The sequence below is a fragment of the Lynx rufus genome, unplaced genomic scaffold (genome assembly GCF_022079265.1).
Source record: "Lynx rufus isolate CCGP_SWC_20201006 ecotype Redwood Valley unplaced genomic scaffold, mLynRuf1.p SCAF_8, whole genome shotgun sequence".
In the NCBI taxonomy this organism is placed as follows: domain Eukaryota; kingdom Metazoa; phylum Chordata; class Mammalia; order Carnivora; family Felidae; genus Lynx; species Lynx rufus.
This window is the reverse complement of record NW_025814896.1, coordinates 30,129,599-30,400,640: the sequence shown is the minus strand read 5'-3', so window position 1 is coordinate 30,400,640 and position 271,042 is coordinate 30,129,599. Positions and strand designations below refer to the sequence as shown.

At 44.6% G+C, this 271,042-nt stretch overlaps 5 protein-coding genes, 1 long non-coding RNA gene, 1 other non-coding gene and 1 pseudogene across 11 annotated transcripts; 6 read left to right on the top strand and 2 right to left on the bottom strand.

The window, feature by feature from the left end:
* Nucleotides 1-19,707: 19,707 nt before the first annotated feature.
* Nucleotides 19,708-43,431, top strand: SIGLEC1 (sialic acid binding Ig like lectin 1). Of its 2 annotated transcripts, none has more exons than XM_047069258.1 (22): nt 19,708-19,835; nt 24,571-24,645; nt 24,945-25,304; nt 25,582-25,878; nt 27,089-27,355; nt 27,685-27,939; nt 30,307-30,606; nt 31,297-31,554; nt 32,304-32,627; nt 32,888-33,142; nt 33,362-33,664; nt 34,997-35,257; nt 35,367-35,678; nt 36,597-36,848; nt 37,141-37,410; nt 37,498-37,749; nt 38,071-38,373; nt 39,035-39,295; nt 40,130-40,432; nt 40,705-40,807; nt 41,184-41,253; nt 41,950-43,431. In XM_047069258.1, exons 2-22 carry the CDS (start codon nt 24,597-24,599, stop codon nt 42,055-42,057), a joined length of 5,163 nt encoding a protein of 1,720 aa, XP_046925214.1. In that variant the 5' UTR covers nt 19,708-19,835; nt 24,571-24,596; the 3' UTR covers nt 42,058-43,431. The 2 variants fall into 2 exon arrangements, with proteins under 2 accessions (XP_046925214.1, XP_046925215.1); XM_047069259.1 differs by having other exon boundaries at nt 24,548-24,645.
* On the bottom strand, nt 28,489-28,679 carry LOC124504499 (U2 spliceosomal RNA). Its single transcript, XR_006960471.1, has one exon. It is a non-coding gene; the product is annotated as a U2 spliceosomal RNA (small nuclear RNA).
* Nucleotides 43,432-47,777: 4,346 nt separating the features above from the next.
* On the top strand, nt 47,778-61,545 carry ADAM33 (ADAM metallopeptidase domain 33). The gene is made up of 22 exons (XM_047068983.1): nt 47,778-48,024; nt 50,221-50,300; nt 52,576-52,652; nt 54,580-54,658; nt 54,858-54,934; nt 55,020-55,209; nt 55,430-55,495; nt 55,577-55,648; nt 55,836-56,002; nt 56,089-56,173; nt 56,272-56,414; nt 56,955-57,132; nt 57,248-57,337; nt 57,580-57,775; nt 57,891-57,999; nt 58,094-58,292; nt 58,396-58,473; nt 58,556-58,664; nt 58,748-58,895; nt 60,202-60,293; nt 60,425-60,547; nt 60,800-61,545. The coding sequence occupies exons 1-21, from the start codon at nt 47,778-47,780 to the stop codon at nt 60,508-60,510; spliced, it is 2,568 nt and encodes an 855-aa protein (XP_046924939.1). The 3' UTR covers nt 60,511-60,547; nt 60,800-61,545.
* A 4,231-nt stretch (nt 61,546-65,776) lies between these two features.
* Nucleotides 65,777-69,545, top strand: GFRA4 (GDNF family receptor alpha 4). The gene is made up of 6 exons (XM_047067997.1): nt 65,777-65,819; nt 67,699-68,044; nt 68,227-68,336; nt 68,430-68,564; nt 69,241-69,332; nt 69,465-69,545. Exons 1-6 carry the CDS (start codon nt 65,777-65,779, stop codon nt 69,543-69,545), a joined length of 807 nt encoding a protein of 268 aa, XP_046923953.1.
* Nucleotides 69,546-77,230: 7,685 nt separating this feature from the next.
* On the bottom strand, nt 77,231-238,668 carry ATRN (attractin). 4 transcript variants are annotated; one of them, XM_047067624.1, is made up of 30 exons: nt 238,236-238,668; nt 203,165-203,248; nt 199,305-199,418; nt 192,204-192,332; nt 187,007-187,212; nt 185,747-185,915; nt 175,187-175,277; nt 174,028-174,271; nt 173,101-173,284; nt 171,909-172,063; nt 169,003-169,087; nt 159,381-159,601; nt 157,070-157,191; nt 156,130-156,268; nt 154,048-154,238; nt 151,390-151,609; nt 149,959-150,144; nt 149,224-149,457; nt 142,652-142,789; nt 139,817-139,910; nt 137,620-137,672; nt 134,667-134,761; nt 132,027-132,105; nt 129,500-129,657; nt 108,207-108,268; nt 91,344-91,422; nt 89,009-89,116; nt 84,076-84,190; nt 81,622-81,783; nt 77,231-80,511 (listed from the first exon to the last, which is right to left on the bottom strand). In XM_047067624.1, the coding sequence occupies exons 1-29, from the start codon at nt 238,607-238,609 to the stop codon at nt 81,659-81,661; spliced, it is 4,254 nt and encodes a 1,417-aa protein (XP_046923580.1). In that variant the 5' UTR covers nt 238,610-238,668; the 3' UTR covers nt 77,231-80,511; nt 81,622-81,658. The 4 variants fall into 4 exon arrangements, with proteins under 4 accessions (XP_046923580.1, XP_046923581.1, XP_046923583.1 ...); XM_047067625.1 differs by having other exon boundaries at nt 81,639-81,783; XM_047067627.1 differs by lacking the exon at nt 77,231-80,511 and having other exon boundaries at nt 80,883-81,783; nt 84,072-84,190.
* LOC124503184 (COMM domain-containing protein 8-like) lies at nt 116,572-117,337 on the top strand (annotated as a pseudogene).
* On the top strand, nt 160,384-160,885 carry LOC124502955 (FUN14 domain-containing protein 2). Its single transcript, XM_047067628.1, has one exon. The coding sequence runs from the start codon at nt 160,405-160,407 to the stop codon at nt 160,858-160,860; it is 456 nt and encodes a 151-aa protein (XP_046923584.1). The 5' UTR covers nt 160,384-160,404; the 3' UTR covers nt 160,861-160,885.
* A 174-nt stretch (nt 238,669-238,842) lies between the features above and the next one.
* Nucleotides 238,843-240,646, top strand: LOC124504281 (uncharacterized). Its single transcript, XR_006960365.1, has 3 exons — nt 238,843-238,932; nt 239,643-239,836; nt 240,438-240,646. It is a non-coding gene; the product is annotated as an uncharacterized LOC124504281 (long non-coding RNA).
* Nucleotides 240,647-271,042: the final 30,396 nt, after the last annotated feature.

Sequence of the window (271,042 nt, the reverse complement as noted above, 5' to 3'; positions counted from 1 at the left end):
ACGCATGCACACATATGCACAGCACGCACCCTTGCTCACACACAGTTTACACAGCCCAGCCCCATTGTGGACGGACACTCAGACATGTCCAGGATACTCCTGCATGGCCAGCACCATAGACATTTCCAGATACATGCAATCCTGCTGTCAGCAGAGGCGCACAGTTGGATGCCCAGGAGTGAGCATCACGGGAAAGACAGGGGCGGCTTTGGGGCACTCAGAACAGCAGAGTGATGCTAAGAAACAGGAAGGCAAATAGTGCGCATGGGTGTGGGCCTTGAGAGCCAGGACAGGGGCTGAGTGCAGGGAGAGGGAGTGGTGTGCTGGAGGTGAGCCTCCCCAGCCATGAGAGCTGATTCTGCATCTCTCTCCAACTCTGAATTCACGGACATCACATGGGTTAACTTGAAATTAGCCATGGTACAAGTATTTACACCAAGGAAATTGGCAAACACCATAGATTGGGTTTTTCTCCCTCTGAGAGAGTTGACGGTATTGACCACAGCACACCCTGTGGATTGAGGCCACAAGGGGGAAGCTGACAGCCCTGTCTGTGCATTGTTTCGATTCTTGAGCAAAAAAAACTTACTGAGCATTTGTTTGCATCAGGCTCTGCGCTAAGTGGTTGAATGAATGAATGGATTTTCTGGATGAAGGCTCTATTGTATTTAGAGGAGACTCAACCTAGAGCTACCAGGAAAAGAAGACTCAGGAGTCATCCCTCTAAGCTGGATTCCATGTCCAAATTGTGTGCCTACAGTCCTCCCACCTATCTGAAGCTGGTCCAGTTATCTCCTGTCTCTGAGCATGTGGACACGGATCGGGCCTACACTGGGGTCTCAGGGATGGCAAGGGTTTACGATTGCACCTGGCCAGAGTGCATCATGTCACCTCTCTGTGCTTCAGTGTCTTTCCTGTAAAATGGGGTATGCAGGGGGCTTGTTAAGACCTACAAGTCCAGATAAGGAAGGTGGTTGATAAGGGCAGGAACTTGGACAGATGTGAGCAGTTCTTCTTCTTTTTTTAATGTTTATTTATTTTTGAGAGAGAGAGCGGGGGATGGGCAGAGAGAGAGGGAGACACAGAATCTGAAGCAGGCTCCAGACTCTGAGCTGTCAGCACAGATTCTGATGTGGGGCTTGAACTCACAAACAGTGAGATCATGACCTGAGCCAAAGTCGGATGCTCAACAGACAGCCACCCAGGAGCCCCATATGTGAGCAGTTATTCTTATCCTTCATGATGTGGATTCTGAATTTTCTCTTGTTAGAAGTTTTTGGTCTTATTGAGACTTTTATTCTAATCATTCTGAGTTCTTTGGTGGGGGGGAGGACCTGAATCAATCTGTGTTAAAGAAGAGGGATCCTGCCAATTCCTTGAGAGTTGGAGGTAGAAGGGGCTGGTGGCCCCATATGTCTTTGGGACATCCCCCATCATGCATATGCACCCAGAAACACTTAAGGACAGTATTGGTTTCTCAAACCTACGACTGGGACAGAATCCACAGCTGGAAAGGGGGCAAAGTAGATCCTCACCGCAGGGGCTGACTAATTTCAGACTGGGGATGCTTATGGGTTTGAACATAACCGGGTGGGGCAGTTTGATTTACACAGAAAGTAATGTCATTTCCTGGCTACAAGCACAGGCTAAACTCTGGCCCCAGCTTGACCCCCACCCTACCCACAGACAGACGCTTAACCTTACCATGGAGTGACCCCTAGCCCTTGGATTCATATTGATCTCTAATCTTCAGCTTCACACTGACCCCTGGCCCTGACTTCTACCCAATAGGTATGACCTATCAGTCACTGGGGACCATGACAGGGTGTGGCTGAGTAGAGACTCGAAACGGGAGACTCCCATTCCAGAGTGCTTCCTGGACTCACAAAAGCCTAGAACTGGCCTGATGGAGAGAATTTTCCAGAGATCTCTTCCTGGGGAGGGGACATTAAGGCTGGGTACTTATGCCCCCAAAGTGCACTCAGGGTGTGTGGTGTTGCTGAATTTCAAGGCTCCACACATACCTGTCCTCTGCCTATGAGGACAAAGAGCCCACCCAGATCTTTACAGTTCCCCTCCATCCCCTGCAGGCAGGGACTGCCTCTCCCATCCACTGTTTTCTGCTCAACATCCTGCCAGCCCTTTAATGGGATGGGATTCTGTCAGCAGGCAGAGAGGCCAGGCATTTCTCCCAAGCCACAGGTTGGGCCAACCAGGGCCAAGGGACAGATCAGAAATGGCACCCAAAGAGCTGCTCCAGTCTGTCTCTAGAGAGAAGCCCTCTGGGAGAGGGACCAGTAGGAGGCTGTGGGGTAGGGAGGTTGCCTCCTCCAGTGCTGAGGCAGGGGGTACCATAAATGGTCTCCCATGGCCCCTCCCTGTCCTCAACTTTTCTTTCCATACATCCTGCCCCACCCCCTTTGGGTCCTCACCATGGGGGCTTCCAGTTACAAACAACCTCTGTTCCACAGAGCCCAAGGCTTAAAGCCCCTCCCATCCTCTGCCCACCAGGCCCCCATCACCTCCCTTACCTTCTGGGGCTCTAAAGCTGCGCTTGGTCTCACATCGAGGCCATATTTTAGAGCTCCCTCCCTCCCAGTCTCTCTCCCCACAACACAAGCCTGCTTTACAGACTGGCTCCATTGCCCCTACAGGGAGCCCAGACCCCACCCCACCTGCTCCCGCCCCTCCCCCCCTGGCCCCCCCACCCCCACCCCCCACCTGGCCTGTGGAGAGAATCCAGAGGTCCCTGGTCAGGAGGCCATCCCAGTCTGGAACTGTGGCATCCTGGTCACTGCGACTCTCGAGCTTCCCAGACCATAGGCCCTAAGACCCTCCTCTCCCACCAGGTGACCTCCCTCCCCCAAACACACACACACACACACACACACTCAACCCCCAGGTCTCCACGTCTGACCTAGGCATTGTGTTCTCCACAAACTGGCTTACCGGAGCAGACCCCAGCCCCACTCCAGTCCCCCAGTCCCACCCCCACCGCGGCACAGGGGTCTCCCCAGCCCCCCACACTCCGCAGTGCGTGTGTGGGGTCCCGGAGCCTGGATGTGAATACAAGGTCGCCGCTCCAACTGCTTTTCTGAACCCGCAGCCCCAATGGAGAGAACGCCTTGCAGGATCTGTCCCCAGCCCGCCCCCCCCCACCCAGGGTTAGGAAGTTTTTTTTTGGGGGGGGGGTCGGTTCTCAGCCTACAGCCCGGGACAGACAGGACCGCACAGCTTGCCGCCTTTCTCCTCTCTGGGAGACCCCCGCCCAGAACTCACCTCCACCCTCCAGACAGCTCGACCTGGGTTCGGCCGCCTCGATCCTGGGTCCGCAGCCCCTGGTCGTACCCGCCGCGGCAGCCACAGCCCTCGACGTGCGCCCAGCCCGCGCCTCAGGCTCGCCCCGCGCCGCCCACCCCGCCCGCGGCCCCCTCCCCCAGGCCGGATGGTCGCGCGCTCCCGGCCCAGATGTGCGAGGCCGGGGCGGGGCCTGGCTGCGCGGGCCTCTCGGAGGGGCCCAGTCCGGCCCCGCGTCCCAGCCCCTCCTAGCGCCCCTCCTGCGCCCCGTCGCTGCGCCTCCCCCCTCCGCCCCGCCGGCAGCCTGGGGGGTGGGAGGGGGCGAAGTGTGAGAAGGGGAGGTGGAGGGAGGGAAGAGGAATTCCAGACGCCTCGTTGTCCTCCTGCGGCCGAGGGGCTCCCCCTCCTCGCCCCTACAGGCCCACCTCAGGGGCTCAGTTTAGGCCAGCCCAACTCCAGAGCCTCGCTGCTGGTGAGGGAGGGCCCTGGCCCAGACTCCTTACAGTCCCCAGTCCATCCCGCTTTCTACCCCCCTCCCATCCCTAGCCAGGTCTCCAAGGGTCAGAGAGAAAAGGCTGAATCGAAGGTGAGGTCAGCCCCTCGGGCCCCAGCCTGGGGCCCAGCTCTGTCCTTGAGGCCTGGGGTGTTGAGGAAGGGTTCTCATTGCTGGCAAAGGGATTACTGGGAACTCACCCTGTCTCTGCGAAGAGCACCCAGCCCCTTTCCTGTGAGGGCTCACAGCCTTCTTCCTATCCAAATCAGGCCCTCTGGTGGGGTGCTGGGACATGGCTCCAAACAGGGGTTTGGAGACCCCTTTCTGCTAGGCCCTTCCAAAGCAGCCCTCTTACCTTGCCCATCACCACCTCCTGGTACTGGCAGGGCCTGGGCTGGGCCCCTTTCCTTCTACCCAGTGTGCCCCCACAAGGACTCAGGCTGGGGCACAGGTGGCAAGGGGGCCAAGGTCTGCTTCTCAGCCAAGTGTCTCTGCACCAGGAGGGCTGGCTTCCTGTCTGGTCTCCAACCCCGTCCCCAAACAAGGGCCGCACAGCTTTTTGGGCATCATAGCTGCCTCACCACCCCAAACCTTTGCAGAGGCCATTTTTCCCTCCCTAGAATACTGTCCCTCCTCCTCACTGCCCATCTAAAAGTTCCCCAGCTGAGTATCACCTCTCCTAGGCTTGTGGCCCTTATTATCAGGGCCACTGCCCTAGACTGCCCTGCGACAAGGTGGGAATAGGGGATGAGCTGCACCAGACAGCTTTTGGGTATCAGTACGTAGGCAGTAAGCCAGCAAGGTATCCAATCAGCAGCCTCCGCTGACTGTTCCCACGAGTGTGTGCATCCGTTTGTGTGTGTGTGTGTGTGTGTGTGTGTGCCAATGACTGTGTATGTGTATGTCTATGTTCATGTGTTAGGGTGGTTTTAGGGATAGTTTTTTAGGTAGTTTTTAGTTTAGATAGTTTTTATTTAAAAAAAATTTTTTTTTAATGTTTTATTTATTTTTGAGACAGAGAGAGACAGAGCATGAACAGGGGAGGGTCAGAGAGAGAGGGAGACACAGAATCTGAAGCAGGCTCCAGGGTCTGAGCTGTCAGCACAGAGCCCGACGCGGGGCTCGAACCCACGGACCATGAGATCATGACCTGAGCTGAAGTCGGGCGCTTAACCGACTGAGCCACCCAGGCGCCCCAGTTTAGATAGTTTTTAAGTAGTTTTGTGTGTGACTGTGTCTTTGTCTCTGTGACTCTTATATACATGTGTCACTGGGTCTTGTGCCTTCGTGTGTGTGTGCGTGTGTATTTGTGTGTGTGACATGTGTGTGATGGGGGCTGTCAGGCCTTCATATCATGCCAGAGGCCGAGCAAAGCCTGGGGTGGGGTGGGGGGGGGTTGAAGGGGCTGCAGGTGAGTGTATGAAGGCAAAGGGTCTGGTTCCTCAGGCACAACCTGTCTCTTGTTTTTCTTTTTCTTTTCCGCTGCAGTTTTCTTCCATCCCCCACCCCCAGCTCTACATGTTGGCTCATCTCTGAGGGCCACAGCAGCAGGCTCTGAGCAGGAGTGAAGACTCATGGTAGGGGGTCCTCAGCCCTGCATCCTCGTACTTGGCCTCCTCCTTCTGTCCCCCCCCCCCCATTTCAGGCCCCCTCAGTCTGACTTGGGAGTTACAGGCCCCACCCTTGGGCAGCTTCCAGTCTGACAGAAGAGAAGGACAGCAAGGAAGCCTAGTGAATCCTCAAATTCGAAAATATTGGATTCAGCTGCCAGCAGCTTTGGGCCCAGGAGGGCATGCACAAGGATCCTGCAGGGCCCTTGCATTTAGTATCTTTTCTGTGCCCTTGCAACACCCTCCTCTCCCTCCCAGTGCCATCATGGGCCCGCCCACTGACCTCACCGGCTTTCTGCTTCTCTGGGGAGGGGGGACAGCTGGAGGAAGGATCAGCCTCTGAGAGTATCCTCCCAGGAGCAGCTTCTCTCCACACCAGGCCTTCCCCCTCTGGCCTTGGCTCATCCATTCTCCAGAGGATGCCACCACTTCCAGCCCCCTCCCTCCAACACATCTCTATTGTGCAACTGGAGGTGACTTTCCAAAGTGCAAGTCTGGCCCCATCGCTTCACCAGTTTATATTCTCTGTGGCTCCCCATCACCAAGTGATCCAAGGTGTGGACTGCCCTTGGTTGACCTATCAAGCTCCCCTTCCCAGACCTAACTTCCAACCTCTTCTCCTGCCCCTCGAACACAAGCTCCAGACCTTTGGTCCACCTGGGCCAGGCCCCACCCCTGACCTGCTCAACAACATTCTTCTTTCCCTTGAGCCCTCGGGGAGAACCTGGCCCCTTGAACCCTGTTGTGGGTCCTGTGTCAGTTTGGGGAGCCCCCAGCCCTGGTCATCACTAGGCGGGGCTCTCAGGAAAACTGTGGGTTGAGAAGGCAGAAGCAGGGCTCTCCTTTTCCAGTGCCCAGCACCCGACCTGTCATGGCAGACCAGCAGGCACTTTTAGGGCTGGGGGGGTCTCAGTCTCCCCTCCCTCCTGCCCAGGCCCAGCTGCTTGCTGTGCCCCAGCTTGGGGCACACACATGCACACCACACCAGCGGGAGGGCAGGTGCCTTGGGAAGGGTGGGCAGAGGCTTTTATTCATTCACCAGTAGACCCTGGTGACTGAACCTCATGGTTTGCTGGTGCCTGGCTGGTACCTTACCCTGTCACCAAACCCTTTCATGGAAGGGTCCTTCATCCTTATTCTACAGAAGAGAAAGCTGAGGTGTAGGGAGAACAGGGTACTGCTCCATTCAGACCCAGTGGTGGATTCAGGGCCCGTGCCCTTGCCTGTGCAAGGAGGCTGGCAAAGGAATATGGTACCTAGACAGCCAGAGAGGCTCCCCAATGGTTTTCCAGCCCTGCCTGCCCCTTCCCAGGGACAGGAGGTGGATGACTCTTGGGACAGAAGCCTCTAGAGTGTTCCTCTACCAGATTCCTGAGGTGAGAGCTTCCTTCCAGGAATTACTCCGCCTGACCCCACCCAGCTGGACTTCCTCTCTGTGACCCACAGCCATATCATTTTCCTCATTGGAGATGGGAGTGTGGGAGGCCCAGGCCATGGCCAGCTTTGGAAGTGCCCTGCCTCCCCTGTTGTAGGGGCAGCTGGTGCCTCTTTTTCCATAAAAAGCAAGCCCTGGGGTCCTACCTTCCTGCTGAGCTTCTCCAGCACCCTGCCCCAGATGACACCCAAAGGACCAGAATCGGCCCCATTCCTGGAACTCTGCAGCAACACTGTCCCACTCGCCGCCCCATGTGCAGTGTGATGTTATTAGGGTCCTCAGTGAGTACATCGGGAAGACTTCTTGGAGGAGGTGACCCCTGACCTGAGCCCTGAAGGACGACTGAGAGAGTTATCCATGTGAAGAAGTGGGAAGGACGTTCCAGGAGGAGGAAATAGTGCAGATAAAAGCAAGGGGGGCGGGGGGCAGGGGGGCGTGCAGAGAGAGCAGGAGGCAGGATGGAATTGACAAACTCAGCTTGTTTCACTTGGGCATCTTGTTTGGGATCTTTGGTTTCTACCAGACCACTGAGAACTAAGCTTCATTGTACATTCTCTCTGCTCACCCCTTTCCTTAGCTTGAGTGCTTCCTCCTCTTGCCAGCTTCTATCCCACAGAATTGCCCCTTTGCTAGTGTTCTGTGAGCGTACAGAAAAGGGCTGAGAGTCTAAGGGAACAGGAAATGTTGGGGAAAGATAACACTTCCATTTCAGTCATGTTAAGTGGGAGGAGACTGTGCAGTTGTCCCTTCCTCCCATATCTATTCTTTTGTTCTTAACAATAGAATCTTCTGGGCGCCTGGGTGACTCAGTCGGTTGAGCATTTACTCGTGGTTTCTGCTCAGGTCATGATCTCCCAGTTCATGGGTTCAAGCCCCGTGTCGGCCCCTGCACTGCTGGTGCAGAGCCTGCTTTGGATTCTCTCTCTCTCTCTCTCTCTGCCCCACCCTTCCCTCTCTCTCTTTCTCTCTCTCTCTGTCTGCCCCTCCCCTGCTCGTTCTCTCTCTCTCAAAAATAAATAAACTTAAAAAAACCCAAACAACAGAATCTTCTCTTTTTAGCCATGCACATGGCCACCCAGCGTAAAGAGATTTCCCAGCCTTCCTTCCTGCTAGGCGTGGCCATGTGATTAAGTTCTGGCTAATAAGACATAAGCAGAAGTGATATGCTGTGTCTTCCAGCCCTTAAACACTGGTGGGTGCCTGTTGTTCTTTGTTCCTCATTCTGCCTTTCTCTCCTGGAGCACTGAAGGGATAACTGGAACTCTCACCACCATTTTTGGGACATAAAGTTGAGAAACACACCCCAGTGGTAGCAGAAAAGGGACCTGCAGAGAGACTGGCACGTGAGCAGTATGCCCATGCCAGCCCAAGGCTGTGGACGTCTGGACTTTTAATGCAAAAGAAAGAAACTCTTGCTTAGGATGCTGTGTTTTCAGGCTCTGTTGCTCATAGCAGAATGTAATCCTATCTGATTTGCCCCCAAAGAGAAATGTTGACTAGGCAGTTGGTATATAGATCTGGAGCTCAGAGCACAGTGTGGGGTTGCGGGTAGAAATTTGGCAGTCATCCTCATGGACGTGGTAATGGAAGCCACGAGAGTGGATGAGATCACCCAGGCAGAGTGCGCAGTGTGAAAGAGAAAGGAAAGGGCTTCCTAGGAGGCAGCCCACCCCACCCTTTTGCCCACAAAAGACGATTCTGGCTTTGCCACTCAGTTTCAACATCGTATAAGGAGGGTTCTGCCTCCCCAGAACACTTTTTGGGTTTTATGATGCAGAATCAGGATGGAGGGAGGCTAGGGGAAAGGTAAGAGGTGTATGGACAGGGCTTGGGGAAATTGTTTTGAGATTTTCGAGAGAGAATTGTAGGAGCAGCTATGGTGTGTGGCAAAGTGGGTGGAAGAAGAAAGGAAAGGGGTTTCATAATGTGTTGCGATAACCTAAGTATCCCTTTCACGATATTCAAGAAAACACGCAGAACTTGAAGTTTGTTGAAATTACTTTTTGGTTGCTAGACTGGATCTCTTCTGTCATAACATCACCCAGAGACTGGTCCATTCGGATAATGGGTTTAGAAGGATTACACAAGTATCATTAGGGGCTCCTGGGTGGCTCACTCAGTTGAGCGTCCAACTCTTGATTTTGACTCATTTTCCCACAACCATGGGATCATGACCTGAGTAGGGCTCCATGCTGAGCAAAGAGCCTGTTTCAGATTCTCTCTCCCTCTACCCCTCTGCCCTGCTTGCGCTCTCTGTCTGTGAAAAACAAAAAACAAAAACCCACCAATTACAGCAGTGTAGGTAAAGAAGAAGCTTATGCCAAGGACACAGGGTTAGTATGTTGTAGAATCCAGGGGCAGAAAAGGGTGTGTCTGGGCCTCACAAGAGTCTGGAACAGGAGCTGGAAATATGCCGTCACCTGGCCACTTTCCTCTCCCTGTGGCTACAAGGACTCTCCTCTCTGTTGCTCTCTGCATATCTGCTGGATTCTTCTCTTGTTGTAGATTGCCTTTTTAAAAATAATTAATAGGGGCGCCTGGGTGGCTCAGTCGGTTAAGCGTCCGACTTGAGCTCAGGTCATGATCTCATGGGTCTTGGGTTTGAGCCCTGCATTGAGGTCTGTGCTGACAGCTCAGAGCCTGGAGCCTGTCTCCCTCCCTCTCTCTCCCCCTCCCCCACTTGTGCTCTGTCTCTCTTTCTCTCAAAAATAAACATTAAAAAAATTTTTTTTAAATAAATAATAATTAGTAGATTTGGGCTACATTTTAATTGAAGTACGGTTGACACCCAATGTTACATGAGTTTCAGGTGTACAACACGGTGATTTGGCAAGTCTAGAGCTATGCTGTGCTCACCGCAAGCGTAGCTGCTGTGGGTCACCCTACAACGCTGTTACCCTACCACTGACTGTATTCCCTATGCTGTACCTTTCGTCCCCGTGACTCACTCATTCCGTAACTGGAAGCCTGCACCTCCCACTCCCCTTTACTCCTTCTTGCCCATCCCCCACCCGATAGATTTTATTTTTAAAACCAGTTTTAAGTTTACAAAAATATTGAGCAGATAGTACCGAGTCCCCATATAGCCTTTCCTGGCACAGTCTCCCCTACGTTAACCTCTTAGATTAGTTGTAGTTAATTCATTACAATTCATGAACCGACATTGATACATTATTAACTAAAGGCCATAGGTCACATTAAGGTTCCCCCTTTGTGTTTTACACGTATAGGTTTTGAAGAACACATAATATCATGTATTCGTCATTACAGTATCATGCAGAGTAGTTTCCGTGCTGTAAAAATCCCCTGTGTTGGGGCGCCTGGGTGGCGCAGTCGGTTAAGCGTCCGACTTCAGCCAGGTCACGATCTCGCTTTCCGTGAGTTCGAGCCCCGCGTCGGGCTCTGGGCTGATGGCTCAGAGCCTGGAGCCTGTTTCCGATTCTGTGTCTCCCTCTCTCTCTGCCCCTCCCCCGTTCATGCTCTGTCTCTCTCTGTCCCAAAAATAAATAAACGTTGAAAAAAAAAATTTTTTTTTAAAATCCCCTGTGTTCCACTTATGTATCTGTGGAGAACTTGGCAACCACAGGCAAAAACATTTTTGCCTTTTCTTGAATGTCAAATAGTTGGAATCATACAGAATATAGTCTTTTCAGACTGGCTTCTTTCACTTGGTAAGAAGCATTTAAGTTTCCTCCATGGCTTTTCATGGCTTGGTAGCTCATTTCTCTTTGTCACTAAATAATATTCCATTGTATGCACATAACACAGTTTATTTACCCATTTGCTCATTGAAGGACATCTTGGTTGCTTCCCGTTTTTGGCGATTATAAGTAAAGCTGCTAGAAACATTTGCATACCGAGTCTTGTGTAGACATGTTTTCAAGTCAATTGAGTAAAATATCTAGGAGTGTGACCGCTGGGTCATATGGTAAGACTGTGTTTAGCTTTGTAAGAAACCGCCGAACTGTCTTCCAAAGTAGCTGTGCCATTTTGCATTCCCACCAGAAAGAATGGAAGTTCTTGTTGCTCTCCACCCTTGTCAGCATTTGGCTGTTGTTGGTGTTCTGGATTTTGGCCATTCTGACAGGTATGCGGTGGTATCTCCTTGTCATTTTAGTTTGCAATTTCCCAATGATGTATGATGTTGAGCATCTTTTCACATGGTCACTTGCCATTTGTGTATCTTTGGTGAGATATCTGTTCAGATCCTTTGTGCATTTTTTAAAGATTTTTTAAAATTATTTTAAGTAATCTCTACACCCAACGTAGGGCTTGGACTCATGACCCCGAGATCAAGAGTTGCAAGTTTCACCCACTGAGACAGCCAGGCGCCCCTTGTTGTGCACTTTTTAATGTTTGACTTCTTATTGTTGAGGTGTAAGAGTTCTTTGTATATTTTGGATACACGTCCCTTATCAGATCTATGTTTTGCAAATATTTTCTCCCAGTCTGTGGCTTGTCTTTTCATTCCCTTAACAGATTGCCTTTTATTTATTTTTTCTTCTCCATGCATGTGAGCATTCCTGAATTTATCTGCCCTCCATTTCAGCTACAAGCAGAAGCCAAATGGTGTCGCTTAGTCCCGGTTCCAGATTTTTGAGAGACACTATTATTTGACCAGTCTGGTGACGTGAGAAATTAATTACGGCTGGATGGTGGCGTGGTGGCATTAAGGTAGCTGGAAAGGAGTCTGGGAAATGCAAATGTAGTTATTCAGCCTCTGTAGTAAGGTAGACAAACCAGAGGGAGGTAGGAGTGGTACTGAGTGCCGACTCTTCATAGGAACATAGGACATAGAGCAAGGTGGGTGGGAGGGGGTCTGATATGGTGTAGTATATGGAAGTAAAGAAATTCAACTGGTAAAGGATGGGACAAAATGGAAACAAAATTTCCTACACCAATTCCACTCCTCAGAACTTTTCTTATTTTTAGATACTCCAGAGTTTTAACATTATAGTACTAAATTTAGTAACTCAAGAATATCTAATGATACCTCATCACCAAAGCAAGAATTTAAGAGGCTCAGTTGGTTAAGCATCCAACTCTTGGTTTCAGCTCATGTCACGATCTCATGGTTTGTGAGTTCGAGCCCCGCATCAGGCTCTGCATTGATGGTGCGGAGCCTGCTTGGGATTTTCTGTCTCCTTCTCTCTCTGCCCCTCCTCTGCTCATTCTCTATCTCTCTCTCTCAAAAATAAATAAATAAATAAATAAACTTTTTTTAAAAAGCAAGAATTTAAACCTCACTATCTCCCATCTCCACCCTTGCCCACTTTCTCGGTTCTGGTTCCGTTGGCTACACTATTATCACAGTCTCAGGTTGCTGTTATTTATAGTTCTGAACAATTTATACTCAAAACTTAGTTCCTCTTTACTCAACTTCAGACAACTTCTTGAGCCCCATCACTATGTAAGGCTAACTAGCCTTCCTTCCCCACCTCCTAATTTCTGTTGGTTTTATCTTCACATTTCCATGGTCAAAGTTTATAACACTTACATTCTGGCTTGTAATTATAGTTAAATCTCCCATTCTTTATCTTCAGGGTGATTCTGAAAACTGAAAATCAGCCAATTTTGTGATTGTATAAACATTATTTACTACAGAACCAAATAATGAGATAGCTCCATTGAGAAGGAAATGTAATGCCATTCCTTCCACCCTATGCTGCTTGAAGACTTGCTGTCTCCAACATCAAGGTCAAGCGGGTTCTCTTTTCTTACACTCCACTGATTGCTCAAAATCATGCCTCACATGTGTTTGCTTCATATTCAGTCCCTGGAATAGATTTTGTTGTTTCTGGTTTTCTAATTGCTTTTCTTTTTACTTCCAGAGAGAAGAAACAGATGTCCTTACCATTATGTTACCACAGAGTCTATTTGTCATACACACTTTCCCATGCCTGGGCCCTTTGTCTGTGTAGTCAGATGTCGTGGCTGTTGGTGTGTTTATCCAGCACTCCTTTCCCCTCCCCTTTCGTTTGGTGAACTCCTGCTTCTCCAGTCCAGTGTGTGATCCCCCCCGCCCCAGTTTCTGTGCCTTAGGGGTGGGCTTGTACACCATCACAAGATGGTGACTCTTCTGAGGGCTGGAAACATATCTGAGACAAATGTGATTGGAGTCTTTCTATAGGATTTGACAAGTGGATATTGGGAAAGGGAAGCACTCACTCCTTTAGCTTCAGGTAAGGTTTGATCCAGAGACTGCGATGATGTCATCAAGGATGGAGGGTCACTGTGTATCTTTCCTCTACCCTCAGTGTTGTCCTCATCCCCTGGCTCCTCAGAGTGGACTGTCATCAGCAACATGTTCCTCTTGTGTATAAAATGGGGAGGGGGTGGACAATTCCACCTAATCCACAGGCTTAAGAATATAAGAGGAAAATGAAAGGTTTTTGTTTGTTTGTTTTTAACCAAAGGTAGGGTGAATTCGTTTTGGACACCCAAACCACAGATGTTCACACTCCTTTCTATTGAATTTGTTTTTATTTCAATGATTCTATTTTAAATTTCCAAGAATTATTTCATGCTTTTTTTGTTTCATAGCTGCCTCTTTTTGTCTTAAGAATAAAATGGAATTATGGGGCTCCTGGGTGGCTCAGTTGGTTAAGCATCTGACTTCAGCTCAGGTCATGATCTGGCTGTCCATGGGTTCAAGCCCTGCGTCAGGCTCTGTGCTGACAGCTTGGAGCCTGGAGCCTGCTTCGGATTCTGTGTCTCCCCCTCTCTCTGCCCCTCCCCCACTCACACTCTGTCTCTCAAAAATGAATAAGCATTTTAAAAATTTTTTAAAGGAATATAATGGAATTGGAGTCTTTTTATAAGTTCTCTTTTGTTCTTTTTTTAAATGTTTATTTATTTATTTATTTTTGAGAAAGAGAGAGAGAGAGAACACAAGCAGGGGTGGAGCAGAGAGAGAAAGGGGGAGACACAGAATCCAAAGCAGGCTCCAGGCTCCAAGCTGTCAGCACTTAACTGAGCGAGCCACCCAGGCTCTCCCCTCTTCTGTTTTTTTCAATTATGTATCCTCTGGGATCAGTTTGTTCACCTTTTGTTTAGTTTATTAAAGAGGCAGCATAGGAAGCAGCCCAAGTGTCCATTGTAGACAGATTGATAAAGATGTGGTGCATAGGTACAATGGAATGTTATTCAGCCATAAAAAAAGAATGAAATCTTGTCATTTGCAGCAACATGAATGCAACTCGAGAGTATAAGGCTGAGATGAGTCAGTCAGAGAAAGACGGATAAATACCATATGACTTCCCTCAGATGTGGAATTGAAGAAACAAAACAAACAAGCAAAGAAAAAAAGAGACAAACCAAGAATCGGACTCTTAACCATAGAGAACAAACCGGTGGTCACCAGAGGAGAGGTGGGTGGGGGATGCGGGAAATGGGTGAAGGGGATGTCGAGCACACTTATCTTGAGCACTGAGTAATGTATAGAATTGTTGGAATACTGTATTGTACACGTGAAACTAATGTAACGCTGTGTGTGAACGATACTGGAATTAAAATAAAAAAGGGGCGCCTGGGTGTCTCAGTTGGTTGGGCGTCCGACTTCAGCTCAGGTAGCGATCTCGCGGTCTGGTCCATGAGTTCGAGCCCCACGTCGGGCTCTGGGCTGACGGCTCAGAGCCTGGAGCCTGTTTCCGATTCTGTGTCTCCCTCTCTCTCTCTGCCCCTCCCCTGTTCATGCTCTGTCTCTCTCTGTCTCAAAAATAAATAAACGTTAAAAAAAATAAAATTAAATTAAAAAAGGCAGGATACTCTCAGCTGAGTAGTTCGGGGTGCAATACAGGAAACAGGCTACCTGGGTTCAGAGTCCACTTCTCTGCCCCTTACTAGCTGTGTAAACTTCAGCCAAGTTAATTTACCGGTCTGTGACTCAGTTTCCTTAAAGTGGAGGTGACAACAGCACGTGGCTCAGAGGGTCCTTACAGGTGTAAGCTGCTTCGATGCTGCCAGATCAGCACTCGATAGCGACTTGCTTTTCTCATTCCTCCTTTGGTTGGTTTTCCCAATTGGCTGCTAATGTCTGGTGGTCAGTTCAACGTTATGAGGGAAGGGCAGGGCTGACTGGTATTGGCATGGATGGAAAGGATTTTCTCTGCCCTGAAGTGTTAGCAGTTGGGGGTGGAGAAGCACATATGCCTTCAAACTCTCAGGGAGCAGAAATGGGTGCATGAGCAGGACAGGAGAACCAGAGGGACGGACCACAGGCTCTGGGGCAACAGAATGAATGACAATTCAGAGTGTAGCTATGGAAGGTCACCTTGGGTGGGGAAGGGGGAGCACAGCCTTCAGCCACTGTCACTGCACTCAGAACTGTTCTGACATTCCAGGCTTGGTGGTAGGCTCTTCACACAGGGTGTCCCAAGGGCCTCAGGTTCAGAGTGGTTGAGCAACTTCCCCCTGATCACACAGCTGGTGAACGATATGTCTGGATTTGAGCTCAGCTCTATGTAAGGCCCAGCCTCTGAACCACTGAGCTACATGACTCCCACCGGTCCCCTGAAGATCTTTGGGCCGGTGGGGATTGAGCTGGCCGTACCTCAGACGTTGCAGTGGGATCTGAAAGGACAAGGGCAAGGAAAGAGAGGGCTCTGGCGCCCTCTAGGGGAGATAGGGGGCTCTACGGAGATGGCTGTCAAGGAGGTGGGCAGTTGGCCTGCAGCTGTTATCCCACCAGTTCCAAGGAATGAGTGATTTTAAAAAAAATGTTTATTTATTTATTTTGAGAGAGAGAGAGAGAGAGATCAGGGGAGAGGCAGAGAGAGAGGGAGAAAGAGAATCCCAAGAAGGCCCCACACTACTAGCGGGGAGCCCAACGCAGGGCTTAAACACATGAACCATGAGATGGTGACCTGAGCTCAACCCAAGAGTCAGGTGCTTAACTGACTGAGCCACCCAGGTGCCCTAAGGGATGAGTGATTCAATTAGGATCCTGGTTGTTCCAAGAAAAGTCAGGGCTTCATCTCCCACCCCCACTCCTACCCCCCAACTCCTTAGTAATGAACCTCTAGTATTTACCTGGGCACATCATCTATTGGAATAAAGACATAAGGTCATGTGACTAACTTCTGGCTCACGTGATAGGAGCAGAAATGAAGGGTGCAATTTAAAGAATTGTCCTTAAAAGATGGGGGCATGACCTGCTTTGTTCGTTCCTCTATCTTGCTTTCTGGAATGCAGATATAACGGCTGGTGTCCCAGCAACCATTTTAGACCATAAGTGGAAGCAGCCCATTGAAGACGGCAAAGCAAAAAACTTAAAAGTGTTCTAGTTTCATGATTGTGCAGCTACCACATCAGCCTTGGACACCAACACTTACCTGAGGGAGAGGGACATACACTTCTATTTAAAGCCCTATTAACTCTAATTTTCTACATTTTAGCCAAACTTTGTGTTCATTAAAAAAACCATGCTTGCGTATTCCAGAGCAAAAGTAAAACACATTATCCAGATTTTACAAAGAGTAACACCATTAAGCCATGAAATAAATTCATTTATTAGCCAGATTTAATTTCACATTCAAAATTTCCCACTTCAAGCATTGCCACTAAAAGCATACCGTGTGGCATCTCTTCTCAGGCTCTTTCCCAGTCCTGAAAGGTTCTATTACCTTCGGATCTGCTATTCTCAGGACAGATTTTGATCTGATGTTTTCAATTGCAAAGAGATGGAACTTCAGGATACAAAAGCCTGAGAATTGTTAAAAGAGCTCCCCGCCCCTGATCTTTATTCCTTCTACTTTACAACCTCCAAACAATAAGGGTATGAAAGTAGTTATACACACTACCTTCAGCCACCTGCCTCAAGGTTGAAACCTCGGTTGTCAAGAGTCAAGGGCCTGAGCTGCATTAGTTTCAAGCGATGGAAACTGCATGCCAAAGTTGCGTGACTACCATTTATGGCGCAAATTCTCGCTAGAACTTCGGGGCATTCTCTCACTGCAGCAGCTGGAATGAAAGGAAGGAGCCTTGTCCTTTCTATTCTACTCTTTTCTTTTTCTTTCTCTCTTTTTTTAAGAGCAATTTTAGGTTTGCATCAAAATGAGAGGAAGATACACTGATTTCCCATATGACCCATAACCCCAACATGCATGGCCTCACCCCGTTATCAACATCCCCACCAATTTGTTGTAATTGATAAGCCTACATTGACACAGGAAAATCATCCAAATCCATAGTTTACATTAGAGTTCACTCAATTTTTAAAAATATTTAAATCCAAGTTAGTTAACATATAGTATAATAATGATTTCAGGAATAGAATTTAGTGATTCATCACTTACATATAACGCCCAGTGCTCATCCCAACAAATGCCCTCCTTAATGCCCATCGCCCATTTAGCCCAACCCCGCACCCACAACCCCTCCCGCAACTTTCTTCTGTGCATTTAAGAGTCTTATGGTTTGCCTCCCTCTCTGTTTTTATATTATTTTTTCTTCCCTTCCCCTATGTTCATGTTTTGTTTCTTAAATTCCACATATAAGTGAAATCATATATTTGTCTTTCTCTGACTTATTTTGCTTATCATAATACACTCTAGTTTCATCTGCATTGTAGCAAATGGCAGGATTTCATTCTTTTTGATTGCTGAGTAATATTCACACACACACACACACACACAAACACACACCCCACATCTTCTTCATCCATTCATCAGTCAGTGGACATTTGGGCTCTTTCCATAATGTGGCTATTATTGATAGTGCTGTTGTAAACATTGGGATGAATGTGCCCCTTTGAATCAACATTTAAAAAAAATTTTTTAATGTTTATTTTTGAGACAGAGAGAGACAGAGCATGAACAGGGGAGGGGCAGAGAGAGAGGGAGACACAGAATCTGAAACAGGCTCCAGGCTCTGAGCTGTCAGCACAGAGCCTGACGCGGGGCTCGAACTCATGGACCGTGAGATCATGACCTGAGCCGAAGTCGGACGCTTAACCGACCGAGCCACCCAGGCGCCCCAGAATCAACATTTTTATATCCTTTGGGTACATACCTAGTAGTGCAATTTCTGGGTCATAGGGTAGCTCTAGCTTTAATTTTTTGAGGAAACTCCACATTGTTTTCCAGAGTGGCTGCACCCACGCGAAAGGATTCTCCTTTCTCTGTATCCTCGGCAACATCTGTTGTTGCTGAGTTGTTAATGCTAGCCATTGTGACCGGTGTGAAGTGGTATCTCGTTGTAGTTTTGATTTGTATTTCCCTAATGATCAGTGATGGTAGGCATCTTTTCATGTGTCTGTTGTCATCTGGATGTCTTCTTTGGAAAAGTGTCTATTCGTGTCTTTTGCTCATTTCTTCACTGGATTATTTGTTTTTTGGGCGTTCGGTGTGATAAGTTCTTTATAGATTTTGGATACAAATCCTTTATCTGATATGCCATTTGCAAATATCTTCTCCCATTTCATTGGTTGCCTTTTAGTTTTGCTGATTGTTTCCTTCGCTGTACAGGTTCATTCTTCTGCATGTCGCTGTCCAGTTTCCCCCACACCATTTGTTAAAGACACTTTTTTTCCGTTGGATATTCCTTCCTGCTTTGTCAAAGGGTTCACTCAGTTTTGAACATTCTATGGATTTGGGCAGGTGTATAATGACATGCATCCATCATCGTATCACACAAAACAGTTTCACTGCCCTAAAAAATCGTCTGTGCTCCACCTACTCATCCTTTCCTCCCCACTAACCTCTGGTAACATCAACCTTTTTACTGTCTTCCTAGTTTTGCCTCGTCCACGATGTCGTACAGTTGGAATCAGCTGCACAGGCCTAGAGCTGAACCAACAAGTTTTATGTTGGGGTTGGAGGAGGAAGCAATGGATGAACCCATTGAGTTTTGGTCAAAAAAGGAAATGACCCAAGGTTAGGAAAGATACAGGACAGTGAGGTCAGAGTGAGTGACAGAGCCCTAATGTTCTGGGGCTTGAGGACTTTAGGGTAAGATGTCAGGAGACATCTGCTTTGTGGTTTTGGATTCTGGGTTCAGAGTTTCATGTCCTTTTTGATCTGTACATGTGGGTTTGCCCACAGGGTCCAGGGGTCCTGATTTGCCATGGTTGGGCTCTCCACCACTACAGGTAGGTAGGGGCTGAGTTGAATTCAGTTTGAGTTGTGAAATGAGAAATGTGTTGTCACTCAACACCTGCTCCATATGTCGAATGTCTGGCACATAGTAGGCCATCAATAAACCTACATTAAAATAAAATAAACCTAGAATAAAAAACAGTAACCAGTCATGGTGGGGACTTTTTTTTTTTTCTGCCTAAGTGGGAAGATGCTGAAATCACATGAAGGGGTGGTGGGGGCGTAGGACAGACAGTGAGGAAGAGAAGGTGAATCAGAGACACTTCTATGGTCTGAGGAGTATCCTGGAGGTTGGAGCCCCTGTGTCCCCCACAAGTAGGGCCTACTTGGAGGTTCTATCCCACTGGTAGCAGTGGGGCACTGAGAGGCTCCCAGGGCTTGGAGAATCAATACTTGTGTCTGGGTATCCTGTAATGCTCCTTCACCCCAGGCCGGGCTTGCCTTCCTCCTGGTTGTCAGGAGGGATGTGTAATGAAAGTTATCTTCCTCTTCTCTCGGATTCCCCGAAAAGGCCAAGTGGCCACCAAGAAGAGGAGAATGGACACGGCTGGTAAGCAGGACCTCCCAATTTCCCGCTTTGCCTTAGAGGAGACACCAGCGTGGCCCCCGATCCCACTTCTGCTTGCTCACTACCCCAAGGGCCTTGCCAGGGTCCTTCCCCTGCCTAGGAGGTCTTTCCTGTCTTGATATTACGCAAGGCCTGCAGCTGCCTCCCTGACAAGCCTCCAGGCTGGGCAGTAGAGCTGAGGCTTTGGGAAAAGAGGAAGCAAACTCTGAGGCTGGATCTCCTCTCTTGGGGTGGCAGAGCCCTGGGAAGCCACCAGCACCACGAGCACCTGGCCTTCCTTCCTGTTCTCCTGTCCTGCCGTTCACCAGCCTTGCAGCCACTTCCCTCAGTGGAACAGGTATTCCCATCATTGGAATGCGGGAGGAGGTCTGGGAGAGGGGCGGGGCTGAGATTTGCTTGGGAGTCTTGGGGGTGGGTGCTGGACCGGAACCAACCGAAGCCCTAGATGCTAATCAAAGCTGCACTCATTACCCAAACCATTCCATGCCCCCAAATCTTCCCCAACCCCCATCCCAATCCCCATCCCAACCAACTTCCAGTCCTACCTCACCCCCAGTTCCACCCCAAACATTTCCTATGCATCCTCCATCCAGGCTCAATCCTGACCTTCATCCTCCCCCAACCCATCACTCTCCTCCCCATGTCCACCCAATTCCATCCCACATGGCAGCCAAACTTCTCCTTCACCCTGGCCCAGCTGCCGCCCAACCCTCATCTTGCCCTCATGGGAGCCCAGGCCCACTCGCCTCCTTCATCACCACTTCTTCATCCAAGCAGGACTCCCAGCACTGTCTAGCACAGTTTTGGGAATGGGTGCTTGGGCTCTGAGCATTTATAGCCAGATTGGCGAACGAGATGTGGGATTTCTACTGCCCATTTCAACCCAGTAGACCTCGTTTATGGATTATATGGCTTTCCAAGTGAAACCTTTGGCTTATATTTGGGGCTTTCCACTATTACGAAGATAACATACTCTGGAATTGCCCGTCTGTACCCTGATTTCCTATCTGGGGGGCAGAACACTCCAGATGGCCGTGTCATCTCACTTCTCTCGTTCTCCAGCCTGATAGGGAAGTTAGGGAGGGGAGAGCCCTGGTGCTAGGAAACAGAAACTGAATCCTGCATAGCTGTCTGCAGTGAAATTACTTCTGCCCTTCTTTCTGGTGTCTGGGATCGGAGGTCAGGGACTCAGGGCCCCAGCCAGCCCTCCCCAGTTGTCCTAGGACACCGGGTCTCACATAGGCTTTGCTCTCACTCCTAGGACACTTGCTCTCACACAGGCAGCAAACATGGGCACCCACCATGTGCCAGGCCACCTCAGCCCAACCATGATGCAACATATACCAATTTGGGGGGTGGGGATTTAAACCCTGTCTTCAGAGTACCCAAGACTTGGAGATACAAAGTGAACCTCAGGAACTTTCTGAGGTCTGGGGAACAATCCTCTCCCACGTGGCCACTGCTTAAATAAGGGGTTGTTTCAAGGCTGAGGGGCTCTGGTCCCCCAATACAGGACTCCCTTCCCCAGGACTGGCAACCACCCCCTTACCACCAGGGGGCGCAGGGTGCACACCAGGTGCCCAGCTCAATTCAAGCCCTAGGAGCACCCAACCTTCAGCAAGAGGTTTTCAAATAGAGACAAAGGTCTTCCTTTCTGGGGTCTGTCTTGCCCCTTCTTTTTCCAGGAAAGCTCTCTGGGATGAGGCTGGTCTTTGGGGTGGAAGAGGTTGAGCCAACGAGTTGCACTCTGATGGGTCTGATCTCTTGGGTATTGTAGCTGGGCCAAGTGCAGGTGACATCTCCATGCTGTGACTTGAGGTGGTTCTAGAAAGGGTCTTCTCACATGCTTCAAAAAGTCTCTTTTCCATTTAGGGGTCAGTAGGTCTAAAATCCCACCATTCCTCCTGTTGGTTCGGCATTGTCCTTTCCATGACCCAACACCAAATGGGAACAGCAGGGGCACTGGAGCCAACACGCCACTATCTTACTGATCGATGTCTCTGCTATAGTGGAGCTCACCCTCTTACCCAGTGTGGCTCTGGGCCCCAGACCCACACCTCCTCGCCACATGCCCAGTTCTGCCTTTCAGCCCAGCATCCAGGCCACAGCCACTGCCTGGGCCAGCATGAGCCTCTCCTGTGGCTAAGGACCAGGTATAGAGGGTGTGGGCACATCCTCCTGGGACAGGAGTAGGCTCAGGGCCACACAAAGAAAGAGGAGGAGACAGCCTCAGCAAATGATCAGACTTCTCTGCTGGAGCAGCCCAGCCAGGGGGCTGGGTCCCCTGAGAAACAATGCTCTTCCTGGCCTTCACATCTTTGCCTTTGCCACGCTCCCTGCCAGGATGTCCCTTGTCCCTTGACACTTGGCTAAGCACTGTCATTCTGACAGGCAATCCAGACCCCATCTAGGCCCTGGGTGTCTGCTCAGCGCCTCCCCAGGTGTGCCCCCTGGTAGCCCCCAAAATCAGTTGGGCCCCACCCTGCGGCTGATGGGCTGGGGGCTGGGAGATGTCATGAGTTTCCTGTCCCCAGTCCCAGCCTCCCCCCCTCCCCCTGCCAAGTCAGCATTTAGGACCAGGGAGGATTGCAAAGTTTGCAACATGGGTTTTTGTGTGCATGTTGTAAAATGTACTTAATATAAAACTTAACTGTCTTAACCACTTTTAAGTGTACAAATCAGTGGCATTAGGTACATTCACAATATTGTGTAACCATCACCACTTTCCATTTCCAGAAATGTTTCATCATCCAAAAAAGAGACTCTGTGTTCATTAAACACTAACTCCCCACTCTCTCCTCCCCAGCCCCCTCCTTGCTCCTTGTAACCTGTATTCTACTTTCTATCTCTTTGACTCTTCATACTCCAGGGACCTCATATAGGTAGAATCGCATAATATTTGTCCTTTGGTATCTGGCTGGTTTCACTTAGGATAATTTTTTGAGGTTCGCCCATGTTGTGACCTATGTCAGACTTTCGTTCCTTTTTATGGTTGGATAATATTCTATCGTATGGATATACCACATCTCTTTTATCCATTCATCTGTTGATGGACACTTGGATTGTTTCTACCTTTTGGCTATTGTGAATAATGTGGCTATGAACATGAGTGTACAAGTATCTGTTTGAGTCCTTGTTTTCAATTTTTTTGGGTAGATGCCTGGAAGTGGAATTGCTGGGCTTTTTGAGGAACCGCCAAACGATTTTCCACAGGGGCTACGCCATTTTATATTCCCACCAGCAGTGCACAGGGCTTCCAATTTCCCCACAACTTCATCTCCAGCAGCATTTATTATTTTCTGGTTGTGTTTGCCTGTTAGTAGCCATTCTAACGGGTGTGAAGTGTAGCTGATTGTGGTTTTAATTTGCATTTTCCTATTGTCTAATGATGTTGAGCATCAGGCTTCTTGGCCACTTGTGTATCATCTTTGGAGAAGTGTGTATTCAAGTCCTCAGCCCAGTTTCTGAATTGGGATCGTTTGGAGGTTTTGTTGTTGCTATTTTGGTTGAGTTGTCAGAGTTCTTTATATATTCTAGATATCAATCCCCTATCAGATATATGATTTGCAAATATTTTCTCCCATCCAATGGCTGTCTTTTCACTCTCTTCATAGCGTCCTTTGATGTGCACACAAGTTTTCAAATTTGACCAAGTCCAATTTTTCTATTTTTTTCCTTCTGTTGCTTGTGTTTTGGTGTCATGCTTGAGAAATCCTCGCCTGATCCTAGGTCATGGTGTTTTTCACCCATGTTTTCTTTTATCGTTTTACGGTTTTATAGTTTTGGTTATGAGTGTTTCTGGCCTTTCTCCCCACTCAGATTCATATCTTTGGCACTCTGTTTTTTAAATTTTTTTAATGCTTGTTCACTTTTTGAGAAAGAGAGAGACAGAGTGCGAGGAGGGGAGGGGCAGAGAGAGAGACACACGCAGAATCCGAAGCAGGCTCCAGGCCCTGAGCTGTCAGCACACAGCGCAACACCAGGCTTGAACCCATGGACCATGAGATCATGAGCTGAGCTGAAGTCAGACACTTAACCAACCGAGTTACCCAGGCGCCCCTTCGTTGGTACTCTTTAGAGCCTCATTTCTAGCAGGGACTCTCGGTGGCAGAGAGCCCACCATCTTGTGCATGGTATACAGTAGACATTTAACTCATGTTTGCGGGATATGTGTTGTGCAGGGCTCTTGTGTCCTGTGCCCAGACTTGCCCAGCCGCCAACTCTAGGCCCCCAAGGACCACACCTCTCTCTTGCTTACCACTGCAAGGCCTAGGGGGCTCTGCACTGCTTCAGGGCACATGTCCTCAGCCCCAGCTCCTGAGAAGCAGGTGGTCACCAGCTTCCAAGGACAAGGCAAGCACAGAGGTAGCTGTGGGGCGGCCACAGGGACCCCGAAGGGCAAGTTTCAGCTAGAATCCACCTTCAAGCTGCACCCTGAACACCGAATAAGGTTTCAACAGGCAAAGATCATTTGTGGTGGGGGCAGAGCTGGTCAGCTGGAGAGCCCGTGGGTAGATGGCAGGGTGCGTGTGTGGGGACCCGGGAATGGGAGCAGAACGGGGAGCAGGATGAGGACCTTTCGGGGATGTAAGTAAATCTTAAAGGCAGCACTTTGGAAAGTGTTCAGTCAAGCCCCACTACGCCCTACGGTTGGTAAGGCTGGTGGTAAGAAGACAAGCTTCAAACCATCAATCTCACTGGGTTCCATCCTCTCTGGGCTCCAGTTCCTGTTGGGTTGGGTGGGGAAATGGGGGGGGGGGAAGGGAGAAACAGCTGTTCATCTGCTCTGGAGGAGTGTCCTTGAGGGGCTGGGAAAGCAGAACTTGGGGTGGGGCTGAGAGATGCACAGAGGGCTTTGTGGGGCATGTCACCAAGTGAAGGCATTCCCTGGGGCAGTCTGAGTCAGGAACGTGGGCTCCTGGCTCCCTGCCCTGCCCTCTCACTGGGTTGGCCAGCATAGCGTGTGGGGGGCACAAGACTGGACTCTCAGCAGGCTCTGAGGCTGAGGTGCCCCGAGTTTCCTTAGAAGGCCCCCGTATGCCCCACCAGCACAGTGTGCATCACCCTCTTAGGCACCAGAACTAGTGTCACACCTGCCATGGACTACCTGATCCAGCTTCTCCAGTTGACCTCATCTATCTCAGCAGGTAAACTTTGCTGGCCTTCCCCATCTCACAGGGCCTGGCCTTGGTGAGTCGAGCCCTCCGTCGCCCGAGCAGACTGGACTGTGCCTGGTCACCGGTTTGTCTGCTGAGATTGAAGGAAGGCCCAGGGAGGCAGTGGCTGGCGGCGGGGGGCGGGGGGGGGGTGGCATCCAGAGGGGTTGCTCCAAGGGTGCTTTGCTGGGGGCAGGGCAGGTTATGGGGACTCGTCTGGGGCAGATCTGAGGGCCCTGTGGTGGTCCCCGGCCTTCATCACTCTCCTCTCTGTCCCACCTCACCCTCAGGCCTGGCCTCGTGGGATGTCTCCAGTCCCCAGGATGTGAAGGGCGTGAAGGGGTCCTGCCTCGTCATCCCCTGTGTCTTCAGCTTCCCAGCTGATGTGGAAGTGCCCCATGGCATCACAGCCATCTGGTACTACGACTACTCGGGCAAGAGGCAGGTGGTGAGCCACTCGGAGAACCCCAAGCTGGTGGAGGCACACTTTCGTGGCCGCGCCCAGCTCTTGGGGCGCACTGAGCACAGGATATGCAGCCTGATGCTGAAGGACCTGCAGCCTGAGGATTCGGGCTCCTACAACTTCCGTTTTGAGATCAGTGATGGCAACCGCTGGTCAGATGTCAAAGGCACTGTGGTCACCGTGACAGGTGAGGGGCAGGGTGGCCTAGCTACTGCCCGGAAGCGTCTCCCAAGCTGCTCCTGGCCCCATTGGCTCACAGCCCCAATCCTGAGCCCACCAGCCCTGGCCTAAACCCAGCCCCACCTCTCCCTTGCATTCACCCTCAGTGGGGCTGGGGATAGAAAGCAGCCTCTCCTTCCTCTTGAAGGACACTGCTCAGGTCTTGCCCCTCAGCTGGACTTTCTAGGGTGTTCGGCCTCATGTGTGGTGAAGAGGAGTCCTCAGCCTCTGGTCTTTGTCCTCAGAGAAGCCCGAGGAGCCCACGATCGCTTGGCCAGCGGAGCTTCGTGAAGGCATGGAGGCCAACTTCAACTGCTCCACTCCCTACGCGTGCCCGGAGGAGCAGATCAGCCTGCAGTGGCTAGGCCAGGACCCCGCGCGCTCCATCACTTCCAACCACCAGAAGCTCGAGCCCACGGGCATCAGCCACTTGGGGACCCTCCATATGCCCCTGTCCTGGCAGGACCATGGCCGGACCCTGCAATGCCAACTCTCGGTAGCCAAGCACAAGATTCAGGGCAAGATTCACCTCCAAGTGCAGTGTGAGTGTGCTGGGCGCCACTCCCTTGGTACTGAGGGCACATCTGTGGCTTCCCCAGCGGAAACCGTTCCCTCCTCCAGCCTGGGGAAACAGAGCCCTCACCCCCGAGGCAAAGCCAGACACACTTGGACCTCCAGGGTCAGGCAGGGCGAGAGACACCGCTAAGCCCTTCTGAGACACATTTAATGACTTCCTTGTACCTTTTGTCCCTGAGGCCAGGTTGGGCAGAGAAGGGGAGACACAAAGAGCCAGAGAAGTGGGGGTCAGGCAGCAAGGCCCCTGGGATTTATCCCAGCTCTGGAGGATGCGCTGTGTGTGTGTGTGTGTGTGTGTGTGTGTAGGAGGGTTCACCCCTCTCCTGCCTAAGACTATTCAGACTCACAGTGATCAGGGTATTGCCCAGACACCACAAAGAGGCGGTGGATGAAAGCCTGAGTTTCTACCTGATTCTGCATCTTCCTGTCACGGTAAAACATGGCAGAGCCTGTTCTAGAACAACTGCTGTTCACAGGCACCAGGCTGCCTGGATCCATGAGGCGCAGGAGCAAACGGGGCAAACTGGTCAAGTGACTTGCCCTGCGGAGCCTCCGTGTCCTCTGTTCAGGAGACTCACAGATCTCAAGGAACTGGTGTGGAAATTGCAGGAGTGCTTGGCACATACTGAGCACTCTAAAAAATTAGCTGCTGTTATTTGCCTATTTACCTAGATTAAGCACTTGAACATATTAGCTTCTATTAGCATATTTACATAGTGAGAGGCTTTGGAACAAGATTTATAGAAACACAATTGTTTTGTGTGGTTGGCACCTTCCTCACACATGGGCTAACCGTTCTCAGAGCTCGTTTGACTCTGCCTTTGGACCCCTCCATTTGGTGTCTGGTCCTGTGCAGGCCACCTAAGCAGGCGGTATGGTGCTCACGGTCCCCAAACAGAACAGAAGGCAATGGACGCTGTCACGAGGCAGAAAGCCGTGGAAGGCAGCGTAGGCTGGACGCTAGGCCAAGCGCTGAATTATCAAGCCCTCAGTGCAAAAGGAAGGAGTCAGGACCTCCTTGCGAGTTGGGGGGCAGAGCCGGCCCTGACAGGGGAAGGGATGGGCCTGACCATTATACGGATGGGGTTCCTTAGGGCGGAGGGTTGAGAGAGGAGAGAAGGGCTGCCATTGCCCTCCATGGGTTCCTCGCCTGATGCCCCCCATCATGACTTGCAGATGCCCCCAAGGGTGTGGAGATCCTTCTTAGCCCCTCAGGGCGGAACATCCTTCCAGGTGATCTGGTCATACTCACCTGCAAGGTGAACAGCAGCTACCCCGAGGTCAGTTCCACGCAGTGGGCCAAGGATGGGACGCAGCTCAAAGTCCAGGGTCCTGTGCTGCAGTTGCCCCAGGTGGCCTGGGGTGATGCCGGTGTCTACACCTGCCAAGCTGGGAATGAAGTGGGCTCCACGGTGTCGCCCCCCGTCAGCCTCCACGTCTTTAGTGAGTACTGGGTGAGCCTGGGTCTTGACCAGAGGGTGGGGGTGGGGATCCAGGCTACTGTTGCTGAAGGGAGCCAGGCCAAGGTGCCTCCTGGAACGCAGGCATGGAGTCCTAGCCCTGTCTCAGATAGGTGACAAGCCTTCCTGGCAGGGTGGGATGTCACGAGAACCCTTGTAAACAGGACAAAGAGATGCAGTGCCCATCCAGAAGGCTCTGCTGCAGAAGGGGCGTGATGCAGAACATGCAGGGGTTTAGGCTGACTGGCTACAACCCCGGTGCCCTGGAAGTCAGCTGGGTATCCCCCCGCGTGCCCCATGCTGCCCCCACAGCGGCTGAGGTCCAGGTGAGCCCAGCAGGCCCCGTCCTAGAGAACCAGACGGTGACACTGACCTGCAACACGCCCAAAGAAGCACCCAGCAAGCTGCGCTACAGCTGGTACAGGAACCACGTCTTGCTGGAGGACGCCCACAGCCACACCCTGCAGCTGCACTCGACCACCAGGGCCGATACCGGCTTCTACTTCTGCGAGGTGCACAATTCCTACGGCAGCCAGCGCTCTGGCCCCGTCAGCGTGGTGGTCAACCGTAAGTGGCGGTACAGGGGGACACCGGACGCTGCCAGAGCCCGGTCAAAGGGCGGTCAAAGGGCGAGGGCCCCCACAGGAGGGTTAGGGTCCTGGGCCTGGTTGGCCTTGAGCTCGTGTCCCAGCTCCGCATAACCGGGCACGCTTTGACCTCTCTGGGCCTCAATTTCCTCCTTTTTTAGAATGCTTTCATTTTGAAACAAGTTAAGCTTGTGAAAAGTTGCAAGGAGAACACAAGGAATGACCACCTGCCTTTACCTTAGTGTCCCCATTTGTTAACAGTTTGGTACGTTCGCTCTCTCTCTTTAAATATATATGTGTATGTATATATATGTGCATATGCACAAGTATGCATATACGTGTGTATTACACACGTGCATATATACATATGTGTGCAAAAGTGTACATGCATTTTCTATGTAAACATATATATGGGCATCCCATATGTATATATGCTGTATGTATAGACATCCACCAGTTGGCTGTATCTGTTAGCCACGTGCTTACATTCTTCTTTTCAATTTATTTTTAACTGTTATTTATTTATTTTTGTGTGTGCACCATTCCTGGAAGTGCTGCAATACCAGGTCGATGCGTGGAGTGGACGGAGCAAGCTCCTATTCCATCTCCCTGCTCCAAAAATCCAAGTAATATATTGTCCTCAGATAGAGGACGTATCAGATATTAAACTGACAAGAACAGAGACGACACCTGATCATAGCCAAAAGGCCGAGAATCGATATTTTAAAAATTTTTTAAAATTTACATCTAGGGGCTCCTGGGTGGCTCAGTCGGTTAAGCGTCCGACTTCGGCTCAGGTCATGATCTCGTGGTTTGTGAGTTCGAGCCCCGCGTCGGGCTCTGTGCTGACAGCTCAGAGCCTGGAGCCTGCTTCAAATTCTGTGTCTCCTCCTCTTTCTGCCCCTCCCCTGCTCATGCTTTGTCTCTCTCTGTCTCTCAATAATGTATAAATGTTAAAAAGATGTTTTTTTTTAAATTTACATCCAAGTTAGTTAACATAGAGTGTAATAACAACATATAGTGTAATAATGATTTTAGTGATTCATCACTCATCCAAACAAGCGTCCTCCTTAATGCCCCTTGCCCATTTAACCCATCCTCCCACCCAAAACCCTGCCAGCAACCCTCATTTTGTTCTCTGTACTTCAGGTTTGTCTCTTATGGTTTGTCTCCCTCCCTGTTTTTTTATGTTATTTTTGCTTCCCCTCCTTTACGTTCATCTGTTTTGTATCTTAAATTCCACATATGAGTGAAAGCGTGATATTTGTCTGTCTCTGACTGACCTATTTCATTTAGCACAATACACTCTAATTCCATCCACGTTATTGTAAATGGCAAGATTTCATTCTTTTTATTGCTGTATTTATTTATTGTGTATACATATACTACATCTTTATCCATTCGTCAGTTGATGGACATTGGGCTCTTTCCATCTGTTGGCTATTGTTGATAGTGCTGCTCTAAACATTGGGGTTCATGTCCCCCTTCAAGAGAGCACCCCTGTATCCTTTGGATAAATACCTAGTAGTGCAATTGCTGGGTCGTAGGGTAGTTCTGTTTTTAATTTTTTGAGGAACCTCCATACCGTTTTCCAGAGTGGCTGCACCAGTTCGCATATCTACATGTTTACATTCTCAAAATTGTAGATGATGTCCCTCTAGCCCTTAACTCCTCAGCGTGTATATCCAAAGGTCATTCTCATACATAACCACAGTACACTGATCACAGCCAAGCCATTTAATATTGATACAATTGATAATATTGATAGAGCAATATTTTTTAATCTACAGCCTGTATTTGACCCCATCATGTCCTTTATGGCAATTTTTTTTTTCTGGTCCAAGATCTAAGCCAGGATCCTGAATTTCATCCAGTTGTGAAGTCTCTTTATTCTCCCCTTTTAAAAAAATCTTTATTTATTTTTGAGAGAGAGAGAGAGAGAGGCAGAGTGTGAGTGGGGGAGGATCACAGAGAGAGGGAGACACAGAATCCAAAGCAAGCTCCAGGCTCTGAGCTGTCAGCACAGAGCCCGACGCGGGGCTCGAACTCACAAACCGAGAGATCATGACCTGAGCCGTAGTTGGTTGCTTAACAAACCGAGCCACCCAGGCACCCCCAGTCTTCCCATCTTTAAAGTGGGGCCCCTGATCCACATTCACAGGGTTGCCACACTTATCGGCCAAGAAGACAAAGTGATTTGCTCAGCCCAGGGACAAAAGTGTTCAACAGGCACTCAAGAGCTCGGGGGTTGCCCCTTCACAGGGCATTGTGGGACAAAGGAGGTGCAGGGTCAGTCCAGGGATTGTCCCTGTCTGAGGATGACCATCACCCATCTGTCTCCACACAGACCCGCCCCTTGTGCCGGACCTAACTGCCTTCTTGGAGACGCAGGAGGGGCTGGTGGGCCTCTTCCACTGCTCGGTGGTCAGCGAGCCCGTGGCCACCCTGGTGCTGTCACACAATGGCCTCATCCTGGCCTCCACCCCAGGGGAGGGGGACCACAGCTCGCGCTTCAGTGTCTTCTCCAACCCCAACTCCCTGAACCTGGAGATCCGAGACTTGCAGCCAGGCGACAGTGGGAAATACACGTGCTCAGCCACCAACTCCCTTGGGAATTCATCCTCCACCCTGGACTTCCAGGCCAAAGGTAAGACAGGCACAGGGAGGCTGGTGGAGGGAGCCTGAGGAGGAGGGCTGCTCTGATCTCTTCCTCCCAGGAGCCCAGAGCGCTCAGCTGAGGGGCTGACCAAGCTGTTTGGTAAAAAAATAATAATAATAATTTAAAAAAATCACATCAAAGATCTGGACTATACCGTCACCCCAACCTGGGAGGTTCCTGAGGCCAAGGCAAAAGGGAAACATGGCAGGTGGCATTATTCCTTATGTACACATTTTGTCTCTGAACTTGAAGGGTCCTTCATATCCATCTGTTTTTTATGTATCAAATGTTTGGGGCAGGCTCTGTTAAGAGTCAGATGCAGGAGGGAAAATGGAAAAACAGGGGCTTCCACATCTTGAAGGATGTACTGCCATTCCCTCCTGCTGGGGCCATGACAGACCGAGCTAATCAATCAAGCCAGGTTCTTGATGTAAGTCCGGGCTCTGGCTCCCAATCCTTCTCAACCATGCTGCAGCCAGCTACTACCCATAGATCAGAATCGGCATTCAAGGACAAACCCCCCTGATACCAAGAGGTTCACAGAGCTGATGCCGTGAAGCCCAGACCTGCCTGTAGTCATGTGGGGAGAGGTGAACCCTGGAGGCCTTCCTGCAGCAGGTGGCACGGAGCTGCCGGTGTGCGGGGGACCTGATCCTCCCTTACTCCTTCTTTTGCCAGTGGCCCACCTCCTCATCAGCCCCACAGCAGAAGTGGTAGAAGGGCAAGGAGTGACACTGAGCTGCAGGAGTGGTCTGAGCCCGACGCCTGACATCCGCTTCTCCTGGTACCGGAATGGAGCCCTGCTTTTCGAGGGGCCCAGCAGCAGCTTTCATCTCCCTGCGGCCTCCAGCACCGACACCGGCTCTTACTACTGTCAGGCCAAGGATGGCCACACTGCCAGCGGCCCCTCTTCCTCCGCCATCCTCACTGTGCTCTGTGAGCGGTCTTCCCACCAGCCCCTGCCTGCCGTGGGGAGGGTCAGCCCGCCAGCCACCCCCGCCTCCCTCAGGCCCTCCTGCTGCTGCCTTGCTCCGGGGTCTAGATCAGGGAGGCAGCCGCAGGTCTGCGAACCATAGAGCTCTCCACCCAGGCCTGAAATGTGGGGAACAAAGCTGGGGCTTTCTCTACCTCCCTACGTCCCACCCCCCCAGCCCCAGCCCCTCTAGGGCCCCCTGCCTCTAGCCTCAAGTGCATCGTTGGGCAGCATGTCCGGGCTTTGTCCTCCTGGGCTGGGACCTTGGACACCATGCTTCCATATATGTGTACACGCTCATAGGCTGTGCCCTCACAAACTCCCACAGCCACGAAGGCAGAACTTCTCAGCATAGGGACTGTGTCCTGTTAAGAGTGGGTGCCCCATGTTAGCCTGAGGGGCCAACCTTCAGTGTGTCAGAAGCACATGACGTTATGCTAGCCCATATGACAGCCTTGTCCAAGCTAGAAAAATGGCAATCCTTCCTCTGGGAAGACTCAGTATAGCACTATGGCACAGCTTAGCATGAGGGGCATGGGCTGCATTCCTCCTACCCCGGTTTGGTTGTCCTTGTGCAGTGCACAACCTACACAGCTGTTTATGACAACTTTAAGCACATGCCTTTGTTTAGTGTGGCTAGCCAGCTTTGAGTGGGCCTGTACGACCCTGGTGGAGGCCATGGGATGAATGGCTATGCTCTTCCTCCCTATAGATGCCCCACGCCAGCCCACACTCACTGCCCAGCTGGACCCTGACGCCGCAGGGGTTGGGGCTAGACGTCAAGGACTCTTCTTGTGCCGTGTGGACAGCAACCCCCCCGCCCAGCTGCGACTGCTCCACGGGGACCATGTTGTGGCCTCTTCTTCCCTGCCATTGGGCTGTGGGGGTTGTTCTCAGCACCTAAAGGTCACCAGAGCCCCCAACCTGCTGCGTGTGGAGATTCGTGACCCAGTGTTGGAGGATGAGGGTGTGTACCTGTGTGAGGCCAGCAATGCACTGGGCAACACCTCTGCCTCTGCAACCTTTGATGCCCAAGGTGAGTCATGGCAGGGAATGGGTGGCTCAGGGTCAGGGGCTGGTACTCGGCACCCTGCCACCCCTGGCTCCCCAAAGAGGGTCTGTTAGCTGAAACCACCTCCATTCAGCAGCGGGAGCTCGCTTTGCTCCCCTGCCCCATGGGAAGCCCAGGGGGTCTCATTCCTGCCTTCTCCAGGCTGGGAGGCTGGACTCTGACCCCACGGGGGAAGTGGTCAGGGTAAAGCCTGTCTCAGCTGGCCCGTGCTGCCTGCTCTCCAGCCACTATTCTGGTCATCACACCATCGCGCACGCTGCGAGAAGGTACCGCGGCCAACCTGACCTGCAGTGTGAACCGGGAGGCCAGCGGCCCTGCCAACTTCTCCTGGTTCCGGAATGGGGCGTTGTGGGCCCAGGGCCCCCTGGAGACCGTGACGCTGCTGCCTGTGGCCAGAACAGATGCTGCCCTCTATGCCTGCCGCATTCTTACCGAGGCTGGGGCCCAGCTCTCCACGCCGGTGGTCCTGAGTGTGCTCTGTGGGTGACGGGCAAGGGCAGAGTTGGGTACTCAGGGGGTGAGGGAGTGGTCAGTGGGAGGGAACAGGGTAGGGTTGGGTTTGGGGGGGGGTCAGAGCGTGGCTGGGGCGTGGTCAAGGGCAGGTCTGACCTGTGTGTGTGGAGGGGGAGGGGCACACAGGGGCAGCTGGACTGTGGTGAGTTGTACTGGGGGTGGCCTGACCTCCTTCCTGTCTGCAGATCCCCCAGAACCTCCAAAGCTGTCAGCCCTCCTGGATGTGGGCGAGGGCCATGTAGCTGTGTTCATTTGCACTGTGGACAGTCGCCCTGTGTCCCAGCTGGCCCTGTTCCATGGGGAGCGCCTCCTGGCCACCAGCCTGGGGCTCCTGCTCCCACACCATGGGCGCCTCCAGGTCAAAGCCACAGCCAACTCCCTGAAGCTAGAGGTCCGAGACTTGAATTTGGAGGACTCCGGAAGCTACCGATGTGAGGCCACAAATGCCCTTGGATCCACCAATAGCTCCCTCTTCTTTCAGGTCCAAGGTGAATGTCAGTTCTCTAAAGACGTGGTAGACCCCCTGGGGGCTGTTCTAGCCAGACTTTGGGCTGGGTCATGTGGATTTTGTGCAGAGATGTGAGTCTTTTCCAGGTTAAGGGAGTTTTTAGCTACCCAGCAGGCCTCCCTTTGTCTCCAGCCAGATATTTTCACCTGTAATAACTGTGCTAACCACTAGGGGGCAGTGGCAATTGCATAAGGTGGCTTGCTTGGTTGGAGCGCTTCTGTCAGAAACTTCTTTTATAATAACATAATTTTGTTACGTAAGAATTTTCATAAAAAACCGAAGACACCTATACTATGCATACATGTGCGTAATGTATGTGTGTGAATATGAATATGCACATACATGTATACGTAGAAATATACACACATATACATTGATATACATGTATTCTTCTGTAAAAATCCTCCCTAAGTGAATAAGCCAAGAAAGAGGAAAGTTAATACCCATAAGGCTGCAAAGGCCAAGGAAAAAAACACCCTTTTTTTTCTCCCACGATGACAAACATCAATTTTTGAGCACTGTCCTTGGGCTTTGGTTCTATATGTCTTTTCTTATTTATCATACCCATTTCACTGGAAGAGACACTGAGGGTCAGAGTTTCAGGAGCTTGCTCATGGTCACATGACTAGCTAGCTCTGGATTGATTTGGTTCTGATTCCAGGCACAGCCTGTGCTCCCACCACTCCAGCTACCCCACCTCCTTGCTCCCCACCCCAGCCTCGTCCTGCCTGGGACCCAGGGGGCACCCGGACAGCCCTTTGCTTGGTCCTCCCAGTTCGTGGGCTCTCATGACTTGGAGCCTGGGTGCAGAGCAAGCCTGGAGAGGACTCAAGACCACATAGTGGCTAACTTTCCCTCCAAGTCCTCGGCCACCCATGCTGGGTCCAGATCAGTATCAGGACCAGGCCCTCGGCGCAGCCTGAACCCCTCCCATTTCAGTGCTTCAGGGGGTCAAACCAGCATTTGCCAAGAGCTGACATGTGCAGGTGCTGTGCCTGGCACTGGGTTACAGGTCATATAGGCTGGGCCTGCACTAGGCTCACCTTCTGGTAGGTGAGATATGACTGACAGAACAAAACTGTGGCTCAAGGTGGTAGGTGGTAAAGGCCGGGATAGACCCAGTGCAAGCGAGTTGGCAACAGGACAGGAGGAGGCATGGAGCTGAACTGGGGCCCTTGGTGGTGGTGTGGTAGGTAAGCTATGGCTCCTGGACATAGGATTGAGGTCATGCAGTCCTGGTGTGCACATACATCCCTAGACTGTGGGAGGGTATGGTGGAGAGCCCTCACCCGCTCTTGGTTTCTCCCCACAGGAGCCTGGGTCCAGGTGTCACCATCGCCCGAGCTCCGGGAGGGCCAGGCTGTGGTCTTGAGATGCCAGGTGCCCACAGGGGTCCTGGAGGGGACCTCATACCTCTGGTATCGGGATGGCCAGCCCCTCCCGGAGTCGAACTCGGCCACGCTCCACTTTGCAACCATTACTGTGAGTCAAGCTGGGGCGTACCATTGCCAAGCCCAGTCTCCAGGCTCAGCCACCACGAGCCAGGCCGCCCCTGTCATCCTCCACGTGTCCTGTAAGCTTTCATCCTGTCCATGTTTCTTTGGGGGTGAAGGAAACAAGGGCACAGCTGGGGGAGGGGTTGGGGGAGCCCAGGCGCCCTGACCACTCCCCACCTCCTGTAGATGCCCCTCGCCAGGCCACGCTCACCACCCTGATGGACACAGGCCCTGGGCGACTGGGCCTCCTCCTGTGCCGTGTGAACAGTGACCCTCCAGCCCAGCTGCGACTGCTCCACGGGGACCACCTCGTGGCCTCTACCCTACAAGGTGTGGGGGAACTTGCAAGCAGCTCTCCGCGGCTGCAGGTGGCTGTGGCCCCCAACACCCTACGCCTGGAGATCCACAATGCGGCGCTGGAGGATGAGGGCATCTACACCTGCCAGGCCACCAACACCTTGGGCCAGACCTCAGCCTCTGCCAACTTCGATGCCCAGGGTCAGTGTGGGGATGTGAGTGTGTGCACGGATGGCTCCTTTAAGAGAGGAGAGGAGGCTGGAGAGGGTTCTGGAAGCCTGAGGCACAGCAGGTGGGCTGAACATAAGGACTGTCTCCATTCCCACCCCCCTTTAAGGGCAGCAATTTCCAGACTTGGGTTTCATGGAAGAACCTGTTTTATTTTTTCATTTTTTAAACATTTTAAATTTATTTTGAGAGAGAGAGAGAGAGAGAGAGAGAGAATCACAAGCAGGCTCCACGCTATCAGTGCAGAGCCCGACATGGGACTCAATCTCACAAACCGTGAGATCGTGACCTGAGCTGAAATCAAGAGTCAGACACTTAACCGACTGAGCTACCCAGGCACCTGGAAGAGTCTTTTTTAAAAACAGAAGTTTGCAGGGGTGCCTGGGTGGCTCAGTCAAGTGTTCGACTTCGGCTCGTGTTCTCACAGTTCGTGGGTTCAAGCCCCGCGTGGGGCTCTGTACTGACAACTCAGAGCCTGGAGCCTGCTTCGGATTCTGTGTCTCCCTCTCTCTCTGCCCCTCCCCCACTCGTGCTATGTGTGTGTCTCTCTCTCAAAGATAAATAAAACATTAAAAAAACAAACAGACAGAAGGTTGCCTGATGCCCAGAGGATAAAGCTAATCAAGAGAAAGGAGGAAACACCACGGGACAGGGGAGGCTTGTGTTCTCCCATGTGCCCCCCACCAGGATCAGGGAGGGCTCAGGGCACTCCAGGGCTCTACAGAACTCTGCCTGGGACCACGAGAGAGGGCAAGCTGTTTCCCAAGCTCGACCTTGAGCCACGTTTACAGGCGGGCCACCTGTGCCTCTCAGAGGCTGACATGGAGACAGGTGGCTGGCTTACCTAGCTTCACAACTCTCCAGCATCCCCCTGCCCTTCTCTCTCCCCAGCTGTGAGTGTGCAGGTGTGGCCCAAGGCCATCGTGCAGGAAGGGCAGCTGGTGAACCTGACCTGTCTTGTGTGGACCACCAACCAGACCCAGCTCACCTACATATGGTACCAGGACGGGCAGCAGCGCCCAGGGGCCTACTCCATCCTTCTGCCCAATGTCACAGTCATGGATGCTGCCTCCTACCGCTGTGGTGTGCTGACGCCTGGCCGGGCACCCCGCCTCTCCAGACCTGTCATTCTGGATGTCCTCTGTGAGTCTAGTTGGATGCAGGGTGGGGCAACAAGGGATCAGGGCATGGCCAGAGTCCCACAGATGTTCAACCCAGAAACAGTCCCCATCTGTCCGATGAAGCTCAGAACAAGGAACATTGAGATGAGGGTGAGAGGAGATAGGTTCTCTCTCGGCAGTGGAGCAGGGGCCATAGATTGGGTAATCGGGGGCCCTTGGGGTAGGGAGCCAGGGGCCTCCTGGTTTTGAATGCCACCCGCCAACTAGCCTCCCAGCTGCAATCCTCTGAACTGTTTCCTTTGGTGTCCCTGTAGACGCACCCCGCAGCCTGCGCCTGACCTACCTCCTCGAGAGCCGTGGTGGACGGCTGGCCCTGGTACTGTGCACTGTGGACAGCCACCCAGCCGCCCAGCTGGCCCTCAGGCACGCTGGCCGCCTCCTGGCCTCCTCGACCACAGCCTCTGTCCCCAACACCCTGCGTCTGGAGCTGTGGGAGCCCCGGCCCAGCGATGAGGGTCTCTACAGTTGCTCTGCCCACAGTCCTCTGGGCCAGGCCAATGCATCCCTGGAACTGCGGCTAGAAGGTGAGGCAGGGCATGCCAAGCCCACCAGGGGAGGGACCAGCTGTGGGATCCGGCTGGGCCTAGCTAACCCTGCTCTCCTCGGTACAGGTGTGCGGGTGACCCTGTCTCCATCAGCTGCTGTGCCCGAGGGGGCCCCCGTCACGGTGACCTGTAAAGACCCTGCTGCCCACCCACCCACTCTCTATGCCTGGTATCACAACAGCCGTTGGCTGCAGGAGGGCCCAGCTGCCTCTCTCTCGATCCCAGCAGCTACACGGGCTCATGCGGGTGCCTACACCTGCCAGGTCCGGGATGCCCAGGGCACACGCAGCTCCCGGCCCACAGCGCTGCAAGTCCACTGTGAGCAGGGGTCCTTGGCTGGGGGTGCCGAGGATGAGGGCGGGTGGAGGACACTTCTGGGCCTTCGTAGGGGTGGACACAGGACTGCAGTGGACCTTGGAATGGGCACTTGGGAAAAGAAGGACATAGGTGGTGAGAAAAGAGACCCTAGGGTCCTGTGAACCCTGCCTGGAGGAGTCTGTCCACAAGACTCCTGAGAACTTGTCACTTCTAGGAAGTGACCATTTGTCCAGAGGCTTCAGCCTCACCAGTGCCAGGCAGGTAGGCCATGGTTCAGGGTTTCTTAACAAGGCCTCCAACTATGTCTTATCCTGCCACCAGATGTCCCTCGGGATGTTGTCCTGTCGTCGTTTCGGGACTCGAGGGCGAGCCCCATGACCGTGGTACAGTGCACCGTGGACAGCGAGCCACCTGCTGAGCTGGCCCTGTCCCGCGATGGCAAAGTTCTGGCCACCAGCCATGGGGTTGACGGCTTGGCATCGGGGACAGGCCATATCCAGGTGGCCCGCAATGCCCTGCGGCTGCAGGTGCAAGAGGTACCCTCAGGTGACAAGGACACCTATGTGTGCACAGCCCACAACTTCCTGGGTTCAGCCAACACCACAGGGCAGCTGCAGGCAGAAGGTGAGTGGGAGAAGGGGGAGGGGAAGGGGCGCAGGCGCAGCGGGGCTATGTGTCTGTGAGGGCTGGAGCTCCTGCAAGAGGGGGCAGGCTGACCAGAATGGGTGGATCTAGCCGTGCCCCATCTGATGGAAGAGAAACAGCTCTCCTGGAGGCAGGTGCCAGTCTGAAGGGGAGAGACAGCCTTGCCCTTGGAGAGCCCCCTACGAGGGTGGAGCTGTAGCTGTGCCAAGGGGACCTTGGATGCGGGCAAGGCATAACCCCACCGTCACAGAACCCAACTTGGGGTGGGGGCACAGGCCTGCCCTGGGGAAGCTGGGGTGGGAAGAGAGACACAAGCTCTACCTTCAGGGATGAGGTGGAGCCCTACCTTTGGGGAGTCCAACCTGAGAGCAGAACACAACCTCATCCATCGGAAAGTCTGGTTTGTTAAGAGAGACACGCAGCCCTGTCCTGGAGGTCCCCAGTGCGAGGATAAGAGACAGCCTTGTTCTCAGAGATCTCAGTCTTATGGGAGCGACACGGTCTCACCTTTGAGAGCCCCAAATCAGAACGGACCTTCCCATAATGCACAGAAGGCTCTCAGATGCCCAGATTCTACCCAGAGGCTCCAGCTCCCACAGGCCTGCTGATCCCTGACGACCTCCTGGTCCTTGGCCCGCAGGTGCACGTGTGGTGGCCGAGCCAGGGCTGGATGTGCCTGAGGGTGCACCGCTGAACCTGAGCTGTCGCCTCCCTGGTGGTCCTGGGCCCATAGGCAACTCCACCTTCGCTTGGTTCTGGAATGGCCAGCGACTGCACGTGGAGCCTGGACCCACCCTTGCCTTCACCCACGTGGCCCGTGCCCAAGCTGGGGTGTACCACTGCCGGGCCCAACACCCCAGTGGGACCACAACCTCTGCTCCAGTCATGCTCCGGGTGCTATGTGAGTATGACCCCCTCCCCCCCCCCCACCACCTCAGTCTGTCCACACCTCACATGCCCACCTCAGGTCTTCCTTCTCTTCTGTCTGCAAAGAGCAAAGACCTTGCAGGTATGGAGTCCCGGGTGGGAGGACTCCCGCTCACTGATTGTGTGATCTTGGGTGCCCATGCCTTGGTTTCCTCATGCATGACGTATCAGTCCCCTCACCCCGCGAGGAGCATAGGAGATACAGCACACAGAGTGCCCGGCATACAATAGGCCCTCATCAGCCTTGGTCCCTTACTCCATTCCTCAGGAAGGCGCCATGCTGTCAGTCCGATATGGCTGTACTAACAAGCCACTCCAAAACATAGAGCGTAAAATGACAGCCATTTTATTTGCTCACAGTTCCGTGGGTCAGAAATGGGGGCCGGGCTGAGCTGGGCAGGTCTCCCGCTGGCCTCACCTCATGTGGCTGCAGTTGTCCAGTGGCTGAGCCGAAGCTAGACAGCCTAGGATGGCTTCATCCTCATGGCCGGCAGGGGCTTCATCCAGGGGCTGGTTGCTGGCCGGGCCGCCACACGTTGTCCAGCATGCTGTCTCGGGCTTCCCACGTGACTGTGTTCGCAGGAGGGCAGAAGCTGCGAGGCCCCTTGAGGTCTAGCCCTGAAGTCACATAAATCCCCTTCTGCTTTCTAGTGGTCAAAGCAAGTCATAGATCAAGGAGTGGTGGTGGGCGGCGGGGGGGGGGGGGGGGCGGCTCTACCTCTTAATGGGAAGAGCAGCAAAGTCATCTTGCCTGGGTACAGGGAGGGGAGGATTTGCGGCCATCATCACACTCCCTGTATTCCCATAGACCCTCCCACGATGCCCACCATGACGGTCTTTGTGGAGCCGGAGGGGGGCATCCAGGGCATCTTGGACTGCCGAGTGGACAGCGAGCCCCTAGCCAGCCTGAGCCTCCACCTTGGCAGTAGGCTGGTGGCCTCCAGCCAGGCCTGGGGTGCTCCTGCAGAGCCACACATCCGTGTCACGGCCACTGCCAATGTCTTGAGGGTGGACATGGAGGAGCTGAGGCCCAGCGACCAGGGGGAATACGTGTGCTCTGCCTCCAATGCCCTGGGCTCTGCGTCCGCCTCCACCTACTTTGGAACCAGAGGTAGGTGGGGCGTCCGTCTCCCAGGCCCCTCTGCACAGAGGCCCAGCTCTCGGGTCCAAAGGCTTCCTTCTGAGGTCTTCCCTGAATCCCTTCTGCTGTAATCAGTTTGTCTGACTAGTCGAGACTGGTTGCCTGAAGCGCCTTTGCATGGAGGGGGCTTCTGAGATAAAGTGAAAGCTAGAATAGTTTTCATCTTTGGGGAGTCACCTTGGGAGGGAGGATTGGAGGCCTGGAGTCATAGGTGCCACCTCAGCCTCACCCTTGTGTTCCAGCTCTGCACCGCCTGAGTCTGTTCCAGAAGCTACTCTGGGTCCTGGGGCTGCTGGTGGGCCTCCTCTTCCTGTTGTTGGGCCTGGGGGCCTTCTATGCCTGGAGGTGGGTTCAGAGCTGGGGGTGGATGGGGTCACCTCGTCCTCCCCCTTGCCCCTCAACATTCCCTCGTGTCATTCCTACCAAATTCACAGGCTCCATACTCTCTAGCCTGTCTCTCTTTCTCCCACTGCTCCAAATTTGGGAATCGCTTCTAGAATCCTCTTTATATCCATCTTGCTATGGTTTTCTTCTTTCTTTATCTGGACCCTGTCTGTGTAAAGAAAGTGCTGGGAAGGAAGAAAGATAAGGCACCCCCCTTCCCCACAATGCTCCCACTGCTCTGTGCAGTGAGCAGTCTGGGGCTAAGCACTGGGGGTCGGGAGAGGGAGGGGAGGCAGGGGGAGGGGAGAGACCCTCTGAGTCCACTCTTGTGTTGCAGGAGGCATTTTCGTAAGGCGAGCGTGGGTGAGAATTTGGTTGAGATGGATTCTCAGAAGGAGACAGCACAGGTATCCACTCACCATGTGGGCACAAGCAGACACAATGCCTAACTAACCCACAGCGCAAGGTTGGCACCTAGAGACCGCAGTCATATACAGGATGGCCCCTGGGGCTAGGGAGAGAATATGGAGAACCCAGGGACCCCTGAGAAGATAGGGGAGCCACATTCTGACTGGGGCCCACAGCAGTCGCGGGTTTGCTCACTGGGCACTTCTTTGGGCATACCGTAGGCCAGCGTGACTGGTTCTCTATGGGACCTGCTGGCTGGGTGACTGGGGCAGACCTTCTGAACTTAGCAGCATCACCTCCACATCCAAGACACCTCTTGGAACACAGAACCCCACCTGTGTTTTGGGGTCTTTCTTTCCCACTCCTGAGTCTGCTGATCACCTGGGCAGGGGTGAAAGTCTGTTTTCCCTTCCCTGTGATGTATCCCCTCTGTAGATAATCCATTTGGTGGGCCAGGGCTCGTAGCCTCATGGCCAGCCAGGCACATGCTCACCAGTCCCCTTGGGATCCCTACACATGGCTTGAGGTCTGGGGGACCGCCCACCAGAGTTAGAGGTCAGGTGATGACCGCTCCCAGAGTCCTCATGTGACCAGGGTTTTCTCTGAGGGAAGCTCAGTGGTCCTGATGCAGCCACATGTGGGACCTTGTCCTGTGCTCCACCCCTGAGCTGACCTGTAGCATTACCTACCCTCAGGAGGAGGAGGTCACCAGAATCTGCAATGACGCAGGCTTCGTGAACAAGGTAGCACTGAGTCCTGCCTACCTCTGTGAAAACAATTCTGCAACATCTGACTTTCTGTGACCTGGCTCCAAACCTCTTGCCAAGAAAAATGGGCAATGATAGGTGAAGGGGCACCCTAATCTACCCAAGAGGTGCTGACCCCCGAGGACTCTGAGGAGAAACGGACTGGTCATGTTGTCAACTTCTCTGTTCCTTTTCCCTGGATCTCATCTTTCCTTTTCTCTTCCAATGGACTGCCCCTCACATATTTTCCCCCAAGCCCACTGTGGACTTTTTGGATGGATTAGAAAAGAAATGAATCTTTCTACATCCTCACAGACTGGCCTAGGCACTCTGTATTGGCTAGAATAGAAGTTAGGCTGCTGTAATAAGAGACCAAATACAGTAACTTCAACATGAGGGAACTTTCTTTTTCTTTCCCATACGAGTCTGGGTATGCTATGGTAGTTTAAGGTGTTGGAACTCTGGATCCGTCTATCTTATTTTTCTCCATCCCTAAAATGTTACCTTTGGTTGTGAGGTTCACGGTGGCCCCACTCTGTTCACACACAAGAAGGAGAAAAAGTGGGACATTGCAGGCACATACTTTCCCATTGTGGACACAGCCCAGAAGTTGCTTGTCACTTCCACTCACTTCCCATCAGCTAGAGTTTAGTCACATGGCTGCCCCAAGCTGCAAAGGATTCTGGGAAATACCGTTTTTATTCTATTTCCAAAGGACTCCCAACCATGGACTCATCCCTGAGACTTCTAACATTGGTGACAATGCCTCCAGCAGGCCTCGTTTTTAGTGTCCTTCTGCCCAAGGCCAGGATGTGTCCCTGGTCATTCTGTCCATGGGCTTCCCAGAGGAGTTAGTCCCTCTCACGTATCAAAACTGAGGAAATCAAGAGGGTTTGGTGATCCCTAGGGAGAGGGCATGCAGGCAATTCAGTTGCCTGAGCAGGCATTTCATCAGGCCCCTGGAAGAGATGCCCCCATTCGTACCTCCAGGGAGAGTGGAGAGCACTCTCGATTCTACTCTAGGTGCATTCCTCTCCATGATCACGAGCTCACTCGCTCTTCTTGGAGGCTTGTGTGCCCAGGGCTTTCAGGTTGAATGAGGGTCACAAAGAAGGTATAAGTTGCTCCATGAAGTCAGTGCATGAGAGGAGCCAGTTCTTGGGTGGGCTATTGACTCCCCTCATAGCCTGGTGGCAGACGGTAAGAGGAGCAAAGACCTCCCCTGGAATTTGAGCTGAGAAACATGGAGAGTAGTGGGGAGTTGTCATCGGGCGCTAACAGGTTGGGGAAGAAACTGGAGGCCAGGTAAGCTCCATGTAGCCACAGCTGGAAGCTTCCTGGTCCCAGGTTCTAGTCCTTGTAATGCATGATTGCCAGACTCTTCCTGGGGGCCTGTCTGGCATGTCCTCCCAATAAACATCCATCCTGTGACATAACTGGAGTGAGTCTCTTTCTTGCAACCCAAACTGCTGCACTGGAACACAAGATCCAAATGTGAATCTCTTTCTGGGAGACTGTCTGACGAGGGGGCCGGCAAGTGCAAATTACATGACATTTACCACAGGCTACCTTACGCTCAAGCGCTTTGCACCCTCTCCTGCTCCTTGAGGCTCTGGGCGCTGCTCACGCGTCCACGTGCGTCCAGATGCCCAGCACCTCACTTGGCATGCAGTAGGTGAACACTTAGTAAGCACTGGTTTTTCTACACTGTTGTCAAGTGAGAGGGTTGAAAATGTGCACTAAATCCAGAGGTGGGACAGAGGGAGAGCAAGCCAAATGCAGCCGGATGTTTTTGGGCTGTCTGGGGAAGAGAGTGTAAGGGGAGGACTGCTTCTGTGCATCTCCAAGGGGATAGGTCCATCTGGGATTGGGAGGTCCTCAGAGGGGTTAGTTGTCCACCCCCAGAGGTCTGAGGCACCTCAAGACTTTAAAAATAAACTTCTAATTCAAGTGTGACCCACATACAGAAAACTGTAAACTTATCTATGATAGCTAAAATACTCTTCCCTATGATCCTGAAATTCCATCCCTGGGCATTTATGCAAAAGGACTAAGGGTTTACATCCACTGTGAGACTTGTACGAGAATGTTTATGGTCACCCTGTTCTGGGTCACTCTTCAGAATGAGTCTTGTTTACAGACGGTGTGTGTCACCCATTACGTGAGCACCCACAAAGATTTAACTCTTACTGGTTCGCCTCCTTCCCAGGATACTCCCCAATGGCCCTGTGGAGAGTGACTCTGGCAAGTCCCTTGGGAAATCATCTTTCCCACAGTCGCACTTCTAGGATCCCTCTTCCTCCACTTTGGTTCAATGGTCCCACCCCCTCCTCTGCGACCTCAAATATAAATAGTGCTCTGAGATTTCAACAGAAAATTCCTCGGATATACTTGGACATAGCTCATCTGGGTTTGGGAGGCATCCACTTTGCAAGGATGACTCCAATCCCCACATGGCTCTTAGGCTACATGCCCACCTTGTTTTATTAGCACTGACTGTGTGCCTTGGCCTGTGCCAAGCACTAAATAAAGACATAGTCCCAGACCCCATGGAGCTCAGGGTCTGGGGGAGACAGACAAGGAAATGGACAACCACACTGCTGTGTGATATATGATGCAGGGAGAAGTATATGCAGGGGACAGCAACCCAGGCTTTGGGTCAGGAAGAATCCCTTGACAAGGAGGCACCAAAGCCTAGGTCTGTAGTGGGAATAGAAGCTCACCAGTTCACTGGTTTCTTGCCAGAGAGGAGAGGATCTTGCCTTCTCTCCCTGATGTCCACATTGAAGTCTCCCCTCCGTGTTCAGAGTGTGGCTACTCTGGGAGTCTGCTCTGCAATCCTGGCCCCCAGCTCATTTAGGGCTCAAGCCGCCTCTAAGCCCTGCCAGGCCCTGCCAGGCTGCACACTTGGCGTTGTCCTGTCTCTGTGATCTCTGGGGCTTTCTTAGTTGCCTCTTTCTTCTTCCTCCTCAGGACCCCTTTACCAAGGTTAGGACTGTATCTCCACAATTTCCCCTTTCTCAGGATCTACATTTGTTTTGGAATCTCTAGGTGTGCTCCTGGTTCGAGATGGAAGCCTAGGTCCCTCTGTCCACCCCGATTCTTCCCCAAATCCTCCCTAAGGGAAGCGATAGCAAAAACGGACCCAGGGTATGACAGGATGCCTTGCTTTCTGCCCCCCTGGCTCATCTAACAGGAGGATCAGGGAGTTCTGTGCTACAAGGGGGGGGGTGGTCTCTGTCGCTGTCAGCACCTGTGGTGACCCTATTTCATCACCCACAGAGGGAGGGCTTGATGCCTCTCCAGCCTGTCCACACTAGAGCTTCCAGTGTGACCAAAGCCATCTAAGTCTATATTAGGTCTGGTTCCCCAAAATGAGGTTTCAGAGGCAAGCGAAGTAAGGCTGTGCTCCGAGGGGAAACTAGTAAAGGGATGAAAGCAGGAAGCTAAAGATACATGCACATAAATGTCCACAGCAGCATTTTTGGTAACATCTCAAAACTAGGAACCACCCTAACTAATGTCCAGCAACAGTAGAATCAATGGGGAAAACAGATGTTACATTCACACAATTGGATGCTATTTATCAATGAAAATAGCTGAACTAAAGCCACACACGACAGGCTGAGTACATTTCACAAACTGAAAAATATTTGCGACTCATATTCCAGACAAAAGATTAATACCTCTTATATATAAAGAGTTCCTTCAAGTTGTTAAGAGAAAGACCAACAGCTCAATACAAACATGAGCCAAGGATGTGAACAGGCAATTCAGGGTATAGAACTACAAATGACTCTTAAATGTTTGAACAATTATTTGAGGTCACTGCTAAGAGAAATGCAAATTAAGACTGCACTTTCGAGGCACCTGGGTGTCTCAGTTGGTTAGGCATCTGACTCTTGATTTCAGCTCAGGTCATGATCTCACAGTTCGTGAGTTCGAGCCCTGCATCAGCTCTGCACTGACAGTGTGGAGCCTGCTTGGGATTCTCCCTCTCTCCCTCTGCCACTCCCCTGCTTGTGCTCTCTCTCTCTCTCTCAAAAATAAACAAACAAATAAATAAATAAATAAATAAATCATAAAAAAGATTCTCTCTTTCTAAAAAAAAATAAGAGAGAGAGAGAGAGAGAGACAGACAGACACTGCACTTTCACCTTCAGACAGGCAAATCACAGTCTGAGAACTGTGTTGGTAAGGCTGTGGGCAAAGGAACACTCTAGATATTGCTGGTGCAACCATAAAGTGGCCCAAGGAATCCCACTTGTAGGAAATCATCTCACAAATTAGTGTGTGTATAAAATTATCCATCACAGCATGGTTCATAACAGCAGAAGGGCTGGAAACCCCTCAAGAGGGGACTATACAAGTAAGTGGTAACGTTCAACTACAAAATGAGGACTCCGCACACCCACTGGAATAGCTAAAATTCAAAAGATTGACAACACTAAATGCTGGTGTGGCTGTAGGGGCACTGAAACTCTCATACACTGCTGGTGGGGATGCAAAACGGTACAGTCACTCTCGGAAATCGTTTTTTGTTGTTGTTTTTTTTTTAACTTAAATATGCCCTTGCCATATGACCCTGCATTTCTACTTCTGGGTCATCACAGATGAGAAATGAGAAATGAAAACATATGTCCACACAAAGACTTCACAGCGATTTTGTAGCGGCTGTGTTTAGAAGAGTCTCGCACTGGAGCAGGAGAACCCACATGCCTAACTGGAGAACACGGAGCCACCGCGCTCCCCTCGACTGTGGAACACACTTGGCACCTACCAAAGAACAAATTACTGATCACGAAGCAATGTAAACGAATCTCAGAAACATAGAGGGAAGGAAGCCAGACACAGAAGAGCACATGCGTTAGGATAACATTTATATGACGTTCTGGAAGACGCGAAACTAATCTGTAGGCTCAAAGCCTATCCCTGGCTGCCTGGGGCTGGGAGAAGGAGAGAGTGACTGGGGAGAGGCACGGGGGAACTCTTGGGGGGGGAAGGGGGGAGATGGAAACTGAAGCTGGAACTCTTCCTAACCGAACCGCTGCATTTACTACTCCGAATTTACTACTCAGCACGCAAATCTTCAAAAGAAGAAACGGATGTTACCAAAGCCGAAAGGAACCCCCCACGTCTGGACCTCCGTGGCTTTGTGCAACTGTTCCCTCCGGCCACCACCAGGGACAAGGGCTGCCCCGGCCCTCAGCCGCGAGCCTGTCGGCCGCCTCGCCTTTGCGGGGGCATCAAGTCCCCGGGACTGCGGCTGGACCACCATCGCGCGCCGCGGGGACAGGGGCTGGCGGCCACCGCGATGCAGAGGCAGGCGAGCTCCGAGCCGGTCCAGCCGAGCTCCACACCTGCCAGTCGCGGTCGCCCGGCCTCCCTTCTCCTAGGGGCACTTCCGCGGGGTTCTGGCCAGGGCGCGTCTGGGCAGGACTGGTGGCCAGGCGGGGACAGAGAGGTCCGCCCCAGGAGACCCCAGAGGGGGGCGCTCCCTGCGCAGACCCGAGGGGCAACAGGTGGCCCCCAGCCCTGGTCTCTCTCCCCCCAGCCCCAAAGGTCCTCAAAGGCCCTTCCGAGGGGCCCCGCCCCATCCCCACTCCACCCCGCTCCGCCCCCGCGAGGAGAGGGCGCAGAGACCTACCCCCGCTGGTTGGCGCGGGCAGGTCCCCCGTGGGGCCGCACGGATTCCGCCGGCCCTGCTCCCGCCCTTAGACGGCGGCTCCGGCTCCCCGAGGGCGCACGAGGTCCGGCCCGCTGCCAGGGTGCGGCGGATGGGCTTCGGGGCTCCGTGCGGGGTGGCGCGGGAGGGTCGGGAGGCGGCGGGCCGGCTGCTCTGGCCGTGGGTCGGCCTGGATCCAACCGGGGCGGAGCCGGGAGCCGGGAGCCGCAGCGTGGACACCGAGGCACTCACAGCTATGGGCCGGGGGTCTCTGAGAGCCCGAGGGTCGCAGGCGTCGCTGCTGCTGCTGCTGCTACTGTGGCTACCTTTGCAGGTGTCGGGGACCGAGGCGTTTCAAGGTGAGTGGGATGTGCCCCGGGGGGCAGGCCAGGTCACTGTCAGGGGATGGAGGGCCTGAACTGCCCTCCCCCCACCCACGGTGGCCAGGAGAACAGGGCTCGCCCAGGCTTTGGCAGGGTCTCCGTAGGACCAGCCCAGGGACTGTCCGCTGTACTTGGGCTGGCTTGGAGTCCAGACTGACACAGTGCCAATGGCAAAGCAGTGGTGGTGGTGGTTGGAGGGGGTGGGGGGCGTCTCCTCTAAGCAGCTGCCCAAGTCCCCAGACCCCTCTTCTAGGATTCTCTGCTCTGACCACCCCCAGACCCCACCCACCAGTGTGGACTTTTTCCTGCACCTCCATCCCTTAAGGGCCAGCCCACTGTTCCCCAGAGTCCCTGCTGTGCCCTCGGACTAGGGGGCCAGCTGTGGCCTCCACACTCAGGCTGGCCCCCATGATCACCCCACACCCCAGGGCCTTGGGGCAGTGTGTGTGTGTCGCCTTGTTTGTATGATATTGTCATATTGTGTGACATATCATAGTGTGATATTGTCGCCTTGTTTGGTGAGATAACGAAGGGTGCTCCGGACAGGCTGGACCCTGGGAAGTAACCTCAGCAACCCCGGTGGGTAGGAGAATTGGCGGGGTCCTGGATGTGAAGTGCCCCGCCACCTGCCTGGGAGGACATCAGGGGGGAGGCAGGAAGGGCTGGGCTGGGCTGGGCTGGGTGGCCTGGGAGTGCTGGGTTCCAGAGCACTGTGGGGAGTACCTGTAGGGATGGGGTCCTCTTCTGTTCTGGGGCCAGGAGGGGGTGGGATGATAGCCCTTATGCCTTTGAGGATGGCTGCTCCCTCCTCCTCAGCATGGGGTCAGGAGAGGGTGATAGGACCCCTGGGAGGAGTGGAGAGGGGCTTCGTGCTCCCCGACACCACACTGGCTCCCCCGTTCAGCTCCCGCCCTAATCCTCCTCACCACAGCTCTGTCTGCGCCTCCCTCTCCCTCCTCACAGAGGCACACCCTCCCCTCTCTACTGAGGAGGCTTAGGGCCAGCAAGAAGTACTTTTCCACACCCAGTTAAGTCCTCTCTGGGCTGGGAGACACCCCTTCCCCACCCTGCTTACCCCTCCTCCCAGAAGCACTCAGATCCCTCCCCACCCCCCTCCCCGCCGCCCCGCCCTGCCCAACCGTGGCAGCTCACTCATCCAATCAGGGAGGGCTTCCTGGGGGAAGGGGATTCCTAGAACTGCTGCTATTCCAGGTCTTTGATGCTGGGGTCTGGGGGAGAAGATGGAGGAGGAGAAAGGACTTGGAGTGGCCTGGCATGAGCTGAGCCACTTCCACAGTCTGCCATCTCAGCGTGAGGTTGGGGCAGGCTGGGTGCTGGGGAACCGTCAGTCCTGGGAGCTGGGCTTGCCTCCCCAGGGATTGTGTCAGAGGGCAGGGAGGGCTGCCTACAGGCTCTGGGCTGCCTGGGGCCTCGCTCTGCCGGGCAGCTGGGCGGGGGTAGTGAGGGTTGCTGGAACCCACTGTGGGGTGGGGGGCTGGGAGCATTCCAGGGGAGCATTCCAGAGCCTTCTGAGTAATGCTTGGCTCTGGTATTCCTCCAGGGCCCCCTTAAAGCGCACCCGGCCTGGGAGCACTCAGGCTCTCTCCCCCCGGGGCCTCCCCACCTCCAAGATCCAAGAAAGGGGCTTCCAAGCTAGGGTCCCTGGAAGTCCTGCTTCCAGCATGAAGCCCCCAAGGGAGCTGTCTGGGCAAGGTGGGACGCCCAAGACATCTGGCTGTTGTTTTTCTCAGATGGTGGAGGAGACACAGGCACCCTCTCTTCACAGATCTCTCACTCCAAAGGCATCTGCTGCCCAGGCTAAAAATACCCGAGGCTGCCTCCCTCTTCCTTCTCCTCTGCACGGGGGGCTTGGTCTCTTCCTTGTGATCTCTGACTCCCAAGCCTCCCCCAGGTCAGTGGGGCCTCTGGCTTCCCCAGCTGAGCTATCCTTCCCAGGCTCCTCTGTCTCTGTTCTGCCACCTCCCTGGTGACTCCTCAGTTCCAAGGATGCCCGAGGAGCGGCCACCCTCCTCCAGGCTACACCTCTGAATAATGAAGGTGGAGTCTCCTGTTCCTCTTTGCTGATGTCCTATCACCTCATCCCTCTGTCGTCCTCTACTCCTCTATGTTCCTCAGACTTCCCCCTCAGCTTTTACTCTGTCTTCACCCCAGGAGACAACCCTGGAGAGCCAGTCACCCTGCATTGGGTCCTGGATGGACGACCCCAGCGCACGGTCACCCTGGAGGAGCCGGTCAGTGCCAGGTCGTCCTTCCCTTTGCGGGGGGCCCGGGGTCTCCCAGCCCCTTTCCCCGTCTTCAAAGTTTAGCGTGGCAGTTTGGCTGGGGTCTTTTAGGCCCCTTTCCGGAGGTTTGGCAGGTGGGGGTGGGGAGACACATGAGATCACAAGAGCCTGCACGCATGGAAGTCATTTTCAGGCTTCCTGCCCCACCGTCCGCTTCTCCCTTCCTCCCAGAATTATCCAGGGGAATTATCCTCCCCACCAGGCAGAGATAGGGCCAGAATTTGTGAGCACTGAAACTTTTCAGGGACCTCTTTATGCAAACACCAAAATATCTTCCTTTTGCAAAGTTTACCAGAACGTGTTACCCTGTGGACACATTGCTGTCTCCTCCAGTAACACTTCAGCCTCCCTGGCTCGTGCAGAATCCACTTCTGACTAGGGGGCACTGGTCACCCTCCTAGGGCAGGCCCGCCTGATTTTGCTTCTCCAGGATGCTCTGCCCCACTTGCTGCCAACACCCACCCATCACACACTTCCAGAATAACCGTGCTCCCGTCTGTATGTGCCACACAGCTTTGCTACAAATCAGGAGGCCAGTGCCCTTAGTATCCCCATATCACAGAGGGGCAAACTGAAGCCCAGAGAGGTTGGAGAAAGTACCCAAGGTCACACAGCTCTTTAGCCCAGAAGCCTGAGATCCACTAAGGTCTGAAAGGCTTCTAACCATTGGCCAATGTCCCCCAATTTTAGAGAGCCCTCTTCATCCCGAATTTTCAGGTAAAAGGCGACAAACCACTGTCCAAGCCAGCAAGGAAGGCAGTAGAGCACTGTCATGAAGGCTGGAAGGCCCCCATAGGCCCAGGAGCTTTTAACCTAGGGCCTTACTGGGTCCCCCAGACCCTCAGGGGCCCCCATTCAAGCATGGTGCTGACCCGGGCTTTGAGCCGGGGCATCACTGGCAGAGGGCAAGGCTGGGCACATGCTGGGCACCTCCCTCCCAGTCCAGCCTAGGCTGTGACAAGGAAGGGCATCTCAGAGGGCCTTGATTTCCCCCGCCTCCCCCCCTCCCCCCCCCCCCCCCCCCCCACCGCCGGGAAGCCTGCCAAGCTGAGGCCAGCAGACAGAGATGAGGCAGGGAATCCTGTCCAAGAGGCAGGAAATACCCACATTTCAGGTTAGGGATGGGGTGTGTAGTGAGGAGCAGGGTCACCAGGAGGGCAAGAAGCAAGGAAAAACAGCAGAAGGACAGAGAGAAGGGAGCCCAGGGTGGGGGTGAGGTAGGAGGAGGCTTTCCATCTGGGGCTGCTGCCTGCGCTGGGTACAAACCTTTCTCCAATAAAGTAAGTGACATTCCAGCCATGTGAGCTCATGCTTGGGGCCTTGGGGTGGGGGGCTCTTGGCTGGGATTGCGGGGTTGTCTGCCTCCCACCTGCAGAGAAAGGGCCCCCACAAGAATCTGAGCCCCTTGGCCCGGGGCCCAGCCCAGTGCATGGTGCAGGGAAGGGTGAGGGCCAGCATTCCAAAGACACAGCAGCTCTCCAGGATGCTCCTGGGCTGGTTCCAACTCTGGGCCCCCAGCCAGGCAGAGTGGACAAGGTAGGGGGGCCGGCAGATGGGGTATTTCCACAGGGTGGGAGAGGCAAACAGCCTAGCGAGAAGGAGAGGCTGCGGGCTGGCCCAGGCCAGCCCCCGTGACATCTAGCTGAGATGTTTTTTCTCTTGGCCTGAGGTAGGGGGTCAGGGTTTACTTTATGGTCTCAGCAAAGCAGGTGTGGGGCAGGCCTTCGGAAGGCTAGGGGAATTTTCAGTTTGTCAGAATTGAAGGAGGAGGGAGTAAAGTCTGAATTCTACAGGGAGTGGGGAGCAGCAAGAAACGAGGCTGTAAGGAGGCCTGAGCCTGGCTACCTAATGCTCCCCCAGCCAATGTCTTCAGGACCCCATTGTCCTCCCCACTTCGAGGAAGCCTTCCGGCTGTGACAAAGGAGGGAGGGCCAGAGGAAGGGTCCAGTAACCTTGGGAAAGTCAGGGTACCTTCCTGGGACCCCTCGTTTCATCCCTCTGGAGGATGAGGTGTGCCCCTAGCAGGCTATGTCCAATGGCTGTTGTCAGAACCAAAACCGTCCCGAGTTTGGGAACATATTTGCCTGCATGTTCTCACCCCCACATCCATCCACACCTACCATGACCAGTGGGGAGCCTGCTGCCCCCTGCCCCCTGTGCTCTCCTTCGCCAGCCAGCTCCACATCCCACCTGCTCCCTCAGCCCTACTCTCCTTCTTGACCAGGTCTCGAAGCTAGACATGGGGCTGGTGGCCTTGAAGGCTGAAGGGCAGCAGCTCCTGCTCGAGCTGGAGAAGAACCAGTGAGTACCAGGCAGGGGAGGGGGCCGGGAGCCGAGAGCAGCTCCCGCTCTCTGGAGGGGATAAGTGCTGGGGGCAGGGATGGAGGGGAACCCCTGAGGCAGGCTGGATGGGGCGAGGGCTCCAGAGGAAGAGGTACAGGAATTGTCCTGCCAGCCCATGACTGGCTCCCTCAAGGCTGAAGTAGACTGCTAAGCCTGGGTCAGCTCTGCTGTGGGGCACATCCTTCATTCCAGCCCCAGGATTATCTCGGTAGCTTCCTGCCAGAAATGAATGAGCATCACCTAGTGGGTGCTCACAGGGTGTGCTGAGTCCAAAGAGAATCCAAAATGGATTCCAAAGATGGTCAGGTGCTCGGGGCTGAGGTGAGGTGTGGCCTTTGTAGGTCAAGACTCCTTCAGGAGGCAGGGATTTGTCCGGCCTGCCTGGAGGGTCTCCATCTACAGGGAAGGGAGCAGTGGGAAATGAATTTGGGGAGTCCCAGTAAAGCCAGATCACAGAGGCCTTTTTTTTTTTTAATTAGAGTGAGAGTGAGAGCGAGAGCACGCACGCGAGAGGGAGAGAGAGGGAGAGAGAGAGAGGGAGAGAGAGAGAGAGGGAGAGAGAGAGAGAGAGAGAAAGCAGGGAAGAGGGGCAGAGGGAGCGGGAGGGAGAGAATCTCAAGCAAGCTCCATGCTCAGTATGGAGCCCATTGTGGGGCTGGATCCCACGACCCTGGGATCACAACCTGAGCTGAAATCAAGACTCAGAAGCTCAACCAACTGAGCCCTGCAGGCGGCCCCACAGAGGCCATTGTAAGGCTGAGTGTCTTTGCAAAGCCAAAGATTCTGAGCTGGTGAATGAGTAGGCAGTGTGGGGCTTGGGTGGGGTGGGTGTCCATGTTGGAGTGTGGGGTCTGGAAACCATCCAGATGGAATTATCAACAGCCATCATTTGTCGAGGGCTCGCTCCATTGAAAACACTGTTTCAAGCACTCTACACATGTTGGCTTCTCCCCCATGGAGCCAGATGGACCAGGAACAGTATCTAGTTCCACCACACAGAACCATAGTTCCTCTGAGGTTCAACGTCCCCACACATGAGAGGGGGTGACCACAGCACCTACTCTTTGGGTTGAGTCTGTGCATGGAGTCAGGGAAGGCAAAGCTGGAGAAGGTGGAGGAAAGACTAGGAGGTGGAGAAGCAGGCACCACAGGTCTTTGGAGTGGTCTGGCAGTAAAGAGGTCAAGGCGAGGTGGGGATGGAGAATTTTCTTTACAGAAGAGACATTAGCTCACAATTGATCCACCTTGGTGGGAAGGACCCCAGAAAGATGGAGAAGGAAGGTGAGATCGTTAATGGAGTGGGGTCTGAAGAAGATGGGGATGGGGCTCCCTGCTCAGGTGGGCAGGCAGGAGCAGCTGTGGACAGGTGGGGATTCTCTTTTCTCTGGAAGCATGGGGTGAGCATCACTGAAGGACAGCTGGGGAGAAACGTGGGGTCTGGGGGCCAGAGAACAGAGGCCTGACAAGGCTGGGCCACCCAGGGAGTTTACTGCCCTTCCTTGGCTCCAGGCCCCACCTCCTCATCAATGTCTCCTGAATCCTCCCTCCCCAAACCTGTGGAAGGAGCTGCCCACCATAGACTCCACAGGGACCACAAACTGTTTCTCCATTCCTGCTCCTCCCTGCTGCTTCCCACACACCCACTTCCCACACCTCAGCCCTCACCAAGGCTCCTTCCTGCCCCCCCACCTTTCTCCCTCCAGCCCAAGGTTTTTCTGAGCTGAGCAGCACACAGTTGCTCCTGTCCCTTCCCTAAGATACATTTGGGTGCTTCTCCAGTCCTAGCCCTATGCCTCACTCATGGAGCTGCTCAGGGAGGAAGGCTGGAGGGCATCCTGGAGGAGGCCTGGCTGAATTAGGTGACCCTTATAACACCCCCTCCCAGTAGGCTGCTGGCCCCGGGATACACAGAAACCCACTATACCCCAGATGGGCAGCCAGTGGTGCTGGTCCCCGACCACACGGTGAGATACTTCCATGGGCTCTGAGGACAGGGTAAGGGATGCTGGGAGGGGGGGGGGTGCACTCCCTGAGGACCTCTCCACCGTTCCTTTCCCATTCGCCTCCTCTTTTTAAAGAGAGGCTGGAGCCAGCCCCCGCTCCCACCAGCCCCTCCCAGTTCAGCACTGGCTGAGATTTGGGGCTGGGTCCCTTGCTCTCCAGGACCACTGCCATTACCATGGACGTGTGAGGGGCTTCCCTGACTCCTGGGTAGTCTTCAGCACCTGCTCTGGGATGAGGTGAGGAGTTCTGGGGGAGGGGGCTGGGCCTGGGACTGGAGAAAGAGTCCCCTCACACCCTCCTCTGCACTCTTCCGAACTCTAGGGGCCTGATCACACTGGGCAGCAATGCCAGTTATTATGTGCATCCATGGTCAGCTGGAGACTCCGAGGACTTCATCACTCACAAGATGTTCCCAACCAGGCAGCTGCTCAGCTGGAAAGAGGCTTGCGGCCACAGGGATGCCAGGAGCAAAGGGGACATGGCCAGCCTTTCTCGTGCCACTCAGATCAAGGTCAGGGGCACAGATAGGGGTGGGAGTGGAAATGGAGTATCCATAGCCCTGAAAATCGGAAAAGACAGGAATACACAGCCCCAGTTCAGGGCCTCCTGTCCTGATATTTTTATTTGGAGGCTGAAGAAACAAGTTCCAGCAATTTTTAAAGTTAACTTTGTGCTTCCTGGGAATTGGGGTTGGCAGCCTGCCACTCAGGGTCACCATTGCCTCATCCCAGGAGAGGAGGGAGGTCCGCAGGAGCCCGAGGTTCTTGGAGCTGTACATAGTGGCTGACCACACACTGGTGAGCAGAGGCCCCAGGGGGGTGGTGGGGTGGGATGGGGCCAGCTCAGCCTGCCAGGAACTCTTCTGTATGTCTTTCCAGTTCTTGACCCAGCACAGGAACTTGAACCACACCAAACAGCGACTCCTGGAGGTGGCCAACTACGTAGACCAGGTTGGGGTTGGCGGGAAGAGAGTCCTAATGGGGGTGACTGCGACATGGGCTGGCAAGTCCTGGCAGGAGGTGGCAGGGTTGGAGATGAGCACAGACTATGGAGCAGAGAGGAGAGGGCACCCCCCGGGGAAGAGCACAGGCACTGTGGCACATCTTGTCCCCCAGCTCAGCCTGGTCCCGTCCACAGATTCTCAGGACTCTGGATATTCAGGTGGCACTGACTGGCCTGGAAGTGTGGACAGAGCAAGACCGGAGCCGTATCACGTCAGACGCGAATGCCACACTCTGGGCCTTCCTGCAGTGGCGCCGAGGGCTGTGGGCACGGTGGCCACACGACTCCACGCAGCTGCTCACGTGGGTCCCTCCTACGCCCACGTGGGTCCCCTTCTGGGCAGCCCAGAATCCTGGCCCCACCGGGTCACGCTGCGTTCTGCCTTCAGGGGCCGCGCCTTCCAGGGCGCCACTGTGGGCCTGGCGCCCATCGAGGGCATGTGTCGCGCTGAGAGTTCGGGAGGCGTGAGCACGGTGAGCTCCACCCGGGACAGAAGGGGGCGGAGAGGGACAGGGTAGGAGGCATCCCCGCAGCCCCCAGTGACGCAGTGACCGTCCCTACGCCCTCCCAGGATCACTCAGAGCTTCCCATTGGCGCAGCAGCCACCATGGCCCACGAGATAGGTCACAGCCTTGGCCTCAGCCACGACCCTGACGGCTGCTGCGTGGAGGCGGCGGCTGAGCAAGGCGGCTGCGTCATGGCCGCGGCCACCGGGTACAGAAGCCGAGGTCGGGGGCGGGGGGGGGCGGCAGGAGTTCCGGGGGAGGCTCCGCTAGACCAGGGGACCTTCCTCAGCTGCCTTTCTTTGGGAGAAATGGTTATCCCTCGATTTCCTCTTCCGTAAAATAGAGATAGTGGCCATAGCACCCACCCCGAGACTTCTTTTTGAGGCTTAAAGGGAGGAAACGCAGAAGTGGATTCTCAAAAGTATGGAGCTTTTCAGAACATCCTAGCAAGGATTCTCCAACCCCGGGAGTAACGGCGCTAGGTCGCGATTTGACCTTGAGTGCCGGGCTGCCTGGTCCTGGCGTGACACCCTCCCGTCTCGGGCTCGCCGTGTGACTATGTACAGTTTACTTGCCCTCTTTGGCCTCCGCGTGTGGAGGATCCCGGCTGCCTGCTGCTTAGGCGGTTTCTGCGCATCCAGGGGCTGTGTGGCCAAGCACAGGGAGTAGTGGCGGGAGGGGGTCGCAGACGAGCAGGGGATTGAGGGGGGGCGGTCCCCGCACGCCCGACGTCCTTTCCCTCCTGTAGGCACCCGTTCCCACGCGTATTCAGCCCCTGCAGCCGGCGCCAGCTGCGCGCCTTCTTCCGCAAGGGGGGCGGTGCGTGTCTTTCCAACGCGCCGGACTCCAGGGTCCTCGTGCCTCGGGCGCGCTGCGGGAACGGCCTCGTGGAGAACGGCGAGGAGTGTGACTGCGGCCCCAGCCAGGTCAGGTCCGCGCTCCCGGTCCCCGGGGGCCGAGGCTGGCGCCCCGCTCGCCCCCTCCCCCGGGGTCTGGGTCGCTGCGCCCTCATCTGGTCCTACACCCTCTCTCCGGCTCCAGGAGTGCCCGGACGCCTGCTGCCTCGCCCACAACTGCTCGCTGCGTGCGGGAGCCCAGTGCACACGCGGGGACTGCTGCGCGCGCTGCCTGGTGAGGGCGTGGGGGGGGGGGGGCTCGGGGTGAGGGTTAGGGGGCGCTCGGGAGCCGGCTGTTGGTCTTGGCTGATTGGCGCCCTCTGGTGCCCCTGCTGGTGCTCGCTCTGCTCTGCGCGCGGGCCCGCCTGGCCTCACCTGGCCCTCCAGCCTCTGAGCCGCTGTATCGGCGTGGATCTCTCAATGTCCATTGTCTCGCTGTCCCTCGGCCGCCCTCCCTCCACCCGGTCCCCCGCGTAGCTGAAGCCGGCTGGCGTGCTGTGCCGCCGAGCTGCTGGCGACTGTGACCTCCCAGAGTTCTGCACGGGCACCTCCCCCTACTGCCCCCCGGACACTTTCCTACTAGACGGCTCTTCCTGCGCCAGCGGCCGGGGCTACTGCCGGGATGGCGCGTGTCCTACACTGGAGCAGCAGTGCCAGCAGCTCTGGGGGCCTGGTGAGACTACCCGAGTACCGCTGGCCCCATCCTCGGGAATGCACCGTTTTCTACGCAGGGGAAGATGGGGGGGGGTGGGGACTGAAGCCAGTGCGGTCCGCCCATGCTTCCTCAGGCTCCAGCCCAGCCCCGGAGGCCTGTTTCCAGACTGTGAACTCAGCAGGAGACGCCCATGGAAACTGTGGCCAGGACCGCAAGGGTGGCTTCGTGCCTTGTGCGCAGAGGTGGGGAGCGGGGCGGAGTTAGGGGAGGCGGGGTGGTGCACTGGGGCAAGAGGGACGCTCTGGACATGCGGTCACCCTACACTTTCGTCCCCAGGGATGCACAGTGTGGGAAGCTGCAGTGCCTGGGTGGGGAGCAGCGCCCACTGGCACCACACACGGTACCGGTGGACTCCACGGTTGGACTAGGCAGCAGCGAGGTGACCTGCAGGGGAGTCTTCCTGCTGCCTGGTGTCCAGCTAGACCTGCATGACGTGGGCCTGGTAGAGCCAGGCACCCAGTGTGGCCCTAGAATGGTGAGTCCTGTGAGCCCTGCACACCAAACCCTTCCCTAATGCTTGAGTCCTGTAGGCCAAAACGTCACTCCCCCTCACTGCCTGGTGCACACACCACCCATAGGTGTGCCAGGACGGGAGCTGCCAAAACACTACCTTCTGGGAGCTGGAGCGATGCCTGACAGCCTGCCATGGCCATGGAGTGAGTGGCCGGAAAGGTGATGAGGGGGTGGCCTTGGACTTCCTGATCTCACGGGGCCCTCCTTCTCTCTTCCCCTCTGTAGGTTTGCAACAGTAACCATAACTGCCACTGTGCTCCGGGCTGGGCTCCGCCGTCCTGCAACAAGCCAGGGTTTGGTGGCAGTGTGGACAGCGGTCCTATACAGCCCGAAAGTGTGTCCAAGGAGGGAGGGGGTGTGGGGAGGGGCTGAGGCGGGGCACGTGCTGAGGACGCAGCCTTACCCTGTTGTCCGCAGACCACAAGGCCTTCCTGCTGGTGGTGATCCTTAGCTTTCTGCTGCCTCTGCTCCCCGGGGCCAGTCTGGCCTGGTGCTGCTACCGACAGCCGGGATCCCGTCTCCAGCAATGCCTCTGCGGCTCAAGGAGGGGTCCTGCATGCACTGGGTAGGCTCTGAGCCCACTCCTGTGGTTGCTGCTCTGCAGAACTCTGCTGGACCTGGGGGAGCTGGGGTGGGGTCCTTAGACCTTCCCCCCAGGAGCAGAGAGATGGGCAGAAGCAAGTGGGAAGAAGCCCTGAGCAGGAGGCCACAATGGCCTCCTGTTGGAGCCGATGATGTGGACCCCTGTGAGGCCCTCTTCCCCTCCCTGTTAATGTGGTTCAGCCGCCCCCACCACCTGTTGTGTTTCTCCCAACAGGGGGCTGCCTCATCCTAGATTGCCATTGTTCTGCCAGCTAAGAATGCAGTTCTTGCTCCACTGTGCCCTTCCAGACTTTCCTAGCCTCTCATGAGTTGTCAGCCCCCTTTCCCACTTCCTCTGCCTAAATCTTTTCTGTACACCTTTAAAGTGCCCAGATGCTGGACCCAGCACACCCTTTTTACTCCTTACCGCTGGTTAGTTATGGCACTGGCTGCCCTTGTGCCAAGGGCCTGTCCCTAACCCAGTTCTCCATGACCTGGGAGGAGAATCACATAATACCTAAGCATGGTTGACCTAGGGCTGGCCCCTTCAGTGGGGTGCTGGGCAAGGGAGGCACCCCATGGCACATCTGACACTCCCTGGACTTGGGAGTGCTCTGGGCAAGCTGCCAGAAGGGGCAGGGTTTGGGCTAGAGATTGGGGCAGAGGGCATCCCAGACAGGGGCAGGGCACCAGCCAGGTCCCAGGTTCCGAGACGGGCTTTGACACAATGAGCAGTGATTGCAGGTCAATGGGGGAGGAGCAAGGTGGTCAGAGTTTGGTGTGTCAGCATAAGGGGGTCTAGAGACGGGGCAGGGTGGGGGACAACTGCATATCAGCACTAAAGCAGAATCTTGTGGACGACGGAGACTGTTTCAGAGAGATAGCAAAGGAAGTGGCAAGGCGCTGGGCAATGGGGCATGAGCAGCCAAGCATGGCTTGGAGCCATTGAGGGCAGCAGGGCTACCCAGTGACAAGGGGCGCAGGCATGGCTGCTCCTGGGGGAGGAAGTCCACCCCGCTTTGGAACCTGAGTGATGCCAATATCTGGGTGGTGCCGGGGTGCTGGGGTGATGGCAGAGCTTGGGAGAAATGTCGGCTAGAGAGAAGTGCCGGTGGTTCTGGGAAGGCAGGAGCCTGGGCCCAGGGGCCTCTCTCAGGAGGGAGCAGGAAGGGACCCGGAGGGAGTGACATGGAGCAGAAGGGTAGAGACTCATTCAAGCAGAACTCAGGCTGTGCGCACCTGCTCAGGACCACTGTTCTGACCTCTGGCCCTCTTATCCCGCTGCTTAGGCCCAAAGATGGCCCACACCGGGACCCTCCCCCTAGGAGCGTTCACAGCATGGAGTCAGGCCCAGCAGCCACTGAAGAGCCCGGACTCTGGGGTGAGTGAAGCACGGTAGGAGATGGGGAGGGAGGTGAGGGTGGGCTCTTGCCTTCTGCCTCCTTCTAGGCGCCCCCCCCCCTTCATTTATCTCCCAGTTACCTTGAGGCCCCTGTCCCCACCCTGCTCCAGAGACTTCTGCCTGTGGTCACAACATTTGTCCTCCACCCATTGCTCCAGACCTTAAGAACTCTGCCAGAGCCCAAGAGCCACCTTGAGAAGCCTCTGTCCTGTTGCCTTGCCTGCAACCCCAAGGTAGGTAGACCCTCCCCACCTCACCCACCCATCTCTGTTGTCCCTCATCTGCCCTCCCCTACTGAGGTTTTTGAGTGTTATTATGCAAAGGAGATGTGACCTTGTGGAAAAGCTACTGTCATGGAGACCAGAAGCTGGCAGTCCCTAGGGTGGGAGAGAGAGAAGTTGTATCTCTTTCTGGGTCATCGGTCCTCACTGAGGGAGCAAAAGGGATCCTAGCCCTCAGGGGTGACCTCTCCTCTTCATTTGCAGCAGGTCAAGTCTAGAAGCCAAGATCCTGTCTCTGGTGAGAGAGGGGCTCCTGAGATGAGGATACTTACAGACAGGCGACTGCTGACAGCCACCACAAGAACTTGGTCTCCCAGGGGCAGAGCCAGTGAATCACACTTCCTGCACTTTTGCAGCCTGCAAGTTTCTTCCCTGAGTCGAGCTCTGCCCCACCCACTTCAGGACCCCGGAGCCTTATCAGAAGATGCCCAATGCTGCCCCATTCCCTATGGCTGGGGGGATTCTGGTAGGGTATATATTCCAGCCCAAGAATCTATCAGTCCAAGGAGCAAAGGTCGTGTAGTCACCGACGTCCTGTCACCAGGGGAGGCTGGGTCATTCTGGGCATTGGGAGAGGTCTCTATCCAGGGAACTTGGGTGTCTCTGCATATGTATTTTACCTAGACCCAGCTCTGCAGAATCCAGTGACTGCTGGGCCAGAAGCCTGGGCTCCAGGGGCCCTACATTTCAGATTGAGTCTACTTCCCTGGAGCCTGGCCCTTGCAAAAACAAAACAAAACAAAACAAAACAATCCACAAAATCCTTGGGATCCTCCTCCCTCCCTTTTCCTGCCATGTCCTCCAGATGCTTCCTCAGCCTCACCTCTGTTATTGGTCCTCCACCTGAGGTTTTGGAGGAGTGTGGTTCTGCTGTAGCCCTCTCACTTTGGACATTACTCAGCCTTCCCTCCATTCCACGGGAGGGGACAGTGGGAGCTGTTTTAAAAAGGATACCAAAGTAGAAGTCAGAAGAAAGATATGCTGACCTCAAGCTTCTGTGAGTCTTTTCTGTATGTAAATTCATCCCCACTGGGGCTCCCTGAGGGTCCCAAGGGGTGGTGGCTGGTGGGTGGAGCCTCAGATGGCAGCTGTGGCCCCAGATGTACCTGGGCATAGGACAGTGTTGCCTAGCTTGAATGATCCCCTTGCCCTGTCTATTCTGCCTCCCTTGGAAGTTCTCAGAAGTCACTTATTCTGTCCCCATTCTTCATGAAAGAATTGCTGAGTGATCTTCTGTATCAGCCAGCTGTTGCTGCATAACAAAACCACCCCCAAACACAGTAGCTTAAAATAACCAATTCTGTGAATTGGTAAATTAGGTTAAACTCAGCTGGTAGTTCATTTGGGCTCATATGTTTGCAGTCAACTTCCGGCCAGTTGGGCAATTCTGCCTCTGGGTTTGGCTACCTATTGCATAGACTGATGAGGACGAATAGACTATGTACCCATAGCTTGTTCACATGACAGCTAAGGAGGGTTCTAAAGAGCAGGACCAGGATTAGGGTAAGGCAAGTGACGTACTTACCTTGAGCACACACACAAAAGGCAATCAAGATAAATAAGATCTTAATGCAATTTTTTAAAGGATCAAAATTAAAACCAAAAAATCAATGATGAACAAAATTTTAACCGAACATCAGATCACTAACAGTGTCATGCCAAGTCATGTTGGAACCTGAGGCAGAAGGAAAAATTCATAGTAGTGATCCTGTCTCATCCTAGCCCCAGCCCTGTCAGAAAGTAAGTGGAAGCTTGTGAGGCCTCTGGAAGATTCTATGACTGGCACATTTTACTTCCATAACATCCTATTGGCCCAAGCAAGTCACAGGGCCGGCCCAGGTTCCAGGGGTGGGGAGAGTAACTCTTCCTCTTGCTGGCAGAGCAGCAGGATCCTGCTTCAGAGGGCATGAAGACTTGGGGAGTTTTTGCAACCAACCAGTCCTTGCATTGGCAGCAGAGAAGAGGCAGCCCCAGAGGTTGAATGAGATGGTTTTCTAAAGCTGCCGTCTGTCTTAATTGTACCCACGGGATTCTGATTTCTAAAGATGGCCTGAGTAATGACATGGAGAGGTTAATGCCACTGAAAGAAGTTTTTATTACACACAATTCCCAAGAGAAGGGATCATGCTATGCCATGCAGGATCACATGGGGAAGCAGGAGGTTTGGCCAGGAGGCCGAAGCAGGAGTGAGGGGAGAGCCTAGGAAGGGCAAAGCGCGGCTCAGGATTGGCCAGGCATGGGGTACAGGGATGGTCTTTAATTGTCAGGTACCTGGCCCTGTGGTGATTTAGGGCAGGGCAAATACTGGCTTGGTAAGAGCTAGAAAAAAGGCGGCGCTTGTGGGTATAGACTCAGAATTGGTTGGTCTGCACATGAAAGACATATTCATAGGCAAATTTTCATTAACTCTAGGAATTAGCCAGCCCAGGAAGGGGCAGTCTCTCCCCCAGACACCAAGCTCCACCCCCCCAACCAAGATGTCAAACCATCATAAAATGCAAAAAAATAAAGAACATCATTAATACATCTCTCCACACTCTCATCCATCAGGGAGGTGTCTGGACCCCATGGGACTCCCACTCATATTTCATGTCTTAAAATGCCTAAAACTGCATGATACGGAGAAAAACCTGCATGATAAAAATTGAATGATCAAAAGCTGGATTTACCATGAAAGTGGTACTTTGAGGGAAATTTATAGCCACAGTATCTTTTATACAAAGAGAGCTAAAAGTCAGTGGGATAAAGGTCCAAGAAGTTGGCTCAGGACTAGATGATTTCACTGATGAGTTCTACCAAACATTTAAAGGAGAATTAATGCCAATCACTTTCAAACTCTCCCAAAAGAATTCAAAGAGAAGGAAACACTCCCAAATTCATTTTAGGAAACCAGCATTGTCCTGATAACAAAGCCAGATAAGGACCATACAAGAAAACTACAAAGCAATATTCCTGATGAATACAGATGCAGAAATTCTCAACAAAATATTTAAAAAGTGAATTCAACAGCACATTAAAAGGATCATATACCATGGTCACGTGGGTTTTATCTCACGTGAGATGCAAGGATGGTTTAACATATGCAAATCAATAAGTATGATATACCACATTAATAGAAAGATTAAAAAACATATCATCTCAATAGATGCAGAATAAGCATTTGACAAAGTATGGCATCCTTTGGGGCGCCTGGGTGGCTCAGTCGGTTGAGCGTCCAACTTCGGCTCAGGTCATGATCTCGCGTGTGTGAGTTCGAGCCCCGCGTCGGGCTCTGTGCTGACAGCTCAGAGCCTGGAACCTGCTTCAGATTCTGTGTCTCCCTCTCTCTCTGCCCCTCCCCTGTTCATGCTCTGTCTCTCTCTGTCTCAAAAATAAATAGAAACATTAAAAAAATTTTTTTTAAATAAAAAGAAAAGTTTGGCATCCTTTCATTAAAACCCTCAGAAAATTGGGTATAGAAGGAGTAAACCTCAACATAACAAAGGCCAGATATAACAAACCCTAACATGACATCATATTCAATGGTGATTGGTTGAAATCTTTCCCTCTAAGATCAGGAACAAAATAAGGATACTTAACACCAACCACTCTCATTAAGCATAGTGCTGGAAATGCTAGTCGGAGCACTTAGAAAAAAAGGAATAAAAGGCCTCCAAATCAGACCGGGAGAAAATTATCCTTGTTTGCAGATAACATTTTATTTTATTTATTTTTAAAAGTTTATTTATTTTGAGAGCAGGAGAGGGGCGGAGAGAGAGAGAGAGAGAGAGAGAGAGAGAGAGAGAGAATCCCAAGCCAACTCCATGCTGTCGGCACAGAGCCTAACTCAGGGCTCCATCCCACCACTGTGAGATCATGACCTGAGCCGAAATCACGAGTCAGAGGCTTCATCAACTGAGCCATTCAGGCTCCCCAACATAATTTTATACATAGAAAATCCTAAAGATTCCACCCCAAAACTGTTAGGACTAATGAATGAATTCAGTATTACCACATTCAAAATCAACATACAAGGATCAGGTGTGTTTCTATTCACTGACAAATTATCCTTAAGAGAAATAAAACAGTCCCATTTTCAATTGCACCAAAAAAAAAAAAAAACCCAAAAAACAAAAAACAAAAAACAAAACCAACACTACGGAATATATTTAACCAAAGAGGTAAGAGGACTGCACAATGAAAACGACAAGACTTTCATGATGGAAGTTGAAGAAGACACAAATAAATGAAAAGATACTCTGTGTTCATCAATCAGAGAAATTATTAAAGTGTCCACCCAAAGCCATTTATAGATTAGTGCAATCCCTATCAAAATTCCAATGGTATTTCTCACAGAAATAGAAAAGATGATCTGAAAATTTGTACAGAACCACAAAAGACCCCAAATAGCCAAAGCAATCCTGATAAGGGTATAGATAAGGGAACACTAACATTTTTGTTAGCAACTTTTCTTCAAGTCTAAAGTGAGTTAGGGGAGCCTGGGTGGCTCAGTAGTTAAGCATGGGATTTAGGCTCAGGTCCTGATCTCACAGTCCGGTTTGTGAGTTCAAGCCCCTGCTATCAGAGGAGAGCCTGCTTCGGTTCCTCTGTCCCCTCTCTCCCTGCCCCTCCCTCACTTGGGCGCGTGTCCGTGCTCTCTCCTTCTCTCAAAAATAAATAAACTTAAAAAAAATTAAAACTACAGGCTCCTGGGTGGCTCAGTTGGTCAGGCATCCGACTGGTTCAGGTCACAATCTTGCAGTTCCTGAGTTTGAGCCCCACACTGGGCTCTCTGCTGTCAGTGCAGAGCCTGCTTTGGATCCTCTGTCCCATCCCCCCCCCCAACCCCCCACCCCACCCCCGTAGCTCTGTCTCTCAGAAATAAATAAACATTAAAAACAATAGTTTGGCATGAGAGAGACCAGGTCCCCTTAGCGTGTTGTGTGGGTGTTGCTGGGAGGTGGGGGGAGGGTCCACTTAGGCGCACATCCCAGGTGATCTATTCATTGGCTCCCGGACCTACGCGAAGGCACAGCCTGGGGCGGGGAGTCATTCCCATCACAAAGGCTCCTCCCCACAGCAGTATTCCCACCGGCACAGACACTTGGGTTCCCACCAAGCTGGGCTCAGGCAGGGCTGGGAAGGGGGCACCTGTTCCACCGGGACTCTGCTTCCAGCCGTCCTCTCTGTTCGCTCCCCGCCATGGTCCTCTGGCTGGCACCCGCGATGCTGCTGCTGCTTCTGGGTAAGTGGCTACCTCCTCCCGCAGACCCCTGAACTCCTGGCCTCTCTGACCGATCTTCAGGGACAGAGTGAGGGGGCAAGACGGCGATTCTGGAAAAAGAACCGCAGGAAGGGGCACCAACAAGAGACCTGTGCAAGGGGTGTGCATGCGGACACCTGGTGGCCGCAGTGCAACACTTGCCTTTGGGCTCTGCGGAGCACAACCCGCCCCCAAGTCCCGTCTTTGTACTCCTGCCCCAGACACTTGCTTTTTCCTATTGGGTCCCCTCTCCCACCTCTCTTTCCTTTCCCCAACCCCTCCCTTCCATCTGCAGTCTTGGAGCTTCACACTCGTTCCTTGCCCTGCATCTTCAGGGTCTCTGTGCCACGCATCTGCTGTTCCACCTGCTTGGCTTCCCTTCCCCAGCTGGGGTATTGTGGAGGGAGGGGTCACTTTACCAGGTGGAGGGAGGTGGGGAGAATGGAATCTGGCAAAGGTTTAAGGCAGATGAGATATTGGGGCTGAGATGTGCTTTTTGAGGGTAACGATGAGGCAAGGGTACTACTTACTGGCAGAGGGAGACCAAGACCTTAGGTGACACTAAGTGCTGTTGTGTGTGGCTGAGGCCTGGGGATGTGAGGGGTCTTGGCTGGGAGAGGAGGGCAAAGTTTGCCTGCTGCTCCTGGCATCCTGGAGATGAGGGAAGGGGAGGGAAGGAAACAGGAAGGAAGGGCTCCCCCCCCTCATGTCTACCCTCTCCACTTACTAATTCTAAGCCCTCGGGATCTGTTCTTTCTACCTGTGGAGCAGACGTGCTGAAATCACAGCAAGAATCACCATGGCTCCCACCATCCAATCCACGGATCCTGAAAGAGGAGGCCAGTGCCAGATAGGGGCCCAGCTCCCAGACCTGAGACCGGGGCCACCTCCCTCCCTCCACAAACCCAGCAAGATGGATGTGGGGCCAGGCTGGAAAATTTTTACCTAGACTGAAGTGGCTCCCAGGGGCTGAGAGCCCCGTGGGGCATGGGTAGCCTGTTCTTTTGGTGACCTGGGTCCTGGGAAAGGGCTGCCAAGTCCCGACTTCCAAGACCCTGGCTTGGTGGCCAGCGGAGTGCCACTTGTCATGGCCTTGAGACTCAGGACAGCTCTGTGGTCTGACAAGAGGGACTTCTCTGGAATCCACACTCTGCCAGCCAGGCCTAAGTGGGCCTTCCAGGGATCAGAGCCCTTTCAGGGAATCCCTCTTTTGCCTGGCTGGTGGGGAGTGGAGGGACTGGGAGAAGCCAGAGCCCTCATGGGCCAGCAGGGGTTAGTTAGATGGGCGAGAAGGGAGCATCAGAAGGGAATTGAGGCGGGGAGACACCCGCGGTAAGGCACAGAAGGAGGCGCATGAGAAGGTCTGGAAGCAGGGAGCATCAGACACCTATAGACTCACTCGAAGGCTCTCCGTGGGGAAGGGAGGAGTAGAGAAAAGGGAGAAAGCTCAGGTGTCCCAGAGTGTCAGAGGAGCAGCCACTGCCTTCAACGCCATTTCTGATAAATGTCCTTTAGCCAAGTGTCCAGAAGTCTTGCTCTGTTTCCAGTGTCAGGTGGACACCCCTTTGAACGGGTGTGGCCATTCTGGGGAAGGAGTGGTACCTGGGCCTCAGCGCCTGGGGGAAGCCAGGCCTTGGTGCGTCCCATCCATCCCTGACGTGTTGCAGGACTCCCCAGAGCCCACCGCCGCCCATCCCCGCGGCAGAAGGCCAGTCAGTGCCAGGCGGTCACGCCACCGAACCACACTCTGCCCCTTTGGGCTCCTAGCGCCCTGCATCTTCAGAAGGCGTGGCCAGAGGGCGGAGGTGAAATGTACTGATAAGGGCTCAGCGAGAACAGCAGCTGCCCGCTCCTCTACTAGGGTCGCCGAGTTCGGCCGGACGGAACCGATGCTTGGATGCGGCCGAGGCGTGCACGGCTGACGCGCGGTGCCAGCGGCTGCGCACCGAGTACGTGGCGCAGTGCCTGGGTCGGGCCGCGGTTGGGGGCTGCCCCCAGGCCCGCTGCCGCCGCGCCCTGCGCCGCTTCTTCGCCCGCGGGCCACCAGCTCTCACCCACGCGCTGCTCTTCTGCTCGTGCGTCAACGCCGCGTGCGCCGAGCGCAGGCGCCAGACCTTCGTGCCCGCCTGCGCCTTCTCGGGGCCCGGCCCGGCGCCGCCCTCCTGCCTCGCACCCTTAGACGCCTGCGAGCACAGCCGGGTCTGCAGGTGCGGGCACTAGGTGGAATAAGACGGCGGCCGGGCGGGTCTGGTTCCCGGGGTGCCGGCAGGCTGTGGGAGGGAGCGGGGCAGGCCTGCAGGTGTGAGAGGGGTGTGGGGAGCAGCCGGGCGGAGACTGGGCGGGGCAGGGCGGGGCCTCCCGCTCACGGCCCTCCCGCCGCGCCGCGCAGGCCCCGCCTCCTGGCCTTCCAGGCCTCCTGTGCTCCCGCCCCCAGCGCCCCCGACGGCTGCCTGCAGGACCAAGCCCCCCGCTGCCTGCGCGCCTTCGCGGGCCTCGTAGGTACGCACTGCGGGGACCCGGGCGCGGGCGGGGCTCTCCCGGGGATGCCTGCGCCTGAGTGGGCCGATTACCCCGTCTTCGGGGTCCCCGCAGGCACCGCCATCACCCCCAACTACGTGGACAACGCGAGTGCGCGCGTGGCGCCCTGGTGCGACTGCGGAGCCAGCGGAAACCGGCGTGAGGAGTGCGAAGCCTTCCGGGGGCTCTTCACCAGGAACCGCTGCTTGGGTGAGGGGCCCTGGGCGGGGCGGCGCAGACTTGCCCCTTCCCAAGTTTAGAGGTGAGGAAACGAAGGCCGTTTGCAGCAGCCACGCAGCTGCACACCCCTATGCTGCTGACTCGCCCCTGAAGAAACCCTTACCCAGTTGTCTCGAAGACAGGGTCACAGACGAAGGTAGAATTTTAGTGATGACTAGGCTGGTGACCCTTCAGGCCGGAGGGAGGAGGCAGTCAAAACAAGTTTCAGAGCTCCTGTAATGGAACGAAGAGAAATTCCTGCTTCTGCCACTTCTGAGGTGGTTCCCCCCTACTCCGGGAATGCCAACGCCTCCACTGATGATCTTGCCTTTTGGGTCTGAATAACTGGGTGGCCTGTGTGAAGTCCGATTCTGCCACTTACCAGCCTAGAGTTAGTTAGTTATCTCCCCTGTCCTCTTGTGCCCATCTATAATATGGGGCTGATAATTGTCACCCTTGTGAGGACGACAGTTTGCAAGGCACTATTAGCACAGGTGTCTCTATTTTGTTATTCCTTGTCATGCACCTTCCATTCCAGAAGCCAGTCCCTGCAGACGTCCTATCCACCCATCCCACTGCAGGATGCCAGAGGTCTCTGTCCCAGAGGAACTGAGCCTTGTGCTAGGGTTTCCCAGCCAAGCCCACCTTGGGTCCCTTCCTTCCATAGATGGTGCCATACAGGCCTTTGATGGTGGGTGGCCAGTAATCCTGCAGGACCAGCTAGATGTCCACCAGGACCCCGAGAATAGCCTCCTGCAAGTAGGTGTAAGGGAGGGGATGGTGAGCTGGTGGGCCTAAATGGAGGCATGAATGGCCTGGGATGGGGGTGGTGGAGGCAGAGAGCAGAACCCAGCTTCTGCCTCTAGTCCACATTGTCCTTGCACCCCAAAGGTGTCCTCCACAGATGGGCTCCTGGTTGGGAGCTCCCTGCTCCCCATGCTCCCTGTCCTGGCTCTCCAGCCCCTGCTCTGACTAGGACAGCAGACCTTGGACAACATCACTGTCCCGTCCTGCCTGGGGTACAGGGCCACATCTGCGCCCTACTGCCCCACTGAAGTTGGACTGGTGTGCCTCCCAAGCTAGCCCCAGTGCTCTCAGCCCACTGCCCTTTTTAGGTCTGCACACCCTGTGTGCCTGTCCCCTAGAGTGAGGGATGTGGGTTGAGGGTCTGATGCAAAGCCCCTGGTTTCCCTTTTTGTGGGTTTCTTGGTTATAGGTCCCTTTCTCCACTGACCTTGGAACAGTTGGGTTCTCCCACAAGATAGGGATGGGGGGGGGTCACCTGTGTTGCTGAGGCCTCACTGGGACTCCAGATCACCTAGAGGTCAGAAACCATCCAGATTCCCAGAATTCTAAGAGATTTCATTAGCTTCTTCAAACATAACGTGCCCTAAGGAGTACATCTGAACAGACGTTTAGGCAAAACTTTTAACACTGCAGCCTTTCATGGCACTGTCCTAGTGAGGCACCCCTCCCATCATGATAGCCACCTATGCCCCATGACTTATGTTGACAAAGTTCTTCCCATCCATGATATGCTGCTTGGTGGGCACCACCTGGAGTGAGAGTCCAGTCCCCTGCATTGCACTGGTTGTATAGCCATCTTCCCCATGGCTTAACCTAGCACTATGAATGACATCCAAAGCTCAATAAACCACATGCACTGAGACTGGCCTTACTTTCATGTGATCTGTCTTGGGAGCCTGGAGACCAAGGTCAGCCACAGGGTATGCCTCTGCTGGTCTGTGACTTCAGATGTCCTCAGAAACAATCTGGACTACATTTGCTCACCTATGGATGCCAAACTGAATCAACTATTAGATCCTAGTGGCAGAAATTTCTGTTGACTTGTCTTCTCTGCTCATACTCAGATACTGAAAACTACATTTCCCAGCTAGGAGGTGGTCACGTGGCACAGTCCTGGCCATAAGTGGAGCCACAGGTGAGGAGGCTTCCAGGGGAGCTCTTGAAACGGAACTGATTTGTTGACTGGTCCCTTCAGCCTTTAGCATCCTCCCCCTTTTTCTTCCCCAGAACTTGATGACAGTGCCTGGGGACATTGGTGCCATTTTGAAAATGAAGCCACATGACATTGTGGAGTCACTGTACCAGCCCCCATCTGCCTCCCTCTAGACTTCACTGTATGAGAAAAATACCTTTAGTTTGTTTAAGCCAATTTCTCCACAGACATCTGTTATTTGCAGCCAAACGTAGTGTCTGATTGTTACTACCATCTCTGGGGTGCCATGGAGTCCCAGGATCACTTAGGGGACCCCCTCCTCAGCGTGCACAGAGCCCAGACCTGACAGACAACTTCAGAGTGGTGCTAATTGCTTTTTTGTTTCCACATATTCTGCCTGCTTCTGTCCACATGAAGAGTCGAATTCTTTGCTGGAGCCTAGGGAAATTTATCATAGAAGTTTTCACAAGTACCCACGTGTGGACCCAGCATATGTCAAGCGATTGTGTTGATTTGCAGTTCTGCAAAGATGTTTGGGGAGGAGAAGGCAGAACAATGGGGGACAAATACTAAACCTTCTGCCCACTTCCTTCTTCCTCAAGAGCTTGGAGTCTCCTGATGAGTTAAGGGTTACAGAGTCTCTGGCCTGCTCCTTCTCAAACCCTGAGTCTTGTCAGGGGCCGTGAAACAGATTGAAGTGCGTGTTGTTGGTGCCTTGCTCAGAGCCCTCTCTGGCCAAGCTGCTGGGGAATGTTGGATGTTAACACAGCTCACAGTTGTTCCCTTCTCTAGAAGAAATGCCTGTAGGGTTATATTCTGTTCTGTAAGGTGGACGGCAGCCTTGGGGTGGGGGGACAATTCTGTGCAACATTCATGCCCCAGAACTCCCTGTGGGGGATCAGGCTGAAGCTAGATCCTAGCTGAGACCAGATCCTAACTTAGTGCTTTCCCCTGCCTGCTCCTGCCTCCCTTAGAGGTTCCCCTGAAGGTACTCACTCTGATAAATCATGGCCTGAGAATTCCCATCTTAGGCTGAACTTCTGGAGAACATCACCTAAGACACAAGGGTTAAGCACAGATCACAGCAAAGCCCAGGCTTTGGGCTGTCCTGACCAGAAAAAGAGCCACTGGTTCTGAGACCGTATGTTTAGCAATCCCAACAAACCCACAGACACCACACGTGGCAGCTATCAACCAGCCTTCCAGCTTCAGCCAGTAATCTTATTGGAACCAAACACAAATCAAACCTGCTTGGGTATATACCTGAGCAATCTGGGCATCAGGCACACCTGTCTCCAGGGTTTCAAGTGATGGTGCACTTGTTGGTCTGTGCATAGCTTCCCTTTGTAGTCAGGCAGGCTCTCACTGCAGAGTGGGTAAGAATGCCATCAGCAGCTGCAGATCTAGTCTCTCCTTTTAGGAATCTCAGCAGAGAAAGGTACCTCTTTTACCCATCATTCATGGACTGAGCCAGGCAGGACCTTGGTGGGCCCAGTGTCGGTTATAAGCCCCTTCCAGTGGCTGGGGAGTGACATCAGCCCACAAAGATGACATGAAATGGGAAGCACAGTTCTCTAAGGGGGGGGGGGTGGGGAAGGAGGAGTGTTGGGCAGAGTGAAGCTCAGAGTCCACCCTGTTTATGAAGAAGGAATGTTCTCGACCATCTTCACCTGCATGGGAACGCGCACCTGTATGCGGGCTGGGGAGAGACGGGGTGTTTGTGTGTGCTCGGAGCTGAGGCAGAGCAGTCTATTCACCAAGACTGCATATGGTGATCCAAATGGAGGATTAAATATCTGCTAAATGACTGGCTGTGAGTGTGTGTTAAACTGTGTCACTTCATTTTTGTTAAGTTTTTAAAAATGTAAGTAATCTTGGGGCGCCTGGGTGGCTCAGTTGGTAAGCGTCCGACTTCGACTCCGGTCATGAACTCCTGGTTCATGAGTTCGAGCCCCACGCCGGGCTCTGTGCTGACAGTGCAGAGCCTGGAGCCTGCTTCGGATTCTGTGTGTCTCTCTCTCTGCCCCTCCCCTGCTCATACTCCGTCTCTCTCTCTCTCAAAAATAAACAAAACGTTAAAAAAAATCCTTTAAAGATAAAAGTAATCTCTACACTGCATATGGGGCTCGAACTCACAACCCCAAGATTGAGAGTCACATGCTCGCCTGACTAGGCCAGCCAGGTGCCCCTATCACTTCATTTTTTTTCACTCAGACAGAGTAAAATACAGGCACACACACCTTTTGGAAGACTGGGAAGATAAAAAAGAGCGGAACCTCGTTGCAAACAGTGGCACTGTTCCACGGAAGCTGGCGGTCTTCCTTCGGTACTTCTCCCCAACTCAGGCACAGCCTTTAAGCAAATGGAGCCGCTTTAACATCAGACAATGTGCTTTCGAAAAGAGGCTTCCTAACTGGGTGCAGTGGGAAAATGGAAGGTCACAGGGTTCCTGCTGCCTGGCTGGCTGTTCTTCCTCAGAGTGAAGATTCCCTTGTGGGAGGCTTGAGGCCATTTGGCGCATGGACCCAGGCAGCTCTGAAGAGAGAAGCCAAGAGGAGGGGACCAGGTGCTGTGGCTTACAAAGGTCACCATCTTGCCACCTCTGGGCCAGTAGACTTTCCAAGGGTTTTGTTGCTGTAAGGGGCTGAATGGTGGCTCCAAAGATATGTCTGCATCCTAAGCCCTGGAACCTGTGAACGTTACCTTAGATGCAGGCTAAAGAGTGAAAGTTACCTAATATAGCAAAAGATGTGATTAAGAATCTGGACAGAAGGTGCTTATCTGGGATTATCAGAGTGGGTCGTAAATGCATCCTTACAAGAGAGGCGGGGGAGACTGGATACACATGGAAGAGAGGACAATGTAAAGACAGATATGGGAGTGATGTGGCCACGAGCCAAGGAGTGTTGGTGTCCACCAGAATGGGTTCTCCCATGGAACTTCTGGAAGGAGCAGAGCCCCACCAACTCTGTGATTTCAGACTTTTGGCCTACAGAATTGAGAATAAATTTCCATTTGAAGCCACCCAAGTTGGGGAATTTGTTACAGTGGTCCCAGGAAACCAAGAGTCGTCTGAGTTCAGTTTGTCACTTCTACCTGAAAAAGTCTGGCCAAATGCCTCAAGGCTGAGTCCAGCTGTGCCCCCCCCCCATGACCAGGAACAGGTCCTGCCTTGTTGGTCCATATCTGAGTGTTGGCCTCCGTGTCCTTCCAGGTAGCCTGCTTGCTGTCACTCTTTCATGTGCACTTGGGGACACTACGGTCCTGGCCCTGGCCTTATCCCTGTGACTGGGCCTCTGCTAGCCGTTGTCAACGCTGAGCTTCTAGCTGACAGGTGGCTGGGGGTGCGGGGTGGGGTCAGGCAGAAAGGCAGGTGCTAGGAGCATCCGTGGATTTATTGGTGGAAACTTCACGGCTCATGAATGCGCAGTCTGGCTTGGAGCCTGTTGTCTAGGTGCAGGGTTGATGTGGAAACCACATGCTGCTCACCTCCACCCTCCCCGCGCATCCCCCACTCCAGCTGAGTCAGGCAGGGCCAAACTCACAGCAGCTGCTCGTTTTTACAGGCAGTGGGGACACAGGTGAGATTTCAAGAGAAGCAGGACAGGGGCCACGTGAGGCTCCAGGAGACATCCCCCCAACTGGACAGCAACTTGCCAGGGAGCCTGGCATGCCCGTGAAAGGAGACAGAGCACTACGCTCCACACAACCAACAGGTCACCTGGTCTGGTCCTTTTCCCGTGTTGGCGACACAGGATGGGAGGGGATTCTTGTCAGGCGTCACACACCTAGTAACAGAGGGCTGCAGGGTGTGTCTGTTCACATGCAGCCTACACATGTGTAGGTGGGGCTGGGGACTCAGATACCAAGAGTGATGCTGCCACTGCTGACAGAACTTTCCAGAATGATGGCCAGTTCTGGGTAAAGTTTTGAAGAAAACAAGGTTTGGTCTTCCCTTGATTTTACCCAATAGTTTGGTTTCCGGAAAACGAGACTGTATCAAACCAGCTCTCGAATCCTTGTGGTTGCAACAGGGTTGACGTCTACACTAAAATAATTAGGAACAGATTTCCTCATCTCCACAAATATCGAGCAAGACATTTAAACACCGAGTGGGAGGTGGGTCAGTTCTTGGCCCGGGTGGGGCCATCCCACGTGTCACAGGATGACCACCTTCAGGCTCGCCCACGAAATCACAGCAGCGCCTCCCCCTGCAATGCAGTAGCCAGAATCACCCCCACCTGTTTCCCAAATGTCTCGTGCCAGTTGAGAACCGTGCCCCACAGGCCCCGGCCAGGCCCAGCTCCTGCCACGGCTAGGGTAGCCCACTTTAACTGCTCTGGCAGCCTCAGAACAGCACAGACCCAGCAGGCCTGCTCTCCCTCTAGGCCTCTGCACCCACTGCCCCCCTCTCTTTCTGAATGCTCTTGTCCCAAACATCCAGGTGCCAGCTCCCTCCTTCATTCAGCTCTCTGCTCAGCTGTTAACCTGTCAGAATGACCTTCCCTCGCCTCTTTTATGTAAAGGAGCACCTGGCCCCCTGTACTTTCTGCCCCCTACCCCATCTGTACTTTCACAGAACTCACCGTCTGACATTGTATTCATTATCTGTCTCCCCAGCTGCACGGTAAACTCAAGGACAGGGATTTTGGTCTGTTTTGTTCACTGGAACCCCTGGTCCCGACACAATGTCTGGCGAGCAGACACTGGCAGGACAGGGAAAGACACCCTCACGCAGGAAGGAGGATGGCAGACATGCAGTGATTCTGAAATCCTCTGGGGGCCCTGCCTTGTGGTAGAAGTTCCTGACAAGAGCTCCTATCTGTTCCTGGGGCCACATTCGGGTGGCACTGGGTGTGTGCCCTCAGACACAGCTTCTACAATGATCTGCCTGCAGGCAGTTCTGATCGAAGGCTTCCGCAACAGTCACAGTGCTGGTTGGTTGTTTTCATTTGTAAGGGTCAGGCTAACGGTTTCTTAGGCAACATAATTATCCCTCAAAAACCTATATTTTTATTTCCCAGGCAGGTCCAGGGTCAGTGATGACATTTCCAGGTTCTTTCCTGGATGTAGTTTTCAAGTTGGCTTTATATCTTTGCTTCCTTATCCACATGCCTCGCCCTCAAAATGTTGCCCTTGAGGTTCTGAGGGTCAAGCGGGAAGACCACAGCCTCCACCTGATTCCCACCCTTGGAGGCCAAGGTTTACTGGGTCTCTTGATCATGAGCACCTCTTACTGTTTGGAGACCAGAAGCAAGATGAGTTGGCTTTTCTAACACTGCAAGACCCTGGATTTCAGGATTCTCCACCCTTTTCCCTTCGGCCTATAAACTGGCTAATTCTAGAAGTCAACACTTTCTTGTGATGCCTTCCCAGAAGCAGCCAATATTAATCAACACATACCATATTCTGGTTTTCTTGACCTTCTTCCCTCTGAGCTAAAAACTCAGTAGCCACGCAGACTGCTTTCCAAGCTGTCGAACTTAACAGCCTTACCAGATGTTTTCTCACTACCTGCCAGGGATCCCGGCTGTTCTGCTGCTGCCATCTGTTCTCTCCTTGCCTGCCACCTGGCCACTACGCAAGCCAAAGCTATGCATTTTAAAGTGGCTTGCCTCTATTTGGTGACTCAGGGACCCACGTGCCTTCCAACATCTTTAGCACCTGACCTCTAGGGAGTCTGACGTGGGAACACTGAATGGACCAAGTTTAGAACTGGTGTCCATCACTTACTCCAACATTTCTCTGGCCACAGCTCAGTGTATGGTCCCCCACCTAACCTGTGGGTCCAATAGCTGTGTGGTGAACACACAGCATGGCCTCTGCCATAACACCACACGCTCACAGGATTCCATCCTGTCTTAAGCAGCTGGTGGCACCCACAGCCCTCCCCCTAGAATAGTTTCAAGGTCTTCTCCAACCTGGCATTGGCCACAAGCCCAACCATTTACCTCCCCAGCCCAGACCCAAGTTCTGGTGGGCTGGCCGGGCCTGGTGCCTCACCCACCCTCTCCTATGTGAACCATGTTGAACCACGTTCTGATGTTCTCAACTCCCCTTATGCTGACCTCATCCTTCTAGGGCTCCTGCACTCCACACCAGGGTGCCGAAGTGCACTGTTCTGACCCTGCCCCAAGCACAGGAGGCGCACTCACAGACAACGCTTTGTGGATGGAAAGAACATCAAAAATTCAAACCGAGGACAACAATGTGGCTATGGAGTCCTCAACCTGTCGGCATACCTGAGATTTAGCAGTTTGGAAAACCTAAACATTCAGGAACCCGCGAGAGAATGAGAAGGTGAGAGACCAAGGACAGCTGGGTGGTTCTGGCCTCCGCGTGGGCTGTGCCCAACCCAAGACCCGCCCCGTGCCAGGGCAGAGCTGCTCCCCACACCATTCTCCCTCCCCAGCACTGCTGTTTCAAGGGCAACACAGGCTACAGTGGGGATGTTGGGAGTCTGCTCACAAGCTGTGTGGGGCTCTCTGTACCTCCTTCACCCCAACAGGTGTCTGAGGTGCCCACCCTGCTGACTTTACACCTTTACCTTCACTGAATGCCAAGTGCTGCCTCTGAGACAGTCTGAACACTGGTAACCATCTTAAACATTGTTTCCCTTTTCTTAATGTTCTAATGACCAAACTGTAAAAATAAATGAAATAAAACAAACTCAAAATTAAACACTCAGAGCAAAAACCACATTTTTACCAGATCTACTTTTATTTCAGAAGGAAGTTTGTATTATAGTATTTACTTCTGTTTATATACAAGTTCTTCACATTTGTGTTTAAAATGCACAGACCTCCCTTAATTCTCTTGTTCCTGCTTAAATTAGCTGTTATTTTACAATACAAAAAATACCAAAAAATTGCAGTCCTAAATGTATGTATAACACCCACAGTCCCCAGCAATGAAATAGTTTACAATACTTACTCCATATTTACATGAGTGCAATAGATGCTAAATTATACATATTAACAAACTAAGCTTGAATCCAAACCCAAACAAACAAACAAACAAAAAAAAAAAAAAACAAAAACAAAAAAACCCCCCAAAACAATAACCGTAAATACCTATAAAACAAAAACATTTCCAGAGCCAGAATTAGTTCAACAAAACAGGCTTCACTAGTGTTTAGAATGTTTTGTGCACAAATTTCAGTTACTGAAAGTCGATTCCATTATTGCCTTTGAAAGCGAAGGCGCCAGTTTTCCTCTCCACTTCAAACCATCTCCCTGCAGGTGAGGGTGCTTAGGAGTTTGAACGATTCCGGGGAAATGTCTCTTGGCGGGCCTGCCATCATGGTGATTTTCGTGGTTTGGTAAATTGGGCAAACATTTCAGACTGAGAGCTGGTGCACGGCCTGAGGACAGACCCCTGCCTTCCTGGGTTTGTCCTCAGGGTGGCCAATTCTCACAGGAACTGCCACGAGGAGAGGTCTCTTGGGATGAGGGGCTTGAGCTGGGTTTTGCTGTTAATTCCACAAAGCTTCTTTTCCATCTTGGTCACTGCCCTAGTGTTAGCTTAGGTTGTTAGTTAGTGCTTAGTGAATATTCATTGAATGGGTGGATGGATGTTAGAAACTAAAGGATCAAAGGTGTTCTCAAAAATGACACCAGCACCCAAGGAAGTGAGTCTCCACCCTCTCCCCAGATACACTCCGTTGAGTTGACAGAGATGCACTGAAAAGGTAACATGTCTTTTTCCTACCGATAGTGCTCTGGTCTTCTCATCCGTCCGCCCCAGACTTCCTGGTGTGTCCGCAATATTGCACTTTGGGCCTCACCCACACAAGTTCTGGTATTTTCCTGTTGCTGACAGTCTTTCTGTCCAGGGCTGCTTTTCTTCCAGGTTAGCTCACAACTCCTCCCACCTTTTAGAGGTGATCTCACAGGAAGTGCAGACTTCTCCCCAAACTGTGTGTGTGCAGGAGTAGGGGGCAGACAGGAGGCCAGGGGGTGTGCAATTCTCCAGGAGGGAACAGGAACTATTTATCAATGAACTAGCCACCCTACTCCCACCCCCAGTTTTCAGTATAGGAAACCATGGTTCTGGGAAGTGGTCATTAAAATTTTAGACCAAACAGATACATCCTGGAAAACCCCTTTTTGGAAAATCTGATATAGTCTTTGAACTTAGAGACCAAGAGAAACAGTCCTCAGGACAAGATGGGTCATTGCTGGCCAAGCACAGCACCAAGAGGCTAACAGAAAGATTCATGATGCACTTGCAGAGCCAACAACAGTGACAGCGACCTTCCTGCTGCCTTTGCGTCTCCTCACACAATGCTGTTTAAATGGGCTCAATGCCCGATTTCTCCTCTGTGTACTGACAATTTCTGTTTTAGAGTCGTCCAATTAGTACCAGATGCGTTTGGACACACTGGCATGATGGGGGTGCCTTTTTGGCTTTGTTATCAATGTATCAGGGCCCAACGAGAGGACTTCTTCAAACTTGGATATTCAGTATGTGGCACAAAAATATACTAGGTAAAACTCAGACACCGTTACATTTAATAAAAATACATTAACATAGTTTTTTGTTTTATGTACACTCTGAATGAACATTCTGGACACTACTGTATAATTATGTACAAGTGCAACATCGATGTTTTCATGACAATTTTAACTTATATACAGGCTCTCTTGTGACACGCAGGCATTTCTCTGAAGTTCCAGATGATTCCCTCCTGGTAACTGGCTCCTAAGCTGACTGCCTCTTTCTCCTGCCACTCCCTTCCTCTGGCCTGAGTCTGGAGGAAGTTCTTTGCTCTTGACTGCAAAGGAGAAGCAGGTGGATTCAGCTGTTTCTCCACTGTTGGAGCAAAATTAAACATCACTTGCTCCTTTTAAAAAATAAACTATCTTCTAGAAAAAAATAAAATATCCAGGTGGCTAAGGGACACAGTACATGTTATTTCAAGGCCTGGAAACCCATGGGGAAGAGACTTCTTTGGCCAAAGAAACACTGGTCCTTCGAACAAACAAGGATTTTCCTTATGGGAGGTCCCTCTCCAGGGGCTTCCCTCTCTCTGGCCAAGAGGCCTCATGGCAATTATAGGGGTAAAGCGCCACTCTGTGGCAGGCTCTGTGGGTGCTGTGGCGTGGAGCAGGGATGTGGGAAGCCTGGAAGAGAAGGGGTCTTTTCTAGAATTGTCTGCTCTTTACCAATGATGTGAAGAAGCAGCTTTTTGAGAGACAAGTCTCAAAGTAGAGGTGTTTTGTGCATCAGACAGTGTTTTATGGTTCAACTTCCTTGAAAACATCTTTCCAGGCAGCTCTTCGTGGGTGAGGGGTTGGTGCTGGGGAAGACACAGCACTCCTGCTCTAGGCACTGCATTTAAAGGTGAGATGCTGCAGTCTTTGCCCTTTTGAGTATTAATTTCTCCAAATTCACAAACTTGAGCATTTTGTCGTCTAAAGGTCCATCCCTATGGGGTAATGTCAGAGAACTCCGAAGTTTTGAAGCAGAATACAGACCTGGGGAGGCTGCTGCATAATGCCAGAATACAGAGCACCATACAGAGGGACAACACAACACCCAGGCAGTGGCCTGGGGAGAAGCGCAGGACTGTCCTACCCCACTTAAATTTGGTCACTTTCCACTTGGCATAGTTATTCCTCCTCATCCATTTCCTCCATGTGCTTTTCATCATCCACAGTGGTCACTGCCCCACCCATAGCCACCACCCAGGTCTGGGAAGGAGGATGGGAGAGCTGGGCTGAGCCTCTCCCGGAGAAGAACGGGCAAACAATCCCAGGTCCTTCTCCAGGCTTTGGGCGTGCGATTCCACCAGCAGCCTGAGGATGACCCACCATCTTTGCGCAGGCTACAGGAACACACTGTTGCTTTTAGGTGCAGGGGTCCCAAGTGTTGTCATGCTCTTTTCTGTTCAAGGGAGACGTGTAACATGAACGAGTCCCTTCCTCTGTGGTGTCCTGGCAGGAGTGGCCAGAAGGGCTGGAGCAAACATCAGGCCTAGAGTTGGGGAGAGGGGCAGGGGGCACACGAGAACCACACCTTATTTAGGGCCCCTTTTGATGACAACACAAACAGGAGCTTTCACAGTTTGGTCACTTCCGCTTTCCTCTCAGTCCCTGCTGCTAGGTTAAACGTTCCCTGGGGTGAGAAAATTCTTTCCCTGGCTGCAAATCAGATTTTAGAAAAACAGCAGATTGCCAATGGTAGCTATTTAAATTTTGTAAGAATGTAGGAATGCAATTATGTAAAAACACAGGCTTACTAACTTTCCAATTGCTAGATCTATTTAAAGTCTAGGCACTTAGTGTGTGTGTGTGTGTGTGTGTGTGTGTGTGTGTGTGTGAGAGAGAGAGAGAGAGAGAGAGAGAGAGAGAGAGAGAGAAAGAGAGAGAGAGAGAGGAAGAGAGAGAGAGAGAGATGAAGAGAAAGAGACAGAGGGAGAAAATTTCAAATGGATTAAGACTAAATTAATCAAGTTGCTATAGAAAACTACCTACTACATCAGTTTACATTCTAAGTAACACTGCTGACCTTGACATTTAAAATAGCTCCCTTCTACCTTAGTTTGATATGATTCAAAAGAGCCAGACCATTGTTAATTCTCAACTAGAAAAAAGCTACTCCCTGGAAGAGAGAGATTTGCCTACATCGTGCAAGAATAAGTAGCACATCTTTTAAAAAAGATAGCAGGCTTCAGATGAGGACAAATTCATTCATCTGACTAATTTTTAAAAGACCACGTTCAAGAACGATGGATGGTGAATGTCTACTTGTAAACACTACATCTTTTGTTTTTTGCAAGTTGAGACGGCCCCAAGAGCAGTTTTCCACAAGTGAACCTGAGTGTCATTCCCAGCTCCCTCACTGGCTCTATACCCCAGCCTCCTCCAGCAACAACTGGATCACCCCTGGACCTGCAATTAAATCAGTGATGTCCTATGCAAAAGTAAAAGGTTAGATGCTGGAGCACAGATGGGAGAAACCGGCAAAGAAAGCTTGTGAACATGCAGAGGAGTCAGATGTTTCGAGGGTTTCCAGTCTTCGGCCCGCTTCGCACAGCATCTCCCCGCCTGCCCCCTCCCTGCAGACGGCGCTGGCACGCCACACCTGGCTCGCTCACTCACGGAGAGTCCCTGGCCCAGCCTCAAATGCAGGTCCCAGGTTGCGCAGGGGGCTGCTGCTTCCGGTTTCTCACGGCTCCTGACTTCTCTTTGTACACTATTGGCATCTGCTGAGAAATGTCCACCAGGGCGCTGGCCACTGCAAGACCTGGGGAGAGCCCACCGTGAACACGTGTTAAGGAGCAGCTTGCTTTGTTTTTGAAAATAATTAAAAAAAAATTTTTTTTTTTACATTCTTGCAGTGCAATAAACAAATAAGTAAAGCATATAGGGAAGTCTTCCTTCCGCTTTGTGCCTCCCACCTCCCTCCATCCGAGCTCTGCTTTCACTGGTTTGTATATATTCTTTCAGGATTTACTGATGCAAATACAAATACATATTGTTCTCCCCTCCCTACTTTTTACACAAAAGATGTAGCATGCTGTTCAGTAGATCAATGAAGCAAAGAACTCTGCTTGGCAGTTGGAGCATTTAAATAAGATTGCAGCCGTGCTTTAAGTGGTAAATTTTTCCTGCTGGCCTCCAAAAAGGGTGCCAAGAAAAAGCAGCACTCTTTTTGAGTAAATTCAGATTCATTCCACATAACTCAGGCAACACTGGTTATTTTTGTATCTATCCTATGACACAGGTTAGGACACATTCTGGGGCCAGGCTTTGGAATAAGCAAGGTTCTTTAACTGCCCATGCCTCAGTTTCCTCATTTGCAAAATGGGGACAATAGCAGTACAGGGCCTGTGTGAGGAGTCACTGAGTGAATCCACGTAAAAATCTTAGAACAGTACCTGGCTCATCACCCCATCACCTCTACCACCTGTGCTTTAGGGACTAGTTCCATTCTCCTTTTTGTACTGGAAGCTGGGTTCCCCGTGCATGTGAACAAGCCAGTGCAGGCTCAGTGCTCCGCTGAGGTTCTCAGGAGCCATGGGAATGCCACTTGTCACTCCACTTCATTGAGCCTATAAAATGGAGGCATGTGCCTGGCACGCTTGGGGAATCCACAGCAGTGACATTGTTCTAGCAAAGGCAGAGCTGGGCACTCTCAGAGTCCTGAGGAAGAGCCATCTAAAATTGGGAGTACAGAAGAGGTTGCAGGGATGGGCTCACTTGGGGTGGGTCTCAGGTGGTGTGCAGGCTTTTATCAGGACTTGAACAGGATGGGGTCTATCAGGCAAAGGGCAGGGCAGAAAAGGCCACAGTACCACAAGCCTGTCACTTCCCTACTGCAGTCAGGGCCTTGCTCTTAGGGAGCACAGGCCAAGTCTGCTGAGCTGGGACGCAGCAGGAGACCACGCTCCAGAGTTCAGGTTAATGGGTCATTCTACCCTCAATACAGGTAAAGCCGAGTTAGGAGCTGAACTCACATCCCTAGGTGAGGGCAAATCAAGCTGTTACCCTATGAAGATGACATATCCTGGCCTGATCATGCCTAAAGGCCTTCCTCATGAAGATCCAGAAACCATTTTGAAAGCTTGGCTGGCGGCGCCTCTGAATTTGAGGGCTATAGTTGGGGGCTGTGGAGCTCAGGGGCTGGGCAAGGATTCTGGGACACACTTTATCACAGACATAAGGCTTTCTTTGGCTAAGGCAACCCTGACCCCCATCATTTCAATTAAAAGCTGTGTGAAACATATTGTGCATATTGTCTGAGGCATCCCTCCAAAGTACTCCACGATTTTTCCAAAACTGTATTCCATATCTCAGTGTTTGATAAGAGGATATTTATCAAAATTATGATTTATACTTGATAGAACTGCATAGAAGACACTGGTAAAATGTTATGTAGTAATCTGTAAAAATGTTTATGAGTTGTATGAAAAAAGAAGAAGAAAAAATTAGATCTATACAATCATTTCAACAAAGTTGCTGGTCAGGGCTGGAAAGGAAAGAGGACAATGAACATAGTTGGGTGTTGGATGGTACAATTGAGTACATTTCTAAAAACTTCCTTTAAGTTGTTATAATTGCTATTTCTGCCTTATATTTGAAACAGAGTGAAAAAGCAAAAGAAATGCAGTCATGCTAGAAATACCAATCTGAGAGTGTCCAGCTTGGAGGAGAGCCATGAGAGTAGGTAAGATGACTGAAGAAGAACGCATGGACAGAGGGGGGACGTCCTGCATTCAAGGCAGAGTAAGGGAAAAAGAGACAAGAGAGGAGTGGCAGAGACAGAGCTGAGCAAAACACTGAAGCAAGGGAAGGTGTGGCCGGAAGCATCAACACCACAGAGAGGCTGAAGGAGCTGGTGCAGGGAGGGAACTCTGGGATCGTCCCTGGGAAAGAACCGTGACCTCAGGAAAGACAGTTTAGGGAACACCAGGCACAATGGGATCATCTTGCAGAATCCTTACAATGACATGAGGTAGGCATGAGCCTACTGTTCACTGTCGCCTCTACACCCAAGTTCACACTTCTTGGGTTTGTCACTGGCCTTCATACGCACCTGACTGCCCGGGAGGAGGGATTCCACCGAGCCCTCGAGGCAGCCTCACAAACACAGAGAGGACAGCAGCTTTGTTGCCAAAACAGGGTTCCAGAGCAATGGGTTTGGGAACAGTCTGGTGGAAGAAAACAAAGAATTAACTAAAACGGTGTTTCTCATGTGTTAATACTGCAGCCTTCACATGTGATTTTTATCTATTTTTTAAGTTTATTTGAGAGAGACAGAGAGGGTGTAGAGAGAGGATCTCAAGCAGACTCTGCATTGACAGCCAAGAGCCTGATGCGGGGCTTGAACTCACGAAACTGTGAGATCATGACCTGAGCCTAAATTAAGAGCTGGATGCTCAGCTGACTGAGCCATCCAGGTGCCCCACAGGTGATTTTTAAATATGCCCTCTGTATTAGTTTCTACTGCTGTGTAACAAATTACTAACTTAGTTGCTTACAACAGCACCTATTTATATTCTCTCAGTTTTGTAGGTCAGAAGTTTGGGCGAGCTCTGTTAGAGTTCCCTCCTTAGAGATACAAGTATATTCATCTCTTCCATCAGTTCTGGAAAATTCTCAGCTCTTATCTCACAAAGTTCTCAAGGATCTCAGCTCTTATCTTCACAAGGTGGAAGCCCAGTTACCATCTGCACTGGCTCTTATTTGGAGGCTCTAGGGAAGAATCTGTTCAAAAAACATTCAGGTGGTTGGCAGACTCTAGTTCCTTGCAGCTGTAGGTCTGAAGTCACCATTTCCTTGCTGGTGATCTGGAGGGGATCACTCTTCCAGAGGTCTCCTCACATGGCCCCTCCAGCTTCAGATCACTGGTGGCATGCCAAGTCCTTTTCATGTTTCCTCTCCTGCCACCAGCCAGAAAAAACTCCCTCAGTATCTTATGGTCTCAGCTACCTTGGGATTTGTATTACTCCTACATATGCCATTCATTTCTTCAATTTGGTTGAAGAAAATAACTTCCAGAACTATGGTGGCTGCAGCACAGGGAAGGATGGGGTGGGTGAAAGGGCAGTGACAACAGTGGAGGTGTGCTCAGTAGTTGACGACAGAGCCAAAGACATGTGCTGATGGACTGGTTGTCCAATGAGAATGAGAGGAAGCATGGCCCAAGTACAACTCCAGGATTTTGGTCTGAGCAGCTAGGATGATGGAGGTGATATGTACTGAGTTGGGGGCAACATGCAAGAGAAGAGGTGTGGGGAGTAACATCCAGAGCTCAGCTCTGGACATGTTAACTCGGAGATGGCTGCTAAGATATCCAAGTGGGAACTCTGAGTAAGCAATGGGATATAGGAGTCAGAGGCTCACAGAAGAGGTCTAAGCAGAGATCATGGTATTAAATATAAACCCACGATGGAAAAGATCACTGCTGTGGTCTGAATGTTTGTCTCCTTCCAAAATTCGTATGTTAAATCTTAATGCCCAATACAATGATATTTGGAGGTGGGGACTTTCAGAGGTGATTGATTACTGCCCTTATAAAAGGGACCTTAGAGAGTTCCCTAGCCCCTTCCACCATGTAAGAACAGAGTGAGAAGGCACCATCTATGAACTAGGAAGGGGGCTCTCACCAGACACTGAATCTGCCAGCACCGTGATCCTGGACTTCCTAGCCTTGAGAATTGAGAAATTTCTCTTGTTTCTACAACACCCAGTCTCTGGTGTTTTGTTATAGCAGCTCGAATAGGGCTACAACAGTCACCAAAGGAGTTGGTGTAAAAGAAGTGAGAGGAGGCCCAAAGACTGAGCTGGATGTGCACCACTGTTAAAGAGGTGGGGAGTTGGAGAGGGTTGAACAAAGAACACTGAGAAAGAGCAGCTAGAAGGTGAGAGTGTGCTGTCCTGGAAGGAGAGTCAAGAAAGTGTTTTAAGAAGCAACCAACTGGGTCATATGCTGTTGATATATGACATATGGTGCTGCTTAGTACTTAAGATTTGTCTATTTTTTTTACATCCCACAAATTGTTATTTTATCATGTTTGCTTAGATTCATGTATATGTTTACCATTTCACTTATTCACAATTCCTTCTTATACCTCAGTTTCCCTCTGGGGTAAATTTTCCTTTTTTCTAGCGCATCCTTTAGACATTTCGTTTGTACAGGACTTTTTTGGTGGCCAACTCAGCTTTCCTTCTAATTGGAGGAGATCTTCATGCTATCCTTATTCTTGGAAGGCCAAGTTGCCAGGCACGCTATGCTAAGTTAGCAGTTCTCTTCTTTATGTTGTTTGGAGACACTCTTCCACGTTCCTTTGGCTTCTGGTGTTACTAATGAGAAGTCACAGGCTGTCACTTTGTTATTTCCTTTAAGTATCTTTTCTTTTTTTTTTTCCCTAGTTATTTTTTAATGTGGTAAAATACACATAACATTTACCATCTTAACACCCCCTCCCCCCCCCCGCCGCCTTTTATTAAAGTTTCACATCCAGAGTGAAGCCTAACACAGGGCTTGAACTTCATGACCCTGAGATCAAGACTTGAGCTGAGATCAAGAGTTGGATGCTTAACTGACTGAGCCGCTCAGGCATCCTGGATCTTAACCCTTTTTAAGTGTATGCTTCAGTGGTATTAAGTAGACTGATGCTGTTATGCAACCATCACCACCATCCATCTCCAGAAGTCTTTTCATCTTGCAGAACTGAAACTCTACACCCATTACACAGTGACTCCCTATTCCCCCTTCCCCTCCAACCCCTGACAACCACCATTATACTTTGTTGCTATGGACCTGACTACTCTATACATCTTATAAAAGTGGAATCATACAGTATTTTTTTTTTTTTGTGACTGGCTTATTTTGCTTAAGGTTCACCCATGTTGTAGCAGGTGTGAGAATTACCTTCCTTTTTAAGACTGAATAATATTCCATTGTATGTACAGACTACATTTTACACACCCACTTGTCTACTGATGGACACTAGGGCTGCTCTTAGCAGCCTTTTAGCTATTGTGAATAACGCTGCTATTAACATGGGTGTACAAATGTATCTTTGAGGCCTGGCTTTTAATTCTTGCAGGTATATATCCAGAAGAGGAATTGCTAGATTATATGATAATTCTATTTTTATTTTTTGGAGAAAGAACAATACTGGTTTTCACAGCAGCTACATCATTTCACATCCCCACTACCAGTGCCCGTGGGTTCCAATTGTTCCACACTGTGGCAATCATCCTATATATTATGTCTTCTCATTTTATCCTCTATATTCTTTTTTTTTTTTTTTTACATTTTATTTATTTGAGAGAGACAGAGACAGCATAAGTGGGGGTAGGGTAGAGAGGGAGGGAGAGAGAGAATCCCAAGTAGGTTCCGTACTGTCAGCACAGAGCCCCACGTGGGGCTTGAACCCATGAAGTCACGAGATCATGACCTGAGCCGAAACCAAGAGTCAGATGGTTAACCAACTGAGCCACCCAGGTACCCCTATACTCCATATTCTTACTATCTGTTCTATGTTCCATCTCCTGGTCTTTCTGTCTTGCATTCTGTGTAATTTCTGCAAATTCATCTTCCAGTTCAAAAGTTCTCCTTTGAGTCTAACATGCTGTTTAACATGTAAACTGAGTCATTTAAAAAATTTTAACCACTATATGTCCCATTTCCTTTAAAAAAAAATGTTTTATTTATTTTTGAGAGAGAGACAGTGAGAGTGGGGGAGAGGCAGAGAGAGAGGGAGACATAGAAGCTAAAGCAGACTCCAGGCTCTAAGCTATTAGCACAGAGCCTAATCCGGGGCTTAAATCCACAAACCACAAGATCAGGACCTGAGCTGAAGTTGGACGCTCAACTGACTGACTCACCCAGGCACCTCCATTTCCTTTTTTTTAAAGTTTATTTTTTATTTTTAAGTAATCTCTACACCCAAAGGGGGCCCAAACTCACAAGCTCGAGATCAAGAGTCACATGCTGTACTGACTGAGCCAGCCAGTGCCCCTGTATGTTCCATCTCTGACAGTTCCATTTGGTTCTTTTGCAGTTCTGGTCATTCTTGACTCATGGTGTCCTCATCTTTATAATTCTCTTTTCAAGTCTTTAAACATTTCACACAGAGCTATATTATACTCTTTAGAGGTCTACTCTAACATGTGAAGTCCTGTCTAAACCCACTGTCCACGGTGCCTGCTAACTCCTTTTCCTACTAGCTTCTCTCTCTTGTCCTTGGTGATCTCTGATTGCTTGATCTTGATCTGTGGGGATCCTACAGGGCTGAATTGGGGATGTTTTCCCACAGAGAGGATATGCACTTACCTCAGCTGGCAGTCGTGGTGTGTGACCAATCTGGGACCACTTCACAACATACTTGGTTCTGGTTTTGGTTCATGATTTCTTCCTTTTTGTGGGGAAGGATAGGAGAGTATTCCCTGGGAATTTCACCCACTTCCTATGAGCTCAGTAATGCTTTAATAAGTATTTGAAAATTTAGGATCTATAACTACTTCCCCAGAATATCTGAAATATTTCATCATTTTGTCAAGAGAAACTTTTATCACTTTCTTCACCACTTTTTTTTTTTTTTTTGGAGAGGTCAGTAATATTTACATTCCATGGAATGCATAGTGAATTGATGATTTTTGCCCCTTTAAGAAAATTTCCTAAGCTAATAAAAAACAATGGTTCAATTTTATTCTTTTCTAATACAAGTTTTAAAGTATTATGCCACAGGATACTTCCAAGACTATGAGACAAATCATTTATATTTTAAAATCCCTCGAACATGAGAATACTTAATGACATGAATGAAAAACTGAAAAATGAAAGCAAAAGAGTACCTGACAACATCAGTGTGTCACCTTATTGTTAAAGAGAGAGAGAGAGAGAGAGAGAGAGAAACATAAGAGGCAACAGAATAAGGCTCTTGTTCTCTGTGGTTTCCCAGACTTAAAAGCGTAAGTTTGGACAGGTTTTCAGGACTTCTGAATCACATTCTCACCTTTATACTCCCCCCAATAAGATCGGGAGGCTCTTCATCTGTTTCCAAGGCAACGTTTACGGAGGCAAAAGGGCGACTGGCCATCTGTTGCATCTCTCGAAGAAGTTGCTATTGATCAACATAGCAAGCATTAATCCACTGAAAACTAAGGGATTTTATTAGAGAATACCACATACTAGAAGTACCTCATCCTCCCTGGTTCAAACAAATCAAGTCCAAAATGATATCTTTTGAGACAGCTGGAGAAACCTGGACACAGACCAGGTATTAGAGAACATGAGTACAACTGTGCGATGATGGGTAAGTTATTCTGCCTCTCTGAGCCTCAGTTTCCTCATCTGTGAGAGAGCACTAGGGTCAGTAACTATTTCATAGGATTGTTGTGAGGAGTAAATTAATTAATCTATATAAAACCCCTGAGAACAGTGGCTGGAATTTAGAAATGTTCAAATGTCAGCTCTTATTGTAACAAACTTGTCTGGATTTTACTGGCATAACTTCTAATATTTTCTTATCACGAGTGATGTTGGTTATCTGGATATCCTTTCTAGTGTTAACAAGGAGGCAATATTTTTGAGTTTACTAAGAGTTTTGTTTTTAAACTAGGAATGGGTGTTGAATTTCAATAAAGGATGACATGATTATTTGGCCATGACAACAAATTTAGGTTCTTTATTTACCCACTGATATAACCTATTCCAATAGGTTTTCTGGTATGAAATGATCCTTTTATTACACTGGTCAATTAGACTGCTGCACCTACAGTCATTATATGACTGGCCTTTTCTATGCATATAATGAGTTAGGGCTCTTTTAAGCTTTCCATCTTTTCCCTTACTTGGAACAGTTTATGTCTTTTGGAACTAAGTAATTCTCATAAGCACTCAAGGAAAAAATAGACTAATATTATTTACATAAGCTCACCTCAAAATAAAAATCCCTGGGTAATGCCCTCTGTGGAGACAGTAATATTTTGACAAGTTTTCAGTTCCTTCCCTGGCCACTGGTTTATTGAGGCTTCCCATTTCTTTCTTTCTTACTCCATTTGGATAACTTACATTTTTTCAGAACACTGTATAATTCATCAGGATTTTAAGATGTCTTAGTAACACAGCTATGAGAAAAATCCCTCTGAATATGTTACCCACTGAATTTTAAAAATGATAATTAAAAGGATGCAACATTATCTATATGATAACAACACCTTTACATGGGTCAGAAAAGCGGTCATGGCCCCCAGGAAGAGGCCCATATCCTGGAGCCTATGCTAACCTCATTATAGACACTAATGTTCAGTGAACAGTGCTGCATGCCTATGAGTTTTGATTGCACACATTCCTGTTCTCTTCTAAATCTTGTCTACAGATCAATTTTTAATACAATTAATTTTTTATTTTAAAGAGAGAGCGCACGAGTGAGGGAGAAGGAGGGAGGGAGGGAGGGAGGGAGGGAGGGAGAAAGAGAGAGAGAGAGAGAGAGAGAGAGAGAGAGAGAGAGAGAGAGAGAGAGAATCCCAAGCAGGTTCCATACTCAACACGGAGCCTGACGTGGGGCTTGATCCTACAACCCTGGGATCATGACCTGAGCCAAAATCAAGAGTTGAACGCTCTATCGACTGAGTCACCCAGGTGCCCCCAGATCAATTTTTATGTAGAAAAGGGCATGAGTAGATACAGAAAATCAAGGAGCGTATGTCAGTCTGGATCTCAGTGCCCTTCCATTAGCAACGATGCAATAGACAGGATGACTAGAAGGCAAATAATATCGGTGAAAGTTATGATAAACAAAGATCTTATGCTGTAGTTTTTAACCAAGTTTACTTATTTGATTTGTCAATTATAAATATTTCCTTCACTTATTGGTATTTCTTTTGGAACACAGCACTAGAAACAAATCAAGACTCACTAAAAAATAAAACTCAAGCAAAAACTTAACTAGACTAGACACCGATTTATCTTTCCTTGAGTGAAGAGATATTTCTGAGATGCTTAGCTCATTAATTTTACTTTCGTTCTTGTGAAAGGCTCTGCTACTGAGCCCTCAGATCTCCTGCCTGAGTTAAGGACAGAGTGCCGGTAGAATATGGGTAGAACCGAAATCTGCAAGTCAATATTAGAGTTTCCTTTTAGAAAGTTAAAAGCACATGGCGCAGAATTAATTATACTCTGTATAGCACTAACTGAAATCTACTGACCACATTTTGCAGAAAGGGCAGCACTACTCCCCCTACAGTATGTCTTTCAATTATCCCTAAATAGCTAAAACTGACTTGCTTTAGAGGAACAGAAAGGAAGAAGCTCTTACAGGCATTCGCGAACCATCCACTGAGGCTTACCTCTCTACGCCTGGAGGCCCAACAACTTTGTTTGATCTTCCAAACCACAGCAGCCACCAGGAGCAAAGAGAGGAAACAACTGTGAGAAAGGAAAGTACTGAGTTATTATCCCAGCCCCCAGAATCAGCACTGTCACCCACACTGCAGGTCAGGCAGTGCCCTCCCAATACCAATTCCAAGCACCTTTCTGATGATTCATCACAACCATGTCCTAGTTCACAGGAAGCCAGTGTGAGAAGACTCTCAGAAGCTGAGCTTCCTGTCCTACATCAGGACAGTACTGTCCCCATAAGGCACCAGGAGAGAGCTGCAACCTCCCACTGGGTTTTTTATTAGAATGACCTGTCATGGCTCATCCCAAGTAAGAAAAACAGTTCTAGGATAATAATAATGAACGACAAGCATGCCATTTAACTGAATTGGCAAGCCTTTACTGATAAAGTCTAACAAAATGAGAAAAGTTAATTATTACAGTAACAACCAGCTTTTCATAAGAGGTAAATACACAAGAAATAATCTTCTATATAATAATATATTCAACTATAGTTTTACAAAATAAATTCATATAATTTTTATAAAATAAAGTCAACCTCAAACCTACAACTTTCTCAAAAGTATTAGCAGAGAATACCTCCCAGTGGTCTTGTAACTGCAAATGCTTTCAATGTTCTCTCATCTGTAAACCAAGTGTGGAAGGTTTGAAAAGCTACCCTGACAGCAGAGAGAATGAGTGACTTCTGTCATCTGCAAACACAAGGCATTTGTAGCATGGGGTCGGCTTCCAAGTACCCAAGTGTGGGCCGGAGGCAGGCCCCTCAGGCCGGCTGGAGAAGGGCACTCTGAGGTGTGAGGATGACTGAACTTCCACCCTCTCTCAAGTAGAAACCTCAAGGCTCCCACAGCCCACCACTGCCCTGACATGAATGAGGGAAGACCCTTCCAATGGATTCCCTGACTAGAGAGAAGGGGCTTCCAGAGTCATCATTCAGGCGAGAGCCTTCAGTTCCTGTGTTGCTGGGCACCTTGGCTGTCCTGACACTGCTGGTCTGTTCCTCCTCCCTGACAGTCTCTATTTACCCTTTAATCAATACTTTATTGAGATAGGGCCTGTTCTGGGCCCACAAAATACACTGATGAACTGAACAAAAGACTGGTGTTCCCATGGAGTTTACATTCCGTCAGGAGGAGCTAAAAAGTAAATAAAATAAATAAGCAAATTACAGAGCATGTTAGAAGGTAGTAAATGAGACAGAAATAAAAAGAGGGTCCAGGGCAAGGGGGTTCGGGAGTGACAATGGCACTATAAAGCAGTATGGTCAGAGTGGGTGAGCCTTACTTCTTGAGGAGGTGACATCTGAGCAAAAATTGGAGGAGGTGTGGGGGGTGGCTCAGGGGATGTCTACAGAAACAGGCCTGGGTGACGGGCTCAGCCGTGCACACACCCAGAGGTAAGGACATACCTAGGGCTGCTTGAGGAACCTGAGGATGCCACCGTGGCTGGGGTAGGGGGAGTCAAGTCACAGATAAAGGCAAAGAAGTAAGGGGACGCAGACCATGGAAGGCCTGCAGGCATTTGAGTGGAGAAGTATCATGATTTAACTTATGCTGAGGAGACCAATAGGGCAGCGATGGTAGAAGTAGGGAGCCCAGCAGTCTAGGAGAGATGATGGTGGCTCAAGCTAGGCTCTGGTAACAGGAGTGTGAAAAGCACTCTGGAAATCTTGACATAATTGGAAGGTTGAGACAACAGAATTTCCCGATGTGCTAGATGTAGGGTATGGAACAGAGAAGTCAGAGATTTTGGCCTCAGAAACTTGCCATCAACTTAAACAGGGAAGGCTCTGGGTGGAGCAGGTCCAGGACAGCAGTCTGAATTCTGAGAATCTGCCTAATCACCAAAGGGAGATGATGTGGGCAGATATAGGAGTCTGAAGGCTGGGTGCCAGGTCTGGCCTGGAGATGGCATTTGGAGTCATTAGTACATAGTTAACCCTTGAACAACACAAGGGTTAGGGGGGCTGACCTCCCGCAGAGTCAAAAATCCATGTATAAATTATGACTCCTCCAAAACTTAACTACGAATAGTCTACTACTGACAGGAAGCCTTACTGACATCATAAACAGCTGATTAACTCATATTTTGTATATGTATTATATACATATGTATTATATGCTGTATTCTTACCATAAAGTAAGGTATGGAAAACAAAATATTAAGAAAATCATAAGGGGCGCCTGGGTGGCTGAGTCAATTAAGCATCTGCCTCTTGATTTTGGCTCAGGTCATGATTTTGTGGTTCGTGAGATTGAGCCCCACGTCAGGCTCTGTGCTGATGGTGTGGAGCCTGCTTGGGAGTCTCTCTCCCTTTCTCTCTGTCCCTCCCTGACTCGCGTGCTCTCTGTTTCAAAATAAATAAATATTAAAAAAAATTTTTTTTAATGTTTTATTTATTTTTGAGAGAGAGAGAGACTGAGCATGAGCAGGGGAGGGGCAGAGAGAGAGAGGGAGACACAGAATCTGAAGCAGGCTCCAGGGCTCTGAGCTGTCAGCACAGAGCCCGACGTGGGGCTCGAACTCACAGACTGTGAGATCATGACCTGAGCTGAAGTCGGATGCTTAACCGACTGAGCCCCCCGGGCGCCCCTCAAAATAAATAAATAAATATTTAAAAAAAGAAAGATAAATTACATTTACTGCACTGTATTTGTTTTTTTTTTTTAATTTTTTTTAACGTTTATTTATTTTTGAGACAGAGAGAGACAGAGCATGAACGGGGGGAGGGGCAGAGAGAGAGGGAGACACAGAATGGGAAGAAGGCTCCAGGCTCTGAGCCATCAGCCCAGAGCCCGACGCGGGGCTCGAACTCACGGACCGCGAGATCGTGACCTGAGCTGAAGTCGGACGCTTAACCGACTGAGCCACCCAGATGCCCCGGCACTGTATTTGTTTTTAAAAAATCTATGTATAAGTGGACTTGCACAGTTCAAACCTGTGTTGTTCAAAGGTCACCTGCATATTGTATTTGAAGTAATAAATCTGGATGAGATCACCCAGGGAGTGAATACAAATACAGAAAGATGTCCTGGGGGGGCACCCCACTATTGAGAAGTTGGGGAGAAGAGGAAGAAGCAGTAAGGGAGTCTGAGAAGAGTAACCCGTCTTTCTCGGTTTCCCTGCACAATCCTGTTTTTTTACATTTTTATTCTAATAGAAACACAAGGAGGCAGCATATCCACATGTAAGGGCAGGAAGCGAATGAGAACAGTTTCCAAGTTGGCCAAGACCCTACTGATGTAGCTGAGTACAGGTCTGTCCTCAGAGGTGAGCACCCTGGTACCACTCAAAGGCCTCTCCTGGGACTACCCTCAAGCCAGAGGTGTAAACCAGGGCAGCTCAGTGTCCCCTGTCCCCCTAGGCCTAGGTGGGGCTTCTGTCTTCAATGGAGACTTGTTAGAAACACCAAAAACCCAGCTGCTTCCACCAGTTCCAGCTTTTCTAAGAAGCGACACAAACAGCATACCAATTCACAGTGATTGTCCCTCAAAGCTGGTATGTGCATGATTTCTCCCAGGGCAATACAACAACAAAAGTCTAGTGATTCCAAAAAACGTGGCGCTCGCTGATACACCTCCTTTCTTTTCTTCCTTCCGCTAACTTATGTACTGGTGGTGCTATAACTCAGTCTTCACCCTACTGCAGTCTCTCTTATTAACTGTCTCCCAGATTTTTCTATGTAAATGTAATTTTAAAGAAACATTATACCATGAAAATTTTCAAACAAACACACAAGTAGAGGGAATGATCTAGTGAATTCCTTTGTGTCTATTACTTATCCTTGGAAATTATTAACATTTTGCCAATGTCACTCAAAGATCATCAAAGTGTATTTCTCGTTTCAAACCTAGGACACTAGCCCTAGGCGGAGTCTCTTACTTCCAGCCAGCACGGTACCTGAGGAGAAAACAAGAATCTTTTTGTCTTTTTATCCTAAACCTGCTCCTGCTTATCCAAGGCTTGCACTTTCCTGAGACTACTCTAAAAAAATCCATTTCTTAATTCTAGGTTTTTCTTTCTATCTTTTATATAGGTCTTCAGAAAACTCACAATTTGTGTGAGAGCTCAGCTTTTGGGGCATCTCTCTGTTTTCTCACCAGCTTAATTTTAATTGTGCAGCTAGAATGACATTTTTTTTTTTAATCTTTATTTTTGAGAGAGAGACAGAGTGAGAGTGGAGGAGGAACAGAGAGAGAGAGACACAGAATCTGAAGCAGGCTTCAGGCTCCGAGCTGTCAGCACAGAGCCCGACGCGGGGCTCGAACTCACAAACTGTGAGACCATGACCTGAGCTGAAGTTGGACGCTTAACCGACTGAGCCACCCAGGCACCCCTAGAATGACATTTTTGAGAGCATCTTGAACTTTCCATCCAGACTATTAACTAATGGTCATGTTTTCCTGCCCTTACAAGTCTGGCTTTTCTAAAACTATGTATGCATTTCTTGGCCTGGCTTTGACCTCCAAGCTAACCTGAAAGCAGAGATACCACTGCTTCTTCCCATGTTCCTGTGATTTTACACTCATCATTCTGGTCAGAATTAGATCCAGAGCGGCAGGAACCCATGATCACTTCTATCTTCTGGAACATGAAATGGATTTGTCAAAATGTCTGTTGTCAGTCTGGCAAGGGTCTAGCAGAAGTTCAGATAATTACGTTTTACAAGTACATTGTATCCTGCCTACATCAGAAATTCCCATTACATGCTCTCCTTTTGGCCAGGTGAGGTGATGTCACCTATTTCTCCTTTTTAACCTCACTCAGATGCTGCCCTGGCACCCGTGACTCCAGCCACAAAGACTTCCACAGAGTGTTAGTGGGTCTCTTCTTACTACTACCAGTTGTCGTCCTAACCACTCTAGCACTCACTCCCAGATACAAAGCCCTTTCACACACATGACCTCATCTAATTCCCAGAGCAAGCAAGTGGGTCTTATTATTCCCCTCTTCATACACAAGGCTCCTACTAGAGTCTGGATTAGCATCTAATTAAGACATAAAGAGGGTTTAATGGATTTGTCATAATCTAGAGTTTATGTCACTGTGCCTGAGTCTGGAAATATTTTGCGTAACTCAACTTATACTGATTTTCTCACTTGAATCACTGAGCGCCCCCACAACATCCCGATCTACTTCTCTTCTGTGTTATCTGAGCTATTTTTCAGAGTGCTTAGGATTGTTTGGATACCTTTCTTTCTCCCTTATTTTCATGTAGATCCTTTGGGACCTGGTTAACTTGCTTGAGGAAAATATTTTCTTCCCCATGCTCATAAAAGGGACTCTATTCTCAGTTAAAAGATCATCATCATTCCTAGTTCTTAAAACAAAACTCCAAAATAAACAAAGTTCTGGATTCTTTTCCAAAGGTTCCACTTTCAAAAGGTAGGAGTGACAACACCACCATCTGTCCTTGTTTACTAGACAAGATTCCATGGTCTCTAAAGATGTCCCCAGTCAATTCTGATGGTGTCATTCAGTCTTCCACCAGGCAGCAGAAGAGACTGCTCCTCATTGGGCTGGTGCTTAGCAGCAGGGTCATCTCATTCTGTACACATGTTCCAAGAATACACCTGCTAACTGGAGCTACTGAATTAGCATGCAGCCTCTCCATCCCTTCAAAGTGTGCCATCAACCAGCACCAGTAGCTTTCTTCCCTCAGAGAGGTTGGTGCCTGTGGTTCCTCAAGACTCTGCAGTTCTCCTGAAGGCTTAGTTTACTTTCCACATATATTTGCAAATGACTGTGCACTAGGTACTGAAGGTATGTGTGTGTGTGTATGTGTGTGTGTGTGTGTGTGTGTGTGTGTGTGTGTGTGTGTGTGCAGGGATGAGAGACAGCGTCTCTGCTCTCTTGAAGCTTAAGAGTCTAACTGTGGACACAGATATGAAGCAAGTAAAAAACTGTGAGAAGGACCACGATGAAAAACAGTATTGTTCTATGGGAGAGAATAAGGGAAGACCATTTAGCTCTGGGGCTCTGGGATGAAATCCTGGAGGAAGTGATGCTGTGCCAAGTTTTGAAGGATGAGTGTAGTATAATAAAAAATGTATTTATTTGGTCTCTGTCCTAAGTTCCTGGCACAGAGGTCCTAAAATTCTTAAAATTTTCTGAGTGACAGGAGTGTCCCCCTCCCCACTTTTTTAGACAAATGTTCACAACAGCTTTATTTATAATAGCCAAAAACTGGAAACAGCCCAAATGTCCATCTCCATCAAGAAGAGAAGAAATAAATTGTGGTTGATCTTTACATAAAATATCACTCAGTATTAAAAAAATTTTTTTTAATGTTTATTTATTTTTGAGACGATGCAAGAGACAGAGTGCAAGCAGTGGAGGGGTAGACAGAGGGAGACACAGAATCTGAAGCGGGTTCTGAGCTGTCAGCCCAGAGCCCGACGCGGGGCTTGAACTAATGAACGGTGAGATCATGACCTGAGCTGAAGTCAGACACTTAACCGACTAAGCCACCCAGGTGTCCCAAAATATCTCTCAGTATTAAAAAGGAATGAGCTACTTTTAAATTTGATTAAAAATTAAAAAAATATATGTATCTTTAATAGTTTTTTTTTGTACAAACTGATTTACACAGTTTTAGGTATAATTTAAAAAATGACAGGGTCTCTGGGTCTGAATGAGCTGTTTTTTTTTTGGACCAAGTTTATTGAAATGTAATTCAGGAGGGTCCTTTGTATCCTAATGAATGACTCATGGGAGGGAGGGACCCAAATAGCTTCAGGATGGAGGCTGGTCACCAGAAAAACCAATCACATGATTAGAGAGCTAGAATGTTCAGTGCCCTCCCTGATGCATCCCCACCCAACAACTAGAGGGGAGGGGAGATGGCTAGACACTGAGTTCATTAATCACATCTCTGTAATGGAACCTTGAAAGAAATGAGGAGCCATGAAGTTTGAGGGAGCTTTTGGGTTGGTGAACACATATGTTCATGTGCTGGGAGGGGGGCATGCCCAGAGAGGGAGTGGAAGCTGTGCTCTCTACCCACCCCTATAACCTGCCCTATGAATCTCTTCGATTTGGCTGTTTCTGAGTTACATTCTTTCTAATAACTGTAATTTTAGGTGCTGTGCTTTTTCTGAGTTCTGTGAGTCATTCTGGCAAACTGTCAAATGTGAGGAGGGTCACAGGAACCCCCAAATTTGTAGTTGGCCAGGCAGAAGCATGGGCAGCCTGAGGACCCATTCGTGGTTGACATCTGAAGTGGGTGCAGTCCCGGCAGACTGAGCCCTTAACCGGTGGGGTCTGTGCCAACTCCAGGTAGTGTCAGAACTGAACAGACCTGCAGGACACCGAGTTGCTGTCAGAGAATTGGATGTTGTCTGGAAAAACCAAGCAATGAGTAAAACTATAGAGATGAAGGGTAGGGAGAAGAAAGAAAGAAAGAAAGCATTTTCCAGGAAAAAAGGAAAACCACGTGCAAGTACTGTGAGGTAGGAAAGGAGCCTGGTGCTTGTGAAAAATCAGAAGATGGCTCATGCAGTGGGACTGCAGAGGAGAGTAGCATAAGATGAATATGGAGATGTGAGCAAAGGTCAGTTCACCTGGGTTAGTTTAGATACAATGAGAAGCCACGGAGTATAAGGGAACAGATGTACACGGATTCATTTTCAAGGTCTCCTAGGATTTTATGTGGACTGTAGAGGGGCTCTGACTGCGGGGGGCGTGGTGAGGGAGTGCCTGGTGCATGGGAGACAAGTCATTCGGAAGTGGCAGCAGGGCAGACGGTGAGGAAGGACCAAAAAGTTCACTTCTGGGAGTGTTATGCCACAGACGGGATGGCAGAGTTCAATCGGAATACAGAATGAGAAGATGGCCAGGGTCAAGCTCTGGGAGAACATCGACAGTGAGAAGCTGACAGAAAAGTTCAACAAAAGAGTGGCCTCAGAGCAGTCTGGGGTTAGAGAAGGCCAGCAGAGTCTCAATGACGGGTGGTCAGCTCCTTGATACTGATGAGAATCAAGAAGATGACAACTAAAAAGCATCTCTGGGATGTGGCAATAGAGATGCTCTTGCTGCCCTCCACACACACACAAATTTAGATGGAGTGTGGTGATGGAAGTCAGAACAGAGAGGGCTGAAAAGCAAAAAAGGTTTCTAGTACAAGGATTCTTTTTTAAATTTTTTTTTTTTCAACGTTTATTTATTTTTGGGACAGAGAGAGACAGAGCGTGAATGGGGAAGGGGCAGAGAGAGAGGGAGACACAGAATCGGAAACAGGCTCCAGGCTCTGAGCCATCAGCCCAGAGCCCGACGCGGGGCTCGAACTCACAGACCGCGAGATCGTGACCTGGCTGAAGTCGGACGCTTAACCGACTGCGCCACCCAGGCGCCCCTCTAGTACAAGGATTCTTAAGGGCAGTGAAAACACTCTGTAGGGTATTAGGAGACTGGATATATGTCATTATGTATTTGCCCAAACCTATAGAATATACAACACCAAGAGTGACCCCTAAGGTCAACTATGGGCTTTGGAGGATTATGATGTGTCAGTGTAGGTTCATCCTCGGTAAAAAATGTACAACTCTGGGGAGTGATGTTGATGATGGGGAAGAGGCTATGCTTGTGTGGGGGCAGGGGGATACGGGAAATCTCTGTACTTTCTTCTCAATTTTGTCATAACTGTAAAATTGCTTTAAACAGAGATTCTAAAAAATTTAAACAAACAAACAAAACCAAACAAAATAAAAATGTGCTGGAGCCCACAGCCAATGGATACAAGGAGGGAAGGGAACTGCCACAGTGTTCAAGGGGAGCTACATTCAGCGTGGCCACAACAGGCGGCTTCTTCCCCATTCTGTGTTTGTGCTAAGCAGTGGGAGACAGCAGCTGAGGCAGTGAGCCCTGGGCCTGGGGCCGGGCAGGCCAGGCAGGACGGTGGCCCTTTCACTCAGAAAACAAACTAACAGTACAGCTTGCCCAGCAACACGCTCTGCCCCTACTCCACACTCACTAGAGGATGTGACACACAGAAACAGCATCCTGGAGGATGTGACACACAGAAATAGCATCCACACACAGACAAATGGCAGTCTTCAACACATCCCCAAATCAGACATTTTGAGGAAACCAATACTGTGAAAGAGAGGCATCAAACAACAGCAACAAAACCCAAACATCCGAGGAGAGTTATTAATAATAGCACAAAATAAGACTTCAAAATAAAATAAAATAAAATAAAATAAAATAAAATAAAATATAAAATAAAATATTAATCTCACAAAGGAACATGAGAAGAAGCTACATTCACAATGAAACAGGCCATAAGGGAAAATATATTAGAAATAAAATGCAAAAGTTAAAAAAAAAAACTTATCAGATGGACTCAACAAAGGAAATGGACCCAACTTTGGATTACATTAATGAGCTGGAAAATACTGCTGTGGAGCTCACACAGAACGCAGTGCAAAAGGAAAATGAAAGAATAAGTGAGTTCAGTTAAGAAATATAAAGGACAGATCCAGAATCTTCCTCATTAATCTAACAGAGAATTCTAGAATTCAAGCAAAAGAATGAAAGGAGTAGAAACAAGCAAAGAGAAGACAACACTGCAAAACTCAAGACTCCAGTCCTCAGTCTGAAAGCCCCTCCTCCTCGCCCCGTATCAAATTCCTTCTCAGGTCCTTTCTGAATTACTCATACGGTCCTGCAGAACAACAACATCCAACAAAGGGAAAGGCATGGGACACATAAGATGGTGTGAGAAAAAAAATGGTAAAACTTACAAAAATTGTTCCTACAGAACCTAAAATGACTACAATCTAGAATTTAAATCCCAGATAATCGCTACTTCGGAGGCCACCAGATGGCTGTGCAGGCTGTTACAGGGCTCACTGAGAGCCTCATAGCAGACAGCTCTTGTAGGGACTGGACTCATGAAGCTGCCAGGAGCTGAGGCCGTGGTCCCATCCCCTTCAGTGGCTGCACAATCTTCCTTCCCATCTGACCTCCCATGCTTTAGCTTGCGTGTGGATGGATGTAATACTGCCCCAGGCCCTGAATTCACAGAACTTTCAGCTAACTTAGGGTTTCTCAATGCCAACTGAACATAAGAATCACGAGAGAGCCTTTGAAATATCACAAGGATCAGGTGCCCTAAGAGAACAAGGAATTGGCATCTCTGGGGCATGGGGCCCAGGCAGCTCCTAGTGCTTTTTAAGTTTCCCAGGGTGTTCTAAGGTACAGCTAGAGCTGTGAGACATGTAACTGCTTCAGGCTCTCAAACCCAATTTAAAACCTGTAGGAGAGGCCTCTAATTGGCCCTGTTCATCTTTGCATGTCAAATTATAGGTTCAGCTACGTATGAGTTGTTCTTAAGCTCCAGCCTGGTAAATAAGTGCATTGAAGGGTGATTAAGTACTATCATAAGAGTCCCAAAGGGGATGGACTTTGGGGTGAATGTATCAGGAGAAGACTCATGGAATAGGCAATTGGGTTGGGTTCTGAAGGGTTAAGACTATGACAGGTCAGTGGGATCAGGTAAATACCTTTGAGACAAACGCAGAGGAGACCCAGATAAGTCTACCACCCCTCCAGGCCCTGCAGCTCATGTGGCCAAAAAGGAAGGAAATGACAGCTATCTTGGAGAGGCTCATAATCTGATGGAAGTCACAGGGCAAAGATTGATGAAATACTGAATTTGCAAGAATATAGAATGATGCTTCGGCCCCACTCTTGAAGGACCACAGAAGGTGGCTCAGGTCAGTGACCCTACCTGCCTGCCACTAAACAGAATAAAAAAACTACTGGGAGGGGTGGGAGGAGATCTTGGGATTTTGATTTCTCCTGTGGTAACATTAGAAGGCAGTTTCCTTTTGGAATCTCTACTTCTGTGGAATGAAGAGATTTTCTTGTGAATGGGAGGTAGTTTCATCAAATTTCCAGCACTCCATACCGCTAGCATTGCAACATTTAGGACAGAGGTTCTGCGGTGCCCACTCAGCTCCAATGAACTGTGCTGAGTATTTTCTGGAAAAGGGAGTAACACAGAGAGTGAGTCCCGGGCCTAGTGGATGGTGTGGTCCCTGGAGCCGAAGCAATTAATATCTTGCCTTGATTCACTGGCACTCCTACTGCAGAGTATAGTAAAGCTGTAATCAAATAGATTCCACACGGATATAGGAACACCTAAACATGAAAAGACAACAGGGAAAATACCCATGAAGAAAACAGGGAAGGACAGAGAGGTCTGCTTTGTGGAAAACACCATAAATGGGGTTCAAAGACAAACAACTGAGCACACACCTGTTAATAGTTGCAAAATAAAACGAGGTCCTAAATTTTGGTACAAAAAAGGCAAATATCCCGATAGAAATACAAACAAAGGATAGGGACAGGTAATTCAAAACAAGAACTCTAAGAGATCAGTAAGCATCACTCATAATTAAAGACATCCAAATTTAAGATACCAGTGATACCTCTCAGACTGGCGAATTAAAAATAATGGCAATTTTTAGTGTTGCTAAGACATAGTAAGAGGAAGAGGCCGTAAGACAAATTATATTCCTGCTGTAGGAGTGTAAATTCATGCCACTGTTGAGAGTCCATGGCAGTGTTTTTGCATTTTGATGCAGCAATTATAGGGACATAAAAGCTATCCCAGAGAGATCTTCATAGAAAAATGTAAAGGTATATGTAACAAAATTGAAGACAATCTAAGAGTCAGTCAAAAGAGGACTGGTTAAACAAAATATGGTACTTGTACTATGAGAAAAGCTGTTTAGAAATGAAGTGAATCTCCACATGGGAAAGTTAACCATAAAACATGGCATAAAAAGACAAGTTATAGAACAACATGTAAGCAGGGAACCCACTTTATAAACCAAAGAATCAGAAAAGAACAGAACTTACATGCAGCATATATACAGAGAAAAAACTGTGGAAACACATGCATCAAAATATTAACAGTGATAATTTCTTAAAAGTAGAATTAGGAGAAGTTTGAATTTTAATTTTTACATTGTTTGAAGTTTTACTACGAACATAAACTACTTTTGATGTTTTATAAGAGAATTATCTGTATGCTGATTTTCTACTTTAAAAAGTCTGAATGAAGACTTAATATTTTGTTTTCAAATACTTGGATTAGTTTAGCATTATTTCATCATATCTTTTTATGTCGTCCCTACCAATTTTTCCCTTTACATTATCTAGATCATTGTTGTTCAATAGAAATTTAATGTGAGCCACATATGTAATTATAAAAGTTCTAGTAGCCACATTAAAAAGTAAAAAGAAACAGGTGAAATTAATTTTAATAAAATAGTTTTATTTAACCCAAGATTGCCAAAACATCATTTGAACATGTGACCAGTATAAAAATTGAGACATTTTATATTCTAAGTCTTCAAAATCCAGTGTGTATTTAATACTAATAAGCACATCTCAATTTGAACACTAAATTTTTACCAGAAAATATTTGATCTATATTTAAATTTCCTAAAATCCACAAGTGAAAAAGTAGATTCACATATCCAGGTTGTTCTAAACATACTTAAAAGTTCTCTACTAACTGAATCAAGTAGCAGTTTTTAAATTATATTTAAATTAGTTAAAATGAAAAAGCCAGTTTCTTAGTCACACCAGCTACATTTCAAGTGCTTGTGAGCTACATGTGACAAGTGACTGTTCAGTCTATACTGATCTTTTACCTTCTTGTTTATTACTATCTACTTTTTATTTCTATTTAGCTTTTTATCACTTAAAACAAATCGGAACCTTTTAAACTTTATCTATTTTGGTCGTTATGTATATGTTCCACTGGTTAATCTGATTTTGTGCCAGTGCCACACTGACCACTGTAGCTTGACAAAATGTTTACTATCTGGGAGGGCCAGTGGATGGTCTCCCCACCCTCTCCATTTTTTCTTGGTAATTCTTGATCTTGTTATGCTGTAATTTTGAGCAACTTATTAACCGAAGTAATACAAATATACAAATTTCATTTTTATTGGTGAAATGTAGAAATATAATTGATTTTTTCCCCAGAAACACTGAAGGCTTTTATTAGATTCTTTTATCTCCCTCCAAGATTAGAGGGCTGCAACGGTTACTTCTTGGTGGAGATGTCATCGTCATCCAGAAACTAAAGGGTACAGTTTACAGCAGGCAGAAGGGGACCCATCAGGATGTGGATGAATCTTGATGTGAGGCCATCTGCGTTCCAACATCACTTGGGAAGGGATTTCTCCTTTCATGGTAGAAAGGGGAGGGCACCCCATGGCTTACTATGGGAAATATAATTATATGGTTTTCATGACAGCATCTGCCTTTACCAATAAGAGCTGCAAAAGATGTACGCCTCTGAACGACATAAAACTGATTTTTTAATACTGCCCTTGTGTCTAGCTACTTTGCTGAATTCACCTATTAATTCTAACATTTTTTATGCAGATTCTTTTGAATTCCTCCCATAATCATGTTGCAAGTGTGATGATTTTTCTTTTTCAATTCTTATGTATTTTATTTTTCTTCTCTTACTGTATCGGCTAGAACCTTCGTCACAATGTCGAATGAAGTAATTGGTAAGTAGAATCTGTCTTGTTCCCAAACTCACAGAGAAAGTTTCTAACATTTTCCCATTAAGAATGTGGTTTGCTGTTGGCTTTATACATTGGTCCTTTATCAGATTTAAAGAAGTTTTTTCTATTCTGAGTTTCCTAAAAGTTTTTATTTATTTATTTATTTATTTATTTATTTTTTTTTTTTCAACGTTTATTTATTTTCGGGACAGAGAGAGACAGAGCATGAACGGGGGAGGGGCAGAGAGAGAGGGAGACACAGAATCGGAAACAGGCTCCAGGCTCTGAGCCATCAGCCCAGAGCCCGACGCGGGGCTCGAACTCCTGGACCGCGAGATCGTGACCTGGCTGAAGTTGGACGCTTAACCGACTGCGCCACCCAGGCGCCCCTCCTAAAAGTTTTTTAATGAATGATATCAAATTTTATCAAATGCTTTCCCCCACTGATTAAGATGATCTTATTATTCTCCTCCCTTATTATGCAATTAATGCTAATTACATGGATTGATTTTTCTGATGCTAAATCAACTTTGCAATTCCTGGAATGAACTCAACTGGGTCATAGTGGATTTTTGCTTCTTCATTCCTGAGTGAGATTGGCTTGTAAATTCCATTCTCATAATATTCTTGTCAGGTTGTGCTAAATTCATAAAATAAATTGGGATGTATTCCTTCTTTTTTGGTTCTTTAAAAGATTTGGTTAATAATGATATTATTTCTTCCTTAAAACATTATAAATTACCAATGAAGCCACCTGGGCCTGGAGTTACCTTTGTGGGAAAATTTTAAGTTATGTATTGTTTTTAAACAGATATAGGGCTATCCAATATTCAAGTTCCTATTCTGTATCAATTTCAGTAAGTTGTAGATAATTTTGTTTTTTTAACTGTTCCATTCCATTTGTTCAATTTTCAAACTTATTTGCATAAAGGTGCTCATAAAATACTCTTATGGAGGAAAAAAATGTCTGCAGCATTTGGAGTAATGCTTCCTTTTAAATTTTTGACATTATTTATACCTTCTCTCTTTTTTTCTTGGTCAATCTTGCCAAGGGATTATCAGTATTATTATTTTCAAAGATCCAACTTTGAGGTTCTTTCAATTCTCTCTACTGTACTTCTTCCCCTGTAACATTAATTTTACTCTATTTATACTGCTTCCTTCTACTTTCTTTAGGTTTAATTAGTTCTTTTTCTGACTTACTGAGAAAGCTTTTTTCCTTTTCCAATATGTGCTTTTTAGAAAGCAGTGATCTTCAACCTTAGCTGCACACTGCAATCACCGGGGAGCTTTCAAATGCTTAAGTCCCATCCCCAGAGATTCTGACATGACTGGTCTGAGATGTGGCATGGGCATCAAAAGCTTCCCAAGGGATTCTACTGTGTAACCAAGGTTGAGAACCACAGATTTAAAGCCATACCTTCTAAGTACAACTTTAACTGCATCTTACAAGTGAATTTTTCTTGATCATTCAAATTGTTTTAAAATTTCTGCAGTGATTTTATGAAAATTTTTATTTTTTAAAATTTTCAAGTTTATTGGTAGGGGCAGAGAGAGAGGGAGACAGAATCTCAAGCACTGACAATGCAGAGCTTTATGTGGAGCTTGAACTCATCAATAATGAGATTATGACCTGAGCCAAAATCAAGAGTTGGATGCTTAACTGACTGAGCCACCCAGGCACCCCTTCTGTAAAATTTTTAAATAGACAAATCCAATACATGGCTTTAGAAGTCAGGTGAGTAGTTATTTTTGGGGAAGAATGAAGGGGCTGTGACTGATAACACGGGGAGCTTCTAAAGTGCATGTTTAATTTGTGATAATTTATTGAGCTGGACACCTGCTCTATAAGTGTTTCTGTAATTTTATAGTATACTTAAAAATAGATTTCATACAAGGACTGGGAATTATAATGACATTAGCCTTCTCAATATTAATACTGGGAGCTAGAAGAAACAGCATTAACGTCTTCTAAATTCTAATGGAAAATAGTTTCCAGCCTAGAATTCTGCATTCAAACTTTTGATCAAACGTGAAGGTAAAATTAGAACATTTTCAGACAGAGAAAATTACAGAAAAGTTACCTCCCCTGCAACTTTTCTCAAAACTCCTGGAGAACATGCCCCAGTAAAAGGAGGAAATAAATAGGGAGATAATGACAGGAGATCCTGGAAACAGGGATTTCAACACAAGAGGAAGGCAGAAGAAGTTCCCAAGATGGTAATCGTGCAGCAGGCCTCCAGAGTTAGTGCACCCGGGGGCAGCGGGCTGGAGGGCTCTAGGACAGACATCTCCAAGAGAAACTGAAACCAGGAGACTACACCTGCTTATGTCTGACCACAGACAGATTTTTCAGTTCTAGTTACATAGAAAACCAAATCAGGGCTAGTTACATAGAAAACCAAACGATGAAAAAACCCAGGTTACGATAAAGAGTGATTCCCCCAGCCAAAAAATGGGGAGGTATAATCATAGTTCAACCCAGCTGTGAATAGGGGTTTTACAGTTATAACAACAAAAACGGGAGCACTGATTTAGCCAAACATTGTGATGTAACTATATGACATGAGGGGGAAGGCAGGGGATTTCGCACTCGTGGTGTGTGGGGAGTTGTTGGGTGAGGTTACATGCGATAATGAATCCTCATCTACAGTGGGACATCGAAAGATAGACTGAACTGGAAAATCAAGAAATAGTGTAAGCATGGAGAAGTTAAATATCCTTAAGACAATTTAAACTGGAGGGAAGTAAGGGATGGGAAGGTGTGGGGCAGGATGCTGCTACTTTCTCTTATGAGATCTGGAGCATGTGTATTTTTCAATTATGTGTATACAGTATTTCATAAAAACAAAGTTAAAAATAAAAGAATCCCAAGAAGTAACAAGTTACTTTTAGCTTAAAAACTCTGGATAATCACCTGAATCATCCCTGAACAAGAAGAAGCATATTGGTAGCACACACTAGTAATCATTATTGATTGTTTCAACCCCAAATTCTCCCCGTATGAAGGTCCAAATTATCTACATTTTCGTATAGAATATATGAAAAGCTGCTCCCAAAAGCCAGAACATACAAAGCAAATGTTTTCATTCATCAGATTACACTGAATTTACATTATTGCAACCAACATGTAACTTCTCAAAAAGGCCTATTAAGTTAGTTTGATCTGTTTTGCCCACACCAGATTATTCATTTATCTTTTATGAGCTGATAATTAATGGGATTAAGTACCTGAATCAAAAGAGAGGATATGGTTTGTAGAAGTGAAATTACCTGAAGAAAGTCACGAAGAACTGTACCAGGTCCATAAAATTGCTGTGCTGGGAGAAGGCGATCTGTGAGGGAGAAACAGGCAGCGTGAGGAGGGAGACTACTGGGCAGCACCATCAACTCGGCCTTCCTGGTTCAAGGGTTAAGCTAAAAGACACACTTGAAATGCTCAGGAAGAGTGCTTCAACCCTTTAGTTTCTTTTCTGGCTTAACTGCCAACCCAGAGGTAATATTCTGAAGCCTCAACGCAAACTCCCAGAGTGCCAGCCTTTCTGCTCTTGACATCAGATCTAAGTCCTCTCAGTGTGACCTTGAAGACCTCTCAGACCCCCAACATGAAAACCCCAATGCCAGGCAAGCCAGTTTGCTTGCTACCTCCTCTGCCTTCCTCTGGACAAAATGCTCTCCTTGTTTGCTTTGAGTTCAAGTTCTTGGATCTACCTCGAGGTCAGGAGCTTCTTCTGTGTCCTTCATCCCTTTGATACTTACATGCTCAGGGAATACTCACTCAGGATAGTGTCCTTTCAAAAAAAAACCCGTATCTCAAGTTTTACTACATTAAGTATCATCTGACAATCAATATAACACCAGTTGGAACCTAAATAATTTTATTACACGGTTAATAGTTTTTATACAAAGAATATAAAAAAATCCCTAATGTAGTTCATCGAAGACACCACTGACTGAAACAGGCATTATTTTGTATACAATTAAGAAAAAACATTGTCAATTATACTATGACAAAATGCTTTAAAAATCATTGACTAAGATGCATCGTGATTTCAGAGATATTAGAACATGAAAAAAATGAGCATGTTAGGATTTATTACTAAGTATGAGAACTGTGTCATTATTAGGTATAATACTCATAGTACTAGCCAGATGTTATGGCATATTCCCTGCCTTTTTTATTTTTTATGAATTTTTTTAATGTTTTTTTTTTTTTTTTTTTTTTTTTTTAATTTTTTTTTCAACATTTATTTATTTTTGGGACAGAGAGAGACAGAGCATGAACGGGGGAGGGGCAGAGAGAGAGGGAGACACAGAATCGGAAACAGGCTCCAGGCTCTGAGCCATCAGCCCAGAGCCCGACGCGGGGCTCGAACTCACGGACTGCGAGATCGTGACCTGGCTGAAGTCGGACGCTTAACCGACTGCACCACCCAGGCGCCCCTTTAATGTTTATTTTTGAGAGAGAGACAGAGTGCAAGCGAGGGAGGGGCAGAGAGAGAGGAAACACTGTATCTGAAGCAGGCTGTCAGTACAGAGCCCGACATGGGGCTCAACCCATGAACTGCTAGATCATGACTTGAGCCAAAGTCAGATGCTTAAGTGACTAAGCCACCCAGGCGCCTCTTCCCTGCTTATTTAAAGAGAACATAGCCCTCCTTGGAGAGACAATGGTACTGTAAGTAAAACAATTATTGAATAAGGTGATTACTGCTCCAGTACAGACAATAAATATGACAGGAATCAGAAAATTAAATGATTAGCGGCTTCTTTTTCTAATCCCACCCAACTCTCTGTCAGACAACAGCTTCCATCCTATGGTAATGAAAGAAAAGTCCCAGCACTGGGACAATTCAAGGCTTTGTGCTTTTTTTTTTTTCAATTTTTATTTTTTTAATATGAAATTTATTGTCAAATTGGTTTCCATATAACACCCAGTGCTCATCCCAACAGGTGCCCTCCTCAATGCCCATAACCGATTTTCCCGTCCCTTCCACCCCCCACCAACCCTCAGTTTATTCTCAGTTTTTAAGAGTCTCTTATGGTTTGCCTCCTTCCCTCTCTGTAACTTTTTTTTCCCCCTTCTTCTTCTGTTAAGTTTCTCGGGTCTTCTGTTAAGTTTCTCAGGATCCACATAAGAGTGAAAACATATGGCATCTATCTTTCTCTGTATGACTTATTTCACTTAGCATAACACTCTCCAGTTCCATCCATGTTGCTACAAAAGGCCATATTTCATTCTTTCTCATTGCCAAGTAGTATTCCGTTGTACATATAAACCACAACTTCTTTATCCATTCACCAGTTGATGGACATTTAGGCTCTTTCCATAATTTGGCTATCGTTGAAAGTGTTGCTAGAAACAAGTGCCCCTATGCATCAGCACTCCCATATCCCTTGGGTAAATTCCTAGCAGTACTATTGCTGGGTCATAGGGTAGATCTGTTTTTAATTTTTTGAGGAACCTCCACACTATAAAGAACTCACCAAACTCCACATCTGAAAAACAAATAATTCAGTGAAGAAATGGGCAGAAGACATGAATAGACACTTCTCTAAAGAAGACATCCAGATGGCCAACAGGCACATGAAAAGATGCTCAACGTCGCTCCTCATCAGGGAAATACAAATCAAAACTGCACCCAGATACCACTTCACGCCAGTCAGAGTGGCTAAAATGAACGAATCAGGAGACTACAGATGCTGAAGAGGACGTGGAGAAATGGGAACCCTCTTGTACTGTTGGCTTTGTGCTCTTTTTACAACCAGACTCAAAGAGGCAGAGGAGGTTTCCAATGTTTGCCTTTTCTGATGGTCTTGTTTTCTTTTAGACATTCCACAAATAAAGTTCCAACACTATCTATTCAGGCTATAGGACATTATGGGGAATAGAATTTTCAGTTTTTGTGTCCTCTCTCTAGCCACCATATAATCAGAAATACAAAGATACACAGATTTTATGCCACAGGTAAGGAGAAACCCACATTCTTTGCTTTTACTTCATTTTTTAACAATAACCAGTCACAAGTAAGATTCTTTGAGAATATGGCCACCACCCTTGCACAAAAGCTCTTTAATAAGCTGGAGAAGAACAATTGTTTAAACAAGGTTATTCAATCTTGAGGAATGAGGACTCCTGGTTACAGCATATAAAGAAGAAGAAGGTAACAGATTCCAGTCCAAAAAATTCTGTTGATAGACTTTCATCTTTTAAAGCATTAGTATGTCCTCATTGTTTAGACTTAAAGAGATCCTGAGATGCTTTCCCCACTGTCAGGTGCCAGGAAGTACGGATGCTAATAGTACCCTCTGAGGACTACCAGATGTCTGTGCCCCTTGTGCCACAAAACACTCCTCAGTGCTGTGATCACAGCTGACTTCTTGGTGAAGTAGGGAAACACCACGTTCATGTCTAATTCAAAACCACAACGAACCAATATAAATTGGTTGCCAGCGTGGCTGCTACCCAAGACTCACATTAAGGGAATCTCTTTTGTTACGTATTACAAAGGTTTTGTAGGGGGAAAAAAAAGTCCTAACATAAAAGTGTTTATGAACAGACCGACCACTTAGAAACATCTATTCTTGCTCAACACCCCACCTACCATGTCAGTCTTTGTGGATTAAGCTTTGATTGACAGGGTGATGAACTTATTGTCCAAACTGAAAACTTCTGAGAGAGAAGGGGAAACACAATTCAAAATTACACTGGGCAATCCCTATCAAAATAACACCAGCATTCTTCACAGAGCCACAACAAACAATTCTAAAACTGGAACCAGAAAAGACCCCAAATAGCCAATGTTGAAAAAGAAAACCAAAGATGGAGGCATCACAATTCCAGACTTCAAGCTGTATTACAAAGTTGTAACCATCAAATATGATGCTGGCACAAAAACAGACACACAGATCAATGCAGAATAGAGAACCCAGGAAAGGGTCCACATGTGTATGGCCAACTATTCTTCAACAAAGCAGGGAAGAATATCCAATGGAAAAAAGACAGTCTCTTCAGCAAATGGTGCTAGGAAAACTGGACAGCAACATGCAGAAGAATGAAACTGAACTACTTTTTTACACCACATACAAAAATAAATTCAAATGGATGAAAGACCTAAATATAAGACAGGAAACCATCAAAATCCTGTAAGAGAAAACAGAGAGCAACCTTTTTGACCTCGGCCGCAGCAAGTTCTTACTAGACATGTCTCTGCAGACAAGGGAAACAAAAGCCAAAATGAACTACTGGGACTTCATCAAGATAAAAAGCTTCTGCACAGGAAACAATCAACAAACCTAAAAGGCAACTGATAGAATAGGAGAAGTTATCTGCAAAGGACATATGGGATAAAGGGTTAGTATCCAAAATTGACAAAGAGCTTATCAAACTCAACACCCAAAAAACAAATAATCCAGTGAAGAAATGGGCAGAAGACATGGATAGACACTTTTCCAAAGAAGACATTCAGAAGACAGACACATGAAAAGATGCTCAACATCACTCATCATCAGGGAAATACAAATCAAAGCCACAATGAAATACTACTTCACACCCGTCAGAGTGGCTAAAATTAACAACTCAAGAAACAACAGATGTTGGCAAGGATGCAGAGCAAGGGGAACCCTTTTGCACTGCTGTTGGGAATGCAAACTGTTGCAGCCATTCTGGAAAACAGTACGGAGGTTCCTCAAAAAATTAAAAATAGAACTACCCTACGCCCCAGCAAATGCATTACTAGGTATTTATCCAAAGGACACAAAAATGCTGATTCAAAGGGGCACATGCACCCCAATGTTTATAGCAGCACTATCAACAACAGTCAACTTATGAAAAGAGCCCAAATGTCCATTGACTGATGAATGGATAAAGAAGATGTGGAATATATACACAATGGAATATTACTCGGTGATGAAAAAGAATAAAATCTTGCCATTTGCAACAAAGTGGATGGAACTAGAATGTATTATGCTAAGTGAAATAAGTCATTCAGAGAAAGACAAATATATGATTTCACTCATATGTGGAATTTAAGAAACAAAACAGATGAACATAGGGGAAGGGAAGGAAAAATAAGATAAAAGCAGAGAGGGAGGCAAACCATAAGAGACTCTTAAATACAGACAACAAACTGAGGGTTGCTGGAGGGGAGGTGGATGGGGGGGATGGGGTAAATGAGTGATGGGCATTAAGGAGGGCACTTAATGGGGATGAGCAGTAGGTGTTATATGTAAGGATGAATCACTAATTGTATTACTGAAACCAATATTACACTATATGTTAACTAACTAGAATTTAAATAGAAAAAAATTACAGTGGGACCACAAGCATGAATTGCACTGTCGCTACTCAGACCATCAGACATGCAAACCAATTGCAAAAGTGATCTTGTGAAAGATTAGATTTTACTGAAAGTGCTGTTGGAGAACTGATCGCACAAAACCACAGGCAAATGAGGACTTGGCAGGATTATCAACTGAAGAGGTATGAAGGTAAAAACACAAGTCCTTCAAAATACTCCAGGGAGGATTAAGAGAGGAACTTGGGAAAATTGGTGAGGCTCTTGACTACTAAATCATGCTGTGAAGTCAAATCTGAAGTGAAGGACTCCATCTGTGCTGTCCGATCTCCGAGCACTATCTGCACAACTGAAGCCACACCTCTACTTATCTTGCTCAAGTTTTCTTAGATGTGCATTTATTTATGGTCTTTTTCTTTCATTAGAAAATAAGATCCATGAGGACAGGGACCTTGCTGCTGACTACATGTCTCTAGTGCCTAAAGCACTGACTGGCACATAAGAGTGTTTAATAAATATGTGCTGAATAAATGAATAGGGTAACTGGTAAAATAATGACCCTATCTCCACCTTCCCCCAAAACTGAGTTAAGACCTGATTGAGTTTTCTTTCTTCTAAGAATTGGCTCATGGTTGCAACCATAATTTAAAATTTGTTAACTGTAAAATTAAACACTTTCGTGCTTTTGTTTCACTTAAGACAATATTCCAATCAGAACTTTCTTTCACGAATTATTACAAAATAGACATTGAAACAAACATTGAAGTGCTTGTGGCTTTTCTGACACTGAAGAAAATGGGGACTGTCTATAATAAAATATACTTAACACAAGGAAGAAAACGTCATTACGAATTGTAAATAAAACTCATAGTATCATTTTTCTCCCTTTAGTAGGTATCGCTCCCCACATTCCAGTAAACCTAGAGTTCAGGTCCCCTGACATTTCCACAACCTGCTTCTGCCTCACTTTCAGCAGTAAGTTTGATTAAGCTGTGCTTGCCCAGGGGACCCTCTGGGCATATTAAATAAATCTGAGAAACTAAATCCAGAAGCCCAGCTTAGCCTCAGGGTTTAGGGGAGTGCACGGTGGACCTACATTTCCCATGCAGTAATTTTGTTTCTGCCAAACACGTGTTTTCAGGTTGCTCTACTACTGAACTTGGTCTTTCCGTCACCAGAATGCCCTGCCCACCCATCTGCAGTGGGCACCCTCTGTCCCTTGCTACCCGGTCCAAACACTCCCTTCCTCATTCTGCCACCTGCTCCTCCACTGGGGATTGGCTCTCTCTTCTCTCCACTCCCAGTGCCTGATCCACTTCCCTTTCAGGGCATGGGACAGTCATATTCCACCTTATATGATGGCTGTGTATGCAAGAGATGTCCTGGAAAAAAAGATTCATGTACTCTTCTGTCTACAAAGGTATCAATTTCTGACTTTCTAATTGCTACAGGATAAAGAACAAAAAGGCAATTCCCTACCTCCCACAGAAGCAGATACCCTGACCTCCAGAGGGCAAATACACCATCATATTCCAAGAACTAGACAATGGTTCTCAAACTCTGGAGAGCTTGCAACAAAGCGTGAATCCCATTCCTACTCCTGAAGCTTTAAGCTCCCCAGGTGATTCTGATGCTGGTGTCCAAAGACTGTATTTTAGGAAACACTGAACTAAAGAATTAAAGGAAAGAGTCTACCCTGCTCCGTCCCCTGAACAATTCCTTTAGTGTTTCGGAACTACACTGAAAAAATTTGTCATTTTTACTTGGAAGGTTTGGCCTCCAAAGAAATGAACTCGGATCTTCTCCAGGGGTGGGAGGGTGGTGGGGAAAGGGGGAAGGATGAGGATAGTGCTTTGAAACAGAGAGGTATGGCCCAAACCCTGAGACCAGGAAATGGGAGGAATGGAGAAGATGTTCTAGAGTTTTGAAAGGGCCAAGGAATACAGGGTGACTGCATGGTAGGCCTGGGGAGGCTCTGGGGCCTCGCTGATTATTCTGTGCTCAAGTGCCTAGGTCTGTCACACATGGGAATGAGGACAGCTGTCTTAAAACAAACCTAACGGCCAGAAGCCAGGGCAGTCAGTGAATGAAGATCAGAGGGTCTTCCCCAGATCTCTGGGTTCAGGTTAAGTCCTGAGGTTTCTGCAGTCCTGAGAAGGGGATGGGGCTCTCTGAGAATGGATTTCTTATCAACTGTGGTAGGGAGGGTGCTCTAAAATTTTTTTAAAAATTAAAAAAAATTAAGGCACTTCTTATATTAAACTACCACAGAACACATTCTTTTTCTAACATTTGTATTTTACATCTACTATGTGCAATCCAGAAAAGTAGGTATTCGGAAACAAGTGAACGAGTGGATGAATGAATACTGAACTAATAGGGAAAGGCCACTGTTTAATACAGAAGGTTTGAAAAAAGAGAGGGAAGGACCTCTAGTTTGCCTTTATCTTCTCCACCATGAGTGATCTTCACTGTTATGAACACACAAGGTAGAGGATGGGAAAGGACAGCTGGCCATCCTGAGAAGTAAAGATTGCTAGCTCCCAGGCAGCACCTGGTGGGCTCTGAGAAAACCCAAGGTCTGTATGTACCTGACAGAATCCTGATGGGCTGCTCCGATGGCTCTTGAGGCCCGAAGCTTCACCAGGGCTCACCTCCTACTGGTCTGGGAGTCTGTCCAGACCGGGGCCCCTCTGCTCTTCAAACAGGCTCTGCAGACACTGAAGATCTCACTTCAGGATCTGAGAGGGCCAAAGTGGCCTTGGCTGCCATCTGGGCTCCTGGCTTCACCATGCCACTCTTGCCACACAGCTCTGGCACTGCAAGGCTGGAAGTCAGGAGAGAACGGACTCCTCCTGTAAGAACTCAGGCCTCAGCTGTGTCAAAGATGGAAGACTCTGTGACCACTCTCACCGGGCTCTACTGCTGCTACCACCTTGAGTTTTGCTGTGCCATAGAAAAGTTTTCTTGTATTAAATCTTGCCATTTGCCACAACATGGATGGATCTAGAAGGTGTAATGCTAAGTGAATTCAGTCAGAGAAAGTCACATACCATGCAATTTCACTCATTAGTGGAATTTAAGGAAAAAAACAAAGAAAAAAAAAAGAGAGACAAACCAAAAAACAGACTCCTAACTACAGAAAATTGATGTTACCAGAGGGGAGGAGGGTGGGGGATATGTGAAACAGGGGATGGGGATTAAGAAGTACATTTGTGATGAATACTGGGTGATGTATGGAATTGCCGAATCACTATACTATACACCCGAAACTAGTATTCACACTGTATGTTAACTACACTGGAATTAAAAAAAAAAAAAAAAGAATAAAGGAACACTGGATGCCCTTGTGGCAGCTGCAGAAGCTTCCAGCAGAGGTGGGCCTGCAGCTTCTTCACAAAATAATTGATAGCATTTGTAGTCGAGCTTATCCTACCAGGATTCGCGCTGTGTTTGGGATTCAACAGAATGGAAGAATGTTCTAGAAGATATTACCAAATTTTTCAAAGCTGTAGTTGGTAAAAATTTACCTGATGAAGAGATATTTCAGCAGTTGAATCAGCTGAATTAATTTCATCAAGAAGCTATCGTGAAATACTTAAAAAGTAGGAAAAGATGAAATCAGGCAGGCTCTGTTAGAAGAAATAGTTGATATTTCTTCTCACAGCTACAGGATTTTGACTGGCAGTTAAAGCTTGCATCGTCTAGTAACAAGATTGCTACGTTATAAATGCTACTTAAAAAAATTTTTTTTTAGTGTTTATTTATTTTTGAGAGAGAGAGAGAGAGAGAGGGAGCATAAGATGAGAAGGGGCAGAGAGAGAGGGAGACACAGAATCTGAGGCAGGCTCCAGGCTGTGAGCTGTCAGCGCAGAGCCTGACGTGGGGCTGGAACCCACAAACTGTGAGATTGTGACCTGAGCTGAAGTCCGGCACTTAACATACTGAGCCACCCAGGCGACCCACAAATGCTACTTTTAAACTTTAATCTAGATGTAAAAGAAAATGGCGAAGTCAAACCGTATTGTTGAAATAAGTAAAGAAGAGCTGCAGAATCTAATATATTCTTTGGAAGCAGCTAACAAGGTGGTCCCACGGTTGAAATAACTGGAAACTATCAGATTTCACTGCTACACTTGAGACGGCCGAGTGACTGCTGTGTGTTCAGAAAACCCGCAATATACAGACTGTTATCCTGTGCTGAGAGAACAGCCGTGCTGAGATTGCAGAGATAAAAATTTATCAGCTTCCCGAGCTGAGATTGCAGAGATAAAAATTTATCAGCTTCCCGAGCTGAGATTGCAGAGATAAAAATTTATCAGCTTCCCGAAAGAACAGGAAATGACATGGATGACAGGAAATGCATAAAAATGAAAGATGAAAAAGCTGTAACAGTGATTTATATTTTCATAATGGTTGTTGTGCACTTATTAAATATTTGAGAAATCTTTATAGATATACAATTTCACTTTTACTGAAAACTAGAAATGGGCTCTAAAGTAATGTAAACATACAAAGCACAAATATACTTGAATGTTGCTTAAAGGAATATATGAATAGCAGGGTGTGTAACATGGATATATATGATTAATTTATATTTTAAAAATAACTTCCAAGAATGTATATGCTGCATATATAACTCAGCAGATTCTGTATCTTTATTATATTTCAAAGATTGTAAAATGTAAATTTCTTAAAGAAAGAAACTCTTCTTCAGACATGAACAAGAAAAAAATAATTAAACCTGTGTGAACAGTTTTGAGTTATGAATTCTAGAAATTAGATTCTTTTACTAGAATAGGAAAAAATGAAAATAACACTGTTACTTCTGCATTTGTGTGTCTGATTGGGAGGGTATGCTCTGATAAAAAGAACAGATGTCATTGTGTAGTGTATATATAACTATTCAAATATCAGCTAAGATTAAATATAGGTCCACTTTTGTTATAAACTTCATAGTGAAGTGAATAGTTTTGGGTGTTAACAACTTCACTGGAAAACAAACCGTTTTTAATTTTAGTTAACTTTAAAAACAAGTATTCTGGGGTGGCTCAGTTGGTTAAGCATCTGACTCTTAATTTAGGCTCAGGTCAAGATCTCACGGTTCCTGGGCTGACAGTGTGGGGCCTGCTTGGGATTCTTTCTCTCTCTCTCTCTGTCTCTCCCCTTCTCTCTCTCTCTCTCCTCCTCTCTCAAAATAAATGAATAAATAAATAAATATTTATATATATACACTAAAAACAAAAATAAAATAATTTTCTTAAAAACAAAACAAAAACAAATGGGAGTTCTATCTGGAACTCCATACTGAGACCACGGGCTCTGGACTGGATCCCAGTGCCCATCAACTGGCCTCACATACTAGCCACCTAATGCTGGTTTGTGCTGGCACAGAAACTGTATACCCAGACTCTGCTCAGAGCCTCAAAGCAACTTAATACCACCGAGCCACTCCTTCCTGACATGTGATTAGCTAACACTCACCATCCGTGCCCTCCCAGCCTCCCACCTCAACACTGCTCTGTGCTTTCTTCCCCAGTTGTCCTTCCAGCCACTCCTTCCACCACTCTCCAGAATTCTGATTCCATTTTATCATGATCATTAGTAATTTCAAAGTCATTAAGAACTACATATACTGTACCTGGCTGAAATATCTACAAGGACAAAAGAGCTAATCATGTAAAGCAATGGTTCCTGCTCCCCATTTCCTCTTGTAAAGGTTTCTCTCCAGAGGTCCCCACCTTGATTTAGGTTTCTTTTCAGTTCTTCTGTGGGTTACCTTTTTATCACTAATTAGTGTTTTGTTTTATTTTATTTGCTATTTCTTGACTTAGCCATTTTAGGCATCACTTACTGACTTTCCTACTATAATCAAAGGTGATTTAGGCCATTGTCCCCACTCGCCCCTTCCAGGATAGTCACATCATTATTTTTAGGGCCTCTGTCAGTTTCTGTGTCACTGTTCTGAGGGTGATGGTGTTGGAAGGATGCCAACAGAGACAGGGAACAGATAAACCACCCTTGGATACAGGGAAAAGATGTGCCTGTTATACACAAACGGTTGCAGGAGCAGGAGGCAATTTGGCCATGGCCCCCTGGAAGGAAGCTTCCCAGTCCTCATAGCCCAGAGGGAGGAGATCTCAGGCCTCTGATGCACCTGTGCTTGGAGGTGAGCCCAGCAGCTCTCAGGAAGGCTCCCTTTGCCATCTCACCAGGGTGAGGTGTGTTAGACTGAGGGAAAACAGGGTTTTGTCCCAGACTCCTGACTGTTCTAGAGACTGCCCAACAGCAGCCAATAACTGGTAAAACCCTAGTAAAATGCTGTGTACTTCCTGCAAAGTAAAAGAAAGTCAGTTCCAAGATATACCCCAGCTGGCCTAGATGTGCTAGGTTCCAGCTAGCCTAGGCTGCTGGCCCAGCTGAGGCTACCTTCAGGAGGTTAAATAATACACTTAGACCTTTATTCTTTTTTTCTATCACTTGTATGATGTTTTTTTGCATATTTTTTATTATGGAAAATTTTAAATTTAAAAAGTAGAGAGAACAGAATAATGAACCCAGTGTGCTCACTACCCAGTTGTAATAATGACCAGCCCAAGGTCAGTCTTGTTTCATCCATATGCTAGCCTCTTTCCCCACAATCATATTATTTTGAAGCAAATACCAGGTTTCCTATCATTTCATCCTTAAATATTTCAATACATATAGTTATCTCTTAATGCCCCTCTTTGTGAAATTAGGATGTTTGTATCCTCATCCTTTTCTTTTCTTCTACCACTTTCGACAACTTCTGGAACAATTCAATCCTGTAACACCAGACTGTGCATACTGGGATGACAAATTCTTGGTCTCCAACCCGAGCTGGCACCTTAGCACTGGTTGGCAATCATTCTGACAGTATCAGAAAAAGCTCTCAGCACCTTTAGAAAAGTTGCAAAAAACCCCACAAAGTTCTGATACCAACCCGAAAGCTCTCGTACCTACAACTATTCATCCATCTAGTGCACATTTGTGAAGTGTCTACAGCTGATCAACACTATGCTAGGACACTGAGGACACAGAAATATAAGGCATCCTCCTTGCCCTTAAGGAAATCTTTGTAGAGTGAAAAGCTCGACAAGTCTACAGCCATGGAGGCACAGATGAGGAAAGAAAGTTGCTACCAGGTATGTCTGAGGGACACCTGATGGACCCACTCCCCTGGGTTTCCAAGTAAGAATTCTACCTGGACTCCCCAACTCAGGCCCAGCTCCCTCCAAACCATTCTCCCAACTGCTGCCAAAAGGGTCTTTCAAAAACACTGATCTTTGGACACTTCTTGGCTTATGACACATCAACAATTCCCAGTGGTTTTCAGGTCAGGGTTCAACCCCTCTGCTGAAGCCTCCAGTCTCGTCATGACAGCCTCTGCCTAGTTCTCCAGCACTTTGCTCACAGCGCTGCCGCTTCACCTCTGCTGAACTCCTGCTTGTTCTTGAAAGTGACTGGGTATACCCTTTCCCCACCCCAAACACCCCTACTCCCCAACCTCATGTTCCTGACACTCAGCCCTGGTACTGCTCATCCTCACTCAGACCCAGGTGGCATGGGACACTCCCCTCTCCTCCCAGGGCTCCCAGAAGAATGTGGGCACATCCTGCCACCCTGCATCCGACAGCTCCTCCTATCCATTCAAAACTGCTACTTTGGGCTACAAGTCTGTGGAGTGAGTGGATGTTAAGGGAAGCCTATTGGGTCCTGGATATGGAGGTCACACGAGAGAGGTCTGTTAGTAATGGAGATTTACCCTTCCTAGCCATAGGTGGTTTTCACAGATGGTGTCAATGAAACTATCCAGGGAGAATGGGTCCAGAGGAAATCCAAGGGAACAATGGTATTAAAAAACTAAGAAGAAACAGCCAAAGCCATAGGTGGAAAGTGAAAGAGAGGAGGCTTTCAAGAAGGAACAATAAATAATGATCCTAATGAAAATCACAAGATAGTATAAGAACCTTAAATGCCACTTTGAAACAAAGAAAGACTTATGCTTTAAGTCGCTCAGTTCTAGATGTATTTCATGGCTTTATAATTCTTAAAACTTATAAGGTACAGATATCTGACACCAGGAGGTATGTGCATATGCCATCATTATCATTATACAATAACATAAACATTAAAAGTATATTTGACATTACTCACAATAGCCAAAGAGTGAAAACAACCCAAGTATCCATCAACAGATGAATGGATAAATAAAATGTGGTATATGTATATCCATACAATAAAATATTATTCACTCTTAAAATGGAGCTAAGTACTCAGACATACTAAATATAAATGAATCTTGAAATCAGTATGCTAAGTGAAAGAAGGCAGTCTCAAAGGACCGTATATTATGTAATTAAATTATTATGAAATGCCCAGAATAGGCAAAGCTATAGGGATAGAAAGTAGACTGGTGGTTGCCAGGGGCTAAGGGGAGGGAGGAATGGGGAGTGACCGCTACTGAGGGTTTCTTTCTGGGGTGATGAAATGCTCTAAAATTGATTGAAGGCAAAGTTACATAACTCTGTGAATATACTAAAAACTACTAAAGGGTGCACTTTAAATGGGCAAATTGTATAGTATGTGGGTTATATCTTAACAAAACTGTTACCAAAAGAAGCATATCTGAGTGAAGTCTCATACATCCTTTGCTTAGTGGAGTAATCCTGTTAGCACCTATAAACATAACTCTAAAGTCCAAATGAATGCCCAGTTCTCAATACAAATTCCGTGTTGCCTTCACTTGTGAACACTAGCCTCTTACATAAACCAGCAGATGAAACACGCAGCACGGAGAAGGCTTTAATATTAGTTCCACATTACAATAACAACCTCTGTTGCAGAGCCAGTAACAAGCCTGAACCCCAGCTTCACTGCCCACCTTCCCAGCTCACACAAAACATCTGCCTGTCCATTCTCTATCTTGAATACCTACCCTCCCAAACTATGAGCATGGCTATGCCAGCTGAGTCCCTCTGGCAAGGACACCCAGGATTGCTTTCAGAAAGCAGAGGCTGAGGGAGGGGCGCTCACCCACAGGAGCAACTGACCAGAAAACATGCACAACTGGCCCCAACACACCCACCATCCTTCTACACACAAGGCCTTTTCAATCTGGGTGTTGTGTGTGTTGTTTTTTTTAACTGTGTCTACAAAGATTTTTACAGTTGGTTTCAAATTCCCTCAGTTAGCAGTTACAGGTTTTGATCTGTTCCTAATTACGGAAAAGAATCCTGGGATTGGTACAGAGTGAAGGAACTTGAGTTCAGCATTACAATTTTTAAAGTGCCAATGTTTATATGAATTCTGAGAACTAGATTTCCTCAGTTATTCTGCTTTAAAAAAGGAGAATCAAGGACAAAAAGGCTTTGCCTGCACTGAAAGCCATACTAAAATTTAACCGAATGACCTATCCTGCACCATTTAGACACTTCCTTACTCTTTTCCATAAATTAGTCTCTACATTTTTACCGAACCTGGATAGTCTCTAAGTGTGCATGGGTGTGTTTAAGAGCTAACCACATCTAGAAAAGCTAAGGCTCTGAGGAAAACAGAGCAGTACAGACACGTACAGCCCCCTTTGTTGAGCACACCGCTGGATCTGTGCAGGAAGAGGCAGGCTGAGCCCTCTACACGGCACACATCCAGGTACAGTCCCAAGTGCACAGAGAACGGGTGTCGTGTGCAGACACCGAGGACGCACAATGCCGCAGCTCTATTTACGCTGCCTGCAAATACTACAGTTAGTTGTACCAAAGAGTAAAAAGACACATTTCCAATAGAACTTACCTGCTCGTTCAAGGAAAGCTTGGCAAACTAAATGGTGAGCACGCCATAGTTTATTTTCGAAAGTGCTCCTGAATACAGCTTTCATAAGTGGATCTTACTCAAGTAAGTGATCCAGCCCAGGTGAACAGAAAATCAGGCAGAAAGTCAACATCTCTTTGACTCTTAAACTTAAAATTAGTACTTTTTAAAAGTAAGTGTGGGGAAGAGATCCCTCTAGAAGGAAATGCTCTAAAACCATTTCAGTGGCTTTCAGAGGGTGGAGCAACAGGGCACTGGGAGGAAAAAAAACTAGAACTCAGCATTGGCAAGAGCACGACTATCTCCAGCACAAGAGCCTGTTTATATGCACGGAGCCCTCTTTCTAAATGGGAAAAATGTCAGCAGCGTAAGATTTTCACTAAGAACCTTAAAAATGTTCATCATTTTTCAGCTATACACAACAAAGCCTAAAGTTCAATCAGAGTCAGAAGTAACAAGGTATGTCAGTATGAAAACCACCTCAACTTAAAACAAGCCAAGAAATAATATTTACTAGACCCCAAATCAAATATTTTATAAATGTATCTGATCTATAATTGGATAGTGTCAGACGTTACCAAAGTGAAATGGTATTGACTAAAGCCTACAGCTCAACCTCTATGGGGTCAAACAACCTAAATCCCTGAATGCCACCTAAGATTCCCATTACCTTGGTGTATTCACGCTGCATAATCCTCTCCCCTTGAGTGCGGGTGGGCCTGACCTAATCAGGTGAACACTTTTAAGAAGGTCCTGAGGTCAGTCAGGAAAAGTCAGAAAAAGTTGAAACTTCAGTAGACAAATCTATATTTTTGGTCTAAAATTTTTATTTTCAAATGTTATAGAAATGGAATCATACAGTATATAGATTGCTAAGCCTCCCCCCACCTCAGCAAAATTTCCTTGGGATTCATCCAAATTATTGTATCGATAGTTTATTTCTTTTTATTGCTGAGTATTACATATGTATATGTACTACATACATATATATATGATATGCATGTAGCACAGTGTGGCCATTAACCTGCTGAAGAATATTTGGGTAGTTTCTAGTGGGGGCTATTATGAGTAATGCTGCTGAATATTGCTGCACAGGTGCTATAAACATGGGTATACAGGTGTCTGTGTAATCACCGGTTTTCATTTCTCTGGGATAAATGCCCAGGAACGCAAATGCTGGGTTGTATACTAAGTGCAAGTTTAGTTTTATAAGATGCCAAACCACTTTCCGGAGTGGCTATACCATCTTACTTTCCCACCAGCAATGTATGTGTGATCCAATTTCTTTGTATTCTCTCAAGCATTCGGTGTTCTCACTATTTTGATAGGTCTGTGGTGATGTCTCATTGTGGTTTTAATTTGCATTTCTTTAATGGCTTCTGAATCTGCGTATCTCATGTCCTTATTTGCCGTAACGTATAATCTACTTGATGAACTGTCTCTTCACATCTTTTGTTCATTTTTAAATTAGAGTACTTCTTTTTTAAAGTGTTGAGTTTTGAGAACTGTTATAGTCTAGATACAAGTGCTTTGTTAGAAATATGATTTGCAAAAATTTTCTCCCAGTATGTAGCTTACTGTTTCATCCTCTTGCCAGGGTCTTACTACATAGAGCAAAAGCTTTTGGTCTTGATGTGGTCCAATTTATCAATTTTTTCCTTTATGGGTCATGTTTTTGTTGTCAAATCTAGATATCTTTTGCCCAGACTTAGGATATAAAGTTCTTCTTCAAGGGGCGCCTGAGTGGGTCAGTCGATTAAGCGTCCGACTTTGGCTCAGGTCATGATCTTGTGGTTCATGAGTTGGAGCCCCGCGTCGGGGTCTGTGCTGACAGCTCAGAGCCTAGAGCCTGCTTTGGATTCTGTGTCTCTATTTTTTCTCTTCCCGTGCTTAATAACTCCTGGAGATAACACACTGCAGTTGTGCTAGTGGTTACAGTATTTGGAGATAAAATTAATATTTTTTTAATGTTTTTTTTTTGGGGGGGGAGGGAGGGAGAGAGGGGGGGAGAGAGAGAGAGAGAGAGAGAGAGAGAGAGAGAGAGAGAGAACCCCAAGCAGACTCTGCACTGTCAGTGCAGAGCCCGACCAGTGCACAGCCCGATGCAGGGCTCTATCTCACAGTGAGATCATAACCTGAGCTGAAATCAAGAGTTGAACACTTAACCAACTGAGCCACCCAAGAGTTCCTAAAATTAATATTTTTGACTAGAAGTATCTAATGATGAGTCCACAGAAACTGAACGTGGACACATCATTAAGATGTAATCAGAAATGACCAGATGACTCCAGTTAACATTTCTGAAATAGCGATCACATTGATTATTTCAAAATCCTTACTCTGTAGGTAAGTGTATTTTAATTTTTTGCCCTTAAATACTTTCATTTATCTTGGGAACGGGCTTTTGAGGGGGAGGGTGCTATCTCTTTAGCTAGCAGAATAGCGTGCCTTTTATCCTCACACATCCTATTTTTGAGGACACAGTAGCCATGCTTCATGGGAGGTCAGAGCTGCGTACAGCAGTCTTGCCCTTTGATATCCTTGGACTCTGTCAAGTGAACCAGAGAAACAGCCCTTTGCAGCATGGCAGAGCCCCCAAAGTTCTGGGATTTACCTCCACTTCAATAATATTAAATGTTTTTTAGCATGAGAATGTGTTATAACATTCGAATTAATTTGGACTACACTTTGGCTTTCGAGAGGAATCATTTCAAATAGACACAGGTACTTTTTATTAACTTCTTATTCTTGCTATCTTAAATTCCTTACTGTGTTTAACGGTACACTTGCCAAAATACTTAGCATGTTAAAAAAAAAAAAAGCAGGCTTTTGATTTTTTTGTTTTTTTGTTTTTTTTTAAACAGCTTCAGATTGAAGCTGAGAGTTACCATAAACAAGTTGAGTGGCAGGCCTGGTATGCTGTGTCTTGTTACATAAAGCTATTGCCAGAATCTCAGTAAATATAACATTTAAAAAATTTGCCTTTGTATATTCATAACAAATAACAACAAGTGAGAATTACATTATGCTCTTCCTGTATCATATTTTACTAAGATTTCACGCTTCATTATCTACTGCTGAACTGTTTAATAGTAATGTTACATGGAAATGATAGATCATTTTTACTTTATATTTTTATATAATGAGGTAACATGAAATATAATTTGATGTACAATTTTGCCTGTTACAGAGGGTGTGCTAATTATAGTGGCATATGCACAAAACATTTTGACATGACAAGAGGCTGAATAAGTGGCCACTTTACTTAGGAAAAAAAAGGTATGATCTATAATGAGCTGATTTTGTTTAAGATGTGAGGTTTAGATCAAAGTTCATTTATTTGTCTGTTGTTGCCCAATTGTTCCAGCGGTACTTATTTGAAAAGGCTCTCCTTCTTCCACTGAATTAATTGTCTTTGTTTCTTTGTCAAAAATCGTATCGACATATTTATGTGGTTCTGTTTCAGGGTTCTTTATTCTATTCCTTGATCTGTCTATCCCTCCACCAACAACCACAAAGTCTTGATTACTGTAACTAAACAATAAACCTTAACATTATATACAGTGATTCCTCCCACTTTATTCTTCTTTTTCACACTTGTTACAGCTATTGTAGACTCTCTGCCTTTTTGTATGAATTTTAGATTAAGTTTATCTATATTTACCAAAAAAAAAAAGTCTTGCTTTGATATTTAAAACTTTTAAAAATTAGGGTAAAACCTACATAAGATAAAATTTACCATTTTAACCTTTTTTTTAATGCTTATTTATTTATTTTTGAGAGACAGAGCACAAGCAGGGGAGGGGCAGAGAGAGAGAGGGAGACACAGAATCCAAAGCAGGCTCCAGGCTCCCAACTGTCAGCACAGAGCCCGATGTGGGGCTTGAACCCACAAACCGTGAAATCGTGACCTGAGCCAAAGTTGGACGCTTAACCAACTGAGCCACCCAGGTACTCCCCATTTTATTTTATTTATTTATTTAATTAAAAAAAATTTTTTAATGTTTATTTATTTTTGAGAGAGACAGAGACAGAAGATGAGTGGGTTAGGGGCAGAGAGAGAGGGAGACACAGAATCTGAAGTAGGCTCCAGGCTCCGAACTGTCAGCACAGAGCCCAACGTGGGGCTCGAACTCACGAGCTGTGAGATAATGACCTGAGCCGAAGTCGGACACTCAACCGACTGAGCCACCCAGGCACCCCCAGGTGTTCTCCATTTTAAACATTTTTAAGTGTATGATTCAGTACTCTTTTTTATTTATTTTATTATGATTTTTTTAACATTATTGAGAGACAGAGAGACACAGAGTGTGAGCAGGGGAGGGGTAGAGAGAGGGGGAGACACAGAATCTGAAGTAGGCTCCAGGCTCTGAGCTGTCAGCACAGAGCCCGACTCAGGGCTCAAACTCACAAACTGTGAGATCATGACCTGAGCCATGGCTTAACCAACTGAGCCACCCAGGCGCCCTGATTCAGTACTCTTAAGCAGAGATGCTGCAAAAATTAGATAAGAGGATAGTGTGAATAACTTTATGTCTATACATCTGAAAAAATTAAATAAATAATAACTAGAAAAAATTATTTTAAATGACTCAAACAGAAAGGAAAAATCCAAAATATCCTATAACTTTTAAAGAAGCTGAATCAACAGTTTAAAAAAATCTCCACAAATAAAACACCAAAATCTAATGATTTTACAGGAGAGATCAGGTACTCAAGGTTCATAGAATTCTAATCTTATATAATCTCTTCCAGAAAGAAGAAAAAATCAATTTACAATTACTAATGGTTAGTTTAACCTTGATATACACATCTAACAAGGAAAGCAAAAGGAAATTGGACAAATGGTGGTGTCATTCACTGAGAAAAGAGGCCTGGGGTTTGGGGCTGAGGTCATAGGAATGACTATGTGCGAAAGGCAGGAGCTTGCGATTGTCCAGGCAGAGATGTCTAGGCAGCCACCAAGAATATTGGTCTGGAGCTCAAGCATAAGCTGGGCTGGAGACAGCACTGAGAATCACCAATACAGAGAATCCCGTAAGTCTTACAGGGGGGATGGAATTACCCCGGGAAACTGTATGGGATGTGACTGATTTGCAGACAACCCCAATATTTAAGGAAGGAGATTCCCTGAAGAGACTGGCCAGAGAATCAGGGAAAGAGAGGACCAGGAAGGCCAGAAAGACAGTGACTCAAACCACTCTGTGAGCAAGAGAGCAGTGAGGAGACTGAAGAATTCAGTGACTGGCATCTGCTAAGATAGGACAGTTTCAGGATGTGGTGAGGGAAGGAGGCACTGCTGTGTGGGCTGATGGACAAGTAGATAAGAGGAAGCACAGATAGGGAGCCAACACTATGAGAAGGCTGGCCAAGGAGGGAAGCAAACAGTGTCTAAGAGCAAAGGGAAAAGCCGATTAGAGGATGAGCACATTGGTAGACCACTAGACAGAAAAAGGAAAGTGGTTGGTGAGAAAAAAAACCACAACACAGAACCTATCCTCACATTCCAGGAAGGAGAAGATTGCTCTGTAGTCACAGTCCCAAGACATGGACACAAAATCACCACAAGTCCTTTTCAAACACATCGTCACTGATCAGTGATGACTTGCTTCTGAGAGTCGGTGAACGGCCACAGACCCGTCCTGTGACCATGCTTCGATGGCTAAAGGTGAACCAGCCCTTGGAAGTCCACCCAGCCCTGAATTCCACACAGGGGGTAAAAGAGAAAAGTATGGAGGCAAGGCCCTTGAGGACAGCGGCAGATGATAAAGAGCAAAAATGAGGTCACGGGTCTTGGATAAGAGGGAGTCTACTGGTCACTCAAGAACAGAGAAAACGATCAAGGTTGATAACACCGGTGGCAGCAGCAGGTGACATGCTTTCAGGTCACATACACAAAAAATCTGAGGTGTGGAGCGGCTACACGATCTGTCCAGGAGCAAGCCAGGACGCATCCTCCTGTCCGACTGCAGGGCCTGTGCTCTTACAGGCAACCTTGTGCTGCCACCCATTGCTATCTTCCTCTAAACTCTGCCCGCATTTGTGGCATCTTTCTGTATGGCACATCCCACGCTCTGGCTTTCGCTGGTTAGAAGTGTGTTTATTTCATTTATACCCACCTTCCCCCAGAACCAAAGCTCTATAGGCTTTTACATGGCAAGTGCTCAGCAAAGAAATGAATACAGCTGTAGTTACCAAACGTGTTATGTGCCGAGTTGATTTCAAGAGCGTGTATCATTTCCCTTCTCAAGTGACTGAAGCCATCCCCACCACACCTTCTTTACGGTGCTCAGGTGTTCACACTCCTTTGCCACAGAGACTACAAAGGCAAAGCTATACTGTGCACCTCATTTACCTCAAGTTCCAAATTAGTGGATTTAGTCTCCACTGAAGAGATTTCACTACGTCTGCAGGTTGAGACCGAAAAGCACTTCTTACCTGAATTTTGATGGGCCAGGTGAAATTGCTGACATAGACGAAGAAAGTGATATTTGGATGGTTGCGAAAATCAAATTTCTCATTAGAGAAGCTATCTTTGTACTCCTTAATGTTGGTTTTTGAAACAACAGGCATCTCTTCTCCAGCCTGGGTTCCAGCTGTCAGGAAGAAAAGAATGAAATACAAGAGCCCCATTTTTTTTTTCTTTTTGTGGACAGAATCTGTCCTCATTAATAATGACAGTTTAGCATTTACTTAACACTCACTATGTTCCAGGAATAGCTTTAAGAGCACAATCTCCTTTAGTTCTAACAACAACTCTTTTTTTTTTTTTTAATATGAAATTTATTGTCAAATTGTTTTCCATACAACACCCAGTGCTCATCCCAACAGGTGCCCTCCTCTATGCCCATCACCCACTTCCCCCTCCCTCCCACCCCCCATCAACCCTCAGTTTATTCTCAGTTTTTAAGGGTCTCTTATGGGGTGCATTACCTTTTTTTTTTATTTTTTTATTTTATTATATATGAAATTTATTGACAAATTGGTTTCCATACAACACCCAGTGCTCATCCCAACAACAACTCTTATTATTCTCATTTGTAGATCAGGAAACTGAGGTTCAGAGAAATTTAGTAACTTGGCTCAGGTCACACAGCCAGCAAGAAGCAGAGGTGAGATTTGCAGCAGGAAGGCGGATACACAATGCTGTGCCCTTAACCAGAATGCTTTTGCAGGGGTCTCGGAACTCCTCAGCACTGAAATGATGGCACGCAGTTGTGAAAATACAGATACCACTGGAATCCTGCTGACAAGCAATGGCCCTCACTCTGCACGTTAACACTTCAACTGCTTTACGTTTCCCCTTCATACCTGTTTGTCAGTACTCTTGATCCCCCATATCAGGGACAGAGTCACCTCTCCCTTCCTAACTAGCAGTGACCTCATGTCTCAACAGCAGCAGGGAGAAAGGAGCTCTAGGGAATCACTCCGTCCCTTCTGTTATCAGCTACAACTGTATTTAAATCCCCTCAATCTGGCATAAACTTATCCTCTTCCCAAATAGCCCTTCAATATTCCATATTCTCCCTTAGCCAGGAATTCTAGTATCTACAAAGACTCAAAAAACAGATTTTTTTTTTCCCATGTCTGCATTAAATACTGTGACTGGAGCCCAGGTTTTTGGGTCCTCATTAAGAGAATCATTGAAAAGCATTCACATGCTCAGAAATGTTGCCCTTCTCCCAAGGCTCTCATAATTCCGACTTTTTCTTGGAAGTGTCTCCTCACCGCAAGTTTCTAAACCTTCTCTGAATTCTATACAATCTTTTAAGACGTGATAAACATGTCTTAAGATAGATAGCATATCTTTTAAGATATGATAAACATAATACATACAAAGGTTACGTTTAGGGGTGACTGGGTGGCTCAGTCGGTTGAGCATCCGACTTCAGCTCAGGTCATGATCTCACAGTCCGTGAGTTTGAGCCCCGCGTCAGGCTCTGTGCTGACAGCTCAGAGCCTGGAGCCTGCTTCGGATTCTGTGTCTCCCTCTCTCTCTACCCCTCCCCTGCTCATGCTCTGTCTCTCTCTGTCTCAAAAATAAATAAAAACATTAAAAAAAAATTAATTTTGCTTCCATCTGATTGCTTGTGTTGTTGTGACCAAAAACAAGTATTGTAAGAGTAATGATAATGACATGCAGTTAACATTGAGTGAAAAATAACCATGTTTCAAGCACTACATTGACTACTTTGTTTATTATGTCATTTCATCCTCACCATGTTCTGCACAGCTAGGTGTTTTAATCATCCCTTGTATACACGAGAAACTGGCTCAGAAAGCTGAATTTGCCTAATCGCACAGTGCAGCATAGTAACAGGCAGAGTTCAAACCCAGATCTGCCAAGCTATGTTCATAAGCACTACATCAGGCCCAACTGTTACTTCTTCAGATTTTCCTTAGTGAATCGTAGCAAGGTAAACAGGCTAGCAAACACTATGCTCTGAGAGCTTGATTTAATTCCCAAAGTATATTTCCCCTTACTCACTAAGATCTCATTCTATTTAAAATATTTCCATTTCTTGAAACTCTGAGTCATTTCCATATTGTCCTTCTGAAGCATGGATGGGGAGGTGACGGGAGTGCCGGAGCAGTGGCTACAGCAATGCTATTAAAGCTGGTAGCAGGGCAGGGGTGGTGAGCACGTACTGAGCCTGACACCGTGGTAGGCGCTGGCACATATAACCTAAGTTCATCCTCACAGCAGGTATAGGTATAACCTAAATTCATCTACACAACCTACTTACTTCTAGGAGGTAAGTATCGTTATCTTCTCTTTACAACTAATAACCCTAAGGTCTAGAGAGGGGTTTGGACACTTGGTTCAAGGTCTCCCAGGTAGTAAGTGGCAAAAGTGGGTTTCAAACCCATCTGTCTGTCCCCAGCGCCCCCTTTCTCAACAACTACATTACTTTTCTCAATCTGCTACTTCCACTTCAAAGGTCTTCTCTAGGTATGTCTTTACCTGAGAAGCTGGCGGCCCAGGTGATGTTGAGGTTGAAGTTTTTGGAGGCATTGATGAACATGTCCAAATCCCTGTTTTGCTGATGAGAGGTGCGAACAGTTAGAAAATTAATTATAATGGTTTCCAGATTTTGAAAGAAAACAGTAATCAAATTTTATTACTCTCAATTTTCTTAATTACAAAACAGATATTTTACGATGTCTTAAAAGAAACTCACACTTATAAAATATGAGTTAACATTTCTAACCAGTTTTCCCAAATAAATTTCATTTCTCTCCCTTAAAAGTATATATAATTTAATGCTTTATCATATGCCTAACTCTATGAAAAAGTATCCTTTAAAAAACCTCTCACCAGAGCACAATGTCTTAAATCATATGGCCTATGTTAGGGGAAGCAGCCTCGTAAGGATCATCTAAGTAGTTGGGCTCCAAATGTCGGGAGAGCTCACACCAATACGTAAACACTTAACCAAGTCCCCAGTTTATGTGTATTTATAAATTAAACCTACATAATTCTGAGCTGATAGATTACATATATTGTGAAGTTCTCCAAATGGAAATGGTTTTTTAAAAAAGCATATAAAACTGAAATAAACTAACTTAAAAAAATACTTTGTGTCCATTCGGGATGTGAAAAAACATTTTTCTCTCACTAAAAAAAATCAAGAGAAATATGACTGAATACTCCTCATTAGCTTTGAAATCCTTTTACCACTTAAAGACAACTATTTGAAGAGCTAGGTTATTTTGATCCTTGATTTTAATGACTGAAAAAGACATCTCTGAGAAACGTGCTGAGCCAATGGGAAGAAGTGCACTGTTGGCTACAATGGGTAAACTGATGCTAATTTTAAGTTTTCACTGAAATTTGACGAATAAATCTCTTTCTTGTGGTCAAAGAATTGTTTTTGCAAGTGAATCAGGTGTCGTATTTTTAAATTTTGTAAACGGATCCAATCCTGCTGAAATTCTGTATCTTGAAAGATCAAAAAACAAGTCAGATCGGTAAGATTTGTAATGGTCTTTACAGCACAAAATCACAACAATGGAAACGTTTCCAAACAGTCATTTTCAAAATGTGATCTCCAACCCAGAAGTTTCTCTCGCAAAGCAGTTATTTACCTTCTCATTTACTGACATAACCTCACTGTCCTCTTGCAGGGGACAGCTCAAGTGTTTATGTTTATTGGAAGCACACTACTAATAATTACTTCTTTTGGAAAGGATCAATAAATTTGGATCAAATAAACAAGGAACTCCAGAGAGGTTAAAAGATTTTCGTAGCTCCTCACCTCATCAAGAAGTATTAGGAGGAGTCTTGTTTATTTAAAATAAAATCAACAACATCAATCACATCCTGAAAGACATCCTTCAACCACTTGCTGAGGAATAAGGTATTAAACAAATTTCATGTGTGGTACTTTGGTATAACCTTATCTTAAAACCTTTTTTTTTTTTTAATACCAGTCACCAGAGCCATTCAAATGATACGACATACAGTGTGTCCACAGAATATTTTCATTAAGGTTACTTATTGTTTTTACTTAAAAAGAAATTCACTCATTGGAATAGATTTTCTCTAGTTCATTTTTCTTTAAATTTACCATTAAAATGGAATATAAAAAATAAATCTTACTTTCATTTCATTATATAATAAACATCCCACACTCTGGATTTTATTCTACTACTAATTTATTTATTTTTTTTAATTTAGTAATGTTAACAATGTTTGTTAACAAAGGAATAAAAATGGGCCTACTGTCATATTATCCTCTGTTTATTATTTGTTATGTTTATTGTGACAGGAATTTTGTGACAGTAAATGGCTTTGTGTATGTTGATGAGAAATAAGAAAGTTTAAAGGAGGTTCCTAAATAATTTATCATCAAGTTTACTGAAATTTCATTACGTACTGGACTGGCCATTGAATGACTTTATATTTCATTGAAAAAATCATATAGGTGTGCCTTCATGTTCTAAATGCTTCACTTTTAAATGTCGTGCTATGTTGGCTCCCTCTACCCCTAGGTAGTACCTTACGGCAGGCTGTGGTTCATCGTTAATGAAAAAAGATATAAACCCACATTTCAAACAACAGTCTTAATAATTTCAATGATTTCTGGTCAACTTCTTGTTGGACTCGATTGTACCTTCACCAGTTTTGCCTCCTACTGAGGCTAACAACTTATTCTAGGCACAGAAGCGTCACCTCTGCCATTGTCCTCGTATCACTGGCATTCATTTCAATCTGCAGTCTCTTCGAGGGTACTTGTTAAGCGTCTGGTCCATTTTAAGAAATAAATCTGGGCCTTGCCATGCGCCCCTCTATCGGGGAGCTCCCCTTGCAGTCTGCTCTCCTTTCCTGTATGGGGATGCAATGGGTTGATGGGCAAACCAAGTATGTGTGGAGTCAGTGTCAGCCTGTGTATCGGATCCTGATAAATCTTAACAACGTCACTCTTGTCTTTGAGATGGAGAGGAGATAAAATGTAGATCCTAACATTTCTTTCCTGCACCTCTAAACAGTCCTGCGTACTCCACTTTGGAGACCATGCTAATGCCGTGCTTCTACCCACAAGGATCAAGAAAAAGAGTCACATGAATTCAAAACAAAGCAAGAAAACTTTTAAAATCTTACTTCATCAGGTGTCGCCACAAAATTGATGGCTGTGTAATAGCGGTCATCTTCCTGGGACAGGCTAAAGGTGAACTGATAGTCAATAAGAAGAGTATCTATAGAAAGAAAGAAATGTATATTCAAAAATTAAAACAAAACAGAACAAGTCTTTAGAGATACAGACTGATTTTCTTATAAATATTCAACAGCCAGGAAACACTTTTAGCTCACTTATAACTGGGAACTAGGAAGCTTTTCAAAGGAAATAAAGTCTGTGGGCAGTATTGTTTTATTTGGAATAACCTATCAAACTCTCCTTGTATCATGATCCTGGCTGAGACTTTAGGCTCCAACCTCACTCACCTACAAATATTCATTGTACATCTATTACATGCTAGGTTTTGCTTAAGGATACACAGCTATAAATTAATGATATAAAAGGAATCGAGACTCCATGGAAAAATAGGCTGATTCCAGGTCTGGAGCAAGGAATATGTGCCTTGACTATCTTATTCTAGAAAGCAAGAAAGCATTCAAACACTAAAGTGATGTAGCAAAAGAACATGCCTTTAGAGAGAAACTAATGGCCAAAGATGGTATAATTTTTTTTTTTCCTAGTCCAAAAAAGGTGGTTTTATTAAATCATGGGGACAGGACCCATGGGCAGAAAGAGCTAGCTGCCCAAGATGGTAGAATTTAATTCTAAAAAGTCTATTGTACAACTCAACAACCTGATTTAAAAATGAACAGAGGACTTGAATGGATATTTCTCCCAAGAAGATATACAAAATGGCCAGTAAGCACACGAAAAGAAGTTCAACATCATTAATCACTAGGAAAATACAAATCGAAACCACAATGAGATACCACCTCACGCACAGTAAGATGGCTACTACAAAAAAAAAAAAAAAAAAAAAAAAAGAAAGAAAAAAGAAAAGAACAAGGGTTGGTGAGGATGTGGAAAAACTGGAAACCTTGTGGGAATGCGAAATGGTGCAGCTAATGTGGAAAACGGTATGGTAGTTTCTCGAAAAATTAAAAGTAGAATTACCAAATGATCCAGCAATTCTGGATCTTGAAGTGATATTTGTACACCATGTTCATAGCAGCCAAACAGATCATGGCTATAATTCACAATAGCCAAAAGATGGAAGCAACCCAAAGGTCCATCAACAGTATACATAAAGTGGAATATTAAAAAGGAAGGAAATTCTGACATATACTACAACCTGGAACAATCTTGAAGACACTATGCCAAACGAAATAAGCCAACCACAGAAGACAAATACTGTATGATTCCACTTATATGAGGTGCCTAGAGCAGTCAACATTATAGAAACAGAAAACAGAATGGTGACTGCCAGGAGCCAGAAGAAGAGGGAAACGGAGAGTTGTTGTTAAGTTTATTTTTTACTGTTTAAGAAACTGCCAAATGGTTTGCCGGAGTGCCTACACCATTTTATATCCCATAAAGAATGCATGCATGAAGGTTCCAGTTTCCCATAGCATTGCTAAAACTTGGCATTGGGTATTGGCTTTGTTTTCCAAGACAGATACGGTGTAATGTACCAGATTACAAAAAATTCACTGATATGGTTTCGAGTTCCACATTTAACTGATCTTTAAGAAATAACCAGTTGTCTAGTTTTGGTATGGTATCAAAGGATAGTATCCATAATTAACTGAAAAGGTTATTAAAATACTCTACTCCTTTCCAACTCTATCTGGTGAGGCCAGGTTTTTCTTAATGTACTTTAACCAAAGAGGTGTATTCAACAGACTGAATGTAGAGCAGAGGTGAAAATCCAGTCATCTATTAAGTCACAGGACTGACTTTTGATTCTAGTCATTCTAGGGGTGTGCCTCACTGTGGTTTTAATACACATACCCCAAATGTGTGATGTTACTAAGTCTTTTGTTCATGTTGGCCAACTGTCTTCTTTGGTGAAATGTCTATTCAAATCATTCCTCGTTTTCAACTTGAACTGTCTCCTCATTTAGTTGTAAAAGTGCTGTTTGTTTTTTTTTTTTAATATATTCTGGATACAAGCTCCTTATCAAATACATAATTTGCAAACATTTTTTCTTCTCTGTGGCTTTTACTTTTTAATGGTATTCTTTTAAGTTTTAACTTTTGATAAAGTCCCAATAAATAGTTTTTTCTTTCAGGGTGCCTGGGTGGCTCAGTCGGTTGAGCACCTGACTTCAGCTCAGGTCATGATCTCACGGTTTGTGAGTTTGAGCCCCACCTTGGGCTCTGTGCTGACAGCTCAGAGCTTGGAGCCTGCTTGGGATTCTGTGCCTCCTTCTCTCTCTGCCTCTCCCCCACTCATGCTCTCTTTCAAAAATAAATAAAAATTTTTTAAATTTTTAAAAATTGTATTTCTTTTATGAGTTGTGCTTTTAGAATCATATCTAAGAATTCTTTCCCCTACACAAAGTTATGAAGTTTTTCTCATTTCTTCTAAAAGAGATATATGTGTATATATTTACATATATTATATACACACATACACATACAATGTATATCATATCTATATGTGTATATATATGTGTGTGTGTCACATTTATAGGTTCCAGGTGGACATGAATTTTGAGTGGATGCTATTCAATCCAGGAAAACAAGTACAAAATTAGAGTGGATATGCGAAAACGTTACTCCGTTTCTCTGGTTCTGTAACTTTGCCTACTATGTGGATTTTCCTATAGAAAGAAAATACATTTACCCATAAGAACCTGGCCCCTTTGCCAGATTTACCTTTCCCTGTAAGTTAATCATTAAATATTTTATTTATTAGTTCCTAAAGAGGTAATTAACATAAATGTAGTAAATGTGATAGAATGGAAACACATCAAATTAGGACACACCTCCATGATATTCTTATAGCACTTACCATTCTCAACCCATGTTAAAGTATGAAGTTTTATTGATCTATTTGGCCTTTAGACAAATATGAATTGTGAAAACACTTACAATAGCATGTTCCTTTGAGAGGGTTTCCCTGGTATCGATTTTCTACTTCACATCTAGGAGGATAAAAATGAAGATTATTTTCTATTGCTAGGTAAAACAAAATCTACATTCATTTTAAAATCAAGCAGATCCTTTTATATAAAACTAAACTGAAAACAAGTCTGAGTCTGTACAATTACATTCTTCACTGTTACTCAGATCAGGGAGCTTGATGAGAGTCTGTGTTCAGGTTCAGTAGTGATGGCCCAGCAGTTCACACCACCGTCAACGAATAAACATTTGCCAAAGTGCAGGAGACAAATCCAAATATAATAAACCTAGATCCTTGGTTTTTTGAAAACACATAAAAAACACATTTTTACTTTTGTGTGGACTAAATATGCCTCTAAGACTGAAGTTAAAATATTTTTCAAATATTCATTTCTCACTTCCTTCCTCTTCTCCCTGAATAAAACTGATCCTGTTCTGTAAAAATAAGCAGGCAAAGGCTAAACACTGAGAATCACATTTATTTATTTATTTATTTATTTATTTATTTATTTATTTATTTATTTATTAAACCCTTGAACGTGGTTCACCAGTCTGAAGAAAAAAAATAAAGTCTAATAAAAAAGAAATCATTACTCCTCCACTGAAATACACAAATATCATTTATGAACATCAGCAAAACCCAATCTCCCACTTCACAAGGTCATTCATACTGGCAGGCCCAGTAGCTAAGAGCTATAAGAAAGGGAGGAAAGCTTGGGTCAAGCACTCTTCTCAGATAAATAATACGGGATATTGTGTCCTTTGATCCCAGGTGATTCTTAGCTCTTGCTTGTATCTAAAATCTCTTTAACAGGGGTGCCTGGGTGGCTCAGTCAGTTAAGTGTCCGACTTCGGGTCAAGTCATGGTTCGTGAGTTTGAGCCCCGTGTTGGGCTCTGTGCTGACAGCTCAGAGGCTGGAACCTGCTTTGCATTCTGTGTCTCCCTCTCTCTCTCTGCGTCTCCCCTACTCACACACACACACTCTCTCTCTCTCTCTCAAAAATAAATAAACATAAAAAACAAATAAATAAAATCTCTTGAAGAGAAAGTCTTTTACTGTATACCTCATTTCATTATTGTACACCTGAGAAAAGGAGTCATTAATTTTGTTCTATTATATTTTTCTGTTTAAAGGAGCCTAGATCACAAGGCTAAATTTAATCTTTGATTAAACATTTCTTCACATACTAGCTTTAAGGCATCATGAAACCAGTAAATATGCACAGCAGTGTGAACTATAAAATGCAGACAGAGCAATTCTTTCCTTGAACATCACCAGCAAGGTCTGGGTCACTGGTGACATTATTACTACTGTTCTTTGGGGGAAAAAAAGTTCACCAATGATGTATTTGTTTGTATTAGTTCAATGCTGTGATACTACTATGCATTTCTCTCACTTAAGTCTCTTCTTGAGAACGCGTCAACCTGGAACACATGTTTTATGAGGTTTTCTGGGGAGGCAGACAGGTATATACTTGTTGGGGAACAATCTCTTGTTTCAACTCACCAGGACACTAAAAACAATTATTGCTAGTCCCACTATTGATGAACAGGAAAACTGAGGCTCGGCTTGGTTAAGTGATTTGTCTCAAGAGCACCCTGCTCAGTGGAGGCTCAGTCAGGGCTAAAGCTCCATGTCTGTCTGACGCTATCTGCATCCTCATGGATGAGAACCCCAGACTCTTCCTTGGAAGATGTCTGACATACTTCACCAAGGAAAATGCTAGAATAAGGAGGGATGGGTTAAAGCCCTGAGGATCATCTCTACTATCAGACAACCAAAATGCTAAATAAAACACTGTCCTGGAATACCAGTTCTTCCAAATTTCTTGGGAAAAGGGTGTAATCCCTGGATGTGACAAAAACTGAGTAGCGACTGAGGTGAAAAGATGAATCTAAGTCAGGAACCCAGGAAATGTCAGTGTCACTCAAACATAAAATGTGAACTAAAGAACCATTAAGGAACTGCTGCTGAACCTACGACCTCTTCAGTATGGAGGCTGACCAAATTAGATCTGTCTGAAGTAGAAAGGGCGAACTTCCAAATCCATCAACCCGGGGATCCCCCAGAGCCCATGACAACAAGGCACAGACCCAGCCTGCCTGGCTGTCAGTCACTGACTCCAGGTGTGGCCTGTGGCAGGGGCCCGAGGGTGTGGTACTCACAGCTGGCACTCGTCCCCCTTGACGCCCTTGGTGGTACAGAAGCACTTGCCCGTGTTGGTGTTACAGAGCGACGCATGCCCATTGCACTTGCACGCTGGGGGAAGGAAAAGGAATGGAGGTCACAACTGGCTTAAGAGATGACTACTACCACAGACTTTTCCTAAAACACGTAATTTTATCTGGATTGGATTTGATAGGAAAGACAGATGAAAATGAAAGCATTTAAAGGATAAGATTCAAGTTTTTCAGCTAATGATTTATCTCAAATAATGTAAAGGCAACATTAAAAGAACCAAAATCCAAGGACAGGAGGAAAGAGAATGCTGGTTCCCACTGCCATCTGAAGCAACCATTTTGATCTATTTTGATCTTTTTGATAGATGGATTTTCACTACTATGACTCATTCATTCAGTAAATATTTGTGAAGCATCTCCAGTATGGTGCTGGGTGTGGGGACACAGACACAGTCCCTGCCCCCACGGAGATGCTCTGAGCAATGACAGCCCCTGAGGGGAGGCTTGGTCTGGCCGCTCAGCCTCAGCTGAGGTGCCTGCTCCACAAAGGCTACATTTCAAATCCTAACAGGGCTCAGAACTGGGGTGAAATTGCAATGGCAGGTCAGGGGCCCCACAAGGCTCACTACCCTGGCTTCCACTTTAGCCTCTGCAGAAGACAACTCCTGTCACCTCTTCTTCCAGCCATCAACAAATCACCTTCTTCATCCAACGCATAAGTGTGAGCCAGGACACATTTTATACATGGGATGAAACAAGTCTTTCGCTCAATACCTTTTCACTTTACACCTTGTTTTTCTGTAAATAAATTAAAGGCATTAGGGCTGAGGACAGGTGTACTTAAAATAAATCCTGTGAAGAAAAAAATCGCCCAAAGAAACTCACGAAACTGAATAGGGCAGCGGTTAAGAGGATGGATGCTGGAGTCAGAAGCACGAGTGTTCTGCTCTTGGCTCTGCTGGGTACAGAGAGGAGTGGGGTGTGTTAGCAAGAAGCTCGGGCCTGACGTCAGGCTGCCTGGGCACGAGTTCATTCTCCCACACTTAGCTCCTCTGTAAGGAGGAGCTCCTCTGGGCATGCTATTTACCTTCTCTAGGCCTCACTTTCCTTGTCTATGCAATGGGGATGAGAACAGTATCCACCTCACAGGCTAGCTGCAAGGATGATGGGAGGTAATACATGAATGAGACACGGTAAGCATTCAATAGATCATGGCCACTGTCCTTCACTCAGGACTACACAGTTCTAAGAGGAAAACATTAAAAACTTGTTGCCACTCATAGTATTTTAAAAATCATGCTGTTATAGATTGCAGCTCTGAAAAAGAAATCTAGCTCTAAATTCTGGACAAGTGAACTCAAGCCCCACAAATGCCTCAGAGGATGTCATTTTTCTAAATGGCAGCTGCAGAAATGGGGATGATGGCACCTGGAGGCACAAGCAGGCCCAGCAGTCAGTCCCATGTCCTGGATGTGGTTCCCCGCATGGCCACAAGCCACAGTGAGCTTTCAGGCAGAATGCAAGGTCTTGAAGAGGATAAAGGTGCCCGAGGTCCGGTGACCGAGGGGGCCTCAGGCACAGCGTCTTGTGTACATTCCCCAGTAATGCCAGGTACCCTGACTGCTATTGAACGGATGAAGCCCAGTCATAATGAGAAGGAAAAATATGTTTACTAAATACCTTTTAATCTGAGCAAGAATTTTTTACTTAAGAGTGGTGGGAAAGGGCAGTAGGAGGGTACTAATAACTGCCCACATCTACTGAACGCCCTGTTCTGACCACTTTCACCTCAACCCCACCCTATTCTCCCCATTTTACAGATGAGGAGACTGACCCCTGAGAGGTGAAGGGATGTACGGCTAAAATGCCAGCTCTCTCCTGGTTGCTCTGGGATCAGATTCTCAAGGGCTGTGCTAAGGAGTTTGGAGGTGAGATTTGGGAAGTGAGCAAAGATTTTCCTTTCTTATTTACTTTCCTGCTCAGAACCTGAAGGGTCTTCCCAATGGAAACAAGAACAAGCCAAAAAGCAGTTCATCATTTTAAATCCTTAAAATATACTAGAAGTGCTGAGGAGTCCTACATCTGGTTAAAACCCTGTGTGTGGTTTTTGGGACCTGACCACAGCCCATGACCCACGTTTACCTCGCTGGCCTCCTGCACTGGCCTGGGTGGCAGTCTCTGAAGGGAGCTGCCGGCAGGGTCTCAGCCCCCGCCCTGTCCCACCCCCAGTAGGCCACGCTCTCACGTGTCTGCATTTCTAGCTCAGGCGCCTGCATTCCCTCATCTCTTTATCTGACGTCTGGGGCAGACCTTCTTGCCTCTGCTGAGCCTCCTCAGGGGGAAGAAGGGGGTAGCCCTGAAGACACTGCCCCCGAGTTCAGTAAGGTCCCTGGCACTTTCCCACTCCCCTCCCATGCTCAGGGTCCCTTACAGGCTTCTGCTGGAGCCTGCTGTTAGGGGCTCTCCCCGCCTCTGTGCTGATCCACCTGATGGTCATCCAGCATTCACTCCAGGGGGGTGGAAACGGAGCGAGGGGACTCAGAGCTTTCCCGGGTTCAGGTTTAAGCCTTTTGCTTTACCCTCACAGTGAATGATTAAAGGCTTAACTCTTCCATTTTTGGCTCGTTGCTTTAACCAGCTACTCAGACACTTGGCAGCCTTGCTCACTCCCTCCCACGTCCAGCTGAGCTCCTGACAAGTATGACAAAGAAATGCAGTATCCAAAACCAAGTGGCTTTTTTCCTCCTAGATATTCAAGTCAAACAGAAGCACTGTGTTCTGCCTGCTTTGCAGTCAGTAACCCCGAGGGACGTGACTCACGCTGACATCTTCCTCCATTTGTGGGATCCCCGTAGAAGCCAGATATGCAGGTCTCGCAGTGCTTGCCTGTGGTCAGGTTCTCACACTTCTCACAGATGCTCTGATTAATGCATTTGCTGTGCCCATTGCACTGGCAAGCTGAAAGAAAAAGTATCTGAAGGGGCCTGTCCCATGGTAGAATAGGGTGGAGTCAGTTCCACGAGATTTACTTGCAACTGTCTTTTATTACCTTATTACCTCTAAATGCAAAATCATTCAAACTGGCCCACTAAAAACTAGTTTGAGAAATGAGATCAAAACATCCATATACGGCTAGTGCAGGAAGTCAGAAATATACCACAGCAAGGTGAAAGTCTACAGCCATTAAAAAAATAATTTGCTCTTGTTTGTAAAATAATGTATGTTCACGAGAGTAAGTTTGAAGAACGTAAGGAAGGGAGGAAAATCATATTCAACTGCACAACCCAGAGATCACTGTGCACATTTGGAATTTTAGTTTCAGTATTTTTTCTATACAGTTTAACACAGTTTGTGCTCATATTAACACTCAATTTTGATTTTTTTAAATTTATAGCATGGTTACTTTACCCTATTATTTCATCTATCATAAACCATAAAAAATTTCTTAATGCTTATTTATTTATTTGTGTGAGAGAGACAGAGAGAGAGCTTGCAAGCAGGGGAGGGGCAGAGAGAGAGAGACACACACACAGAATCCGAAGCAGGTTCCAGGCTCTGAGCTGTCAGCACAGAGCCTGACGCGGGGCTCGAACCCATGAACTGTGAGATGGACGCTTAACCGACTGTGCCCCCAGGCACCCCTACCAAACTTTAAATGGCAGAATGATTTCTATGAATCACAAGTTATTTAACCATTCCCTTACATCCCGATATTTAGTTTGCTTTCAATTTTTCTCTTTTAGAAAAATAACCACTTTATATATAAAAACATTTCCACAAGTGGAGTTAGTAAGATTCTTGATGCACACAGGACTTTACAACTAGAAAGGCATATAAAACCTGGGCCTCTCAGGACTGCTGTTCACTGCAGATTCCAGTGGGGCCATCCACAGAGTGCATAACCTATACCACTACAGATGGAAGATCTCATTCTGCAAGTCTGTCTTTTCCCCTCCAGCTCTACTGAAATACTACTGTGTAAGGAGTACAATGCATTGATTTGACACACTTATATATCACTAAATGATTACTACCGTAATGTTAGCCCTGCCTCATATCACATAATTACTATTGCTTTTTTGTGGTGAAGACATCTAAGGTTTACTTTTTAGCAACCTTTGCAGATCTCTCTTGGTTGACCAACGTGATACAGGTTTTTACCGTCTCGGCAACCTTCCACAGTCTTGCATCAGTTCTGTTTACCCACCTCTTTTCTAATCCCTGCAGGTATTTGACTTGTCCTATACAGACTGCAGCTGAAAAACTTAAAAATGACTCTATCAGTTAGGAATGCACCAAGAATACTTGGTGTGGGATATACATGTTGTTCCTGTTAAGGTGAACAACTGTATAGATGTCAAAAGGGCAAAGTACAACACACACACAAAATGTAATACCTAAAACCATTTACCAATAAAAATCTGTGTTCTACTTCAAGATAAAAAGACTGAACAAATGTTTCTCTCTCTCTCTCTCCCCCCCCTTCAAAATCCCACTGAAAGTACAGAAAAAAACATAAAAACAAGCATAAATCAATCAGAGTATGGGATAAGAAGAAAAAGTGCTATCAGAAGTGTATTGAGAGATACTTCTGAAATACTGAACAATTTCTAGAAATTATAAAACAGAGTGTCAAGTATCTAATAGAAAAAGGGGAGTTGAGACATTCTGTCTCCTAATGTAGAAGGCGGGGACAGGGAAAGTGACTAGATGCACTTGACCAACTGACACTTGAAAAATCCAACTGAGGCTGGGAGACAGAGCAGGCTTCGGGAGAGTGGCAAACAGCAGGAAGTACCTCGTGACCAGCTCTGTCTGTTCAACCTCACACAACATACAAAAATAAACCCAAAATGGATTGTGGACCTAAACAGAAGAGAAAAATCTATGAAACTTTAAAAAAGAAGACATAGGGGGTGCCTGGGTGGCTTAGTCGTGTCCAACTTCAGCTCAAGTCATGATCTCACTGTTCATGAGTTCGAGCCCCGCATTGGGCTCTGTGCCGACAGCTCAGAGGCTGGAGCCTGCTTCGGACTCTGTGTTTCCCTCTCTCTCTCTCACCCCTTCCCCCGCTCACGCTCTGTCTCTGTTTCTTGGGAAAATAAACATTTAAAAATTTTATTAAACAAAAAAAAAAAAGAAAGAAAGAAAACATAGGAGGAGCACCTGAGTGGCTGAGTTGGTTGAGTCTGACTCTTGATTTCGGCTCAGGTCATGATCTCACAGTTGATGGGACTAAGCCATGCATCAGGCTGATTCTTGAGAATCAATTCTCCGCTTCAGATTCTCTCTCTCCTTCTCTCTCTCTGCGCCTCCCTCCCCCCAGTGCATCACTCACTTTCTCTCTCTCAAGATAAATAAACAAACATGAAAAAAAGAAAACAGGAGTAAATCTCTGTAATCTTGGGTTAGTTAGGCACTGATTTCTGACAGTACCAAAAGCACATGGGATAAAAGAAAACACTGATACACTGAACTCACAAAATTTAAAACTTGTATATTTCAAAAGATTCCACCAAAAAAGTAAAAAGAAACCCACAGAATGGAAGAAAATATTTGCAAATCATATAGTCAGTAAGGAACTTGTATCTAGAATTCACAAAGAATTTTACATGTCCATAAGAAAAAAACAAATAATGCAATTTAAAAATGGGCAAAGAATTTGAATAGACATTTCTCCAAAGAAGATGCAAATGGCCTGTAAGATGCTCAACTTCATCAGTCATGAGAGAAATGCAAATCAAAACCAGTGAGATACTGTTTCTCACATACTAGAATATCTGCAATCAAAAAACGGACACAGGCATTGATGAGCATGGGGAGAAATTTCAACCTTTTCAGACTTCTAGTGAGAATGGAAAATGGTGCCACTACTTTGGAAAACCCTGTGCCTGTTATTCCTCATTCCCACTCCCAGCCCTAGTCAACAGTTAAGCTATTTTTTTCCTCCGTATATTTGCTCTTTTTTGGCCATCTCACATAAATGGTATCATAATAATAAACAGTCTTTGAATCTGACTGGTTTTATGGAGCATGCTTTTGAGGCTCATCCATGTCACAGAATATAGTACTCTGCTCCTTTTTGTTGCCTAATAGTATTCCATCATATGGATGTATCACATTTTGTTTATCCATTTGCCAGCTGACAGACACTGGGTTGTTTCCACTTTTGTCTATTATGAATAATGCTGCTATGAGCATTCACCGCAAGTTTTTGGGTAGACATATGTTTTTAATTCTCTTGGGTATATATTGGGCCATATGACAACTCTATGTTTAACTTTTTGAGGAACTGCCAAACGGTTTTCCAAAGTGGCCGCACCATTTTACATTCCTTCCAGCAATGTGTGAGGGTTCCAATTTCTTGAATGTTGTTGAGCATCTTTTCATGTGCTTATTGGCCATTTGTGTATCTTCTTTGGAGAAACGTCTATTTCAATCTTTTGCCCATTTCATAATTGGGTTGTTTTTTGTTTTTTTTTTTTTTACTGTTGAGTTTTAAGAGTTCTTTATGTATTCTGGACTTTAGACTCTTACCAGATACTGTATATGATTTGCAAATATTCTCTCCCATTCTGTGGGTTGCCACTTCACCTCATATATTCCTGATATTAACAAAAATGCATAGATTTAAATATTTCATGAATTAAACTAGTAGATAAGAAACAGAATCCTTTGACCTCTTAGAGAGGAAAAAAGGAACACAGGAAATTTAATTGTTTGGTAGACCAAAAAAAAAAACAAAAACTGGTTTCTTATTTTACATTTTCCTGCTCTTTTCCTTGTCTGAGAATGACTTCTTTATATCCTTTGCCCACTTTTTCTGTTGAGCTTACACATTTTTTTCTTCCTGGAGGACAGAGGTTTACATACTCTGGATGATAATCTTTATACTGCAGATATTTTCCCCCAGCCTGTTTCTTGCCTTTTATTGTTACTTAGGGTGGTCTTTCCCTTACAGAAGTCCTCATTGCCCTGTTGTCAGTGGCACCGTGTGTCAGACTCTTGGAGAAGTTCTTACCCACTAACCTCCTGGGGTCTTTGCACCTGCCTAACCTCTCCCAGCTGTTCTGGAGGCCCATCAGCACATTCTTGAGTATTTACTGACAGTCTGAATCAAAGGCCAATTTCTCAGGGTTGATTTCTCAGGATACCCTTCCCAACTCATGGTCTATTCCTTCTTGACCAACCACTGGAAGGAAGGGGGAGGAAGGGAACAGAGGGAGAGGGGGAGGCAGAGCAGGCAGGCAGGCTTAATTTTTCCTCTTGCCAGGGATAGGGACCCTTCCCTCCCCCTTCTCCCTTTTCTTAGAGCACTTCAAGGAAACCTGTTTTTACAAATCCTTTCTCTTCTCCTTTAACATGTATATGTATGTAAACCTTTTCAAAAACTTAAATAAACCTCTTATCAGCACAACAATCAGAGGAATTTTTTTCTTAAGGGCCTGGGAGCCATCACTTTGAAATGTAAACATCAAGGAAGCCAGCACCCTACCTCCCTGTCACTTTGGGAATTTAGTCTGGGTGCATTAGTGCCAAACTGTAGCCAGCTGCTGGCTATAAAGATATAAGTAGCGGGGCGCCTGGGTGGCGCAGTCGGTTAAGCGTCCGACTTCAGCCAGGTCACGATCTCGCGGTCCGTGAGTTCGAGCCCCGCGTCAGGCTCTGGGCTGATGGCTCGGAGCCTGGAGCCTGTTTCCGATTCTGTGTCTGCCTCTCTCTCTGCCCCTCCCCCGTTCATGCTCTGTCTCTCTCTGTCCCAAAAATAAATAAACGTTGAAAAAAAAAAAAATTTAAAAAAAAAAAAAAGATATAAGTAGCTTATATGCCTATTTAAAAAGGTGAGCTTTCTCAGGGCACCCGGGTGGCTCAGTCGGTCAAGCGTCCGACTTCGGCTCAGGTCATGACCTCACGGTTTGTGAGTTCGAGCCTCGCATCAGGCTCTGTGCTGACAACTCAGAGCCTGGAGTCTGCTTCAGATTCTGTGTCTCCCTCTCTCTCTGACCCTCCCCCACTCACACACTCTCTCTCTCTCTCTCTCTCTCTCTCTCTCGAATAAGTAAACGTTTAAAAAAAAAAAAAAGGTGAGATTTCTCGTGGTTTTTGCAATCTCATTAGTGGATTGCCTCCAAGGTGTACCACTGGCGTACCAGTCTGGTTTAATGCTTATTCAAAATAAGACTATTTTCTTTTTTTTTTCTACATTTGTGAAAAGGAATTTCTGGGTTGGCAGGGAATTTATTTTTCATTTTTCCTCTAACAATTGCCACAATGTATTTTTCAGTAAAAAGCAAACTAGAACAACGGATATCATATTAATCCTATATAGCATAGTATTTTCTATTTTTTAAGTTTACGTATTTATTTTGAGAGAGAGATAGTGTGAGTTGGGGAGGAACAGAGAGAATGAGGGAGAGAGGGAGAGAATTCAAGTAGGCTCTGTGCTGGCAGTGCAGAACCTGATGAGGGGCTTGAACTCATGAAACTATGAGATCATGACCTGAGCTTGAGTCACAAGTTCAACTGACTGAGCCACCCCTGCACCCCAGTATTTTCTATCTCTAAAATAGAAATTGGTATGTCTGAAGGTATCTATATTAAACCATTAAAAGTTTTTACCTCTATGAAGAACTGGACCTGAGGAGAGGAATTCCAGTTTTTATTTTATCTACATCTGCAGTATTTGTTTATAATGAACATACTGGGGCGCCTGGGTGGCGTAGTCGGTTAAGCGTCCGACTTCAGCCAGGTCACGATCTCGCGGTCTGTGAGTTCGAGCCCCGCGTCAGGCTCTGGGCTGATGGCTCAGAGCCTGGAGCCTGTTTCCGATTCTGTGTCTCCCTCTCTCTCTGCCCCTCCCCCGTTCATGCTCTGTCTCTCTCTGTCCCAAAAATAAATAAACATTGAAAAAAAAATTTATAATGAACATACTTCATTACTTCTGTAGTGAAAGCAAAACACCTCACTTGAACTTCTGTGTTTTCATTGACATTGAAAATATTTTTCAGGGGCACCTGGGTGGCTCGGTCAGTTGTGTCTGACTCTTGATTTCATCTCTGAGAGTCATGATCTCACGACCGTGGGATTGAGTCCCTCGTCAGGCTCTGCGCTGGTGGTGTAGAGCCTGCTTGGGATTCTCTCTTCCTTTCTCTCTGACTCTCCCCAGCCTATGCTCACTTGTTCACTCTCTCAAAATAAATTAAAATAAACTTAAAAAAAAAATCCCAAAACAAAATTAGTTTAAAAAAATATTTTTCATGCCAAACTATTTCTCCTAAAATGATGTTATTTTTTTCCTAAAGGAAATTCATATAAATAACATAGCTTTCAAAGTTTTATTCTTTATAAATAGGCAGCGAAACACTCGATTTTGGGCACTCAAGACAAATTACCTGGACAATGAATGAAAGACCAGTTGTATCTGCTGTCCTCCAGGCACATGCTGGAATTGAGAAGGGGCTGCGGGTAGGAATTTCCCACAGGGGCCTGAGAAGGCATCTTCACTGGTCCTTTATAGGAGCCTTCTATGCATTTCCCTTTGCCAGTATTGCTGGGGTCAGTACACCAGCCGCAGCCTGGCTGCTCCAAGCAATGGCTACAGGTACAGTAGCCTGAACAATTTTCAGCTGTAAGAGGGCACAAGTTACAATTCACTAGCACAATTCACTAGGTTGCTTTGAATTCATTATATTTAAATTACCTTTTTTAAAAACAATTACCTTTTTTTTTTAAAACAAACTATTCAACTTCTGTCAGTTAAGACTCCTATTCTAAAGTGACTGTTTAAATGACACAATAAACTTCAAGAGCCCAATATCTTGCCCAACACAGAATAGGGACTCCCCCCCTCCTCTCTCAATCCCAGGATGTTGAGGGAGAAAGGGACCTTAGTGGTCATCTACCAGAGACCATTTATTTCATCAATCAGGAGAGTAAGGTGTGGAGACATTGCACGGATGAAGCAGTAGGATACTGAAGCTGGGCAAGCTGCTTCTGTGCTCTGTGGTCTATCCCACAGGGCTTGGTTCTGCATGAAGGTTCTCCTCTGGCAGTCTTAGCCTTGTCCCTAAAATGCTCAGGGGCCCACAGCGCGGCCCCACAGCAGGAGCGGCACCCTTTTCACTTACGGGGGCAGCTGCTCATGGTGTACCACTCCATACACTGGCCAAAAGGGAAGGAGGCCACGTAGGCGTTGGAGTCCACGCACTGCTTCATGTTGCTGCACCACATACACTCTGAGCTGCCACTGGTGCACTCTCCACACGCCGTCCGCAAGGCACACGGCGTCCGGCACTGCTTGGCACTGTGGTTCGCTGGGAAGCAAACCCAAGAGAGACACTTAGAGCTCCCACCACGTTGGCTGAGATCAAAAAGGCCTGTCAGGGTGGGTTGTGACCCATTAGCGTGTCACGACATCAATGCAGTGGGCTAACATTAAATGTAGGGGGAAACAGAAAACACAGAGTCACCATGTACTGGTTAGTCAAGTATACACATACGCTTGGGGGGTAAAAAACTTTCTTTTCAAAGAGCCTTAAGGACAGACATGAGGGAACAAGCTAATCTTTCTATAAGAGCAGTGGTTCTAAAGCTGCTTACAAAATATGGGACCCAGGATATTGAAACCCACCTCAACATGAAAACTTGTATCTTTGTGTATTTGGGGGGTAGAAGGAGCACAGCATTCATTAAATGCACCAAAGCATTCAGGACCCAAAAAGGCTGAGAAGCTCCCCTACAGGAAGTTTAGCAACCGTATTTTAAGGGGATTCCTCCAGGGCTATTCGTTCTCTTCTACACCTGTGTACTCTTCAGACAACTTACAGTACCTTGCTAAAATGAGATACTATGTGAATGGAGTCCAGCCTCCCAAAAAGCTCCCACAAAATTCCATCTGCTGTGTGCGTCCCTGCGTCCCTCTGCAGGAATACGACGCTTGCGTGAGCTGCAGAGGCTGCCCCTAGGCCTGCCTTTGGGAAGCTTGACTGTAGCCCAGAGGAGAGACCCCAAGCTCATGGGGAGCCTGAATGCAGCCCAGAGGAGAGATCTGAACCTGAGAAGCTACTCAGGGTGTGCTCCTCGGTACTCTCTCACAGCTCTAGCGTGGTTCAGGTTTGCTTCTGCTGTCACGTAACCGCTCTTCTCATTTTTCTGTCTAGTGTCCCTGCAGTGACCTGCTTGCTCTTCTGATCTTTTCTTTGCATTCTTGTTCTCTCTTCCACAGCATTTCTTTGCCAGCACCAAGACATCTGCCTGTTGAAGCAAATTCTCAACACTTTTTGTGGTCAACACACCAATCAATCTCACTGTAAATGAGAATATTAGGCTCTTTTGAATAGAATTAGTGATTTTTGTTTATGATTATGGCTCATACTACGCAGAGCCAAAGACTATTTCCTTCTGCGTTTAAATTCTGGGTGACACTCTACTTCATATGCTTGAAACCAATACTCCATCTGTTGCTCATGACTATCTCACACATCTCAATATTTAACTATGCCTCCTACAGTTTCTCTTTCAGTGAGCTTCCAATGACAATCATTCACCCATATACTTACCAGGCCTTTCGCAGACACTACCATTGAGTGGGTTGATGCAGGTTGCAGCCTTCAAGCCCCGAGTACTGGGTTCTGACAAGATTCCACAGAATCCAGCATCACTGGGCTCAGACGGCATCCACTGTAGCAAACTATTTGTGAATGGGGACATATCTTCCCAGCACCAGTAGGACACATTGATCTTCCGAAGGCCAACCCATGGGGTTAAGGTGAGCTTGGACTGCAGGCAAAAGAGACACAGCTACGTATAAGCAATGTCTTGAACAAAACAGGCTTCTTGATAAAAACCACTAAATTACATATACCCACAGATAAAAGAAAACCTCCCTATCCTGACTGAGCCACGGCAGAGTAGGACAGATTTTCATTTTTAATGTTATATATCATCCCTGGCACTTCAATATGACCATTTCACAAAGGACAGAAATATAAGTCAGAGAAGATATAAAAATTTTCATAGAGATTAACAGCAAAGAGGTAATAATAAGTCCCTAAAGTACTATACCCTATGGCAAATGTTACACAGAGATGGCCATCCCCCAACCTCGGTTTAAATGATTACTTACGCATAAAAGCATCTTACCAATATTTATGAAATACTGGTTATATGCTTATCCTTGGATCATCAACTAAGCTTGTGTTGGGGCTTTGGCCAGTTCAGATGATTGAAGATTTATTTGTACTTTCAAGCTGGGGAGTACTGACTGGCACTGAATTTTCTAGGGAATAAGAGGACCTCTGGGAGTCTCTGCCATCTTCTGCTCTATTAAAGTTTTCTTCTTGTTACAATTTAAAACAATTTTTAAGTCGAAGTATACGCTTTAGTCCAGAAATGAAAGATATTCCTAATATTGGCAGTTACAAACAGAATGTACAATGTATTTCCATTTTTGAGAGGAAAAAAATATACGTGCCTGTTAAAGATGTCAAAGAAATAAACATACCCAGAAGCTATTTTTAGTTGTAATAAATGATATTTATTTTGATTTTAATGCTAGCATATTCTAAATTTCCTTTGCAATATGCATTTTTTAAGGAAAGAAAGCTAATTAAAATTAATACATTTTAAAAGTCCTTCAATTTCTTCCTCTTTGGCTTCAGGATAGAATTCATAGCAATCAGCATTATACACAAGGCCTCTCTGGATTTGATACCTCGTGAGGCCCGGCCACAGGACCTCCCTTCCCCCTAGCCCGCAGCCAGCCATGCAAACATACCTGCAGCTCACCCCTCGATCTCCACATCTTGCATGTGGCGGTACAATATAAAGATGGTGTTTCCCTCTCCACCTTCCCAACTCTCTCATCTTCAGAGATTACCTCTCTGGCTGTCTATCAGCCAGCCTCTGCCCTACAGGCTAGGTCCAGCGCTCGCTCTCGTTCTTCCGTGCAAGCCTGGGATTTAGGTTTAGACTCACACCTATGGAAGCACATTTCACTACAGTTGTCTTTTCACCTGTCAGTCTCACCACAAGACTGTGAATTCCTGTTGTACAAATGTGTTCCCAGCAGACCTGGGAGCTATGCAGAACCTTCTGGAGCCAGAAAACTGGAGGAAGAGGGAAAAGGTACCAGAAGATATATCTGTGGTCAGCTGGCAGAGCAGGACCCTTCTAGCCAGGTGTTCTTTCAAGGACATTGACCTGGGGGTCACTGGTAATGTGGAAAGCTGTAAGCCATCAATTCTCTGAGGGAGTGACTACAGGTAAGACCGGCCAACAGCCAAGGACAGAACAGAGGAAGAGGCCCATTTCTGGGGCTGAGGAAAAGAGAAACAAATCTCTGATGGAGATTATGCAATGCGAAAAACCCTTCAAAATATCATAAAACATAAAATGTGGCCATAGTGTTCCCTGAGATAACCACATTTATAATGTATTGCCAGTGTCTGAATTGTCCATGCCATACCAAAGCTGCACTGGAAAAAAGACCAATGGAGAAAAGTAAAATACTATAGGGCCCCTCCCACCAGTCACACAGCAGGTGGTATACAGAGGCCAATGTAACCAGAACCCAGACCACACTTTCCATGTTTTTCCCTGAAGGGGGCTGCACCCAACAAAGTGCTGCTCATCCCTCTCTAGACAAAATGTGTTTGTAGAATATCAACTACAGGCCACCTGAGGGCACTGGGAGGACAGGAAGAGAACTTGGGGCTTTCTGGGCTCAGAAACGTTTGATAAGAAGGTGCCCTCTCCTTTGGAGCTGGTCAGACCTAAGGAAGACCCAACAGTTCTTAGGGTGATTACCATTAAATATTACACACTGTAACAATACCTGAAACCTGACAGACTCCAGCGGCTTCCTTCAACCTAGCTAATCGGTAGTGACATCCTCTTTCCCTCTCCCCCAGCAGAACCCAGAAGCCAGGATGAAAGCATCAGCTGATGTCACAAGGATATGTGACACACGGCGCTACTCAATATACGTGTAATTATCCCTTTGTCTTACAATCTAATAGATATGACTTACAAAGTGTGAACAATTTTAAGGTAAGAAGAAAGCATTAAAGGAAGAGCATCTGATCGTGCCAATCCAGTCTCTCAGTATACTCACACACTAGCACTCCGCGTGCCAGGCACATCACAGGGAAGCTGTGTTCGTGCTCTCAGTGGAAGGGTGGGTGGTAGAAATTTAAGTTCTGAGGATGTTAACTCACCATGCTCTGTGATGACTGCATTATTCGCAGCTGCTTAAGGACAAATTCTACCTTCTTCTGGGTTGTAAGAGAAGCCAAAAAGGCATTGTGGTTCCTACAGGACAATTTAGCATTGTCATAATTCTCCTTGGCAGTGGTAATTTTCAAACACGAGTTTCCGACCAAATGCCAGCCAATGCCACAGATATTTTCTTTTGTAAAGCGGGGGAAAAAGAAAAAAAAGAGTTTTAGAAACCACACAAAACCACTACATTACCAGTTTGAATCACCAGAAACCTAGAAGGTTTTTGCAATTTGAATTCCACAGTACTTCACTAGGATATGGTGACGGCATCCAACCCATCACTAAGGACCAATACAGAATAGAAGAAAGTTAGACTTCACCAGTCCTATTTCCTGGATCTCAAGAGGCATACTCTAAGGTCAACTCTCTATATCTTGGAAGAAAAAATCTTAGGTGCCAGTGCTCAATTTCTAAACTCCTTTTTGACGAACAATTAGAAACAAGACTAAAATCCTAAGTGAAGAGCAGAAAAATAAATATGCACAATGGAAGGATGGGGAAGAAAAATGTGGAGTGTGGAAATGAGTTGGTGAGTGAGTAAGACTACAGTCTTCAAAAGCTGCACTATTTTCACATCAAGTGGAAAGGGCACAAATCAAGGGCACAAAACGTCCCCAAAGTGAGGTGGAAAGATCCTTTTCAGGAAAAACAAAACAAAACAAAACAAAATGAAACAAAACAAAACAAAACAAAACAAACCCAAAGTGATACAGCTGCAGCACATGAGGCAAGACGGGAATCTACTTCTGCAGTCACCCTGAACCCACCCACTTCAGCTCTGTGCCCTGCCCCACAGAAGCTCTGCACGCTTCCTAAAAGGGCACAGCAAAGCAACTTTGCCAGAAATAAGTTCCCTGAAGAATGCCACCAACAATGCCCGTTACCAGTCAGTGAGGTAAGTGGAAGGTGCCATGGGAAAGGGTTCATTGAAGAGCAGATAAAGACTTGTTCTTGCAGGGTGCCTGGGTGGCTCAGTCGGTTAAGTGCCTGACTTCAACTCAGGTCATGATCTTGCAGTCTGTGAGTTCGAGCCCCACATCAAGCTCTGTGCTGATAGCTCAGAGCCTGGAGCCTGCTTCGGATTCTGTGTCTCCCCACCCCTCTCTGCACCCCCCAACCCCACTTACACTCTGTCTCTCTCTCTCAAAAGTAATAAACGTTAAAAAAATTAAAAAAAAAAAAAAAAGACTTGTTCTTCCAAGTGTGGCATCAGTGTCACTACTCGTTAAAATCTAGATTCTAGAGCCCCACCCCCGATGTGTATGAGAATCTGATTTCTGACAAAATCCCCTGCAGTGCACTGAAGTTTGAGATGCCATGAGATAAAGAACGAGAAGCTCACACTCATGCAAGATGAATCAAGTACTTCCAAAGGACATTCAAAAGGGGCCAGGCAGACCCTGTTGCCCTGGGCATGCTTCAGCTGCTGCACAGAACCACAGATGTACCCCTTTTGGGAAATCGTGGTTGAGCAAATGTATCATAGAACTTCTGTCGTGGCTGGCCAGCCTGAGGCCCTCAACTCTTCATTCCAAACCTTAGAGGCCATAAATTGAGATATTCAGGACTGGAGATCACCCTAGGAGGTGCTGCTGATAAAGGCATCTCTCTTCCTTCTTGTCAGAAGGTGCTGACAATCTAATCCCAGTGTTCAGGAAGAACTATTCATAAAGTGCCCCTCAGACTGACTGGCTGCCAAAATTGCTGCATTCTACTGCCAGGTGACCACAACAGAGGCGAGCAGAGACAATGCAGCAGGCTCGAAGATACGAAGCCAAACTGTCATTCCATTCCCCAGAGCAGCAGATGATGCTTTACTTTATCTCAAAGCACAGTACGAGCAAATGCTTAAGAACTGTATTTTCATTAAAAAAAATAACCACAATTATGGTACGGTGGATGAATGGTTAAAATGAGTTTGTTTCCTGTGCTGGGTTCAATCTGGGCTGCACAGTATGGGGGGCGTGTGTGTGACGTCTCTGGACCCATGCACATCAAGATGCCCCTACAAGGCCTACCAGGCAGGGCGATGCACTCCTGATTCCGGGGCTCCCACTGGCAGTTCTGGTCCAGGGCACAGCTCCTACAGCTGGTCTTCTTGTTACAGTAGTACATGGGGTTATCCTTGGGGCAATTCTCATATCTGGAAATGGAGATCTAGAACACAGTGGACAAAAGCTTTTCTCTTAATCCCCGGTCAGAACTCATGGTGAGGACAAACAGGATGTTAAAATCAACAAAATTTTAACTGAGGAAGCAAACTGCAAATAAACACACAAATAAGATGCAGATGAATCAGGCCTGCAATGGAAATAGGGTGCTGAAATCTTCCGCACAAGGACATGCCTTGACCCAGCAAGGAGGCAAGGTGCTCTATTTTAAACACCAATCTTCTACCTGCTCATTTGTGAAATGGCGGCGTTCAACCCACTGCTTTTCAAAAGCCTCCCAAACAATTTAAAACTTTCATATTTTATGAACTGCTTTGTGGAATAAACTGTCAAAAACTATAGAAGCTGAGTCATTCTATTATTTTTTGCCCTAGAACCTAAAAAAGGAGATTCTGCAAAGTCGCCTGACTCACCTTCAGTCTCAAGTTCTAAAACTTGCTCCCAAAAGCTTGCACAGGTAGAGTGAGCTCACTCACACCAAACATCTAGCACTTAGCTACAGTCATGCCTCTAAGGAATAGGGAGTACACAGAAGAATAGTCCTGCTCTCTTCTAAAACACTACACATCAACCCCTGTGGCCAACAGGACCTTTGAAATTATGATGCACATAGCAGCCCTTCCTAAAAGAAAACCTAAGCAATATAATAAAATCCAAATCCACACCAAAGGTTTTAAAAATAAGTCTGGGCCAGTATTTGTACCATACACACTACAGTCTTACACCTGACCCCCCCCCCCCCGGGGACCCTTTCATCCTCTGAAATCCTTGAGAAATGGCCCCTGACCTGGCCTTCCGTGCAGCTGTGGTTCACAGGGACACAATGGTCATTGCACCAGTGGCAGTCATTGGTGTTGGCTGTGCAGCTGTAACAATCAGTGTGCTGGTCGCATCTGTCATGGTCAAGAGCTACGAAAAGAAGAAAAATTCATCAACTGTGACAGCTCCTCCTCAAAAAAATCTGAGACTAAGGTTTTTAAAAAATGTTAACAAGGGATGGGAAGTAAAATAAGTAAAACGGGCAGGAAAATATACTGGTGTGCTCAGGTTAAAAGAATATTTAGAAATAAGTAAGAAGTTTAAAGAAACACTCTTTTGTAAGCCCCCTACTCCCATAGAAAGTACACAGAGGGGGAAAAACAAAGATATATTCATTTCATTCAACGATAATGACATATAATGGAAGCAGGTCAGGTTCTCTGAATACTTTTTTTCCCCGAGAAAAAAAGCAGCTAGCAATAGAATGAACACCAAGAGCTGTCGAGGACCCAAACAAAGTAACGTCACAGACCAAACCACTCCTCCTAGCTGTAAATGCAAGGCTAATCTGGGCACAGGAAGCAGGCAGCACCACCGAAGCCCAAAGGAGGCACCAGGCTGAGATACATTCTGTACGCATGTATGTAAATCTAAGAGTGTTAAGTTTGAGATCTTCTGGGCTACTACAGACCTGCTGCATCTCCTGTGGACCCCTGACAGGCCAAGGTCAGCAACAAAAGAGAGCCCATACAACCATGCTGCTTCATCTGTTGATCCACTTGTGAACATGGCACATGATGGAACCCATGGACAAGACAAGGCAGGGCCCACCCCCACGAAGCATGCTCCTTGGGTTGCTGATGTCCTCCTCTGGTCGTCGCCCCACGGACTGGGCCCACACAGAAAGAAGAGTGACCAGGGATATGACATCTGAGATAAGTTCACAGCAAAGGGATTCATACTGAACCATCTAAGGTAATTAAATATTATTTTCTATAATCATGTACATTTAATTTGAACTTTTAAAACCTGGATTTAAAAAAAAAAAACAATTTCACAGATTTTATCCCTTTGAACCCTACCAGGTTCTGGTCCTCTCTGTTCTTCAGCGCTCACTGGGAAGTTGCCTGGGTGTCCTTTTTGAGGATTTATACTCATCTTAATTTGAAGCATTCCAGGACAGTAAAAGCTGACTCTATCCACCATAACCCTCATGGTAACATGCTATACCAACTCTAACAGTTAAGAAATTCAGTCAACATTTGAAGTGAACAAATACTTTGCAGAGACATTTTTCTTACTTTTAAAGGTAGGATATTACCTCACTTTATTACAGATATTATCTCACTGTATTACACTGTGCTGTAAGCCAGAGCAAAACCATAAGAAGCTAAGTAGACAAGATGAAGAAAGCCTGGAAAACATAAGGGGTGGTTCTAAAAGCTAGGACCACTGGTCATCCTCAGCAACTCTCTTGCCTTGCTATCAATGCTGTGCCCAACTAGAGATGCTACAAAAGAGTACTCTGCAAAGAGAACAACTCTGCCTCTATCCACTAGAACAATCTACTCCAACATAGCTTTTCTGGGTTGCCCCTCTTAATCTCATCCTTAACATCAGAACTGCATAATCCAATATGGTAGCCACTAGCCTCATGTAATTTTTTTTAAAATTTTTTAAATGTTTATTTATTTCTGAGACAGAGAGAGACAGAGCATGAGTGGGGGAGGGGCAGAGAGAGAGGGAGACACAGAATGGGAAGCAGGCTCCAGGCTCTGAGCTGTCAGCACAGAGCCCGACACGGGGCTCGAACTCACAAACCGCAAGTTCGTGACCTGGGCCAAAGTCGGACGCTTAACTGACTGAGCCACCCAGGCGCCCCTCTAATTTTTTAATTTAAGTTAATTAAAGTTTAAAATTCAATTCTTTGGTCTCACCAGTCTCATTTCAAGTGTCTCATATAGCCACATGTGACTAGTAGCTCCCATACTGAGACAATGCACATGTAATATACTTTCATCATCACAAAAAGGTTCTCCTGGATTGCACTGCCTGAGACCAACTGCTAGGTTCAGGAGCTGGTATACAAAAATCTATGCAATGCTAAGGTTTTGTCTCCATCACTCATGGCTTTTAGGAGCCATGTGGCATGATCCCATCTATCGTAAAAATGTTTAGAAACCAATTTTTAATCACCCATAAGCCTTTGCTCCAGTTATTACCAAATAATTCTGGATAATAAAATGAAGATAAAAAATGAATATATCTAAGTGCTTCCACGATTCAGACAAAATGAGATTTCAAATTAATTAAATTTTAATAAAAGGATAAAAACATACTTCCTTTGGAAAAACATTCTGATTTTAACTTTTCTTCTTGTGCTTCAGTTGCCAACTCCCAGGAGATGCACTGAGATGACCCTGCGTCCCACACACACCGGATGCCGGGCCCTGCCGCTAGACAAGCAGCTTCACTTCGGTGTGCTTCACACTGTTCCGAGGTGAATACCAGGATGTCACTGAGGAGGAGACTATTGAAACCACCAAATACATACATGGTGCTACAAGAAGAAAAAAAAAAAAAGGAGAGGCGTAGTTTACTGAAAGCTTCTACAAACAAATGCATGAAATGCTTCTTACAATCCTTAGACAAAATGTCCCCAAATGCCCATCAATTCGGGATGTGATGTGAATAAACAATGGTATATCCACACAATGAAACAGCAGTCGGTAGATGTAAAAAGGAATGAGCACGATTTCTACATACTGCTATGGAGTGATCTTCAGGATATATTGCTATGTGAAAAAAAAGGAAATGCAGAGAAAAGTATATATTGTATGTTACCATTTATCTAGTGAGGGGAGGGGAAAAAGGAAATCAAACACACACAGACACACACACACACACCCACACACCGCTTTTCATTTTAAAAACAAGAACAACAAAGCTTTTCTTTGAAAAAAATTTTTAATGTTTATTTTTGAGAGACAGAGAGAAGTGCAAGTGGGGGAGGGGCAGAGAGAGAGGGAGACAGGATCTGAAGTGGGCTCTGGGATGACAGCAGAGAGCCTGATGTGGGGCTTGAACTCATGAACCATGAAACCATGACCTGAGTCAAAGTGGGACACTTAACCCACAGAGCCAGCCAGGCAGTCCAACAAAGCGTCTCTGACTTATCTTCTTAAAAGGGTAGGACCAACCTAGTAGCAATGAATATCACTGGTATTTAGATTGTGGTATCTAAAAACCATTCTCTCCCTTACCACTTAAAAAACAAAAACAAAACACAAAACCCTAGGACTCTTTAGAGGCAACCCCTAGTAAGTCAGGTTTAAAAATAAAAACAAGGGGGAGCTCGCCGAAATGGCCGCTTCCAGTCAAGGAAACTTTGAGAGAAATTTTGAGTCACTGGACCTTGCAGAATTTGCTAAAAAGCAGCCATGGTGGCGCAAGCTATTTGGGCAGGAATCTGGGCCCTCAGCTGAAAAATACAGCGTGGCGACCCAGCTGGTAATTGGAGGTGTCACTGGATGGTGCACGGGTTTCATATTCCAGAAGGTTGGAAAGTTGGCTGCAACAGCTGTGGGAGGTGGATTTTTTCTCCTTCAGCTTGCAAACCATACTGGGTACATCAAGATTGACTGGCAGCGAGTAGAGAAGGACATGAAGAAAGCCAAGGAACAACTGAAGATCCGTAAGAGCAGCCAGATACCCAGCGAGGTCAAAAGCAAAGCAGAGGAGGTAGTGTCATTTGTGAAGAAGAACATTCTAGTGACTGGTGGATTTTTCGGAGGCTTTCTACTTGGCATGGCATCCTAAAGAGGTCAACTTCACTTCCATTATTCCTGTGTTTTCCAGCCAGCAGCCTCTACACTCCATCATAGACATCAAGTATCTCCTGCTTCTCTTCTTCTGTGCCTTCCTCCTCCCTGCTGCAGCATATCTGAATGGCTTCTATAGGCATCTGTCGGTACAAGTTGATATGGCCCTACCCTGAGCTCGATGGCAACGGAAGAGACCATAGACGTTAGCTCTTCTCCCAGCACACTCCCCACGTGACTAATCTGTAGGTCAGCAAAAATGTTCCTTTCCCTCCTCCCATATAAGATACTTAACAGAGCATGGTATAAGATGGCCCAGCTTGGAGGATGAGTGGATCCTCAGAGGTTGTCGCAGACTTGCTTTGGAAAGAAATAATAAGCATATAGATACCTTATGTGTTGCATGGAAAGGAACTGAATATATTTGCCTTTAAGCATGAAAAAAAAAAATAAAATAAAAATAAAAATAAAAATAAAAACAAGGGGAAAAAAAAAACTGGGCAGAAAAATCAGCAGTGGTGCACTGGGGGAGACAGACTACTGAATCAGTCTAGACAAGACACTAAACAAACAGCAACAACCCACAGTGGTGAAGGTGGGGGAATCAGAATCCACGTCTGATTTTACCTAAAATGTTTCCGTTTCAATAAGATGTTACAATATACGCAAAGAAACAAGAGTGTGAACCAAATAGAGGAAGCAAAACAGTCCATCAAAATGGTCTCTGGGATGGCCCACATGTTGGACTCAAGAGACAAAGGCTTCAAATCAGCTATTACAAATATATTCAAAGAAAACTGTCTGAAGAATTAAGTCAAAACAGGATATGAGCGACTCAACAGGTCAAGAATACCCATAAAGAGATACAAATTATAAGGAACAATTAAAAGGAAGTTCTGAAGTTGAAAAGTACAGTAAGTGAAATGAAAAATTCACTAGAGGGACTCAGCTGACTTGACCTGGCAGAGGAAAGAAACAGTGAATTTAAACATACATCAATAGTACCATAAGGGACTCTTAAATACAGAGAACAAACTGAGGGTTGCTGGAGGGGAGGTGGATGGGGGGATGGGCTAAATGGGTGATGGCCATTAAGGAGGGCACTTGTTGGGATGAGCACTGAGTGTTATATGTAAGTGATGAATCACTAAATTCTATTCCTGAAATCCTTATTATACTATATGTTAACTAATTTGGATTTAAATAAAATCCTAAAAATTAAAAAAAGATATATCAATAACGATTATATAATCTGAAGAAAAAAAATTTTTTAAATCAAAGAAAATGAAAAGAGCATCAGAGACTTGTGGGAAACTATCAAGCATCATACATAAGCATAATGGGAGTCCCAGAAAGAAAAGAGAGACAACAGAAAACACATTTAAAAAAATAATGGTTGAAAACTCCCCAGATTTGATGAAAATTATTAATCTATACATCCATAAAATTCAACAAACTCCAAGTAGGATAATCGCAAAAAGATCCATACTTACACACATTATAATTAAAAACTGCTGAGGGAAGGTGGGCAGGGAATGGGCTAAATTGGTGATGAGTATTAGGAGGGTGCTTGTTGTGTTGAGCCCTGGATGTTATATGTAAGTGATGAATCACTAAATTCTACTCCTGAAAACAAATTAACTAATTAATTCATTAATAAAAACTGCTAAAAAACCCAAACAAAGAGAAACTCTTGAAAGCAATAAAAGTAGGATAACTCATCACATACAAGAGGATCACACTAAGATTAATGGCTAAGACACAACGGAAGCCAGAAGGCAGAGGACTGAAATATTCAAAGTACAGAAAGTAAAAAGTGTCAAATAACATTTTTTTAACCAACAAAACTATCCTTCCACAATGAAACTGAAATAAAGACATCCCCAGATAAACAAAGACTAAGAAAATTCTTTGCTGGCAGGACTGCCTTACTGAGAAAGAGTAAAGTAACAATAATAGTTGAAGACTTCAACATCTCACTCTTAATAATGAGAAAACAACTAGGCATAAAATCAACAAGGCTACACAACACTTGAACAACATTATCAACCAATTTGACTTAACTGGCAACTATGGAACACTCCACCCAAATAGAATAACACATATATTCTTTTCAAGGGCACATGGAACATTCTCCAGAATAGACCATATATGCTAGACCATAAAAAAACTCGGTAAATATTTGCGTTTTTTCCCCCCACTCCCTTCAATAAGTGTTTTTTTTAAGAAAAGAAATCTTCAAAATATGTTCTCTAATCCCCAAAATGGAATTAAATTAGAAATCAACAGGCAGAAAGTCTGTGAACTCTACAAATATCTGAAAAACAAACAACATATTCTGAATAATCTATGGGTCAAAGAAGAAATCACAAGGGAAATTAGAGAATATTTTTAACTAAATAAAAACAAAAATATGCCATTTTAAAAGTTTATGGGATGGGATTAAAGTAGTGCTTACAAACTTACAGCTTTAAACACATACATTGGGGGAAAAAGGATCTAAAATCAATAACCTAAGCTTCCACCTTAAGAAACTAGAAAAAGAAAAATAAACTAAACCCAAAGCAATCAGAAGGGAGAAAATGATATAGAAAAAAACAATAAAATATATACAAAAAAAAAGAGAAAAATAAATGAAATCAATAGTTTGTTCTTTAAAAAAATCAACAAAATTGACAACGCGTTAGAATGACCAAGAACATAGATGGAAAATAAATTAACAAAATTAGGAATGAAGAAGGGACATCATTGTTGACCTTATAAAGATTAAAAAGCATATAAAGAAATACTATGAACTTTTATGCCAACAAATTAGACAAGTTAAATGCAACAAATTCCTAGTAAGACTTACTACTGAAAGTGACTCATTCTTCAAAAAATTAAAAAGTAGAGGTACAACATGATTCAGCAATTCCACTTCTGGGTATATACCCCAAAGAAAGAAAGCTAGACTATCAACAACAGCCAAAGTGTGGAAAGAGCCCAAATGTCCATCGATGGATGAATGGATAAAGAAGATGTGGTATATACATACAATGGAGTATTACTCGGCAACCAAAAAGAATGAAATCTTGCCATTTGCAACTACGTGGATGGAACTAGAGGGTATAATGCTAAGCGGAATTAGAGAAAGACAAATATCATATGACTTCACTCATACGAGGACTTTAAGATACAAAACAGATGAACATAAGGGAAGGAAAGGAAAAATCATGTAAGAACAGGGAGGGGGATAAAACGTAAGAGACTCTTAAATATGGAGAACAAACAGAGGGTTACTGGAGGGGTTGTGGGACGGGGGGTGGGCTAAATGGGTAAGGGGCACTAAGGAATCTACTCCTGAAATCATTGTTGCACTATATGCTAACTAACTTGGATGTAAATTTAAAAAAATAAATTAAAAAAAAATAACTGAAAGCTACGACTCAAATACGTATTTGTACATCCATGTTTACAGCAGCATTATTTGCAACAGGCAAAGTTGGAAGCAAACCAAATGTCTACTGATAAACAGAATGTGGAATATATGCACAAGGGAATATTTATTATTCAGCCTTAAAAAGGAAAGAAATTCTGACACATGTACAGCATGGATGAATGAACCCTGATGATATTCTGCTAAGTGAAATAAACTAGCCACAACAATACAAACACTGTATGATTCCAACTAAAGGTACCCAAAGGAGTTAAATTCACAGAGACAGAAAGGAGAATGCTGGTTGCCAAAGACAGGGGGCAGAGCAGAATGAGGAGTTACTGTTTAATGGGGAGAGAGTTTCAATTGTGCATGATGAAAAAGTTCAGGAGATGAATGGCAGTGATGGTTACACACAATATGAACACACCTAGTGCCACTAAACCATACGCTTAAAACTGGGTAAGATGGTAAATCTTACGTTATGAAAATTTTATCACAATTAAAAGAAAAAAAAAAGCTAAAGAAACTGCTTAACAAAAAATAGAAAATCTGAATAGATAAACGTACCACAAGTAAAGAGACTGGATTACCAATTAAAAATCTTCCCACGAAGAAAAGCCCAGGCCCAGATGAATTCTACCAAGTCCCTGATGAATTCTACCAAACATCAAACATGTAAAGTAGTAATACCAATCCTTTATGAACTCTTCCAGAAAATAAAGGGGGAAAGAATACCTCTCAATTTATTCTGTCCAGTATTAATCAAAGAAATATGTCATAAAAAAACATAAAACGATGGAGCACTATCCCTCATGAATAAAGACAGGGGACATTTTTGAACAAGGACGTTTGTGGGTGATGGATATGTTATCTTGATTGTGGTGATGATTTTACAAGTGTATACTTATGTCAAAATTTATCAAACTATAGACTTTTAGTATATTCAATTTGTTGTGTATATCAGCTCCTGTTGTTGATATACGTAACAGGCCATATATGCAGAATCACACCTATTCTGTGTGATTAACACAGAATAAAGCTGTTTAACAGGCCATATATGCAGAATCACACCTATTCAAAATAAAAGCAGTTGTGTAACAGCTCCAGGGAAAGTTCTTAAATGCTATCATGGAAGGCCAATGCCAGCAAATGATGCAGTCCGTATCACAAAGTATACTGGGCCATATCTGTCACATACATGGTATCTCTCTTGTGTGATGTGTGCCGGTACATCCTCAATCCTGCCATCCACTGTGCCAGATCAGAACCTGAAGAAAGAGTTAGGCTGGGGACTGTATAGACAGGAGACACAGCACTATCCTTAAATATAATAATCTCCTGCAAAAATCTGAAGAACAGAAACAAGATCAATCAGCAGAAGACAGAAGACAGAAGATAGAAGTCGATTCCAGGTAATATAAAGGAGAACCCGCTAATAACTGGCGTCTGCAGAAAAGGAAGGAGTTTCCTTCTTAGGTGAGTTTTCCATCCCTGGACATGTTTAAACAGGATGCCTGCATTAAGTGGAAGTTTCGAGCAGGTAACTTCCAGAACTCTTCCAACTCCAAGATCCTACAACGTGCCAGGAAGTTTAGAACTAACCCACAATGACGTGTCGAGTAATTTACACTCACTTGCCTCAATTTCCTTCAAATTAACACAAGACTAGTTTACTAAAGCATAAAGATTTTGTGGCTCTCTTATGTATTTGCCATATATTATATTTAAAAATTGACACATTTCAATTACCAAAAATGAGCCTCACATTTCATTTTTAATCTCATTATTGGATTAGTATCGCATTAAGCAGTCTGGATTCAACTAGTCAATCTGCTGCTTCAACCAAATAAGCTCCATCCCCCTCCTGGTGCAGCTGGTGTTTTCAGCAACTCTGAATCCATCTGGTCACACGTTGGCTATGGGAGGTACGCAGAGCCCTTCAAAAAGGCCTGGAGCCGGAGAAAGGTGCAGCGGCATCTACGCAGCCTCGGTGCCTCAGAACCAGCTCTTCTTCCCACCTCCCTCACAAAACCCATGAAAACAACAAGGCACAGCTCACCCAACGCTGCTCATCAGTTAAGAAAAACCACCACTTGGAATACGGGATACGAAGAAATGATATGAATCCAAGTTTCTCTTTGAGTAAATTCTTTCTTTCACAAGATTAAACTAGCCGTGGCCTCTCTCGTCATCCGCTGCCCTCCCCCAACCCTGCCCCACATGCACAGATTATTCACATACAGGCCCAAACATACCACTGGAATTACATAAAAATGAAAACCTTATTATAACCCAGGCAAGCCGTTCCTAATTCTGATTCGTGGTTAAATTCTATCGTATGGTAAACTATCAACTTCTCTGAGTTTGTATAAAACCAAAGAATGTTTTAATAGAAGATCCATTTATCTGCTAGTTACCATCACTGTACTAACAGCTGTCACAATTTAGCAAATGCCTATTATGTGTCAAATCCTGTGCCAGGAGAACCAGGGGCACGAAGATGAATAAAGCAGAGGCCCAGACACCCGTAGGCAAGAGGACGACAAAATGGCCCTGCGGCTTTTCAGATGAAAGCATCAGGAGGCATACACTAGAAAACTTCAGGGTTTTCCTACACTGATAAAGTACAAGCTTACAATTTAAGATGACACTTCGAATTAGTAAAGTTGTCAGTCTATACCATCAAATGTTCTCATAGGAAAACCATATTTATCACTAAATTTCAGCTAAGTTATTACTTTAAAAAGATGTCACCTTTTCCCAATATCTAAGTGTCTGAATTCTGTCGATTCTTCCCTCATGACATCCTCAAGACATGTTGCTGGCTCATTTTTCCTAATCCCAGGTCTTCATCTCATCTTGCATCGTAACAACAGAAATTTTGAAAGTCAAGGAAATCCTAACATAATGTTGGCGTTATAGCATTTAAATAGTTCCAGGATTGATAAGGCTCAGAATTTTAGAAGGTAAAACAGACAACACTCATAACAGCTGAAACAAAATGGGAAAAGTTAAGAACATGATTAGGCTGTTTAGGAAATCAAAAATCTTTAAAGCACAAAGTAAGCAACAGGCAGAGTGGCCATTCTGGATCCTCCTTCTCCAGGGGCAGATTCACGAAGAACTCTGTTACCTCGGGCCAGGCATTTTTGAGCGATGCAAGGAAATGGACTACAGACTTCAGATTATCCAAAGACTACAGATTGATCTATATGAAGTTTCGCAGTCTTCCCATCTCTATTCCTCTACCTCGCCCGCCATTGAAATGTCTCTTTACCACTCAGATACAACTGTGAGAGACCTGACAACCCAAGTGGTGCAGACAACAGCGAACAGCGGAGGGCGGAAGACAGCAACTGAGCATAACTCTCGCTGTCCCATGAGACAGCACCAAATGTAGCATACCCCTGCATGCCAACAAAACCACACCAACAAACTTGGCATCACAAGGAATTCAAATCGACATCAGATATTTTATTTTATTTTTTTCCTCTTTAAAAAAAATTTTTTTGGGGGCGCAGTCGGTTGAGCGTCCGACTTCAGCCAGGTCACGATCTCGCAGTCCGTGAGTTCGAGCCCCGCGTCGGGCTCTGGGCTGATGGCTCAGAGCCTGGAGCCTGTTTCCGATTCTGTGTCTCCCTCTCTCTCTGCCCCTCCCCCGTTCATGCTCTGTCTCTCTCTGTCCCAAAAATAAATAAACGTTGAAAAAAAAAAAATTTAAAAAAAAAAATTTTTTTTAATATAATTTATTGTCAGGTTAGTTAACATAACAGTGTATACAGTGTGCTCTTGGTTTTGGGGGGTAGATTCCCGTAATTCATCACTTACAACACCCAGTGCTCATCCCGACAAGTGTCCTCCTCAATGCCCATCACCCATTTTCCCCTCTCCCCCGCACCTCCCCCACCATCAACCCTCAGTTTCTTCTCTGTATGTAAGAGCCTCTTATGGTTTGCCTCCCTCTCTGTTTGAAACTATTTTTTCCACTTCCCTTCCCCCACAGTCTTCTGTTATGTTTCTCAAGTTCCACATGAGTGAAAACATATGATATCTGTCTTTCTCTGCCTGACTTATTTCACTTAGCATAATACCCTCCAGTTCCATCCACGTTGTTGCAAATGGCAGGACTGCATCCTTTCTCATTGCCAAGCAGTATTCTTTTGTATATATAAACCACATCTTCTTTATCCATTCGTCAGTTGATGGACATTTGGGATCTTTCCATAATTTGGCTATTGTTGATAGCGCTGCTATAAACATTGGGGTGCATGTGCCCCTATGAATCAGCACTCCTGTATCCCTTGGATAAATTCCTAGTAGTGCTATTGCTGGGTCGTAGGGTAGTTCTATTTTTAATTTTTTGAGGAACCTCCATACTGTTTTCCAGAGCGGCTGCACCAGTTTGCATTCCCACCAACAGTACAAGAGGGTTCCCGTTTCTCCACATCCTCGCCAGCATCTGTTGTCTCCTGAGTTGTTCATTTTAGCCACTCTGACCAGTGTGAGGTGGTACCTCAATGTGGTTTTGATTTGAATTTCCCCACACCAGATATTTTAAATATAAATCAGGAAATCCGTATGTACAAAATTCCGTGAAAAACTAATGGGCTGAGGGCATCCCGCAAATAATATGTAAGCCCAACTCCACTATCTCATGTATAACCTCACTTTCATTTTAAACACAAGAGAAAAGGAGCAAATGCTTCTTCTCCAATTAATTACCTGTTGTGTAAGACTGCCGAGTGGCCAAATCTGTTGACGTCATGATGAAGATCAGGTCTGGGAAGCACTGACCAGCGGTCACAAGCTAGGAGCAAGAAAAACACATTTCAGAAGGAATTGCTATTCATAATCAGTTAGGAACTCGCATCTTCTTTGGGAAGAAGACTGCAACAAGCACAACTCATAAAACGTATCTCTCAGTTTTTCTTAATCACACCATTATTTCGGAGGTAAAATACAGCAGCAGCAGAACAACAGGGCATGGGAGGCAGGACAATATGGCAATTCTAATTCACGAATGCATGTAACATCCTTGACACTCACATCACTCACTCTGTTGCCTATCACTTTTACCCACTAGAGTGTTTCTTAATTTGACATTTTTCAAAACTTATGTAAGTAAAATATGTGGGTTCCATAATTATTTTCCAGTTCAAACTTCACCTAGTTTTTTTAAAAAGTCCTTGGGGCGCCTGGGTGGCTCAGTTGGTTAAGCGTCCGACTTCAGCTCAGGTCACGATCTCGCGGTCCGTGAGTTTAAGCCCCGTGTCGGGCTCTGGGCTGATGGCTCAGAGCCTGGAGCCTGTTTCCGATTCTGTGTCTCCCTCTCTCTCTGCCCCTCCCCCGTTCATGCTCTGTCTCTCTCTGTCTCAAAAGTAAATAAATGTTAAAAAAAAAAATTTTTTTTAAAGTCCTTTTCTAGGTTCCCTAGACCTACCAATTTTTCTGTTTTGTTGCATGTCAGCAACTTCCCTTCTGTACCTTAATCCAAGTGGTGCTGCAGAACGCTGCCAACCTTACTCACACTCCCTCTCAGAGACACTCAGACATTCATACTCACTAAGCAAAGGTTCTTCCACTTGATCCAGACCTTTATTCAACTCTGACAATAACAGCTTTCACTTCCTTCTCCCCAGCCTAGACTCTGTGGTCTTCTTCACACAGAGAACAGAGGCCACCAACTCTCATAGCTTCCTGCCCACCCACCTTGCTTCCCTCCCTAAAACCACAGGATGGCGGGAACTGCTTTCTCTTGTTCCACCTGGCTTTCACCACAGCATTTAAATGTGCCCAAGGAGGCACTCAACTTATGTAAGCCTTTTCTTCCCTTCACAGAGAAGTGGGTTGGGTTTTTTTCTCTTTTCTTTTTTTACTAAAACACTTAACATTCACGGTGTACATCTGACCTTACATCGCTGCTATCTGGATTACTCCTCCTCCCTGACTACAGGCTAACAAAGGACATCTTTGTTGTCAAATCCAACAGGCCCTAGAGTCCTTGTTTTACTTAATTCCTCTGCAGCCATTGTTAACCGCTCCCTCACAGGTCACCAATCTTGCCTCACTTTCCTCCTGCTTCTCTGACATGTTTTCACAGTCTCCACTCTCCTTCAAACTTCTTTATCCATCCATCCTCTGGCTGTCTGCTCATCCCTGATGACACATGCTCCCTAGAGGCTTGCCCCTGCCTAAGGCTTCCCACTGACCTCTGTATGGCTCAGTCCCACAGTCATCTCCAGCTGAACATGCACCTAAACCCAATTATTCCCTTCCTCCCAACCCAGTCCCTCTCCTTCTACTTCCAGCCTTGGTAAAAAGCACCTTCTACCATGGGCACAGCAGATACCCAGCAATAGGGTACAAGTGCTGCCTAACTTCACCTAGCTGACTTCCTGGGGACCCAGCCTGGATGGACCATCCTCAAGAATTTGGATCTGACCTCAAGAATTTCCCTGACCATAATCCTTACTCTCTTGAGTTAAAGAATGCCCAAAGATGCTTTCATGTATTCTTCTAAGAGCAAGCAACACCCTGAATTGCAATTATATCATCTGTTCTCTGCCTCCCCTACTATGAGTCCCAGAACTGTAATTTACTCATCTTACAATCTCCGAGCTTAGTGGCTGGCACATATATGTCTGTTAAAAAAGAACATCTGATGATACAAGAGAACTTCTGGTATTTGTTTTGCATGAACACATACTGCCCTCTTCTGGTCAAGTATATTACCACACCAAAATTTTTTATAAAGTTCCATGTCAAAAAGTATTACATCAAGAATGTGTAAAACCAATTTTTAGGGAATGAGATAAAGCTATTGGTTAAACCAACTTAACACAATGCTGGTGGTAACAACTACGTAACACTATTAAATAAGTCATTCATTTGTAACACAGAGGCTGCTCACCCCAACCCATCCTCAAAAATTAACATTCAACCAATTGATGGGAGTGACTTCACTTAATAGAACTCAATATAGAAAAATATCAAAAATTTAAATAAAAATATAAACAAGAACTTAATATAGAAGTAATACTTTTTAATAGATGTGCAATATTTGTCATATGAATATAAAAAATACCATTTGGGGGGTGGCTGGGTGGCTCAGTCAGTTAAGCATCCAGCTTTGGTTCTGGTCATGATCTTGCACTTGTGAGCGTGAGCCCCATGTGGGGCTCGCTTTAGATCCTCTGTCCCCCTCTCTCTCTGCTCCCCACCCCCACCTCTCATGTGTTCTCTCTCTCAAAAATAAATAAATATTTAAAAAAAATTTTAGAATAAACCATTTGGACCTCTTTCAAATGGCCTGACCATTTTCAACTACCAATATTTTCAGTTTCTTCTAAAATATTGTTATTTATAGGGCGCTGGGTGGCTCAGTCAGTTGAGCATCCGACTTCCGCTCAGGTCATGATCTTGTGGTTCATGGGTCAAAGCCCCACATTGGTCTCTGCACTAACAGGTGAAACCTGGCTCAGATTCTCTGTCTCCCTCTCTCTCTCTTCCCTTCCCCCACTCATGCTCTCTCTCTCAAAAATAAACATACAGACATACATACACAAATAAAATGCTGCTTATAGACAAAAGAAGATTCTTCAAAACTAAAATGGCTTTGGGAAACTTACCAATGTCGTAAGCCATGAAATCTGAAGAGAAGCATTTGGCGCCATGGCTCATGGATGTGTCATTGTGTGTGTTTCCTCCAAACACCAGCATGGTTCCACTCACTATCACAGCTGTGTGCAAGTAACGGAAAAATCGGCTGTCCTTAAGAATGGTCCTTTTGAGTTTATTTAAAAATAATAAATACAAGGTTAGTTTTTCAGGATATTTATCATCTATTTGCTAATGCAAACACAACCAATTTCTTAACTTTAGAACCAAATGTGCAAATACTTCTAGATTTTTCCCTATATATAAGTAACTTTCTCAACAATAAATAAATATGTAAAACCTTAAAGGTCTATGAGAATTTTGACAAAGCACATTAAGAGTCTTAAAAATGATCATAACTTATGACCTTATAATTCCAGTTTCTGGGTAGAAATCACATAAAATACAGACAAAAGCTTATGTATAATGCCTTATTAATAAGACAAAAACTAGACACCAGAACTTCCAACTGTTCAAGCTCAGTACACCCACACGACAGAGTATTTACACAGCCACTAAAATGACAGACATTTTAATGACTGACAGAATGTAAACTGGTATCCATAGCATGGTCTCAAATATGTAAGGAAATACAAAAAGAAGAGAAACCATGCTTTATATAATCACATTATTTCATCATTCAAATCTGCTTTACATTTATTAAAATTAGCATACTTTATATAGTTCAATTTATAGGAGAGGGAGTACTGCTCTAATTTAGGTCCTGAGACCACCTCTGTTTGATGATTTCATGCAATGACGCCAGTAACTAACCCCAATGATGACACTTTGGTCATCAAGAAAAGGTTAAAAAATGGATAGATTCTACTTAATTACAACAATGTGCATAAGCTCAGCTTTGTAGAACAATTGACTCCTCAGGATTCTGAAGAGCTAAAATTTTACAGTGGTACTGAGTGTATGAAAATTGAAAAACCAGTCAAAAAATACTAAGCATCTTCTAATCAATCTACTACAAAATTATAGAACAATGCAACAAAATAAACTAGCTACACTATTACCTTCTGCTTCTTTCCCTTTTTCCTATCTACAGTGCTGAAGAGAATTATCTGCTAGGCCTGAAAACAAAAATATAACACAATATCTTCCGGACAATTGCCAGAATTCACACCTTAGAGTAAAAGCTCAAGAAAAAGCACCCACCACATCTGGGTGTCCACATCGTATCTGTAGAGGTCATCTGCGAGCCGGTATTTATTGGCGCTGAAAGCCTTGTAGCCGCCATGTACGTACAGGGCCCTGGTCCTGTAGTCATAGACACTGCTGTGGCCATAGCCCCCTTGGACAAGGGCACCCTGGGTATGTAATATACTCCATGTGTTCTTAGCTGGAAGGGGAAAACAGTTAAAGGCAAATGTTGCAGACTCCTCCTCCCCTAATACTTTAAATGACCAATTAGTTTACAATGAGAGATTTCAGGAGACTTGATACATATAAATTTCTTTTACCTTTTAATTTTTAAAGGAAAGCCATCTAAAACTTGTAACAAAACCAGGTGGCCAAACATCAACCTGTTAAATGATCTGATGGTCTAATATAGCAGGCAGGAAAATAATTACATTACATTTAAAAGACTCAGATTCCCCTCAGTTGAACACTTAATACCCCGTGACCTTCAGTGACCAATACCCAGATGTACTTTATGGGCCTACTTTCTCAAACTATCAATTATGGGCAGTACTCCTGCACCAAAACAGCAGATATAATAAAATTTAACCAATGGAAAGATTACACATTAAGTGGAAATCACAGTCCATTAACCCAATCTCTAAAGGGTGGTCTAATTTTTTTTTTTTTTTGTCAGAATACTTGTAGTTCCAAATCACTTTTACTTATTTACTTTATTTCCAACACCTAAAGCATTTAGTGCCATCTTTGGCTCCTCGCCAAACTGACAGTAACAAATATATACTACTTAGCGCAGCAAGGATCTGAATTTCAATAGTAATATAGCAACATTCACTGCATTTCAAGATAAAGTACTGGGTCAAAGTTAGGTGGACTCCTGTTGAACAGTCAAAACAATACAGATAAAGGTTTTAAAAGAATCACTAGAAAAAGTACACCTACCCAAGTCATATTCCTGTACATTGCTTATATATCCATAGAGAGGGCAATGACCAAAGATGACCAGCATGACCACTCGGCCAGTTTTCAATGTGACAATGTGTGCTGAGTGCCCGACCACTGCATACTGCTCTTTGGCTTTAGGGGTCAACAACACCCATGATTCGTTATGAATATGGAACACTCTCAACTCATTGGTCACATTCCCTGTCGAATCAATTTTTCCTCCGTACATGTAAATTTTATCCTAGGGGAAAAAATGTAAACAAAATTCTAAAACACATCAAAAGGATCAAATCTGAGAAGGAAAAGGAGAAGTTCAAAACCTCAATATTATTCTTAGCTTAAAAAGTGCTAGTGAAATACACCTTTCAGTGACTTATTAGGAAAAGACCAGAGAAAGGAACAAGATAAAATGAAACAAATCATATTCTGTAACCCACTGTTCTTGGACTTCCTCATACAAGATCTCTAACGGTATAAATGTGTTGGGAAGATAAAGTTGAAAAGTTCCCTTATCCTACCATAAACCACAAAAACAAGGAAATGAAAGTGATTATTCAGTTATATTGCAAGGTGGCTATTCTTGGCTAAACTTGCTAATGAACATAAAAGCTAATTTATACAGTATAAATTTCTCACCATTTAGTACTATAATCATAATACCCCAGTATAATTTGAGTCCATTAAAATCTCTCAGGTTAAATTGGTTTCAACTTTAATTTCCACTTCCAACCTAGCCAATTAAATAGCTCCCCATATCCCACGAATGGTAAGTTTTCCCCCAACTAAAAACCAACACTGACGTCAAAATTATAGAGACAGAGAGTACAATGGTGGTTGCCAGGGGCTGGGGGTGGGGGGTGGGGGTGGGATGGGAAGTTACTATTTAGTAGGCATAGAGTTGCAGTTTTACAAGATGAAAAGAGTTACAGAGATGGATGGTGGTGATAGTTGCACATTAGGCATGTATTTTATACCATTGAACTGTACACTTAAAAATGGTTAAGATGGTAAATTTCATGTTATGTGTATTTTACCACAATAAAAAAGATTAGAGACAAAAACCCAACATTACATAGCTTTTCAATCACATAATACAATAAAAAGTAAGTGTGGAAGACTTGAGTTTCTAGCTTAGTACAGAGTGGAGACATTTTACCTTGTATAATGCTAAAGAATGGCCATATCTAACAACCACATTGTTCACAGAACGGTTCAGGGCAAGCCACTCCCTAGAAGCAAGGTCATACCTACAAAACAAACATCATATTTTCACCCAAATGACAAAACAGAGTATCTTATACTTTTTTATTTGTGATATAATACAGTTTGGAGACGCTAATTAAATGTGCCATGCATACAAGAAGGCACCTCTACAAACAAACAAACCTAACATCTGGGTCCATGGGGGCATATCAGAGCTTGGGAAGCAAGGCTGGGCTGCACAGCCCTAAGACGAGGAAAAAAATCTACTGGAAGTTTCTAATGCTTCCTGAAAACCTCTCTACACGCAGTCTAAATTACTTGCAAGTTGCATGATACTCAAGGGACATTTACTGCCATAACTTCTCTTTCATTTAATCATGTGAAATTGAAGACAGGTACTGAAAAAGGAATGGTAATTAAGTAAAAGAAAACTCCCGACTTTTCCTTTACTTTATCTAATTGATTTTTTTAAAGTCGTATTTTCAAGGAAGCTGGATTATCATTTAACATTTCAATTACACTTATGGACTCATTTAAAGACTTTTAAAATACAAACACTAAGTAAACATCATTCCAGACATTTTTGATGCATATACATAGAAAAACACACTGACAATATATATTTATACAAAGGGGATCATGCTACAGTTGATACTTTAAATAGCGTCAATTTATATATAATTTAATAGAAAAAAGAAGTCAAAAAGAAACTAATGCTATTGTTCTATTTAAATAAATGTTTATTTTCTATGTTTCCCTGAATAATCCAAGTTTTTTTATTATGAAAAGTTATTATGTAAACAAGAAAAAAGAAGAAAGTTTTATCAACAAAGTAGCAAAAAAAGGAAACAAATAAATGTCCACCAATAGAAAAAGGATTATGTCTATATAATAAAATTATAGAGTGAAAAATAAATACACTCAAACAACACATTCTAAACATAAATGTCAAAACAATCCTAAGCTAAAAAATCAAACTACAGAATACTGTTTCTATAATGACTAAAAACAGAAAACTTATTAATCATAATATATGTTCATATCTATCAAAAGTATAAAGACGTGTATGTGAACAAATGATACAACATCAGGATACTGATCATCTCTGAGATGGGGTGGAACATGTGGGGATCTTTAATTATGTTAGGAATGCCTTATTTCCTAACCTAGGTGGTGTATGCATTAGTATTCATTATTCTTTTCTAGACCTTTCCTTTTGTCTTATTTTATACATGATCTAAAACAAAATGGGGACATTTACTGAATAATATATTAATACCAGTTATTACTTTATGTGTTTTTTAAATATTCCACATTTTTAAAAATACATGAAAAATTATTTAGAGGTTGGATTCACTTTAGTTTTTAAGTTACATACAAAATTAGGTTAATTTTGGACAGAATCCATTAACTTCCTGCTTTGAAAGTTGAAAACCTTAGCACTCACATTTCCTCCCATTTTTTCTCCCAATTTTTGTTATGTAATTTTTACACTGTCCCAGTTTGTAACAGTCACACTCCATTCTGTAACTGTGATACCATAGTTCTCTAGCACTGGATCTGTATTTTAGCTGAAGCAATCTCCTCACCGTCCTCTTACCACAACTTCTCCTTGAGTCTTTAATACCTAATTTTGCTGCTGAGTGGTTTTTTCTTCTAGTGGAGCTCATATGTGCTCCTTTCCCTAAATTCTCTCATGTTTAAGAATACCTGCTTGGGGGACAGCTGGGCGGCTCAGTCAAGGTTGGGTGTCCAACTTTGCTTCAGGTCATGATCACACTGTTCATGGGTTTGAGCCCCATATTGGGCTCTGTGCTGACAGCTCAGAGCCTGAAGCCTGCTTCCGATTCTGTGTCTCATTCTCTCTGCCCCTCCCCTGCTCACACTCTGTCTCTCTCTCAAAAATAAATAAAACATAAAAGAAAAAAAAAAAAAAGAATACCTGCTTGCTAGCTTTACAGCTGAATGACATCTTGGCTGGGTATAATATCTTGGGCCATCCTTTCTTGCCTTTAGAACTTTGCAGATGCTGCTCCCTTGAAAAATACTGCAGTGAATGTTGCTATGGAGAAGCCCAAGGCTAGTCTGATTTTTCCCCCTTTCATGTGGCTTGCTCTCCTGTTTGGAAGCCTCATTCTCATTCTCTCTCCTTCTCCCTCTCTCTCCTCCTTTCTCTCTCTATTCTTTTTTAAAGTCACACTATTATATTTTACTTAGGTAGAAATAACTAAAATCCATCCAGGGTAATGTCTTTACAAAATGGACTGCATACCACTATAATACTTTTATGGAGTTCTGGTTGTGAGAGGTCTTTCCTCAGGACTGGCATGGCTTCTAAAAATACTAATATACCTAATGTTCTGTCTGTAAGCTTGAAAGAGGAAAGAAACAGAGAGCGCCCAAACCCCTAGATGATTTAATCTACTTCTCTTTCAAATGACACAGAGGGTGCTCAATCTGTATCTTATGCATTTTGTTCCTCATAGTCAATGAGTCAGCTCAAGAGCCTGTCAGAGACACTAAGGTACTGGCAGGTCCCAATAACCTGGCACAGATGAACAAGCCAAAGTTCTTACATAACAGGCTGTGACTCTTTTCACAACCCAGAAAAGCAAACGCAAGGCAAGAACAATATTGATGCAATAAAACATAAGAAATTCCAAGCACTAAATAAATTCTTCTGGGAGCTCAGTTCAAGATAACAGAATATTGAACAACTAGTTCTAAGACCTGGACACACAGATAAGCAAAGACAAACTTCAGGAATTCAGAAGCAGGTGTCTTTCAGAACTGCAGCCATCTCTCTCACAAACCTCTCCTTGATGGCTGCTATCACAATGACAATCACAGCACAGGACACAGGCTCCACCACCCACAGGGTCCTGGTATTCCAATCACAGTGTCTGACCATCCGAAGACCATGGCAAAGGCTCTGTGGAGGCTGAACATGAGCCCAGCCAGAGGAGGCACAGAACTACCTGAGAGGCTTTCCATCCTATAATTTGTCCTTTATCCTAAAAGTTCAATAACTTGATCAAATCAGGTCTTGTTGAACAGCTACACAATTTTCCTGAAACCTCTTGTTCTATTTCAATCCGTTTGTCCTATTTGTTAGGTTCTTTTCTTCAGCGACAGCAATTATCTTTATATTGGATCTCCTGTCTTCCATGTGTCTTTGCTTTTCTAATTATTTCAACCTGTATTCGCTGGAATGTCTATAAAGCTGTCAGTAATTCAATTTTCTTTCTAGTTTTTGCTGTATATAATTTATTTACATTTCCTTAAATGTGTAATCTCCCATTTCATCTCATTGTTGTTATTTTCCTGTCTCTCAGTTTGTTTTTCTGAATTCAAATCCTCATTAAGTTGACGTGCAGCATGCAGCAGCTGGAAGGAATCTCCTTATTTTTCCTCTATGATAGTTGACAGCATTTACAAGCTGTTTTCTTCCTCTTTATTTTTCCATCATAGAATATGATGTGTTAGCTACAACATCATTTCTTTCATCTTGCTGGTGATTAGACATTGCCCTCCAGACATTTATAAAGTGTGGGTGATTTCTTCTTTTTCTGGAATATCTAAGACAAGTTATCCTTCCATCCTAGCTTTATTGTGAGAGCTGGTATTTCATCTTCTATCCACTTTTCTGAAGTCTGAGGACATGCTGGGGCTCAGATGGAGGAGTATGCAGTCTATTAGAATAAATTACCCAGACTCTGCTCTCCTCTGAGATTTTAAGTCTCCTACCCCAGTGGTCAATGCATATCCCAAATTAAAAGAAGCCTTGACTTCTGGACAGAGAGAGTCAGCCATTCAATTGATTTTCCCTCTTTTCACCCAATCCTCCTCAGCAACAATTTCTAATTTCTCTGACTCTTTAATTAAGAGGGTGAAACAACAATGATACTCATTCAGTTTGCTTCTTTCAGATTTGGGACTGTGAGAACTCTCAGAATCTCACCCACATGGTTTCTATGGGGCAGAACAGGGGGTCAGTCTTACTGTTTCTGTGAATCTGTTTTAAAGTTTCCTGGGGGCACCTGGGTGGCTCAGTCCATTAAGCATCTGGCTCAGGTCATGATTTCACAGTTGCACAAGTTCGAGCCCCACAATGGGCTCTATGCTGATGGTGCAGAGCCTGCTTGGAATTCTCCCTCCCTTTTACCCCTCCCTTGCTTGTGCTGTCTCTGTCTCTCTCAAAATAAATACACTTTAAAAAAAAAAAAAAGGAGTTTACTGGATTAGGTATTTGGTTATCTGCTACTCAATATCCTACTTTAAAAATTTTTTTTTATATTTTTAATGTTTATTCATTTTTGAGAGAGAGACAGAGTGTGAGCAGGGAGGGGCAGAGAGAGAAGGAGGCACAGATTTGGAAGCAGGCTCCAGGCTCTGAGCTGTCAGCAGAGCCTGATGTGGGGCTCAAACTCACAAACCACAATATCATGACCTGAGCCGATGTCCAACGCTTAATCAATTGAACTACCCAGAAGCCCCACGCAAATAATGTTTTTAAACTCTTTTTTGCTTAAGGGAAGAAAATTCAGTGATAAAATTTCAATTGGAAATCTTAACCCTGTAGACAAAGACCATTTGTTTCCCAAGACGACTCCTAGGTGACATAAAATGGGCATTGCTTTTTAACGCAAGTTAGAAGTTTTGGGTTAACAGGGTTGTGGGAAAAATAGTAAGTTCAATTGCTGAAATATGGTTATGTAAGAGTATAAATGATGATTAAGTTTATAATGTAAGTTCCAGAAACACTTCGTCTAAAAGGAGTCACTATATTTACCTTTCATGAGTTAGTAAGATTGTATTTGAAACTGTATTAATATTTACATGAAATACATAAAGCTATAAAAATCATGTTCTGATCAAGTACAAGAAGAAAAAATGTTACAATCTAAAAAACAAACGTGGCATATGAGGTACACCAGTCAAATAAAAGCGAGAGGTGACATTAATATTTCTAGGAACAGATATTTGTGAAGGAAGCAAAGAATTCACTTACTCTCCCACTCACCTGGTAAATACTTATTTAAGCTCATTCTACGAGCGAAGCCCTGAGCTGAGTGAGCAAACAAGGTCTCTAACCATGGAGAATGTATAATAGAAAAGGCAAAATCTGAGAAGCACAAGGGGCACACGTAGCATTAAAAATGATGAACACTGCTCTAAAAGAAATGGCAATTCTGAAAAAGAACAGGGAGAGCCTGTCTGAACTGGATGATCATCAGGGAAGATCTCTTGTGGGACAGTTAACTGAGATCTAAAGGGTGAGAAGAAAACAGCAAGGGGTACAACAGCAAGGAGAATCTGGATTGAGGGAGGGGTGAGCACACAGTTTTAGGCAAACAAACAAGGCTGGGGAGGTGGGAAAGGAACAAGTTGAGTCTGGGAAGGTAAGCAGTGGTCAGATGAGGTAGGCCCATTATGTCCAATGGGAAAAGCCACTGATAGGTTGTAAGAAGGTAGTAAATTATATGATCTACACTATATTAAAAAAATCATAACAGTTGGTATTTAAAAAGTGAATTAAGAGGAATGCATGGAAACAGACGTGCTAGGAATCTACTGCTAAAGCTTAGGTGAGAGATAGTGGCAGGCTGGGCACAGAGAGGAAAGAGTGAATATAACATGTATTTAGTGGGCTCCATAGGAGATTAGGATATGAGGAGGTGAAGGAGAGGAAGTATCAAAGTCATTCCCAGATTTTTTGCTTTGAGAGACGATAATGCCAAATACAGGGGTAAAAATCACATCAATGGTAGAATACTTGACTCTCATAGTATCTAGTATCATAGCAGAAGAGACAATCACTTTCAGACCTTTAATTTTACCCTACTTCTCAGGGCAGTGGCACTAGAAACAGTGAAAAACAGAGTGGGGATAGATTTTAAAAGTAGAGCTAACAAGGGACGCCGGGGTGGCTCATTCGGTTGAGTGTCCAACTTCAGCTTGGGTCATGGTCTCGCAGTTCATGAATTGGCGCCCCGCATCGGGCTCTGTGCTAACAAACAGCTCAGAGCCTGGAGCCTGCTTCAGAATCTGTATCTCTCTCCCCCTCCCCTGCTCATGCTCTGCCTCTGTCTCTCAAAAATAAATAAATGTTAAAAAAATAAAAATAAATAAAAGTAGAGCTAACAATGTCTGCTGACATATGGTAGCAGACAGACACTGGGGCGGTGGTCTTCATGATCTCGTCTTCTTGGTATTCATGCCCATGTATAATACCTTACCTTCCCCTCCAGTGTGGACAGGATCTATGACTTGCTTCTAACCAACAGAACGTGGCAAAGATGGTGACATGTCATTTCCATGACATCCGTCTTACCAGCAGACTCAGTCTAGAGAGTCTCCTTGTGACCTAATGAAGCAAGCAGCCACACTAGGGAAGTCAAAGTGATAAGAAACTGCGGGCGGCCTCTAGGAGTTGACAGCAGACTCTACTTGACAGTCAGCAAGAAGCTGGGGCTATAACCACAAGGAAGTGGATTCTGCCAACAGCCCTAGTGAGCTTGGAAGTGGACTTTCCCCCCAGCAGAACCTCTAAATGAGAACAAAGGCCAGGTGACACTATGATTGCGGAGCACCCAGTTAAGCCACGCCCAGACTCTCGACCAGCTGAAACTATGAGGTAATAAATGGGTGTTGTTTTAAGCTGCTCAATTTGTAGTCGTTTGTCGTGCAGCAATAGATAACTAATATACATACTGACATGGGATGTGAAAAAACAAGAAGTCAAGGAAGGCTTCCAAAATTTGGGTGTTAAGCAAATAGAAGTATGAAGTGGTCATTAACTGAGATAGGGTCATCTGGGGCAAGAGCTGGCCAGGAGGAAAGATCAGTTTTGGACACATACAGTTTAAGATGCCTCTGAGATAGCCAAAAGATTGAGATGTCAAATAAAGAGGTGGAGATAAGGGTTCAGATGAAAAGGCTAGGATGCAGACATAAAATTGGGGGTCACCAACATAAAGGCCAAGATATTAGATGAGATCACCAGGAGAGTGAATATATACTCTCATGGAAGAGGGCCAAGAGCTGAGCCCTGGGACACAGCATCATTCAGAAGTCAGTCCGCTGAAGAAGAACCGGCTAAAGAGGCTGCAAAGGAATAAATAGTGGGAACAAATATCAGGAGATTGTGGAGCCCTGGAAGCCAAGGGAAGAAAAGGTTTACAAGAGGAGGCATGGACTAGTTTTATCAAATGTTGGTGAAAGACCAAGTAAGATGAGGACTCAGAACTGAATATTTAAAATTCAACTCCTTGGTCACATTAGTCACATTTCAAGCGCTCAATAACCACAAATGGCTAGTGACAGTGACCCACTGGGCAGTGCTGATGTACAGAAACAGAGGACAGAATAAATGAGCACAGATGTGGGTAATGGCTACATGTGGTGGCGGGAGTTCGTGGAAGTTCTCTTCAGATAACTTTTACCTTTCAAAACAGAAACAGGAAGCAAGGTAATTGGCTGAGAATGAAAACAGGAGACAGTGTGGTAGAGATTTGAAAAATGAAGAGAAATATGATGCCTGAGCGGGAGAATGAGAAAGACTGGGGCAAAATCAATGGACTGTGAACCCCTGTGGGAGTCCAGGATTGCTGGAGTTCGCCCAACTTCTTGCATGTACACGCATGTCTTCTGCCAAATTTAGGCAACTATCGGCCATAGTTTCTTCAAATACTTTTTCAGACATTCTCTCTTGCTCTTCTCCTTCTAGGACTCCCTGGTGACAGAAATGCTAAGATTTATTGTTATAGTCCCCAGGTCTCTGAGGCTCTGCTCATTTTTAAAATACTCTATTTTCTCTCTGGATGAGATTGAGGGACTTCTGTTGTTCTACCTTCAGATTCACGGACTCTTTCCTCTGTCCTCTCCATTCTGCTGTTGATACTGTCCACTGAGATTTTTGTTTTGGTTACTGTATTTTTCAGTTCTAAAATTTCCATCTTATTCTTCCTTATATCTTCGATTTCTTTGGTGAGACCCTATTATTCATTTGTTTCAAGTATGTCTATAATTGTACACTGAAGCATTTTTATAATGGCTGCTTTAAAATCCTGTCAGATAATTCTATTATCTATGTCATCCTGCTGTCAGCAACTCAACTGCTTTTTTTTCATTCGAGTTGAGATTTTCCTGGCTCTTTGCATGAGAAATGATTTTCGATTGAATCTGAACATTTTGGGTGTCATGACATGAGCCTCCGGATCTTATTTAAATCTACTGTTATAGCAGGCCTCCTCTGTCACCCGAGTGGGGAAGAGGGAAGGCCAACTCATTACTGCCAGGCTCCCCACGCGGTCTCCACTGACATCACATGGGTGAGGGAGGCCTCATTCTTGCCTGGAAGAGAAGAAAGGCCCAGCTCCTCACTAGGCCTTCTCTAATACTGGCAGTGGGGTGGGGGTGGAGGGTTGCAGCACCTCACCACACCCTGGCAGGAACAGAAATCTAGACTCTACACTCAGACTTTGCTGACAGGGATGAGGGTGGGGCCACAGTTCTTTCTGTGGTGTTTGACTGCAGCAGAGTGGTTATTTGTGTCTTACAGTTTTCTGTCTTGCTAAGCTGCCCTTTTCCTAGTCGTTGGGCTAGAGAGAATAGGTAGGCTTTTTCTTGAGGCTTTTTCGGCTTGTGTCTATTGGCATTTTCAGATTGCTGCTTTTTCCAACATCAAATCTGGGATATATGAGACAAAAAGAAAACCCATGGAATCTACTGTTACATCATTCCTTGGGTCCCGAGGTCCCTAGCCAGACTGCCTTCTCCCTCCTTTTCACAGTTTTCTCATGTTTGTTTTATATATAATGTCCAGGGTTTTAAACTGTACTTACCTTCATTCCTTTGTGATTTTTAATAATTTCTTTTTTCATATTCTATTACTAAAGGAGTTTCTATTGTGCTTACTTACTGTGTTCCTCCTAGGCTCGTCTTTAATTCTGAGATACTTTAAAATTCTTTCCTAACTTCTATCAACTCATATCTGGATTTTTCTACTTCTGATTCTACTGTTCTTTCATATCTCGCATCATTGTCTTCCTGCATTTTAGCTTGTCTGGGAATTCTAACTTACCATTTTCATCAGTTTGGAGAGTATATTTTTCTAGTACGCTTTCGTGTACAAAGGCGGGGGGGTTATCTTACTCCTTGGTCTCTTTATTCTATGTTACTTTAACTTTTATTTTTCTAGGTCATTAATAACTTCATACGTTTTTTTTCTGTTGCTCAATTTTAAGCAAAACTAGTTTTTTCCCAAACTTGTACAGGAGGGGCCTGGGTTAGGATTGACTTCCTAATTTCTCAGCTCTCCAGCTCACTCTTCTGTTGCTAACAGTGTGTGTTCAAACACATGGCAGCTTACTTGTTGAACTATCCTGGCTCTGTTCCCCTCCCTGACTGTTATCTGGACACCCTTTTCCTTTTTTTCTATTGTCACTGTCCTGTTCAATTTGAATTCTATTCCCAGTGGTTTCTCCTCAGTGTGGAACTTTCTCCTGCAAAGAAAATCTGCCTAGTTCATTCAGAGAGCTAATAAGGCACAAACTGTTCTAGCCCCTTCAGATCCTACTATAGATCCCTTGTGCTTACCCAGTACTAGAATATGCAAATCTTTCCAGCTCCAGCTGCTGTTCTCAAAGCAGCTTCTTCTAGGTATACTGGAGCCTGTCAGTCAGTCCCTTGCTCCCCTTTGCTTATTCCTACACAGATGGCAATACCACACAGGTTCTGGAGCTGTCAATGGGTTAGCCCCACCCATCTGTGTAGATAACTTCTGACCAAGCTTTGTTTTGTTACTCATGTGTTGTTGTTGTTGTTTTTTTCCATTCTGCTATCCTAGTTGCATGTGTGCTTTAATGACTACTTGGGGGATTCAGAAACTATGCCACTGCTGCCATAGTTCCAGAATCCCTTAAAGAACAGATGCTGGTTTTTGACAATCTTCATTAATAAAAAATCCCTAGAAAAAATCTCCAGGGCATAAAATCAGCATGAGTACATGTTCATAAATTTCTCCCCAAAGTCAATCTTCATAACTAACTTCATAACTCCACTGTGATAATATATATTCTCCTTTCAAGATGAACAGCATGGGACCAGCAGGAGACCTTGAACACTGGGTCAAGTATTAGACAATAGCATAATTTCCTCTAGAAAACTATAAATGCAAACCATGTGACCTACAGATAAGCTAATTAAAATAAGAGGTAAAATAACCCCCAATTTTTGTAGAGCCCCCCCATGTGTACCTAAAACAAAATATGAGAGATGGTATCTAGAAAAGATGAATTACTACTTATGATAAAAACACATTCTTTGTGCCTCCCAGCTTCAAAAACTAAGGATATGTCAAACAAATTCTGGAACACCACTACCAAAATATTAACAGTGATTTTCTGGGTGATGGAATTACTGATGATTTCTTTTCTTTTTATCTCTACTTTATAAATTTTTGAAATGGAAAACTAGTCAGCTTCTTGCAAAAATGTTTAAAACAACTTACGCTAGAACCATGTTGTAATCTGAGTGGTTGAACATATATCCTCCAACAACCCACATTATATTTCCATTGACCACAGCTTTGTGAGAGGCTCTGGGGAGCTTTAGGTTAGAATATTCCTCTCGAGTCCAAAATGACTGGTTAGCTGGTACAGGAATTGAACATCCAGGACCTAATAAAACAGAATAAATTAGATTCACAAAATGCAGCTTTAAAATTACTGCATTTCAAGTTTTAATCATATAAATGTAACAAATATCTAAAGTATACTTAGCTTTCCTTTAGCATCTAAATATCAAAGTCCTTTAATTCGTGCTTTCAATTCACTCAAAGCTAGTGACCAAGGGTCATCTCCAATAAAATTGAAAATCACACACTTTTCTAATTATGACCTGACCATATCCAGGTTAGGATTTTTTAGTAATGAAATACTTGCTTAAGCAGCTCTCAGAGGAAAGACCGGACAAAGGAATTATTAATTCAAATGAAAAACTTTCAGACTAAAATTTAAAGACTAGTCCCAGGAGTAATAATAGAAACTATCCATTTCCTGGAAAATCAAGAAACTCCACTGTTGGGGGTGTGGCTCCTGCTGAAAGCTGTGCACAGTGGGAGGTACTCAAATACTTCAATTACTTAACCCTTTGATGTCGGCCAAACCGCACAAAGCATTAAACAAGCACATTTCCTTTCAAAATAAAAGTGCTTGGTAGAAAGGGTAATGTATAAAGAAAATTACTAAATCAGTAACAGCTGTTATCATAGATTCCCTGAAAGAATTTGCTACAATTTCTTTAATAATCTCTATCTGCAGATAATTCCACTCACTGACTATTTTAGGATTCTATTATATAATAGACCCCAATTTCCAATTTTTTTTGGAATTTATTGAAAGTATCTGAGAGATACTATTAGTTTTTGTCCCACCTCCCAGCTTGGTTCTCTGCTATATCTTCTTAAGGTTGAGACCAAGCCCTCAAACTTTCATGAATGAATTGCAAAGAATGTCAAATCCCTCCACAATTCTCAAGAGACCACAACCACACATCTGTGAAATTCAAAGATTTGTAAGAATCTGAATAAAGAGATGCAAAAACTTAAATGCTACATATTAACATATATTTTATATATATATATATATACATATATATATATTAACATATATATATGATATATACCCAAGGAATAAAGTCAATGTAGAACATAAGGAACTAGGAAGATGCGGTAAACTGGAAGAAGAGCAAAGATAAAAGAAGCTCCTACCCTGCCAGTCTGGGAAGCAGGAGCATCCTCTGACATCACTTGAATTGCAAATGCCTCGATCAGGGAAACCACAGTCGTTTATACAATGAGGAATGTCGCATGCTTCACCTTTCCAGTTTTCAGAACATTCACATTGGACAGTGTTGCTGCTATTACTGATCTTACATTCTCCTCGGCCTGAGCAATTGTTCGGACACATGTCAAAACTAAAAAACAGTTGGGGAAAATTAAATCAACACAAAGCAACGCTTCAAATAATTTAGCAAAACTTCTGCCTACACAAGGTTTAAGACTATCTGTCACTGGCTCTCCAGTTCATTCATGAGCATAATGGCAGTACTTACCTTTCAGCCAAAGTGGGGTCACTCAACACTGCATAACTAGGGCATATCAACCCTGTTGGATTCTCATAAGAAGAGACAAGTTAAAAAACTTACTTAGGGAGAAGAAATTCTTACAAAATGTCCACATTTAACTTCTCAAGGGTGGGAAGACTATGCTGCTCTTGGTGGCCCCATCAGTGACGAGCATTAGGAAATGAGGCTACAAGTTTGGAGGAAAAGGATGAAACAAACGGCTAACGATACATTATACCATCTTCATGATACATATACCTCTGAGAGTTCAGAGAATATAAGATTATTGACCGGATTGGTGTATTTAAAATTCCTCAGTAAGTTTATCTACTCATGTCAGACAGAAGAAAAAGGAAGGACCAGTTTCACTCAACAGCTTAACTATAATGTGTCTCATAATAACATGACTTTAAGATAACTGTATTGTCAGCATTCTGAAAAGACATAATTCAGATTTTAAAGGAGGGGACAATAACCAAACTATCAAGATACTTTTAAGAGCACAGATTTCTTCTAAGGCCTATACAGAAAACTAAAAAGAAATTTTGCAGCAAAGCATGTCAGAAAATTAGGAATCAGCTATTAAAAACAAGCTAATTAGGGGCACCTGGGTGGCTCAGTGTGTTAAGTGCCCGACTCTTGGTTTCGGCACAGGTCATGATCTCATAGTTGGTGAGTTTGAGTCTTGCGTTGGGCTCTGTGCTGTCAGTGTGGAGCCTGCTTGGGATTCTCTCTCTCTCCCTTTCTCTCTGGCCCTCCCCTGCTTGTACTCTGCCTCTCAAAATAAATAAATAAACTTAAAAAAAAAAAAGCTAATTAATGTTCACACCTACACTGAAATATCAGTTTATGACATATTTATAAAATTCTATATTTGTATACAGTATTTTAATAATCTATATAATTATAACGAAAGAAATGTGTATGCCTACTTTTGAAGCCCCAGTAAGCTGATTAAGTACACAAAGTATTTGGTTAGAAAAGCTAAATAACATTCTTGTAGGCCTCTACCAAGAGGTGCCTACTGTCTCTCTGTAATAATACAAACACGGAAGTGAAGCTTCAGTTTCATCTTTTTCAAAAAAAAGGCCTTTGGGGTGCTTGGGTGGCTCAGTTGGTTGAGTGTCTAACTCTTGGTTTTGGCTCAGGTCAGGATCTCACAGTTCATGGGTTTGGGCCCCTGCATCGGGTTCTGCACTCACAGTGTGGAGCCTGCTTGAGATTCTCTCTCTCTCCCTCTCTCTCTGCCCTCCCCTGCTCACACACACTCCCTCTGGCTCTCTAAATGAATGAATGAATGAATGAATGAATGAATGAATGAATAAATAAATCTTTTTTTTTTAAATTCTAAAAGAAAAAGGTCTTTGCAAGGCCAACAGTTTATGAAAAATAAAGTTTATAAAAAATAAAATTTAAATTTCAGATTGGACTTGTTATCGTAAAATGGCTACAACAATCACATTTCGTTTTTCTAAAAGGCCTAAAATAAAACTGTAGTTGGGGCGCCTGGGTGGCGCAGTCGGTTAAGCGTCCGACTTCAGCCAGGTCACGATCTCGCGGTCCGTGAGTTCGAGCCCCGCGTCGGGCTCTGGGCTGATGGCTCAGAGCCTGGAGCCTGTTTCCGATTCTGTGTCTCCCTCTCTCTCTGCCCCTCCCCCGTTCATGCTCTGTCTCTCTCTGTCCCAAAAATAAATAAACGTTGAAAAAAAAAAAAATTAAAAAACTGTAGTAAAAGCACTGCCATGCCAGTGTGAGCACCCCTGTGCCTCACACCAAAAATATGTCAAATTAGAATTTCCTACTGCCACACTTATTAACCATATACAAGGGAATGGCACTCAACCAAAATCTAATGTTCTGAAAAATGAAGAGAAGGGAGTAACCCTTAACGCCTTTTGAACTAAAGGAGGAAAATATAACAGCCTCTCTTACACCTCAACTTCCCCACTCCAGTGCCCTTAAGCAGAGGTTTATCTCATGTGCCAAAAATTAACTGTGAGCACTCTAAAGTTACATAAAATCTCAGGGCGCCTGGGTGGCTCAGTCTGTTGAGCGTCCGATTCTTGGTTTTGACTCAGGTCAAGATCTCACAGTTCGTGCGTTGGAGCCCTGCATCAGGCTCCACACCGACACCAAGGAGCCTGCTTGGGATTCCCTCTCCCTCTCTCTCTGCCCCTCCCCCACTTGTGCTTGCACTCACTTTCTCTCTCTCTCAGAATAAGTAAATAAACTTTAAAATTAAATAAATAGGAGTGCCTGGGTGGCTCAGTCAGTTAAGCGTCTGACTCTTGATCTCAGCTCAGGTCATGATCTCAAGGTTTGTGAGTTCAAGCCCCACGTGGGGCTCTGCGCTGATGGCACAGAGCCTGCTTCAGATTCTACCTCTCTTCTCTCTGCCCCTCATCTGTTTGTGCTCTAAATAAATAAATAAATAAATAAATAAAGTTACATAAAAATCTCAAAACACAAACATCATTTTTTAATCTCTGAAAAGTGAAAGTGGCAGGTAATAATACATCAAAACATCTGTTTGTATGTCTAAACTGGAGTAATGAGAAAAATTGGTCTAATTATCTGTGCTTAAAATATGACTCAGAAATAAAATGAAGTGTCAATTTGTGTGAAAATAAAATATAACTATTTTTTTCTTCTTTTAAAGGAAAATCAGGGAACATCTAAGTAGCTGTGGGTAGCCAGTCTCAAGGGTCCCCCAGCTACGGTCAGAACAAAGCTAGGATTCAGTGCAACTTGAAGATGCCTGTAAAAAGAATAACAATGTTTTATGTATGTGTTTCTAGGCATTCTTCTGGGAATAAAGATCATCGTTTTATTTGGCTTTTCAAAGGGTCTGGAACCCCTAAAATGGTTTAGGACTCCTTTTTAAAGAACAGAGATCTAGGAACCAAGAAGCTATTAAAATTTAGGATAACCTCAACCTTCCTTCACTTAACAAATAAATACTAATTCTGGTCTCCAGGAGAGATGAAGGCTCCCTTAACCAATCAGGGTAAGAATAACATGTGTTTCTTGGTCACAGAGCTAGCTAGAACTCTCCAGTGATAGGGCAAAGGGTTTCCAATGTCAAGGGGTGCTTGAATTGCGCCCCCTCCAGGGGTGCTCCCTCCCTGGAGTTTCTCTTCTCCCTCAAGGCTGCTATTATGAGGGGGCTTGCAAGAGCTAAGACTGTGCCTAAGGACCTACAGGGAACCCAGAACGAGGCCTAGTTGAATGGCTAGAGCAATGGTACTCAGAGTGTGGACCATGGGTAGGCAGCAGCAGCATCAACCAGGAACTTATCAGAAATTTGGATTCTCAGGCCCCAGCTCTGTTGAACTACGGTTTCTGGATAGGGTTCAGGAATCTGCATCTTAACAAGCCCTCTAGGAGATCTCAGTGCCATGTGCAGTTTGAAAAGCCCTGGCCTAAGGGGATGCCTGGCTGGCTCAGTCAGAAGAACACCTGACTCTTGATCTGGGGTTGTGAGTTTGATCCCCACGCTGGATGTAGAGATTACTTAAATAAATACTTAAAAAAAAGAAAAGCAAAGCAAAGCTCTGGCCTAAACCTCTCCCCTCCCCTTTAGAGCTGAGTGTCCCACGCAGTGCCATGGCTTTCTAACCTTCCACTGTGAACTGTGCCCCCACCAGGTCTCTGACCTTACCCTCCTGAGCTAGGGTCACCTAGGGCCCCCTCTGCTTACCCAATCTCCTAGCTGCCAGTTCCCTCCTTGAAACTTTCTTTTCTGAGCTTCTGTGACAAACAGCGCATTGGCATTCCTCTGTCCCTTAGCTGCTTCTACTGTCCCTCTCCTCACTGTGCACTCGGGCCCATAAGCCAGTGAGTCACTGTCCGCGTGCCAGTGACTCCCAGATGACATCCCCAGCTCTGGCAGCTCTTCTGGGCCCTAGATCTGAATATCAATGTCCTGCTTACACATCTCACTTGTACCCAACCAGACTCATCAGTCTTTCCCCTCAACCTAGCCTTTATGCCTGCCTGAGTCACTAAAAATCACCTTGCTAGTACTGTGATACACTGCCCAGGCTGCCAAGTCACCAACCCCGGGCACCTGAAAAGCTAAATCACCATATCAAACAAGGTAGAGCTGGCTCTAAATAGGCCTACGAGAATATGGAGAGCCTGAGAATATGGGCAGAAGTAGAATCCAGCATAACGGTTATACATGGAGCTTACTGCCTCTGCCAGGAGTTGGCAAACTTATTCTGTAAAAACCCAAATAGTATCTTAGGCTGTGTGGGCCACAGAAGCTCTTCAGCACAAACCCTTTGCTTAGGGTGCTTTATGAATTTAACCACTTATGAAAATAAGCATTTAAGAGGAAAAAAAGAAAAGCCAAAAGTTAGCCTCTTTCCTATCACAACAAATTCCCAAAGCTGCCTAAGTCTGTTGTCTGCATTTCCTTTGTAACCTCAACGAAGTTCTCATCAATGGGCCAACCCGAGTAAGTGAAAATGAATAATAGCTGTTAAATTGCACTCAGCAAAAAAAAAAACCAATGTTTTTATCCATTAGCAGAAAAATGCCCCTCTCTTCCAGGAGAAGCTCAAAGGCAGTTAGAGCTGGGATGAAATTGTGGTCCCACCTCCGTGACAATGTATTTTACCATTTCCCACCAGTTTCCTCAATTACAGAACAAGTGAACAAACAGTGCCCATACCTCATGAGTTTTTGAAGGAACTTTAAATGAGAAAATCCATGCAAACTGCTTAGTGCAATGCCTGGCACACTGTCAGCCCTCAACTATGTTAGTCATTATTATTGTTAAAACAAAGAGTAAAGTTTCTTCATAAAATCACAAAGATTAGACTTAAATATCTTACTTGTAAGTGATATTAAATCCAGTCAAATTATAAGCAGCATCACTAAAAAAATGCAGCAGGGCATAACCTGATGTGGCAACAACCTCGGGGACAGTCTCGTTGCCGTCTCTCTCAGGAACGATGAGGCCACTGAAATGGAAACACATTTCTTATAAAGGGAAGCGTACTCAACAGGCATGTCACATGGCGGCATACAAATTCAAAACTGGAATTCATCCTTATAATTAAAAACAAACAAAAAAAAACACTTCCAGGAAAAGGGGCAAATTCCTGTGATAAATGCATAGTGCCACCCTGTTAGTTCTGGATCCAGTTCTGAATCCTCAGCGGGACAGATCTGAATCTTTCCTAGGCTTGCCTTTATCCTGGGTTATATTTCTAATGAGATTTGAAATCAATCATCCTATTCTTTTTTTATGTATACAAAACTGTTTGTAATGGTTCTTTGAAAGACTGAGTAAACCTTCAAAATTACAGAAACTAACAAACTTTATGAGTTGATGAATGCCAAATATATACTACTGAAAAGTATTAAAAGTAAGAATATAAATAAATAAATTGGCTAAACACCCACAATCTTAACTCTATTAGTATTCTGATGTACTTTTTTTTGCCTGATACCATTATCACAGCCTATATTCTATTTTACAAGTAATACACCAGAAGCATTTCCTCTCTCATTTGGATTCCAGCACACAATAGTATTTGCTGGGTGTCTGGAGAGTGTTAAAAACTATCAAATCAAAGGGTCTAAATGATGGCTTTAAGGCTCTTGATCCATATGCTTTCCAGAAGCCATATACCAATCTGAAATCTCATCAATAAAGAATAAAAAGGTCCATCCTACCTCACCTGCCAAGAAGAAGAAGTACCAGTCCTATATTAGCCTTGCTAACCTGGTAAGTGAAAAGTGATTTTTTTTATATTGTGGTTTTGAGTTTCTTTTATATTCCTGAGGTTAATCATTCTTCCTGTGTTTACTTGCCTTTTGCATTTCTTCATATGCTCACATCTTTTGCCCAATAACCAACTCACTATCACCACCACAACCACCACCAACACCTCATTCAGTGAAAACCTTAATCCTTACCAGGCCCTATGCACTCTGCTTCACACACACAACCCCACACAATGAACAAACATCTCATTACTACTCTCTTCCCTTCAGTCACTCAACCCCAGCTGCACTAGCCTCCCTGCTTTCCCAAAGCACATACCATGTAAACTACTCCCTCAAGGGCCTATGACAATCTTAAATGGTCATTCACTGTGACCTAGCAATTCTAAGTTCTTTGTAGAACTAACACTTGCTCGTGTACACAAAGACTAATATACAACCACCCTCACTGCAGCACTATTCAGAATGGCAATACATTGGAAACCACCTAGGGGTGCCTGGGTGGCTCGGTCAGTACAGCATGTGACTCCTGATCTCAGGGTCATGAGTTCAAGCCCTACATGGAGTATAGTGATGACCTAAATACAAAAAAAAATTTTTTTTTAATTTTTTTTAACATTTATTCATTTTTGAGAGTGAGAGAGACAGAGCATGAGCAGGAGAAGGGCAGAGAGAGGGGGAGACACAGAATCAGAAGCAGGCTCCAGGCTCTGAGCGGTCAGCCCAGAGCCCGGTGCAGGGCTGGAACTCACGGACTGCAAGATCATGACCTGAGCCGAAGTCGGGACGCTCAACCGAGCCACCCAGGCACCCCCCCAAGAAATTTTTTTTAAAGAAGAAGAAAACCTCCTAAATGCTCATCTGCAGAGAGTTAGATGCATCAATCATTCCATACCGGTAGTTCTGCAGAACGAACAAGGAACTCATCAAGGCATTCTGATAAGTAGGGAAAAAAACAAGATGCAAAACAATGGACCTAGTATATGTGTACATTTACACATATTTAGGTAAGTGCATATAAAAATAATGAAATGGGAGAATAGAGAAGCGGGAAGTTAGGAAGAGGAGCCAGGATTTTCATTCAATAAGAATACCTAGACTGAATTCTACAAACTCTAGGACTGTGTAGGTACTCCAGGGTTTACAAAACAGTGAAGCATTCTGCATTGTGTATTCAACTCACAGATATTCACTGATACCGCATGTGAGACACTGTTCTAGGTACCAGAACACAACAGTGAAGAAGCCTCTGCTCTCATGGAGGTCACATTAGAGAAACAACAAATAAGGCCAGAAATATCCCCCACCCCCACATACAGGCGTGTATATGTAACACCAAGCAGAGATAAATGCTATAAAAAGAAAAAAACAGTGAAAGAACAAAGGCGCTGGGGCACCTGGCTTAGTCAGTTCAGTGTCCAACTCTTGATTTCAGCTCAAGTCATGATCCTAGGGTTATGATTTCAAGGCCCACTCTGGGCATGGAGCCTCCTTAAGATTCTCTCTCTCTCCCTCTGCCCCTCCTGTTCTCTCTTAAAAAAAAAAAGGTGGGGGGGGCACCTGGGTGGCTCAGCTGGTTAAGTGTCCAACTCTTGGTTTCGGCTCAGGTCATGATCTCATGGCTCATGAGTTCGAGCCCCACATTGGGCTCTGTGCTGGCAGTGTGAAGCCTGCTTGGGATTTTCTATTTCCCTCTCTCTATGCCCCTTCCCTGCTCACGCATGCATGCACAGGCTCGCTTTCTCTCTCTCTCTCTGTCAAGATAAAGAAATAAACTTAAAAGGCGGGGGGGGGGGGGGCACCTGGGTCATTTAAGCATCCGGCTTCAGTTCAGGTCATGAAATCATGGTTCATGAGTTCAAGCCCTGCATCAGGCTCTGTGCTGACAGCTCAGAGCCTGGAGCCTGTTTCAGATTCTGTGTCTCCCTCTCTCTGTTTCTCTCTCTCTCAAAAATAAAGATTTTGAAAAAAAGGTGCTACTTTAGAAAGGGCAGTTAGGGAAGGCATCTTGGAAAAGGTGACATTTGCTTTCATCAGTTTTATGTACCAGAATCCCTTGAAATGCTAAGTGGGGAAGTACTTATAAGAGGGTGATGTAGAAACAGATATGCTGAAAGCAATCTTCCCATAAGAAATACTGGCCCAGGATGACTCGGGGCCTCAGTCACATGTGGAAAACCCAGCAATCTTATCCTAGCATGAGCTTTAGGACCAGAGGGAATGCCAATTCTCACTCCACATCACTGGGCATGTCACAGACATCTGGGAACCTCAGTGTCCTAAATGCACGTGGAGAGAAATCCTATCCACCCCCCAGTGATAAAATAAAATGAAACTATTACAGCACGTGAAGTGCTTAAACATTGATTGCCTCACATTAGTAGGTATTCAGTAAATGATGGCTAACAATATCTATTATTTATATGGTGGGGACATTTAAGTGCGCAGGACGAACGGTAGAAAGGATGGAGGGAGAAAGAACAGAGTCACAGAAGGGGTGCGAGGGCCACCTATGTTAGATGACCATGATGCTGGAGAAAGGGGGTCAGCTTCCCCACTGTCAGAGAGACTTGGGCATTTGCTTCTTTATATCTGAAAACCTGACATTATGACAGCTTTAGAATGTGCTACTTTCTCCCAGTGTGAAAATAAAACAACTGGTTTATGACAAAAATAAACTTTTACAGGGTAAATGAATACAAATGCAGCCTCAACCCAGCATGCAAAGCAATGGAAAGTGCGTGGGTGAGAAAGTGATGCTGCAGGCATGCCATTCAACTGTCACCCCGAGCTGCTTCCCACCCCCCCCCCACCTCCTGCCCCCAGGTAGATAAATACACACAAGCACAGCTTAGGTTGCAGCCAGTTTTTCAACTTGAGCAAATCAAGAACTGCCTGCCCTGGGGTTCTATATAACCTTTATTTTAAACACAGAGTACCACTGTTCAGAACCATTTTTGAAAATCGCTATTCAAAGATATTCATTATCACGGTGCCAGGCAGACATGGGCTCTGTGAACACACCTGGGGCACACCCTGACTTCACCAACTACACTACCCAAGTTTACTAGCAGTCCTAGGTCTCCTTGCAAGACCAGACGCTCTTCAAAGGCTGGGAGATTGGAAGGTAAGCCAGATTTTTTTTTTTTCAACGTTTATTTATTTTTGGGACAGAGAGAGACAGAGCATGAACGGAGGAGGGGCAGAGAGAGAGGGAGACACAGAATCGGAAACAGGCTCCAGGCTCCGAGCCATCAGCCCAGAGCCTGACGCGGGGCTTGAACTCACGGACCGCGAGATCGTGACCTGGCTGAAGTCGGACGCTTAACCGACTGCGCCACCCAGGCGCCCCAAGCCAGATTTTTAAAGTCAGGGGTCAGAGCCCGGTGGCAGGGTGAGGCAGAGTCTGTACTTCCGCCTGGTAAAGGAAGGTCCAAGACCCTGAGAGGTGCCTGCCTTTGACTACTCTCTGCGCCATGGTCTGACGACGCCATCACATGGCTCCTCTAACAGCCCTTCATCACAGTCTAAACAACTGCCTTATCAATGTCACTCCCCCACCAAAAAAGAATTAACACATACACACAAAAAACTTTAAAAGGAATAATGTTCTGTTGAAGGATGTTCTCAGAAAGGAAAACTACTCTCCCTGTTCCATCACCACTACCACCTCTGCATCTCCTACCAACAGATCCCAGCAGAAGAGCTGCTCCACAAAGGTGCTACGTTTATACATTTGTTGAACTGAACACACCACAAAATCAAGATGTGGTACAGCTGCAAGAGTCTTGGTCCAGCGGTTCTCAGATTTGTCTGCTAATGAACTCTGTTTGATGACCAAATTTTTTTCTGATAAACAAATTTTATTCAGAAATTCCATACGTAAAAGATAAATGTGATCAACCAGCTCAGAATCAAATTAAACTTTGTAGTTTGCAACATACTCAGAGAAAACACGGAACGACGCCAGCACTTTGGGCAGAAGCCGAGTACAAGAGCACTTAAATGACCTGTTCAGGTTCATACAGAGACTGGGGCAGAACTGGGATAAACAGTCCCCAGTTTCTGAATCCCATGTGGTTCTTTTCTTATTAGCTGGGCTGTCTGCCAGCAGGCTCTCAACACTCTGGGATGCCTGCACATCACCACCGGTTTGATTCCCCTCTCGAGAACTCCCCTGGCCCAGCAGCACCCCTCAGCCTCCACCTTGTGACAGCACCCTCATGGCTTCAACAGTTGTTTTCAAGGTGTTCTGCACATCAGTGCTTTTAGGAGTTTTGTGTTTCAGGTAAATTTTGATTTTTAAACACACATTTTTTTCACTAACATCTTAGAGAATTCACACTATGTTGTCAGTTTAAATTTTAAAATAACCAATGGATTAATGTATATTATCAATTAACCAGCTTTTTTAGAGAAACATAAAAATCCTTCTACTAATCTGTGCATATACTTTGGCTTCTCTCAGAAGTCACCAACTTAGGGATGCCCAGCTGGCTCAGTCGGTTGAGCCTCTGACTGGGTTTCGGCTTAGGTCATGACCCCAGGGTCATGAGATCGAGTCCTGTGTTGAGCTCTATGCTAAGCATGGAGCCTGCTTAAGATTCTCTCTCCCTCTCTCTCTCTCTCCCCCCGCCCCCCGCTCATGCTCCCTCTCTCAAATTAAATAAATAAAATAAAAAATAAATAATAATTTAAAAAGAAGTCACTGACTAGAAAAATTACAGCCTCCTGCTTGTTTTGTTGCTGTTGCTGCTTCACGTGTCGGCTCACCAGACACACAATCCAGGTGAGCCATAGGGTTATGCACACCTGCTTGGCTGATGCTCCCCCAAGGGCTACTGGCAAGCTGATGCACAGTGCCTGGCACATAATAGGGACTCCATGAATTCTGACTCATGAACTCAGTGTCAAGTGAACCCCCAAGTACTATCATGATAACAGCGTAACAGAGACAGTTTCCTTACTTGTGTTGAAGTTTGGGGTGCCTTGCTATAACCTAAGGTATGCTTCAAACTCTGGCATAAAGATAAGTGCACCCAACACTTGGACAATGACATTTTACTGCTTAGCATGGCCTATATACTCTGCTCTTTGGCTCCAGAGTGGACCTTTGAAACCTAGAAAATAACCTCGGTGCTCAGTTCAAAGACATGCTGGGGAGAATTCTAAGCCCAAGGGAATGGAGAAATACAAGGGCACATTAGTCCCCTGATCTCCTGAGCTCTCTGGCTTCTTGTGTACTCTTTACTCTCTGTTACCTCCTCGCTGACAGGAAACATCAACTACACAAGCCCCATGTGAGGAATACAAAAAATATTTGTTGAACTGATTTCTTTTTAAAGTCAGAGAAAGAAATCCAGAAAGTCAGCTGCAGATGAAAAACTGACAGCTATGGCTCTCTAAGGGGATGTGCGGTTTTGAAAAATATAGTTCATAAATCGTCTATTGAGTAAAAGGAAGAAAAATAGAACGGTTTTGAATTCCCATGCAGTCAAAAATATAATAAACAACACATCTACTTATTGTTAATAAAAAATAAAATGCCGAAACAATTCAGAATACCCCATGTATTTACTGTTAAGTGTTTCCTAATAAGGAATAGACTTGTTTAAAAAATCACAACACAAAATTGGTATTTTCCTCATTTTCCACAGGTAACTGCTGTTCATTTTCTGTGTATTTTTCCAAAAAGCTTCCTTCACCCATATTAATGCATATACATAAATACACACACACACACACACACACACACACACAAACTATATTTGGATTCAACAAATAACTCCTGAAGGCCTATGCAATGAGGAACACAAGGGTCAAGGTGAATGTGGGTCCTGATTTAAATTTTTCACAAAAACAATATCCAATATATTACTCACAAAACATTTTTTAAATGTAAACTTCACCACCACCACAAGAAGTAAGTAAACTTGATAGTACTACCACAATTTGATACATCAGGAAACCGAAATGAGAGGTCCAGTCCTCTGCCCAGAAACTTACCTAGTATCTACAGGAAACCACGTCAGGCCTAGCACACAAGTCACAGAGGACTCCAGAACTAGCACTCTCGCCATGAAATAAAGGTGGTAAGTAAGTGATAATAAAAGTGATGAGCAATAAAAGTTTGCAATCTAGGAGATAAGTTTGAATTCAGAAATCAGATAATGATTAACTAGTACTTATATGACAGAGCTTACCTAAAGGCAGCAACTAGTGGTGCGTAAATTGAGTCTCCATCATAAACGTATAAATGATCCCAACTACACTCTGTAGCAAAATGATTAAAACGAAGTCTCATTATTCTATTTGGCCTGAAAAGAACAAAAAAAAGAGTAATTTATAATAATCAGCATAACTACCAGACATTTGAGAAGAAAACAGACATAGATTTTTAAAGATAAATTTACACGGAGAGAAGAAATCAATAGTATATAAACAACATTCCTTTATCTGTCAAAGATTTACTTTTCTTTGTACTTACTATGTGCGAGACCACTAATCATGCAACGGTAAACAAGGCGGACAGGTCTATGCCTCTTCAGGCCCTACAGCCCATACAGTGGCTGTTCTTTAACAGCCTGTGAACCAACCAGTTAGCTGTTTCATTTCTGCACTTCCTTTCCTATTCAACTTAAGATTTCACACTACATCATTTCACACACACAACTGCCAATTCTCTAAACTTGCCTACCCTTCTGCCTTTTCATGGAGCTACCTGGCAAAGCCCCGGTCTAGAGGAAACCAGTGATCTCCTTTGATTCAAATTAAATGCAAAGAAAACTAAGCTGTGCTGGAGGTAGTCACAACACTGGATAGGCTGGTTCCAGGACTGGTCACAGCTCACCAACTTCAAATTGGCACTTTACTTCTGCCAGCAGTCAGTCCTACTACTAATTCTCTCTCTCCTTCCCCACAATTGCTACTAACTCCCAATTACTATTTCAAACCACTCAGTCTCACCTCCTTGCTTAAGCTCAGCACTCAAAAATCTCTCAACTCCCCATTTTCCAAAACAGATACACCTGTCTATTCCTCCTTCCATCTCTTAAACATTTCACATCTCCCTCTCATCTGGAACTTCCCACATCCATATTTAAATGTCCTTAAGTCTCACACATTTTACCAAAAAAACAACAAAACATAAAAACTTCAAATTTCAACTCTCCTTCTAGCCATTACCCAACCTACCCCTCCTCTCTCCTCTGAAGAGAGTGAACCTCCACACAAGACTTTGCTTTCTGTTTCCTCACATCCTACTCACCCACTTTGTTCTCAAACCTGGCTTCTACCCAAACACTCCACTCAAAAAGCTCTTGGTAAAATCAGCACCATTTATACCCTGGTGATGTCTAATTATATGTCTCCAGTCTAGGCCTTCCCTCTACCCCACACGTGTCTACCTAACATCTCTAAGCAAACAATTAAGTACATAAGCAAGTTAACTCAGCTGATGATAACTACCATGAAGAAATGAAAGGAATGTGATGTGTCCAACAGGTGGCAGGGAGTTATCCCAGAAAGCTTTGGAAAAGATGAGAATGACAAGAGATAAGCCATGTGAAAAAAGCTGGGGAACAATGTTTCAGGCAGAGGGAAGAGCACAGTCTTAAAGTCTTAGTGAGAAAGGGATTGATGTGTCTAGGCAACGTGAAGAAAATCAGCATGTCTGAAACAGAGCAAACAGAGGAGACCACAGGAGACAAGAAGCGAGAGGTGGGCAAAGGGCAACGGCAAAAACCGGGAGGCCAATTTCAAGGCTATCACCGTGGCCCAGAAAACAGAGGATGGCTGGGGTCTTACAACAACTGTAGAGATGAAGATGAAAGGGAGATCGTAAATGGATTGGGAAGACACTCTAGAGGGAGAACAGACAGAACTTACTGGCAGGCTGAATATGGAGATAAGAAAGGAAGGAGTTAAACTTTTTTGCTTAGGCTCGGGAGGAACCACCACCAAGGGCACACTGGGAGGGATGCTGGAGAAAGACGTCAGATAGAAATAAACTGACAGAAAGGGCAAGAGCAAACAACTCCTTAAAGCAGCCATTCTCAAAGTGGGGTCCTCACAATGCCAGAGGCCTTGGGACCCGTTGGCATTTACTGATGGTGCAAGAGCAGTGGTGGGTGAAACTGCCGGTACCTGAGAACAGAGCAGGGCAGAGGCACCAAACCGTACCAGTAATCGCTGTTACTCTTTAATACTACACGTTCACAAGGAAAAAGGAGTTTCATTTAAGAGTATCTTTATGAAGCGGTAAAAACTGCTAATTTTATTAAACTGTGGCCCACGAATACACATCTTTTGAATATTCTGCCTGGCAGGCTGGGAAGTGTGCATAAAGCACTTCTGCTGTCTAACAAAGTACTGTAGGCTCCAGGAAAATCGCTTTTGCAATTGTTTGAGTGCTGAGCTGAACTTACCGCTTTTTTCTCGAACACTACTTATCATTTTTACTTGAAAGGACAACTGACAAACTATGGTTACTCAGACTTGGATATCTGGTAGATACTTCCTTAAAAATGAACAAAGCAGGTCTGTCACTTCAAAGAAAACAACTGGCAGTATTTGTTGCCAAAGATAAAATACAGGCTTTCAAAGCAATAATTAGTTTTGGAAAATCTGTCTCTGCCACCCAGATAAAACTTCCCAATGCTTAAAATTTTCTGATGAGATTAAATGGTGACATTAACCGGGGCGCCTGGGTGGCTCAGTCAGTTAAGCATCTGACTTCAGCTCAGGTCACGATCTCACGGTCCGTGAGTTCGAGCCCCGCGTCGGGCTCTGGGCTGACGGCTCAGAGCCTGGAGCCTGCTTCGGATTCTGTGTCTCCCTCTGTCTCTCTGCCCCTCCCCCGTTCATGCTCTGTCTCTGTCTCAAAAATAAATAAACGTTAAAAAAAAAAATTTTTTTTTAAATGGTGACATTAACCAGTGTGATTTTTTTCATATTGTATCATGAAATATATCAAAATTAGGAAGATCTGAATAGTTCAGGGAACCATTATTTTCTAAATAACCCATATAACCTGTTACAAAACCATGCAAAGCTTAAAGAGCCATTCAAAAGTATAAGAAAACTCAAAAGATTTTAATTTAAATTCCAAAAGTTCATTAATAATGTTTTAGATTCCACACTGCAATTTACGTTTAAGAAATTAGCACTTGTCAAGCTTTGATGCAGTGTCAAAGAAGACCATCCAAAATTATTTAAAAATGTTATTCAGATATCCTTCCTTTTCCTACTACACATTCAAGTGAAGCCTAATTTTCTTCACATGCTTCAACCACAATAACATATTCTAACAAACTGAATGCAGAAGAAAATATGATAATCCACCTATCTTCTACTGAGCCAGACAGAGAAGTGATTTTACAAAAATGTAACACGATACCATTCTTCTCACTGATGTTTTTTAAATATAGGGTTTGCTTTTTCATAAAAATATGCCATTTTGTGCTAACATGTAGTAGGTTTATTATTGCTTTTAAATGAGTTAATAAGGAATTTCCTTAGTTTTTATTTATAATATAATAAACACAGATATAACCCACACAAACAAGAGTTATTTGGAATTTTCAAAATTTAAGAGTGTAAAGGGGTCCTGAGACCAAAAAGTTTGAGAAACACTGCTTTAAAGATGTGCCATGAAGAGAAGAAGGCAACAGCTGGAGGGGCACAGGAGGTCCAGAGAAGAAGCTATTTTTATTTTCCTGCCCACAATAAAAATAAGTACTTAGAAAAATGATATAATATTATAATTTTCTAATGGTATAAATCATTTAAAATATTCAATATGATAACTGAAAATATACAAACTTCTGGTGTGTACAATTCATTCACAGCTTTAAATCAACACAAAACAAAAACTGAAAACAAAAATTGTTTTCAAATTCACAATGAAGGTTAATAAAATATTCACTTGTCAAATGAAAAGTTATCAAATAAAAAATATTTTAAGTACTCTATGCTACAGGTTGTTAATTTTACGTGTAAAATAAGTAACGCCACACTGAGCTCTAAAAAAAAAAAAAAATTTAAACCAGCCATTACTACTTACTGTCCTTCAATGAGCCATGTACATTTTGTTTTATATTTATAATTTCCAGGTCCATCTGTTACAAACCCAGAAGATCCAGTTAGTCTGTAATGCAAAAAACAAACAAACAAACAGAAAACAAAAAACAAAAATGTAAGTCCATCCAAGTTTCACATACTAATCTTTCTTAATTCTCAAATAATGCAAGTTAAGCATAGTAAGTACATTAATGCACACTATAACCAGAAGAAAATGACTGGGTAGTTATAGTCAGATTATACTAATCTAGATGAAAAAAATAATTTCCATAAACTTAAGAAAGGGGGGTACAAATACATTAAAACCAACAGGAATTGGGGAAAAAAAGCGTTATCTAAATCTTTCTAGCTGAGATAGGAAAATCATACTTTGAAAATGGCTACCATGAAAATGGCTACAAGAACTTACTTATAAATATGAGCTGGTTTTTAAAAAGATCACACAGTTATAGTTACGACTAAAGGGTATTTAATACAATAACACCGTGGAAAGCAGAATTGTGACAGGCAAGCACGTCAAGCCACAATACACAACGGACCCATCACAGCCATTTGGCTGCCACTTCTGAAGGCAATCTACCACGTCCCACGAGCAGTGACCGTCAGCACCTGTCTTCCCACATTCGTGCCAAGTCTGAAGTTTAATATTTTTAGGTCTTGACTATATGATAGGCATATACTGATATCTCATTAATGTTTTGGCTGGTACATACCTTGATGCTTAAGTGTCTTCTCATATGTTTTGGTCATTTGTATTTCCTCCTCTCTGAATTAAAATTCCATATTCTTTGCCCACTTTGCTACCAAGTTGTCTTTTTCAAATTAATGTTTAGGAGCTCTTTTTATATTAAAGAGCTCCCATCTGCATGTAAAATGTACTATAAATACATTTTCTCAGTTTACTTTTTTCTTTATATTTTGTGTCTGGTATCTTTTCCTATATAGAACTTTCGAAATTTAAGAAGGATGCTATTTCCTTCCACACTGCTGTTTCCAGATCATCTTTTGTCCATCTTCCATCACCAATGTCAGCCTGTCTGAAACAGATGCTCTCCTCTGGGTCTTACTCCCTTACATTCTGACTTATCTACTGACATCCCAGTTACTCCTTCTTGCCCACTGATATTAGCATCTAGTTCATTCAACTACATCAACATATAAGATGTTCTAATCAGAACCCAGTTTTTCCATTTCTTAACTTCACCATTAACAGTCTTTTTTTCCACCCATATTAGTCACCCACTCCTCTGGGTCCTGCCATTTCCTGTAAAAGCATGAATACCAAAATCTGCATTTTAGGCATCCTACATTCTGGCCACCATCTCTTCTCTCTCAAGTTCATTTAGCCTAGTTCTCCCTTTCCAGTGAGTCATCATCCCCATGGGGACCTCCAATCCACTGAACTATCACTTCTTCATGCTCATCACCCACCACACACACATTCGACTTTCCCACATAAGATTCCATGGTCCATCACAATTATCATCACCTTCAAATCCTTCTTGGACTTTTGCCCTTCTCTCCCTCTGCTGTACTCACCTGGATACTGGTATCTCCATGTCTTACTCCCAACATCCATTCTAACCCAAAAAGATTAGTCTGAGCCACTCATGGTTTCCTATGCCCCCTGACAATAACTGATTAGAAACCTAACACAACTGACAGAAAAACAAAAATAGTAATGGCTTAACCAAGATAATAAAGTCCAAAGGTAAGAAATACAGAGAACACAAAAGGATTTCCATAATCATGAGGGACCTAATGTTCTTCTATCTAGTTGCTTTGTCATCCTCAACATATGGCTTCCACCTCATAATCCAAGATGGCTGCTCAAACTCCAGCTTTTATTCCCACATTGTACCCAGCAGGAAGGAGGAAAACAAAGTGCACATTCCCTCCTTCTAAGTCAAACAAGACAATTCAACTTATATCCCATCAGCCAAAACTTAGTGACATATCTAAATGTAGAGGGAGGCTGAGAAATGTAGCCACTATTCCAAATGACCATGTATTCAGTGAAAAATCAGGATTCCCTTCATTAGAGAAGTGGAGAAAGGAGACGAAGGGTCATTACTAGTTTCTGTCACAGCACATAATCAAATACTTAAATGTCAGGGGAAGTCTTGATGGAGGCCTTCCAGGAAGTATTTTCTCATTAACAAAGACAGTGTGGTAGACAGGAAGATTTGCCACATAATCTCCCTTCTGAGGAAGGACTAACAGCCTGGTCAACAGTTTTTCGGCTCTTACAGTTCCTTCAGGAGCTGCCTTGCCCCAGGTCACACCCTGCCCAGGGTGGTCCATACCACAAAGGGTGGAAAGTCTGGAGCAATCCAACAAAAAACAACTCTGACAGTCCTTGCTTCTGAGCTCCCCTTTGTCAGGCCTACACTGAAGTTCAACTTCTTCCTTTGCCCAATTCTGCTCTCTGCACCTTCCTCTCACACTGTTATAACCAATTTGTGCCCCAAACACAAATCTCAGTAATGCAGCCATTATGCTACAAGGCTGAACAGGAAGCCAATACCAAGGATGACCAACCAAAGGAATGCAAAGGTCCATGAACACAGCATCAACCAACCACAGAGACCACTCCCAGTTTATGGGCAAATAAACTTCCCACTGGTTACTGGTTTATTGTATATGTATGTGTGGACAAAGTTTAGGCCCTTCTAGCTCACAATGTTTTCTGGCTTTCTACTATGCTTGTTTTGCTCCTAAGGGTTGCTCTGGACTGCACATAGACATGCTCAGGTATTTGCAAATCAGCATCACTTTTAGAAAAGAAATAGGTCATTTTTATTTTAAATATCTACTCAGTATTTTTAAATCTAGCATTTACATAATTTTACAGACAATGCATAGTTATGATCACAGACAAGCTGTCAACTAAACGACGATTCACCTTTTGTAACTTTTCTCCCCAAGTATACCCCCACCCACACCACATTAAGATAAACATTTAACCACCTAGTAAGCATTCTTAACTATTTTTCTTCATATTCATGAGCCCATGATATATGCACAGTTCTCTTAATTTTTGGCTACACATATTATACAAACTTTTCTGCATCTTCCTTTTCTAACCCAACAAAACTTTGTGACAGTCTCTCCGACTAAACAGGTATTAGTCTAATTCACTTTTTGTGAAGCATATTCTAACCTATGGAGGTAGTGGTTTTTTCCCTGCCTTTCTCCTACTAACATTCATTTTGTTTTCAGTCAGTTGGCATTATGCACATTGCTGCAATAAATATCCCTATACATATGGCCTTACTTGTGCTTTAATTTCTAAGAATAGAATCTTAGGAGGAGGATTACTGGGCCAAAGGAATATGAATTTTAATTGTTAAACAAGCTGCCAATTTTCAAAAGGCTGTAACAACTCACATTTGCATCAGCAATACGTGAGAATATGCTATTTTCCACATCCTCTCTGTATTCTTGTTACTTTTAAATTTTTAACTTGAGGGGCAGCTGGGCGGCTCGGTCAGTTAAGCACCCAACTCTTGATCTCGGCTCAGCTCATGATTTCATGGTTTGTGAATTCAAGCCCTGCGTCAGGCTCTACGCTGACAGCATGGAACCTGTTTAGGATTCTTTCTCTCTGCCTCTTCCTCGCTTGCGTGCACTCTCCCTCTCAAAATAAATAAATAAACATTTTTTAAAAAATAAATAAATAAATAGGGGTGCCTGGGTGGCTCAATCCGTTAAACATCTGACTTCAGCTCGGGTCATGATCTCAGAGTTTGTGAGTTCGAGCCCCGTGTCAGGCTCTGTGCTGACAGTTTGGAGCCTAGAGCCTGCTTTGGATTCTGTGGCTCCCTCTCCCTCTGCCCCTCCCCCGCTGGCACTCTGTCTTGCACTCTCTCAAAAACAAATAAACATTAAAAAAATCAAACAAACAAAATGAAGTTACATTTGTAATAAATAAATAAATAAATAAATAAATAAATAAATAAATAAATTCTTTTAACTTAAAATTCCCTATGTTCTAGTGAATGGCTAACAAATGGTTACTGAAAATTTAGAGAGACTTGAAAGGGGAAGGCTAGGAATATCAACTAAACTTTCAGGTCAAGTTTTACATTCTCGTTGGCAATCCAGGTGTAGATACCAGTACTGCCTGTGCTCACTTCACTAGCAGTAGCACAAAGACACTGGATTGAAACCAAGGCTTTTCAACAATACAAAACCAGAAATATAAAGAATTAACTCGTTGCTTCTACCAACTTTCCAACTCAAGAATACGCTGAGGGTGATTATGTGGTAGAAACAAATACAGGGAAAATAGGGGAACCCTCCAAAGGAGGCGGGTTTCAAAGAAGTCAGCTTACAATGATTTCTACTTTATTTGTATTATTACCAGGCAATGTGGCCTATAAAAAAAACCCTCAACTTTTCTCACCTGTTAAGATGTTCTTTGTGGTCAAGTATGTTGGACATTGATAAACTCTGACCAAAGTTCCTTGGACGTTAAAAATTAAAAAAAAAAAAGATTGGGGCGCCTGGGTGGCTCGGTCGGTTAAGCGTCCGACTTCGGCTCAGGTCATGATCTCACGGTCCGTGGGTTCGAGACCCACGTCGGGCTCTGTGCTGACCGCTCAGAGCCTGGAGCCTGTTTCAGATTCTGTGTCTCCCTCTCTCTGTGACCCTCCCCCGTTCATGCTCTGTCTCTCTCTGTCTCAAAAATAAATAAACGTTAAAAAAAATTTTTTTTTAAATCTTTTTAAAAAGATAATCTATTGTAGGAAATGTAAACTACTATGTATGTGTAATTCAGTTTATTGAATTCACTATTCAAACCCTTTATATTCTTACCTGTTACCTACAAGATCTAATTCTGAGAAAAGTATATCAAAATCCCATACCATGACACATTTGCCACATTATTTTTGCTTTATGTATTTAGCTATTTAGCCATATAAGCTCCATAACTATTAGATCTTCATAAATTGTCTCTTTTATCATGATAATAACCCACTTATATAGTTTGATGTTCACATTCCACCTTGTCTACTGACAACCGATTTTTTTGTTGTTTTCCTGGGCCATAGCTCTATATCCAACTCTGTTTTTCATATTTCCTTACCAAATTTTCAAGTCTCTTTCTTCTAAGCAGGATATGGTTAGGTTTTGTTTCTTAACCTGACAGTTTTACTGTCATAATATAATCTATTCACATACAGTACGACGTATGACTGCTATACTGATTTGATTTCTTCCAACCAAAAATTTAAATCAATCTTAGTGAGGAGTAATTCATATACAATAAATGGCACCTTAAATGTACTATCTGTTAGGTTTTGACAAATGTACACACGTGGGGAACCCTCCCAAACAACACGTAAAACAGGTCTTGTTACCCCGGAAAGTTCCTTCACACACTTTGCAGGTAATCCCTCCCACTACTGATCTTATTTCCATCACTATAGACCAGTTTTCTACAACCTAATTTAATAAAGTCATACAGAGACACTCTTGTGCCTCGCTTCTTTTGATCAGCAAAATGTTTTCTCAGTATTGTGTGTATCCGCAATTTGCTCCTTCCTATTGCTGAGTAGTATTCTACTGCATGAATATACCACAACCTGTTTATTCATTCTCCTGTTGACAGACGCTTGGATTATGTAGTTAGAGGCTCTTATGAATAAAGATGCTAAGAATACTGTGTACAAGCCTTTGTGTGGGCATGTGTGGACATTCCTCTCGGATAAATACGTAAAAGTGAAGTCGCTAGATCAAATAATAGATATATAGTTAAATTTAAAGAAACTGCCAAAACGTTTCCTAAGTGGGTGTACCATCTTACACTCCCATCCCATCTAAGTATGAATCTTCTCTGCTCCCAGGTCTCCCAACACCCCCCTGGTCTCAAGCACAGGTAAGATTCTGCCCATCCATTTAGCAATATATTGACCTTGTGGAGGTCAGGAACACCTGCTATACTCCGTGAGTGCAACATCACACTTTCCAGGATCTGCTGCTTCATCATCCATGCCCCCTGCTACACTGGCCCAGTCATACATCAGTTCTCTCTGTCTGGAAGGATCACAACAGATCCCAGATCCTGTAAGTTTCCCGTAGGTCCCCACAGCAAGCTGGCTCAAGAAAAGCAGAGTGCTTACAGTTGGGAGAGCCAAGGAAACAAGTCTCATACAGGCTGCCATGTTCCTCATATCCCCCTTGGCTCCTCTTCATAGCTAAAGTCCATTTAAGTTTGGATTTTCTGTTGCTTTCAAGTAAAAACCATCCCAGTTACTAATTTCACCAATTCTGAAATGAACAAATTTTTCCTAATAGTCCAGAAACCAGGATGCACTGTAAAATCAACGGCATGTCACAATTTAAAGGAAGTGCTTTTTTTTTCTTTCTTAGTAGTACACGAGGTAAGAGTGCATTTTACACTCAGTGGCATCTTAGCAAGCTGAAATTACACATATGGCAAACCCTAAACCTGGCTGAACCCAACTCTGCTTACTTAGTATATGCAACCAAATAGCCGGATAAAACTAGAGACATAACATTGTGCTGACTGGTCTTACTTCACATTTATAAACACACATCTCAAGTAGATTCTCAGCACTGCAGGACAACAATCCTTCCATTTTTCTGGTCAATTCTCTTTTATACCTTATTTTCTTTCAACTTTCTAAACCCTCTTCCCCCTCTTCAATTTCAGCGGATGATCAGTGAATTGCTTTACTTATTCGTTTCATATCTATTTTTCCCCAGTGGAATGTAAATTTCATGACAGTGAAGATTTTTGTCTGTTCTGTTCACTAATTCCAGTGCCTAGAAATGTGCCTGGCGTCCTAACGGCACTAAGTGAATAGTAATAAAAGAAAGAAATTAGGAGAGAACTATATTTTCTTCCAATTACTAAATGCATGTACTTTGCCTTCCAGTTATAATGGATAAACTATCTAAATCCATCTAAGGTTAAATTTTCTACCTGGGCCTATAATCCTCAAATTCTACTCAATCAGGGCACCAGCAGAACAAACCTAATTCCAACCCCTACCCCACACTTCTCTCTACTGGATCAGCAGAAGATGAGCTGTCGTATTCCCTTCCTAAAAAACAAACTCCCTTGGGGTGCCTGGGTAGCTCAGGTGGTTGAGCATCTGCCTTCGGCTTGGGTCATGATCTCATGATTTCATGGTTTGTGAGTTCAAGCCCCACATCAGGTTCTCTGCTGTCAGTGCAGAGCCCACTTCAGATCCTCTGTCCCCCTCCCCCTTGCCCCTGTCCTACTTGCGCATGTGCTATCTCACTCTCTCTCTTAAAAATAAACTTAAAAAAAAAAAAAACCCTCCCTTTATCTCATGTTCCTCTCACGTTGCTGCCACTTCTTTGTTCACTTTTACAGCAAAAGTCTTGAGAATTACCCACTCTCACTGACAACACTCTCACCTACTAACTTCTTAACACATTCCAGCCAGGCTTTAACCCTAACCTCCTCAGCCACCCCCCCTACCCCACTCCCCCACCACCAAATCCTTTTGTTAAGTTATATAAGCATTTGAAATAGCTGATGCCTCCCTCTTTCTTAAAACACTTTCTTCACTTGGTTTCCAAAACCCTCCACTCTCAATTCACAACTTTTTCTCAATCCCCTCTGCTAAATTCACCTGCTTGTCCCAATCTCTAGTTGTAGGAATGACCCAGGGCTCCAACCTCAATCTGCTTCTCTGATGGAAGTCATATTGATCTCATACTGGCCCAAAACTTTAAATACCACTTCTATATTTTTTTAACAATGAAATTTTCATTTCTGTGATATGGTAATACCATTCTGATTATCCCAGGCAAAAACTAGGACTAATACAAGCATATCTGCTGTTTTTGTTTTTTTTTTTTTTTTTTTTCATATCTGCTGTTAAAAAAAAAATAGGGGCACCTGGGTGGCTCAGTCGGTTAAGTGTACGACTTCGGCTCAGGTCATGATCTCACAGTCTGTGGGTTCGAGCCCCACGTCGGGCTCTGTGCTGACAGCTCAGAGCCTGCAGCCAGCTTAGGATTCTGTGTCTCCCTCTCTCTCTGCCCCTCCCCTGCTCATACTCTGTCTCTGTCTCAAAAATAAATAAAAACATTAAAAAAAAAGACTTTCATTTTTTCTTTTCCAATATTTATGACTTTATTATTTTTCTAGCCTTATTACAATTAGTTAAGATCTCCATTATGATATGGAAAAATATTGGTGATGGTAAGTATCCTTGTTCTCTTCTCAATCTCAGGGAAAAGCTTTCAGTATTTCACCAGTGTGATATTCACCCTAAGTTCTTTGCAAAACCCTTTCTTAATACCAGATTAAGGAAGGATTTTTAACATTAGTATTGAGTTCTATTTTTTCAAAAAAAATACCAAAACTGTGTATCTAATGATCATTTGCCTTTTTTCCCTTATTCAATTAATGCTGTGAATGATACTGATTTTCAAATATTAAATTGACCTTGAATTTCTCAAATAAACCCAACTTGGTCATGATTCTTCTGATATTTTGCTGGATACAATTTGCAAATATCTTGTTTAAAAATTTTTATATGTTGGTTAGACTGACCTGCTTTTTCTTTGTCAGGTTTTGATAACAAAATTATGCTGGCTGTATAAAAACAAGAAAGAAATTTTACCTATTTCCTTATGCAGAAGTGTCTGTATAAGATTGGTGCTATTTCTCCTGTAAAAGTTTGGAAGAATTCACTGGTAAGACATCTGAGCCTGAAGTTTTCTTTTAAGCAAGTTGGTTTTACTAGAGTTTGCCATTTCATCTGATTTTTTCAAATTTATCAGAATAAACTTATTAGTAATAACCTCCTATGATTTTTCCAATGTATCTAGAATCTATAGTGATACCCCCTTTATCATTATTGACATCAGTAATTTGTTTTCTTTTTCTCTTTATCAATCTCTCCAGCAACTTACCAGTTTTGTCTTTTCTTTTTCTTTTTTCTTTTGTTCTAGATTTTATTTTTTTAAGTAATCTCTACAACCAACTGGGGCTCAGACTCACAACCCTGAGATCAAGAGTCACACGCTCCACTGGCTGAGCCAAACAGGCACCAGTCAATTTTGTCTTCTCTACTCTAATGACTTTTAATATATTTTGCAGTTCTTCCATATTCTTGAGTTGAAAACAGATCACTGATTTTCAATCTTTCTCTTTTAATGCATGCATTAAAAGCCCTAACTTTCATTCTCAGCATTGCATTAGTTGTATCCCATCTTCTGACATATAATACTCTCATTAACATTGAGTTCAAAATTTCAAATTCCCAGGGTGATTTCCTTTTTACTTCATGAATATTTTGAAGAGCACAGTAACTATATGGTGTAGTATTCTCCATATGTCAATTAAAAGTGTTCTAATTTTTTAAATGTTTTTGTTTCTTTTTGAGAGAGAGACAGACAGAGAGAGCATGAGCAGGGAAAGGTCAGACAGAGAGGGAGACACAGAATCTGAAGCAGGCTCCAGGCTCTGAGCTGTTAGCACACAGCCCGACTTGAGGCTCAAACTCTTGAACTGTGAGATCATGACCTGAGCCGAAGCTGGACACTCAACCAACTGAGCCACCCAGGCGCCCCAAGAGAAGTGTTTTAAAATCTTTGTTCTATTAATCAGAGAGAGGAGTATTAAAATATTTTTTAGCATCAATGGATGTTAAAAAAGCAGGAGGAAAACCTAATGAGGAGCAGAATATATGCATGGTTTTAAAGTGTTTCCCCACATACTGCTTACTGGTTGCAAGAAGGAAATAAAACCGTGAGTAGATAGTGGAGGAAAAAAAAAGATAATACCTCAAACAGGAAAACAAAATTAATATAAAAAATAAGGAAGACACAGGCATCACCTGCCTCCAAATGTGATATCCTGAGAAGGGATATCCCCTCACTTACACAGTATTCTGACCAAGGATGCATAACTTGAATCTAACCAGGAGGAAACACGAAGCAAAAGCAAAATAGGAAACTGGATTAAAAGAGGGAGGATGTATTCATGAAAGAATGTCAATATCATTAAAAATAAATAAATAAGAAAGGCAGTAGAAATGTTGTAGATCAGGAATCAGCAAACTATAGTCCGTAGGCCAAATCCTGCCTAACTGTTCATGTAAATAAATGTTGTTGGAACACAGCCATGCCCTTTTGCTTATTGTCAATGTTCATGTTACAAGAGCAGAAGTGAGTAACTATACAGACACGAAGCAGAAAATATTTACTATCTGGTCCTTTACAGAAAAGATTTGCTGACCCATATTCGAGATTAAAGTAGGCTAAAGAGACATAAAGATATGATGCAATACCCAACCCTACACCGGATCTGGTACTGGAGGTGGGGGAAGCAAATAATTTAAAGGACATTATCAGGTCAATTGATAAAATTCAGTAAAAAACAATATATTAAAGGTATTATATCAGTATTAAATTTACTGAAGGTGAAAACAGTACCTTAATACTTAAGTCTCTTAAAACTATCACTATTCTTAGAAAATACACATTATTTTTGAAAAAATTTTAAGTTTATTTTTGAGAGAAGAGCGTGCACACCATGGGAGAGGGGGAGGGGGTGGGGAAAGAATCCCAAACAGGCTACACACTGTCAGCGCAGAGCTGGACATGGGGCTAGAACTCACAAACTGCGAGATCAGGACCTGAGTCGAAACCAAGAGTCAGATGCTCAACCAACTGAGCTACCCAGGTACCCCTAAATAGTACTTCAATTTAAAGGGCCAAGGGCCACGAGACAGATATATCTTATTCTCAAATGGTTCACAGAAAACCACTGTGTGTATGTGTGAGAGAGAAAGAGAGAGCACAGCACAAGCAAGCTCACAAAAGACAGAGTATTTTTTATCGCTTTGCCTCTCTGTGCTTCTGTCCAGGTGTTTTCCCAACATATTCTTAGACATATTCTTATTCTTACAGTTCATTGATTCTCTCTTCATCTCTATCTAAAGTTCCTAAAATCAGTTACTGTATCTCCAGTTTCTGTTAATATTTTCTTCTTGAGAGAGAAAGAGAAAGAGAGACAGAGACAGAGAAAGAGAGAGAATGCACTCGTGAACACGGCAAGGACACCGAGTGGGGGAGAGAGAGAATCCTAAGCTGGCTCCACACCCGAAGAGTGGCTCACAACCATGAGATCATGACCTGAGCAGAAATCAAGGGTCAGATATTTAACCAACTGAGCCATCCAGGCACCCTGTTAATTCTTTTTTATATTTTCTAATTCTTTGCTGAAATTGTTGATCTTGTCATTTAGATTCTTAAAGCTATCAATCATTTCAAAGTCTGTTTCTAATCATTCTAACTGCTGACTTCTCCATGTCTCCAATAATGTCCTTCTTCTGTTCCAAGATCCAATCCAGAACCCAACACCGCAGTTAGCTGTCATGTCTTCTTGCCTCCTTGAACCTGGTTTTTTTTTAATAATTTAAATTTTAGTTGAAATAATAGATTCACATGCAGTTATAAGAAATTATAGAGTGATTCCTTGTATACTTTGACCAAGTTCCCCAAATGGTAACATTTTTCAAAACAATAGTGAAATACCATAACTAGAACACTGATGTTGATAAATCAATATTATTCAGATTTCCAGTTTTACTTATACTCATTCGTGTGTGTGTGTGCGTGTGCACGCGTAAGTTCTATATAATTTTGTCACGTGTGTAGATTCGTGCATCTATCACCATAGTCAAGATACTAAATGGTTCCAACACTATAAGGATTCCTCATATTGCCCTTCTGTAACCATACAGCTCCCTCCCACATCTCCCCCATCCCACCCCACCTGCCACTCCACATTCTTAACCCTTGGAAATATTTAATCTGTCATTTTATCTTTTTAAAAAAAATTTTTAAACATCTATTTATTTTGAGAGACAGAGAGCACAAGCAGGGAAGGGGGAGAGAGAGAGAGAGAGAGAGAGAGAGAGAGAGAGAGAGAGAGAGAGAATCCAAAGCAGGTTCCAGGCTCTGAGCTGTCAGCAGAGAGCCCAATATGGGGCTCAAACCCACACAACTGTAAGATCATGACCTGAGCCAAAGTCAGACACTTAACTGAGCCACCTAGGTGCCCCAATCTGTCATTCTGTCTTTATGCAATGTTCCTCTTTGTCTCTGGTAATTTTCTTTGCTCTAAAATATAATTTGTCAGGGCACCTGGGTGGCTCAGTTGGTGAAGACAGAGCTCCTGCTCTGTCTCTGTCTCTCAAAAAATAAATAAATGTTAAAATGGTAAAAAAAATTTTTTAATAAAAATAAAAAATATAATTTATCAATTATTAGTATAGCCATTCCTGCCCCTTTTACTCTTTCAGTTAATGCTTGCATGGAATACTTTTTCCATTCTTTTACTTTCTACCTACATACGTTATTGAATTTGAAGTGACTTTCCTACAAGCAGCATATAGTTGAGTCACATTTTTTCAACCAATCTGCATTTACATTTTAGGTAATTATTACATTTATAGTAATTATGGAAATGTTAAGACTAAATCGGCCACTCTATCATTCGTGTACAGTTTTCTTAGTGGTTACTCCAGGCACCAGAATACACATATGTGACTTATAACAATCTACCGGTGTAATGTTCTACCACTTTTAGTGGAGTGTGGCAACCTCACTTCCATTTAGGTCCTTTATCCTATTTTAATATCATCATATTGAGTATCAGATGGTTTTATAATTTTTATTCAGTCACCAAATATGATTGCTAAAACTCAGGAGGAAAAGGAGAGTCTATTACTTTATGTACCTGTATTTCTGCTCTCTCCATTGTTCCTTTTTTTTTCTTGATGCTCCAAGATTTATTCTTTTATCATTTCTTTTCTGTTTAAAGAATTTCCTTTAGCCAATCTTTAGTGCTAGATCTGGAAGCAACAAATTCTTTTTTATTTTCCATCATCTGAAAATGTTTTATTTCCCTTTAATTCCTGAGGGACAGTTCTGCTGAATACAGAATTCACAAATGACAGTTATTTTATTTCAACACTTAAGAAATAATGTGCCACTTCCACTGGTCCCCATGGTTCAGATGAGAAATCTGTTATCTGAACAGGTGTTCTTCATCATTTCTCTCTGGCTGCTTTCAAGAAACCTTTCTCTGCCCTTAAGTTTCCAGGCTTTCTATACTGTTCCATTGATCTATTTGTCTATTCTTTCACCAATACGACACTGTCTTGATTATTGCAGCTTTACAGTAAGTCATGAAGTCAGGGAGTGTTGATCGTCCAACTTTGTTCTTCTCTTTCAATATTGTGCTGACTACTCTGGGTCTTTGGTTTCTCCATGCAAATGTTAGACTCAGTTTCCCAATATCCACAAAATAATTCACTGGGATTTTGCTTGGGATTACATTGAATTTATAGATCAAGCAGGGAAGAAGGGAAGAACTGATATCTTGGCAACAGTGCGTCTTCTCATCCATGAGCAAGGGATGTATCTCCATGTACTTAGTTCTTGATTTTGTTCAGCAGGGTGTGTAGGTTTCCTCATATAGATTTTATACGTATTTTGCTAGACCTATGCCTGAGTATTTCAATTTTGGTGGTGCTAATGTAAATGGTACTGTGTTTTTAATTTCAAATTCCATTTCTTCATTGCTGGTACACAGGAAAGCAACTGACTCTCTGTGTATTAACCTTGTATCCATCTCACACTTTTAGATTTCAAGAGTTTGATTATGATGCATCTTGGTGTGGATTTGAGTTTCTCTTGTATGGGGTTTACAGTTTCTGAGACCTGGAGGTTTGTTTCTTTTGCCAAATTTGGTAAGTTTTCAGCCATTATGTCTTTCAAATACTCTCAGCCCCACTCTAATTTCCTTCTGGGACTTCAATTATACAAGTGTTAGATCTTTTCCAGGGGCGCCTGCATGGCTCAGTCGGTTGGGCATCTGACTTCAGCTCAGGTCACGATCTCACAGTTCATGAGTTTGAGCCCCACATTGGGCTCTGTGTTGGCAGCTCAGAGCCTGGAGACTGTTTCGGATTCTGTGTCTCCCCCTCTCTCTGCCCCTCCCCCCCCGCTCCTGCTCTCTCTCTCTCCCAAAAACAAATAAACATTAAAAAAAATGTTTTTTTAAACAAACAAAAAAACAAGTGTTAGATCTCTCTCACAGATTTTTTTCAAGTGTGTTTTCTCTCTGTTTAGACTGGAAGAACTCTATCCTTCAGTTCTCAGGTTCACTAATTCTATCCTCTGTCACTGTCATTCTACTAATTGAACCCATACAATAAGTTGCTGGGGGTGGGGGGGGGATGTTGCTGTTACTGTGGTTTTCAATTCTAAAATTTCCATTTGGTTCTAATTTCATTTGTAATTTGATTCTAATTTACTTAGTTCTTTACTGAGATTGTGTACTTTTATTTCTTTCAAAATAATTTTTAATTGATTTTGAAGCATTTTTATGACAGCCGCTTTAAAATTCTTGTGAGAAAATTCCAATATCTGATACATCTTAGACTGGTGTCTGTTGTCTTTTCTGATTCAAGTTGCAATTTACTTTGTTATTGGTATGACAAGCAAGTTTCTATTGTATCCTTAATATTTTGTCTCTTATGTTAGAAGTCACTAACACAGGGCCTTATTAAATATTTTATTTTAGCAGGTAGTCACCCTGTTTAGTTTTAGCATATGGACCTTACCCACTATTCTGGACTATTATTCCAATGGCAGATTAATTTTCAGAGTCTTTGTGGTATTATTTGGCCTGCTCTGTGTATCTGGTGCCACTGGGCTCCCAAGGGTCCCTGCTGGTGCTGCCTGAAGGGATGAAAGGAGTTTCCCCAAGCCAGGCTGCCAGGTGCCTATTGGTGGGAGAGGGGTGTGATGGCCTTAGGTTCCTCCCCAACCCTCCCCACCCCCCCCACCTCCCCACCCCCGCTTCCCAGTATCTCTGAGTGGGAAAGGCAAGTCTTGAACCCACAGAGACAAAAATGACAGAACATGCTGCTTCCCATAGGTGGGTCCCTCTTGCCAGTTCCACCCACCTGCCCCTGTATCTCTGGCTAGGGGAGAAGCAGCTCAGGCCCACATAACCAAAGAAACTTCCCTGGACCAGGCCACTTGCAGCTGTGTCCTTTTTGCCACTAGTGTTCACCCCGGTATCTTTGGTTGGGGGAAGAGACCCTCAGGTCCTCAAGGACAAAGAAGCTTCTCAGACTGGAACGATTGCTGTTCTGAGTCTCACTTGCTAGTTCTGCCCACCTGCCTTGATATCTCTCAGTGGAAAAGGGAAGTCTTAAGACCGGTGGGAAAAAGACTGCTTTGTCTCCAACCTTATATTCAGTGGATTCCTAATTGATTCCCCTTGGTTATGACATTAAGCTTGCCTGATGTTTTCAAAGGGATTTTCATTAAATTATTTTTTAATGTTTATTTATTTTGGAGAGAGACAGAGCATGAGTGGGTGAGGGGCAGAGAGCAAGGGAGACACAGAATCTGAAGCAGGCTCCAGGCTCTGAGCTATGAGCACAGAGCCTGATGCGGGGCTCGAACTCACGAACCACATCACGACCTGAATCGAAGTCGGATGCTTAACCAACTGAGCCACACAGGGGACCCTATGGGGACTTCCATTAGATTCATGGAAGGAATGAGCCTACCTGGACTACATTCTATTGCAGGTCAGAAGGTCAGGAAGCCTAAGGTCTGGGAGGCCTTTTTCTGTTGGCTAGGGGGATGCACTATTCCCTAGGGCTATATTGTTCTTCTAGTCCTGTGGTCCCAAACCAGCTCACCTCTTCTTCTTACAACCTTTCAGAGTCCTCCTTTGGTTGTGTTCTGTACCAATTCTAGGATGTATAGACTTAGCAGAGAAAACGGGTCTGTACTATCTCACCTGTACTAGAAATCTCCTATGAGTCTGCTTCAATTGTGTTTTCTCTCTGGATTTTTTAGTCAATTCTTTTATTCTTATATATATCTGGTTATTTAATTTAATGCCAGACTAAGTTTTATAAATATGTTGTAGATATAAAACATATATAGCTATATGTAAATATATATTACATGTTATCAGTAAATATACAAAAACTATACAGACAACTGAATCAATGATTGATGGTGTCTTTCTCCAGAGAAAATTTACCATTTACTTCTAGCAAGCAATAAGGCTAGGAGCAGGTTTCCTTAATCCAATCAAGGACTGAGGTGATTTAAAAGCTGGGCTTCAGCCTTTGTGAGAGCTAATTCTTAAGGTATAGCCTATCCTTCAGAGTTCCCAACTAAAAGCCTGGGGTGTTTTCCAACGCTCTTCCTTCTCTGCAGGCCCTGAACTCCAATTTTGTCCCCTAACTCTGCATAACTACCAAAAACTCTACTTAAAATCTCAGCCTCTCTGCTACCCCTTTGTTCAAACTCTTAGATGCACAATTCAAATCAGCCAATCACTCTAAGGGAAAAGCTATACCGAAAGCTGCCCTCACCCCTCTGAGTTTTCCTTCTCTAAAATATGAATCTTTCAAGTCCTTGCTGTCTGACGTGCTCACTTTCTAAAGTCTTAAACAGATTTTTTGAATTATTTTCCTTTTTTTTTTTTTTTTAGTTGTTCTCAGTTGGGAGTGTCAGCTTAGAAAAAGCTATCCTACCATTGATACAAACAGAAATCTTCCCATAGCTTGTTTTGTGATATGAAAAGACGTTCTGGGCTCATTTTATAGATTTCCTGGCTTCCTTTTTCCAAGGTACCCTAGGTTCCTTTTAGTGGGAATTATTACTTAGAGAATAGAGTCTGGAACTAGAAGTGCTTAATGCTGTCCAAGTGGGTTTCTCAGATTTTTAGTAGAGAGAACTAGGAAATACGTTTTTAAAAAAGAAAATACAGAGGCACCTGACTGATTCTGTTGGTAGAACATGCGATTCAGTCTCAGCATTGTGAGTTCAAGCCCCACGCTGGGCATAAAACCTACTTCAAAAAGTAAAGAAAAGAAAAGAAAAAGAAAAGAAAATATATCATGAGTTCATACTGACACTTCTGATCAAATTTAAGATTCCTGGATTCTTACCCAATCTCTGATTGTATCTCTTTTCCACATCAAAATCTATGGCCTCAATCCAATGTAACTATCTACTTGCTTACAATCTTACAACACAGAACCTCCAGAATTAACACTACCAATATTATTACCAAGTATCTGATTATTAAAATCAGTTTATACCTTTGCAGCTCTTTGTCCTTAGGGGTATATCCCAGTAGAAATTTACAGTCACATTACTCTGTTTCAGAGTCACTTGAAATACTCTGTATGCTTCAAACCTGATATACATTTAGGCTCACTTATTTCATTTTGTGTTTCATTTTTTTGGAATTTTTTCCTCTCATTTTATTTTTGTTTTATAATATGGTAAGGCATTTACATGATTCTAAAGCCTAATCCACAAAACAAAGTATATTCTAAGTCTAGGTTCCATAGCTGTTTCTTGCACCCAATCCCCTCCCTCTCCTCAGAGTAACCATTATTATTAGTTTCTGGTTTACCATTCCTTTGGTAGGTCTGTGTGTATACACAACAATACATATTTACATATGTATAGGCCCTTTCATTTGAAAAATCATAACCCACAATACCACTGTTCTGCCCCTTGGTTTTATCATTTAACAATATATTCTCAAAATGACCACATAGCATACATAGAGACATAGTCCTTGTTCCTTTTTATAGCCACTCCCTTTACAGTATTCCATTGTGTGGATATGCTGTATTTTACCTAAACAGTCCTCTAATGCTCTGAGCCCAGACTAAACTGCCATTCATTTTTGCTTTATAATTTAAATTCACTAAAAAATCAAATGCTCAGATAGCCAGATCAACTAACTTGCTGCCATCCTGGCCTTTGCTGTCACAGCTTTTTTGTTGTTATTGTAAAGTTTATTTATTTTGAGAAAGACACAACATGAGTGCGGGAGGGGCAGAGAGAGGGAGAGAGAGAGAATACCAAGCAAGCTCCACACTGCCTGCCAGCACAGAGCCGGATGCGGGGCTCGAACCCACAAAACCGTGAGATCATGACCTGAGCTGAAACCAAGAGTCAGACTCTTAATGGACTCAGCCACAGGTGCTACTGTCTACTGTCTACTCTCATAGCTTTAAGCAAAGAAGCTAACCATATAAGCAAGAAGCAAAACATACTAACAAAGCTCCTAATCAAACCCCGATACAGAGTTCTCACCTAGAATATACACCAAATCACGAAAAAAACACAAATGGTGGGGTCCCGACATAAACCTCTCTCAGCTGGGATCTAGCATTGCACTGGTGTCTTTAAAAGCTCCACAAATAGGGGCGCCTGGGTGGCGCAGTCGGTTAAGCGTCCGACTTCAGCCAGGTCACGATCTCGCGGTCCGCGAGTTCGAGCCCCGTGTCAGGCTCTGGGCTGATGGCTCAGAGCCTGGAGCCTGTTTCCGATTCTGTGTCTCCCTCTCTCTCTGCCCCTCGCCCGTTCATGCTCTGTCTCTCTCTCTGTCCCAAAAATAAATAAACGTTGAAAAAAAAAAAAAAAAAAAAAGCTCCACAAATGATTCTAATACATACTACAAATTAAGAGGAAATCTTCCATACACAATCTTGGAATTTCCAGGTGTTAAAGTAGTTGAATTTTTGGCACTGAAATACTGAAAGTATTTCCACATTCCAAAGTTTCACCTTTAGTAAAAATGTTTTACGTAATTCCTTAAAATCAAAATACAATGAAAAAAGTTCATCAAGAAAATTCATTCATACTAATGGCCCTAAAATGTAACAGATTAAGCATTTGTCCCAATTATTAAAAAAAAAAACAGTAAATCTACAACTATAATAAATCATGTAACATTACAAATGAGTGCTATATGCTTAAATGTTTAGGATACCTTACCATACTCATCCACAATGATAATTAAAACTACCATGAAATAATATGGCTCCCTCATATTTTTTAAAAATAAAAAGCATCGACCTTGAAAGACTCAATAAAATCAAGGGACAATTCCTTTGTTCACATCCTGGGCTCTGTCCTAGGAGCTGTCCTGGATCCAGTCCTCCATGATCCCCCTGAATCACATCTGTATTCATGGCTTCACCTCCCTACCATCTATATGCTGGTAACCACCCAAACTACATTTCCAGCACAAAGCAAGACCCATATTTGAGACGAATATTTCTTATGTCAAAAAATTAAATCCCCTTCTTTTACTTATTTTTTCCAACATTTTGTCATCATGCACCCTCTTTCAACTCATCAGTTGTTCCTTTACCTCACCCCATTCATTCAGCCTACAAAACCTTTTTGTCCATTCTCTATTCCCACTGTCCATGCCAATGCCTTGGTTCAAATTCTCCTCATCCAAGTTTGGTCTCTGCAACAGCTCAGCCTAGCTCCCTGATCTGACCAGTTCTCTACAGAGCAATCTGTCATCTTCCTCAAAGGCCAGTCTGATCATGTCAAACCTGCCTGGAAACCTGTGTCTGCCTTGATGGACATAAGACCCATCACAATCCAACCCCACCTTACCTCTCCTGCTCCATCTCTAGCTACTGCTCCCCAGACTGAGCAGCCTAAAGTGCAGCAATACTGAATGTCCCTCTCTTCCCTCAACTTACCTGTCCTTAAGTCCCCAGGCCTTAGCACATCCTATCTCTATCTTCCCTCCCTCTTGCTTCCCCACCTAGTAAATCCTAACCACCCTTTCAGATCTCAGTTCAATGTCCCTTGGAACTCTGGAAACCGCACCCAACGTTTTTGATGCTGAGTTGAATTACGCCTTCTCTGTGTTCAGACTTATCACGTGGTCTCTTACTGATACAGAGAAACATCTCTACCTACTAGACAACCATGATTTTCTCAAGGATATATCTCATTCACCTTTTTTTTTCTCCAGTGCCTAAAACATCATAGATGTTCATGCAACATTTGCTGACTAATGAATAAAAATATCAATTCCAGCAAAATTCATAACAACAAAAATTTTCAAGCTCTTACTACCAGCAGTTTACTACAAAGAGAGTCCAAGATAAACTCATACATGTATCCATGACATTCTGGAGAGAAGAACATTTCAGAAGCTAAAAAAACTAGAGGCAGAGCCTTTGTTCAAAGACATCTAGACAGTGATCTGACTCTATACCCCCAGATGAGGAGGTGTCTTGTGGATGCCTAGTTTGGCTCAAGAACCAGGGGTCCAATAGCTTATGTAAATCATTTCCTTAAACATCCATCAGAAGATAATTTGTATTATGTTTTTCTAAATAATAAAATTAAAACTCAGAGCGTAACAGGGCAGTGCAACAGCAAAAACTGGGAGTTCCAGAATCAACAAAACTCAACCCTGCAAAGAAACCAGGAGCCAAAAAATATGGCTCTGACACAAGCTATATTCGGCTCTGCTTTGTGTGGCCCCCTCACCTCTTACAGGTTTCTAGATACATTCTTACCTATTAATTTGAAATATTACATTAATCTAGTGGGAGGAGTATCTCTTCCCATCCAACTATAGTCCACCTGAAATGAGAAAATAGCCCCATTCTCCTAGGCTCAAGATGTGGGTGTGACATTTGTTAGCTTCTTCCTCTATTTTAACCCCTTCCTCAAATGTATGACCAATTTATGATACAATTGCCATCAAAGGCTTCCTCAGACTCATCCTTTCATCTCCATTCCCCCTGCTATGCTCTACTCCAAGACCAAAATAATTCATAGTAGTCTTAACAGCCAAAGCCGCTGGCGATCTTCACAGCTTCAGAGACCTGCCCACAAAGTCTACTAAGCAGCCCACAGCCAGAACAGCATTCCTAGAGCACCGAGGTCACCATGTTACTGCCCTTGTCAAGTGTTTACAATGACTGCACAGACAAGGTTCGTCAGTTTTACATTTACCAAAGGAAGAAAAGAGGAATAAGATTTACACTGAGATCTGTCTCATTCTAGCAGTAAGTTATATTACCCACAGATTTTTTTAGAAGTACTATTCATCTCAATAAGAGATGCTCTTCCAATTAAATCTACCTATTATGTCTAATTATTATTTCTAAAAATGTCCATTACATTTATATGGTTTGCTCATCTGTGCACTAAAAATAATCATAATGATTAGTTAATTCAGAAAAAACTCTTCACATAAGGTCTCATGGTAACATGAAATTGAAAAAAAAATTATTTATACACAAATCCTCGTTTTAAAGAAATATGGTGACATACTCAACTATCTTCAATTTAGAAACACTCAGAATAAAATTCTATGGCAGAAATACATGTACACAAATTAGTGCATGTAAAACTGGTGAAATCTGAATAAGGTTAATAAAACTGTATCAATGCCAATTTTCTGGTTGTGCTCTTGTACTACTGTTATGCAAGTTGTTACCATTAAAAGAAACAGGATAGAATATCTCTCTACTATTTCTTATAATCCTATGTGAATCTATAATTATCTTAAAATAAAACGTTTAAAGAATTATGTAGAAGGATTTTGAAATTTATTACAAAGTAATCAAAACAGGCTGGTACTCATATAACAATAGGCATACAGGTCAATGGAATATAACTGAGAGTCTAGAAAAAAACCCATACATCTACTCAACTGACATACATCTACTCAACGAGAGAAAAAAATAGTCTTTTCAATAAATGGAACAACTGGATATCCGCATGCAAAAGAACAAAGTGGAACCTCCACCTCACAGCATGTACAAAAAATAATTCAAAATGGATCAAAGACCAAAATGTAAGAGCTAAGTCCATAAAACTCTTAAATATTAAACACAGATGTAAATCTTCATGCTCTTGGATTAATGGTTTCTCAGATAAGACACTCAAAGCACAAGCAACCAAAGAAAAAATAAATTAGACTTTATTAAAATTAAAAATTTTTGTATGTCAAAAGATACTATCAAGGTTATTTTTTTGTGAAAAACAATGGACAAAATTAGAAGAAATTATTTGCAAATCACGTCTGATAATATTAGAAATATCTAGAATATATAAAGAACACTTGCAACTCAACCATAAAAAGACAAAGAGCCTAATTTTAAAATGTGCAAAGGATCAGAGTAGACATTTCTCCAAATTGGCCAAAAAACACATGAAAATATACTCAAAATCAACGGACACTAAGGAAATGCAAATCAAACCCATAACGGATATCAGTTACACTCATTAGGATAGCATAAAACCACAGAAAGTAAGTACTGGTGAGAATGTACAGAAAAATGAACCCTCATAAATTGCTGTTAGGAATATAAACTGGTGCTGTCTCTGTGAAAAATGTCTGGCACTTCCTCAAGAAGTAAAACACTGAGTTACACGACCCAGCAATTCCACTCCTGGGTATACACCCAAGAGACATACCCAGATGTCCACACAAACTTGTTTACAAATGTTCAGAGCAGCATTATTCACAATAGTCAAAAGGTGAAAATCACATAAATGACCATCAACTGATGCAATGGATAAATAAGATGTGGTTTACGCATACAATGGAATATTATTCAGCCATAAAAAGGAATGAAGTCCTGGTCCATGATGCAAAGATGAATCTTTCAAACATTATGCTAAAAGTCAGTCAAAACAATCACATGCTGTATAATAACATTTATATGAAATGTCTAGAATAGATAAATCCATCGAGAGAAAGCAGACTGTGGCTGTCAGGGGTGGGGAGAAAGGAGGACTGGGGGTGAGTGACTGCTAATAGGTACAGCGTTTCTGCCTGGTGTAATGAAAATATTCTGGAATTAGACTGTGCTGATGGTTGCACAATTTTATGAATATACTAAAAGTCACTGAATTGTATGCTTTAAAGTGGTGAGTTTTATGGCATGTGACATCTAAATCAATGGGCAGAATTCATAGCCCAGAAAAAAAATTATAAAATTATATGGAGTTATTAGAATGAAAATAAGAATTTAAGGGGAAAAAAAAGGCTCAGTGCAAAAACTGACTGTTTGAGATGACCACACATGTATTTTTTTTAATGAATGAGAATGGTTATCGAACTGCTATGGAATTTGGGTTCCAGTAAATTTTAAAAAATAATATAATTTTTTTAGTAACTCTGTTCTTTGCAACTATGTAAGTCGATTTTTAAAAAATGGTATATGTCAACCTAAAAGTATGCAAGGAAGTAAAAAGAATTTTAAAATTATTTTGGAGGTGCTTCAAAAGTTTGAAGATAACAACTCTAGATAATATTCATATACAGGTGCATAAAGAGATAAGTAAAGAATGTTAATTGTAGCTGTTTTTGTAATAGGACAAGGTGGAAAAATCTAAATGCCCATCAGCAGGAGAATGGGTAAATAAACTGGAGTTATATATTGAATACAGCTATAAATCAACTAGAGCTACATTTATCAATACAAATCTCAAAAGCATTAAAAAATGGATTTGGGGGGTGAAAACAATATGTTATAGAATAGTCACTTTTTATGAAGTCTGAAAACATGATCTTGTTTTTGGAAACAAGACGTTGTGTGGGTGTGGGTGTAAGTGTGTCTGTAGTAAAAGTAGAAATGTGCGAGGGAAATAATGAACATCAACTTTACCGTACAAATTACCTCTGAAAAGAGAGTGAGGGGAAATGGGATCAGGGAGGAGTAACACAGGGGCTTTGGTTCGTATCCGTAACATTTTATATTACATAATTCAATATTACTATAATAGTAAAAAGAAGAAGGAAATTCAGCAAAATTAGGTTACAGGTAAACAGATGTTCATTTTATTACTCTTTGTATGTCTTCCATAGACTTGAAATGTTTCATATTAAAAGGAAGTTAAAGTTAGCTCAGAGACTGAACCCAGCACCAAACATAATTGCTTTAATAAAGCAACCAGTTACCCTGTCAGGGTTGGTCAGGGTTTCTCAACCAGCCGCCCAAACGATGCTCCAATTAAAAGACAGTACTGGTATATACTAAAAAAGAAGTATAGGACACAGTATTTAAATACAAGTTACAGAAGGGCATAAAAGAAAACTAATTCTGCAAATTTGCCTCAAGATCATCTTGCCAAACCTTCTGATCAAAATCCTTGTATAGCTTTGTAAGATGTCTCTAGTACTTCAAAAAACAATATTAAAAGGGGAAAATTAAGTGACAATTATAGTCAATCTGGCCTTTCCACTCAATTGTGAAAAAAACATCCACACAGGAAATATGGTATCTGCAGAGAAACGCTTACAAATAGCTGAAAACCACTATCACTTTATGATTTAGAAACAAAACACCAAAAAAATTTTAAGACATAATTTTTAAAGCAAAAACGCCTACATACCAATCATTAGGACAGAAAAGTCTATTTCTATAGCACAGAGTCCAATTCAATCTCTATTGTAATATAAATTCAATCCAAAATTGTCATTTTTTTACTATATATCATGCTTTTCCTTATAAAATTAATTTAAAATATATTAATATGTGTCACATGTTAAGTAGGGAAAAGGTCAAATTTTTCTTTTAATATTATTAATATCATTACAAATTATATTTAAAATGTATACAATAGTCTGTTAAGAAATTATGTTTTAGGGGCGCCTGGGTGGCTCAGTCGGTTAAGCGTCCGACTTCGGCTCAGGTCACGATCTCACAGTTCGTGAGTTCGAGCCCCGCGTCGAGCTATGTGCTGACAGCTCAGAGCCTGGAGCCTGCTTCACATTCTGCGTCTCCCTCTCTCTCTGCCCCTTCCCTGCTCATGCTGTATCTCTCTCTGTCTCAAAAATAAACATTTAAAAAAATTAAAAAAAAAAAAGAAATTATGTTTTAGTCTATTTAAAATCATCTCATCAAAAACAGGATACTTTGTTTAAAAAGATTATTTTTTAATTCCTAAGAGTCCACAAGATTGTAAATTTTTGTGAAGGGATGTGTGAAACAAAAAATATCAGAAACACTGGTCAAGAAAGGTGACTTATGTGTCTCTTAACAGCACCTGACACAGTTCCAGCCCCTAATGCTTATAAGCTTATTAATAAACAAATTAGAAAATTCTTAATTAGAATGCAATATCAGGGGCGCCTGGGTGGCTCAGTCGGTTAAGCGTCCGACTTCGGCTCAGGTCATGATCTCATGGTCCGTGAGTTCGAGCCCCACGTCAGGCTCTGTGCTGACAGCTCAGAGCCTGGAGCCTGTTTCAGATTCTGTGTCTCCCTCTCTCTCTGACCCTCCCCCATTCATGCTCTGTCTCTGTCTCAAAAATAAATAAATATTAAAAAAATTTTTTCTTTAAATGCAATATCAAATTCTAAAAAGACAAAGAATTCAGCCACGACTAAAATTAACTTCTATAAGTGCAAGACAATTCAAGATGAGTAAACATGTAAATAAATAGCTAGAATTGAAGTTCACTCAAAATGTTACCTTGAAAGAACAGAAAATTTACAGAATTAAAAATTGAAAGAATCAAATCAAACCAGGGTCTCAAGTAGTAAAAGAAAAGCATTTAAAGGAAGATGACATCCATAATATGAGAAGAAAGAAAAAATAAATAAATAAGCAAGACAAATATGAGAAAGCCACTCTCAGAAGGAAAAATGAGGAAACGTCTAGCTAATTATAAAGGGCTAGTCTGAAAAAGTACAAGGAGAAAAGGGAAATGGAAAGAAGAGAGTAACAAAATGAAGAATTAAATCAGTATACAATACATGGATAGGGATGCTTTTGCCACAATCATTTGAGAAATCACAGAAAATGATAAAGAGAGTGAGAAAAAAAGTTTCAGAATAGGTCAGTGTCTGATAAATTTCCAGACACAAATACTCCGAAAAGTACAACGGTTTCATTTCAGTTTTAGAAACAAGATTGTGCTAAAGAGAAAAACTAATATGACTTCTGTTCAACCACAGTACCAGATACCTACTTCTAAATTTAATACTCAAGATAAATGTAACCTACACATTTATTAAGTCATTTCAACATTTTTAGAAAAAACTGTTTTGATCATAAATGTACTCTGTTTTTCTCCTATATATTTATCTCTCCTCTACACTGTAGTAAATAAAAAGCATTTAGCTATCTTGGGAAACTTTCAAAGAGGTAAAGCTTAAATGTCAGATATCTGCTTTCAAACATATAACTTATGCAATTATATTACGACCTTCATGCTCAATTTTTCTTCTTACTCGACAAACATATTTTTACCTTTTCTTTTCTTTCTTTTTGTAAGTAAGCTCCATGACCAATGTGGGGCTTAAACTCACAACCCTGAGATCAAGAGTTGCATTTTCTACTGAATGAGCCAGCCAGGTGTCCCAATTTTTACCTTTTCAAATAAGTAAATTTTATCTTTTGGAAATCAGCAAAAAATTTTAAATGTCTATTATGTAAGTATTTTACAGAGTTTTTACCCAATATAACATAATTGATTCCTCCCATAATTCTATCTCCCCCATCACAAAGTCAGGAGACAAATAAATGCCATTCAGTGACTTGGCTCCATGAGATTGAAACTCAGTATGGAACAGTCCTCACTGCAGTGACCTCAAAGAGCCAGCCAGCATGGGGCACCTCGGTGGCTCAGTTGGTTAAGTGTACGACTCTTGACTTCAGCTCAGGTCATGATCTCGCAGTTTGTGGGCTCAAGTCCCATGCTGGGCTCTGTGCTGATGGCACAGAGCATGCTTAGGATTCTCCCTCTGCCCTTCCCCCCACTTGCGTGCACGCCCGCACACTCTCTATCTCTAAATAAATAAATAAACATTAAAAAAAAAAAAAAAAGGGGCGCCTGGGTGGCGCAGTCGGTTAAGCGTCCGACTTCAGCCAGGTCACGATCTCGCGGTCCGTGAGTTCGAGCCCCGCGTCGGGCTCTGGGCTGATGGCTCAGAGCCTGGAGCCTGTTTCCGGTTCTGTGTCTCCCTCTCTCTCTGCCCCTCCCCCATTCATGCTCTGTCTCTCTCTGTCCCAAAAATAAATAAACGTTGAAAAAAAAAAAAAACAAAAAAAAACAAACAAGAGCCAGCATAATGCATTCCACATAGTGGGACCCCCACAGTCCCTCATAATGATTGAGTGAATTCCTGATATACTAGGAGACCGGCATTTCATTACTTGATACAGTATTTTCAAGAGCATTCCCAATTTTCATCACCAACACTTATTGAGTATTCATCAAATGGCAGATTCTGGAAATATGCAGGGGTGTCACTGTTCTTACCTGCCTAGCACGGGCCCCATGTTCTGGTACATGATGTGTGTTCTTTCTCCTTTCCTACTTCCCCATCCTCAGTCCAAGCCACTTACTCCTACTGGAGCTGGGCCTCACACCCCAGCTCCACAGCAGGTGCTCAACTCAGGTACGATCAATCAGAACATTCCCCATGACCCAAACACAGGGATTGCTTCAGTAAAGGACAAGGGACCAGTCAGCACTCTTTATTTGCAATGAGCATCGAAGAAAGGGTCATTCTTTTGCAGTGGCCAGTTCAATTTAACTTCTGGAGACACCACCTGAAGACAGTCTGCCTGAGAATATGGCCAACAGAGAGAAGATCAAAGCCAAGAGATGGAGAGAGACCAAGTGGACCCCTGGATCCAGCCACACACAAAGCCAACAATATCCCCTTGACTTTCCTGTCACATGAACCAATAAATCTCTCCCATCTTTTTTCTCTTAAGCTTACATGAGTTGGGTGTCTGTCACCAAAAGAACCTTGAAAGAAATTATATCCAACGCAATTCACAAATACAAATTAATGAACCCTCAAATGGGAAATTGGCTAAATAGAGCTGAGGTACAGGGCAGTGAAAAACAGCCTCATTCCCAGCTGGAAGTTGGCAATTTGAGTTACACAGTATCAAAGAAACAAGCTAAACTATTGCCTGTGGTAACTTAGGGTTCAGATCATGTGCCCATCAACACCGGAAAACTAAGACTTGGCAGAAAAATGTCAGGAATTTAGACCATGTTGTCAATTCTGAGAGAATGAGGCTCAAACTCCTCGGTGTAGAATATGAAGACTTTCATGATCCTGACCTATGTTCCTCTGTATGTCAGGAATTGTTCTACATTATAAGGAACAGGAAATCCAACCCTAACTGGCTTAAGAAAAATACAGAATGCAGTACCTCACAAAACTGAAAAGTACAGCTTCAAGCAACATTTGATCCAGAGATTCATACAATCATCAGGTCTCCAGCTCCATTTCCTTGACATCTACCCTCTTCTAGAAGTTGCTGTGACCATAGGTGGGTTCCTATCACAACAATGCTAGCTATAACAGTTTCTAAGTTTTACATCCTCAGCACACAAAGCAGAAGATGACAAAGCATCCCTTTCATTAAATATCCAGAGGAGAGAGCTCTCCAGAAAAAGTCCTGAGATTCACTTTAAGTCAGCTTAGATCACATGCCTACCTCAAATCTCCTAACAACCAGAGGCTGGAATGCCCTGATGGCTTAGCCCAGGTCAAGCATGCACCCTGAAGCTGGAGGTTGTTGGGAAAGGAAGAGGAAAGGCCATTATCACCTTCCAGGCTCACACCATTCCAACACATCCCTCACAGGTTATGCCCCAACAACATCCATGTTCAGTTCTCTAAGTGCTGTGGGTTGAATTGTGCCCCACAAAAAGATATGTTGGAGTCCTAACCCTCGGTACCTGTAAATGTGACCTTATTTAGAAACAGAGAGGTTGCAGATATACTCAAGATGAGGTCATACTCAAACATCCAACATGACTGGCATCCTTACGAGACAAGAGACACACAGGGAAAAGTGTCATGTGAATCTGAAGTGATGGAGGCAGAGACTAAAGTGATGCATCTACAAGCCAAGGAATGCTAACGATTGCTGGCAATTCCAGCAGCTAAGAATGGCATGGAACAGATTCTCCCTTAGAGCTTTCTGCGAGAACATGACACTACTGACACTTGATTTCAGACTTGTGACCTCCAGAACTGGAAGAAATTAAATTTCTGTTGTTTTAAGCTACCCAGTTTGTGGTACTTTGTTACAACAAACCTAGGAAACTAATACACTTAGGTAAGGATGATAGTCCATGATTCTTTGCCTTTGTACATGCTCTTTTCTCCTTCTGGAACGCTCATCTCTCCCAGATGGTCTGTCTATTCACACTAAACCTCAGATCTGCCCAAATGTTCTCTTCTTTGTGATGCCTTCCACCATGGCCCCTCTCCACTATGTATAAGCCCAGCACCACATACTGCTTGCATTTTTATTATTAAATTTTAATTGCCTGTGCACATAGCTGTCCTCCCTTCAGAATTATGAGCTCTCCAACGGGATAGCAAGGCTTTCTTACCCACCTTTATATCAAGGCAAGTGAACAGCACCTAACACATAATAATCATTCAAAAGCCTCTATGTATTGAACAGGCTGATAACTCATTTCAGAAAAAGATAATGGGTATGATTTCAGAGAATGGTCTATAACAGATTATAGAGAACTGAAGACGGGCTTTGAGGTAGAATCTAGATAAGGAGAGAAAAAGAATATGGGGGCGGCAAGAAGGAAAGGTGTTAAATTTAGCAAATATGCAGAAAAACTACAAAGTAGATGAATATGATTAGGGAAAAAAGAATGTGTTTGGGGCAGTGGGAACCTTCTGCTGAGGGGCATTTTCCAGGTAATAAGAGGAGTAGAAAAAGAAAAGAGGTTTCTGAGCAAGACCGCTGACACACGTTTTCAGGGGATTCCTATGACAAAGTGTTGAATGGATTCTGGAGGTGCAAGAGACCAGTCAGGGTGCAACAGAGGCAGGTCAGCAAGGAGGTGAAGGGCCAGATGATCTAGGACAGCAGCAGCAGGAGTGCGAAGGAACACAATTTTAAGACTTTAGAGAAGAGAGAATAAACAGAAAAAGCAAAGGATTACTCTTTAGTTTTGACCTTTGGTTATTTCGCAGGATTGACTACTGAAATAAGAGAGTATAAAGGAAAAGACTCTTTTTTTCCATGAGGATAAAAGTTTGTCTCAGATGGCTTACTATGAGGTGACCATAAAACATCCCAAAAAAGATGCCCAGCATACGGCAGGCAAAGAAGTGCCTGAGATTTATGAGAACAAAAGACACAGATGGCAATCATACAGGTAAGGATGACTTTTCTTGTAAGTCATAAAAAAGATATTGCAGAATTTTATTCTTTCATTCCACAAATATTTATTGTGCACCATGTCCTAGGCACTGTTCTAGGCTCTGGGAAGCCAGAGCTCATGGAGCTTATATTCTACTGGGGAACACAGACAAGTCTATTTGACTCATGAACATAAATTTAGGGCTTCAAGTTAATACTGCTTAGTAGTTATGATAAACCAAAACAAAAAAATTTTTTTTACCTTTTTCTTTTTTCAAATTTTATTTTCCAGACATTTCCTTTCATATAGGTATACATGTCCCTGATCAGTAGCCAAACAGGTTCGAGTAAGTTAAGGGTTTGTTTTTTCCTTTGGTTTGTTTGTTTGTTTGTTTATTTTAATGCCAGCATATTGCTGCAATAAATCTATTTTTCCTCCTTTGTTTCTTAATGGTATCAGGAAACCCTTCCAAAGAATGTTCATAAAGGGTGACTGGACTCAGAAAAAATGAGAGGACAAATGGTACAATGGAAAGCAAGGGTATGGGAATTAACAAGGCCTGAATTCAAATCCCAGTCCAGTTTTTTCACAAGTTGTATAAGCTGGAGCAAGTTACTCAGTATCTCCAAGCTTCAGTTCACCCATCCGTGAAATGGGAATAACTTCACTCTAAGGATTAAAATAAGTAATTTCTAAATGGCACTTGACACAACACCTAGAAAAAAGTGGGAAAAATGCTGGTGGCAGCTACTGCTGCGACTAATACCACCATCACCCCATATGCCCGGCACAAAATAGATGCTCAATAAATGCCTATTTCTTTTCTTTCTTTCTCTTTCTTTCGTTTTTTTAAAATTTGTTGTAAATAATTTCTACGCCCAACGTGGGGCTTGAACTTATGACCCTGAGATCAAGAGACTCACGCTCTTCCAACTGAATGAGCCAGGCGCTGCATATTTTTTCCTTCTAGGGAAGGGAAGTTCTTAATATCCTGGGTAATTACAAGGCTCCCATTCACTAGGCTATTATAGTCTATCCTCCTGAAACTTCCACTTCTGATAGAAGAATTAAATGCAATTAATTTCATAAATGGGCTTACTATCTTTATTTCTAATTTGATGGCATGTATTTATCCTCCAAAGAAAAATTTCAATGGTGAGGTCACAAATAGAAGAAAATGATCACTGATGAGGTGCCCGGGTGGCTTGGTCGGTTAAGCATCTGACTCTTGATTTCTGTTCAGGTCATTATCTCGTGGTTCGTGGGATTGAGCCCCGCATCAGGGATTCTCTCTCTGCCCCTCCCCCTCAAATAAATTAAAAAAAAAAAATGATCACTGAATTATGAATGCTAACATAAAAATAAATGAAACTGGCACTGCTTTAGAAATCATCCATCAAAGATTCCATAGTAATTTTTACTAAACTGACACCAATAATAAAATCCTCTGTGATTAATCATTTCTGTAGGAACTTTCATTTGGAAAAAAATTAAGTGATTTTCTAACTGCAACCACATAATAACACAAATTTTATACGACACCCTCAGAGTTGTCCAGAAGATTAAATGGCACAATGCATATGAAAACATTTGGCCAGGTCCCTGGCACATAGTATGCATCCAGTGAGAACTTCAGTGAAATCTACTCCTCTTATTATCTTACATTCCTTTCAATCAATAGAAAAGACCTTATAACCACAATTTTCACACAGGAATTATGGAACTAGAAAGATTTAAAAAACACACTGACTTGATGCCATTCCAAACCAGAAAGGTATTCATTTGAATGTCTCTTCATTTAATAACAAAAAGGTCTGTGAGTTAAATCAAGACACGTACCACTATAATCAAAACCAACATTTCAGTCTTCCCCTAAAATAATCCTTCCACTAACAATTTAATGAAAGTTTTTTAAAAGGCCAGAGACATTAAGTTCCTCTTACTTTCATTTTTAAAAACGCAAATTCCAGAAGCCTACAAAATATACTGGAATTATCAGGACCAAAGTCATAACTGTTTGCCCAGGAAAGAGCAGTGACACCGCCTTGAACCTGCTCAAATAGAGCATCCACAAAGACCAGGGGTGCCCCTTCACTCATGCATGACACCATCTGAGACAACCAGTGTCAGGACTGCTTATTCCCTATAACAAGTGGCTCTTCTCCAATCCTCTGGACTACAAGAGACCCCTGCTCTTTCTCCCTGGCAATCTCCCTCATACACAAACAACCCCAATGCTTACACCTGTCCTGCTAAGTGGATAGCCTAAGAGCACCCAATCTCAGTGTGTATAAAATCTCCTCCTGTGTCCCTATGTCTGTTAATGGTATTACTATCTTCTCAGTCGCCCAAGATAGGATCTAGTTTGCTTTCCCTCACCATCCCCCTCCCTTCCCAAGAATGAACCAGTTTCAAAGCAAGACCTGTCTTTTACCTCTGCAATACCACCTAGCACCTACCCTGCCTCCATTCCCACAGCCTATCTCAGGTTCTCATTACTGCCGTCCTGACCCAGGCCAGCCCCCACCCAGGTGCCCAATGAGTCCACATACTCAAGAGTAGACAGACAGATCTTGCTATGCATGTTCCTCCACACCCTGTGGGCCCCCACTGCCTTCCACAGCATTCCAGATTCTCAGAACTTAAAGGACTCTCCTCTGACACAACCACCCATTCACTTGATCTTAGAAGATCTTCAAATTCAAAATGCTCTGGCCTTACTTTCAGGCCATTCCTGCTCTGGCTCCAATCTAAAATCCTGTAATGCCATGAAAATGAGAGTGAACTATGCCATTCCATTGCTCGATAGCTAAAGGTCAAAATTCTCAACTCAACCTACAGGGCTTCACATGGCCTGGCCCCTGCCTATCTCTCCAGTCTTGCCATGCTCCCATTTGCTCTCTGCTTCAGCTCTCTGGCCTTCTATCCAGCTTGCCATGATCCCCTTCATCCCAAGCCTCTGGACATGCTGGCCCTTTAGCACCCCACTCCTCACATCGGCAGTGCTATCCTACCCTTCAAATCTCAACTCAGAAGTCACTTATTCAGCCACTAGCCTTACCATTCCAAACTAAGTCCTCTGTTTGTCCTCTATCCTTTCTTCCATAGCCTCAAGCAAAATAATAATAAATCGGTTATTAGATTTCCTATTCCCAAGCTAGAATGTAAGCTCCATAAGAGCAGGACTATGTTGGTCTTGTTTGCCACTGTATCTCACAACTTACCCCAGAGGAGCCCTCAACAAATATGAGTCAATTAATGTAATTCATAAATCAGAACACCCTAAGTTACAAGGCCACAGGGCAACTGGGTGGCTCAGTTGGTTAAGCATCTGACTCTTGGATTTTGGCTAAGGTCATGATCTCCCGGTTCACAGGATCAAGCCCCACATCGGGCTCTGTGCTGATGGCTTGGAGCCTGCTTCGGATTCCCTCTCTCTCTCCCCCTCTCTCTCTGCCCCTCCTGTGCATTGTCTCTCTCTCTCAAAAATGAACTTAAAAAAAAAAAAAGTTACAAAGCCAGCCCCCACTACACACAGGTCATGAAATCACTTGGTTACTCCCTAACAATAAACAGCTCATCTCCTCAATGTTTCTGAGTTCCCCTGAAGATCTGACATTACATGAGTCTACAGTTCTACCATTCCAAAGATCCCTCTCACAGCTCTCTTCTATACACGCTGGTACCCAGCAATACTTTGCTTTCTGGGTTCCACAATTTTGCTTGCATCCTTCCTCCCATCTGGAATTTTTTTTCCCCCAGCTATACATTTCCAAATCCTATTTTGCTTCAAATGCTCAAATCCAATGTCGCTTCTTTCTTGAAGTCTTCTTTGCATTCCCCCAGCTAGTCACAACCTCCCTCCCTGAATTCCCACAGGTTCTCCATTATTTCATTTAGGTCTGATCAAATGTCACTTCAAATGAGAGTTCTTCCTAAAGTTACTCACTGGTTGTAATTTTCTATCAGGTCATCCTGTTTTATTTTCTTGACAGCATTTTACTATTATCTGAAATCATCTTGTTCACTTTTTCTTTACTTATTTGCTTATTTACTTATTAACTGCCTGTCTCCCCCACTGGAACGTAAGATCCATGAGAGCAGGGACCCTCTGTCTTGGTTTCCATATTTCCCCACTCCTCCACATCTGACATCAAAAATGTTTAGTAAAATCTGCCAAAGGCATGAATGACTCCGTAGTCCTTGTGACTAGGGTCATTTGTGTACCTATCTTTCTCTTACTGTATTCCAAATTCCAGGTGGACTAGGTCAAAGTCTAGCTAATCTATTTGTTTGTCTGCATTACCTGGAAATCCTTTCACAACTGAAGCAAATAATAGATAACTTTTAATTAATGAATTAATGATCTCTCCAGGAGATACTGTCCCAAACCAGGCCAACTCAGAACTCCATATTCTCCAGAAACCAGGGCATACAGGAACCTCCTTCTATGCCCTCTCCATCCTGTTCCAATCAGCCACCTCTAGTGAGCTTCAAAAGGCGAGTCTCTTCACTTTCCTCTAGCCAACAACCACTGATTCTATCTCTAATATCTCACAATCCTAACCTTTTCCTTCTATCTCCAGCCAACAAATCACTTCCAGGGCCCTGTTTCTTCAGAGTACCCTACATCTCCAATGAGTCGGAGAACTCATCAGGCCCTAGGGAACAAGGAGACGTTAAAACGAAGTGTTACTTAAAGACTAGCTCTCTTTTCTTTTATACCCCGTTTATCCGAAAGCGGCCCAGTTTCAAGACTGGCTTTGATACTCTTTGGGACCCTAAGCTTTCTTCTCATGTACCCGCCGCACCCAAATCCCTCTGTAGTGCCTCCACCCGTGCCTCGAACCTTTTCATCTTCCAGTACAAGACAACCCTAGGCCAGAGACGATGATCTCCTCGGAAGCAAATGGTCCTCAAACACCGAGGGGCGGCCGTACCCTCCCCACTTACTGTCCGGCATCTGCCTCCGGCCTGGAGCCATCTCGGCGCCCCTTAGCCTCAGTCTCCCTCTGGGCCTGACCCTCCAACACCACCCCCCCACTCACCTGAAGCGGCCCCCGCAGTGCTGGCATTGCTCGCCCACCCAGCCGGTGGGACAGACGCACTGGCCGGTGCCAGGGTTGCAGCGGCCGCCGTTGACACAGGGTCGGTCACATTCCTTGGCCTCGGCTGCGGCTGAGCCCGACACCGCCGACGCCGCTGCCGCGGCCTCGGCCGCCCAGGGCAGCAGCAGCAGCGGCGGCGGGAGCAGCAGCAGCAGCAGCAGCAGCCGCGGGAGGCGCAGCCCGGCCCCCAGCCCCGGCCTCCCAGCCCCGGTCGCGTCCCAGTCCCAGCGCTGCCCGCCGTTCCTGCCCGCAAGCGCTGTCTCCGCCGTCCTGCTCCTCAGCCTCGCCTTAGTCGCCGCCGCCGCCGCCACCATCTTCCCGGGGCTGAGACGGCGCCCCGCGAACACATACACACACCGCACGGCCGGCTCCGCTTTGCCTGGCCGTGCGGGGCGGGGCTGTGCGGACGGTGGCTCGGGCGGTCAATCCTGGGGGCGGGGCCAGAGCTGCGCGGTAGGCGGAGCGGTGCGTGCGTGCGTGGGCGGCGCGCGGCGCGCGGGCCGTCCTCTCGCACACGCGGCCTTGGAGGCGGGTGTCTGACCCTTGGTCTACCGCTTGCTGAGACCCCCCCTCCCTCTCGGGTCAGAGGCGCCTTTGCGCTCCGGTTCTTAGCCTTCTCTCGGTGCCCCGGCGACAGGTTAGCATCCCTGAGGCAGCCTCTTACCGTTGGCTGCCTGGGAGCCGTCCGCTCTGCTAGCAAAGCCGGCTGTGTTGAGGACTGCCCTTCCGGAGACCCCGGCGTGTGTCATCGCTCTGCCTGCGGGGGACTACCTGCGGGGCAGAAGGGGCCTAGAAGGCTTCGTCGTGGTGTGCGGTACTGTAGAAAGAGTGCTGCGTACCAGCCTCTGCTTTCCCCTCTGTAAAGTAGGGACAACGAAGTAACACGTGTATTAACCCCAGCGCATAGGCTATGCGCAATAAATGCCCAGTACTCTTGAGTGAAGAGTTCAGCTTCCTTGATTCAGGCCGATCCAGTGGCCGACCAGAGCCCCCACCCTTAATTCTGGGGAGGAAATTTGGGGTTATCTTACTTTGCACTATATGTTCTCAAATACCTCTTAAGAGAGTCCAGCACCCTCAGCCCACCGCACACATCTGCACCTAGAGCCCTTCTTGTCAGGTAGTTTGTTACTTTGGTGGCCCCAGTGAAACAAGCCTCCTGACAGTGTAACCTTGTGTGGTCGTCAACCCTGGAATCTGGACTGGACCTGTGATTCGATGTAACCAATGGCAGAACGTGGCAGAAGTGACTGTGCCAAATACAGATACGAGCTTTGAGAATACCTGGTAACCTTGATTTTGATTTTGATAATCCTGAGCTGCTCCCCCTCTTCCACCTTGCTGTAGAAAGATGACACAGAGACATAGAGAGGGAAAGGCCCTGAGACATGGAGAAGTCGAGACCCAGTTACCACCAAGAAGTGAAGTCCCAGACACATGTACCTGGTGAACCCATCCCAGCTGAGGGACCAGTCATTGAGGGAAGAAGATACCTAGGTTGTCCCAGCCATCTGAGCTGTTCCTCATTACCTGGAACAGAGGTAAGTCTTTCCTCCTGTGCCTTTTCCAAAATCCTGAGAAACTGGCTGTCAGTTGAAGCCTCTAAGTTTTGGAGAGGTTTATTATTCAGCAATAGATAACCAGACATTGTCTGACATAAGCCTTGTGTTGTGAGGAATATTCCTGGGTCAGCTCAGAGTTTGAGCACCCTGCAGTCCCTGGGAAACAAAGAAATCCACTTTTGCTTTACCTTAGAGCTCAGAATTCTAGAATATACCCCGTACTCATACCTAGGTCCTGACCTACCTTCCTGTGTATCCACTTCAAGGCAGGTGAAGCCTAACAGCCCACCAGTCTGGCCCTCAGCTCTCCACCCACACATCCCTCCTATTGTTACACAAAACACATTGTTCAGCTTAGGCCTTACCACAGGCATTCTGGTTTGGGGGTGGTTTTTGCTGCAGTGTCCTACAGGGGCTGTGTAGAATGAGGTGGGGATGGAAGACATGGCCCTACCCTCTGGCAAGAACCCAGTCAGATGGAGGTGGCTTACATGAAGCTATGCCCTGGCTTCAGGAAGCACTGCTCTCCCTACTCCCCCAGGCCAGAAAGGGAACCAGACTTTCCCTTCTTTCTTCACAGCAAAACTGAAGCCAGGCTGTGAAGTTTCACATAATTTTACGAATACTCAGAGGTAAGAGAAAATGGTTTGCGTCCACAGGGCAGCAATATGGCTGCCCTAGAACCTTGGTACAGCAAATGTTTTCCTCTTTAATCTACTCCCTTCTCTGGTTCTCTTTCCTTAGCCATGTTTTGCTCAAATGATCTTGCCTTAAAAAAACAAAATCTGGGACGCCTGAGTGGCTCAGTCGGTTAAGCGTCCGACTTCCACTCAGGTCGTGATCTAGCAGTTCGTGAGTTCGAGCCCCATGTCAGGCTCTGTGCTGACAGCTCAGAGCCTGGAGCCTGCTTCAGATTCTGTGTCTCTCTCTCTCTGCCCCTGCCCGCTCACACTCTGTCTCTCTGTATCTCAAAAATGAATAAACGCTAAAAAAAAATTTTTAATAAGAAACAAAATCTTACCTTGACTATGCAGGGAAGTACTGCAATCTTCTTTCTCCTTTAATGTTGTCAGTCTCCTGCACTTTATACTTTTGCATGGTGGAATTAAAGATGGCTACAAATTGTTTTGCACTCCTTCCATGGAAAGATGGGGACTAATTCCCCCAACTCCTTGAATCTGGGCTGGTCTTAGTGTTTGTTGCACCAATAGACTGTGGTGGAAGTGAAATACTGAAACTTCTGAGTCAAGGTCCAAGAAGTTTTGCTGCTTCTTTCTGAGTGCCTTGGAACACTTGCTCTGAGGAAATCCAGCTGCCATAAAAGAAGCCCAGCTAATCTGATACTGCCATATTGCAAGGAAGCAGCCGCAGCCATTCCGGACCCTAGCCGTTCGGTTCTTCCCAGTTAAGGCCCCAGACACTAATGAAGCAGAGGGGGTGCCACCTCTGCTAACCCACCCAAACCGCGGATACATGAGCAAAATAAATAAATGTACTTCTCTAAGCCACTAAGTTTGGGGATGGTTTGTTTTAGGACTGCAATAAATTCCCAAAATACTCTGTAACTTCCTGCCTCCAAAGATAAGAACAAGTCTTTAAGGTAAACTTGATTAACAATGGCTGTATAATTGTATATACATATAGGATGTACAATGAGTCATTTATATATAATACACAGAGGGTTCTGATCGTTGGGTCATTCTTCCTGAAAAGGGTCATTGCAGCTCCAGAAGCATGTCTGCTGGACTCCTTACACCTTACCACCAACACTCTATGACTGTTCTATCTGAAATCCCACACCATCTTTTTCTCCACTAGTCCTTTCAAGGTGGCCACTTCCAGGACCTAGAAATTTTAATGTTAATGGCAAGGAATTCCGATGGCAAAAAATTCCTGGAACTGCTTTTTAAGTCCAGACTCCACATAACAGAGTCCTCACCAACTGCGTGGCCAAGGAGGTTTGTATCCACTAAGATGGTTTGAAGTTACCTCTGCCCACTTTTTCCTTCTTTTTTTTTTTTTTTTTTTAAACTCAGGAAAGGCAGTCTCTCTGTTTGTATGCCCTTTGCTCTCTCTAATTTCATGTCATCATTTTCTATATCTTTGCATTGTCTCCAGGTCATGGACATGGATGTTTTTAACAATTGTTTGGCTTTTACTCATGCATTGTCTTAGGTCAGTTTCCTTAGAAGCAGAGCCCGAAACAGGATTTATTATGAGAGTGCTCTCTGGAGAAAGGCAATGAAGGAAGCAGGACAGATAGGGAAGGGAGCTAAGCAAAGATGTGGTCTTATCTGGAGTCAAGCGGCAGCCTAAACCTATGGAGAGCCTTGAGACATAGATTGTATCTAAGAGTTGATTCCACCTTGAGACAAGAAGGCATTGTTTTGTATACAAATCTCATTTGGCAGCCAGCCAACACTCACAGCCATAAGAAAGATCCAAAAAAAAATTTGGGAGGGGTATCAGTCTACTGTATACAACAAATATTTATGGAGCACTGGATTGTAAGGATGAATGCCGCCCTGGTAAGATCTATCTGATCAAGCTGTCTGACCTTCCCTAGGTATCAAGAGACTTCACTCTGTACTATTGGAAAAATCAACATTTTTTATGTCAAGGATCTTCTTATACTCTTCATCTATTTGGAACAAAGCAATTCCCTAATTATAGATATCAGAATCTTACCTAACTTGTAAGGTACTATATTGCCTGTGAAAAAGGTTGATCCTGAGGGTTTGGAACAAACACAATGGTAGCAATGGTAGCTCCCGTGTGAAGGATAGGTCAACTTACAAACATAAGATCCCTATAGTACTTGGGAGGCTCTACAAGTAAATGTTCAGGGATCCTTGATCTGGGAGCATAGGATTAGCCCCCTTAGCTGTTGTCAGAGCTCCTGGTGGCTGCCATAGGTAAGCCCCACGAATACAGGAAGTGGCCTTTATAGCAACTCAAAGGACAGAGGACTTGAAAAAAACCTTATAATCCAAGTTACAATTAGTTATTAAACTTAAAAACAAGGTGGTGCTTTAAAAGAAATGTCCACAGGTGTGCCTGGGTGGCTCAGTCGGTTGAGCGTCCAACTTCGGCTCAGGTCATGATCTCATGGCTTGTGAGTTTGAGCCCTGGATCGGGCTCTGTGCTGACAGCTCGGAGCCTGGAGCCTGCTTTGGATTCTCTGTCTCCCTCTCTGTCTCTGCCCCTCCCCAGCTCATGTTCTGTCTCTCTCTCTCTTTCTGTCTCTCTCAAAAATAAACATTCAAAAAAAATTTTTTTTAAATAAAAGAAATTTCCACAAATTCTTTGATATTCTCATTAAAAGTTGGAGTTTAATTCCTCTCTGTAGAATAAAGGCCAGACTTAGTGACTCTCTTCTAACAACTTCAATGTGGTAGAATTATACTATGTATATTCTGAGGCTAGGTCATACAAAGGATAGTTTCTCCTTCCCTTCTTCCTCTCCTTCACACTCTCCCTCTCCCTCTCCTCCCTGTCCTCTCATTTGCTTTGGAGGAAGCCAGCCATCAAGCCAGCCATCATGTCAGCCTGTGGAGAGGCACAGGTGGGGAGGAACGGGAACCTGCCACCAAGAACCAGCACATACTTACCAGACGTGTGTAAGACAACTTGGAAATGGATCCTTTGGCCCCTGTCAGGGCTTCAGATGATGCCAGTCCTGGCCAACATCTTGACTGAGACCTCACAAAAGACCCTGAGCCAGAATTGCCTAGTCAAGCTGTTCCTGAATTTCTGACCCATAAAAACTGTGAAGATAATAAATTGTTGTAGGCCACTAAATTTGGGGGCAGTTTGTCTTACAGCAGTAGGTAAGTAACACAGGCCACAAGAATTTGGAAGTCCCCCTAAATATACCCAACACCATAACAGAAGATACTACCACTGAGACAGTATGACAAACCCGTGGAAGATGTCCATTTCCTTGTTTCCTGCTTTGGCTCATAGAGAAACCAACTCTCTAAGCTGGCTCCCATGAAAGGCCACTGTGCTGGTGCAGCCAGAAACACCGTCTCTATTGCTAGTGCTTGCCCAAGGCACTGATATAAACTGCTGCCAGTGTTGTGATCAAGGCTTCTGATGCCCACACAGAGGTCCCCATCTCATGTTGCTGCCAAGCCATTGGCATAAACTCCCATCATCCGAGAAGCCACTGGCAGCAATGCAGCCTTCATTACAGGGAGGTGGTTCTTGTGTTCACTTGTACTATGACCGCGGCCAGAACCCCAGTGTGGAGGAGGGGTAGCAGATAACCCTGTGTACAGAACCAGCTCACCAAAAGCATGGTCTGTGGCTAGAGATATGGCCCAGATTGCAGTGTTTATTTACCAAGTTAAACAGGCTAAAGCCAGATCAGCATATCAAAAATGACTCAAGCAACAGGGAGAGTTTAGCTATGAACTCAGTGAGTCAGGGCCAAGGGCATTGATTACGTACAGAGTTGAAAGAGGACAGAAAGAAAGCAGACCTGCAAGAGTCCTGGGCTTGGGGTAGCTTTGAAGTGTATTCCTATGGCCACTGGTCTGAGCCTCCCACCCTTAGGGTTTGTTTGAAGCCATCAGACCCCTTTCTCCCATATGCATTTCAAGGCTATAGCTTCTTTTTGTGCATGAAATTCTCACAGAATTGCCAGGGCTCAAGACTGTGTCTGATACTGGCAAGGAAGCTTGAACACTCTTCTATTAGCTTAGGTTCCCCTGAAAGAAAGCCCTGAGGCAAGAATTCAAGGTTAATGTGGGATGTAATCCCAGGAAACAGGAGAGTAGGGAAGTGAAACAGGGAAGGGAAGAAAATCAATACAGAATGTGTTATTAGTCAGTGACTAGTGTGAGCCATTCCACAGGGAAATTCCACAGAGGGAACTCTGGGGAGTGGTACAGGACACATGTCTCAGAGAGGCAAGGGGGCAAGGGTGTTTACAGGTATTTATATACCAACTCCAGTCAGCCATTGTTAATATCTGCTAGGGGAGAGAGTGTTAATTACTGAGGGGACCAACACAGAGATAGAGACACTGGTTGATCAGTTTTTTATTTGTTTATTGACCATTTAGGTCTCCCCTTCTGTGAAGTGAGCATTCATATCCTTTGCCCACTTTTCTATTGAATTGCTTCGCTTCTTACGGATTTGTGAGTGTCACTTCTATATTCAGATACTAGTCTTTTCTTCATTATATGTGTAACAAATACCACTTTCTTTATAGTATCATATAATAGTTATCTTTAATGTATGTAAATTTATCAATCTTTTCTCAATAGTCTGTGATTTTCTTTTTTTTTTTTTTCTTGAGAGAGAGAGAGGGAGCACACCTATGAGCAGGGGAGGAGCAGAGGGAGAGAGAGAATCTTAAGCAGGCTCCACAGCCAGGGCCATTGAGGCCCTGAAGGGACTCAATCTCATGACAGCGAGATCATGACCTGAGCCAAAAACAAGAGTCAGACTCTTAACTGACTGAGCTTCCCAGGAACCCTGGTAGTCTGTGCTTTTCATGTCTTGTTTAAGAAATCCTTTCCTACCTTGAGGTTAAAGAGATGATAATTTACCAGGAATTTTTGCTTTTTACAGATAGTTTTTTTTTTTTTAATGTTTGAGAGAGAGAGAGAGAGAGAGAGAGAGAGAGAGAGACATAGCATGAGTGGGGGAGGGGCAGAGAGAGATGGAAACAGAATCTGAAACAGGCTCCAGGCTCCAAGCTGTCAGCACAGAGCCGGATGCAGGGCTCGAACTTGGAAATAGCGAGATCATGACCTGAGTTGAAGTCGGATCCCCAGCCGACTGAGCCACCTAGGCGCCCCTGACAGATAGTCTTTAATCCACTTGGAAATGACTTAACATGAAGATGCAATATAGGAATTCAGTATTTAATTTTTATCATGGAAAATGCCAAACAGGACCACCTGGGTGGCTCAGTTGGTTGCACATCCGACTCTTGATTTCAACTCAGGTCATGTTCCCAGAATCATGGGATCGAGCCCTGCATCAGGCTTAGTGCTGAGTGTGGAGCCTGCTTAAGATTCTTTCTCTCTCTCTCTCCCCCTCCGCCCATCTCCCCTGCTCACACACTCTCTCTAAAAATAATAAAAAAGAAAATGTAGTTTGACATATACAAAAACAGAATCCTACAATGAACTCAACACTCAGCTTCAACAATTATTAATTTATTTCAGTTGACCACTGCTGTGTAACAAATTACCCCAAAACTTAGCATATTTAAACAGTAATAAACATTTATTATCTTGCACAGTTTCCGAGAGTCAGGATTTTAGGAGTGGCTTAACTGGGCGGTTCTGTCTTAGGATTTGTCATGAGCCTGTGGTCATGTTGTCTGCCTGGCCTGCAGATATCTGAAGCCTTAGCTGGGGCTAAAGGATCTGTTCCAAGGTGACCCTCACCTCTGGCTGGTAAAGTGTTGCCAGGAAGCATCTGTTTCTTGCCACGTGGCCCTCTCCGCAGAGCAGCTGAAGTGTCTTCACAGCAGGGTAGCTGGCTTCCCCCAGAACAAATGATCCAAAAGAGCGCAAGGTGGAAGTTGCAATGACTTTTATTACACAGTCTTGGAAGACACACAAGATCACTTCTACCACATTGTGTTCATTAGAAACAAGTCACTAAGTCCCATCCACATTCAAGGGGAGAGAAATTAAGTTCAAAGTTAGTGGATGTTTTCAAAATCAGCATATAACTCATGGCCAATCTTGTTTCAGCTATGCCTCCATCTACTCTCCCTTAAAAACTGGTTTCTTTTGAAGAAAATTCCAGACATCATATTGTTTCATGTACAAATCCTTTAGTATGGATTTCTAAAAGATAAGTCTTGAAAAAATGTCATAAACACCATACCATAATCACACAAAAAATTAACAATAATTCCTTAAGGTCACCAAAGACGTTCAAAATTCAATAGCATTCAAGTTCCCCTGATTCATTCCCTCTCCTTCTCTCCCTCTCTCTCCCTGTCCCACTCCCCCCCCCCTTTTCTTTTAATAGTTTATATCAGACATCTCTGTGCATAACTCCAGATCCCCTCAGGCTCACCTGTCATTTAATCCAGACTTTGCTGCCCATATCAGTTCTGCACAGGCTCCAACCAGCTGCACACAGGTGTGGCCTGGCACAGCTTCAGGGCTTCTCTTTAATGCTGCAGTGTGGAATACTGTAGAAACCTGCCTGGCATGCACAACCCAAAAGTGCCAGGCACTGAAAACTCTTTGAGGCAAACTTTGACCAATGGACAACTGCTTTCCTTTTCATCCCGAGATCGACAGTCTGAAGACCCAGTATATGTAACTTCTCACAAGGTCTGTGGGATTAAGAAATTACTCTTCATGGTAGCCAACTTGATCATGCCTTCTTGTGCTTCCCTTTTTCATTTATTGTCCCTCATTCCTGCCCTCTGAGATCACACTCTTCAATAAATTATTGAATAAAGTAGTGCACATAGTTTTGTTTTTTGCTTTTGTTTTTGTTTTTTTTAATCAGGTTCTGCTTTGGGGGGCACCAGACTAAGACACAGTTGGTCCCAAATAGGGTCTCTCTGATCTATAGCTTTCATCCTCTCCCACTTCTCCCTTGCAATTACTGTTTTTTTAAGTTTATTTATTTATTTTGAGAGAGAGAAAAAAAAGCATGAGCAGGGGAGGGGCAGAGAGAGAGGGGGGACAGAGAATCCCAAGCAGGCTTTTCACTGTCAACTCAGAGCCCAATTCAGGGCTCAAACCATGAGATCATGACCTGAGCTAAAATGGAATTGGATGCTTAACAGACTGAGCCACCTAGGTGCCCCTCCCTTGCAATTATTTTATTATCATAATAAATCATATTGTTTGTTCTGAGGAGTTTACCACATTCTAGATTTTGCTGACCTCTCTTGCTATGGTGTGTATCATATTCTCCTGTTCTCTGTATTTCCAAAACTGGTAGTTAGATCTAGAAGCTGGATCAGATTTAGGTTTGATATTTTTGGCAAGAATGTTTCATGGGTGGTGTTACATACTCCCCATTGCATCTAATTAGAATACATAACGTCTGTCTCTTTTTGTGATTTTAAAATTGATCAGTAAATTTAGGGGTAGTAATTCTAATCTCCCCATTATCAATTCCCCACTAGTCTTTCACCTAAGAATTTTAGCAGCCCAAGATAATCATGCCCTAGAACTGTACTGTTCAATACAACAGCAACTAGCTACATGTAGCTATTTAAATGTAATGAAAATGGAACAAAATTAGAAATTTAATCCTCCCTTCCCCCGAATAGCCAAAGAAATCCTGAAAAAGCAAAGCAAAGCAGGAGGCATCACGATTCTGGACTTCAAGTCTTATTACAAAGCTGTAATCATCAAGACAGTATGGTACTGGCACAAAAATAGACACATAGATCAATGGAACAGAATAGAGAACCCAGAGGGGCGCCTGGGTGGCTCAGTCGGTTAAGCGTCCGACTTCAGCTCAGGTCACGATCTCACAGTCCGTGAGTTCGAGCCCCGCGTCAGGCTCTGGGCTGATGGCTCAGAGCCTGGAGCCTGCTTCCAGTTCTGTGTCTCCCTCTCTCTCTGCCCCTCGCCCGTTCATGCTCTGTCTCTCTCTGTCTCAAAAATAAATAAACGTTAAAAAAAAATTAAAAAAAAAAAAAAGAATAGAGAACCCAGAAATGGGCCCACAGATGTATGACCAACTAATCTTCAACAAAGCAGAAAAGACTATCCAATGGAAAAAATTATCTTTAACAAATGGTGTGGGGAAAACTGGACAGCAACATGCAGAAGAATGAATCTGGACCACTTTCTTGCACCATACACAAAAATAAATTCAAAATAGATGAAAGACCTAAATGTGAGACAGGAAACCATCAAAATCCTAGAGGAGAATACAGGCAACAACCTCTTTGACCTCAGTCGCAGCAACTTCTTACTTGACAATTCTCTGGAGGCAAGGAAAACAAAAGCAAAAATGAACTATTGGGACCTCCTCAAGATAAAATCTTCTGCACAGCTAAGGAAACAATCAACAAAACTAAAGGGCAGGCTATGGAATAGGAGGAGATATTTGCCAATGGCATATCTGAAAAAGGGTTGGTATCCAAAATTTCTAAAGAACTTGTCAAACTCAACCCCCAAAAAACAAACAATCCAGTGAGGAAATGGGGAGAAGACATGAATAGACACTTGTCCAAAGAAGAAGACATCCAGATGGCTGACAGACACATGAAAAAATGCTCAACATCATTCATTATTAGGGAAATACAAATCAAAACCACAATGAGATACCACCTCACACCTGTCAGAATGGCTAAAACTAACAACACAAGAAACAGCAGGTGTTGTGGAGGATGCAGAGAAAGGGGAACCCTCTTGCACTGTTGGTGGGAATACAAACTGGTGCAGCCACTCTGGAGAACAGTATGGTGAACTTTTTTTTTTAAGTTCATATATTTATTTTTTAGAGACAAAGCATGAGTCTGGGAGGGGCAGAGAGAGAGAGAAAGAGAGAGAATCTGACAGTGTGGGGCTCAAACTCATGAACCATGAGATCTTAACCTGAGCTGAAGTTGAGTGCTTAAGCGACTGAGCCACCCAGATGCCCCACTATGGAGAACTTTTGATTATTTAACTCAGATAGGTATTTGCTTGAAGGATACAAAAATAAAGGTTCAAAAATACATGCACCCCAATGTTTATAGCAGCATTATCAACAATAGCCAAACTATGGAAAGAGCCCAAATGTCCATCAACTGATGAATGGATAAAGAAGATGTGGTATATATATATACATGATGGAATACTACTTAGCTATCAGAAAGAATGAAATCTTGCCATTTGCAATGATGTGGATGGAGCTAGAGTGTATTATGCTAAATGAAATAAGAGAAAGACAAATACCACATATAATTTCGCTCATATGTAGAATTTAAGAAACAAAACAGATGAACATACAGGAGGCAGGGGGAAGAGAGGGAAACAAATCACAAGAGACTCTTAACAATAGAAAACAAACTGAAGGTTGCTGGAGGGAGGTGGGTGGGGGTGGACTAGATGGATGGTGGGTATTAGGAGAGCTCTTGTTGTGATGAACACTGGGTGTTGTATGTAAGTGAGAAATCACTGAATTTTACTCCTGAAGCCAATACTTCACTCTGTGTTAACTAACTAGAATTTAAATAAAAATTTGGGGAAAAAATTAAAAAAAAGAAATTTAATTCCTTGGTCACACTAGCCACATTTAAGTTCTCAACAGCTGCAGTGGCTACTCTGTTGAACAATGCAAATATAGACTTCTTCCATTATCACAGAATGTTATATTTGACAGAACTAGCCTAGAACCACTGTTTTGCTTTAGTTCTAATATTTACTATTTCTAGTATTTCATTTTATTTTATTTTGATTCATCTTTTCAGTAGGCTTCACGCCCAGTGTGGAACCCAACATGGGGCTTGAACTCACAACCCTGAGATCAAGATCTGAGCTGAGATCAAGAGTCAGACGCTTAACCCACTGAGCCATCCAGGTGCCCCTCTAGTATTTCATTTTAATCTATTCTCCTTTATATGTTTATCAGTTGTAATTGTTCTATAAAGAATAACATTCCCTTGTCAACTATTTAGTTACTCTGAGGTGTAGTTCATACAGTAAAAGCATGGTAAGTGTTTTTGTGCACCAGTATTTGCCTTTGTGCACCAGTATACAGGATAATGAAACGATTCCCTGGCATCCTCCAAAGTTGACCAAAGCATTTTGTTGTTTTTATTGTTTTGAATGTCATTGTAGATTCATAAACAACGTATCTGATGTCTTTCAGTTCATTGTAGTTACTATTCTTTTTGATGTTCAAATTTTCCCATATGTTAATGGTTGTTTCCTGCAGTAGTGTTCTATAGGTTTGTCTGTTTGGTTTTGTTTGTTTGTTTTCATTTCAAATACAAGATGTTACAGGCTCTTCTTGTACATTTTCTGCTTCAAATATGAAAGCAGACATTTCTTCAAGTATCCTTGTTCCTTTTAGAGACAAATAGTATTTAGAGACCACGATCTTGATGCTAGGGGTACTTGTTCCCAGTGACTTAGTTTTTGTTTTTGTTTTTTTAAGTATACAGAGCTAGAAAATAATCATTTTTATTTTGGGGGAAAATATACCTTAGGTTCACACTGATGCTATAAATTCAAATTTAGGACTACAGAGTTATACTTCTTGGGAGTTTATGTTTGTGTCTCTTTTGTCCTGGAGTGAGAATCTTGGTTGATTTTTTAATTAATTAAGAGAGTGAGAGAGAGAGTGTGTGGGCACATGCGCACATGCACATGAGTGGGGGAGGGGCAGAGAGAAGGGGGGGGAAAGAGAATCCCAAGCATGTTCCACACTGTCAGTGCATAGCCCAACACAGGACTGGACCCTGAGAACCACGAGATCATGACGAGAGCTGAAATTGTGAGTTGGACACTTAACCAACTAAGCCACCCAGGCAGCCCAGAATCTTGGTTTTTAATGTCATCGATACAAGTACGTGTATTCATTTTCTCTGTCCTATAATACCTATAATAATTTCTCATTCAGCTATGCCTGTGTATTTATTGTTAAATATCTTGAATATCACCCCTTCACCTGTGACCTTCAAATTCTATGAATTAATTGTTGTCTGCCTGCATTTCCACATTTGAGGAAGCTGCTATTCTCCCACCACCCATGATTTCGTGAGCCTGTCAGTCAAGGAACTTGGCCTTCCCTTCTACAAGAGTGGGAACAAATCCCAGGCCATGAGGGAGTTAACACCCCGTGGGTGAACTTGGGCCAATGCAAGGTAAGAGACAGGGAGGAACCAGCAAATAATCTTTCCCTCTCACCCCACAGTGGGCCATTTCAAAACATGGTGGGTTTGCATAACTTTTTAAGAAGACTTCTCTGTAACTAAGCAACCAAGGATGGTTTCTTGAAGCTACAGGGAGCTCAATAATATACCTTCTTGTAGTGCTTTTCTTCCTTCCGCTTGACTCTAACTTTTGCTCTAGGATAGCACCTCCCATTAATATCCTACCAAGAAGTCTTTGCCTTTTGCTCTGTTCTCTAGGAAATCCAGGCAAAGACAAGTTTCTGGGATCTTCTCCTTCAGAAAGGTAAAGAGCAGTGCTAGGAATTTATGTATTTTTTTAATTTTTTTTTAATGTTTATTTATTTTTGAGAGAGAGAGAGAGACAGAGTGTGAGCAGGGGAGGGGCAGAGAGAGAGGGAGACACAGAATCGGAAGCAGGCTCCAGGGTCCGAGCTGTCAGCGCGGAGCCCGACGTGGGGCTCGAACTCACAGACTGTGAGGTCATGACCTGAGCTGAAGTCAGATGCTTAACCGACTGAGCCACCCAGGCGCCCCGAAATTTATGTATTTAATAAGCATTCCAAGTGACTCTTATGATCAGACAAGTATGACTGACACTACCTTAAAGCATCCTCGGGCTTCAGATCTCACATCAACAGGAAGTGAGCTGCTCATAATGTACAGAGTTCAGAAAAGGAATCCATCCAAGGAACCCTTTAGATGTGGCCATGGAGGACAGTGAATAAGGGAGGTGAGCACAGAGAGTAGCCTGAAAACAGTGAGGTGGACTGAGCAAGGCAGTTGTCTGCTGCCAAAGCACAGAACACTCACTGCTCTTGTCTTGCAGGGGAATCGTGTGTGCTGGGAACTGGTGACTACTCCTTGATGTTCTTTCTTTCCTGTTCCAAATGTGAGGGGTTTTTTTTGAAGGAGGTTCTTCCATCCCTCTTCCAACAATATGCTTGTTTGTTTGTGAGTGTTCTTTGTATGTTGCTGGACCCTGGAGAGCCACATCCAGATCTAAATTAGAAGAAGGCAGCCAGCTCACAACTGAAGGAAACCCCCTTGCACGCACACACACCTTCTTGCAACAGCAGGGTATGACTTGAGCTATTTCTGTTTGGGGAGGGGATATTTTAATTTCTGTGTCCCCAGCAGCATATCCTGAGACAAAGACTTGACTGCAAGTAGTTTATTTGGGAGATAAAAAGAAAAGACTGGTAGGAGAGTGGGAAAGTAAGACAGAGAAAGTAAGGCAACCAATATAGGGTGCATTTTCAATCCAGTTACCATTGTGTACAATTGGGACTTAATCCCATGGGAAACTCGGGGAGCCAGTATAGAACATGCATCATAGTTTTACTCCACTACAAGGAGTAAGGGAGCTGGGATGTTCACACGTCAACTCCCATCAGTCATTGGTTGAGAGCAGCTTCCAGGGAGGAAGAAATGTTATTTCCTCTGCACTTCTTGCCTCCTGTGTAAGTGACAAAGACAGAGTAGGGAATAATCAGAGAAAGCCATTATGCAAGGAAGTGCACATGCTGGCAGCTGGAAGCCAGGTCAGTATGCCCAAAAGTGGTAAGGACAAGGGGATATGGGCAAGGCAGTGACAGCATCTGCTGCAAAAACGCAGAAGATTTCTCATCACTTGTGAGTTAGCTTCATTACCGTAAATGAAGACATTCATTTAAATTGTAAGCACATGGGGCACCTGGGTGGCTCAGTTGGTTGAGCATCCAACTCTTGATTTTGGCTCAGATCATGATCCCAGGGTCGTGGGATGGAGCCCCGTGTCAGACTCCATGCTGAGCATAGATGGAGTCTGCTTAAGATTCTGTCCCCCTCCCTCTGCCCCTCTCCCTGACTTGTGCTCTCTCTCTAAAAAAATTTTTTTAATTGTAGGCACATGTGTGTGAGTTAAAGAAGTAAAATGCAGACAATATCTCATTCTGCTTTTCAGAATCGCCCTTCTCCCATTGCATATGATTCTGGGGGACGGACCATCACTCAAAAGGTCCATCTCCTCTGTCTCAGGACATACAAATGACCCAAGCAGACCGATCACTGTAGTCATTGTAGTAGCTACTGTTGGTGCCCCAGTCAGATCCGCTTTACTGGTCAGTGCTCCCATCCTCCAATTCAAGTGAGTATTGCCCACTAGAGGCTCACAGCTGCATTTTTCTTCAGAGAATTGCCCTTAGGAGGAGGGGGCCAATTTGGCTGGGATAGCATACCCTCCCACCACAGGCATTCCACATCTAAAAGGAGATACAAAGACAGCTCCTCTGTCTCACAGGAAGGTGGGGAAGACAATTCTGCAGGGTAGTTTATGCATCAGAACTCCCCCAAGAAAGCAGCTGGATCCTCACCTTTGCCTAGTTTCTTCCCTGACACTGTCTTGCTTCCCTCATTCTCTAACAGGATTTTCCTAAGAACACTCCTCAATTATTAAGGTGCAAGTCTCAGGCTCTGCTTCTTAGATGCCCAGCTAGCACCCATTCAGTGGGACACAATGATGGATTGGCCAAAGGGAGACACATGGCGCCAGCAGAGCTCGAGCCTTTGTGGGCATCTCAGAAAAAGCAGATCTGTTTTTCTCTAAGGTTATGAGCTATATGTAAGAGCATTCTAGTAGCTACATGTTCTCTCCCTAAAATGTACTTCACTCTACTTCTTGGTTTTGGAGGAAGGGAGAAGGAACTACTTTCCCTTATTCTCAGTTCTACTTTGGGTGAAGGTGACTTCTTTTTGAATCCATGGGTGGACAGATGACCCACTCTAACCAATCACATTCTATGGCCACAGAAATTGTGTGGGGAGGTCTTGTGACCCAGTCAGAGCTATTGAAATATGGGTTAAGACAGGAAAATTTCGGGGCGCCTGGGTGGCTCAGTCGGTTAAGCAGCTGACTTCGGCTCAGGTCATGATCTCGCGGTCCGTGAGTTCGAGCCCCGTGTCGGGCTCTGTGCTGACAGCTCAGAGCCTGGAGCCTGTTTCGGATTCTGTGTCTCCCTCTCTCTGACCCTCCCCCATTCGTGCTCTGTCTCTCTCTGTCTCAAAAATAAATAAACGTTAAAAAAAATTTTTTTAATAAAAATATAAATAAAAAAAAAAAGACAGGAAAATCTCTTTTCCCCCTGGAATGAGAGCCTCAAGGATGAGGAGGACCTAGGGCTATGAGAGAAGGACCTGCATATAAAACCAACACAGCAGAAGGCAGGACATTGCAGAAGGGTGAAATATGTCCTACTTTGACATTATTGGAGCTCTTGGTTCAAGCTTCACTCAAAGACCGTCTTACCTTAGATTTTACTTCTTTGATTTCACATGCTAATGAGTTCTCTTTTTTGTTTACACCACTTTGGGTTGGGTTTTATAACACTTAAAACCAAAGCAATGATGGGGCACCTGGGTGGCTCAGTCGGTTAAGTGTCTGACTTCGGCTCAGGTCATGATCTCATGGTTCGTGGGTTCAAGCCCCCCATTGGGCTTTGTGTTGACAGCTTGGAGCCTGGAGCCTGCTTCAGATTCTGTGTGTGTCTCTCTCTCTGCCCCTACTCTGCTCATGCCGTCTCTCTCAGAAATAAAAAAACATTAAAAAAATTAAAAACAAAAATAAACCAAAGCAATGATGAAGTGATGACAGATGCAATGACGGCAAGTCTGCAGCTGCAAGAAAATATATTGCTGCCATGTGAAGAGACCAATGGGTGACAATGAAATCTATATATAAAAAAGAAAGAACTAAGAGAGGGAGAGAGAACAAGCAATTGTTTTAGCAATAGCTAACCACCAGGAACCTGCCATTCCTGAAGCATATTGCTCCTTTTGGTTCTCAGTTGTTTGAACCAACAAATTCCCCTTTTTGGTTAAAAGAATAAGAGTTAAGCTTTATCACTTTCGAAGGAAAGAGTTTTGACCGAGACCTTTTTCTCAATTTTCCTTTGAGTCATTTTACTTTTTCTTTAATGAGTTGTAGGCATTCTTTATATATTTTAGACATTGATCTTTTGCCCACTGTTTACTGTAAATAATTTATACCAATCCACCACTTGTCTTTCACTTTATCTATGATATTTGTCATTATTTAGAAGATTATAATTTTGTGGGATCTAGATCAACAAGCTTAACCTATATCATTTTTGGATTATTAGACATGGTTCTTCGGTTGAAAGTGATGGAAACCAAACTCAATTTAGTTCAAATAAAAAGACAGTTTATTGACTCACAAAATTGGGAATTCCAGATGTATTTGGTCCTGAGCCATGAGTAGAATCATAACTCCAACAGTATCATGAGGATAATTTTTCTCTTAGTATATGAGTTCTCTGGCCTTCTTTCTTTTGAAGCTTCCTCTGCCTTGTTGGAAACATGGCCCACTCTTACATTTGATGGTTCCAAAGGGAGAGAGAAGGACTGTATGATGGATCAGGCATAGCAATCCCCGGAGAGCCTGCTAACCTGTTATGAGCACTCTGACCAATATGTATTACATATTGATAGCCAGATTAGTCATTCCAAACTATTCACAATGTGCTCCACACAGGTTGTAAGAGTTTTGTAATGGAAGAATGAAGGAAAGGAAAGCCTGATACATATGCAGTAGCTACCATACTCATCCTTGCCTCTGTGTCTTGTTTGTGAAAACCTATTTCTCCCCAAATTGTATTTGTGTGTGTATATATATATACATATATATATATGTATATATATATACATATATATGTATATATATATGTATATGTGTGTGTGTGTATTTATGCCTTTTTAATTCTCTTACTTCTAAAAAAATTTGTATTTTCATTTTAGATCTGTATTCCATCTGGAATGTATTTATATTGATGGCATGAGGTACAAACCTAATTTAGTTTTTTCCCATATGTAAACCCTATTATCCCCAAACCACATGTTGAATAGTGTCCTTTCCCCCACCAGTCAGAAATGACACATTCATGGGGCGCCTGGGTAGCTCAGTTGGTTAAGCATCCAGCTTCGGCTCAGGTCATGATCTGCAGTCCATGGGTTTGAGCCCTATGTCAGGCTCTGTGCTAACAGTTCAGAGCTTGGAACCTGATTTAGATTCTGTGTCTCCTTCTCTCTCTGCCCCTCCCCTGTTCACACTCTGTCTCTCTCTGTCTCTCAAAAACAAATAAATGTTAAAAAAAATTTAAGATGTGACACATTCATTACAAATTAAATTCTATATTTATGTGAGTCTGTTTCCTGAGTATGCATTGCTCCATTGATCTGATCTTCTATTCCTATGACAATACCACGTTGTATAAACAACAGTTAGCTTCTTGGGGAAGCACTACTTTTTACTTGGTACTAAACTTCTTCTAACAGGCATATTTTGGGCTGTTCTCTTTGCTCCTATTCTCCCTTAATCTGACTCTGCCACATTTTTTAAATGTATTCAATGAGGGGCGCCTGGCTGGCACAGTCGGTTAAGCGTCCGACTTCAGCCAGGTCACGATCTCGCGGTCCGTGAGTTCGAGCCCCGCGTCGGGCTCTGGGCTGATGGCTCGGGGCCTGGAGCCTGTTTCCGATTCTGTGTCTCCCTCTCTCTCTGCCCCTCCCCCGTTCATGCTCTGTCTCTCTCTGTCCCAAAAATAAATAAACGTTGAAAAAAAAAAAAATTAAAAAATAAATAAATAAATAAATGTATTCAATGACTTAAAATTTTATTTTGAATTGTTAATTTTTTATAATAACAATTGTTAATTGTTTATTTTGAATTGTTAATTTTTAGCAACAGATGAAAATGGTTTAAAAGTTCGAATAGCATCACAGAGCTCATAATGAAAAGTGAATTCCCCTTGCCAATCCCACCTAACCTGAGTGCTAAAATTATTTTGCCTGGTATTTATATCCTTCTTTCTTCTTTTCTTTAAAAAAGATTTTATTATCTTTTTGAGTAATCTCTGTACCCAACATGGGGCTCCAACTCAAAATCCCAAGGTCAAGAGTCTCATGCTCCACTGACCAAACCAGCCAGGCACCTGTGCCCTTATTTCTAATCATGCTTCTAGTGCTAATTTTTGACTTTTTAATAAATTAACAAACCAGAAAGAAGAAAGGAAGAAAAAGGCCAGAAAGCACACACTGATCTATTTTGTCTGTTGTATCAGTTCCTGAGAGAAGTATGGTAAAATGGCTCTTAATGATTGTGGACACAACTATTTTTCCTTCTAGTTCTATTTAGCTTTTTTTTTTTTTACTTTTTTTAAGTTTATTTATTTATTTTGAGAGAGAGGGAGAGGGAGAGAGGGGATCCCAAGCAGGCTCTGCACTATCAGCGCAGAGCGCCTGACACAAGGCTCAAACTCAAGAACCATGAGATCATGACCTGAGCTTAAATCAAGTCAGATGCTTAACCAACTGCGGCACCCAGCCACCCCTATTTAGATTTTCATGTTGAGAACTACATTTGAGAACTACAAATTTAGAATTTTTATATTTTCCTGGCAAATTGAACATTTCACCGTTATGAGAAGTCTCTATTTCTAGAAATACTGTTTGCCTTAAAGTCTGTTTTGTCTGGTATGAATATAAGTACACTAGCTTTCTTTTGGTTAGTATTTCCATGGTATGTATTTGACCTTTATCTTTGTGAAGAGTACTGGCTGGTATTTTTCAGAATGTCCCTCAGTTTGGGTTTGCCTGATGTTTGCTATTTGGGGAAGGATAGCACAGAGATGAAAGTCCTTCTGATCACATGATATCAGGAGACACATAATATCAACACAACTTATTACTGATGATGTTAACCTGGATCATTTGGTTAAGGTGTTGTCAGGTTTCTCCATTGTAAGGTTACTATTTTTCTCCTTTCCATATTGTATTATTTGGAAGTGAGTTACGAAGTCAAAGGGGACAGGGAAAGGAAATAAACTCTACCTTCTGCAAAAGAGGGAGCATGTCTACTTCTATTATTTGAAATTCTTCTGTGAAGATTTGTTGCTTCTCCCCCATTTGTTTATTTATTCAACCAATTTATTTATACAAGTATAAATGTATATTTATTTTACACTTTGTGTTATAATTCAATACCACATTATTTATTTTGTTTACCACTTTTTTTCAGCTTTGGCCATTGGGAACTCCTCCAAGTTGGGTCTGGTGTCCCTTTGACATGTCCCATCCTTTGTTGTTACTGTAGTTTTTAAGCACTTCCTTAATTTCTAGTACTACAAAATGTTCTGGGTTCATTTTGTATTTTCCTTGTCCCAGCCCTAAATTTGGTCATTTCTCCATAGAGCCTAGGTTCTTACTGGAGAACGGTATTAGAAAACAAGATCTGGGCACTGAGTGTACTTGTTTCTCTTGGGGTGTCACTGCTCTCAGGATCTCTCAGCAAGAGTTAGAAAATATGTGTATATATACTAACCTGTGTAGGCACATATTTATTTCTAAAGTCATCTTTATATCTATCCATCTGTGTACATATTAAACTAAACATGAATTCATGTTGATTGTCTGTATTTATACTTTTAAGTTTATTCATTGTGTTGGGTTCCTGGTGAGACCTTTCCAACTAGAACCCTGTGTCCTTTGATTGTGGGAAGTTGGATTTTCTCCTTGACAATTTCCTTTCCCGAGTTTCTCATTTCAGCTCTCTTTCTCTATATCTCTGTATGTCTTTCTGTGTGTCTGTCTGTCTCTGTCTCTGTCTCTGTCTCCATCTCTGTTTCTGCCCTTCTGTTTTTGTCTGTCTCTCTGTCTCTGTCCCTATTTCGCTGTCCTCTCTCTTCCTTTGTCTGAATTTAGCTGGTGTTTCAAAGGTGTACTGGGCAGGTGCTTATTTGTTCACACACCCATTCCCTGCCCACCCCTCCTATGTTTGTAGGAAGCTGACCCATGTAGCTTCTCAGGTTCCCTTGAGCTATGAGAGGCCATGGCAGGAAACGGGAAGGTGGGAACAGGGTATTTCTCCCTGTTTCTCTCTGCTTTGGGTATTGTCTTTGGCAAGGGCTGAATCTCCTTCTGGGGCACCCCTACCATGATTTCAGTTTCTGCTGGCAAATTCCAGCTTCTGGAGTAACATCACCTCTAGTAACATCTCTTGATACCTTTCTCTTCCAGTTCTGGTGATGATGGCAGGTTTGTGCTGGGGCTAAACCTTGGGCATCTCATTTGGCTCTTGTAACTCTTCTGCCACTGTTGTGTTGAATTCTCTAAATTAATATTATTCTATTGAACTACATTGCCTGTGATTGATTTCCCTATCTACACTTTGATACAAAGGGAAGAGAGGAATTAGGCTTCCTGAACTGTTCTTCTAATCATCATAATTATTTTTCTCCTGTTCTACTTGTCTTTTTGTACTTTCTAGGGAGATTTTTGCAATGTCATCTTTTAAACTTTTAATTTTTAAGAAGGTTTCTGCCGTAACATTTTAACATCTAAAATCTTTTTTTATGCTCGTTCAATGTTCCTTTTTTATATATAGCATTCTAATCTTGTTTCATGGATATAAGATCTTCTCTAATCTCTCTGGGAATATTAATTACAGTAGATTTCTATAAGTTTTTTCCTGCTTTTTGTCATTTTCTCTGTTTTCTCAAGTTCCTTTTTTTGTTGCTTCAGGTCTCTGATTTTCATGTTAGCAGCTTTCCATGTTAGGTGACCTATGTATGCCCCTCTGTTCATATGCACAATAACTGGAGCTTTGTGTTTGTAGGTGTTTGTGGTCCCCCCCCCCATGTTAATTTCAGTAGGTACTTTTCTCTGGGCTGGTCAGTTTCTCTAACAAAGGTTCTTCCTACCTTTTGCCTGTTGGCAGGAAGCATATGTGTGAGTGGAAGAGAAAGAATGGAGAGTGGTGGAATCTGTCTGGCTCAGAGTAGGGTGGATGATGCCAGGCTCTCTCCATTCATAACGCAGACTTCACTCCATTCCCCAGTGTCCACTCTAGCAGCCTCACTCTCTGCTGTGCCTCATCTCCCTACGGTGAGAGCTTTGAGGTCTAACCTTTCCAAATGGGAATTTCTACTTTCCTGGTAGAAAAGGACCCAGATTTTCAACAATGTTTTCCCATTCTAGCTCCAACCCTCCCTCATGATATCAAAGCTATGTGGTATTTCCAGTCTCTGAGCCTTTCTGGGGTACTGAAACACAAATTGGTTTTCTTCTTGTCTCACTACCATCTACCTGGCACAACTGAGAAACTGACAAACTTCTGAAACCAAGAGATTGTGAGCATATATCAAAATTTTATTTAACTCCTTTAAGGAAGGAATCAGCAGGTTTAAAAAAAAGTGGTTTGCCAATGCTTGAAAAACAGAGGTGTGTGTGTGTGTGTGTGTGTGTGTGTGTGTTTTGTGTGTGTGTGTGTGTGTGTGTGTACACAGAGTTAGATTTAATGAAAGGAATTCCAAAGACAATTTGCTAGGTAAGATTCAAGCCTGGTTAACTTTCTACTGGGCAATAAAATTCTGTGTTTAGCTACACAACAGCCTATAACACCATAGAAGCTACTGGTTTCTAAAGTTTAACGTATAGGACCATAATAGCTGTGGATCAATTAGATACATTGTGGTAATGAATTACATTCCCAGGACACTAGGTTCTACTTTCATTAAGCAGGGTTTGTGAAGGTGTTTTCTCAAGGTACCAGGAAGCAGTCAACCATAACTTTGCCCCATTTTCTCTTTCTCCCTTATGTCAGGTAAGAACATCTAATATATTATTGACATCGCTAGTCTGGCCTTGCCTGCCTCAAAGCCTGTTCTTTTAATCTTTGTTGGGTTTGTGCTCTTTTTTTTTTTCAATTTACTTTTATTTTAGTGAGGTTTGAAAAGGAAGCAGGCAAAAACGCTTCAGTACAACTCCCTTTTTTTGATCACACATTTCTTTCTGCTATCTATCTTCCAAGACTTTCTTGAAACACCTGGCCTGTTGGTTTTTCAGTTTCCAGATGCTGCTGTAGACTTAATACTTTCCCTCTCTCATATCCTTTCTGGATTTTATTCGGAGTTTCCAGCAGGAATGACAGTGTGTATTCATATATTCTGTTTGCTGGCTTGATCTAGGCCTTTTTCTGACTATATCAATGTTTGGTTTCAAGTATCAAAGAGCTCCCCGCCTTTGTGGATGGAAGCAAATGGTTCCCATTATGCAGAAAAACACTGCTGTAACATTGCAAGAATTAGTAGGTATCTTGTCTCCCAACCTCTTCACCATCTTCGTACTCATTCCTTCCCACCCGTGGAAGACAGACTTTTGTTTGCTGGTATTCTGGCCAGTTTTTGGCTCAGAAGAGTAGCGTTTTCAAGTTTTAAGTGTATTGCCTTGTGGGTGCGGGACCACTGTTAACGTAAACTGCTCAGATGGTCCTTTGGAAGGGCTTCACCACAGCTTTTCAAACTTTAATGGGCATAAGTAGCACTAGGGGGAGCCAGTTATAAATGTAGAATCCCAGACTCCACCCCCAGAAGATGGAGAAGGTACCTTGGAATCTACATTTTATTTTTTTTATTTCTTTATGTTTGTTTACTTTTGAGAGAGAGAGAGCGCACCTGCGCGTGAGCAGGGTAGGCACTGAGAAGGGGAGACAGAGGGTCTGAAGCGGGCTCTGCACTAACAGCAGAGAGCCCCGAAGCAGAGAGCCTGATGTGGAGCTTGAACTCCCCAACCGTAAGGTCATGAGCTGAGCTTAAGTAGGCTGCCTAACTGACTGAACCACTCAGGTGCCTCTGGAATCTACATTTTAAAGAGGGCCCCATGTCAAACTTGGGGCAGTACTAGCCTCAAATAATGCACCAAATGGGTTATAATATATTGAATGAAAATAAATCTATTCATTTATATTAATATTAACACAAAACACATTAGGGGCATAGAAAGTAGTTTTTCTTCGTAGAAGAATGCCAACTAGCCAATGTAGGAGGAATGACAGAAATGGGAAAATCATTTTATAAACATTCTAGTAATGTTTGGTTCAGACAGGAATCATCAATGAAAGATAAAACCATTGCAATGAAAGGAGATGGGAAAAAGGATATTCAAAAAGTCTAAAAGTATTATCTTAAGAATATTTAGTAATTGCAGAGAGGAAACTTTACCATGGAGAGATCTGGTGGTCACTATCTTGACCAGTGGGTTACACCTAGCATCATCACTAATGTGACAAACTGACAAATGTGATACACTGAGGTAGACACAGGTCACTTACTACATTTATCAAAAATGTGAACCCAGGTTTATTTTTAAGAAAATCAGGTAGGTGTGCCTGAATGGCTCAGTCAATAAAGCATCCGACTTTGGCTCAGGTCATGATCTCACAGTTCAGGAGTTTGAGCCCTGGTACAGAGACTGCTTGGGATTCTTTCTCTCCCTCTCTCTCTGCCCCTTCCCCACTTGTGCTCTCTCTCTCTCAAAATAAATAAATAAACTTAAAAAAAGAAAAAGAAAATCAGGTAATATCAGGGCCCTGTGCAATATGATGTCATAGTGATTTTATTTTTATTTTTTAATCCATTTTATTTATTTTTGAGAGTATGAGTGGGGGAGGGGCAGAGAGAGAGGGAGACAGAGGATCTGAAGTGGGCTTTGCACTAATAGCCATGAGCCTGATGTGGGGCTTGAACTCATGAACCATGAGATCATGCCTTGAGCCAAAGTCAGCTACTCAACTGACTGAGCCACCCAAATGCCCCTTAATGTCATAGTGATTTTAAACCCAATGGCTTATTTAATGGACATGATCAACACCTTGAAACTTTCAGTTTCCTTCTACCACAGCCTCCCTCATGTTCTGAAAGTGACCAGGGGAGACTTCTGTAGTCCCCTCAGCATCTTCCATTCTCCCTCTGGAAATGTCACCATCCAGGTCTCTGTAATATGAAAAGAGTGAGCATGGTCTCCGACCTATTTCTTATGTCTTTGTTAAGTGTGTCCAATGCCACTGTCACTCTGTGCGAAAGCTGCTGAAATATATCTAGAGGGCACTTTCTTACATTATGGTCCTAAGGGGACCACTTTAGACTTGCAGCATCTCACCAAGATTTCCTAATATTTAACCATCCTTATATTCCATAAACTTGCCTGCAGTGTGTACTTCTTTGATTTATGGCTGACTTTGGTAAACCAATTTTTATTGTGATAAAATATACATAACATAAAATTTACCAATTTTAAGTGCAGCTTAGTGGCCTTAAGCAATCACATTGTTGTGCAGCCATCACACTATCCATCTCCAGAATGTTTTTTATCTTCCCCAACTAAAACTCTACCTATTAAACAGTATCTTGTCATTTTCCCCTCTTTCCACACCCTGGAGAGACTGTCTCTATAAATATGACTACTTGGGGTACCTCAGATAAGTAGAATCCTACAATCTTTGTTTTTTTGTGTGTGTATCTGGCTTATTTCACGTGGCATAATGTCTTCAACATTCATCTATCTGCTATAGCAGGTGTCAGAATTTCCTTCCTTTTTTTTTTAATGTTGATTTATTTTTGAGAGAGACAGAGACAGAGCACGAGTAGGGGAGGGGCAGAGAGAGAGAGGGATACACAGAATCTGAAGCAGGTTCCGGGCTCCGAGCTGTCAGCAAAGAGCCCAATGTGGGGCTTGTACTCACAAACTGCGAGATCATGACCTGAGCTGAAGTTGGACCTTAAACCACCTGAACTACCCAGGCACCGCAGAATTTCCTTACTTTTTGAGGCAGAATCATATTCCCTTGTATGTGTAAGGATCTTTATGTTGGGGCACATAAGTGACTCAGTTGGTTAAGCGTCTGACTTTGGCTCAGGTCATGATCTCCCGGTTTGTGAGTTCGAGCCCTGTATCAGGCTCACTGCTGTCAGCACAGAGCCTGCTTCAGATCCGTTGTCCCTCTCTCTCTGCCCATCCTCCTCTTGTGCTCTCTCTCTCTCTCTCTCTCAAAAATAAACATTAAAAAAAAAAGAGTATCTTTATGTTCATCCCAGAGTGTCCATGTCATTAGGTTTGATTTAGATTCTGAGATGGAGTTTGGGTTGAAGATATTTATTATGGGAAAGAAGGAGGCAGAAGCCAGAAAGGGAGGAGGAAGAAATCAAACTGTGACGCAGGCCAAATGAAGCCTTGCTGAATGAGTACTGCCTGGTAGAATGTGTTGGTTTATAGCCTCCTCAGGAGTTTCCTGGGTGTGATCTGAAACTGGCCCCCAAATATAGAGGGCAGGGAGAGACCAAAGAAAGAGGCAGGCCACTCCAGGTTGGTGGTGGCAATTGTTTGTGTGTGTGTGTGTGTGTGTGTGTGTGTGTGTGTGAGGTGTCCTCTGATTTTTTTTAATTTAAATTCAAATTAGTTAACATACAGTGTAGTCTTGGCTTCAGAAGTGGAACCTAGTGATTCATCACTTACATATAGCATCCAGTGCTCATCTCAAAAAGTGTCCTCCTTAATGCCCATCACCCATTTAACCCATCTCCCCACCCACCTCTCTACAACAACCCTCAGTTTAGGTGTCAGTTTTAATAAGCACAGGGAACTTACATACTGGGTTTGCCTTGAGCAGCAGCAAGACAAGTAGATCCCCACACCTGCCCACCAACTCTTGAACGTTTATACAGAGGCCTTAACTGGGTTCAGTCACATATACCATGTACATATTCTCAACACCAACCACATCACTGTCTCAAGGCTATGTCCTTGGAGCAATCTCTGGGAGCAAGAAAGGCAAGTAGAACCCATAGTACAAGGACAAGAGAGGGAGGTAGGGAAGGAGGAGCTTCTGATTGCCCAGATCCAGCTCACTGGTCAACTAGTGGTCGTATCTTTCCAATAACCTTTCCCAACAGAAGGGCCCACATTAGACCAAAAAAGCCAGGTCTTTATGCCTCCACCTGACTCAGTCTTTAGGCAGGCTGCCTCAGAGGGGCGTGACCTTGGAAGAGTCAGCTGTCTATAGCTGAGGCAGACCCTGAAACAAGCTGATGGCTTGCTGCTGACCATGCTCTCTGCAGCTGGGCAGCAAATCCTTCCTTGAAAGGGGATCTGGGCAGCAAATCTCCATGTCTACCACAATTCATCCATCTTATTGGGGTGGTGATGAAGATTTGATTTATTGCAGGAAATAAGCAAAGAGGATTGTTTTCTTTTTTCAGCTTTGGACATTCACAATAGAGTTTTGCTGCAAATCAGTAGACTTCAAAGCAAGGCATCGTCAAAAGGGAAATAATTTTCTAAATTCCTGTAGCTCTCATTTGACATATCAATAGCTACCAGATTGAAGCTTTACTTCCATAGTGTGCTTTCAAAACCTAGGCCTTGGCCTGAAGGTATTATGGAGAGGAAGAGGAAGCAGAGAGAGAATATGGAATGCATGGGCCCTAGTCTCTCCATTGTAGACTTTAACCTGAAGGAAGAGAGACAGCTTGAAAATTCAGCTAGGCCCCAAATGCAGGAGGGATCACTCCATTCCACATTTGAGGTTCTAGGAGAAAGCCACCATGTAGGATAGGAGAGTGATGCTTGAACCTGCTTGTGTTGGAGAAGTGGATAAAGTACACCAAAGATGGCTGATTGGACTAAAACGAGCTCTGGTCTCTAGCTTAGAGACCCCTCCTCCAGTTTCTTCTTCCTTTGTTTGCTGTGTGAGCGAAAACCCCCACAGATTATGGAGGCTGTCGGCTATAAATTACTCTCCCCACTTGCATTCCGGGCTCAGACTTTTGGAGAAACAGTCTCCTCTGAGCTCGCTGGTGTAAAATAAAATCTCCAATCCACCAAGATCTCCGAGTGCCACCTGGTTTTTCCGCCAGCGTTCCAGCCTGGTTCTGTAACATACTTGGTTCCCCGACCGAGAAACCCAACCGCACTGGCCCATTGTTGCCACTGGTTTGGGAGAACAGCGAGGCGGTGACGGAATGAGGGATCACAAGGGAGAGCGAGCACCCTGCCTAAATTTCGGCAGTCTCCTCTGTCCCCTTCAGGCCGGCCCGCTCCGCCGTTCCCGCCGGACTCGAGGAGACTTGGCAGGTGAGGACCTGGACCGGACGTCCGAACCAGTAAGGCTGGGGCCCAATCTAGCCAGGCCCACTCACAAGAGTGGAAGGGGGACCTGATCACTCCCGGAGACGTCAGAAGTCTCACAGGTAGGGATTCTATAGTAGGGAATATAATAACCTCTGGTGTGTATGTGAATGTGAATGTGCGACTCGGTCTAGCTTGCCTGCCAAGTTCTATTCTGTGGCTCCACAGGCAGGCACGATTGGGGTGCCCAGGGGGCCACGGAGTGTGAGTGGGCCCGTCTGCGATTCCATGATGGATGGCACTCGGTCTGTGGCGATATCAGAACGTTTCTGATCATGGGTCGCAGGGCCGTGACCTGTGGGGCTGAGCGTCGCCTGGGTTCCTGCAGGACACTGCCAGGTGGGCATCTGGCTAGTCTCCTCATTGGAGGGGGCGCCCCTGTCCCTCTGTCTTTGTGACTCCGCCTCACGGGAGCATTGTGGGGTCGGGACGGAGCCAGGAGAGCCAGGCAAAGGTTTTAGCCGCTTTATCCGGAGACTCACCCAGGGAGCCAAAGAAGCGACCCACCGCTCCCCTAATGTTCCCCTCTCGATGACTCTTTAGGCTCCCTCCCCTCTCCCCTGAGCTTGAAACTCCTCCCCTGGCGGACTGGTCTGGCTGCTGCCACCGCCTCCAGGACGATGCCTCCGCCGCCCATTTCTCCTCCCCTTCCAGGCCAGAAAACCCTCCCCCACAAGGCCCCATGGGCAGATTGCGCCCTCACCACAGCCAGGGTCCGGCCTCTCCAAATGCTGGTCCACATCCACTGATATCAGAGCTGGGGGCTGAGAAGGCCATAAATATGCCCAGTTGCACGGGGGAAAGGACATTAAAAAGAACAAATGTTCCAACCAGGGAAAGTCCCAAAAACCCAGCGGAGATCAGGAGGAACCTCGAGAAGGGGACCCTATTGGTCTAGCTGAGATAGACCCAGACTAAAAGGGGACACTGACTCTCTCTCTCCCTGTTTCTCTGCTTAATAGATGTGAGGGATTCTCCCTCATTTCCCAGGTTAACAGCTATTAATGGAGCCAACTGTGGTTAGTCTACCTCCGGACAGGGACTTTAAGGAATATTCCCAAGCAGTTGCTTCTTCTGCCTTCCCCTCCCCCTCACGTTTCTGCACCAACTTGGGTGTGGTCCTATACCATCCTCAGTGTCTCAGACACCATTGGTTCCTCCTCCCACCCTCCAACTCAAGGAGAAAAGTGCACTCCCCCCCCCCCCACCTTGGACCACCCATTTCAGATATCTCCACTGGTGCCCCAAATGAAAATTGACAATGGGGAAAAATTGATTGGCTTTTAGGTGGATGCAGATGAAACATATGCTATGTTTAAACTAATTTAAGTTGGGGCACCTGGGTGGCTCAGTCAGTTGAGCATCCAACTTCAGCTCAGGTCATGATCTTGCGGCCTGTGGGTTCGAGCCCTGCATCGGGCTCTGTGCTGACAGCTCAGAGCCTGGAGCCTGCTTAGGATTCTGTGTCTCCCTCTCTCTGCCCCTCCCCTACTCATGCTCTGTCTCTCCCTCTGTGTCAAAAATAAATAAAATTTTTAAAAAATTAAACTAATTTAAGTTTGTTGGACCTGTCTTTAAAGTTATCAGCAAAGGCCAAATAAGCTCATGTTATCTCTGTTGCAATTTGTTGATGATAGTTAATTTTGTCTGTCTCAAAGTTTTCATGGGTAATTGTTAAGATAACTTTCAAGGTCCTTGGTAACCTGAAACTTTCCAAATAGGATGGAATGCTAAAGCTTTGATTATTGAACATAGGTTTGTGTTTTTAACTTCTTATTGCTGAGAAATTAAGGCTATTCAGACCTATTGGAAAACATGCTTTGTACTTAATTGGTTCATGAATTTACCATCTAAAAAAATTCTGATGTAAACACCTCTCCATTGGTTACTAAGTCCTCAACTGGAGACTAAGGTTTTCTGAGTTAAAATTCTGATAAATGTACTTAAGACTGATGAAAATCAAGAAAGCAACTCTGTATGTAGGAAAATAGGAGGTATATAAGAAAGATATAAGGAATGGAAATACAGTTTCATTGAGGGTAGAAGAAAGTAATTTTGTCCTAAATGAGACTGGTTATTTGGAAAGAAATGGCTTTGGGACAAAATTTAGAAACAAAAGAAAGTTATAGAAGGTTGAGATGAATGGAATTTTAAAAGTACACTAGTATAAGGTTGAAATCCTGCTTTTCTCTCTGCTCAAATGACCAAGTTTTCTTGAGCTGTTGATCTGCTCTTGATAAGACAATGAAAACAAAGGTTTGTCCTCCAGAAAAATCAAAGTTTTAGGTCTCATCTCTATCAGGTCTTTGATTAGTTAGTTAAAACTTCTGAATGTTAAAGGAGCTAGGTTTTGATAACAACTGTATAATGCTATACATTCACCTTTGGGATCTTTTATTGCCACTTTGGTTGAATATATAAAATTGTAAGATTTGTAATGATCTGTAATCCTATTTAGGATGCACTTATGACTTCTGGGGTTTTAACAAACTTCTCAGGATTTAAATTTTTTTTTTTAACGTTTACTTATTTTTGAGACAGAGAGAGACAGAGCATGAACAGGGGAGGGTCAGAGAGAGAGGGAGACACAGAATCCGAAACAGGCTCCAGGCTCTGAGCTGTCAGCACAGAGCCCGACGCAGGGCTCAAACTCACAGAATGTGAGATCATGACCTGAACCGAAGTCGGACGCTTAACCAACTGAGCCACCCAGGCACCCCGTCAGGATTTAAATGGTAAATGAATTCTTCTTGACCAGTTAGGTCCTTTTATGTGGGATGTTATTTGTAAAAGCTCTGTCATACAATGGTAAACCTTAGATTGTATTGCACAGGTAAATGTTGTAACTGCCCGAATATATGCAATTCCTAAAATTTTAATGTCTTGATATAAGGTCATCATTTAATATTCTGAATACTTGAGATGTTATGTGTCACAGAAATAACCGAATTTCTTTGTCAATTGCATCATAATGAACTCTCATCAGATCTTTAACGATGTCTATTTCTGAGATTTTGCCATTTATAATTGTTCTTATTCTCTCACAAAACGTGTTTCTTCTTCAAGGAGATTTATAAAAAGGACGTTGGGGATAAATACAGGTATTTGACATCTTTAAGATTAATACTAAAATGGGTAAAAATTTCCAGAATTAAAAAGCTGCATTCAAATTGAACAAGAATTAAGAACATGGGATTAAATGAACTAAGGAAGATTATAGTTTTGTGATTCTTGTTGAAAATATTGCTGGCTCCCTAATGTTTCCTCTTCCAGATTAAGGAAACTTTCTCTTAAGATATCTAGGATATACAAAAATGTCATAAAGTATGCATTTGTAAACTGAAGCATTTATCTTTTCTCTGTACATAATTCCCCTGAAATTCAAAACTCTCAATGAGTATTCTTTCTTTCATAGCAATTACAATTGTTTGCATAAATTCAATTAGAATCTGTTCATCTTATAACAGGTCACCATTTGGAAATACTGGTTATTTTACCAAGGCTTTGACTGGAATGTCATATTTGAGGATGACATTCATAGACTCAGATATGACCAGACAACTTTAAGGAATTAGGGTTGGCTTTATAAAACATGGAGCCATAAAGCCCCTTGGAAATGTTGGTGCCTTGCTTACAGAGTTCCCAGGAGCCTCATCAGGTAAGTAAAGAAAGTCACTTCCTGGCAGGTGCAGGAAACTCAGGATATCTTGGGGACCTCATGAAGAGGAATTTGCCCAATTCTACAGGTATTGCAGGCCTGTCTTATGGCAAGTATTTGGCTTGGCTTCTGGCTTGGAGAGGCTACTAAAAGTTCAACCCAGAGATTCCTTATAAAAGGTTCCAACAAAGCAAACTTTGAAAGATCCCCATGATCAATCGCTATTCTTGCTGAGCTTATGTAAATAATTAGGCCAGATTTGTTAAGACTGGATTTGTTCTACAAATGCATTTGTCTCAATTTGGCTGTCTCTGGAAAGGGCGGGGGGGGGGGGTTAGAGAGAACAACTATGTTTCAACAATGCACCGTTATGGATGTTAAATTTTAATTATGATTGCCTTTATTTTTTTTTTCAACGTTTATTTATTTTTGGGACAGAGAGAGAGACAGAGCATGAACAGGGGAGGGCCAGAGAGAGAGGGAGACACAGAATGGGAAACAGGCTCCAGGCTCTGAGCCATCAGCCCAGAGCCTGACGCGGGGCTCGAACTCACGGACTGCGAGATCGTGACCTGGCTGAAGTCAGACGCTTAACCGACTGCGCCACCCAGGCGCCCCTATGATTGCCTTTACATGTTTGTTGTTTGCCTAAACTAGACAACTTGAGATAAACTTCAGAAAA

Bases quoted from the DNA above. Each gene is read 5' to 3' on its own strand.
- SIGLEC1 (XM_047069258.1), top strand. From the start codon at position 24,597: ATGGACTACCTGATCCAGCTTCTCCAGTTGACCTCATCTATCTCAGCA. The intron at 32,628-32,887 runs GTGAGTCATGGC...CCTGCTCTCCAG, and splicing joins TGCAACCTTTGATGCCCAAG to CCACTATTCTGGTCATCACA. The intron at 36,849-37,140 runs GTGAGTCTAGTT...GTGTCCCTGTAG, and splicing joins TGTCATTCTGGATGTCCTCT to ACGCACCCCGCAGCCTGCGC.
- ADAM33 (XM_047068983.1), top strand. From the start codon at position 47,778: ATGGGCTTCGGGGCTCCGTGCGGGGTGGCGCGGGAGGGTCGGGAGGCG. The intron at 55,210-55,429 runs GTCAGGGGCACA...GCCTCATCCCAG, and splicing joins CTCGTGCCACTCAGATCAAG to GAGAGGAGGGAGGTCCGCAG. The intron at 56,003-56,088 runs GTGGGTCCCTCC...TTCTGCCTTCAG, and splicing joins GACTCCACGCAGCTGCTCAC to GGGCCGCGCCTTCCAGGGCG.
- GFRA4 (XM_047067997.1), top strand. From the start codon at position 65,777: ATGGTCCTCTGGCTGGCACCCGCGATGCTGCTGCTGCTTCTGG. The intron at 65,820-67,698 runs GTAAGTGGCTAC...CTCCTCTACTAG, and splicing joins GATGCTGCTGCTGCTTCTGG to GGTCGCCGAGTTCGGCCGGA. The intron at 68,045-68,226 runs GTGCGGGCACTA...CGCGCCGCGCAG, and splicing joins GAGCACAGCCGGGTCTGCAG to GCCCCGCCTCCTGGCCTTCC.
- LOC124502955 (XM_047067628.1), top strand. From the start codon at position 160,405: ATGGCCGCTTCCAGTCAAGGAAACTTTGAGAGAAATTTTGAGTCACTG.
- ATRN (XM_047067627.1), bottom strand. From the start codon at position 238,609: ATGGTGGCGGCGGCGGCGGCGACTAAGGCGAGGCTGAGGAGCAGGACG. The intron at 187,213-192,203 runs GTAAGATATTTA...ACTGTTTTTTAG, and splicing joins GGATTTAATATCACTTACAA to TTTTGACATGTGTCCGAACA. The intron at 151,610-154,047 runs GTGAGTTAACAT...TTTTGCCTGCAG, and splicing joins TGCAGTCATCACAGAGCATG to TCCAAGCTCACCTTAACCCC.